The sequence below is a fragment of the Leucoraja erinacea genome, chromosome 17 (assembly GCF_028641065.1).
Source record: "Leucoraja erinacea ecotype New England chromosome 17, Leri_hhj_1, whole genome shotgun sequence".
NCBI classification, from domain to species: domain Eukaryota; kingdom Metazoa; phylum Chordata; class Chondrichthyes; order Rajiformes; family Rajidae; genus Leucoraja; species Leucoraja erinaceus.
The window spans coordinates 37394117-37682474 of NC_073393.1; the positions used below are offsets into that span (position 1 = coordinate 37394117).

At 41.6% G+C, this 288358-nt stretch overlaps 4 protein-coding genes and 1 long non-coding RNA gene across 8 annotated transcripts in view; 3 read left to right on the forward strand and 2 right to left on the reverse strand.

Moving 5' to 3' along the window:
* The first annotated feature begins 346 nt into the window (after nucleotides 1-346).
* On the forward strand, nucleotides 347-129743 carry LOC129705416 (nuclear factor of activated T-cells 5-like). The gene is made up of 14 exons (XM_055648971.1): nucleotides 347-708; nucleotides 61542-61667; nucleotides 74039-74582; nucleotides 80295-80484; nucleotides 82591-82781; nucleotides 87816-87988; nucleotides 92939-93073; nucleotides 97519-97574; nucleotides 100905-101037; nucleotides 102069-102140; nucleotides 106995-107146; nucleotides 110239-112684; nucleotides 115912-116177; nucleotides 125176-129743. Exons 1-13 carry the CDS (start codon nucleotides 636-638, stop codon nucleotides 116175-116177), a joined length of 4557 nt encoding a protein of 1518 aa, XP_055504946.1. The 5' UTR covers nucleotides 347-635; the 3' UTR covers nucleotides 125176-129743.
* A 29446-nt stretch (nucleotides 129744-159189) lies between these two features.
* On the reverse strand, nucleotides 159190-163839 carry LOC129705420 (uncharacterized). The gene is made up of 2 exons (XR_008724908.1): nucleotides 163701-163839; nucleotides 159190-159429 (listed from the first exon to the last, which is right to left on the reverse strand). It is a non-coding gene; the product is annotated as an uncharacterized LOC129705420 (long non-coding RNA).
* kars1 (lysyl-tRNA synthetase 1) lies at nucleotides 163601-205632 on the forward strand. Of its 2 annotated transcripts, XM_055648972.1 has the most exons (15): nucleotides 163637-163760; nucleotides 170832-171018; nucleotides 172272-172413; nucleotides 174494-174659; nucleotides 176256-176349; nucleotides 177934-178120; nucleotides 184142-184267; nucleotides 186285-186404; nucleotides 187715-187877; nucleotides 188361-188534; nucleotides 192454-192539; nucleotides 193266-193351; nucleotides 196086-196212; nucleotides 203321-203464; nucleotides 205206-205632. In XM_055648972.1, the coding sequence occupies exons 2-15, from the start codon at nucleotides 170876-170878 to the stop codon at nucleotides 205290-205292; spliced, it is 1845 nt and encodes a 614-aa protein (XP_055504947.1). In that variant the 5' UTR covers nucleotides 163637-163760; nucleotides 170832-170875; the 3' UTR covers nucleotides 205293-205632. The 2 variants fall into 2 exon arrangements, with proteins under 2 accessions (XP_055504949.1, XP_055504947.1); XM_055648974.1 differs by lacking the exon at nucleotides 170832-171018 and having other exon boundaries at nucleotides 163601-163760.
* An 8120-nt stretch (nucleotides 205633-213752) lies between these two features.
* On the forward strand, nucleotides 213753-261908 carry adat1 (adenosine deaminase tRNA specific 1). 3 transcript variants are annotated; one of them, XM_055648976.1, is made up of 11 exons: nucleotides 213753-213880; nucleotides 220750-220929; nucleotides 223370-223438; nucleotides 230928-230982; nucleotides 232315-232442; nucleotides 234424-235132; nucleotides 238169-238314; nucleotides 240363-240462; nucleotides 244177-244263; nucleotides 261223-261384; nucleotides 261529-261908. In XM_055648976.1, the coding sequence occupies exons 1-10, from the start codon at nucleotides 213790-213792 to the stop codon at nucleotides 261353-261355; spliced, it is 1698 nt and encodes a 565-aa protein (XP_055504951.1). In that variant the 5' UTR covers nucleotides 213753-213789; the 3' UTR covers nucleotides 261356-261384; nucleotides 261529-261908. The 3 variants fall into 3 exon arrangements, with proteins under 3 accessions (XP_055504951.1, XP_055504950.1, XP_055504952.1); XM_055648975.1 differs by having other exon boundaries at nucleotides 261223-261908; XM_055648977.1 differs by lacking the exons at nucleotides 261223-261384; nucleotides 261529-261908 and adding an exon at nucleotides 245725-245867.
* Nucleotides 261909-282230: 20322 nt separating this feature from the next.
* Nucleotides 282231-288358, reverse strand: part of gabarapl2 (GABA(A) receptor-associated protein like 2) — a 20696-nt gene continuing 14568 nt past the window's right edge. The window contains exons 3-4 of the mRNA XM_055648979.1: nucleotides 284944-285116; nucleotides 282231-282622 (exon numbers count right to left, since the gene is read on the reverse strand). Coding sequence (XP_055504954.1) covers nucleotides 282532-282622; nucleotides 284944-285116 — 264 coding nt within the window. The 3' untranslated portion in view covers nucleotides 282231-282531. The remainder of the gene's footprint in view (nucleotides 282623-284943; nucleotides 285117-288358) is intronic.

The following is a 288358-nucleotide window of genomic DNA, read 5'->3' on the forward strand; positions in this document are numbered from 1 at the left end:
GAATCAAAATCGGTGCAAGCTTTACTTTTTTTCCCCCTTACTTTTCAGCACCATAAGTTTTAACCAAGTCTGTAAACTGCTGACATTAAAACATTCAAATAAGAGGAATATGAGTTGAAACTACGCAGTCACTCTGTGAGTGTGCAGAGACACCCATTCGGTCCGGTTCAGTGCTGCGCGCGCAGCCGTTTGGGCCGGTGGTTGGGGGGGGGGGGGGGGTGACGGCAGTGCGCATGTGCGTGCTGGTTGACGATGGGTGCGCGCGTCGGTTGGCTAGGTCCGCGCATGCGCTGAGTGTGGGCCGAACGTTGGCGATGGAGACGGAGTGGGGGCGGGGCGTCGAGTGACTGAGTCAACGACCAACTCGCGATCGCCCAGCACTTGTGTGGAGATGCGCACAAGGACATCTGTGCAGCACCGCGCAACGCACAGTACGCCAAGGCATACTGTACTGTACTCTCGCTTCACCGAGGACCAAATGCACACACATTGAAACACGAACATTTATTTCCTTTGCAAGGAGAGTTTTAACGAGACGAGGCTTTGACTTGACCCCGAATTAAAAGTAATACGCAGATTTTTTTTTTTAACAATCCCGTCGGAGGAGTCTTAACTCTTCCTCCCCGTTCCAGGTGATGCCCTCTGATTTCATCTCGCTCCTCAGCGGGGATTTGGATCTCAATTCACCGAAGAGTGCGTATTCCAAAGGTAAGGGGATATTTAATTACCTATTTTGTTCACTTCTTGTCCTCAGGAGTGATGTAGAGATTGTATGTTTTGAGGTAATTTTTTAAGGTTTCCCACCAAGCTATAGGCCGTAACTGTGGAATAGCTGACAGTTATGGGAAGTACATTTAGATCTAGATTTAATTTAATACACGTCATTTCTAGTACACTTTATATTGGGAATACATGCGTGGGCTTTTTAACAAAAGCGTCATATAGGAAATTAAATATTTTCAGTTTGTATTGAATCGTTCCTTTCTACAAGCAGCCTAACTTGATGAGGAAATATGTGATTGACATTTCTAACCACCTGTCAGGGATCGCAGCTCAGGCCGAAGACAAATGGGTAGGCTGTTCCACCACAATCTGCTTCTTTTGGTAGGTGCGTTTGATATTTACAACTTAAATTACTTGTATCACTGATTTGTACCACTGAGGAACCACGTCACACTACAAAAACAAAACTGCAATTCTGTTTGGAAAATGGTTCAGTTTTGTTTCTTTATTGCAAACATTTAACGTCTATTATTTTTCATATGGGCTAATTGTAGATTGGGGAACTATTTAGTAGTGAGATTAACTGTGGGTAATGAAGCATAAACAGAAAATACGAGCACCAGTCAGCAACATTCATCATCTGTAGGGAGAATCGAAGCATTAAAAGTAAAAAAAAAAACAGAAATACGAGAAGCAGTCAACAGGTCAATCATCTGCGAAAAGAGAAGCAGAACTGACGGTTAAAACGAAGACCCCTTCATCCTTACTGGAAGAGCAAAAAGCAACATATTGTCAGTTGCCTAGAGGAGAAGGTTTGAAGAAAACAGGAACAAAAATCACATGGGGAAAACAAGTAAGCTTTCAAAGACTGAAGCTTTCAGAATTGTTGCTTTGGCTTGAAGTGTACCAAATGTTTTACCACATTTTAAGAAAGGAGGAAGAGAGGAAATTGAGAACTAACACTGGTTAAATACTGAAATCTTAAATGAAGGAGCAATTACTAAACAACTTGAAAGGTATATACCTGCTTCCTGGGTTATGAATAAACAGACATGGAAATCCAACTTTACTCATATATTTTAAAAAGTATTTTTCAAGCCATATATAATGATAAAATCTATTAATATTTTGATGAGGTATATATTCCAGTACTTTAATTATGAGTAGTGTGAGGGTGATTATTAAATGGAATAATTATAGCAAGTGTATGTAGAGCTCTTCTATTTGTGCTGCTTTAGAAAACAGGTGTTACTGATATGAGGAGAAATTGACATGTGAACAGTTCATAACGTGGCGACTGCCAGCAATGGGATTGAGCATGGATTTATTTAGTGTCAATTGGGTTTGACGCATCTACTGGATTCTCTTTAGGGTGTAGCTTCTTGAATAGATAAGATTTTAAATAAGCTCTCTGAGGAAGTTTAAGAAGGAACTGAAGATACTGGAAAAGGTAGACCCGAGGTAGACAAAAGGGTCTGAAGAAGGGCCTCGACCCGAAACGTCGCCTATTTCCTTCGCTCCATAGATGCTGCCTCACCCGCTGAGTTTCTCCAGATGTCTATCTCTGAGGAGGTTGGTCAGCTGAGTAAAGCACATGGAGTTAGGCGTAATGAACCAACATGGGTTGAGAATTGGTTACTGGAAGCAAAGAATATAAAGAAACAGATTCACATTGGGTTGGTAGGTTCTCACTAAGGGATAACTGCAGGAATTGGGGCATATAAAGTGAAATTATCAATTTTGGTGTACAAAACAGAAAAGTGAAGTTATTTTTAAATGGCAAGAGATTGAATATTGTTTTCATTTGAATGGACTTGGATGTTCTTGAGCATAACCCACTGAAACCTAACATGCAGGTACTTTAGGAAGGCAAATTATATGTCTGATTTTATTACAAGAGGATTTGAGCACAAGAATTAAAATGTCTTGGTGCAAATATAGGGCCTTGATGAGGTTGTACTTGGAGTGTAATTTTGATGGTCTTGCCTACAAAAGGATATACTTGCCATAGTGCATAGATAGCAAATGTTTGCAGGACTGGCGAATGTACCATATGCAAGGAGATTGAGTGGATTAGGCCTGTATTGAAGTTTAGATGAAGGGGAGGACATTTCATTGCAACATCTACAATTGTCACAGAGCTTCACAGATTGAAAACAAGAAGATATTTCCAATGGCTTTGAATCTAGGACTAGGGGCAGTGCCCCCTGATTAAAGCTATTTAAAACTGAGATGTTGCAAGATTTCTTGATGGTGAATCTTTGGAATTGTCAATGTGGAGGATTGTAGAGGCTCAGTCATTAAATTCAATCAAATAAGCAATTGATGGACCTATATATTAAGAGAACCAAGGGATATGTGGATAATGTAAGAAAATGGCGCATTTGTGGAACATCAGCTCTGTTTTTGATGATTGGTTAAAAAGGCCAAATGGTCTACTGCTGCTGCTATTATTTTTAGTGAATCATAATATTGTTCAGCACCATCACATCCATTCTGACCTTTGTTCTTATGTAAATTAATTGAAACTCAAATGTACAGCCACAGCTTTGATGAGGGAGGGATGGAAAAGAGGGTGTGGGGGGGTGGGGGGGGGGGGGGGGGGGGGGGGGGGGTGGGGGGGGGGGGGGGAATGGGCAGTCACCTAACATTATGTTCCAAGCACTGCGAAGTGTCAAATGAAAGATGGTGTGCTGTTCCTCAGGCTTATGTTAAATATTGTTAGAGCAATAAAATATACCAAAGATGGAAGTCATAGTTGGAGTGAAATAGATAGTTAAAGTGCACATGGAGCTCAAAGTTGCCTTTGCATGCAAACTGGAGAAAGACATCTACATTTGCATTTGGTTTCTCCATCATAGCTAAGATCACATGTGCACCAAATGCAGTACAGGTTGAAACTCTCTTTTCTAGCATCTTTGGGATCTGACTATGGATATTGTACCTGACTCTCTTCCTATGAGCAGGAGAAGTGTTCTTTTTAAATATAGTGTAATGGCCATTTGACTAGTTTTGTGTGTTATTGATGATGGCATGTGTCTTTAAGTTTTAGACTGCCCGTTGTGGGTGGGTTTTATGATGTATTTTTGGGCGTGTTTGGGGCTAAGTTTCTTGTGCAGAAGCTTAGTTGTTAGTTTAGTTTGGAACCAGCATGGGGAAGGTTTACCCTTTGACCATGCGAAGTGTAACGGAGACACGGGAAGTTTTCTAACGTTTAAAGCGATATGCTGGAGTTCGATGTAGATTATAGTAACTAGTCGAAAAGTTTGGATGTACCTTATTGTTTTTCATCAACAATAAAGAATTTATTAATCAAAAGACTGTGTTTTTGAAGACTTGTCTGTGAAGAAGCTCTGAAGGTCTCTGACGGTGAGCTCGCATGCGTATAAAGACATTCCCCTTAACCATGCTGTCCATTTAGCGGCTAGAGGGAGTAATCTCTTGAACGATATAAAAATCTGCCGCTACATATAAACTTGGTCGGGTGATATAAGAATTCCGAGAACTCTCTGTAATCCCAAAGTTTCCCTAAATCAGAATGGTGTCAGCTGAGATCGCTGTTGGCTGTGATTGCAGAGGTTGCACTGGTAGGTTAGTTAGCTAGCTACAGATTAGTGCAGATCTTTGCTAGTTATGTCTTGGTTAGAATGTTTTAATTAGTTCTGATTCAAAACATACCAGACTATGAGAGATTGCTGGACCTGAAAATTTCAACCATTGCACTAAATGGGAAGAAGTGTAAGTGATTCACATGGAGGGGATAAATGGACTGATATTGCACCTTCTGTGGTTGCATGGAAAGGTGTTGTGAGAAGGAGAATGGTTAGTGGAGATAGAAGGGGAAGGAATGGTATACATTTATAAACAAGTTCAGGAATACCCCAGTTGGCCCCTCAAGCCTGACCTGCTATGTAGTAAGAACATGGCTGATTATTCTTGTTCACAAAACCATTTATTTTTCCCCATATTTCAGGTACTCTTGTGGCTTACATTTCTCTCAGTCTCCATCTTGAATATATTCACTGATTCTGCCTCCATTGCTCTCTGATATAGAAAATTCCCAAGATTAAGTACTGTTTGGGAATAGAAATGTCTCCTTATCTGTGAGTGTATTACACCACTGCTTATTCTGAAAGTATGCCCTCTTTTTCTAGTTACACAAAGCAAGGGACCATTATTTCAACATTCACCATGTCAAACCACCTCTAACTCATTTTTATTTCTGCAAGATTTCCTCTCTGTTTTCTATACTCCAATGAATAGGTCAGGCCTGCTCAATCTTGCTTCATACGTCAACTCTGAATCAAACTAGCGAATATACTAAATAACAAATATACTAAATAAACTACTATACAACCATATTACAATCCTTATTGAGGATGACTTCCATCCCACTCGGAGCCCAACGGTCCAGGAAATCCCTTGGGGTGCCCTTGGACAGGGCGTAGTCCCTCTCAAGTACCACCTGGGTGTGGACGGATGCCCGGAAAAGAAACAGGCAGCTGGCTCGGGCAGAGCCCTCTTCCACCTGGTGCCGTGACTCGTGGATGGCCAGCTTGGCCAGGCCCAGGAGCAACCCAACCAGGACATCTTCGGCCCCACCCTCTCTCCTAGGCACATGGTGTCCAAAGATGAGGATGGTGGGTGTGAAGTTCAGCCAGAAGGAAAGCAGCAGCCCCTTCAGGTATTGGAAGAAAGGCTGCAACATCACACACTCCATATACACATGAACACAGACACTTCCAGCCCGCAAAAGTGGCAGGCGGCCGGCGAGTCTGAACCACGAGGGAAACGGTTTGCAAGGGACTCCTCGATGCAGTAACCTCCACCCCAGGTCCCTGATGTAGAGGAGCAGAATCCCTGCATTGAGGGACACCCACTGGGGGGCCCTCTCGCGACCAAACGGCAACTCTGACCACCACTTTGTGTCCGGACGGTGGACCAGGGTGAGGAATTGCAGGATGTGGAGGAGGAGCCCGCACTGGACACCACTCCCTGCATGGCAACCAGCTAGGAGGGGATCATGGTGTTGAACGCTGAGCTGTAGTCTATGACTACCCGCCCCCACCCATCCCGGGTCCCCCTTTGTTCTCGGCGGCTCCCCCACGCAACGCAGCCCATCCACTTCGGCACGTCTCCACCCCGAGGCCCCGTCCTCGGCCCGACTTTGTTCGAAGCTCCAACACAACTTCGTCTGTGGGGGGACTCTGACTTATCCTGAGTGAGATTGACATCATTGCTTTACCTTCAGGAGTTTCATTGTGTTTAATGAGTTTGGGAGTTAGTTTCTTATTTACGGACATCTACATTTGAAACTTGAAATCAGAATTATCCTGGCAAAGTGAAAAATGGGGCCAGGTGCTTCCCTACAGGAAAACAATAACAAGAGGAAAACCATTCTAAATCACTATTGCAGGTCTCTCATTATAGTGTGCTATTGGCAGACTTTAACTGGTGTGTCCTGAACAAGGGATTGAATTGGAGAGTAAGAAATAACAAAGTCCTTTTCAGATTGTTATTTTTATTTCCTTTTGAATATAATCAACTTTTGGGTCACAATTCTATGTGATCCTAACTATCGCAATTAGATAGTTAGATGTAATGTATTAATCTAGAAAGTAAATTGTAAGCTGTTTAGGTTTATAGTCATTGGCTGAATGTGATCTTTTCCTAATGTCTGTCTGAAGAAGGGTCTCGACCTGAAACGTCACCTATTCCTTCGCTCCATAGATGCCGCCTCACCCGCTGAGTTTCTCCAGCATTTCTGTCTACCCTGTTTTCCTAATGTAAGATCAGTGGTTGTCAATGAATGGCAGTTGTGAGAGGAAAGCCTGGCTGATACTTCCTTCCCTGAGTAAGCAATTGCAATCCCCATCATGAATTTGTGTACCTAACAGCTAACTTAGCACAAATCAGGATTTGGACTAGTGACCTTTTTGTTTATGGTTTTGTTATGCAAGAAAGTTTCAACCTCTAAATACCTATTCTCAGAAAAAGAAGAAAAAAATGGTTGAATAATATGGATGATTATTACCGTTTTCATGTATCTTTTGATTTTGAATAGTGGAATCGTGTCGGTAATACATTTGTAAGTTGGTAAATAATCATGGCTATTGTGTATTTTTCCTTGATCAATAAAAATCTTGGGAGGGATTGGGGGAGGAAGTGATTGTTTTGTTATCCCAGTTGTAGATCTCAGCATTATGGTAAACCAGACAATATCAATAATATACAAAATGATCTGAAATTCCACGTTGATATAAGCCTTTATTATATATTTTTTAAAAAGGAAAGAAAATCGGCAATCTGAAAAGCTGTTCAGGTAATCTCTGTACACGTGACAATAATAAGCCTAAACATAATTGAATTTCAAGCTGTCTACAAACTGGAATTGTAGCAATAGCATCAGTAATTGTTTTATCTGCATTTTGAGTCTTTGATACAAAAGTAAAAGTGAAATATTGTACACATGAGATGCTGATAATTTATTGGCATCGTGATCCCTTTATATTATTCCATTATAAATATTGCCATGCAGCTGACATTTGTGGACAGAGAACAATTTAGCCAACAGTTTACGACTTGTTTTCACATAGCCTAATCGCAATCCAATGGTCTGTGTTGCTTTTGCTCTTTATGAACTTGATGACTGACTTGTAGTCAATTGCAAACCTAATTGAGTGGGAGGTTTACAGCATTCTTAAAGATAGAATTGATCTATAGCTTTTGTTCAACGATGTTGCACTTAGGTGATTATTCCATTTTATAGAAAAGAGCTGAACACATCAAATCATTAGTTGTTGGTTACATCCAGTCCAACACCAGTTTGTTTCCAGGAATTTACGGGAATGTATTATTGCCATTTTTATTACAAATAAATAAACAAGATTTGTCATTTCAAATGTTATACTTGTACACTGCAATCACTCTTTTTTAATGCAGTGGAATTGAAAATGATGTTGGTGGCAGATATTTGAGACAGGAAAAGATACAAGACTCCTGTAACAAAGAGGGAAAGGTTAGTTGCTAGGGAACGGGATCAACCAAGTGCGTGGATGTTGCATGTTTAAAAATAGCTGCAGTGTGATATCTGAACAGCTATCAGTTTGTTCATAGTGATAATGCTATTGAATCTGGTTTCTATACTATTTTGTATGGTGTTATAAATAGTTATCTATCTTCAAAGTTAACTTTTCATTGTATCCTTTTCTATTTTTCACTTTTCTTTAAGATAGATATGCCATTTATTGTCACTATACATGTACAGTGAAACTGAAAGCTGCTCGTACTCAGTGCATACATACAATTTAGCACAACAAACAAGAAACAAAAAAAAAAACAGAAGGGAGGATGGGGGGGGGGGGGGGGGGACATGTATACATATATCATATATATATATATACAGATGGAAGTCCGTGTTGGGCGGTGTAGTCAGTGCATGTGTGAATTTGAATTTATGGTAGATATAATTCTCGGAAAGCAACTATTCCTGAGTCTGTTTGCCCTGGATTTGATGCACCTATAGCGCCTTCCAGAGGGCAGCAGGTCGAACAGTCCAAACGCAGGATGGGAGCTGTCTTTGATGATCTTCTTTGCCCTGCTAAGGCAGCGGGAGGTGTAGATGTCCATCAGGGAGGGGAGAGGGCAGCCAATGATCCTCTGCGCTGTCCTGGTTACCCTCTGAAGCCTCTCCCTGTCTGCCATGGTGCAGCTGCCATACCATGCTGTAATGCAGTATGTCAGCAGGCTCTCGATGGACGAGCGGTAGAAGGTCAGCAGCAGGTTAGAGTCCAGGTTGTGCTTCCTGAGGACCCTCAGGAAGTGCAGCCGCTGCTGAGCCTTCTTGATGACCGCTGTCGTGTTGTCCGTCCAGGAGATGTCGGCAGCGATATGGACACCGAGAAACCGGAAGGTGTTGACCCTCTCCACACACTCGCCGTTGATGTGTAGGGGGGCTAAGTCGGTGCTGTGCCTCCTGAAGTCGACAATGAGCTCTTTTGTTTTCCTGGTGTTCAGAGCCAGATTGTTTTCTGAGCACCAGGTTGTCAACTTCAGGACTTCCTCTCTGTAGGCTGCCTCGTCTCCCTTCGAAATAAGTCCGACCACAGTAGTGTCGTCAGCAAATTTGACGATGCGGTTGTTGTTGTGGGCCGGACTACAGTCGTAGGTGTAGAGACAGTATAAGAGGGGGCTTAGCACACAGCCCTGTGGGGAACCGGTACTTAACCTGCGAGTGGAGGAGAGGTGGGGGCCGAGTCTCACAGTCTGGGGCCGGTTGGTGAGGAAATCCTTTATCCAGGCACATGTGACAGTGGGGAGGCCGAGAGTGACCAGTTTACCAATGAGAATGTCCGGAATGATTGTATTAAAGGCTGAACTAAAATCCACAAAGAGCATCCGGACGTAGCTCTGCCCCTGCTCCAGATGGCTCAGCACAGAGTGGAGAGCTACGGTGATGGCGTCTTCTGTGGATCTGTTTTGGCGATAGGCGAATTGGTGGGGGTCGAGGTCTGGTGGTAGATAGTCCTTAATAAATATGGAATAGTTCTAATGAAAAATGATGCAAGGAATATACTTGTGCTCAGCACATTTTTGAAGAGCATATGTTTAGCAATCCTTGCTGCCAAGTATATTGAAGATCATCAATTATAATACATTTCTTCACAATACGTTGAGATGTGCTTTGTGATAGGACGGGACATGCAGGTCATGTTGTAGATGGCTGCGTCAGGACCTTATAGATTATTTGCACTGTGTTGCTTCTCCACGTGGTCTGGGGCTGAACCTCTGGATCGGTGGAAAACCATGGTAGTTATTAACATAGAAAATAGTAGGTACAGCACATGAACAGGCCTTTGGCCCACAGTCAATGCCAAACATAATGCAAAGACCACCACCTACATATTATCCATCAATTCCTTGCATATCCATATGTATATCCAAAAGTATTTTAAATACCACTAACCTATCTGCTTTAACCACCACCCCTGTGCATTCCAGCCACTCACCACTCTCTGTTTAATAAAATAACTTGCTTGCACATCTCCTTTAATCTTTGCTGCTCTCACCTTAAAGCTATGCCTTCTAGTATTAGATTTTTCCATCCTGGGAAAAATATTCTGACTGTCTACTCTATATATGCCTCTCATAATTTTATATACTTCTGTCGGGTCTCCCAGCAACCTCCGGCATTCCAGAGAAAACAATCAGTCTGTCCAACCTCTTCCTGTACCCAATACTCCCTAATCCTTTTGGTAAATCTCCTCTGCACCCTTTCCTAAGACTCCACATCCTTCCTGTAATAGGGTGACCAGCACTGCACACATTACTCCAAATGTGGCCTAACCAAAGGCCTATAAAGCTGCATCATGACATCAAGAGTATTTTATTGTCAATAGACAATAGGTGCAGGAGGGTAATTCGGCCCTTCGAGCCAGCACCGCAATTCAATGTGATCATGTGATCTGGACTCCCCCCCCCCCCCCCCAACAGGAACATGTTTCCTTCCTCTAGCGTGTCCAAACCCTTAATAATCTTATATGTTTCAATAAGATCCTCCTAATCTCCAGAATATACAAGCCTAGCCACACTCCATTCTCTCAGCATTTGATAGTCCTGCCATCCCGGGAATTAACCTGGTGAACCTACGCTGCACTCCATTAATAGCAAGAATGTCCTTCCTCAAATTAGGGGACCAAAACGGCACGCAATACTCCAGGTGTGGTCTTACTAGGGTCTTATACAACTGCAGAAGGATCTCATTGCTCCGATACTCAACTCCTCTTGTTATGAAGGCCAACATGCCATACGCTTTCTTCACTGCCTGCTGTACCTGCATGCTTACTTTCATTGACTGACGAACAAGGACCCCCAAATCCTGTTGTTTTTTCCCCTTTTCCCAACTTGATACCATTTAGATAATAATCTTCCTTCCTGGTTTTGCTACCAAAGTGGATAACCTCACATTTATCCACATTAAACTGCATCTGGCATGCATCTGCCCACTCGCCCAACCTGTCAGGATCAGTGACATCAGTCTGAAGAAAGGTCGCTATCCGCAACATCCATTCCTTCTCTCCAGTGATGCTGCCTGTCCCGTTGAGGTACTCCATCATTTTGTGTCTACCTTGTGTTTTATTGTCATTTGTCCCGAAATGGAACAATGAAATTCTTGCAGCAGTACAACAGAAATGTAAACATAGTACTCTGTAAACACCATATCATACAACAAAAAAGCTTAGTATATAAAAATACAAATAAAACAATAATATTAGTGCAAAGACAAAAACAATCCCCCAAGTCTATACAGTTCTGACTTTAGTTGAAGGTTGTAGTTTAATAGCCTAATGGTTGTTGGGAAGAAGCTGCTCCTGAACGTGGAAGTTACTGTTTTCAGGCTCCTATACCTTCGTCCCAATGACAGGTGTAATGAGAGTGTGACCAGAGTGGTGTGGGTCTCATGCTGGCTGCCTTTCTGCGGCAGCGAGTCCTGTAGATCCCTTTGATGATGTGGAGGTCAGTACCTATGATGAACTGGGCAGTGTTCACACCACTTTTTGCAATCTTAGTTCTTGGGTGTATGAGTTGCTGCACTACACCGCGATATAACCAGTCAATATGTTCTCTACTGTACATATGTAGATGTTCTGAATCTTCTCAATAGGTAGAGACGTTGATGGATTTCTATTGGATTCCATCAATGTGCTGGGTCTTCAGATCTACAGAGATGTACACGCCCAGGAATTTGAAGTATTTAACTCTCTCTACCACCTTCTTGTCAATAAAGATATATTTGTGGATCCTCGTCCTTCCTCGTCTAAAGTGAACAATCAGTTCCTTGGTTTTGCTGATGTTGCGAGCAATGTTGTTGTTCAAGTTCCATTCGGTAAGTCGATGTAATTAATTGTATATTTTCCCTTTACATTTGACCTCCCAAAGCGCAACACCTTACACCCATGACCCTAGCAATCTTGGTGTTACCTACAAACCTACCTGCCTGAATATTGTCCTTTCACTACAGACCTTTGTCTTGTATCAGTAATCCAGTTCCAAATCCATGCGACCAAGTCGCTATTAATCCCATGCATTTTTACATTCTGGGTCAGCCTGACATAGGTTACTTTATTAAATGCCTTGCTAAAACCATGTGGGCAACATCCACTGCCTTACCTTCATCACCTTCTCAAAAAAACTCGATCGAGTTAGTAAAACCCAGTACAAAGCCTGTCAAGATACAAGATAGATTTATTCATCACATGTGCCAGATGGCACAGTGAAATGAAATTCCCATACAGCCATACAATAAAAATAAGGGACACAACACACTATAGGGTTTGACATAAAACATTCCCACACAGCAGAATCAAAGTTTTCCACTGTGTGGGAAGGCACCAAAGTCAGTCTCTTCCTCCATTGTTCCCCGTGGTCAGGGCCTCCCCGTGCCCTCCGCAGTTGCCGCTACGGGCAGCCCGATGTTCAGGACCGCTCGCTGGGGTGTTGTAAGTCCAACGTCGGGGCTGCAGGACGTCCTCAGCGGCGTGGACACCAGAGTCGGCCCCCTCCTACTGGAGTCGGCGGCTTCCAAAGTCCGCAGGCTGCGCCGGGTGGATACTGCTGCTGGAGACCCTCTGCAAGGCGCCCCAGGACTGCGCGATGATGGTCAGCGCTTCCCACGTTGGAAGCTTTCCGCACCAGAGCTCCACGATGTTGGAGCAGCGGCTCAACGCTTCGGAGCTCCAAACGGCGACCCGGGTAGGTATCGCCCGTTCCGCGGTGACTCCAGCGCTGCACCGCCGCTGTAGCAGCCCCGGTCCGGTTCCCGGTCAGAGTTGATGGGAAGATGGATGGAGCCAAATACACGGCAATCAAGGAAGAAAACCTGTTAGAGTCTGCAAAATACTTGAGACTGGGGCGGAGGTTCACCTTCCAGGAGGACAACGACCCTAAACATACAGCCAGAGCTACAATGGAATGGTTTAGATCAAAGCATATTCATGTGTTAATGGCCCAGTCAAAGTCCAGACCTAAATCCAATTGAGAATCTCTGGCAAGACTTGAAAATTGTTGTTCACAGACGCTCTCCATCCAATCTGACTGAGCTTGAGCTATTTTGCAAAGAAGAATGGGTAAAAATTTAAGTCTTTAGATGTGCAAAGCTGGTAGAGACATACCCCAAAAGACTTGCAGCTGTAATTGCAGCGAAAGGTGGTTCTACAAAGTATTGACTCAGGGGGGCTGAATACTTTTGCACTCCACACTTTTCAGTTTTTTATTTGTAAAAAAATTTGAAAACCATGTGTCATTTTCCTTACACTTCACAATTATGCACCACTTTGTGTTGGTCTATCACATAAAACCCCAATAAAATACATTTACGTTTGTGGTTGTAACGTGATAAAATATGGAAATGTTCAAGGGGTATGAATACTTTTGCAAGCCACTGTAAAGAGACAGATGGAGCTTTAACCCTTGCTAGTTCCCACATTTACATCTTTGATTTGGGAAAAGAGAGTAGAGTTAAAGGAGAAGTTATTGTGTGCAAGAGTGTAATGGTGCATGTACCTGGATTAGGTGTAATTTCAAGAAGTGAAATGTCCTTGGGTCATCCTGGTGAGAGGTGAAGGTGTAGAGGCGAATCGGGTGTCCAAAATGAAGATAAGCCACTTGGGATCAAGAGATTGGAAAGTGTCAGAGGTAAGCAAGAAGCAACTGGACAAGGAAAGAAATAATCGAGAGAGACACACGAGGAACCGCAGGTGCTGGGGAAAAATGAAGATAAGCCACTTGGGATCAAGAGATTGGAAAGTGCACCCCCCTGCAGGAACTATACAACAGGAGGTGCAACTCCAGAGCAAACAAAATCATGAGAGACCTCTTCCACCCCTGCAACGGACTGTTCCAGCCGCTACGGTCAGGCAAACGCCTCCGTTGCCACGCAGTGAGAACGGAGAGGTTGAGAAGGAGTTTCTTCCCAGAGGCAATTCGGACTGTAAACGCCTTTCTCACCAGGGACTAACTGTACAGAACGTTTTTCCTTCTATTATTTATTATGTAAAATAATATGTGTGTTATGATTGTGTTTATAATTTGTTTTGTTGTTCCGCGAGCATTGCCACTTTCATTTCACTGCACATCTCGTATGTGTATGTGACAAATAAACTTGACTTGACTTGACTTGACTTGAAAATGATAAAACCAGAAAGTAAAAAATTGTTCTCTGTGAAAAGGAATAGGTTAGAGTAAAGTGCCTAACATGACTGCCCTGATTGAAGAGTAAGAAATTGGCTATGCAGGTTTGGAGGCTATGGAGGAAATGTTTCCTTATGAAATGAGGTCAGTATTAGTATTGGAGACTATAGTCAGATGTGGGATCAGTGAATTATATTGGTTGATATATTAGCTTCTACCCCGGATTCGCCGACATTATCCACCTTGGAAGTGACAGCAGGTGAGAGAGGAGAGAGCCCCATGCTGATCGAGCACGTTCTGTCTGTGTGGGTACATTGAAGAAAGTGCTGTCCTCGGGGGCCACAACGTGAGCCATAACTACAGCCATATGAACTAATGAAGAAGAGCTCGCTGATGCAAACTAGTGAATCCGGCTCCTCGTTTTAAAGTGAAATGACGCAGTGCTGGAGTAACAGCTGACTGAATCAGTCTGAGGAAGGGTTCCTACGACACCTAACCATGGGCTCCAGAGATCCTGACCCGCTGAATTACTCAGCACTTTGTGTCCTTGTGGTGGGTGAAGAAGGGCTCGCTGGCGCACCTTGCGAGTCGGGAGTGGGGTTGGAAGCTGGGGGTCTAAACAGCCAGAGAGACGGTGCGAGCTGGGGATGGGTCGGCAGGCCTGTCCGCTATATCCAACATCTGTTATGTGGGTAATTAAAATGAGGGTTTACGGTATTGTTATTGCAAAACAGGACAGAAGATGAGAGGAGAGAAAGAGCAATCATCACTCGTAATGCCATCTGTGGCTGCTAAGGGAATTTCAACTTGAGTCCTTGTAATTTTGCCTGGATTTATAGGGGTGGGCGGATCATCGGTTACCTGAAAATCTGTGTTTCTACTGTAAATATGGGGATTAAGTTTGAGAGAGTGATAGAAGTGGAAAAATTGAGATGGTCAATGGAATGTTGTCAGTTTGTGAAGAGTAGATCAAGCGAAGGTAAGAGGCAGTTGTCCAAGTGGATCAGCAATTCTAAATTTGGGATAGAACGGGTCCACAGTCCAGGATGAGGACCTCTAGCTCAGCCGACCTCAGTTCAGTGGGCACAGGAAGAAGAGCTCAACATCATGTCAGACATTTTCCATGGCTGACTGGTATCTCTTGGTTATCTGCATAAGCTAGTCCTGATGAAATTAGTTTCCACACTGTTCAAAAGTTCAACATTGCACAACATTAACAACAACTTGCATTTGCAGTCTTTAACATGGTAAAATATCACAAGACACACTGCAGAAGCATTATTAAATTGCGTACTGAGTTACTCATTCAGGAAGATGGTAATTAGTAGCAGGAGTAAGCCTATCACTTGCCAACCTTGCCCTGCAAGACTGCACTGCCATTTAATAAGTTTATGGCTGATCTCATCATAACTCTATCACTGCATACCTCTGCTTCCACCATCGTTTAAGAAAGGAAGTTCTGAAGACTTGTATTCAAACTATGGCCCAAGATTCTAGTTTCTCCAATAATAGAAACCGCTTTGTGTAAGACTTTCTGCCCCATCAAGACCTCTCAGGATCATGTTTTGGAATTTAGAATTACAGCATGAAAACAGGCCCTTCAGCCCACCGAGTTCGCGCTGACCAGCGATCACCACGTACATTAGCATTATTCTACACACTAGGGACAATTTACTGGGGAAATAATATCCTCATGTTCTTTAGTCATTTAAAAAAACTGTCAGAAGAGACTTTTGTGATTTATTTATATGATTTGGCATGAACTCTGGGAATTGATTAAAAAGATGGCTAAATGGATAAAAAATAATTCTATCCTGAGTGGTGTGCCTTGGAGCTTGATGATTATTTCAGACCAATGGGGTTTCTCATTATTTGATTTACTTTGAGCCTGAATCCAAATTGATAGGTCAAATGTGCAAATGAATTCACTTTTGAACAGAGACCAGTTTCTGATGAGAAATAATTATTTGAATAAGGTTGAAATTTGGGTTTAAAAAAAATGGCAAATTAATGGCGTACATCTTAAAAATAACACACAAAAAGGAAAATATAAATGGTGTTGAAAATTTTTGGGATGATGCTGAATGAGATCTAAGAGTCAGGGAATATTAACTGTTCAACCCATGACCAATTTTCAAGCCTTGTATTCCAGGGCAAAATAGGTTTTGAATACCAATCACTGATGCGTCTTGTTTGTATAGAGATCTCAATGCCCAGGTTTAGTGGATAGGAAACTTGTTGTGGTAACCATCCATTCTGTAATTGTACATGTGGAATAAGAAGAGGAAAGATATCGGATGTGATTTTTGGATTGGAATCAAATTCTTAGCTCTTTATTTTGAACAATTCTGGCAATTACTTTTGGTCTGATACCATTGTTTGACCTTGGGTACATAAATGTAGGACTGGACCAGGTGTTGAATTCCTGGCTAATGAAACAAAGTTTTGCACATAGTGATGAGAGGTTCCTCGTTTTACATGTTTTGGTATATCATCGGCAACAAGGTTGACCAGTATACATTTGTCTACATTAATGATAAATACATATGCTAATTGGCCATTGTAAATCTTTAATGTAAGTGGGTAGTAGAATTAACGGGAATATGGAGGAAGAGGTTAAAGGGAAAATTGATAGGGGAATGGGATTACTCGAGGCAGCAGAGACTAGATGACTGCCTCTTTGATGTAAGAAAATGTAGCAACATGGTATATGCACAGATAAGCTAACATCCAAAAGCTATCTGATGTGGGTGTCATCTGGTTTTATTATCTAAAAGTAGTTGTTGATCATGAGAATACTTCATGAAGCAACTGAATATCTCTTTCATATAAAGACAAAAGTCAGAGATGGGGCAGTAATTATTCAATTACAATATAATGACTAATTTTTAGGAAATCTTGTCGCTGATATGAATTTGTTGTGAAATGTAATGACAATGATTTTATCTATTTTTCCAACTCATCTGTTTAATTTGCTGTACAAATTTCTATCTTTGTATTCCATCCATTATTTATCATTTATTTATTCATTTATTGTTTTATTTATTATCCATACCTCATTGACCTTTAGCAGGGAGTGGTGTATCACAATCTTCAACCATTGCCCTCTTTCTGGTGAAGGTACTCAGGATGATGTAGTGGATGGAATTTCAGGCTTTCCACCCAGTGACAATGAAGGTGGCAGTTATATTTCCAAACCTGAAAGGTGTGCAATTTGGAGGGCTACCTGCAGTTTGTGGTATTCCCATGTACCTCAGCCTTTGTCCTCGTTGACTGTAGAAGTCTTGGATTTAGGAGAAACTGTTGAAGAAGAATCAAGTTTCTGCAGTGCTGTTTTTTAGATGTGCACACTGTTGCCATCGCATGTTGGCAGTGGAGGGATTGAATGTTAAGGGTAATGTTTCAGTTGAAGGATGGGATACAACTGAGGGACAAATACTGGTAAACGTATTGAGAATAATTCTGCTATTCAGAGTAGTCTGTGACATCACCTGTTCATCTGAGAGGGCAGAATGTGTGTGATATCCTTTCTTAAAGATGACACCTTCAATAGTCATCGTGAGTATCATCTTAATTTTAAATTTCAATTTGCGCAGGATAAGCATCCGAGGCCTCTCTGAAAAGCCAAATCCTCGAAGAGCACAAAAAGAGAGGGTCAAAGAGGTTTATTTTTCTCTTTGATTGTGCCTCGTAACTTCCCTCCTCTCATCTTAAACCTATGCCCATTTAGTATTTGATATTTCCATCTGGTAAAAAGACTTTGACCACTATCCTATCTATCCCTCTCATAATTTAAAACATTTCTATCATGTATGCCTTCAACATCCTATGCTCCAGTGAAAACAAAGCAAGTTTGTTGAACTTCTCCTTATAGCTAATACACTCCAATCCACACAACATCCTGGTGAGCATGCTCTTCTGCATGCTCTACAAAGCCTACACTTTCTTTCTGTAATGCAGCAACCGGAACGGAACACAGAACTCTAACTATGTCCAAGCTACAGTTTTATAAAGCTGCAAATGCGTTGCCAACCTTTATACTCAATACTCCAACTGATGGAAGCAGCAAGCAGTATTCTTTACCATTCTATCTACTTTCAAGGAGCTATGGACTTGCAACCCAACAAATATTAAAGCTCTCAAGGGTCCTTCCATTTGCTATAAACCTTCCTCTTGCATTTAAAAAAAAATAAAAAAAATTTACTATTAATTTATTGAACATGTTAAAAAATACAAACACAAATAAACTTGTAAGCAATAAAAAAAAGAAAAGAAAACACAAAGGAAAACAAACAAATAAGTAACTCAAATAATACAAATAATATCGTTCCTGTTCAAAAGGGGTAAGAAGAAGTTCAAAAACTTTTCTGGTCCTACCCTCTCTTATTTTCTATACATTTCCATGGAAAAAAACAAAATAATGGGAACAAATGGACCCAAAATCTGTTGAACAGTCCACAAACAAGAAATAACCAAACAGAAAAGAAAATCACTGGTCCAGCTCATAACCATTCAATCTTTTGTTTCTGAAGAGTGTTTTTAATTTGAATAGAGTCTTACATTTTTTCAGCTCATCATGGCAGTTATTCCAGAGACTAACACCCTTTGCTGTAACACAATTGAGTTTTGCATTAGTTCTTATTGCCGGTTTTTCGAATATATAGGTTCCTCTCGGGTTGTGTTTGCTTTCTCTCCGTTGGAACAACCCCTGGATATTACAAGGCAATTGCTGATTAGCTGCTTCGAACATAATTTGGATAGTTTTACAATCTGTCAGATCTTGAAATTTTAATGTTTTTAGTTTGATAAATAATGGTTTTGTTGATTGTCTGTAGGTGGTTTTATGTATAATTCATATTGCTCTTTTTTGGAGGATGAAGATTGGATGTGTATTTGTTTTGTATTTGTTCCCCCATACCTCCACACAGTAGATCATGTATGGGAGTATGAGGGAGCAGTACAACATATACAGACAGGGAGGCTTGATTTAGTAGGTCTCTGGCTTTATTCAGTATTGCAATTGATTTGGATATTTTGGCTTTAATATAATTTATGTGAGGATTCCAAGTTAATTTGTTGTCAATTGATACTCCAAGGAATGCATTTGACTTGCATACACCACCTCACACTTGTCCGGATTAAACTACATCTGTCAATTCTCCATCCAAATTAATAACTAATCAATATCCTTCTGTATCCTTCAACAACCTTTCTCATAATACACAATTCCACTTTTTTTATGTCATCTGCAAACTTGCTAAGACTACTTTCGTTTTTGTCCATGGAGGACTTCAGTTATGAAGAGAGACTGGATAGGCAGCGATTGGGAAAGAAGCTGAAGAGTGGATCTAGTAGAGGTGTACAAAATTATTCCAGACATGAATAGAGTAAGTAGTACAAACTTCTCCCCATAACAGAAGTATATAAGAATAGGGGGCATGGATTTTGCATAAGAAGTGAGAAGTTTAAAGCAGTTCGGAGGAAGAATTTTTGCAAGCAGAGTGGTTGGAATTTGGTATGCACTGCTTGAGTGATTTGTGACAGTAGGTTCTCGTGCAACATTAATTTGAGATGAGCATTTGAGATGCTTATGTGTAAAAGCCTTACCTGTCAATTGGATTAGTATGATGTTCAATCAGATGAGGCGAATGGCTCTGTGACTGTTACTGGTGCCAGATCAACACTTCCTCCATTTATATTGGCACGGGCACCACCGAATAGACTATATTTGTAAATAAAAGGCTTTGCTTTAAAACTATAAAACATCCAGAGAAAGCACTAACAGCAGACTCAGGATGCTAAGCATTCTGCAATGTTTTCCAACTAAGTGAATCCATTTACCATTCATCTGCTGTGTAGCGTTTTTGCTGGGGTTTTTTTTTAAATGCTGCATGAGTTTATGAATTGCTGCCTTGGGTGTAGTCGTGTGGATATTTTTTTGAAATGGACTGTTTTTGCTTGAGAAAAAGAACATAGTGTGGTTCAAATTAATCATGTTTGTAGTTGTTAGGTTAATTACATTATTACCATTTTCGACTGCCTCTAGTCTTAGGACAAATATTTGCTCTCGGGCATGATTTGATTTAGTAAAAATTTAAATACACAATAATTGCGAGGCTAGTTTTGTCCCTTTTGCAACATATTCCTAAAGTTTCTGTTGAAAGGCTTGCTTTGTGGGAAGTCTTCCATAAACACTGGTTCCTAAATGTAGATGTATCAAATGTTTACAGTACATCATTGAACTCTGAATGGAAATTGCTGAAGCTCTGCCAAAGAACAGTTTTAGCTTTGGTGTTATTCCAGAAATAGTATAACACCAGCACATGTTGTTGTCAATTAATTTAAATTTTCATTTCAGTTTAAGAAGTAGTAAATTTGGCAATTAAAATCATAAAAATCTTGAAACCTTTATCAATAAATTACTTCAGGGAGATACAATATAATTTATAAGTTATATGGTTAGCTATAACAAAGTATTTACGAAAATGCATAACTTTTGAACCACAGTTTGACCTACTCCATGAGCCTTTGCTCTGTCTAACTCCATCAGCATATTATTCTATTGTGTGGTCATTTAGCCCCCCCCCCCCTTTGAAATAAAATCTATGTTCATCAAAATACAAGTAAAGGTATAGGGCCAGCAAACTGCTTGCTCTCGAGTCCACCCCAGCTTTATCTTCTATTAAAGACTATGCACTGACATCCAGAATCCAGAGGTTCAACAACACCAGCCCTCGGAATCCAGGTCAGGCAAGTGCAGGAGTGTAGGGAGCTTTGAGCTCGGATCACTGTGATCGGGCTCACCAGGTTTTATTGTTTTTGATTAACTTGTTTTGTGCTGGGTGCAACAAATTTTTGCCTCAAAATGAATGTAGTTTTTTTTGGAAGATAGACACAAAATGCTGACGTAACTCAGCGGGATAAGCAGCATCTCTAGAGAGAAGGAATGGGTGACGTTTCGGGTCGAGACCCTTCTTCAGTTTTTATTAGTCCTGCAACAGACCTTTATAAAAAAAATATATTTCATTTCTAAACTTGAAAGACAAAGTTTGCTTTTGCCAAATTACCCATGTTTGTGAAGCATATTCGTAAATGCATAGGTCACTTTCAGAGATGAAACAGAACAGGAGATTTGGGGAAATGCAGATTTGTAATTATTGGCCTGCTTTATTTGTATCTTATAAAACGTGACATTGAGCCTTAATTGACTGAAGTTTTTCCTCTGAATTTATATTGCAAAAAGTTATTTTGCAGATAGACTTTCCACAAGTATGTCAACCTTGCTTATCAAAGTAAACATTGGGAACTAACATGTTCACCCTTGACCCGTGGAGTAAGAACAACACCTAGATTGAAATAGCTAACGATTAGTGAATGTTTTAGTTGATTAGATCGATGTCGAGATTTGTAAATGGATGTTCAGTTGCACACAAAGGCAAAGTTTGAATTGAAGGACAGCAAATGCACTTTGATCACATTTGTATCAAGACATGAGAAGAATTCTAAAATGCAATGGTATAGAGGAAAGCTGATGTTTTATTCATTGAATATTTAGAGATCAGCAGATAAGTAAAAACAATGACAAAAGTTCATGTGAACATGAAAAATCATAGAAACATAGAAAATAGGTGCAGGAGTAGCCATTCAGCCCTTCGAGCCCGCACTGCCATTCAATATGAACATGGCTCATCCAAAATCAGTACCCCATTCTGGCTTTCTCCCCATATCCCTTGATTCTCTTAGCCCTAAGAGCTAAATCTAACTCTCTCTTGAGAACATCCAGTGAATTGGCCTCCACTGTCTTCTGTGGCAGAGAATTCCACAGATTCACAACTCTCCGGGTGAAACAGTTTTTCCTCATCTGAGTCCTAAATGGCCTACCCATTATTCTTAAACTGTGACCCCCTACTCCCACAACATTGGGAACATTTTTCCTGCATCTACCCTGCCCAATCCTCTGAATTTTATGTTTCTACTAGACCAAGTGCAGACCCGCTGGGTCTGTTCCCCCAACGTGCGGTTGTGGGGGTGGAGGCGGCATGCAGCGTCACACACTAACTATCTCCCCCCCCCGCACTCACGCTAATTACCCCCCTTGATATAATATTAATATTATTAATTTGCTCCTTTTACCCCATAACCACCGTATCTACTGACGCATAGCCCCCAACTTGCAGTCACATCTAGAGGGGGGGCGGGGGGGGGGGATGAGAGTGAGGGCAGATGAGAGAGAGGGGCAAGAGGGAGAGGAGGGGGGGCAGGAGAGAAGGGAGGGTGGGGGGGTGGGGGGGAGGGTGAGAGTGAGGGGTAGAGAGGGGGGTGCTGAGGGGGGGTGAGGGAAAGGGGGGGGAGAGAGTGGGGGGGGGGAGAAGGGGGGGGGGAAGGAAGGGGGGGAAAGGAGGGGGGGAGGAGGTAGTGTGGAGAGGGGAGGTGAGGGGACGGGGAGGGAGGGGGGGGAAGGGAGGGGGGGGGGGAGGGAAGGGGGGTAGGGTGTGTGTGGGGGAAGGGGGTTTAGGGGAGGGACGGTGGAGGAGGGGATGGAGTGGGGAGGGGGAGTTGGGGGGGGGGGGGAGAGGTGGAGGGGGAGAGAGGGTGTGCTGAGAGGGGAGAGGTGGGGAGCAGGGAGGGGGAGAGGGGGTAGGGGTGTGTGTAGGGGAAGGGGGTTTAGGGGGGGGGATGGTGGAGGAGGGGATGGAGTGGAGGAGAGGAAAAATGGAGGGGAGGGGGAGGGGAGAGGGGGAGAGAGAGAGAAGAGGGGGAGAGAGGGGATGGAGAGGAGAGGGGGGAGTGAGGGGGGTGTGCTGAGAGGGGGGTGAGGTGAGGAGAGGGGGGGGGGGAGGAGGGGGAGAGGAGAGGAGGGGGGAGAGGAGAGGAGGGGAGAGAGAGAGTGCCTTTTTATTTCAACCCAAACAACCATTTGCAGGCATGGCTTTTTTACTTTAACCATATTTTCATTTTCAAACCACATTAAGGGTGCTTACTCATAGTTGTGTGGACATTTGTTCAGTTTTATTCACAGCTCAGAGAAACGTGATGCTCTGCCTTCCTCCATCTTGCAGACACTGATTGAGGCACACCACTTCCTGGTTTTATAGCCCCTCCCCCCTGCTGCCAGCGGGGGCAGCAGAGAGAATGGGGAATTTTGTAAAATCATTAATATCTCTGTCATATTTAATTGACGGGGAAAAATCCTCGGCACACATACGGCGGAGGGGGGCTTTGAGCGAGGTGGCCAAAAATGACGGCCGTAGGTGGCGGCGTTCTCTCGGAAATCGCAGCACAGATCGCCAAAACCGGTCAAGAACAGAGTTTTAGTAATATATAGATAAGATCCCCTCATCCTTCTAAATTTCAGCGATTAAAAGCCCAGTCGACCCATTCTTTCATCATACGTTAGTCCCGACATCCCGGGAATTAACCTAGTGAACCTACGTAACACTCCCTCAATAGCAATAATGTCCTTCCTCAAATTGGGAAACCAAAATTGCACACAATACTCCAGGTGTGGTCTCACCAGGGCCCCGTACTACTGCAGTAGGACCTCCTTGCTCCTAAACTCAAATCCTCTCGCAATCAAGGCCAACTGGCTTTCTTCACTGCCTGCTGTACCTGCATGCTTACTTTCAGTGACTGATGTACAAGCACACCAAGGTCTTGTTGCACCTCCCCTTCTCCTAATCTGACACCATTCAGACAATAATCTGCCTTCCTGTTCTTGCCACCAAAGTGGATAACCTCACATCCACATTATACTGCATCTGCCGTGCTTCTGCCCACTCGCCCAACCTATCCGAGTCACCCTGCAGCCGCATAGCATCTTCCTCACAGCTCACACTGCCATCCAGCTTTGTGTCATCAACAAACTTAGATGTTACATTTAATTCTCTCGTCTAAATCGTTAATATATATTGTAAACAACTGGGGTCCCACCACTGAGCCTTGCGGCACCCCACTAGTCACTGCCTGCCATTCTGAAAAGGACCCGTTAATTCCTACCAACATACCTCCATAATGTTTGGGACAAAGACCCATCCTTTATTTATTTGCCTTTGTGCTCCACAATTTGAGATTTGTAATAGAAAAAATCACATGTGGTGCCCATTGTCAAATTTTAATAAAGGCCATTTTTATACATTTTGTTTTCACCATGTAGAAATTACAGCAGTGTTTATAGATAGTCCCCCCATTTCAGGGCACCATAATGTTTGGGACACAGTAATATCATGTAAATGAAAGTAGCCATGTTTAGTATTTTGTTGCATATCCTTTGCATGCAATGGCTGCTTGAAGTCTGCAATTCATGGACATCATCAGTTGCTGGGTGTCTTCTCTGGTGATGCTCTGCCAGGCCTGTATTTCAGCCATCCTTTGCTTGTTTTGGGGGCTAGTCCCCTTCAGTTTTCTCTTCAGCATCTAAAGGTTATGCTCAATTCAGGTTCAGATCGGGTGATTGACTTGGCCACTTGACTTGACTTGGAATTTACCATTTTTTAGCTTTGAAAAACTCCTTTGTTCCTTTAGCAGTATGTTTGGGATCATTGTCTTGCTGTAGAATGAACCATCGGCCAATGAGTTTTGCGGCATTTGTTTGAACTTGAGCAGATAGGATGTGCCTCTTAGGCCCCCTTCAGTCATCCCTGACGATGGGTGTATCCAGGGTTTGAGGGCGCCTGGTGCACAGACAACCTCCACACGGTCCTTGACAGATCTGGGTCAGGATCCAGTGGCATGGAGTCCAAGACGACCGGAGACCCTTTTCTGCTGTAGCCTTCATCCGCCTTCCCAGCCATTGTGACGCTCCACTAAGGTCAGCCATCATCCTCCGCCTGTTCCACATTGGCCTTCATCAGTTGAGGTCTTGGGTGGAACACTCTTTGTCGGAGTCCTCCCCCTCGACCTTACCGCCATGTTTGGCCCTACCAGGAGCATAGCTCCAGACGCCATTGTTCTCAGGATCTCAGGACCACACAAGCTCCACCACGACAAGGTGACAATCCACAGAGAAGGATTTGTCTATACACCAGAATTAATTACGCTACTACCATCAGCAGTTGTATCATCAATGAAGATAAGTGAACAAGTACCTTCAGCAGCCATGCATGCCCAGGCCATAACACCCCCACCACTGTTTCACAGATGAGGTGGTATGCTTTGGATCTTGGGCAGTTCCTTCTCTCCACCATACTTTGCTCTTGCCATCACTCTGATACGTTAATCTTCGTCTCATCTGTCCTCTCATCGATCTCACATCGCCTCATCTGTGTTTCTCTTCATGAAGCCTTCTGCGGACAGTGGTCATTGACAAATCCATGCCTGACTCCTGAAGAGTGTTTCTGGTCTATCGGACCGGTGTTTAGGGATTTTTCTTTATTATAGAGAGAATTATTCTGTCATCAGCAATAGAGGTCTTCCTTGGCCTGCCAGTCGCTTTCTGATTAGTAAGATCATCAGCGCTCTCTTCTTAATGATGTTCCGAACAGTTGATTTTGGTAAGCCTTAGGTTTAGCTGATGTCTCTAACAGTTTTATTCTTATTTCTCAGTCTCATAATGGCTTCTTTGACTTTCATTGGCACAACTTTGGTCCTCATGTTGATAAACAGCAATACGTTTCCAAAGGTGATGAAAAGACTGGAGGAGAGACTAGGTGCTGAGAGCTCTCTTATACCTGCATTAAGGAGGCAACTAAACACACCTGAGCAATTATAAACACCTATGAAGCCATGCGTCCCAAACATCATGGTGCCTTGAAATGGGGGGGACTGTGTATAAGCATAGCTGTACTTTCTACATGGTGAAACCAAAATGTATAAAAACACCCTTTAATAAAATCTGACAATATGCACTTTAACCACATGCGATTTTGTTTTTTTATTACAAATCTCAAATTGTGGAGTACAGAGGCAAATAATTAAATGATGGGTCTTTGTCCCAAACATTATGGAGGGCACTGTAGTTCTGATGCAAAAATGCTGCTTGCATATAAAATGAAAACCAGACCTGACAAAGGAAAAATTAGTATGTTATAATACGCATCCATTACTACTGTGTAATACAATGTAGAGCAGAGGTATCCAGGAATTCAGGCACATGGTTCCCTGAAAGTGCCATCACAGGTAGATAGGATGGTAAAGAAGACCTTTAGTACATTGGCCTTCATCAGTCAGGGTGTTGAATATAGAAATTGGGGCATTAGTTACAATTGTATAAGATGCTGGTGAGGATGCATTTGAAGTACTGCGTTCTGTTTTGATCAGCATGTAAGAATGTCATTAAGCTTGAAAGAGTGCAGAGAAAATTTACAAGGATGTTGCCAGGACAAGAGGGTCTGAGCTATAGAGAAAAGTTGGGTAGGCTAGAACTTTATTCCTTGGAGTGCAGGAGGCTGAAGGGTAATCTTATCGGGTTGTACAAAACCATGTACAATAGATAGAGTGAATACACAAAGTATTTTACCCAGGTTGGGGAATCAAGAATCAGAAGACGTAGGTCTAATGTGAGAGAGGTAAGATCTAATAGGATCCTATACCCTATGACTAATAGAAGACGTTTGCAATAGCTCTGTCTTCCCAACCAATATAAAGACTTGAGCTGGTCAGGCACCACATAGTGCAACTGGACCTAAAACAGAACAGTCTATTTTTGGGGTCCCTGAATGAACACGAGGGAGGAGGTATTAGATGTTGCATCTCCTGTGGTTGCCTGGGGAGGTGGGAAGGAATGTGAACAAAGGAGTTGTAAAGGGAGCGGGAAGGTGTGATTGGATCAAGTTGAAGGTGGTGGAAATGTTGGAGAATAATGTGATGGATATGGAGATTGGTGGGGTGAAAGGTAAGAGTGAGGAGAACTTCGGAAAGAGCAATATGTGGAAATATCCTCCATTGCCTAATCCTTTTCATGACCAAATTGGTAGGAGTAGGTCATGTGGTTCTTTGTGAAGATGGTATCATCTTCATATTAAGGATATGCAAAATGGGACAGATCAGAATCAATGTAACAGCTCATAAGAGGATAATCAAGTGTTTGCAGCAGTGGCAGAATTATATTCCGCTGTGTTGTATAATGTCCTGGCCCAGCATATGCTTATTTTGCATTAGCATCAACCTAAAGTATCAACCCTGGTTCAATGCAGAGTACAGAAGAGCACGCCAAGAATAGCACTAGGCAAACCTGAAAATGAGGTGCCTACCCAGTGAAAATCCAGCAGAATACTAAATTTTTGAAGCTTGCTGTGGAATAAGCAAAGTGATCCCAGAATGATCAGATTATGAAAGCTGTGCAAATCACCTTGCAAAAAACAAGATGAAATTATGTCCATAATTTCCATTTCCATTAATTATTATTCCTTGTAACGTCCTCAAACTTCCCTGGGGCAGTGTATTTAGCCCAACCATCATTCGTAGCTTAATGAATGACCATCATCTCAGAAATGTAATGTATACCTGATGATTGATCAGTGTTCTGTTCTGACTGCATCATTTCAGATAATGAAACAGCCAATATCTGCATGCAGTAAGATATGGTCACCGTTCAGACATGGGGTGATGAAATTAGCATTACATAAGCCTCAGATAATGACTACTTCCTCCAACATATTCTTGAAATCTTGGTCCCTAATATTCAACAACAGACCATCACTGAATTGCTCACCACATACAAGGAATAATAATTAATGGAAATGTTGCAAAAATACCATGGCAACAAGAAGGGGATTAGATGTTGGTCATTATGTGATGAGTCTTGTACCAGCAGATGTTTCCCATAGCACTTCTACTATTTAGAAAGCACAAATCAGGAGGCCATAGGATTGTCTTCATTTGCCTGGCTAAGTACAATAAACTTGACACCACATTTACATCATCCATCTTTGGGACATTGTGACTGCAGCATGTATCACCTATCAAATACTGTGCAGCAGCTTACCAAAAGCTCATCCATTGTACTTACTGAATCCACTGTCTCCAAGCAACCGAGAAAGATGGTGCATGAAATACTATCACCTGCAAGGTTTTGTTGAAGTTACTCACCATCATTACTTACTTACTTACTTACTGCCTGTTATGCCTCCTGGCATGTAGGGTAGCAACGAAGGTCCTCCCCTCGTGTCTGTTCTGGGCTAGATTCTGGACAGTACCCCAGGTCAGGTCCATTGTTACTCACCATCATGACTTCAAAGTATTTTGCCAATCCACCTTCGTCAATGTTTCAAAATTCAGGAATTCCTAACTCATCGGGACTCTGGTATATTTTCATCACAAGGATGGCAGTAATTTCATAAGACAACTCACCTGCACCTTCTCAAGGGCAATGGGAAGTTGGCAAATATATAGCAATGGCACATCTTGGATACAAATTTAAAAAATCATCCTTAATGCTTGGAAGTCTCTGGTTAGGCCTGAAATAGAAGATTGCAGCCAATTGTAGGAACCATACTTTAAAAAGGATAGGATGTGCTAGAGCGATTAATCGGAATTGAGTAATCAGTAATTTAGTGAAGATGATTAATTGGAATTATCAAGTGGGTATTTAAGAGAAACATTCAAAATGTTTCACATACGTAGGTTTAGTAACCAATGAACCTCAATTTAATACAGTTGATAAAGAAACTAGAGGGAACAGAAAATATTTTTGCATAGGAAGTTGCTATAATCTGAAATTCACCATCTGAATAAGAATGAGGTAAATTCATTTGTAATTCTTAAAAGGGAATTGGATAAATACTTGATGGAAAATAAAATCCAGAATTAAGAGGGGAAAAAAAAAAGCAAGGTAAATGAACTACTTGACCAGTCCTTCCAAAGTGCGGGAGCAGTTTACTGGTGAGGTCACTTTAACACTGGTCAAACTGTAGCCTACAAATGTATAAGTCTGTATGTATAAGTCTGAATTCTATCTGATGTTCATATGCAGCTATGGCAAGTCTGAGGGGTTGGATTGCAGGGTGCAGTGGTGGGATAGAGTGACGTAATGGGGTAGCCTGGCCAACAGTGATCTGGATTTGGCTCAAGTCTTGAGAGCACTGATTATTTTCGCTAGTTACTGGGGATTCCTTGTAATATCTGTAAAGTTTCCAGATTTATGGATGATCTTTTAAGTGGAATAAGTATGATTCTCTGTGCAGACTGACAAGATTATATTGTAAGGGTAAAAAGACCCTAATGGGAGTTATCTACAGGTCTCTTAACTAGCCTGGAGATTGGGTGCAAGTTGCATAAGGAGTTAAAATGAGCATGTAACAAAGGTAATGCTATGGTGGTTATGGGAGATTTCAACATGCAGGTAGACTGGGTGATCAGGTTGGTACTGGACCCCAAGAAAGGTAGTTTGTAGATGGATTCTTAGAGCATCTTGTACTGGAGCCTACCAGGGAGAAGGCAATTCTGGATTTAGTGCTGTATAATGAACCGGATTTGATAAGGGAACTCGAGGTAAAGGAACCTGCGGCGTCACTCACTCACTCAGGCACTCACACTCACTCACTCACTCACTCACACTAACCACCACCCATACACACTAACCACCCCCTTTGATATTATATTAATATTATTCATTGGCTCTTTTTACCCCATCCCCATCCTATCGGGGGAGGAGGGGAGGGAGGGGGGTAGTGGAGGAGAGGGGGGGGAGGAGAGAGGTCATGGCGGTGGGGGGGGGGGCAGGGGTGGGGTCATTGGGGTGAGGGGGGGGAGGGGTCTTGGAGAGAGGGTGGGGTTGGAGGGGAGTGAGGAGAGAGGGGGGAGAGGGTGAATTTGAACTCGGCGAGCGGGCAGCGTGGACGGGGCCGACTGCGAGCGGGCGGTGTGCCTCGGCAGCTCTCGGGACCTCGCAGGACCTCTGAACATACATACCATGTGCTATACCTGACCCTCTTTAATAATTAAATTGTATTAAAACTCATGCTTTTCACCTAATTTTAATTCTCTAAAACAAATTTCTTTATCTTCGGTACACTGAAATAATAGATATCATTAGTGTTCAATGAGAGTTTGTGTTGCCTCATTTGGCCTTGGTTCTCCTGCCTGAAACTTTAAAATGAAGAGCCCTTCAAATGTTAGCTGTGGAACTAGGAACTGAGTATTGAACCACGTGGCACAGCATATTTTCATTTGTTCTTGGCAATAAATGTTATTCATCGAGCACTTTAAAAAAAATTTAAAAAAAAACGGGGAAAAAACGCATGTGTCTCGTGTAAATAATTACAAACAACTTCTTGCGAATCATTAAAAGTACTTCATGATTGAAGAAAATATGGATTTCTCATGGCTTTCTGCTACTTTGTGGATGTTTTCATTTGTATGTTTATTGGATAAATCATTAGATAGCATCTAAATTGCATGCATTTTTAGCATTAACCAGTTGAACCATTTTGACATATCCTGGTACTTGCTTAGCACACAGGAATGAAAGCGTAATGGGAATAGCACAAAGAGGGGTCAGTGAAGTAATATAAAGCACAGTTGTACTGTGAAGCCAGCACGAGCTCCTGTCCTGCTGCTGTGTTGGGAACCTGGTACAAATTCAGCAATTTATTACCATAAGGCTTAATGTAGAGACTATCTGTTGAGTTTGTTAGCGACATAAATTTTGGTTTGAGGAGAACTGTTTAAACGAAAAAGAGAGGGGAAATTGAAGCTTCCATCACATCAGTCAGGCAGTCATAGTCAGAGTTATGCAGCACAGAAAAAGCCCAAATGATCCATGCTGACCATAATGTCTGTCTAAGCTAATCCAAATTGTGTGCATTTGCTACCTATTCATCTAAACCTTTTCTATCTGTGTATCTGTCCAAAAGTCTTTTAAACATTATATTTGTACTCTCCTGTACATCTTTCACTGTCAGTTAATTTAATGTACCCACCATCTTCTGTGTCCCTAATATTTAAATCTTTCCCCTCTCATTTTAAACATGCTGTCTAGATTTAGACTCTAGTCCCCTAGGAAAAATTTCACCTCATCCATGTCCCTCATTTTATATACCTCCATGAGGTTGCCCCTTTGTTTCCTAAGCATGAAGGAAAAAATATCCTAATGCCACTGTCCCACTTAGGAAACCTGAACGGAAACCTCTGGAGACTTTGTGCCCCACCCAATGTTTCTGTGCGGTTCCCAGAGGTTGCAGGTGGTTGCCGGAGGTTGCAGGTAGTGGAAGCAGGTAAGGAGACTGACAAAAACCTCCGGGAACCGCACGGAAACCTTGGACGGGGCGCAAAGTCTCCAGAGGTTTCCGTTCAGGTTTCCTAAGTGGGACGGGCATAACTATTCAGCCTCTTACAACTCTAATCCTACAGAACTGGCAATATCTGTGTAAATCTGTTTTCTGCCCTTTAAGTTTAATGACATCCATCCTACAGCAGGTAGACCAGAACCAACGCAATACTCCAAATGTGGCAATACCAATGTGTTGTAAAACTCTAACATGACATTCCAACTTCTATACTGAAAATCCTGACTAATGAAGGCAAGTGTGCCAAAAACCCTCTTAACCAGCCTGTCCACCTGTGTTGTCACCTTGGACCTATGTTATCTGCACCCTTGATGCCTCTACTACAACTCCCAGCATCCTACCAATTATGGTAATTTCTACTATAACTTGTATTACCAAAATGCAACATATCACATTTATCCCAACCGCCTGCTCGGCAAAAGGTCACTTCCTGACAGGCCAGGCAGTATCCCAACCGCAGGCTTGGCTCATTCATAGAGGGAAGGCCGCCGAGACCAGCCCCTGCTCACCCCGTGGATCTCAAATCGGAGAGGAGGTGGTGGGAGACGACAGCGGATGTTGAACAAAGGGGACAGCGGGGGCGTCGTACCTTCCACGCCTACGAGGTCAGCTGTGGGAGCCCCCCCCCCGGGGAAACAAGGGACAAGGTTCGGGGGGCAAATGGATGGAGGCGACGGCTGCAACGGGCTTTATGGCCAACTGCAACTGGGACTGTAAAATGGCACCTTTTGGATATGGACTCAGTGGGCCGTTCTATGCATTCTTTTCTGACTGGGGTGATTATGTACTGGGATAGTCTTGCAGAGCAGTATGCAAAAAATGTACTTTACTGTACCTGCTAAGCGTGACAATAAAGAAATAATTGAACGATTATCTGGTAAATTTCAACTGCCATTCCTCGCTCCATAGATCCAGTTGATCAAGTTTCTGTTGCAGATAACTTTCTTCTACACCTCCTCCAACCACTTGCTGCAACACTTCCCAGGGCATTTAACCCCATTGAAGAGGCAGGCAGCAATACTGCAACCATCAATGTTATTCTGTCAGCACTTCTCTTCACGGTGACCTTCAATACAAGCGTGCTTATTAAGTGAGATCTTCAGGTGTAACCTTCCCTGAATTACGGTTAATATGTTACCGTACCTGTAATCTGGAAGCTTGGAAAAGGATCCCAAAATATGCATTTGAATCCCCAACTGCTACTAGTAAGTCATTAATAAAAATGGTATGGGTCTGCTCAGCCATATCCTCACTTCAATTCTTGATACCTGAATCCCTATTAATATATTTTACCCTGGCCTTTCTGTCTGGTTGTGCTTGCATCTTAAATCCTGTAGGTCAAAAGGACATAAAATGGAAAGGTGGTTGTGCCACAGGGAAAAATGAATCAATGAACCATACGGGTGACAATTGCTTTGGGTCACAGCCAGGTTTGATTGGACCATTCAAATTGGTAGCTTGCCCCACCCATCTACTAAATTTGCTCACCCATCCAGGATCATTATGAAACACAACGATAATTGAAGTGTGAGAAGCTCATGAACTTATTTATTTTTAAATTAACCTTAAGTCTATCAGATCTGTTATCTGTCACTTTTATTCCTTGCCCCAATCTATCAGGGCACTGCCAACACATAAGTAACTTTCCGGTCTGTTGAGGTGATAAAGACTTGGAAATACAAAACAAGCTGTATTAAGGCTGGATCTTGAATGAAGTAAAACATCTCGAGCATTATCAGACATTTCTGAGACATCTTGAAAAGATATTAGAATAGGTAAAAGTGACAGGTTTTAAAGAATGTCTTTGTGGAGGAAATGAAAACTTGGGAAGTTGTCAAGATGGGGGGGGGGGGGGGGGAGAAACTACCAACTTTCCAGAGCTTTTCGGGGGAAATCAACTTGCATCATGCCCGCCAAAGATCATTTAAAATGTAGGAAAGAGGTGTAATTAGAGAGTGCAAATATTTTACACTGTTATAGGAACTGAAGCTGTAGTCAGAGCTGAAGGAAGAAGCAGACTAGAGAAAGATGAGAGTTTGAAAACAAGGGTGTGGATTTTAATAATGGAAATATTGTATACACATAGATGGTTCAAATGGGAAGTATGTAAATGACAGACCATGAATGATTCTTTGGGTCATTTTAATGATGCTTATCTTAGATTTAAAGGAAATATTGCCTGAAATGATCTGACTGTAATTATTTAAATGGAGAAGAGCCAAACAACAATAACTTTGTTCAAAGCCAGTTCCAAAGGGTTGTGGAGCAAAACTAAGGTGATGAAGGAATATTGTATAATAAACTATCTTGAAAGATGAAGGAAGATCAGTAATGAGTTCTGTATCATCATTATTGTGGCCTCGTTTGGCAACTTGAACACCCAAGAACAAAGAAGTCGGTAGAAAATGGTGGACGTTGCATGATCAATCACAGGACATTGAAGGGATCCACAGGAAGTGATGCTTCATGAAGGCAGTTAATATCATCAAAAACCCACACTACCTTGGCCATGTTCTCATATCTACAATTGGGAAGAGGGGACAGGAGCCAATAACTGTTATAAACAGCTTTTTCCCTTCAATCATCAGGTTCTTGAAAACCGTAATGCACAACCCTAACCACAACTCTATCTAAGCAATGACCAACTATGGACTTTGTGTAGGTTGCACTACGTACTTCAGTTTGCATTGTATGGTCTGGTTACCGAGTAATAACTGATAGTTTAATGCAACATTTCAACAAATGAATGTACAATAATGTGCCTGCAAAACTCCAGCAAGAAAGAACTTAATCATTTTGTGCACGGTGCATATGACAATTAAACACTCTTGACTCTTGAAGAGGAAAACCCTAATTAGAGCGTTTCTGTAAAGCTGTTGGAGAGATTTAGTAACAATATATTGGTGTATTGAGCAATCATCTGGGAAGCAGTAGCATATTATTTGGGAGATGTTATAATTTGGATGATATATTAGCAAGGACAGACGTTGACTAAATCTGAAACCTCGGTGAAAGTCAGCAAGCACAAAAGGATAGCAGGACTTGTACACTGAATTGAGACATTCATGTGATAAATGCTTTAATTATCAAGTAACTTTACTTCTTGCCAAAATTACGCCATTTAGGCGAGTTTATAGATAACGCCTAAATGGCGTAAATCTGGCAAGAAGTATAGTTACTTGATAATTAAAGCATTTGTCATATTAATGTCTCAAACTTTGTTTCTCTCCATTGGCACTTCTGCCCTTAACAATAAGAAGAGGTCTGTTAAAGGCTGTTTAGCTGTTAAATGTTTGAGTCGTGAGATTTTTGTTTATTATTTGTTTGTGCCTGTGATTTAATTAATGAACATGACTGAAGAATTGTTATACCAGTAAAGCTATGTTCATTATTGCTTTTCTTTTTTAATAATGATGCTTTTTTTGCTTTACACCTGAAGGTGATGTAGCTGTAAGTCACATGGGTTACATATTTAGAACTATTTTCAATGCAACAGACTATATAGCAATATATACATCAGTCTGAAGAAGGTTTTTGGCCCGAAGCGTTGCCTATTTCCTTTGCTCCATCGATGCTGCCACACCCGTTGAGTTTCTCTAGGTATTTTGTCTACCTTCGATTTTCCAGCATCTGCAGTTCCTTCTTAAACATATAGCAATAATGTTTTTTTTTAAAAACAATTTCATTACTATTGATTGTTACAATAAATGTTAACATTTCAAAGTTCACTTTATTCTTTGGGATTGAAGTTGGCCCAACGGCTACTTGAGCTGGTGGCTTTTAACCTTGGATATCTGATTCTGATATGTGATTGACGTCATTACACAGGTAACAGAGTTCAGATGTTTCTGTTTGTTTACATTCTAATTAATAAATACAAATTAATAAATACAATTTAATATTGTGGGTTTTTTAAGGGGACAAAAAAATTGAAGATCACTTTCTATAATGGTTAGGGAATTATTGGCAGTCGTCAATATCATTATTTTGATTTAATGAATATATTGATGGATTTATGAAATAATTTTGGAAGTTCTGTGGATGTGTTCCTTCCATATTTCGAAGAAATGACATGTGTCAAGGTACCTAATTTCCCCCCCCCTCACTCTCTGCGCTCCTCCCCTCACTTTCTGTCTGACCATTTTCCCCCCCTCTTCCCCCCCCCCCCCCCCCCCTTCCCCTGACTCTCTGTCACCCTATGTAAAAAGGGAAATGGTAAAAGGGTCCTGGCTAATTTTTATCCCTGAATTAACACTATTTTGCTACTTATGACCTTGCTTTCCAAAGTGTCCCCATATTTCCTATATATAAAGTACAATGGTTACTGTACGCCTTCAATTTTACGCCTATCATTAATATACAACAAGCAAAGGATTCAGCTCTGATTGAATTGAATTTCCTTTATTGTCATTCAAAAAGTTTGAAAGTAATTTTGTACCATGCAGTCATGACAGTAAAAATCAACAAAACACACAATTAACACAATTTAACACAAACATCCATCACAGTGAATCTCCAAGCACCTCCTCACTGTGATGGAAGGCAAAAAGTCTTATCTCCTCCCTGCTTTTTCTCCCGCGGCCAGGCAGTCAAACTGCTGCATCGAGGCGATCGAGGCTCTCGATGTTGAAGCCCCCCCCTGGGCGATGGTAGATCCCGCGGTCGATTTTAAGCCGCGGCGAGCGATGAAAGGCCTTGCGAACGGGCTGATTCAATCCCCGCGATTCAGGGCAGACGAAGTTGTTGTAGTGAGAGCTCCCGAAAATCAGTCACCAACCAGGGACCTGCGAGCTCCTGATGTTACCGACCACTGAGCCCGCGGCCAAAGCCTCCGAAGTCGGGTAACAGCCACAGTGCCACCACAGCCTCCGAAGTCAGTCACAGTCCACAGGATCTGCGATCGGAGCTCTCAAGGTCAATTCCAGTTGGAGGCCGCCAGCTCTGTTGGGAAGAAGCTGTCCCTCAGCCTAGAGGTCTCTGTTTTCAGACCCCTATAGCACCTTCCTGATGGCAGGAGTGAAATGCGAGCGCGGCCAGGATCCTTGATGATGCTGGCTGTCTTTTTGAGGCAGTGTTTCCTGCAGACCCATATGATGATGGGGTGATCACCACTGTGATGGACTGGGTGGTATCCACCACTTTTTGTAATCCCCTTCGTTTCCAGGCGTTTATGTTGCCAAGCCAGTCTGTGATGCAGCCAGTCAATATGATCTCTGTCCCTCACTTATAGAGGTTTAAGAGAGTATTCATTGACATACTGAATTGCCTCAATCTTCTACGGAAGTAGAGGTGTTGATGGAATTTTTTTAACGATTGCATCAAAATGCTAGTTCCAGGACACATCTTCAGAAATAGGAATTTGAAGTTGTTGACTCTCTCCACTACCGACCCGTCGATGAAGACATGTTTATGGATCTTCAGCTGCCACCTTCTAAAGTCAACAATCAGCTCCTTGGACTTAATAACGTTGAGAGCAAGGTTGTTCTGGCATCATTCAATCAGCCGATCAATCTCCCTCCTATACTCTGATAGCCATTACCTGTAATTCATCCAACTACGGTGATATCGTCAGTGAATTTAGGGATGGAATTACAACTGTGTTTAGCTACACAGTCGTGGGGGTATAGTGAGTAGAGCAGGATTCTGTGCACACAGCCTTGAGGTGCCCCGTGGTGATAATTATTGAGAAGGATGTGTTGTTGCCAAGTTGTACCGACTGTATTCTGTTATTGAGGAAGTCGTGGATCCAGTTGCAAAGGGATGGATAGAGACCCAAATCTCCGAGCTTGGTAACAAGTTTGGAGGGAATGATGGTGTTCAATGCTGAGCTGCTGTTGTGCGACAGATTTTTATATCGTTCAAGAGATTACTCCCTCTAGCTGCTAAATGGAATACATGGTTAAGGGGAATGTCTTCATATGCATGCAAACTCTCTGTCGGGGACCTTCAGAGCTTCTTCATAGATAAATCTTCAAAACAGTCTTTTGATTAATAAATTCTTTATTGTTGATGACAAACAATAAGGTACATCCAGACTTCTTCCAACTCGTACACCATAATCTTCATCGAACTCCAACTTATCGCTTTAAACGTTAGATAACTCCTCGTATCCGTTACACTTCGTATGGTCAAAGTGCAAACCTTCCCCATGCAGGTCCTAAACTAAACTGAAAACTAAGCTACTACGCAAGAAACTTAGCTCCAAACACGCCCTAAAAGACGTCATAAATTTCACCCACAATATAACGGGCAGTCTAAAATTTAAAGACACATGCCAAAGTTAATGACACACAAAACAAGCCAAATGGCCACTGCAGCAGTTGATGAATAACTGCTTGATATGTGTGTTTTCCTATTGTCCAAGTGGTCCAGTGCAGAGTGGAGAACTAGCAAGATCGCACTCCTTTTGATCTATTGTGGCAATAAGCAAATCGTAGTGGGTCGGGGTTCTGCTTGACACTGGATTTGATTTGTGCCATAGCCTACCTATCAAAGCACTTCACCATGGACGTTAATGCCACCAGTCATTGAGGCATGTCACCTTGCCTTTTTTGGTCACTGGTATCATTGATGCTCTTTTAAAGCAGGTAGGACTCTCAGACCAGTAATGAAAGGTTGAAGATGTCTACAAACCTTCAGCCAGTTGGTACTTGCAGGTTTTCAGAACACGACTAGTTACATCATCAGGTTCAAATGCCTTTTGAGGGTATACCCTCCTGAAGGATTTTCTGACATTGGCCTCTGTGACTAAGATTACAGTACCATTGGGAGCTTGAGGGCTTGAGAAGACATTGGTGCTCTCCCTATCAGAGCATTTATAGGGACATATTGAGCTCGTTCAGGAGTGATGGCTCGCTTTCACTTTGTCACTTGGTTTTGTCTTGTAAGAAGTGTAATCCCTTGCACAGCAGTGGAACATCTTGCTCATCCTACAATTTAGAGCAAAAGTTCCTTTTAGCCTTTGATGGCGTAATTGAGGTGGTACCTGAACTTGTTGTATGTATCTGTTCATTTGAAGAATTTGCAGGACATATCAGTTCTAACTGTGCTCTTTTCTGATGGGACAAATCATTCGAAGGCTGATAATCATGAGTGGTTAGTGAAGTGCAGAAATAGTCAAAGAATAAAGATGAGAAGCAAAAAGGATTTATATTTCCATGAGTAAAAATGTGATGTTGTGTACTCGCTGTCTTGGTAGTTAGGTCTGCTGGAAAATTAAGCCGAATGATAGATTAGAAATACACAGAACAATGATTCTTTCTGAACCCCGAAAAGAAAAAGTCCAGGGACAGCAATTAAGATGAAGAGTAAGATCCTATGAACATATGATATAGGAGTGGAATTAAACTATCCAGCCCATCTAGTCAGCTACGCTATTCGATCATGGCTGATCTATTTCTCTCGCTCAACCCCATTCTCAAGCCTTCTCGTAGTAACCTTTGACGTCCTTACTAATCAAGAACCTTATCAATCTCTGCTTTAAAAATACTCAATGACTTGGCCTCCGTCTCTCATTTCATGGCTAAAGTAATTGCTCCTCATCTCCATTCCAAAGGTACGTCCTCTTATTCGGAGGTTGTGCCCTCTGGTCCTAGACTTTCCCACTGCTGGAAACATCCTCTCCGCATCCACTCTATCTAGGCTTCCCCACCCCCCCCATCCTTCCCAACTACAGCAATTACAGAACCAGACCTATCAAATGGTCCTTGTACATTAACCTAATTATCCCCGGAATCGTTCTCGAAAACTCCCCCTGAATCGTCTCCAATGCCAGCACATTCCTCCACAGATATGGGGCCCAAAAATGTTCACAATACTCTAAATGTGGCCTGACCAGCATCTTATAAAGCCTTAGCATTACACCCTTGCTTTTATATTCTAGTTCTCTTGAAATGAATGCTAACTTTGGAATTGCCTTCCTTACTTCTGGGTCAACCTGCAATTTAACCTTGTAGGAATCCAGCGCTCCCACGCCCCTTGCGCCTCCGATTTCTGAATCCTCTCCCCATTTCAAATTAGTCTACACCTACATTGTTCCTACCAATGTGCATGACCATACATTTTGCTAAAATATATTCAATTTACCATTTCTTTATTCACTCTTGCAACCTGTCCATGTCCTTCTGCAGTCTCCCTCCTTCCACAGCACTACCTGCCCCTGCACCTAACCGTATCATCTGCAAACCTGGCCACAAAGCCATCATCCAGATCATTAAAATATAATGTGAAAATTAGTGGACCCAACACTGACCCCCGTGCAACACCACTTGTCACTGGCAACCAACCAGAAAAGGTCCCCTTTATTCCCACTCTTTGCCTTCTGCAAATTGGCCAATCTTCCATCTATGCTAGTAACTTATCTCTAATACCATGTACTCCTATCTTGTTTAGCAGCTTCGCGTGCAGCACCTTGTCAAAGGCCTTCAGAAAATCCAAGTAAACAACATCCACTGACACTCCTGTGTATCCGGTTTACTTCCTCAAAGAATTCCAACAGATTTGGTCAAGCAAGATCTCCCTCTATCAAAATCGTGGCCTATTTTATCACGTGCTTTCAATTCACTCAAAACCTATCCTTAAATAATGGACTCTAAAATCATACCAACCATTGAAGTCAGCCTACCTGGCCTATAATTTATTTTCTTTTGCATTAAACAGTGTGGTTACATTTGCTGTTTTCCAGGTCTCTGGTACCATTCCTGACACCAGTGATTCCTGAAAAAATCGCTACAAATGCTTCCATAATCTCTACAACTACCTCTTTCAGAACCCTGGGGTGTACTCCATCTGGTCTAGGTGACTTATCCAGCTTTAGATCTTTCAGTTTCCTAAACATCATCTTCCTAGTAATAGTGATTGCACTGACTTCTGCCCTCACACTCTCTTGAATTTCTGGTATGTTGCTGGTGTCTTGTTACTCCCAATAAACAACTTATTCAGTTTGTTTGCTATTTCTTGGTTCTCCGTTACAATACCTTCATTACAACTCATTCAGCGTCATTTTCCAGAGGTCCAATGTCCATTATTGCCTATCTGTTACTCTTTATGTAACTGAAAAATCTTTTGGTATCCTCGTTTATATTGTTGGGTGGTTTACCTTCATCTTTTCTCCCATTATTTTATTTTTTTTACTTGCTTTCTGATAGTTTTTAAGAGCTTCTCAATCCTTTAGTTTCTGCTAATCTTTGCCATATTATATGCCTTCTCTTTTGCTTTTATGCTGCCTTTGAGTTCCTTTGTCAGACATGGTTTGCTCATTCTCCCCTTATACACAGTATGTTTCTTCGTCTTTGGGATGAAACGATCTGGCGTCTTCCAATTTACTCCTAGAAACTCCTGACTTTACTGCTCCACCGTCATCCATGCTCAGGTCCCCTTCCATTCAACTTTAGCCAGTCCTCCCTCATGCCTCTGTTGTTACCTTTACTCAACAGTAATACCCGAAGCATCCAATTTCATCTTCTCCCTCTCAAACTGCAGGCTGAGTTCTGTCACATTATGATCACTGCCTCCTCGGGGTTCCTTCACCTTAAGCTGTCTAATCAACTCGGGTTCATTACCCAACACCAAATCCATAAGTGCCTGTTCCCTAGTGGGTTTGACATGAGCTACTCTAAAAAGCCATCTTGTAGATGTTCTACAAATTCTTTCTCTTGGGAATCTACCATTAATTTAGGTAATGAGGCCTGGGATTGTGGAGAGTCCTGTACAGATATTTAAAAAAAAACAAGACTGCCAGGGCTCTTAAACAGAAATGCAAGAATAAAGATTTTTCACGGTGCGTGACAATTATAATCAGACAGACCATTCCATTCCCACAGTGGCATAGTTTGATAGTGCTGGCCGACTGATTATAAACTCCTCTCAACCAGATTGACTGTGTGCTAATACGGGAATACCTGTACTGGTGAATACCGATGAATACACTAAACCTTTGATTTATGTATAAAATGCCATAATCTGTACAACTGGAGAGAAATTATAGATGGCATTCTCCCACTTGTGAGTGTAAGATTGATTGAAATAAATGTTCTTCTGTTTGACCTGACGAATATAGAGTGTGATTGATTATTTAACGCTTCAACCTAACCTGCACCTCTAATTGCTTTACCGTTGGCTGAAGCAGTCATGTAGGAAGTGAGTTTGACCTGGGAAACATTGCAGAAAGGTGATTAGAGTGAGGGGAACTGAGATTTTCAATGATACATTGGAGCATCTGATAGAGGGCACACTGGATGAGTGTTGTGAAGATAGTGGAGTGAAAGATGTGTTGTTACTTGATTTTGCATTTGCAGTCACCAACTTGGATGTTCTGTGCAGAATTTGGAGGATAATATTGTAGGAGAGAGGAAGGAATGTGGAGATCAGACCCCTGGAAGGTGATGTCATGCATAATTTCTCCTGGGGATTCCTGATGTGAATTTTAGCAATGAGAATGGGTAATGAAATTGTAGGTGTGTTCGGAAGCCTACAGGAAGGATACATTGAATGAGTGGAGGAGTTCAGGAGTTGTGGAGAATTAGGCTTAGGTTTAAATTTGGATCAATACCATTAACAAAATTATGAACTTTTTATCTCCAAAGCTCAATCTGCTGCTCTTGATACTTTTGAGTATAACTGCAGCTTGCTGGGTGTTACTGCAGTCCAGAAAGCTGGTGTCCAACACTTGAAGGCAGAAAAACAAGCATGGGGAATTAGCAATGGGTCCAAGTAGCATGTACTTGCTCTCTGCTTTCAGGAAGATACTATTCATCCTCTCACTCCAGCCACTCTGCCTAAGTTATAGAAATATGGAAAAGTTCAGCACAGGAACAGAAACTTCAGCTCATTTGGTCATTACCAAATTAAACTAATCCCATTGGTTGGTAGTTGCCGAGTCCTCTTCTCTTCTCTCTCCTTACGGTGCTGTCGCTTTGTCTCTGCGACACGGCGTAGTTCCATTTTGTGACGTGCATCTTCTTCCTGCACGGATTTCCTCCAGGAGCACCTGTCCAGTGCAATGTGCTCCCAGTTGCTCGATAATTTTGATGTTGTCCTTGAAGTATTTCTTTGGCCTGCCGGGGGCTTACCGACCTTCCTTCAATTGAGAGTACAGGATTTGTTTCGGGAGACATGTGTTGGACATGCGAATGACATGGCCAGTCCATCGAAGTTGGTGTTGCATTATTGTGGTGGTGATGCTCGTCATCTTGGCTTCCTCCAAAACGCTGAAGTTGGTGCGTTTGTCCTCCCAGCTGATCCTCAGAATCTTTCGCAAGGATCTTTGATGGTATTGTTCCGGGGCTCTCAGGTGCCTGCTGTAGGTGGTCCATGACTCGGCTCCATACAACAGGGTGCAGAGGACAACGGCTCCATGATGCTGGTGACAGCTTTAGGTAGGCTGAAGTTTGTAAGAAACTTCTGAATGGAAACTGTTCAGCCGAGCATTGAGATTATAATTTTGAAAACGACAAGAAAGATTGAAGTTAAGATATGTCAGAGATGGAGAAGGCAGACGATGAAGAGCTTACAGTTGAACAAGTTACAAATAGAATAAGTCAGCTGTGTCCAGAATCCTTTCATTTTAGCAATGTCATTTATGGTTTGTATTTAATTAGATTTTGCAAGGGAATTACAGGCTCTCTCCGGTTTGCAAATGGTCTACTTATGTAGAGCCCTTACATACAGATGAGTGTTTCCGAACCCGACAGTATAGATTTTCTGGCTGCTGTGGGGCTGTAGGTGACTGTTCTTGTCACCAACTAGAATTTGGCCACATTAAACCCAAGAAGATCATGTTTTAGTTAGCAGATTGGTGACCATTTTGCAAATCCTATCGAGAGGAACAACATCTGAGCCAGTATTAGCAGTATCCTTTTTAGAACCATCAATGACATTTAAAGTCTCATCTGCAGTCAAATTATTTAAAAATAATACCGTTAGCCTGTGACAGGCTTAACGAGATTTAAACTGCTTCTCCATACATTTTATTCCTGAAGGGCAACCCACCTCTGTCGGCATTTTATGCTGTGTGGGAACTTAGTTCAAGGCCAAAATTCCGACTTGTGAATTCTTCGTGTTACAAACATTTCTCAGGAATTGAACCCTGTCATAACCTGAGGAGGGGACGCATATAGCTAATAACTGCAAAATTTATTGAAGCAATTATCGAAGACCAAACAGAAGTATATTTGACTTAAGGAAATTGTGTCCCTTAGGAAAATGTGTCCTTTAGGAAAACTATTTCAGTGAACTCAATTACAGCCAGCTTTATCAAACTGAAACATCCGTTAATTAAAACTAACTCGCCTTTGTTTGCGCAAGTTAATATTTTTATTCTTTTTGAATGGTTAAGAATCATATCCTTCTATTCCTAGCTCATAATTTAAATTATTTCAGGTACTTTATGAATGTTTTTTGATGTTATCAGCCTGTTACAATGTTTTCCACAAGCAATTTGTAGCAGGTTGCTTCCTCTGTTTGTCTTTGAATGACCTTTGGCTGGCTTGGGTTGAATGTACTTTGCGACAGCTCCATTTTGGGAAGGAGGAGGGGGTAAAAGAGGGACGAGGACAACTGCTGAGATTGTACTTTGCGAAGGAATGTTTTCAAACAAAAAGCACTGGTATGTGAATAAAGCACAATTAGTTTCTAAGATAATACTAACACTGGCATACATTTATGTTTGCATGGCCCCTGGCAGAAAGCCATGTTTCTTATTTCTGTGGCAGAGAGCCATGCGGGAACTGCATTCTCTAAATATTTCACTGGCTTGTGAGTTGGAATGACAATGTGAATGACACTGAGCTGTGAATATTGATATTTTTTTATAAGTAGATGCATTTATGTTTAGAAATTAAACTTATGGTTTTGCCAGAGTCCTGCCGTACCGGCAGAGGTCAGTAATCTATCTGATTCTAAAAGATGGGGCAATGAAGCTGGGGTTGGGAGATGGGTGTGGAGGTAAAGATTAATTTCTAAAATGATCCTTGCAGTAAGCACAGCAGAAAAGCTGTCAGTTTTCATCTTAAAAAAACCCAGCAGGCTTTGGGGAGGAATAAAAGAATAAACATCCATTTTGGTAGCAAAAACAGGGGCAGATTACTATCTAACTGGTGTCAAGTTGGGAAAAGGGGAAGTGCAACGGGATCTGGTGGTCCCTGTTCATCCGTCAATTAATGTAAGCATGCAGGTACAGCAGGCAGAGAAAAAACAAAAGGCATGTTGGCCTTTATAACAAGAGGAGTTGAGTATAGGAGCAAAGAGGTCCTTCTGCAGTTGTTTAGGGCCCTTGTGAGAATACTCCACACCTGGAGTATTGTGTGCAATTTTGGTCCCCTAATTTGAGGAAGGACATTCTTGCTATTGAGGGAGTGCAGCGTAGGTTTACAATGTTAATTCCCGGGATGGCGGGACTGTCATATGTTGAGAGAATGGAGTGGCTGAGCTTGTATTCTCTGGGGTTTAAAAGGATGAGAGGGGATCTTATTAAAACATATAAGATTATTAAGGGTTTGGACACGCTAGAGGCAGGAAACATGTTCCCGATGTTGGGAGAGTCCAGAACTCAGGGCCACAGTTTAAGAATAAAGGGGTAAGCCATTTAGAACGGAGATGAGGAAACACTTTTGTCTCACAGAGAGTGTGCGTCTGTGGAATTCTCTGCCTCGGAGGGCGGTGGAGGCCGGTTCTCTGGATACTTTCAAGAGAGAGTTAGATAGGGATCTTATAGATAGTGGAGTTGGGGGATATGGTGAGAAGGCAGGTACGGGGTACTGATTGGGGATGATCAGCCGTGGTCACATTGAATGGCGGTTCTGGCTCGGGGCCGAATGGCCTACGCCTGCACCTATTGTCTATGGAATGTGCAGTTAAAAGTAGAAATTAAGAAGTTGTTATCAGTGATTCTCTGCATTTCCACAAGAAGCACAGTTTTTCAGTCTTATCCAGCATAATTAGAAATAACTGATCAGAGAAGAATTTATGGGTGCAGTGAGCAACCCTGAAGAAGTTACATTAAGCCATGGTCGCATAATGGTGCAGCAGGTGGAACTGCTGCCACAGTGCCAGCGGCCTGAGTTCGATCCTGATCTCTGGTGCTGACTGGATGGAGGTTGCACATTCGTGTGACTGTCATGGTAGCCCCCATGCTCCATTTCCAGTTATTGGCTATTCACCAGTGTGGGTGAAGTTGATGGTTGTCTGAGAGGAAATAAGTGGGGAATAGTCTTAATTAGATCCCTCCGAGAACTCACATGCACCAAATGTCCACCCTTATGTCATAATGAAATATGAGATTTTTGTTTAGCAATTACCATGGCACTAGAAATTAATGTTGTACATATAAATTGTCAATCCCTCATAAATATTTCAATTTCATATCCATTTAAATTATTAATAAAACTGTATATCTTTGTTTCCACTTTAATCTTATGTACCTTATACATTTTTTGTTTCTGTCTAACTGATTAAAAGTTTTGTTTTAACGATTAAGATTCTTACTCTGGAAGAATTCTTCAGTTGCTCAGCCTGCTTTAAGGCATCAAGTTTGTTGGACACCTGTGATCAGTGAGAGCTAAAGCTTGATAGCAATCAATAATTCATACAATGTAAATTATAAATAATTTCTCCATTCCTGCGATTTTCTGCCTTTTGAATTAGTGCTGGGATCGGATCCTCCACTTCCCCTGCCCCCAACCCCAGTTACATTGCTCAAAAGCTATTATTCTCAATAAACTTGTTTCATACTTCACACTTCAGCTTTGACAATGAATACTTCAGCTTTCAGTGCATTAACACTCAAACTAATAGTGCTATTAGATAATATCTGTATGGACACTTTGAGAAGCTATTTGATAATATATTGGAATACTGTATTAAAATGTTATTTTAAATATTAAAACATCTAAAAGAGGCTTACTTTTTGATAGTTAAAGATTGTAGAAAGAATTAGAATCACGTGCAGCTTTTCAAGTGATCGTAAAATTAATAAATAAAAGAAATGGCAGGTTGCAGTCTGCCAGCTTATGGTCTGGCGTCTTTTTCACCTGACTAAAATTTTTAGCTCTTCAAATTCTCCAAATTTCAGTGACAATGAAGATGTTACAGAATCCATCCCAATAGCTAGACACAAAATGCTGGAGTAACTCAACGGGACAGGCAGCATCTCTGGATCGAAGAAATGGGTGAGGTTTCGGGTCGAGTCCCTTCTTCAGACTGAACGTCGGGAGAGGGAGACACAGAGTTACTCCAGCATTTTGTATCTATCTTTGGTGTTACCCAGCATTTGCAGTTCCTTCCTACACCAACCGAGTAGCTGGTGCCTTCAGTTAACAAAGAAAGAACTTGAATTTCTGTAGTTCCTGTCATGACCTTCGGTTGTAAATTGCTTCACATCCATTTAATTATATCAGTTAATATTACAATTTTGCCAGACACCACCGCCAGTTTGTACACAGCAAGATTTCAATCAAAATAAATGAATGATACTCATAACAGAGGGGGGAATGTTTAAGAAAGAACTGCAGATGCTGGAAAAATAGGTAGACAAAAATGCTGGAGAAACTCGGTGGGTGAGGCATGCTGGATGCGACGGCTGATGGGGTGGAAGGCGAGGACAAGGAGGACTCTGTCCTTGTTACGTATAGGGGGAAGTAAGAGCGGAGCTGTGGGATACAGAGGAGACCCTGGTGAGAGCCTCATCTATAATAGAAGAGGGGAACACGCGTTCCCAAAAGAATGAGGACATCTCTGATGCCCTAGTATGGAACACCTCATCCTGGACGCAGTTGCGGCGTAGACGGAAGAATTGGGAGTAGGGGATAGAGTCTTTACAGGAAGCAGGGTGGGAAGAAGTGTAGTCAAGATAGCTATGGGAATCAGTGGGTTTGTAGTAGATGTCGGTCAGTAGTCTGTTGCCTGCGATGGAGATGCTGAGATCTAGAAATGGTAGGGAGATGTCGGAAATGGTCCAGGTGAATTTGAGCACCTTTGAATGAATTTGAGTGCATTTGAATCCCTGTTCCAGGCGTACACTGGCCCTATCCCCACTCTACCTCTGCTACATTGATGACTGCATTGGTGCTACTTCCTTTCTTTTTCTGTTAGCTGTTTTCATTTTTATCTTAAAATTGACTCTTTAATATAATCAACATATGCATTGTTATCTTTCTCAGGTGCTTAAATATTTTTACTTGATAAACCTACAATCAACCTTGATAGTACCATGGTTACTTAGTTTGAATTGATAATGGTTTATTTGCATTATTATAGTATACTGGATGTAGATTTATGATATTTATTCCTGGTTAAATAAGTATTCTATTTTCTTCATCATCAAAAATAGTAAGGTATGAAGACACTCCCAGAGTTAAGAGCTGTTCAATTATTGAAAGGTTGGAGTCTGAAAACAAAATTTGGATTATGATATGGTTTTAAAGCTTAAAAGCAAATTTTGTTGGCAGTCTCCAGGCAGAAGTAACATTTAAGCAAAAGGAATCCAGGTGATTGGTTGTGGCCCATGTGTATCTTCAGTCACATCAGGCAAACTTTGTTCCTCTGCTTAGAGGTTTCTTGCCATTCTGGCTGCCATACACATAAAGCTATCCTTCTGCTGACATGCTGCAGGGTACCCATCCTGTGGTTCCCAGTTGATGTTAGTCATGCCAGTTTTCTTTCAGATAGATGTCAACATTTAATTTCTCTGTTTTTCACACTCTGGGCAAATCCTGTGTGCACAGACAATAATCACCCCCCCCCCCCCCCCCCCCCCACCAAAGATAGAATGAGGGCTTGCTACAGGTGCACAACCTTTTATCCGAAAGCCTTGGGACCAGACACTTGTCGGATTTCGGAATTTTTCGGATTTCCGAATGGAAGATTTTTAGCGGGCGGCTTGAAAAGTCTGAAGCGGCTGCCTCCTCCCCGGAGACCGGGGAATCATTATAAATCATTGCATAAATGTTAGTCAGTTAGTTTGGAGGGATTTTATGTGGTGGGGGGGGGGGGGGGTTGAAGGGGGAAAACTTTAATTCTTAGTCCCCTACCTGGTCGGAGAGGCGGGGAGCGGGCAATGCCTTACCGGGTCGCCGTGCAGTAAGCTCCGGAGCGCTATGGCCGCCGACTCCCAACATCGCGGAGCTGGGGGCTTCGTCCGGCCACGGGCAGCGCCGGTTGTAGCTCCGACCCCGGCAACTCTACCCCTGGCTGCGCGGCACTACAAATCCAGCGCCGCCCACGGCCGGACGCCCGCAGCCCCAGCTCCGCGAATGTTGGGAGACCACAGGGCTGCGGAGCTTACTGCCGGCGACCGGGTAAGGCATTGACCGCTCCCCGGCTCTCCGACCAGGTAGGGGGACTAAGAATTAAAGTTTCCCCCTTCACCCCCCCCTCCCCCTTCACATAAAAGCCCTCCAAACTAACTGACTAACATTTAAGCAATGATTTACAGATGTTTAAGTGTCTCCCCGGTCTCCGGGGAGGAGGCAGCCGCTGCAGTAGTGCAGACCTGGGTTGACCGTGGGTCGTTTCGGGTCAAGTTTGGCGCCAAACGCGAGCTTTGGTGCAGACGACATCCTGGAAAAAATGGCTGGTTTTCGGAGATTTTCGGTTTCCGGAACTCCGGATAAAAGGTTGTGCACCTGTACTTGTATTCTGGTTATCCTCGCGGATGGGAAATATAAATAACTAGAATGTTTATCTCTTGGCCTCCAATTATTGGGAAATCTAAAAGATGATGCAACTTGCAACTCAAATGCAGTAGAATTCAGTCGACTCTTCAGAAAAACAAATTTATGTTGAATATATGTTTGTCCATCTTTTAAAATAAGAGATTCAGCAATAGAAATCCACTTCTGAACATTGATTCTTAAGGCTTATCCATTTCTTACATTATTGTAAAGCCAGTTGGACTGTTTGAAATCAGTAATAACAAGACTCTAATATTATACAGAAAACAAAATAGCCTTTTAAAGAATAGAATAGTTAATTAAAATATGCCTGTTGCTAAATTCAAGTCATCTTTCTGTTCTTTTGATTTAATTTTGTAGATGCGACAAGTGGTAAAATTGCACGATGGAATAGGAAATGGACGTTCTTCAAATAAAATCAGTGGCTATTGTTCAACATTACAGATAGTCATTGAGTATAAAATAGGCATTGGGTTAAGGAAAGAATGAAATGGGGAAATATAACTGTTTTCTTTAATCCTTTGGAGTACAAATGATAATCAGTCAAAGGATGTTTACAGTATTGTATTAGTACTATACCCCATACCAATAACAAAGGAAGCAACCATCTAAACGGATACATTAAATGTTTTTTTTGGATTCACACCAGATTCGTTTTGAATGATAATGTGACCAGTCAGCATAAAAAAAAATAAACTTCAATAATCTGTTGAGATTCTAGCACAATTCTCATTCTGGAAATACAAGGGCAGTGGTTTTGATTTCACAATAAACATTTTCAGGAAAACAATACTTAACTGTTCAATTATTGTAGCACTGCTTTTTACACAATTTGTTGTTTTGGTTTGTACTGTTCAACTCGAACTGCAAATGAGCAATGTCTTTTACATATGCTCTAGATATCGCACATTTCTCTTATCTTCATGCATTCTCTACCACTAGTAGCATTTGCAGTTGATTTTCAGTCTTGTTGTCCTTTAACTTCTGAGCTTTCCATTCCATGGTCTGAAGTACTATGACTGCATGTAAATAGAGACAATCAATATTATGACCTGGGTTATCTACAATCCTTGGTACATGTTTCCATGGTAGTTATAATGGAACAGCTCCAAAGTTTATGAAATAATACATGGGGACATGAACTGAGCCAACAGAGCATGTTGCCAGTATATTGATCAAAATAATGCTCACTGATGCTTTTCCCTGGTGGCATCAAAGCCTTCCACCCAGGAACTGATGCTGTCCTGGCCTGGATGTCTACCCTTGATCTACAACTTTAGGCTGTAATACGCCATACGCAAGAAGAAGAAGAAGACCAACCATCAGAACATTTTCTGGACCCAGAAATAAGATTTTAACCATCTAATTATTTTATCCATTCTGGCACCAAAATGCTAAGATCTTCATGATCTGGCTTGGTAAATGTGTTATAATCGTTGCCTTGCTCTGCCACGTATCATTGTGAAACAAAGACGTTAAATGTAATGGACATTCTAAAACTACCAAACCTTAATAGAATCAAAGGTACACAAAAATGCTGGTGAAATTCAGCGGCAGCATCTATGGAGCGAAGGAAATAGGCAACGTTTCGGGCCGAAACCCTTCTTCAGATCAAGCAAGAGATGCTACACCTGTCGCTTTACCTCTCCCCTCGACTCCATTCAAGGACCCAAGCAGTCATTCCAGGTGCGACAGAGGTTCACGTGCACCTCCTCCAACCTCATCTATTGCATCCGCTGGTCTAGATGTCAGCTGATCTATATCGGTGAGACCAAGCGTAGGCTTGGCGATCGTTTCGCCGAACACCTCCGCTCGGGCCGCACTAACCAACCTGACCTCCCAGTGGCTCAGCACTTCAACTCCCCCTCCCATTCCCCATCCGACCTCTCTGTTATGGGCCTCCTCCACAGCCAGAGTGAGCAACACCGGAAATTGGATGAACAGCACATATTCCACTTGGGGAGTCCGCATCCTGGTGGCATGAACATTGATTTCTCACAATTCTGTTAACCCTTGCTGTCTCCTCCCCTTCCTTCCTCAGCCCTCGGGCTCCTCCTCCTCATTTTTCCTTTCTTCTTCCCGCCTCCCCCCACTCCCTATCAGTCTGAGGAAGGGTTTCGGCCCGAAACGTTGCCTATCTCCTTCGCTCCATAGATGCTGCTGCACCCGCTGAGTTTCTCCAGCATTTTTGTGTATCTTAATAGAATCCAATCAGTTTCCCTCTCCTAACATTCTCCTCTGCCTGGCAGAGCATGTTCTCATCCACAACAACTTCTCCTTTTACTCGCCTCACATTCTTTGTTAAAGGTGTAGCCTTGGGCACTTCCTCCCATTCTGCCTCTTGCAAAGGCATGCTCCCCTACTCTCAATTTCTCCTTCTCTGTCATACTTGCTCCCAAGATGAGGCTTTCTATTCCATGACATCCAAGGTATCCTTGTTCTTTAGAAAAGATGATTTCCCCCCCTGCTGTCATAGATGTATCCTTCAACCCTGTCTCCCCTGTGTAAGAAAGAACTGCAGATGCTGGTTTAAATCGAAGGTAGACACAAAATGCTGGGGGAACTCAACGGGAGAGACAATATCGTTAGAGAGAAGGAATGGGTGACGTTTCGGGTCGAGACCCTTGTTCAGACTGATTCTCCCCTGTGTCCCACATTTCGGCCCTCGCTCCCCCTCCCCCCAGAGAGAACTATGAATGTGGTGGCACAGGGGCGCATCAGTAGAGCTGCTGCCTTACAGCGCCGGCAACATGCGTTCAATACTGATTACAGGTGCTGTCTATATGAAGTTTGTACACTCCCCTGCGGAGTGTTACAGTTTTTTTTGCACATTCCAAAGATATGCAGGTTTATAGGTTAATTGGCTTCTATAAATTGTCCCTTGTGTGTTGGTTAGAACTAGTAAATGGGGGAATTGTTGATTGGCATGGGCCGAAGGGCCCATTCCAACGCTGAATATTTAAACTAAACTAAGTTCCCCTGGTCCTCACTTTTCATCCCATTAGCTTGAGTAAATAATGCATCATCTTCCGGCATTTCCATCATCTCCAATGTGTTCCCCACCAGCAGTCAGATCTTCCTATCCCCAACCTTTTCCATCTTCCGCAGATTCCACTCTCTCTGCAACCTGTTGGTTTATTAATCCTGTGAAATGAGTCGAGTCGGACACACATGAAGATACAACACATGTTACAACATCGTTCTGCAGGACATTACAGTAACTAGCAGCTTCTCAGACTGACTTATATAAGCAAGCTCTTGGTAATATGAATCGCATATTAGGCGGAGCAACTACTAAGAAGCACTACAATTGGTTAGTAGAAATAACCGATCTACATCTTTCCTTGTAGAAACAAAAGAAAGCATAGATATGTGGGAACATGATGGCTAAACAATATAGGAGCCGGAACGTTAATAACACATGGGAAAGTAGGTATGTTACAAAACCTACCTGAATCGTCATTAGGAATCTGCCCTCAGCCATGTCGGCGATTTTGGCGCTGTTTGGAGGGGGCGGGTTTAAAACGCGATTTTTACTAGGCTGTACTAATCGCACATGTTCAGCCTAGTAAATCATTAACGAAAAATCGCTGCAAGACCCGGTCGCAAAAGGTATTATTAGTTTTATAGGCCTCGATAATATAGTTATAATAGTTTTAAAATTACTTTCTCATTTCGCAACCTCTCGCAGCCCCAGGGTTTTATAGAGCAAACAATTAAAGGTATGTACCTTATTTTTACATTAAATGGGGCATATATATAACCCTGAATATCAAGTTATCTATAGCGAGTAGCTCATTTTGGGCTTTTTATATCCCGCAGTATTTTTCTCGGCATTTGAGGGCACTAATCCAGCGCTATGTCAACGTTCTAAACCAGCGCGTTCCACATGAACCCACTAGAAAGCCGATTTAAATGGGCATTTATTTACAGCAATTGAACACTAAATTCCTTCCATTTGGCCTATAAATTAATGTAAATTAGATATAAAAATCATGTTATATTGTGAATTATTTGTGAATAATCTTTGGACACTTAGGCTATTTAAAAATGTTAATCTTTCCTTAAGAAATGGGCGTTTGACTATCCAAGATCACAGCTTTTTTGTAATGTCCATTGAAAATCAATAGGGAACAAGATGCTAATTTCCGAGTATGAAAATGGTCATAACTTTTTTAATACTTGAGATATGAAAGTGAATTTGGTGTCAAATTAAACTTATTGTTATGCTTTATCTGATGGGATAAATTGCAGACTTGATTTTTTAAATCTCAAAATTTTGTAACATTGCTAGGGAAAGTATAGATAATTACACAAAATCGCCCTATCTAATGGGTGGTCTGCTAACACGTGTGGTACGAGTCCGCATCTCCTCCTTTTACCAGAGAAGTTACCGGAGAGGGAACTGGGGATGTGACCGGGGCCCTGCCGGGGAGGTGGTGAAGGAGTGAGCTAGGCAGGGAGGCCACGGGAGATACAGTCTCTGATAGTGGAGCAGCCGGCCCAGCAGTGGGTGGGTATACAAAACGCGAAACCTCTGGTTGTGGAGTCGCATGACGCGGTTCCTTCACTGGTAGGAGATATTGAAGGTTGCGTCTGTAAATGGCTCCGTCCACGTTAACCAGGTAGGAGCGCGGTTCTTTGGCAGGGCTGTGGATGTGACCCAGACGGCTGTAGCCCTTGTTGGTCTGGAGGCGAACAATCTGTCCACTGGTGAGAGGTTTAAGTGGCTTACTGGATTTGTCAAAAAAACGTTTTTGTGTATCGCGCTTGAATTGTAGTTGTTGCTGGGCCGCAGACAGAGAACGAACCTGTGGCTGCAGAAGCTGCTGGAAAAGGCAGGAAAGCACGGGTTTGGCGAGACATCAGTCGTTGGGCTGGGGAACCCAGTATGGGATCCCTCGCAATGTTCCTTAAATTGAGCAGGTCTAGGTAGACGTCCGATTTGGCAAGGTAGGAATGCTCCATTAGTTGTTTTGCGCTTCGGATGGTCCGTTCAGCGAGTCGGTTGGACTGCGGAAACTCAGGGCTGCTGGTGATATGTCGAAAGTCCCATCGTTGTGCAAAGTTTTTGAAAGCTGGCTGGTGAACTGACTGCCGTTGTCAGATAGAAGGCGTGCAGGGGAACCGTGCATGGAGAAATAGTGGATAACCGCTTCGGATGTGATGGTTTGGAGTAGATCAATGTCAAACCAGCCCAAATAATAGTCGACAAGAACCAGATACTTCTTCCCATGCCATTCAAATATGTCGGTGGCTACCGTGGGCCACGGTAGAGGAGGAACTGGGTGCGGCAGTAAGAGCTGCTTCTGCTGATGTGGCGTCAGGCTTTTGCAGATGGCGCAGACTTCAGTTTTGTCACATATGTACTTGGTCATACCAGGCCAGTAAAACATGCTCTGTGCCCATTGTAAAGTTGCTTCCACGCCGGGGTGGCCCCTGTGGATGTTGTCGAAGTACTTGTCCCGGAGGACAGCTGGGACAACTGCCTTGTGGCCCTTGACTATAATCCCGTCCTGTAACACCAGTTCGTCGCGAACCAGGAAGTATGGGCGGATTGCGAGCGGAGTGTTGTGTTGTTTATCCGGCCAGCCACAACGGTTGACTGCGGACAGCAATTGTAAATCTCGTCAGCAGCCGTGTGCTCTGCCAGGCTGCTTAGGCAATCAGTATGAACATACAATATCTTCATTACTGGGCATTGTTGTTCGCTGGTTTTGCATGGGGCCCCTGATAGCGTGTCAGCTATGTGCATGTCCATGCCTTTTTTTATAGACAATGTTGAAATCAAACCGCTGCAGCTGCATATGACTGTAGTCCAGCCCACAACAACAACCGCATCGTCAAATTTGCTGACGACACTACTGTAGTCGGACTTATTTCAAAGGGAGACGAGGCAGCCTACAGAGAGGAAGTCCTGAAGTTGACAACCTGGTGCTCAGAAAACAATCTGGCTCTGAACACCAGGAAAACAAAAGAGCTCATTGTTGACTTCAGGAGGCACAGCACCGACTTAGTCCCCCTACATATCAACGGCGAGTGTGTGGAGAGGGTCAACACCTTCCGGTTTCTTGGCGTCCTTATCTCTGCTGATATCTCCTGGACAGACAACACGACAGCGGTCATCAAGAAGGCTCAGCAGCGGCTGCACTTCCTGAGGGTTCTCAGGAAGCACAACCTGGACTCTAACCTGCTGCTGACCTTCTACCGCTCGTCCATCGAGAACCTGCTGACATACTGCATTACAGCATGGTACGGCAGCTGCACCATGGCAGACAGGGAGAGGCTTTAGAGGGTAACTAGGACAGCACAGAAGATCATTGGTTGCCCTCTCCCCTCCCTGATGGATATTTACACCTCCCGCTGCCTTAGCAGGGCAAAGAATATCATCAAGGACAGCTCCCATCCTGCGTTTGGACTGTTCGACCTGCTGCCCTCTGGAAGGCGCTATAGGTGCATCAAATCTAGGACAAATAGACTCAGGAATAGTTGTTTTCCGAAAGTCATAACTACTCTTAATTCACACATGCACTGACTTCACAGCCCAACACCCGGACTTCCATCTATTCTATCCACGTACTGAAATTTGGAACTGTAATGTGTATTGTAACTGTAATTTTTAATATTTTTTAATAATTTTTTTAAATATTTAATATAATCTTTAAACATCTGCCTAAGAATACTACCTATTCATCCTTCACCATTTTGCCTTTATAGATATGTATATAGCGCCGCAGAATTGTGCACCTATCCCCCCCCCTCCCCCTTTTGTTTTGTTTTCTGTTTCTTGTTTTTTGTACTAAATTATATGTATGCACTGAGTACGAGCTGCTTTTAATCTCATTGTACATGTATAGTGACAATAAATGGCATATCTATATATCTATCATCCGTTGCAGGCGGGCCAGAGCAGCGTGAATGGGTTTGTTCAAGATAGTGACCAGCGGTTGGTGGTCTGTTTCTATAGTCACAGACTTCCCAAAAATGAAGTCTTTGTATTTTGTCAGGTGAAAACCACTGCGAGCAATTTTTCAATCTGGGCGTAACATTGTTCAATATCAGTTAGTGTGCAAGAGGCAAAAGAACAGGCTTACAGTCGCCATCGGTAGTTGTCTGCAGGCAAGCAGCGGCAAGTCCGTACTGGGATGCATTGCAAGTGAGTGTTACTGGTAACGCCAAAGCAAAGTAGGCAAGTGTAGGTACAACTTGAGGGTATCAAAAGCTCATTGGTGCTGGGGGTACCAGGACCATGCAGCGTCTTCGTGTATCAGTTCCCGTAGGGGGGCAGATATGTCGTTGAGGTTGGGAATAAATTTCCCCAGGTAGTTGACCATTCCAAGGAACCTTTGTAGACTCAAAACGTCAGTAGGAACCGGCATCTCATTAATAGCTGCAGTTTTTTATGGGTCTGGTCTGAGACCATTACTTATGAAAACATGTCCGACGTAGGTAACTTCCGTGACTCGAAACTTGCACTTCAGGGGATTGAGTTTGAGCTGAATGTCTTTGGCACGGTCCAGTACTTGCTACAGATTAGTATCATGTTCTACCAAGTCGCGCCTGTAGACGAAAATGTCATCAACAATGATGGAGCATGGATACTCTGCAAACAATTGTTCCATCGTGCGTTGGAAAACTTCGCTGGCAGAGTTAATGCCAAAGGGCATTCTCAGGAATTTGTAGCGGCCGAAGGGGGTGCTGAAAGTGGGTCCCACTTCTGACACCATGTAATGAGTCGAGTCGGACACACATCAAGATACAGCACATGTTTAATAAAGTACACTTACAGCATCGGTCTACACGAAATTACAGTAATTAGCAGCTACTCAGACTGACTTACGTAAGCAAGCTCTTGGTAATATGAATCGCATATTAGGTGGAGCAACTACCAACAAGCACTACAATTGGTTAGTAGGAAATAACCAATCTACATCCTGTACCACCCAAACCAACCCCTCCCCAGGTACTGAGGAGGTACCTGGGGAGGGGTTGGTTTGGGTGGTACAGAATGTAGATGTAACACCTGTCCCTTTTATCACTCACTCACCAACCAGGGGCAGTCCTTCCAGATGAGACAGAAGCCCATGGGCACTACTAATCACATCTACTGCATCCGGCGTTCCTGATGAGGCCTCCTGTAGACTGGGACCAAGGGCGACTATTCTGCTGAACTATTGTGCACTGTCTACCAAGGCCTACCAGATCTTCCAGTTGCTAATCATTTTAAATTTGTTTTTCCATTCCCATACTGGCCTTTTTGTCCTGGGCCTCCTTTGACAGAGTGACACCACACACAAACTGGAGGAACAACACCTCCTATACCTTGGGTGGCTTACAACCCAGCGGTGTGAACATTGAAATTTTTACGTCATTACAAAACCCTCCCCACTACTTTTTTTCCCCACCTGTCCTTCCTTCTTTGCCCCATCCCCTGCACATCCTTCCTCAGATATGAAGCCCAAAATTGCTCGCAATATTCCAAATGTGGCCTTACCAATGCCTTATGGAGCCTCAACATTACATCCCTGTTTTTGTATACAAGCCCTCTTGAAATCTATATTACTAAAAGTCTGATCTTGACTGCTTTTGGTCCACTGTGCTGTGATTTCCGAGAAAACGGTGCCACCTACGGCCGTCATTTTTGGCCACCTCGCTCAGCGCCCCCCTCCGCCTTCCGGGACCAAAGGATTTTTCCCATCGATGAAAAATCAGAGAGATATTAATAATTTCTTTCCACAGCGTGTGGGGAGTCTGGCCCGGGTCAGCATGGCCTAAGCTGCATAGAGTAGTAAACTTGGCTGGGCCGCCAGGGTTAAAGTTGCGGGGAGGGGAGGAGCGTTGAGAAGGAGGGGGTCAGAGATCATGCCAGCAACGCACTCATTGCTTCCGGGCACGGAGCCACCGCATTGTGGCCAGGAGGGAAGTAGCTCGGATGGCTGCTAGCAGCCGCCGGGACGGGCAGCAGAACCGGCCGCCACCTCAGCGCCTTCTGCCGGCCCCTCCGCCAGTCCCGGGCTCTCTTTTTTTTGCCGGGAAACACGGTAAGTAAATCTTAAGGCCATGAGTGATAGAAACAGAATTAGGCCATTCAGCCCATCAAATCTGATCTGACATTTAACCTTGGCTGATCTATTTCTCCCTCCTAACTGCATTCTCCTGCCTTCTCTCCATAACTCTTGACACACGTACTAATCAAGAATCAATCTATCTCTCTGTCTTAAAAACATCCATTGACTTGGCCTCCACAGCCTTCTGTTGCAATGAGTTCCACAGATTCACCACCCTCTGACTAAATAAATTCCTTCTCATCTCATTCCTAACCAAAACGTCCTTTAACTCTGAAGCTATCATCTGTAGTCCAAGACTCTCCCACTAGTGGAAACATCCTATACACATCCACTCTATCCAAGCCTTTCACTATTCAGTAAGTTTCAATGAGTATCTCCTCATCCTTCTAAACTCCAGTAATTATAGGCCCTGTGCCGTCAAATGCTCATCATATGTTAACCTACTCATTCCTGGGATCATTCTTGTAAACCTCCTCTGCACATCCTTCCTCAGATATTGTGCGCAAAATTCCTTACAATACTCCAAATGCGGCCTGACCAGCACCTTATAGAGCCACAGCGTTACATCCCTGCATTTGTATTCTAGCCCTCTTGAAATAAATGCTAGTATTGCGTCTGCCTTCCTTACTATCGATTCGACTTGCAAATTAACTTGAAGGTAGACAAAAATGCTGGAGAAACTCAGCGGGTGCAGCAGCATCTATGGAGCGAAGGAAATAGGCAACGTTTCGGGCCCAATACCCTTCTTCAGACAAATTAAATTAACTTTTGCAAATTAACTTTTTGCGAATCCTGCACCAGCACTCCCAAGTCCCTTTGCACCTCCGATTTCTGGATTCTCTCCCCATTTAGAAAATAATCTACGCCATTAATCCGACTCTTGTTACTCATGTTAATCTTGTTACTAATTCCAGGTCAACTAAGTCTTTATTCTAAGATTGCACCAGACTGTGTTAAATCGGTACTCTGCCCAGGTTCAAGAGGGCATAGTTGCATGAATGAACTCTATGCTTAGAAATACATTGCATAGAATTTAAAGAGCATGGAAACAAGCATTTTTGCATGGTACAACTATGTCAGTATTTAGGTTCTCCAAGAGTCTCTTCTTACATAACCAATTGACCATTCTATTCTGGATTCCTGTTTCTGTCATATCCATGCAAATTAACTGCTATAAAGAGTGCCTGCCAGGACATAGCAACACCCCCAAAGACAGCTGAATCTTACTCGCTTACTGTAGCTTGGCAACTAGAACAGCTGAAGTACTCGTGTCAGTGCACAGCAGCAGTACTTTCCCGGTTTAAAGGTGGAGGCATTTAAAAAAAGAATGGATAACAAATGTTGGGTATGAATGTAGGGTTTTGCCTGAATTGGTGTGGTGCCCTAAAGGAGATGAAAGCCATAGGAATGTATTCAAAGAATGAATTGCACTGAGCATCTGAATTTGATGAGAATGCAAAGCAAAAGAAAACAGACCTTTCAGCCCAACTTGTTCCTGCTGAATTAAGTGCCTGCCTGAGCTAATCCCATTTGCCCGTGTTTGGCCAATGTCCCTCTTAACCTTTCCTATCCATTTCCTCTGGTAGTTCGATCCATATACCCACCATCACCTGTGAGAAAATCTTACCACTCGGGCCTCGTTAAATCTTTCTCTGCTCACCTTAAACCTGCACCCTCTAAGTTTAGATTCCCCTTCCCTGGAAAAAAGACTGCGACTATCTACTCCAATACTTTCCTTTCATGATTTTACAACCATATTAGGTCTGAAACATCAAAACCCTAGACCACAGCCATTCCTGTTCTTCTTGTAACCAAGTCTCGGTAAAAGCACAACCGTAGTTACAACCACTGGACAAGGAGCTCAAGCTTCATGCTATCCTCCTATTCCTACCCTCACTAGCATGTGGCACCGGGGGTAATGCAAAGAATACTATCCTTGAGGTCCTGCTTTTTTACCGTATTGCCAAACTGTCTGAAGAAGGATCTCGACCCGAAACGTCACCCATTCCTTATCTCCAGAGATGCTGCCTGTCCTGCTGAGTTACTCCAGCTTTTTGTGTCTATCTCCCCCATATTCATTGCAGGACCTCATCCCTTTTCCTACCTATGTCATTTGTGCCACCATGCACAACATCCTCTGGCTGCTCCTCCTCCCCCTGAAGCATGGCAATGAAAACTACACACAACACTCCTAGTGTGGTCTAACCAGCATTCTATACACTTGTGACATGACATCCCAACTATTGTACTCAGTGCCTCAACCGATGAAGGCAGGTAACCATGCGTCTTGTTCACCATCCTGCTTATCTGTGAAGCCACTTTTAGGGTCTTGACCCAAAATGGTGACCATCCCTTCACCTCCACTAATGCTACATGACCCGCGGGCTTCCTCCGGCAGATGTAAACTTGGGAAATATCTTTGCATTGCAAAAATAATTGTTTAATTCAATATTAATAGAACCTACAGGTGTAAACGGAAAATATCTTTGCATTTACTCCCCCTCCCATTCCGAATCCGATCTTTCTGCCCTGGGCCTCCTTCATAGTCAGAGTGAGGTCCACCGTAAATTGGAGGAGCAGCACCTCATATTTCGCTTGGGTAGTTGACACCCCGGCGGTATGAACATTGACTTCTCCAATTTTAGGTAGTCCCTGCTTTCTCCTTCTTTCCCCTTCCCAGCTCTCCCACAGCCCACTGTCTCCGCCTCTTCCTTTCTTCTTCCCGCTCCATCCCCCCCACACCCACATCAGTCTGTAGAAGGGTCTCGACCCGAAACATCGCCCATTTCCTTTGCTCCATAGATGCTGCCTCACCCGCTGAGTTTCTCCAGCATTTTTGTCTACCTTTTGCATTTACTCTCATCACTTTTTCTTCTTCAGCGTCCCTTGAAATGTATGCTATTTGCACTTTTCTATATTGCATCTTTTATTATTGCACCTTAATAACCTAGCTCAAAATGTTACTACACTCTGGCACACTGTGAATATTTTATATAATGTATATGTTCATTGTCTATCTTTATTGGTATATAGTCTGTCTGTGTTATAAATATTACTTGCACATTTGGAGTATGGGGAATCGCCATTTCAATCCTCTGTGTAACTACTTGTTGAATTATTTGAATTGACAATAAAGTTTACTTTGACTTTGACTTTGACTTTGAACGTATTTGACCAAATAATTAACAATTTTCAAAGATCTAAGTTATTTCCTTCAATTTTGAATGTTTGGTACTAAATTCTAATTCCATGATTGGAAGTTGTAAATACACCTACCCACTTGATCCAGTTTATATATTTGCTTACCGTTCTAGGCTATTTCTGTTTTATGAATTATGAATGTTATTGCAATCCTCATTTTATATTATGAAGCAAATAGTGTGTGCCCCTGCAGATTAACCAGTTATTGATGATGTATGTGCTATATTGATACTACAACTTTTATTTATCATATTTTAGCTAAAATTAGAAACGCCAAAACTAATGTCACATTTTTTGAATTAACTGTTTTGTCACAGGTGAAAGAGTTTGGTCATGGTTAAAATATCAAACCTGACAATATGGTTTTGATTTTTTTGCTATATGGTTACCAATGTTATATTCCATAGTGTAAATATTGAAAGTTGTAATGAACATTTTAAACTAAGCAGTATTTTTCCCCTTTTTATTTACAGAATCTGTCTATGACCTACTGCCAAAAGAGCTGCGGCTTCCATCAAGTGAAACAAAAATTGTATCAATGAGTCAGAAAAGTGGAGGTGATGAAGCAACTTCTCCCCACTCAGCCGCAGTTGCGCCTGGTATGCAATTCTATTCAATTTCTATCCTGTCTGAATACAGATACAAGTTATTGTTGTCATGTGTACTGCTAGCAGTGATTCAAGACATTATTTAAAGTGCTGTAATTCTGAGAGAGCCACATATAATTTGTGAGTGTTTTAATCAGCAACATGTTAAGAGAAATGTAAAATGTGCTGGAACCCAGGTTAGAAACTGTGTTAAGTTATGCAAGATCATGAAATTAATTGTAATAGTAATTAATTGTGCTATACATGCACACAATTTTAAATAAATAATAATTTGATTCAATAGTAATAGAACCTACATGTGTAAACATGGGAAATATCTTTGCATTGATTCTCATCACTTTTTTTTCTTTAGCGCCCCTTAAAAGTATCATTAAATAATTAATTATTTTCAAAGGTCTAAGTTACATCCTTTGTATTTGAATGTTTGGTACTAAATTCTAATTCCATGTTTGGAAGTTGTAAATAATCTATCCACTTGTCGATCTAAATGTTGATGCAATTGAATAATATTTATGCAATGCCTCCAATATTGCAACATATCTTGAGGAATTTCAAACAAAGCCTGCAGAAATCATCCAAGGAAATGTTGGGGCAAATGACTAAAAGCTTCGTCAAGTAGGTAGGTTTTAAAATGAACACCTGATATTCTAAGGAGGATTGGTCAGCTAAAGACATAATGTTGTAATTTGGCTATGTTCAGGATACATACTAGATATTTGGAATGGTTGTGGGACAAGAAAGGATCACATCAACGAAGGAGAAAAAGGCCTAAAGAGATCAAAAAGCAAGAATGAAAATGTTAAGATCAAAGTAATATTGGACAGTGACCATGTGGGTGATGGGTAAATAGAATGGTATGAATGAGGACACATTAGATTACCTTCATTTTATGAAGGGCAGAATGAGGTATGCTAGCTAGGAGTGCATTAGAACAGGTTTCAGCAGCTAATGAGCAGAGACAGGAACAGGAATAGGCGTGACTGGTATGACTGGAAATAACTGGTCTTCTTGATGATTTAGCTGCACAATTCAAAATTCATCTCAAGCCAAACATTTGTTTTTATCAGAGACTTAAGCTGTCTCAATTTAGAAATCATAAGAGGTTAGAAGTTATGATGAAAAAGTGTTGGCAGCATACATATTTGAAACAAAGACTACATGTTCAGGTGATAGTTTTAAGGGGCAGGCTGTTGATAGGAGATGGGAAGAGGCGGTCAAGAATGTGATTCCTTGGAGAAAGCCAGATGCAGAAGCGGGAAGCCATTGTAATTTATTTTGTGATTATGGCTATTTAGAAGAGAATGGGAGCAACCAAGTTTAATTGAACTTGGGGGGGGGGGGGGGTCTATGGAGCGAGCTGCCAAAGGAGGTATGTCACGTAAGCACTATAACAATGTTTAGAAGACATGTTTAAAGCAGGTGGAATTAGTGTAGATAAGGCATCTTGTTTGGCATGGACAAGTTGGGCGGAGAGGCCTGTTTCTGTGCTGTCTGCCTCTGTAACATAGCTTTATGATGATGGTTGGGCAATGGTAGAGAATGGAGTGAGAGTCCATTGGCTACTTTATGTTAACTTCCATTTTGTTAAGTTTGATACCAGCTCTTGTGATTCATGAATGTCTAATTCTTGTCAAATGTATTTGAGAAAGTTAGAACATTAAACATTTCATAATTCTATATTTTGGTCTGAGAGGAAGAAGAACTGAAAAATTCCTATAAAGTTAAAATATTAATAGGTTTCTGTAAGAAATGGACATTATTGGTAAGTAAAAATATAAAAAGTGAATATTGCTATAAAATGTAAATATGATAATTTAACATCTCAATCAACAGAAGCAATTTTTAAATGGGTTGGCAACTGACAAAAGTTGAAGAAACAAAAATACTTTGTCTTTAATAGAAAAAAATGTTTTCACTAAGGCAACTGGCCTTATCAATATTTTTATGAATACATTCAAATTGTGCTGCATGGCACTTAGTTTTCTATTACTAGATTATGAAAATGAGCCTAAGGATTTTTTCTGGGGGGCAGGGGTGAGAATCGATTGTGTGTCCAAAATCACAATATTGTAATTTTTCTTCTCTGAGGAGAGATCTTTAAAATAAGCAGTTGGGTGTTAACCCTTTCATATTTGTGACCATGCTGTTTGCAACATAGATATCAGCTGTCAGAAGAAGATTACATGGCATATTGTTAATGTTTTAAATGTTATGGGAGAGTCCCATCGTAATACAAACTAAATGGCAATGACAGTTCATGGGACTGTGTAAAAGATTTGGCAAAACTAAGGAAAAGAATAAAATCCATGATGAAAATAAATTGTTAACTTGACAGTCAGACTGTACCATTGTACTTTTTTGGTGTAAAACAAGATGACGTGCAAATTCTAATTGAAACATTCATGCATATAAACAGAATCGCTAGATGTTGTTTTCTGATTAAAATAAGTTGGTAATAACCATGATACTGGCTGCGAAATTTGATGCTGACAGCATAATTTGTCAATTATCAAACGCCATGTTAAGTCTGATGGCCATAATTGTAAAGTCCATAAGATTGAAAATGGACTGTGAAACTGGTATTAGAAATAAAAAGGCAATGCTTTTAGCTTAAAATCCAAGCACATAACAAATATGAAGTGGTTAACTGAGATTTTCTTTGTCAACGATAAATAACAAACATGCAGCCAGTAAAGTGGCCAAAGCAGATTCAAGTAGACTTTGACTGTTCACACCAAGAATGAACGATAACCTGTAAAGATCTGATGACAAGGGTTACAAATGTACATATTCATCGACACTAGATGGAATATTTGTGCCATTTTATGAATGGTTTGAACAATTGATTTTGCTATCTCTTTACTGCCCTGTCCCCAGATTAAAACTATAATTTCATTTAAAGTTAATGTCATGTAAAGACATCCCAAAGTAAAATTAAAACATAGAACATGGAACAGTACAGCATAAGAACAGGCACTTTGGCCCACAATGTCTATGCCGAACATGATGCCAAGACCATCTCTTAATGCGCATAATCCACATCCCTCCATTCCCTGCATATCCACATGCCTATCCAAAAGCCTCCTAAATGCCACCATCATATCTGCCTTAAACCACCAACACTGGCAAGATGATCCAGGCACTCACCACCCTCTGTGTAAAAAGAAATTACACCCCACATCTCCTTTAGACTTTGTTTCTCACGCCTTAAAGCCATGCACTCTAGTGTTTGATTTTCTTTTCTTGGGGGGAAAAAAGGTCTGACAATCTATTCTATCTATGATTTTATATACATCTATCAGGTTTCCTGCAACCAGCATTTCAGAGAAAACAATATATGTCTGTCCAATCTCCCCCTGTGGCTAATATCCCCTAATCCAGGCAGCATTCTAGTAAACCTCCTCTGCACCTTTTCCAAAGCCTCCACATCTGACCTGCAAAGGGCGACCAGAAATGCACACAATATTCCAAATGTGGTGTACCCAAAGCCCTCTCGAGCTGCAACATGGCATCCTGAATCTTACACTCAATGCCCCAATTTATGAAGGCAAGCATACCATATGTCTTCTTTACCATTCTATGTGTTGCCATTTGTTGGGAGCTATGGACTCGGACCCCAAGATTACCTCTGGACATCAATGCTGTTGAGGGTTCTGCCATTAATTGTATAATTCCCCTTACATTTGACCTCCCTAGTGCAGCACCTCGTACAAGTCTGGATTAACCCCAGCTGCTATTTCTCCACCCATTACTGTAGCTGATCTATATCCTGCTGTTTACCTTGACAGCCTTCCTTGCAAGCCCCAGCAATCTTTATGTCATCTGCAAACTTACTAACCAATTTGTTTTGCTTTCGTAGTCTCTGCAACTATACATCTCGGAAATGTATAATGTATGCATCTCTGAAATGGATCATTTTTTCCTTATTCTTATAATGTGTAACATAATCTAACCATGATTCTTTGTTGTAATCATTCACATTGCCATGTTTTAATGAGTGTGAAATAATTAATAATGTATTATTGAATGTATATTTCACTTTTTTAAATAATATGTATATCTTTTGTTTAGAAATCATAAATTGAGTAAAGGGAATAAACGATAACACTGTGAAGGTGCACAGTATTGCATGTGATACTTTGGTACCAATGACACTGATAGAAAAAGGGATGAGGTGCAGCAAGCACATTTGAAGAGGTTAGCAAAATGTTTTGGGACCATGAGCACAAACATACAGTAGTAATTTCTAGATTGCTCCTATATGCAAGCAACTATAGAGATGAGAGGCTATTGTGAATGGAAGCATGACTAAGAGGATGGTGCAGGAGGGAGATGCTTTGATTCGTGGGACCTGATTTGATTACAAACCAGATCCATTGCATCACAACAAAATTGGAAACAGTGTCCTTGTTCTATTTTCCAAGAATTGAATTGTAGAGTGGCAATGGAGGAAGGCTGAAAAAATGTGGTAGGGTTGCAAGCTGAACTGTAACCTTGAAACAAAAGAGAAAAAGGTGCACAAAGGATTGGGGGAGAGTGCCAGAGCAAGAAATAGTGCCGTTTTATCCTAACATAAAATAGTACAGTAATTATATGTGGGTAAGTGAGCTGAGAGATGGCTAATGGAGTTTAATTCGGATAAGAGTTAAATGCTGGGTTTTGGGAAATCAAGCCAATGCAGGACATCCACCGTGAACAGTAAGGCCCAGGGGAGTTGCAGAGCAGTGGGATCGAGAAATACATGTACTGTAAGCCCTTGTTTTAATGGACTCCATTATAACAAATTTTGGTTGTAGCGGATGGACCTGCTGACGCCTCCCCAGTCCCAGCTTCCGATGCCACCCCTGATATTCAAGGTGCACCAGCGAGCCCTTCTTCACCCACCACAAACTCCAGTTGATGTGGCTGTTGTTGTGGCTCGCATTGCAGCCCATGATTCCAATTGCCAGATTTAATTGGAACCTGAGGAGCAACTTTTCACACAGAGGGTGTACGGAATGATCCGCTAGAGGAAGTTGTTGAGGCAGGGACAATTACAACACTCAAACAAACATTTGGACAGGTACATGAATAGGAAATGTTTAGAGGGATTTGAGGCATCTTGATCAGCATAGACAAGCTTTACTGATGGAAGTATAAAGTGTGAAAAGGTATTAAGCGAGGACTTTATCAGCCAATTCTGAGGACGTTGATGTTGCTAGATTCACAGCAAAAGAAAAGTTGTTCAGATACTGGATGGACTAAAATTTGATAAAGAAGAGATACTAGAAGGGTTGGTTTGCATAAAATGAATAAAATATCCAATTCGGATGGGATGCATCGTATGTTGGAGGAAGTGAAATTGAGAGAATTGACTAATAATTCAATCACATGCAAATTAATGGGTAAGTGTCTAAGGAATGCAGATCAGCAAATCCTGTAGGCCTGTGCATAAAATAAATATAAGGCAAACCTAGTATCCATAAATCAGTCATCGAGAAAACTTTTAAAAACAATAATAAGCGACGGTTATCAGTTACGCGATTAAAACACGATGGATTGGCAAGGGAAAGCCAGTCCCTTAATTTTTTGAGGACAAATCACATTTATCTAATTTATGATTATTGATGAGGTTGTATCAAAAGGCAAATGAAGAAAATGTGTTACATTTGGACTTTTAAAAGGCACTGATAAACTGCTGCATAATAGTCTTATCATCAAGATTAATGTCTATGGAATATAAGTAGCAGTGGAAGAATTATAGAAAAATTGACTAAATGACTGGAAACAATGAATAGTAGTGATTTTTTGGATTGGAGGAATATACTGTCGTGTTCCTCAGGGATCAGTGCCAGGATCAGTACTTTTCTGAACATAAATTAATAATTTGGTCTTGGGAGTTCACGACACCACTTTTCAGAAAAGTCCTGTGTAACAGGAAGCGTAAGGAGAGGTATTTGTGCATAGTTCAAGGAAAATGGCAGTGATTAATAAAAGTGGTTTTAAAAAAACATTGGGGTCTTTGGGTTTACAAATAGAGATGTAATGAGAGCAAGGAAAAGGTGAAGCTTTATAAGGCATTATATGAGGAAAAACTTTTCCCCCCAGAGAGTTGTGAATCTGTGGAATTCTCTGCCACAGAATGCAGTGTAGGCCAATTCACTGGGTGTATTCAATAGAGTGAGATGTAGCTCTGAAGGGAAAACAGAATCAAGGGACATGGAGAAAAAAACAGGAACAGGGTACTGATTCTGGATGATTAGCTATAATCACATTGAATGGCGGTGCTGGCATGAAGGGCTGAATGACCTTCGCCTGCACTTACTTTCTATGTTTCTATATTCTATGAACCAGATTTTAGAAAAGATGTGAAAGCTGTAGCGAGGTGTTGATGGGCATCTTTGAGGACTTGGGTTGTTCTTGGAAAAGAGGTAATAGAAACTGCATCAGATGAAGGTATTTAAAAATGTGAAGATTCTAAAGAATAAGTAGATGGAGAGAAGATACTGCCATTAGTGGAAGGGTCATGAACCAGAGTACAAAGAAGGAAATTACAAAAGAACCAAAAGTGACATGAAGAAAATGTTGTTTACAGAACCAGTTAGGATCTAAACTGTGCTGCTGGAAGAAAAGGATTGATACCAATTGTGACATTTAAAAAGGAACTGGATAACTATGAGAAAGAAAGAAAATAGAATGCATTTTCTGTATCCTATGTTCTCAACATTCATGTATATTTAACAGACGAGTAGTATTTTATTTTAATGAATCATACTGAACAGTTAAAACAATCTTTTGCAGCAATGCTTCAAATCTCTTCTTCGTTTATTCAAATAATCTCTGCTAAATGAAACCAAAATTTTTCCATCTTGAATGGCAAAATTGTCAGAATGCACAAATAAATAGGTGTATCTTCGCAGAATTAGGTAATGGATATTTAAATAGAGTGGGCAAAATTTGGAAGGTGTGGCAGGAAGATTGGAGCAGGGAATAATACTTCCAAGAAGGCATTTATAAAGCTGTACAGGTAAATAGTAAATACATTTCAGCACATTTATCTTTTTTGCTAAGTAAGCTAGAGGTCACATTAGTTGAAAAATAAATAAATGTGTGAATGAAGAAAGTGAATAGAGGAATCTGACAATGCAAATACACATTGCCAAGAATTGTCATGGGAATAATACTCAAATAAAAGTAAACTAAAAAATCAGGATTTAATACAAGGCAGATCAAATTGAAAATTAGGGAGTTAACTTGTTTTCTTTCTGATCTTTGTGGGTTCAAATTTGGAGACCTGTATACCATTCTGGTAGCAAGATACATATGATACCAGAATTAAAGGATTTCCATATCAGAAAAAGATAAATAGTCTCAGTATTTTTTTGTTGTTGAAAATAAGCAGTTTGTGGCGAGACCTAATAGATATCTTTAAAATTATATTATAGAGATTTGGAGTATAATAAGATGTAAAAACAGAGATTACTGGAAGCACTTAGCAGGTTTGGCAGCATCTGTTTAAAGAAATAAAAGTCTCAGCATTTCAGGTTAAAGACCCTTCTTGAAACTGACTTGAAACGTTAACTCTATTCCATTTTCTATAGATGTTGCCTGACTTGCTGACTGTTTCATTGTGAATTTCAGAAGCAATTAAATCTGGAATTCTGAACAAAGTTCTTTTTTACACTGAAACTCAGTTGAAATAATAGAAACCTTAATGGGAAAGTTCGCTAAGTACATGAGGGGGTAAGGAAATTAAGCGCTATATTATAGTGATAACAAGGGAGGGTTGAGGAGAGGACAAATACGCTTATGGATTAATTGGGCTAAATGGATGGGTTTCAGTGCTGTATGTACCATGTATTTCTAGTTCAACATAATCACCATTAGGCACATACGCATTTAAAAAAAACATATGCTGAATATAGTTTCCATCCAATCTTTGGCTCAATTCAAACAAGCATGCTCTTTTGCACCAATGGGTATTTTTCCATACTCTTTTTCTTGTGGCATCATTTAGTGAATGACTAACATCAATTTAGAGACAGACATGGTGCAGTTTTATCTTCCATTCATACATTCATCATTCATGTATAGTTTGTGTATATTTAATTATTTGTCAAAAAATTGATATGAATTGTTTTTATAAATCTAACAATCAAGCATTATTTTCTAAAACTGCAATTTAATATTCCTCATCTTTTTCAAATTGCCTTTGATACAAAACGGCCTCATTTTTGCTATTTTTACTGCAAAAAAGACAGCAAAGATCAAAGCGTATCACTAAAAATAGAAAGTAAAGATCTGAATTGTTGATTTGCAGCCACTTTCTTAAGATAAATAAATAAATGTCAAAATAAATTATTCTATCATATTTGAGAGCCACAGATGTCAATTATTGTTATTCAGAAATATTTATATTAAAACTAATCACTTTTCCAATTACTGTTATTTTATTGTCCCAATTTCAGCTTGTGTTTCTTCAGGATTTGTCTTGTGATTCACAGTTGAATTTTGAACCCAGCCTGTGCATTCATGCTTAAATTATGTACTTGCAGCATAAATTCTAATTTAGAAAAAATAACATAATTGACAGTGAGCTCAGAGAGAGAAAGTAAACAGCAGTATCTGATGTTGCAGCAAGGATTGTTGCTATGGCGTGGCTAGTAGAAAACTCAAAGATGAGGGCAGTAGACCATTTTGAAAGAGTGCTATAAGTGGGTGGACAGGGAGACCCATCTGTCAAGTTTGGTTCAGCATTAGAGTTGTTACAAATTTTCATGAGAGCTACTGGGGTATGTTATACAGCATTTGGTAGTCAGAAGCATCCCTTGGGGAGTGGGATGTGCATAGTTGTTGAAGTAATTAAAGAATAATATAGATAAATTTAAGATTTTTTTCTGAGTCATTGAATATTTTCTATCTTAATTAATTATGGTTGCTTAGAGGTCCGTCATGATTTCATTAGATCCAAATGGACTTTCATAATGGCCTCATTAAAAATTTGAACAAGTGGCCTTGAGTTGGGTCAAAAATCAGTAATGATTTTCAATTCTGATAATTATCCAGTGAACTCTTTCACAATCCTTGTGAATGTTAAGGAAGGACCAGATCAAGCTATGGTGTGGTGCCTTTTCTTCTCTGAAACTGGGCCACAATAAAAGTGAACAGTCCTTGATAGAGGAGAACATTGAAAGAACAATGCACTGTAATGTAGACCAAGTGCAATTAAGCATTGAATGTACAGGAGGTTGCATTGCATTTAGTCTACATTACAGTGCATAGATCTTCCAATTATCCAATTATTTCAGTAATTGGATAATTCAGTATTTTAGCTCTGATCCCAATCTCTATGTTACTAATGTTGTTTAAGCTAAATTATTAAATAATATAAATATTCAGTAGCCAATTCTTTAACGGTAATTAATTGTATATATTTTACAGCATTATAATTGTGGTATGTTTATAATTCAGCATTAACATTTTATATTGCCTTAAAATTAATAATATTAAAATTGTGTCATGACAGTGTTTATTTTCCACGAGGAGTAGAATTATATTTCTGAAATGAATTGGAATTGTTACTAATTACAAATTGTGTGCGAAAGTTCTTTTCGATAGCAAATATTTCTGCGTTTTTTTAATGCCGTGTTGCCACTTTATTTTGTTGCCACTATATTCCCAAATCAATTAATTTAAAATACTTACTTTGAATCAAAAAACAAATCTCTGAATTTTTCTTGCTTTCAGAAAGTGTGTCACATTGCAGTTAATACTTCCAAGAAATTATGGAAAAATAATCCTGAGCCGATCCTATTTATTAAATAAATAGCATTCTTCCAATAATAGCTGATTTCAAAATACATTATAATGGAATCCAGGCAATTGTAAAATAGTCATCTGATAACTGAGCCAATAAAACATCAAAGATACAAATCATAAGGGAATGCTCCAGTGGTTTCTCAGTGCTTCTTAATAATATATAACACATAAAAGAAGGCATTTTTTCAGCTGTTAAGTCTGGGATTCCGATCTAGAAGTTAAAATGATGAAAAATAAAATGTCAAGACTTATTGAGGGTGGGAAAAAATATCAAAGTTGTAGCATGCATTATGTGAGGCAAATAAAGAGAGACCATTTGAGTGAGGTATCATAAGTTTGGCAGTCAGGGAGTCAAGCTATTACAGTATTGTACTGTAAAGTTGTAGTATAATAGTCCACTAACACTATAAAATAGTAGAAGTATTGAATTTTTGATTTGGATACTCTAATTTACTTCTAACAGTTGACCAGAAATGTTCACGTTCTGATTTTGTTCATATGATCAATAGGTTGTAAATGTCTCCTTAAAAGTATAGTACACACTGTTTTACACTACATTTTGTATTTTTATTTTAGAGTTATTGCATATTTCAATCACAGATTTCTTTTAATGGCCTGCTTGTACTGGGAACAATGTTAAAGTAATTTAAATTGGAAATATGGGGATTGTGTCTTTTACTAATCGTTCTGATTAGATTACTGGATTATTCAAGGGGGGACATTCCCTTTCCAAGGAAAAGAAGGACATAGATTGACATTGTATCATCAATATATATCTGGAGATATAGTGTGGAAACAGGCCCTTCCGCCCACCAAGTCCATGCCAACCATCGATCACACATACACACTTGTTCTATGTTATCCCATTTTTGCATCCACTCGCTGCATACTCGGCAAATTACAGAAGCCAATTAATTTACAAACCCACACGTCTTTGGGATGTGGGAGGAAATCACTATCAAGAATTTACAAAGAGCTTTTTGTTCTTCTGGAAGCACAGACTCCTGGATGGAGTCCAGAACCAGGGAACATAAAGATCCACTCATCAAATAAGAAGGCAATGTTTATTATTAATTCCACAAAACTGAAATACTGCACCACAACTGGATGTAGCCCCAATGTCCTTGAACCACTAATATGATATATGTATTCCAAACAAATAACATTCAGCAGCTACTTGAGGATCTGTAATAGCTAAGAAGTTTGTTGTCTGTTCTGGAAGGGCCTTTGAGGACTTGGCAAAGGAGGTTCAATGACTTTGCATTACAATAGTGACTGCATTTCAGATATTTTAACTGTTGAGAAGGTGGGGTTGGGTGGTTAGAAATAAATTAGGATTTTTAAAAAATGTGTTTAAGACCATGGTCCAATAAAGTGGCTTCAAATAATGCATTTTGTATTCAAAACTAAATGGAAAAAACGGAAAATGCTGTTTTTCAAGTGGCTATTACAAATTATGCCAATTTGATTATTTTATTGATTTATCAGATTTCCACATTTTTTTCTTGCAATAGAGGAGGATGGGCGTAGGCTAAGTTAAACGTTTGGCATCTGCCTAATATATCTGCTATGCTTTAGGTAAAATGCTGTTATAAATAAAGTTGTTCATTTACCATAATGTGCAACAGACTTAGAGCTGTTTTGCTTTCAGTACTGGCAGATCCTCCCCTTCCTCAGCCCTCCTGCTGCCTCCTCCCATCCCCCAGCCTTCGGGCTCCTCCTCCTTTTCCCTTTCTTCTCCCCGCCACCCCACCCCCCCATCAGTCTGAAGAAGGGTTTCGGCCCGAAACGTTGCCTATTTCCTTCGCTCCATAGATGCTGCTGCACCCGCTGAGTTTCTCCAGCTTTTTTGTGTACCTTCGATTTTCCAGCACCTGCAGTTCCTTCTTAAACTCTTAGATACTTTATCTGCTTTGCACTGCCTTTGAAGCCTGTTTTCAGATCAAATAATTTTACCACATTACCTTGTATAAACATATTTATGATAATTTGGTGACCTCTGCCGAATGGAAACCAATTTAAGATCACGTGAAGTATAGTTTGGGTCACAATAATTCTCCATATGGTTTTTGATAGTCCCTTGTCAGCTGTATCATAGAGAAGTGCATGCGTCTACTCCTGTTATGTTTATCATACACCTATTCAGTTGATTAGTATTTATATAATCTTTTTAATTGACTTTTAAGAATGCATAGAAATTATAATTTCAAGATTAGCTTAATTATCTTTTTCATTTTAGTTTCAGGAACCTGCCTGTCAAACTGAGGATTTGCAATTCAATTTGCAGTTCTTTGCTTTGTAGGTCAGAAGATTATTTAAATTTTCGCTGCTTGGTTATGAACAACCCCAAGTAAATAATAACATACCAACGTTTTTTTCCCCTTTATTCTGACTGGTATCCAAGTATTTGAAATAAACTAAGCATAATTTTATATAATTTTATTATTTCTTAGAACTTTATACATTGAATTGAAGCTTTGTGAACAATTAAACAAAACACAACAACAATGCTAGCTAACTCGCATTTAAAATATATATTTACATGTGGATTGTACATACCACAGATGTCTCCTCCAGCGGTGGTCAAAGCAACACCTTCACCCCATCTTCCAAACCTAGCATGCATTCTACCTCAGTAACTGACAACACATCTATGCAAGTAGATAGCTGCACTCCAGAACAGGGGGTAAGTGCTCATGGGGTAAGTGAATTACTGAGCTATGAAAACCAGTTAAGTAATGCCCCACAGCTACAGTCCACCCCCAAAAGGAGAACAGTCCTCAACATCTCTCCACCACCTGAAGATTTGCTGGATGACAGCAGGATGTCTTGTCAGGATGATGCAGGTGACTCGGAACAGAGCAATAATATTTGGATGGATGAATCGGGCTCTAACTACAGCATCATGAGTTCTAGTTCCTATAACGACAACACAACAGTACCACGGAAATCACGAAAACGTTCACCTAAACAACGGCCTGGATTTGTGCGTGTGGATGATGAAGAGTCAAATATGGATGTCTTTGATGCAGACAGTGCAAAAGGACCCCATTATGTACTTTCTCAACTCGTCTCAGAAGGCAAAAACAGCTCAAAGGGAATCAATGGGTTGGTATAGTTTTTTAAAAATTTTATGTGAACTTTTAAGGTAGTATTTGGATAAACCCACACAATATTTACTGAAATTTACAAATGCATTTTTTCCTTTGCAAAATCGATAGAATTTTCTTTCTATCTCATCTATTCAATTAGCAACATATTCTGAAAAAAGAAATTAAAATATCTGCCTTTGGAAGAATACATCTAAAAGGTCTTTATAGATAAAGGTAATATCCCTTTGTAGCCCCCCAAAAACTGTTTAATCTGACCTCCTTGGGTATATATGTCCCTCTTTTATCTTATTTCCCATTCTGCTAATTATTTTGTGCTTTCCTCTAAACTATCTATACTTCTTTCTTTATATATTGGAGACGGTAACTTCTGATTATACACATGATAATAATAATAGATATTCTTAGATAATTATGTCCTCAGTCTTTACACTTAAAATGGAAAACTATTTAGCATATATTTTTTAGGAAGCCAGTGCCCCTGTAATATCTCATTTAAACCAGCATTCTTAAATCAAGACCTATGATAGTCAAAATAAACAGGCAATTTTATGAAATGATGTTGGGTGTAGCCTGGGGAAGTCATACCCAATTCTCTCCTCTCTCTATATCCACAGAACAATTTACAAAATGGATCATTCACGTTTCCAGGAGATAGATCTCTGATCAGTTTTTTCACTACATATTTACCTACTTATTTCCTTTGTTTATCCCAGGGGCAGCGAAGCCAACTGTGGCATTCTACTGCTGCCAAGTGAGATCTCCTATCTCATTAAAAACGAGGGATCTTCCTGGGCTGTGTGGTTCAGTGCCAAACTAATGATCCACAGAGTAAGGTCCAAAGTTTTTTGAACTTTGGATAACTACATTGAAAACCATCTATTGTTGAGGTAAATTAAGTTTTATAGATAGATGAAGCAAGTGTCCTGACTATGAAGGAATTGCATGCTTTTATGTCATCCATAAGGTTAGTGGTGCTATTAATAGAAGATAAAGGCTGGTGCAGTTTGATAGTTTAGAATTCCCATTGACCTGCCATGTGTTTTAAAAAGAGGCACCTTCATTATATTGATACTGTTCTTAGATATAATGTTGCTTGTCTCGTTATTTATTTTAAACCTGTGTTGAAACTTTTTTTTAGTTGAACTTGAGAATTGAGATGCATCCTTTTGGTATATTTATACCAGCTTTAAATCGTCTGGTATCAAGTGTTGCAAACTTGGATTTGAATCTGAAAGTGATTGCTATATTCCTTGTATGTTGTATTCACAGACAAAATCTATCATTTGAAAAGACGAACAAACCAATTCTAATGTTCAACAATGCAATGTCATCCACATTAGTCATATTAGGTCCTGGAGACAAACTCATAAAAGTACACATTTCACTCCTTTAAAGTTGTCTGAAACTTGCCAAGCGAATCATATGAGCTGCTGTAGACCTTGTTTATCCATTTTGTGGTGCTAGAAGTAATTAGTCAACCTTCCTTGGCTCGGCTCCCAAAAACGTTCAAAAGTCCTGAGAAACATAACATTTTACAGGACTAAAAATGATCTTTTTCATCCATCAACTCATTTATAAAAGTCAGAGGCTTTACTTTTTTTCATACCAGCAGCAGTTCTTTCAGGTAAAAATTGTAATCATTGTCACTGCATCTCCACGTTTCCAACAAAATTACATGTCTGCTATGTAAGCTGACATTTTTTGTGCTGGATTTGTATTGGAATTAAGCATGTTTGTGAAGCCCATTTTTCATTATTAAGATCTTAAATATTTAAATGCTTTCACCTCAACGTTTTTCTTTGCCAATTCAACTATTTCTAATTTCCATAAATTTGCAGAGTGATGGTACTTAAGCCCATGTATTAATTTCAATGCTATTAGCCCTTTGGACTCCCTCCAACCCCAGTTTCCACAGAATGCTCCGAAATGTATATAATATTCAAAATTGGGAGCCTATTTCTAAAAGCAAATGATTATTTCCTCAACTCGTGTTGAATTCATGAAATCCCAGTTATCTTTTCAGCAACACTAACAATATCATATGCAGCATCCCCAGATCGTAATGCTGTGATATTCCTCTTTGAGACATTTAATTCTCATTCATATCACATTTCTATTTTTTTCTTGCTAAAGCCTTACAACTCAGGATTTCTTAACATTAACTAACAGTCCTCATCCTGTTGACCCTCAATCGAACCCTATCCACGTTGGCCTTTCTAACTATTAGTGACTAATCCTGATTAAGAGGTCAGAGAGGTTTTTTAATGATCTCTTCTGCCATATGTTTAATATACACCTATAACAGCAATGGTTGCAGGAATTATTATTCCAGGATCACAATCGCATCTTCATAGTTAATTCATTAAAATTATCTTTGCATTCTTGGTGCCATCAAGTTAGTTATTCATTTCCTTGCCAGTCTATGAATGTTCACCTGTGATAGAGTCTTAGAGTGATACAGCATGGAAACAAACTTTTGGCGTACTATGTCCATATTGGCATCGGGCTCCTCTCTGCATTAATACTATTTTCTAACGCTCAACCTGTAGACTTTCATGCCAGCATTTAATCTCTATAATTCTTAAATCTATGAGAACACCTTCCACCAACCCTTCAGGCAGTGTGCATCACATTTTAGCCACTCCCCGGGTAAAAAAAACAACTGTTCTACGAGTCCCTTCTGAAATTACTACCCCATAATCTTCTGTGCAGTGGCACTAAGACTAAGTAGTTACTTATTAATTTGTAGCATTTACGGTAATAAGTTACCAAAATATTAATTTATATTTGTGTCACTTTATCTTAAATGTTTGTGTTTAAGTAATATTTTCCTTTCTTATATATTTGCTATTGTGCAATTTAACCGTTATTAATGGGTTAATTTGATGAATTTAAATTTGAGAAGTTTACATATTTCCAGACCCTCATCAAGTATAGCATCAATTAAGAATTTGTGCTGGATTTATAATTTAGAATAAAATAATAGATATCACAATAAAATGTAAGTATCTAAGCAGACACATGATTGAAGTTTTCATAAATCAACTAAGCTGAAATCAAGAGTACTCTCAAAGGCTGGAGCTAACTATTCTGCTTAGTACCATGAGCATAATCCGGACATTTTAGCTACATTTATGATAATGGGAACCTCATTGTTGTAATGGGGTTCCCATTACCATAAATGTAGCTAAACTTATATTTTATAATTAAAAATTATCACAAAAATTTATCGTTAAGCATTTGGATTGGTTATGGTTGGAATATGAAGCAAAATAAAAAACTTTTAAATACTTATACCTTTGGTTAATCTGAAAGAACACTTACATTGTAGAGTATTGCTGTAAGCTTCACTTAGCATTTATCACGTCCAATCAATTTTTTTTTACACATTTAATGAACTGCAAATTAGCTTGATATTAGTATGCAGTTTTAAGTCCCAATTCGAAAATAATGGCAGTAGAAATATTAGGATATGGTTGGATCAATACAAAATTGTGCACTTTACAATACAGGTCGGTGTTTGGAATTTGATAGGTGAATAAAAATGAGATTAGAATTGTTTACTGCTGCATTTATGTTAGAAGTAGTAGGGATGTTTGTTGCATGCACTGTCATTGTGTTTTCACGATAAACAGTGGTAGCCACTACTTTGGGTATAGTTAAAACCAGTGATGAGTTTCCAAGTTATTTCTTTGGTCTTTAAAAGCAATTTTGGTGTAGAATTAAAATCGTCTCAGGAACTTAACAATGAACTCAAAATTAATTAGCAGAAAAAAGTTGTGGAAAAAAAAATGTTTCGTATCAAAGTGAACAAATGAGATAAAAAATATTTTATTATTTATCATAAAACTTATTTTGAAGCATCTCAATGATAAAATTTAAAATTGTAGCTTTTTGTACTGCAGGGAGGAAAACAGTTCCGTGACTTCACTGATGATTTTATGATTTTCTCATAAGTTTTTACATAAGTAAAATAAATCCCATTGGTCACAATGGCGCAATTGTAAAGTGCAATATCACTTCTGGCCCATTCTTGAAAACGCAATGAATGTCAGCCATCCATTTGGGAGGACACTTGCACTGAGAAAAAGATTGCACTGAACAAAGCTCACTATCATTTCGGAGGTCTGCTATGTTACAGTCTTCCAATATATTCAAGGCTCCCATATTCAATTTCCCGACGAATTCAGTTTAAGTTGAATGGCAAAAGGCTCTTAAGTGCCTCCCCATGTCCCATCTGAATTTTGTCATGATTGAAGTTGAAAGTTCCGTTGGATATCACTTTCGTCTCAACGTAAATCATTTAATTAATTCCAAAAGGACAGTTTCAGGGATTTTGAGAGATGACAGTCTTGGGAGAACAGGGGAAGGGTGGATTAACAAGCATGACCTTGAAAGCAATAGAAACTGACATTCATATCATACAGAAATACACCTGTAGAAAATGTTTTCAAGAACGTAATGTCTTGGCAATCAGGCGGTATAATTAAATTGTCTAAAATTTGCAGTTACAGCGTTTAATGTCATTTACACTACATGATCTGCCACTACTGAGGTTTCTGTATTTGATACTGTACAACTCTGAGTTTTATTATATGAAGAAAAACATTGGGCCAAATAACTTAACTGTTTACAATAAACAGTAATCTTACATTTAGCGATTACCCCATTCGTACTGCCAGTGTAATTCCATTTTGAGAGCTTTTATCAGTTTAGTATGATAAATATAAATGATCCTCAATTCAAAATAATGATCTTATAAAGCTCAACTGATACTTCAGTTTTATATATGTAGTTTTCAAAATTTTACTTTTATTTCTATTGTGCTAAATTGGTCAGACTACATTATACAGATTACCTTAAACTTTTAATGGCATCCGTTGATTTATATGATTACAGATTAGCCATTTTACCAATATACATAAACAGACCATTATATGGTTGAACATTTCATTGTGTAAATGGGATATGGAATGAAGTAAGTGTTCATTACAGAATGGCCAATGGCATGTTCTTGTCCAGGATGCTCTAGGTGGTAATTATCAATAATACTAATAATGTGATGTGAAGTCTCCTGATTTATTACAATGAACATCCTAGTGGGATTGATCAGCCAGTTTGATTGAGGTCAAGGAGTAGACAAGTCATACCGTGCAAAGGAAGATAAAGCATGCACAAAATATTGTCAAAAATTGTTAACAATTGTTATTTGGATCTTCCTCACATAGAAAGTTAGGTTGATATACAATTAACTGGTAAGTTTATGATCCAAAATGTAGGTGGACAAATTAAATAAACCACAGGGCGCTGCTCTGCATTTTAAGAGGTACCCCTTGAGTTTTTGTAGAACATCTTGCATTGCCTTTGATTCAGCAGCATAGATGGACCTATAAGCTCTCTGCGTAGATCTATGTTACCAAATCTCCACCTGTTTTCTGTCATGTTATGCGTTTGGCAGATAAATCACTCCCGGTATTTAACAAATTAGCAGATCTAGGGTGAAGGAATATTTTATGCTTTGCTTCCTATTCTTGGTCAGAGAAATGTCCTAGCAAAATATAAGATAAATTGAAAATTGAGAAGTTTAACAGAAAGTACATAAAGCATTATTACAAAGTACATTATTAAAAAGTACATAAACCTGGTTATAAGATGCATTTTATTTCAATCAAATAATTTTGCGATGGGTATTTTTGATGTTTCACAGAACAACAGAACCACCAAAAACTTCTTTAAAGAAGTGCCCAACACTATGTGCTCACTATCCTGGTAAAGTTGAGGGCAAAGAACTGAAAGTACTGGTACAACCTGAGACACAACACAGGGCACGGTACTTGACGGAAGGTAGCCGTGGCTCTGTGAAAGATCGGACACAGCAAGGTTTTCCAACAGTGAAGGTAATAGTCTTCCCTGACTTTGAAAGGAATTGCTGTCAGTAAACAAAAACAAATTGTTTATACATGATGCAAAAGCTGAATAGTATTCAGGATAATTAGTCTGTTTAATTGGTACTTATCGATAGCTTAAACATTCACTTCCTCATTACCACCACATATTTTGATAGCTGTATGTATAATCTATTGAATCAATCCACCAGGCCTCTACCATCTGCAAAGACAACGGCATGGCAATATCCACAATAAAAACAGAAAAGTAAGAAATACTCATTTGGTCTTGCAGCATTTGTAGAGAGAGAAACCAAGTTAAACTTTTCAAAGCTATGACCTTTATTTCATATCATAAGCATTTGTTTTTCATTTCTGTTTAATCCAGTATCCAGCAACTTCAATTTGTTTTTTCCCTTTTCAATAACTTCCAAATTGCATACTCACCCGTCTTGAACTTGTAGCGTTTAATCCTGTATCACCAACCATTCATTATTGTTGAATCACAATTGGAAACTTGCTATTTAATTGCATTGTGGGAGTATCTTCGCCAGGTAGATTGCAGTGATTTAAGAAACAGACTCCATCTTAAAGAACATGTTTGGGGTGGGGGTGCTCTGGTGGGTGTTGACCAGTAGTGAAAATAAATAACATTGGTTGTTAAGGTTATCTATTTTCTAAGGGCACAAAGGTTGTTTTCAAAATCTTAAAATCCTATGAAATCATATGGATACAGATTTAATTTGAAAAAGTTAAATTTAATTATTTATGCTCGAGCATACTGCTTTCTCACTGCTTTTCTTGAATTTTTTGCCCAATCCTCAACTGAAAGTATTAATTGGTTCAAAAATCCTCTCAACGATAACTTTCCAGATCTAGCTTCACTGTACCTGAAGTTCTTCTGCATATTAATAAACATGTCCTCTGGTCGCTAACCTTAGTGGTACAAGATTAATTTTTCTCCTTTTTCTCCACTAAAACTCATTGTGAATTAGAATATTACCATTAAATATTCTCTCGATTCATTATCTATCTGAGCTCTAAAGCGAACAACCCTCTGTTTTCTAGTGTTGCCACAATAGGTTTGACTTTCCTCTCTGGCTATTTGAATTAACTATTCAAATAAAGCTTCCTAAAGTGGCATGTCCACAAACCCTCTACTAGGATCCTACTAATGATTGTAAAAGGTTGAGTGTAACTTTAGTGTAACTTCATAGTTTTTTGTACTCTTTCAAAACCAACCACGTTCTTTTAACAGCCTTCTCACTAGTCCTGTAAATATATCTTTGGGTTATGTGTCCTTTTTAAAATGTGCCGTTCAATTTGCATTTAGGTAACGCGATCTTCCAAAAACTTGTGCAAAGATGTATCACTATATCTTCATTAAATTTCATTTTATGTATCTATTTCAAAAGGTTTGACTTTTTGAATTTCAGTTCTTCTCCTTAGGCACTTCTTTATGACCGAGGATGACTTGCTTCCATTCTGATTTTGTGGGTTCTCAGGGGGTTAATAAAGCCAGTGTAGTAACTGAAGATCCTTTCAGGGATGGGGCAGGAGATAGCCAATAGCTTGGCCTAAACGGGTAGATGTGAGATTCCAGTTCTTCCACTCACGCAGGTTTCTTCCTGTTAATACATAGATAACATTGATTATCATATTTCTGAATTTCAATATTTGAAATTAGTTTAGTTTAGAAATACAGCATGGAAATAGACCCTTTAGCCCACCGAGTCCGTGCTGACCAACAATCCCTGCGCACTTTGGACAATTTACAGTTATACCAAGCCAAATGACCTACAAACCTATATACCTTTGGTGTGTGGGGAAATACCATTGCAGGTCCTGGGGATGAACATGCAAACCCCGTACAGACAAGCACCCATAGTCAGGATCAAACCCTGGTCTCTGGCACTTTTAGGCAACAACTCTACCGCTATGCCACCATGCGCATCATGTCCTATACAATTAATATTCACATTGCATAAATATATCAAAAGATACATATTTGTTTATTTTGTACTTAAGGGTTATTAATGGTTAAAATTCTACATATAAGTAAGAACTTCCACGTATTAGAGAGAAAATTACATATTCTAAGCTCTTATCTTCTTTTAGTTGGAAGGTTACAGTGAACCGGCAGTCCTACAGATTTTTGTTGGTAATGATTCTGGCCGAGTCAAACCTCATGGTTTTTACCAAGCATGCAAAGTCACTGGGCGAAATACTACTCCTTGCAAGGAGGTGGATATTGAAGGAACAACTGTGATTGAGGTCAACTTGGAGCCTGGAAGTAACATGACATTAGCGTGAGTATTAAAATCTGCTGAAGTGACTAATCTCTTTTCTGAAAAATGAATAGAACATATGGAAACTTATCATATTAAGCATAAGACTATCTGAATATTGAGTTTAGATATTGTGTTGCTTATTATCTGAGGTGGCAAAAACAAAGATATCGAGCAATAGAATCAGAGGAGATTCGGAGTTTGATCTCTACATTGTGCTGATTGGGTTTACCTCATGCATTAAGTAGAAAATGATTTTTAAGCCAGAATTGCAGTTGGTAATGATGTTGGAGGAGAAATTGATTATGACACTCTACTATTGGGTGATGTCTGATTTTCACCGTAAGTTATTTTACAACGAATGATAATTTGTAAATTTCTTCATGAAATAGATTTACTGATGATTGACTTAAAAGCAAACTATCTACAAAATCTAGGCTAGTTGGAACCTGATACATTGTTGACTTTGTAGATTAGTTTAAAAACTGGCTTGGCCATAGATATTGACATTAGAATTCAAAACAGATACTGGGATATTGGTGTTTCTGTGACTGGTGGTCTGTGATCAATGGTGTTCCACAGGGAACAATGCTGGAACTTCTATTATTTGTGCTAAATATAAATGACTTGGACGAACATGTAGAGAATCAGATTTGTAAATTTGCAAGAAATCGTTGTCAAATAATACAGTAGGATATAGATTAGTTTTAAAGATAGCAGATGGAGTTTAATCCAGACAAGTGTGAGATGTTGTACTTTGGGATAACAAGCATAAGAACAAATTGTGCAGTAAATGACAGGAACCTTAGGAGCGTTTATGTACAGATCGATCATGGGATGAAAATTCATATCTCCCTGAAAGTGAGGTGAAACACATGGTAAAAAAAAGGTGTACACATGCTTGCATTTCTCAGCTGGGGCATTGACTATAAAAGTCAGGAAGTCACGTTGCTGCTGTATAAAACTGTGGTGTTCAGAAATCTGGTCATTTGAGTGCTCTTCTGATCACCGCATTACAAGAAGGAGGTAGAGACTTTGAAGAAGGTCATCCAGAGGTTTCTCAATTGGAGAGTGTTAGTTATAAGGAGAAGTCGGACAAACTTGGAATGTTTACTCTGGAGAGGCAGAGGTTGAGGGGAGACCAGATAGATGTTTATACAATTATGAGAGGCATAGATAGGGTAAATAATCAGTCTCTTTTTCCGGGGTAGGAATTACAAATACTAGAGAACAGCTTTATGTGCCTGTTCCACTTACGCAACTTTTTCAGCGACTACCGGCACCCGTCATAGGTTGCCGAAAATTTTCAACGTTGAAAATTCAGCAGCAACCAGAAAGACGCTGCGACTCTTTGGGCGACTGAGGAGACTACTCACGACCATACAGGCGACACCCTGGCATCCTAGGGTGAAGCATGTATGGTCGTGAGTAGTGGCCCAAAGAATCGCGTCTTGTTCGTGTCGCAGCTGAATTTTCAACGTTGAAAATTTTCAGAAACCTGCTGCGACTATGACGGGTGCCGGCAAGTCGCCGAAAAAGATTGCGTAAGTGGGACAGGCCCATTAAGGCCCAACAACCCCAACATTTGTCCTAGATTCTGCTGCTCATCCAGCTGCAATTTACAGTTGCCAATTAACTTACTGGTCAACTGCTGTTTGCATATCCAGATGAATCAACTGTAAAAATCCCAGTCACAAGGAATAAAACATCAGAAAAACGGACAGAGCCAATGGCGGACACATAGTCGAGTCCTGATGCAGGCGAGGGTTTTAAAGCAAGTGACTACAGAGATTATTCCACAATTTCAAAGCTCACTGCATTCTGTAAGGATACCAGAAGATCGTAAAACAGTCAGCATGACTTCCTTGTTCAAACAGAAGGAGGACAGAAGCTGGGGAGCTTTTGGCCCATTAAGTTAACATCAATTGTTGGCAAGAGGCTAGAATCAATAATTAAAGAAGAAAACACTAATCATTTAGAATAGCTGTGTATAATCAAATCTAATCTTGACAAAAGATATGTAGGAAGGAATTGCAGATGTTGGTTTACACTGAAGATAGACACAAAATGCTGGAGTAACACAGCGGGTCAGTCAAGTCAAGTCAAGTTTATTTGTCACATGCACATACGAGATGTGCAGTGAAATTAAAGTGACAATGCTCGCAGACTTTTGTGCAAAAGACAAACGACCAAACAACCAAACAAACTATAAACACAATCATAACTCACATATTCTTTTACATAATAAATAATGGAAGGAAAAACGTTCAGTAGAGTTAGTCCCTGGTGAGATAGGAGTTTACAGTCCGAATGGCCTCTTGGAAGAAACTCCTTCTCAACCTCTCCGTTCTCACCGCATGGCAACGGAGGCGTTTGCCTGACCGTAGCAGCTGGAACAGTCCGTTGCAGGGGTGGAAGGGGTCTCTCATGATATTGTTGGCTCTGGAGTTGCACCTGATGTATAGTTCCTGCAGGGGGGCAAGTGAAGTTCCCATAGTGCGTTCGGCCGAACGCACTACTCTCTGCAGAGCCTTCTTGTCCTTGGCAGAGCAATTCCCAAACCAGATGGTAATGTTCCCGGACAAGATGCTTTCCACCGCCGCTGCGTAGAAGCACTGGAGGATCCTTGGAGGCACTCTGAATTTCCTCAATTGCCTGAGGTGGTAAAGGCGCTGCCTTGCCTTACTCACGAGTGCTGAGGCGTGTGATGCCCATGTCATATCCTCGGAGATGTGGACTCCCAGATATTTAAAACTGTTCACCCTATCCGCAGCATCTCTGGAGAAAAGGGTTGGGACCCTTCTTCTGACAAATCATGTTTTCAGATAAATCATGTTTGACAAATTTGCTCTTTGAGGATGTGACAGAGATGGTTGATAGAGAGAGACATGTAGATATGTATTTAGAATTCTGAAAGGGGTTTAACAAAATGGCATGTAAGAGGCTGTTGCATTAATTAAGGGCCCAAGGTATTGGAGGAAGTTGGAGTATAGGAGGATCCTAAGAGGTTTTGATAGGGTAGATATTAAGATGTCTTCACAACTCTGAGAGTCGCGAATAAGGAGCCGATCATTAAAACGGATAAGCGTAGAAATGTTTTATTTCAGAAGACAGTGAATCTGTGGGATTATCTGTACCTAGGGATGGTGAAGGCCAGATCATTAGATATGTCAAAGGTGAATGCAGATAACTATTTGAAAGATTGAGGAATTGAGCTCAATAGGGACCCGACACGGAAGAGGAGTTGAGGCCAGTATTAATCAGCTGTGATCATATTGAGGTTTGGGGGCTGATGGTCTACTCCTGTCACTATTTTCTTGTATTCCTGTGAGTAGTTCGCTAATTGGTTCACGAGAATGGAAGGAAAAAGGTTTTACATCTCCTGTGGTCGTGTGAGAAAGTGCCATGGGAAGCATGTTGGTGGAGAGGGAAGAGTGAAGGGGGTTCCTTTTGGAACAATGAAAGGGGGAGAAGGCGGTGGGAGAGCGGCGGAACAGACAAAGTGAAGGGAGAAGAAGAAGCAGCAGCTGTTGAGGGGAGGGAGCCCCACCGCGACCAAGTGCGTCCAGCCGGTAGCTGAGGCCTGAAGGAAGCACTGTCCCCAGAGGCTAAACGCAAGCCGCAACAACAGCTGCGCTAACCAAATCACGCAATGGGCGAAGAAGAGGTCACTGTTGCACCTTGTGAACCGGGGATAACGTCGGAAGTCGAGGCTGGGGAGGCCATGCGAGTCGGGATGGCGCCGGCAGGTCCGTCTGCTATAACCAAAATCCGTTAAAAACGGGTCCTTTAAAACGAGGGTTTACTGTAATTAAAAATAAATCTAAACATATACTAGACATATGGATATTTGCAATAAAACTAAAAATACTTGAAACACTTGGTAGATCAGGCAACTTCAATGGAAAGAGAAACAAGATTAAGTTCTGAAATTGAAGAATCATCGCAGGAAACGTGAGAAAACAAGATACTTTTAAGTGGCAGAGAGAGTGAATAGGACAAGCAATGAATCTTTTTCTTGTCTATGGCGTGCACAGCCTAAAGTTGTAGATCAACTTGTTCTATTTGATCTTTTGTTTGTGCACGTCAGGTTGATTGCATTAGTCAAAACAGGGTGGACCACGTGAAGGTTGCAATTCCCACCCAAACAATGAAGAGGAGCAATGAATAGGAGAAACGTAGTATATTTGACAGGGGAAAGTCATGCATGCCACATTGAAACATTATTTATTAAGACTTGTAGTTGACAGATTAATGAGAATAGTTAGAAAGAGGGAAAACCAACAAAGGAAGATGTGAAAACTGTGAAATGCACAGATCAGCTGGTAGAGAGAACAAAATGAAGAATGCTGGAAATGTATACAGATAGGTCAAAGTGGGACTGAAAGGAGAATTGAAGTAACAAGTAACTGGAAGATTAAGATGGTCACTGCAGACTGCAATATTAGGTACGCATATTACTTTGCGACAATATTAGGCAATTTCCTTTTTCTGTTTGTATAGGAACAAGCTATTTCTGCTGTTCATCTGTAATATTAACTTTATTTTTCTCTCTGCACGGATACTACCTAATCTTCAGAGCATTTCTAAAAGTGAGAAGAGGCTTCAGGTCTCAGCAACAATTCTATCGTAGTTTTAACAGCTTTTACGTGTCCCTCTATTTGTGTTCTTTCTAACTGGCCTCATTAATCTATTAACCAGGCTGCTTTGTGAACCATGGAATCACTTTGGCAAAGCTGGTATTTCCTTTGATCTATCCTTACCACCCCAACTCTTTCTGCAACTTAAAACTGCCCTGTTTTCCCAGGGAAAGTTGACTTTCACATTCCACAGATGCAGTCGGACATCCTGAATGTTTTTGTAATTTCCTGTTTTAATTTGTTTTTCCAATACCATTTATTAAATGATTTAGAACATGGTGTAAGGGACTTTCATACATACAAAATGGCTGTTGATTAAAGAAAAAACGAATGGCTTTGAATCGGAAGACTTATGTAAATTATTATGAGTTTGAACAGAATCGCTATAAATGATGTAACTGTTTTTTGCTTGCAGAGTTGACTGTGTGGGAATATTAAAGCTCAGGAATGCTGATGTTGAAGCACGTATTGGCATTGCAGGATCCAAAAAGAAAAGCACTCGTGCACGATTGGCGTTCCGAGTAAATATTGTTCGTGCAGATGGGTCTATTTTAACTCTGCAGACGTCTTCTTCATCCATCCTCTGCAGTGAGTAATTTTTTTTCCTTTTAACTGCTTTCTTCTTTTTTGGACATCTAATTGCCTGCCACAAGAATGGATGCTAACATCTTTGAATGACCAAAATATTTTTCAGATCATTATTCTGAAAACAATGATTCAGAATCATCCAATATTTGGCAGCTTTTATTATATGCACCTTATTGCAAGATGCTGCAATTGCTGTCTCACTGGTCATCATATACCTCAAGGCTTTTGGAGATCGATGTACACACAAATGATGGCCATAATGCCCTTCCACTGAAACGTCCTTGGAGTTGGCCTGTGGCTGCCATGTAGAGAGATCCTGAGAGGTCTAACCATCTGACCTGTGATCAGCGATGCATTGACTAAGCTTTTCATACATTTCCCAGGGAAACATGTAATTGTAGACTCGCCACGCCATTCATAGCAACAAATAAAACATTGTACCTCAAAGAACTTCATATTCACTTAAACGTTTATTTGTGGAGGCCAGATTTGGCTCCATTGTTGCATGCAACATTATTTTGATGCACCTAAATGGGTCCTATATAATTTCTGGGCACATATTATCCTGGATTGAGAGAACTTGGTATTGTTCATTAATTCCAAAGAATGTGCAAATCCTTTATCTATAGAATAATGTCATTGTGTTTAATCAATTACAATTAGACTACTTACTAATAGACTACTATTTAAAATTAGTTAAAAGTATGAAGGTGCCAAAATATAATTTTAGAATGGTGGTGACACTGCATAGTTGAAATAATGATGGTAATAAAAAATAATGATTGTTAAGTTGGAATCATTTGATATGTTGCTTATTCAATTGTGATTGAAGAATGGAAAGATAATGTTCAGAACTCATGTATGAAGGAAATTGATACTAGTCTTATGTTGTGTATTTCCTATGGCCCTGCCTGCTTTCCAACATGATCTCTATCATGCAATATCTGACCCCTTCCTGTGTCTCCATCCCAGTATGGTCTGCTATTTTGCATGTTAAATTACTGTGATGTACTGAAGACTATATGGAAGACATATTTTGTTTAGTTAAGAAACAGCGTGGAAACAGGCCCTTCAGCCCACAGAGTTCATGCCAATCGATGATATGTTGATACCAGATCTATGTTATCCCACTTTCTCATTCACTTCATGCATACCAGGGGCAATTTACAGAAGCCAATTAACCTACCGACCTCAACGTCTTTGGGATGTGGGAGGCAACCGCAGAACCCAGAGGAAACCCATGTGTGCTCGCACATAGATAGCACCCAACATCGGGATCGAACCTGGGTCTCTGGCACTGTGAGGAAGCAACTCTACCAGCTGCGCCATGTGTTGTATGTTACTGAATGGCGTACTTAATGGAAGATATACCTAACATGTGAGAGAGGCAAATGCATGTGATGGCAGTGGACAATTGGATACAAACAACAAATCTGGATTATTGTTATCGAGTATAGGCTTATTCTAGGCTTTGCAGGAAAAGAGTCAGTGATTAATGTTGTGCTCGAGCAGTCAGTGATTAAAGTTGTAGCTACAAGAAAGTGCTGGAGGTAGGTGAATAATAAAGGTACCTGAGTTGAGTGTAAATACGAGTTCAAAGAAATGTGAAATTAATGGACCAGAAAAACAAAAACTTTGAATGCAGGAATTATGAGATGCAAAGACTATCTGAAATTATTGAAGTCACTTTGTGGCTGTGATGTGTCACGATAAAGGATAATGTTCTGTTCCTCAATCCTACACTGAGTGTCATTGTAGAGGGCTGAAGACAGGTTAGAGCAGAATTATGAAGGAAAATTAAAGCATCAGGCAATTACCTTGGCAGAATGAATGGAGCCACTCTGTAAAAAAACAAAACAAAGAGAACATTGTAAGTATTGAACACATTAAATTAAATTGGAAGAAATGCAACATTGTTAGATCTGGAAAGTGTTTGTGCCCCTGGAGAGCAGAAAGAGAGGAGATAAAAGAGCAAATATTGCATTTCTTGAAATTGTGCAGAGTTTGAAAAATTGGTAGAATAGAATGCAGTCCTTACAGGAAGCAGGGTAGAGGAAATGTAGATTAACTGGGAGTCTGTCGATCTCAATTGCTAACCTATCCCCAAAAATGCAACATTGCCTTTCAGTTGGTGTATCCAAGCACTTGGTACAAACAGTGATTTACAAACTACCATATAATCCATTTATCTATGGGGGAAATAATCCATAGGAATCGCAGTTTTTTATTTTAAGGGAAAATTAGATATTTTATATCATTTATAGTGTGGTAAATATTTCTGCTAGGAAGTTCCTTGTTTTTGAATTAGTTGCTGACCAATTATCTAAATAGTCAAAAAATTCAGCAGCATATTTGTTCAAAGCTCTGATGCACGGAGAAAATAGACAATAGTAATGTTAAATTCCTTGGAAGGTCAAACATTATTATAATAAATTGGATTGAAACTAATGAAAAGGAAATTGTTTAATTATTCATTGTTAACTTACTATAACTATTTCTTTAAAGTTCTTGCTTTTCATATAATGACACAAAACACGGACCTGGATTTAACATTTGAAGTGAAATCTGTAGTATTTATTGTCTGCTAAATGTTAACTAAGTAATAATATTTCCTGTGCATCGTACCTAGATAAAACACATGGTGCATGCCTTTGGAATTTAAATAGTTTAATTAATGCCTGTAGGTATTACCATTCATATATAGTGGAAAGAAAAATAGTTTCATGTCGACGATTAGCATTTAGTATTTGCAGCTCAATGCTCAAGAATAGTATTGAAGTTTAATCACCCATCCCCTTGACCAGTTTTATTCTCCCAATAACCTAGATACAAATTAAAATAGTGTTGTTTCTGCTGGACAATGAGCCATCATGACTCTCTTTCAATTTTAAGAACTGAATTGCAATGAACAGCCACCCAGTTTGTTCTGTTTTTTACTATGGTGTTACTGTGAATCAAGGAATTGCCTTCCTTAGTTTCATAAGTACTTTTAAGATGCATGTGATATATTCTTGAATTGTAATATGAGAAAAGTAGCTTAATATATTGTATATTTAATTGACTTTGCAAATATTCAAACAATTTACAGATGTGGAGCTCTAGCATGATGCGCTTGCATCATTTACATTATTTACTTAGTTACACTCTTATGTGCACAGCCGTGCTCACAACTGAGTTTATATTGACTCAAATCATTATTTACACATGCTTACACAGATCTGTACCATTTAACTATCGAGAAAATATTGTCGGTCAGTTTTTTCACTCCCATACTCAAAATATTCCATGCAACATACTTTTTTCTCTTTCAAAAGATTTTGACATAGCATAAAACTTCCCTACAATTATATAAATTTGGTCTTTTTTTTAATTGAGTATGCTTTTCTGTGTGGTACCTATGCTCAGTAAATTGATGAATCTGGGTGCTTTCGTTATCATTGTCCATTCTATTGACTTAGATGGTTGCAATGCATGACCTTGAGCCACAGTTTGTTTGTCTCATTATTCTCAAGCTCCTAATTCTGCTGCTATTCAATTTTGAGTTCCACTGATGCACTCTAGATTCTCAAACGGAGGTTTTTAGAAAAATGCTATCAAAGGAATTCAATTCCAAACATGTCAGAAAATAGGCAGAACATTTTTAGCAGGATCTTCTGCTGGTTTGAAGTAAGTGACTAAATAATCTGCCTTTGCATTGTTATTTAAACGATACATTTGACCAGTGTCAGAAGAATTTCCTTCCTTTATTTGTTTGTTGCAATGTTATTCTTTTAAAAAAAAATCTGATAGAGTAGAATTTTCTCAGTTGAATCTCAGATTTGAAAATTGACTCATCCAATGTTAAGCACTCCCTCAATACTGCACTGAAATGTAAATTTAGGTTATGGTTTTGGAATGAGGCTTAAAATCGTACTTTTATTCAGAGGCAAGAGTGCTGCTACAATTCTCAAGTAGACTGAATATGTCCTTGTGTGAACTACTGTTAAGCTAACATAAGCATGTTTAAAAAAAATCTTAACTACTGTTCCTGAGAGGAAATATTATGTCTACACCTTTTAGAATTTAGATTTGGTAGAATAAGGAATTAAATTTGTTCGCATTATAATACTTGTCTCATTTCTCCCCTTGGTTCGTGGTCAGTAAAATCATTTTTAAAACCCTAAAGTCATTTAATGTTTCCTGAAGATTAGACACAAAGTGCTGGAGTAACTCAGCGGGATAGGCAGCATTTCTGGAATGAAGGAATGGGTGATGTTTTGGGTCGAACAATGTTTGCCTACATTGATTAACACACCTTATAAAACAGACACTAATAATTTAAAAGGTACACAAAAATGCTGGAGAAACTCAGCGGGTGCAGCAGCATCTATGGAGCGAAGGAAATAGGCGACGTTTCGGGCCGAAACCCTTCTTCAGAAGAAGGGTTTCGGCCTGAAACGTCGCCTATTTCCTTCGCTCCATAGATGCTGTTGCACCCGCTGAGTTTCTCCAGCATTTTTGTGTACCTTCGATCTTCCAGCATCTGCAGTTCCTTCTTGAACACTAATAATTTAAAATTGAAGCCATTTTAATGTATTGATATTGATCCTTGACAATCAGAAATTAGCCTTAGAAAAAATAACTATTGCCATTTTAAGTTTAATCACAGTGCTTACTTTCAAGATGATGCACCGTGCTAAGAAATTAAGTATGAAAATCCTAAGAAACAATATGTGAGGTGCCTATATGAAAAGTACATGTAAAGTTAAAATGTAATAATTTGCTTTGTTTTTTTGTAATAGATTTCTCATTTAGAAATAATTGAACATTTTAAGCACAAAATAATATTATTCCCATTTTGTACTGCAATTTGCAAAATCCTTCAGAATTTTCATTTTGTCTCAAAGTCGTGTGCACATGTGCACATTTCATAGATTAGAAACTAATTTTGTGTTTCTTTTTTCATTAAAGCTCAACCAGCAGGAGCACCTGAGATATTGAAAAAAAGCCTACATACTTGCTCAGTGAAAGGAGGTGAAGATTTATTTCTGATTGGAAAAAACTTTTTGAAAGGCACAAAAGTTATTTTTCAGGAAAACAATTCAGGTGAATTAATTATTTGAGTAGTCTGGCATTACAAGAAACCATCAAAACTGTATATGCATAATATGAATGGGATTAGTGGTTAGTTCCATTTCATGTTAAGTGGTTCAACCATTTTTTCAAACAAACAGCTACCTCCAGGCATATTAGTTTTTTTTATAATGGTGTCGGCAACTGCAGATTGCATGTTGCACCATGCTCCAATATGATTTCAAACTGTCCAGTGTAACAACGTATATACGCATAATACAGCATAATACTAATTATATCAGTTGTATAATGGGACACCACAGAAAACAAGCCACCAGTTGACTGAGCCTGTGTATTTGGCTTCAGAATAGTGAGTATCATGTCTTTATTTATTTTGCAGTAAAACTTGAATTCAGGTGTGTAATCGCTACAATTTTTTAAACTCAGAAATTAGCCGTTTCTAGTTCTATTCTACTATGTGTTGAAAACGAAGTCTGCAAAACAAAGAATAAATCATTTCAAATCCCTTCAAATTCAAATTATGGAGATTTTTTTCTCAAATAATATTGTATACATTTATTAAAACTACATATGGCAGTTAAAATGATCAACTACCATACAATGCCTTACAACATCAAGATGTTTTTAATAAAGATTTAACTTGAATTGTGTGGTCTTTGTTAATCTGTGCAAATACTTAAAATTCAGTTTAGTTGATTTAAATCAAGTCATTTTTAAAAGGAGTAGGCAATTAATGAATCCAATCTAAAACTACTTTTGCAGAATATATCTGGTCAAATATTCAAAGATTTTTCATAAATTATCCTGGATTATAATGCTTTCAAAGGCAAAAGTTTCATATGTTCTTGTGAATTAAAATTGTGAGCTTTTAGCTCCAGGTGATACTAAACCAGGTTTATAAGCAGTTTGCATTTGAATGAACAATAAATTAGGAATAAAACAATGCAAGGTCATTTGTAACTTGCTTTTAAGGGTTTGAAATAGTTAATGTTATATTTAACTAAGAGTTTCCAGAAAAATCCCCTATATTTTCTTCAGTGTTATTTACATAGCATTTTATCAGACTGCCACATCTCAGTGCACACATATTTTTCTGAGGTACAAGGCCTGTTGCTCCCATAGACAAACATAGTAAGGACTCCATGCCTGCAAGATCCAGTAAACAGCCATACACAATCTGTTGTGTGATTTTGATGAAGAAGGGCAAACTGATTCCCTTTAAACAATGATCACAGGATCTTATTTCACTTGATAAACTGGAGCAAATGATTTTTCTCAATTTAATATTTAATTTAAAGGATGGCATTTCAATAATTTATCACTCACTGAAGTTGATGTGATACAATTCTGCAATATTCTTAACTGGAAGATACTGAACTGAGACATCCTAATATACTGGATGGTCTTAGTCATGGTAATGTGAGCAAATATCAAAGGGAAATGGTTGAGGTGGGGAAGGATGGTGAAAACGAATGAACTATTTGCTGTCCTGTGGTTCCAGAAATAGTTCATGACTGGAAAATTTAGCAAAGAGTTAATCTTTCTAAAGGTAAAATTATCTGGAAACAAAATGAATTAATAGCAAAATAAACTTTAGATTAAAAAAACTCAGCTGGTCAAGCAACATCAATAGAGAAAGAATCAAAGTTAATGTTTCAAGTTAAGGACCTTTGACCAGGCAAGGGACATCTAGAAAACACGCACTGTTTTAAGAGAAGACACAAGGAACTGCAGATGTTGGAACTTTGAGCAAAACACAAAGTGCTGGTATAACTCAGCGGGTCAGGCAGCAGCTGTGGAGGCGATGTTTCGGGTTGGGACCCTTCTTCAGACTATGTTTTAAGTTGCAGAGAGTGTGAGGGATTGGGAGAACAAATAGAATGTCAGTGATAGAGTGGGCGCTGAGAGAGATAGAAATGATGGAGCTGAAGATGGTGCTGCTGGAGAGGGTTTGCTAATTGCAGGGGAAGAGATAAAAAGGTGATTGAGAACAGAAAAGAAGGTAAACAAAATATGTTGTTTGTATAAGATGCAAACAAGTCCTCCTGAAACACAACTCCCACCAAATCAAGGTAGCAATCCACATGTTCAGAATTATGCCTGCATCTTTGTGGAAGGCATGGAAATGCCCATGTTTTAGCCCTACACTGGCTCCCTCTTCACCTCTTTTATCAGTATATTGATCACTCTATTGGAATTGCTAGCTGCTCATATAAAATCCAAAAGATATCTGCCAATTTCCATCCTATTTTCACTTCTGAAACTACTTTCAGCTGCATCAGATTTACTTCCAACACTGCTGCTTTTTCCCCTGCAGACTACCCTCAGCCCCACCAGTGTCCATGGCAGACAGAACATTTTCTGATTTACACCACTTTCAGTGTTACCCCACTACCACACGCGGCCATACATCTCCCCCTTGCATCCCTTTCATTTTAATTCTTTATCCAACTCTCCCTCTCACCTTTTCATTGGTCCCCTTAAACTATTCCACAGAAGCTCAAAAAACACATTAACTAAGTAAGAAAAGGTTCTATGGGAACTCAGTAGGTCAGTATTCATACTATTCGGCTGTAAGCTACCCAACATTAATTTCTCCAATTTTGAATAGTACCACCATCTCCCACCAACCGTGGCCCTTCTTCTTTCCCCTCCTCTGCATGCACATCTCCCATCCTGTCCCATATTTCCCTTTTATCTCTCTCCCCCCCCTTCCCTGTCACCTTTATGCCTCCCTCTGGCTTAACATTTCACTCCTCTTCTTTCCTTATCTGACATGCTTTTGTCTCCTTTTCATCTTTAGCTGTTGTCACATACTCCACCCATCTGCCAATCACCCTCCCCTCGCCTGCATCGACTATCACAGCCGGGCTTTGTTCTAACGCTACCTCTCTTTTCCAACTTTCTCCTCACTACTCCACTCAATCTGAGGCAGTCCTGACCCAAAATGTCATGTCCATTCCCTCCACAATTGCTGGGAACTATAGACCAGTAAGCCTAACATCTGTGGTTCAAAAATTAGTGGAGAGGATTCTGAAGGGTAAAATATATTTGGAAAGATGGGCTGAATAGGGATAGTTAGCTTGGTTTAGTGCGTGGCAAATTATGTCGCTCTCAAATTTGATTCAGTTTTTTAATTAACCATGACATTTGACAAGGGCAGGACTGTAGGTGTAATTTATGTGGACTTCAGAAAGGCCTTTGATAAAGTTCTACATGGTAGGCTGCACAGGAAGGTTAGATTGCATAGGATCCAGAGAGCATGCTAACTGGATACATAATTGGTTTCATAGTAGAACGCATGTGGTGTGATGGAAGATAGTTTTCCAGAAGAGGCAAGTAGCTTGTGGTATGCCTCAGGATCAGAGCTGAGCCTATTTCTGTTTGTCATCATTGTCAATGATTTGGATGAGAATGTAAAGGGATGTTTAGTAAATTGTCAGTTAACATTAAAATTGGTGGAATTGTAAACAGTGAAATTGGTTATTGTAAATTAGAGCGGTGTCTTTTCAACTGGGCAAATGGCTGAGGAATGGCAAATGGAATTTAATTGGATTAAGTGCAAGGTGTTGCATTTTGGTAAGTCAAATCAGGGCACTACTTTCACAATAAAAGGCAGGGCCCTGGGGAGTATTGTAGAGCAGATGTATCTCAAAGTATAAGTACATAGTTCCCTGAAAGTGGCATCAATGGTGGATAGGGTAGTGGCATAGGGTAGATGCTTTTGGCATGCTGACCTTTACCAGTCAGGGAATTGAGTACAGAGGTTGGGATGTTATGTTACTGTTGTACAATATGTTGGTGAGGCCACACTTGGAGTATTATGTTCAGTTTTGGTCACCCTACTCTCGTAAAGATTCAATTCAGATCAAAGGTATTGAGAGATGTTTTACGAGGTTGTTGCCAGGACTCCATGGCCTGAGTTTTCGGGAAAGGTTGGCAGGCTAGGACTTTATTCCTTGGAACACTGGAGACGGAGGGATGGTCTTAAAGAAATGTGTATAAAATCATGAGAATAGATAGGGTGAATTAACAGAATTTTTATTTATTCAGGAGTAGGGGATTCAGGAAGCAGAGGCCATAGTTTTAAGGTTTATTAGGAATCGGTGAGGCAGATTTTTCACTCAGTGGGTGGTGGGATTGTAGAATGAGCCACCAGAGGAGGTAGTTGAGGCAGGTACCATAACAGCATTTAAAAGATATTTGGACCAGTGCATGGATGTTAAAGGTTTGGAGGGATATGGACCAAACATGGGCAAACATGGGATTAGCTTAATTGGGACATCTTGATTGTCATGGACGAATTTGGCAGAAGGGCCTCTTCCATGATGTAAGATTCTGAGAGTCAGCATGGATTTATGAATGGAAAATAATAAATGCTATCAAATCAACATACTAGGAAAACAAACAACTGTTAGATCTTATATTAACATTTTAATATTTCTGATTTTATGTAGATGACACCAATTCTTGGAATTCAGAAGCTGAAATAGACATGGAACTTTTTCATCAGGTGAGCTTAAAGAGTTAAAAGCATTTTTTTCATGAAAAAGGTGTTAACATTCAAATTTACTCTGCCTTTATGTTCTATGAAATACTGAATACCTAACACTTTGTGGGTTTGCACATTTCCATCGTGTCATTTCTATAAAGTTGTTGTGCAAAATGCTTATGGAACCATATAATATATTTACTTTGGATTTCTTGCTTCCAAACTTTATCTTCAGTTTAGGTGGCATGGTGCCCTTGATTTTGTCAGTAGAGATTTACAAAGTAGAAGACATCTAGGCTGACAATGGTTAACATCAATGAGTTAACATCAAACCCGACTTCCAGTCTTCACTGCACTGAGAGATTATTAGTTAAATGGGAAAACAATGCATTTTTATCTCGGCTGCAAATTAGTACTTAGAAATTGGACGTTATATGCATTAGTTACATTACAGCAATGATCGTGACTGGGCACCCCTCAGAAAATTGAACTGGATATTTACAGCTGCAGATAGACACAAAATGCTGTAGTGAAGGACAGGCAGCATCTCTGGAGAAAAGGAATGGGTGATGTATCGGGTTGAGACCCTTCTTCAGATTGAGAGTCATGGCAGAGGGAGATACAGAGATATGGAAGGGTAAGGTGTGAAAAGGAAACAAGGGAAATGTAGAATAGATCATTGTTAGCTAGGAGAAGGTGACTACAAAGCAAAGAGATAAAGTGGAATTGGGGACATTGAGGTTGATGGGAGGGTTATTTGAAGTTAGAGAAGTCGATGGTCATACTGCTGCGGTGTCAGCTGCCCAAGCAAAATATGAGGTGTTGTTCCTCCAATTTGAGCTGGGCCTCACTCTGACAATGGAGGGGGCCCAGGTCAGTTTGGGAATGGGAGGGGGAGTTAAAGTGTTTAGCAACCGGCAAATCAGGTAGGTTTAGGCAGACTGAGCGGAGGTGTTCAGCGAAACGATCGCCGAGCCTGCCCTTGGTCTCGCTGATAATAAGAGTCCACACCTGGAACAGCGGATCCGGTAGATGACGTTGGAGGATGTGCAAGTGAACCTCTGCCTCACCAGAAAAGACTATCGCGGTCCTTGGATAGAATCAAGCGGGGACGGGGTGGTTGCAAGGCAAAGTACCTGGAGAGGGGGTGGTTTGGGTGGGAGGGATTAGTTAACCAGGGAATTGCGGAGGGAATGGTCCCTGCTAAAAGGGGTGCAGATGGGAAGATGTGGTTGATGGTGGGATCTCGTTGGAGGTGGCGGAAATGTCGGAGGATTATGTGACGGCTAATGGGGTGAAAGGTGTGGACCAGGGGGGCTCTGTCCCTGTTACGACTGGGGAGATTGAGAGCAAGTGTGGAGCTGCGGGATATCAAGGATACCCTTGTGTGGGCATCTATGATGGAAGAGGGAAACCCCCGTTCCCTAAAGAATGAGGACATCTTAGATGTCCTTGTATGGAACACCTCATCTTGGGCGCAGATGCAAAATAGACGGAGGAATTGGGATTGGTGATAGAGTAGGAGGCAGGGTGTGAAGAAGTGTAGTCTAGATAGCTGTGGGAGTCAGAAGGTTTATAGTAGGTGACAGTCGATAGTCTATCTCCTGGGATGGTGACAGTGAGATCAAAAACGGCCGGGAGATGTTGGAGATGGCCTAAGTGAATTTGAGTGCAGGAAGAAAATTAGTAGTGAAGTTCATTAAGTCCGTTAGTTCTGCATGGTGCAGGACGTAGCCCCGATGTAGTCATCAATGCTATTCACTTAAACTATTATGATGTTTCCTAACTACAATTATGACGATCTGTTTTTCATAAATTTTATATTCCACTGATTATGTTCTCACACTAACTCCCCTGATTTCACAGCTTTTAAGTGCTTTTCTCTAGATTCCTTCTGTCTAACAGCTCCCATGAACCGAATGACCACATTGACAGGTTATTTCCACAGAACTCTTGGCCTCATTCTATCAGGGATATTCCCTTTGTCAATAGCCATTCAGTAGCTTCACATTGATACTTTTGGTATTGATTATATCTTGAGTTGAGAACTAGCAGTGCTTTCATCACTTGTCACCACTCCCTCCAAAGTTGAACAATTTGAAGAGGGCAGAACGGTGGTGCAGCGGTAGAGTTGCTGCCTCACAGCTCCAGAAACCCGGGTTCGATCCAGTACTGTCTGTATGGAATTTGTACATTCTCCCCGTGATCTGTTTCCATTTAATTGGGAGGTCAACAGATATGGGGCATATCCAGAAATTAATTACTAGATGGATTAGAAGTGAGTTGAGGAAAACGTTTATCAATAAAGAGTGCTGGGCTCTGGAACACTGCCGGAAAGAATAATGAAGACCCTGCATAGAAATGTAGAAAATAGGTGCAGGTGCAGGTGTAGGCCATTTGGCTCTTCGAGCCAGCACTGCCATTCAATATGATCATGGCTGATCATCCAAAATCAGTACCCCATTCCTGCTTTCTCCCCATATCCCTTGATTCCGTTAGCCCTAAGAGCTATATCTAACTCAGAAGATTGGTTGGCTAACAGGAAAAAGAAGAGACATAAAATGGATCGTATGCTATGAGATCCAATGAGTGCTATGTCAAAGAGATCAGTGCTGGGGCCTCTAAACGTTTACAGGTTATTTGATGTCGATGGAGGTACTGAAGATAAATTTGCTGTTGGTACAAAGCAAAGGTATGTTTCAATTTGGCACACACAGGTGGGATTCCTGGCTAACATCTGTATGTCTTGCAACTAAAATAATATTTTCATTTGTGCTAGCCATATTTACAGAGCCTTGCTTTTAGAGCATGTTGGTTTCATATCCATTTTGAGATTCACTGCTGTTTCCAGTTATCTGAAAGAAAGTCATCTGGGCAATTGAGTCTATGCTAGCTCCTTTTCAGAATAATTTTGGTAATCCCCATTTGCCTATTTTTGCTCCAAAGATCTGCATATTATTCTCTCTTAAATTATATTGTATACTTTTGATGACTGATTGATCTACATCCATCATCACTGCAGAGCAAATTCCAAATCAGAACTAATCTTGAGTTAAAAACTAAATTCCTCACATCCTCTCCTCAATTTACCTTGTTCCAAGGAGAATAATCCAACGTTTTTCAATTAGTTGTATTAGTTAAAATCATTTGTGCATAGACCCATTTTTATCAATCTTCTCTGCATTCATTGTAGGATCATTCATCCTTCATTAGATTGCTTGAGTAGAATTGTGCATGATACTTAAACCTTTAAATAAGTGTTTTAATTATTAAAGCTTAAAAGCTCTTGAACTTTTTGTTTAACTGTAATCATCAGTCATGTGATTTTGTTTTCTTATCTTCTTTTCAAAGAATCACCTTATTGTGAAAGTTCCTCCGTACCATAATCAACTTATAACAACACCAGTTTCAATTGGCATATATGTCATAACCAATGCTGGAAGATCACATGAAGTACAGCCTTTTACCTTCACTCCAGATCTGGGTGGGTTATTCAATAAAGGTTTGCTTCTTTTTCTAACTAATCTTTTATCTAAAAGGACAAAAAAAAACAATCAGTTATCATCATCAGAAGCATATGCTTTATTAAACCTCATAACTTTGCTGAAAGTCACTGTACAGATCAGATGTTAATGTCATTAATAGAATTGATTCCCAGCTGAAAAATGAGCAGGAGTGGAAAGGTTATTAGCTTCACACAATGTTATGCCATAACTAAATTAATTTACAATTTTTGGATCTGATTCCAATATTCAGATTTTTTAAATTCTGATTCCAAACAGATCAATCTTAAAACATATGTTACTGTTTTGGGATTAACCAAAATCTACATATGTATCCAGCCTCCCACAACATTGACATTTGCATTCTATTTGTTTAGGATTATTTTGTATGTTAATTTTTCTAGGTTGATTTAATTTTGGTGGCCCTCTTTTAAATGTAGTTGCTTTTGTCTGCAAGTTAATACATAAAGCAGTACAGTACAGGAACAAGCCCTTTGGCCCACAATGTCTGTGCCAAACACAGAAACATAGAAAATAGGTGCAGGAGTAGGCCATTCGGCCCTTCGAGCCTGCACCGCCATTCAATATGATCATGGCTGATCATCCAACTCGGTATCCTGTACCTGCCTTCTCTCCATACCTCCTGATCCCTTTAGCCACAAGGGCCACATCTAACTCAATCTTAAATATAGCCAATGAACTGGCCTTAACTATCTTCTGTGGCAGAGAATTCCACAGATTCACCACTCTCTGCGTGAAAAATGTTTTTCTCATCTCAGTCAAACATGATGCCAAGTTAAACTAATTTCCTGTGCCTGCACGTGATCCATGTCCCTCCATTTCCTGCATATCTATATGCCTTTCCAAAAGAAGTTAAGAGTATTGATTTTTTTAATGTGTTCCTTGGGGCCCGATGAGGAATCTTTACAGTTAAAATTTGAAATGTTTGACGAAAGAAAACTAAACAAAAGGTGACAATTTTTAAAATCGGTGTATTTTGTTTACACTTTAGCAAACTCATCAGATATCATTGTGAAGAAAGAAATTGGTGTACAACCATGTTCCATTGACGAAGCAATGAAAGGTATAATGAGTTTTTTATACATAAAAATGCAGTAAAATTGCCTGTGCAGTCAGGCTCTGGTTTCCCATTACTGACTGTCAAATTTAAAAGTGTAGGTCAAAAACTTAAAAATGCAAAGAAGTAACTTTTGGCAATAGCAATGTGCAAAAGCAACAGAACATTGATGATTAACTAAGGGGTTCCTATGCCCCCTTCACTCTCTTTACAGGTTTCTTCTTTGTATCACGCTTTACCAGTTAACCACAAATTTGAACATGGATCATTTCAGTATAAGAACGCTGACTTTATTTCACAGAGAGATTATCACAGTTTCTGCAGTTGTCCATATATACTATCTAGAAGCACTTGCTAAAGGGAGAAAATATACTAAAAGAAGTTTTAAGTAGGATGCATTTATTTATTTTATCTGGGTAAAGAGAATTCAGTTGTGGAAGGTTTGCCCTAAAGCATTAGTTTGTCAGTAGTTTATATTCAAATAACATCATTATGGCTACTGCAGTTTGAATAAATGATTTGTCATTGGCACTAGTTCAAGGTCAAATTTTATAAACTGCTTTTGAATATCTGACGTGGAGACAATAATACGTTTAATCAATTCTTTATTTTCTTTATTTTTCTTCTTTATTTTTAATCAATTCTTCACGTTCCATTTTTTACTGCCCATTCTGCAATCATAGTATAAATATATTTAAGATTACTGAAGGCGATTATTTAATACTGTTTTTCAAACAAAAATAATTTTGAAAGTACTGATTTGTTTACCTTTGTTTCCAAAGCCATATCATCTGCACATGATTCAAGAAAAGCGAGTTGGAAATAAACTAATCTTGTCCTTTTTTCACACACATTTTGTATCTGTATCCCTGATTTCTTTGGTATCAATTTGTGGATTTCGTAAAGGCAAATTTCCATTACCCAAATGATTGTAACATGAGGCTCACCTGTACATAGTAAATGGCAGGTCCCTCAGGAATATTACTGTACAGTTATCATAGGTTGCAAGACTATAACTCTCTGAAGGTGGCAATAAAAGTAGAGAGGATAGTTAAAAAGGTGCAGTGGTTCAATGGTCGGGGTATGGAGTATACAAAATTGGGAAGTTATGTTTCCAACTGTTTAAAACTTTGGTTAGGCCACGTTTAAAGTATTGTGTGCTGTTTTGTTCACCACATTTATTGGAGGGATATTAAGTCTTTGGAGAGGGTGCAGAAGAGATTCACCAGGATGTTGCTTGGATTGGCATGTATTAACTATAAGGAGGCCTTTGATTATTTTCTCTGGAAAATCAGAGACTAAGGGGCAACCTACCGTAAAATTATGAGAGGTACAGATAGAATAGGTACTCCGAGGTACCTCGGGGTGGTATTGGCAAATACTAGAGTGCATAGGTTTAAGGTGAAATGTGGAAACTATAACAGCGATTTGCAAGGTAAGATTGTTTTTGCACAGAATGTGCTACACAGGCACAGGTCTAGAGGTGCCTGGAACACACTGCTAGGGGGGGGGGGGAGTAGAAACAGGCATGAGGACAATGTTTGAGAGGCATTAGACAGAAACATGAACAGGCAAGGAATAGCGGGGTATCAACCCTATGCAGGTACATAGGATTCCTTTAGATTGTCACCATGATTGTCACAGACATGCAAGATCATTCTATGATGAAGGGCAGGTGAATTCTTTAAGTAAGCACCAGACTAAATACAATGACTTGAAGGCAATTTAACAGAAAAGTCCAGCAAAAGAAGTATGAGAACAGAGTGACACTGAATAAAGAATTTGGTATTTCTATAGGCCAGACACAGTAAGCTTGGTAAATTTCCTCTCCTGAAGAGTACTAGTAAAATGGATGGGTTTTAACAACAATCTGCTAATTCTGTATTCATAATTTTTAATGACTCTTTATTTTTCTTAATTTCCAATTATTAAATAAAGTTCAATTTCACATGTATCACGATAAGATTTGAAAGGTATCTGGATTATGGATATCTGGACAAGTAATTTAAACACTGTATGCACAATATACCCATTCATGATGGCTCTCTCAATATGTCCTTTCACCTTCAAAGATCATAGCACATAATCCTCCAGGTTTTTCTCTTGAGTAAAACACAAAGTGCTTGAGGAACTCGGCTAATCAGGCAGTTTCTGGGGATAGAATGGACAGGCTTCTTCAGACTGATTGGAGCCGCTGAGTTCCTGTTATGTATACACCCGGAGGGATGTGGGTTAAATGCAGGCAAATGGGACTAGGTTAGGTGGGGTATCTTGATCGGCAAAGTTCATCGAGGATCTTCAGCTTCAAGCAAAAGTTTTTTTTCATGTGGAGATCCATTTGAGATTGATTACTGTGATGAGTCAACCAGCATCAGCACTATCTCTGGTAGCATTCATGCACATGAATTTGAAGGTTATGTCTTCGACGATTCAAAATCAAAAATTAAGAAAGGCACTCCGGTGCAGAAATGAAGAATTATTAAATTGTTAAAGGTGCCATCTTTCAGATGAAGGTATATAACACAAAATTCTGGAGTAACTCAGCGGACCAGGCAGCATCTCTGAAGGACAGATAGGCGGTATTTCACTCTTGGGACTCTTTAGAGGATTCAACTTGAGGTCCAGCCAACTGTCCCATGTGGGCATGTAAGATCTTGAATCTCTCCTTTGCAGTAAGCAGGGGAGTTCTCCCTAGTGTCCCTCTTTCAACATTCCTAAAATCTTATCTGATCATTAACACATTGGAGACACAAAGAACTGCAGTGCTGGTTTACAAAAAAAGACACAAAGTGCAGGAGTAACTCAGCTGGTCAGGCAGCATCTCTGGATGAGTGAGGTTTTGTGTCGGGACCCTTCTTAAGACATTAACATGTTAGTTTTGGTGAGGTCTTCTAGAAGGTATTTCAAATAGATATTTTATTCATTTGCCAGTGTATTTTTTCATAAGAATTAGGAGTAGAGCAGGTGGCCCTTTGGCTGCTCTGCCATTGATCAAGATCATGGATGATCATCTACAGTATAATTCTTCTGCAATCCTTCCAAATCCCTTGACCGCTGTTTTGAATTAACTCAATAACTGGGCCTCCCCAATTCTCCAAAGATTCACCATCATCTTAGGGAAGAAATCTCCCTCAATTTCAGGTCCAAATGGCCTCCCTGACTTTGCGACTGTGATCCAAGCAGCTCTCTCCTTCAGATAAGGACAGCAAAACTATACAAGTGTAGGCTCATTAAAGCTGAGTATACTCAAGTCCCCTTACAGTAAAGGCCAACAAAACATTTGTTTTCTAAGCATACCCATGATCCTTTGAAGATGCCAATCTTTCCCACTGTTTGTGTTGATTGTACCGTTTGAACATATAAATGCTTACACTAGCAGATTTTATGTTAATTAAAGGAACATGGATTTTTTTTACTGTAAATTTAGCCCGCAGTGCCCTGTGAAGACAAATAATCAGGCTGTCTCTTAATTGCCATTCTGATAAATGTTGATGCTTCTGTTAGTGGGCTCTGGCATCTTTCAGTAACTGAAAAGTATACTGGTCAAAAGTTTTTTTTTCATGGTTAGTTATACGTGGTTGACAAATATAAGAAGCTTTTAAATTTAAAAAAAAAAACCATATAACGTATTATTATGTCCTTGAGCTAGAATACCATCTGTGATTACCTGGAAAGCCATGATGCATATAGAAATTAATTGTTTGCCTGTGTAGGTCAGTTGATTATTATTTCTAAATATAATCAACAGGAAATGGAAGAGGTTATTAGCCAATAACATTATTACAGCAGTAACTAATCTCTGCGTCAGAGGTTCTTATACTTTTCTATGTTGTAGGCCTGAGTCAATAGATTATTGCTTTCTTACAGTTTTTCAATTGTATTCTTGGGGACTTACTTTGTCCACTGATATAAATATAGTAAATACTGGAGATTATATGTAAAGACAGCAATACAGTCATGTTTCAAATTGATAAACTTTCATCAGAACCTCTCTCCACTCTTTTTCCTTCCCACTCTCTTTTTCTTTCCTCCCTCCCAGGTTTCCCACTCTCTCGATTATCAATCCCATGCTTCACTTAAATGTGTTGGGTGATCCCTGTATTGGTGCAAGTGTATTAAGCATGGAGAGCCCAAGATGGAGAAACAGGATCTGGAAAAGTTTTTTTAAAACAATCATATTTTAGATTGCAGAGAAGGGGGTGTAAGGATGCAAAGAGATACATGTATAAATGCAGATGCTGGTTTAAACCGAAGATAGACACAAAAAGCTGTAGTAACTCAGCGGGTCTGGTGAAAAGGAATAGGTGACGTTTTGGGTCGAGACCCTTCTTCGGACACAGACAGATTAAGTGAATGGGCAATGGCATGGCAAATGGAGTATAATGTGTAAAGTCTGCTAGGTAGAAAAAATAAGAGGGTGGAACACTTATTAAGTGGGGATTGTTTGAAAGGTGGTTGGTATTCAAAAGGACATTGGTTTCCGTGTACACATCATTGAAGGAAGCATGAGGTCAAGCAGAAAAAAATCATCAGACTTGGACCACTGATGTTAATAACAATGAGTAGTACTAGATACAATCTGGTTAATGTCAATAGTGTTAATGATTAAGATGATGGTCACAATTTCAGCATCGTCCCCAAAAGTAAAATATTTTCTGTAATCAAATAAAATGTTTCATTGTGAGTGTACACAGGAAATGTAAGGTCGATTTACAGTCAATACAATTAATGTGTACAAAACTTTGGAACTATGTTAGAGCACAAATAACAGATTTATTCACTTTTCCTTACGCTTACGTGTTAATTTTGATCAGTACAGGGCTTTTGCGGCAAAAGTTTGATAACGTTGTTTTTTTTTAGCTGCAGTAGCGAAAGTCACAGGCTGTAATCCAGACGAGCCAAATCTTCCCAGTGCCTTGTTGTCACCACTTCTGCCACCTGTTGTGGTGAAGATTGAAGAAACCATTTCAATGGACCTGATATCGAATCAGACACCATCTGCAGTCTTTAAAGTACAATCTTTTGTTTCAACATTTAGAAATGCATTTTGGGGGTATTTTTCATAAACTTACAGGCTGTGCAGCTTTATATCCTTACAGTATATACTACCTGTTATTGCAATTTTCCGTGGTATCACCTCTAATGATACTAGTTTCTGTTATTTTTGACTTGATAATCATACATATAATGATTTGTATAATCTTCCATAATTTTTTTTGTTATTTTATATTTTTGTCTCTTAACAATATGTTCACATTTTAGATTTTTTTTTCATTTTTGTGGCAAGTTTGCCATTGTGTGGTTAAAATCATCAACTAGTCTTTAAGTGATAACTCCAGTTAATTTTGATATCTGGCTTCATATGAAGATGTTTTGTCTTCTGACAGTACTGAATCAGAAACAAAGCAATGAAAGTTGGCCATTTAACGCCTTGTTTGTTATGCCATTAAGTGAAGTTATGGCTTATCTGTTGTCTTCAGCCCCTGTCCCACGATGCGAGTTTACCCAAGAGCTCTCCTGAGTTTAAAAAAAAAATCAAACTTGTGGTACTTCATCACAAGTATTTTTTTACTCTTGGACATTTTTCACAATGTTGAAAAAACTTCACGAGTTACCGTGTTTCCCGAGTACCTGCCGTTAGCATTACGAGCCGCTACGTGACATCCACGAGCTCCGACGTACCCGCTACGTACATTCTACGTACTTACCACTTTCCACAAATTATATCTTGCCTGTTGAGCATTTCCATCACTTTTGTTTTTTATAATTTTTAGTTTTGTTCTTTCCCAGGCCTCTTCATTTGTTTATCATTAATTCACACTAAACTTCTCAACCTTCGGTCCACTAATTTGCGTATTTGTCCAGTTTATTGTGGACAATCTCTGTTAACTTGTCTTGAAAGCCTATCTAAATCTGGAATATTAATAATTGTTTGGCACTTTTTCCTTCCCAAACAACAATGACTTGATCACTAAATCTGTTCCAGGCCACTAGAATCATAGTTATAGAAAATGGAAACAGCTCCTCGGGCCTAATCCATCCATGCCAACCAAGATGCCTTCCTGAGCTGGTCCCATTTGCCTGCATTTGGCTTGTATCGCTCGAAACCTCTCCTATCCATGAATCTCTCCAAATGGCATAAACCTTGTCATTATACCTGCCTCTACTACTTTGGTAGCTTGTTCCATATACCCACTGTGGAAAAACTTGCCTCTCAGGTCCACTTTAAGTCCTTCCCTCTCACCTTAAACCAATGCCCTCCACCCAGGGACATAGACTGTGATATCCACCTTATCTATGCCACTCATGCTTTTATAATTCTTTACAAGGTCACCCCTCAGCCACTTTCACTCCAGGAAAACAATCCCAACCTATGCAGTCTTTCCTTATAACACAAGCCCTCCAGTCTCAGCAACATAGTTGTGAAATTTTACTGCACCTTCTCTAGCATAATCATAGTATATCATGACAACTAGAAATGCAGACAACATTCCAGTGGTCTCGCCTATATCTTGTGCAGCTGTAAACATGACGCTCCCAACTCTTATACTCAATACCTTATTCAGTGATGTCAAGCTTGCCATTCATCTTCCTCACTACTTTTTCTATCCCTATCATCACTTTCAGGCAACTATGTACTTGGACCCCTAGGTCTCTGTTCTATCACAGTCATCAAGGCCCTTGGCTTCCTTGGCTTGCCTTTGCAACCCTTCTTAAATAAATGCACCACATTAGCTACACTACAATCTTCTAGTACTGCACCATAGATGAGGAAGATACAAACATTTCTGCCAAGGCCACATTACTTTGATTCTTCGTGAGCATCTTCTTTCAGCAAACTTCTGGAATCAATGAAGAAATTTCCTGCTTTACTGACGGGGCCGTTAAATCTTAAATTCATTTATATTTCTTAATTCTACCATTAATCTACACTCTCTGCTAATATGTGCTTTATAAATGTTATTCACCAAGCATACTTCTTGTATTTCCTGGCATTCATTCACCACCGCTTCCCCTTGCTTTAGAACTTAGCTGCAAGACAATTAGGACTGCGAGATAAATTTCAGTAATAGCTTTTGTTTAATCCCCAAATGAAATTTGCATCTGCAATTCTTTGGATTTTTTCCCCCTGAATGTTTAAATGGCTCATAAACCTCTGCTTTAATGTTTTTTTCAAACGTTTATCATTTCTCATGGTTTAATTACTCTTGCATATTTTAGCTTTCATTTAATCCGCAATAAAGGGAAATGGTTTTATATTTACCTGCAATAAGGGAATGCCTGATTTCATCTTGTTCCTAGGATTTTTTATTTGTTTGACGAGGCATTCTATCCATGTCACTCCTTATTTTATAACAGAGTCTGAAGTCCTCCACAGCTCCACAAGTCCTTGTCCCTCCCTATGTCCCATCCCTTCTGAGCAGTCTCTAGAAAAAGCTATTTGTTTTACAGTTTAATATGTTTTATCTTCCACCTATATAAAAGTCACCACAGTCATCATGTTATGATTCCTCTCTTCGTGCCCCTTTGGGCAATTTCGTATTCCAGGGCGCTATGGTCAGGATTTTAGTGATCTTTCTGACTGCATTTATTCCAATTGCTATATCAGTTGTACTCAATGCTTAGCTTCAGTTTTGTGGATCCATCTTCTGATCCCTTAGTCTACACTATCTGCCAAATCACCCTGCTTATTATTCTGGGGGAAATTGTCGAGATATTTGTTTAACTCCAGCAGCATACTCTGCATACTGCATACTCACCTTCCAACCCCACCCAATTTTACATGCTCACAATCTAACTCAATAATTGAGCCAAAGAGGGATAATGTACTGCATATGTATTTGATCGTACATTCATACAGTTCACAGGCTTCCATTTACTGTATTTAATTCACACAATGTGTTTTACCATTTCCAAATCTGTTATTGCAAGCTTATTTTTTCATGATTTCAATTTATTTTTGCATGTTAGCATGCATTAAATGTCAAGAATATGAAGGTCTTCCAATTCTTTATAAAACAGTACACAAGCAGTATAAGTAAGGTATGGTTATAATCTTAATATTGCTTTGTTTTAGTTTCTTGTTTTCATTTATTTTATTTAGAATCAAGAGATGGGAGCTGGACAGCAGTCTCTAGAAATCTCTTCAAACATCACAACTGGGAGTTCATTCTCTGGATCTGCCTCAAGGCAAGGAGGAGACAGTGATCAGCACCAACAAATTGAATCAAATGTGTTTTCAAGCACAGATGACTTATCTGCCGTACGGAAGCAAGACATTTCTCAGCCATGTACATTTCAAACATCAAAATGTACCACCCAGGTTCAGAATAACGAAGGCTTGCTTCAGCAACCATCCCCGTTTCACAATACTGGCTTACTGTTAGATTCAAGAGAAGTACAACCAAGAGACATTTTGCAGTCTGATGTATCCTTATCCCAAATGCCCGAGTCATCACTGCAGCAGCAACAGAAGCAACAGCAGTCGCAGACCCAGGCACTCCAAGAACATTCACCCAATATTTTCCAACAGAGCAGCAATGCATCACAGTTGCAAAATGCTTTGCAGTCTATGCAATCGGGAAACTTTCAGACAAATTCTGAAAATGCCTTAAGTGGCAATGTAAGTCTTCAACGGACTTTGGAGGCGACTCAGCAACAGTTGGCCTCCGTTTTATTTACTGGATCCAGCCCGTCTGAGACGATGCAGCAACCTGTGGAACAGGTGCAAGAGCAAATGAACGCAGGGATGTTCCACCAAGTAAGTGCAATGCAGAACAATCTCCCCCGAGATCTGTTCTCAAATTCAGATAACTCATCTCTCCCTAGATCTGACAATGTTCTTTCTGGACCTGAGAATTCATTGTCAAATCAACAAGTGTTGGAATCCTCAACAAACATGATGTTGGGATTGCAACAGAACATTTGTCAAGGATCAGGACAACTGCAGTCAGATTTGTACCAATCCTCTTTAAATGGAAGCCTCCAACAATCTGATATCTTTCAGCAAACTTCTCATGTTCTGTCTATTCAAACCAGTGATGGAAACCAACATCAGATACCGCACAGCGGATTATTTTCACCCACTACAACAGTAGCTGGGAATGAAAATGCAGGAAATCCACAGCAGCAAACATCTTCATCAGGTATCTATCAGTGCTCTAATTCTATGGTTGCTGTGGAGGACACATCAGTGCAGCCCAACCAGAGGCAAACGGATATGTTTGAATCTATTGTGCAGTTGCAGCAAAGTGGAGAGAATCAGCCTCAAGTAACTTTATTTTCAAATGCAGATGGCATTATCCATGTTGAAACTGGTGGCTCATCACAACCAACTGGGATATTTCAACAGAGTGGAGAAATGATGTCCAGTCAACCTGGAAACTTCCTTCAGCAATCCCATCCATCGTCAGAACTATTCCATCCACAAAATTCCCTAAATCAAGTACAAAGTGCAGGTCATTCACAGTCTGGGCTTTTCCACTGCCCTAACACTGTTCTGCAACATCAGAATACTGCTGCTTCCCAAGACCAAGTGCAGTCAGCATTATTTCATTCTCAAGGCTCTTTGGCAGTTCTCCAAGGCTCGTCAATCGCCCAAGATCAGCAACAGGGCACTCTTTTTCTTTCCCCAAACTCTTTGCCTTCGCTTCAAAATAACAACATTTCACAAGAAAAACAAGTCAGCTTTTATTCACCACAGAGCACAATTCCAACACTCCAGAGTTCAGGAAACCCAGAGCAACAATCTGTGAATGTCTTTCAGACCCAGGCACAAATATCTCAGATTCAGAATAACATGATTGCTCAAGAACAGCAACAACAGCAGCAGAACCTTTTTCAACATCAAGTGGCCTTATCCTCTTCCCAAACTAACACTTCCCCCCAAAATCAGCAAGCATCTATCTACCAGACCCAACATTCAATAGCTGCACTTCACAACAGCCCTTCACCTCAAGACCAACCTCAGAATGTTCTATTTAATTCTCAGAATTCATTAAATAACAGCTTAGCTTCCCAGGAACAACAGCAGAACATCCTTTTCAACTCTCAGAATTCCATGCCTGCAATGAATACAAATTTAACTTCCCAAAAGCAACAGAACCAAACACTTTTTCATACTCAGCCTAATATGGTGTCAGTTAATCAAGAACAGCAATCATCCATACAATTCCAAAACCAGACTACGGTTTCTTCACTTCAGAATAATGGGACGTCTCAGGGAGATCAGAAACAGTCGTCCGTTTTTCATGGTCAGCCTCAAATGCAGCTGGTTCAAAGTTCAGGAGGCACCCAAAATCAGCAGGTGACACTGTTCATATCTCAAAGTTCAATGTCTGCATTACAGAATAACATGAATCAACAAGATATACAGCAGTCTAATGTGTTTAATCCTCAAAATAATGGCCCCGTACTTCAAAACAACACATCTGTATCAGGCCAGCAACAAAATACACTTTTTCACCCCCATGGGACCATGAATCAGCTTCAGAACTCACCTACGTCAGCACAACAACCAACGGGCTTATATTTGTTTGGAATTCAAAATGGTAAGTGTAACTTAAATACATGAAAGAATTTAAACTATTTGGCTGCCAAAGTTTTATTTTACCCAACCCAATTTCAGAAAGATAATGTACTTTAGGAAGGAACTGCAGATGCTGGTTTAAACCAAAGTTAGACACAAAAAGCTGTAGTAACCCAGTGGGACAGACAGCATCTCTGGAGAGACGGAATGGGTGATGTTTCGGTTTGAGACCCTTCGAGACTTTTCCCATGATTTTCAGTCTGAAGAAGGGTCTGGACCTGAAACGTCACCCATTCCTTCTCTCCAGAGATGCTGTCTGTCCCGCTGAGTTACTTCAGAAAGATCACTCTTGAAAATATAATGTGTTTTCTTTATCTTTCCTTTTTCCCTCAAGTTTTGCAGGTGTTGTCGACCCTCTGTTAGGTTTTCCCAGTGGTTCTTCATCTAGCAGTAAAAATACTCTTTGGAACAACATCACTCTCAAGCTCCATCAGTTGAAAAGGAACAGTTTTATTTTGTTTGACTTTGTTCTCTTCCTTCTCCACTTCCCAAATCCTATAGAAAGATTTACAACCACCTGTAACATCTGACGAGGCAGGCAAACTGGTCTGAAGAAAGCTGCTGAAAAATGTACAAATAGTGGACTTATTTCTTAAATTCATTCATCCACTGGCAATATCACTTCCATAGTCAATACTTATTGCTCATCCCACCGTGAACTGAGTGTCATTTTCAGCCATATCGGAGGGAAGTCAGAAATTGATCACTTGATGCGGGCCAAAAGTTGCACATAGGACAAACCAAATAAGGAAGGGAGATGTCCTCCCTGAGGACTTAAATTGTGTTGTTCAATAATCCACTTGTCTCAGGCCGTTCATTACTGACACCTGCTTTTTGATTTAGGATTGATTGATTAAACAATTGCAGTAGTGTACCTTGGACTCATGTCTCCAGATTGTTAACCCAATCCACCAGATCACTAATCCAGTAAAATAATCACTGAATACCAAAATTAGGCATCTACATTTAAGAACTAAGAAAAAATCCTCTCCACTCTGTTTCAAAATGTTCTTATCTACACTGATGAGTGTATAGGATGATTTACTGAGATTAGAATCATTCCAGCATTCGCAAGGACATCAACATCTCCCACCAGCATAAAGCATATTGAAACATTAGTGATCAAGTTGATGCAAGATCTTCTATAATAGCAGTGCATCTCCAAAGCTCAGCCTTGGTATTATCCTTCACATATTCAACTCATCCAATCATTGAAAGATATGATCAGGTGATAAGGGTATAATATTGCTCTTTTTTTGTGCTGTAATCATGAAGAGTAGAGTGGGATCTTCAGGCAGCGGGAGAAACCAGCACGGTGTCTCACCTGATGTTACTCGCTCTTTACAGTCCAAAATAAAGTCCTTCATCCTGAGAAATACAAATACTAAACTTGAAGAAAGAATCCTGGATTGAACAAAATATCTAATAACCCTGTTCCACGGTACGAGTTCATTCCAAGAGCTCTCTCGAGTTTAAAAAAAATCAAACTCGTGGTAAGCACGGAGAATGAATGTAGCGGGCACGTCGGAGCTCGGGGACGTCTCTTAGCGGCACATAACGCTAACGGCAGGTACTCGGGAAGACTCGCTGACGGCAGGTAAGCACGGGAAGACGTGAAGATTTTTCAACATGTTGAAAAATGTCCACGAGAGCCCCGAGTACCGATGAGTGGCCATTACCGTAAATCTCTGAGTTCGAATCGGGGCAAACTCTGGAGAGCTCTTGGAATGAACTCGTACCGTGGGACAGGGCTTTAAGTGTTTATAGGTTGACAAAAATGCTGGAGAAATTCAGCGGGTGAGGCAGCATCTATGGAGCAAAGGAAATAGGCAACGTTTTGGGTCGAGACCCTTCTTCAGTGGTTTATGTTCTTGCTCAGTTGCAGAATTATAGTTTTTGCATTTGCAACTGATAGATAATTACTTGAACTTCCAGCGTCTCTGATAAGGAAAGGCTTTGCATGTAGTAATTTGTATTTCTGCAAAAAAAAAGTATTCTGTTTTAGAACCCCCAGTAGCAGCCCTAAATCCAGTCAGACCATTGCTTACAAATATTCTCACTCTTGCAACAATCTGCTATAGAATTTCTTGCTACTTTCAAAGTGCATGTGAATGAGAAAGAGAGAGTCATCATAGCAGATTTCCAATATCCTCATAAAATTCAAAAAAATCCTGCAGTTATTGGAAATCTGAACTCCAGAAATTACTAGAAACACTCAGCAAATCAGGCAGCACTGATGGAAAGAAAACCAATGGGAGTTACTGTTACAGATTGATACCTTTCATCAGATCTAGGTAACAAACTGGAAAAACTGATGATTACCCTCTCAGCCAACACCATCGCCACTTGTCACTTTCTCTCTCCCTGTCAAGGACATTATCTTTTTTCCCTCTATGATTAACCCATCTTTGGAACTTTGATTTCTGACTTTTCCTTGTTCCAAAGAGAGGTCATCAACTTGAATTGTTAACTCCCTTACTGTCTCCACAGGTGCTGCTTGACCTACCGGGTACTCCTAGTATTTTCTGTTTGTGTTTGTAGACATAGAAACATAGAAAATAAGTGCAGGAGTAGACCATTCGGCCCTTCGAGCCAGCCCCCGCCATTCAATATGATCATGGCTGATCATCCAAAATCAGTACCCTGTTCCTGCTTTCTCCCCATATCCCTTGAATCCATTAGCCCTAAGAGCTATATCTAACTCTCTCTTGAAAACATCCAGTGAATTGGCCTCCACTGCCTTCAATGGCAGAGAATTCCACAGATTCACAACTCTCTATGTGAAGAAGTTTTTCCTCATCTGAGTCTGAAATGGCTTGCCCCTTATTCTTAAACTGTGACCCTTGGTTCTGGACTCCCCCAACATCAGAAACATTTTTCCTGCATCTAGCCTGTCCAATCCCTTAAGAATTTTATGTGTTTCTATAAGATCAATACAGTTTTGGATTCCGGGGAAGCGAGGAAATTAGTTGGGAATATTTAGTTGAAGAAGATCAGCTGTGATCTTTTCAAATTGTAGAACAGTCTCAAATGCCCTGTTGGTGTATCCTTACTCCTATTTCGTATGCAATTTAATACTAATAAGGTTCTTCTTTTGGAAATGTTTTCAGATCCTAAAGTGCAGAAATGTAACAATAGCATTTATTGCACAAAGAAGTATACTCAGGTTTGTGTGTTTTTTAAATACAGATTGCGGACAATTGATGAGCATAACAAATGTGTCTCAGCAATGCTCAACTGGACCATCTTTGTCTGATCAGCTGCTTGTGATAAACCAGTCGGGGCAATCGCAGGCCGAAGGACAAGCCGTTTCTCCACTTCTCTCACAGCAGATGGCTGACACGAGGCAACTATCATCTACCATTCCTGTTGAACAGAACATGGAAAAAATTGATGACATCCTTGTCTCATTACAGAACCAGGGAAGAAACATCAGCAGCTCTTTTAATCCATAGGTAGGACAAATTTGGATACTGTATAAAGGCACTTTGCATGAGCTGGTCATGAATAAATAAAAGCTTTATTTTAGCCTCAGCCTTGAATTATAAATCAGGTATGTACTTGCAGGTATAACATTTCACCTTTCCTGATTGCCTATTTTCATGACTTAAATGAACAGAGAGTTCCAGATCATGGCCAGTTTTGTATCTGCATCTGCAGAATGTTTGCCTCTCCATTTAAATCTGTGCCCCCATATTCTTCAATAATCTGCAAAGGAGAACCCAATACTTCTGTTCATCCCATCTAAACGTTCTCCCTGTGGATTTTCTCCAGGTGCTCTGGTTTTCTCCCACATTTAATAGGAATCCGAGGGCTAACTCTTTCACACAAAGGGTGGTGGGTGATTGGAACAAGCTGCCAGAGGAGGTGGTTGAGGCTGGGAATATCCCATCGTTTAAGAAATAGTTAGACAGGCACATGGATAGGTCAGGTTTGGAGGGATATGGACCAAGCGCAGGCAAGTGGGACTAGCGTAGCTGGGAAATTGTTGGGTGAGTTGGGCCGAAGGGCTTGTTGCCACACAGTTTCACTCTATGACTCTATTCTAAAGACTTGTAGGTTACTTGGCTTCCAGTGTGAAAATTGTCCCTAGTGTATAGAAGAGAATTAGAGTATGTGTGACTGCTGGCTGATGTGGACTTGCAGGGCCGAAGGACGTGTTTCAAAGCTATATCTCTAAACTTGAAATCTTTCATGATCTTGAACTCGTGTATCCAATCTCCCTTCAGCGTCTTTGCTGCAAGGAGAAAGCCATTTTAGTAATCTTGTCTGTACCATCTTTATGACTTTTAGATCATTACTGAAATGTGGTGATCAAGATTGGAAACGCTCTCTATTCGTAGCCCAATACTTGTTCAGCTCTGTTCTCCTGTACCCTACTCAAGTACCCTGGATGACCTGCATTCTACTAACCAGTTTCTCAATATGGCTTGTCATTGTCAAAGATTTAGAAACATGTACATCCAAATGCTCTGTTTGTGCACCCATGGAATAGTTGCATTTTGTCTATATTGCATCATTCTTTCTGACAAAATATATGACTTTACACTTCTCCATAATATATTTATTCTCTCACGTATCTACTCGTTCCACTGGTCTTACTGCTTACCACTCCTGCAAGTATACGTGACAATACTAAATAAATACCAATATTATCTTGCAGTCAGGATAAGCATCTATCTAATATGACTCCATCCTTTCTCATATGGAGCCTATTTCTTATCCATCAAGCCTGCCACTAACCCTATAGACCTTATTTTGCAAATCAGGCTTTCCGAAATTCCATTTAAACATCCACTGCATTTCCTTTAGTTAATACGAGGAATAATCTAATCAGATTAGTCAATGAAAAGTTGCTTTTAAAAAATATCTTCACACTCTCCCTCATTAATTTGATCTTCTCCCAATGCCCATTAATATTTTCCTGTTAATATTTTTGCTGCGTTTTAAAAAAATGTTTGACCCTAAAGTTAAACTGAACCAGTCCGACAGTAAGCAATGTGGACCTGTGGAAAAGAACAAGCCAGGAGCCCATTGACTTACAAATTCGAAGGAGAAAATGGAGTTGGATTGGACACATTCTCACTCTCAGGCCACAAACATCACCCGGCAAGCCCTAAAATGGCTTTTAAGGAAAAAGGAAAATAGGTCGCACCAGGAACAGCTGGGAAGAGGTGTCCAGACAGAAATGTCTTGGATTGGGCTCAACTCGGAAGATCTCGAAAGAACTGCCAATAACCGAGTGAAGTGGAGGACATTTGTCAATGGCCTATGCTCCCGAGAGGAGCAAAGGGCTTAAGAAGAAGTCTGACATTTCCACATTTTGAGCACATTTGTCATTTTGCCGTTCTCTAGCACCTTCCAGTAGCTTGGGAAGACGGAAAAATGATTACCCTTGTCGGTAATCGCCATACACAACATTATTGGGAACATCCATGTCTCCACATTATTTGGAGGGCAACAAATACCACCGAATAGTGTGAAAGCCCATTTAACAGTAGGCAGAATGATTCTGTCCTTGACTCCTTCAAGGATATCTTTCTCCTGAGCATTAATTCCTTCCTCAATCAGTACTGTGATACAATCTCCCATGATTCCTTTCCTTGCTGAACACCTTATATCAGGGGTTCCCAACTTTTTTCATCCCGTTTACCCCTGACAACTTTAATAACACATAACAATGTTATGTCACTTATTTATGAACAACTAATGATGAACAGATACCGGTATACCAGAACCAAACACAGTCAGTCAATGAGAAAAAATATGTACAAATCCAGAATCAACATATTTACCCCCTGGGGAGGCAAAAAATATCCCCATGGGAGTAAATTTACCGCAGGTTGGGAACCCTTGCCTTATATCCAGGTGCTTAGTGCTGTTTTTGTTCTGAGCCGCATTTCAATGTTTGCTACTACATTATGTTCCTGTACTACCATTTCAGCTTGCATTTATGTATGTTCATTCAGAATGTGACTGTCTTTCTTATATTCTCTTAGGCTGCAACCATCCAATACTATACACATTTCTGCTCCAATGCTATCTAGTTTCAAAATGCATATTTCTCTTTCCTGTATGATAGTGCCTGTTTACCTGAAAGTTTGGATCTAAAGCTCCCTTACAACACGAGTAAACTTCCTCCCAAAAAACTGGTCCCAGTTCAATTGAGATGCATTGAAAAGTCCACTTTGAACAGGCCCCTCCTGCCCCAGGTCAATGCCCCCAAGAATTTGATGCAGTGTCATGGCCTGGCCTGGCCATACACTGATCTGTCTGGTTTTCTGTTGACTTTCGATTCAAGATTCAAGAGGGTTTATTGTCATGTGTCCCTGATAGGACAATGAAATTCTTGCTTTGCTTCAGCACAACAGAACATAGTAGGCATTGACTACAAAACCGATCAGTGTGTCCATATACCATTATATACGTATATACACATATGAATAAATAAACTGATGAAGTGCAAATAACAGATAATGGGTTATTAATGTTCAGAGTTTGTCCGAGCCAAGTTAATAGCCTGATGGCTGTGGGGAAGTAGCTATTCCTGAAGGTACACAAAAATGCTGGAGAAGCTCAGCGGGTGCAGCAGCATCTATGGAGCGAAGGAAATAAGCAACGTTTCGGGCTGAAACCCTTCTTCAGACCTGGTTGTTGTAGTCTTCGGGCTCCTGTACCTTCTACCGGAAGGTAGCAGGGAGATGAGTGTGTGGCCAGGATGGTGTGGGTCCTTGATGATACTGCCAGCCTTTTTGAGGCAGCGACTGCGATAGATCCCCTCAATGGAAGGGAGGTCAGAGCTGATGATGGACTGGGCAGTGTTTACTACTTTTTGTAGTCTTTTGTAGCGGGTATGCAATACCAGAAATTATCTAGAGATGATTACTTTTAAGGTCCAACTTTTTAATTACTTCTCTGGTTCCTGAAAGTGTAACTGCAGGGCACGAGCCCCTACCCTCCCAATCTTGTTGGTGTCAAGATTTGGTTCATCCAGCTCCCTCTGTAGAATGGTTTGTAACATCTCAATTATGTATTTTACCCTGGCAGCAGGGGGGGGACATGCAATGTGTAACCCACATATACTCTTTCTGAAATACCAATCAGTCTTTCTGACTGTGCAATTCTGTACAGGTCTTGTATTTCTATCCTTCACTCTTTTCCTCTCTTACGGTTTCATCCTCACATGCTATCTGTTTGTCCCACATTACCAAGTTGTATCTCAAGTTTAAGTGAGTTTATTGTCATGTGTCCCTGATAGGACAATGAAATTCTTGCTTTGCTTCAACACACAGAACATAGTCAGCATTTACTACAAAACTGATCAATGTGTCCATATACTATAATATAAATATATATACACATGGATAAATAAAATGATAAAGTGCAAATAACAGATAATTGGTTATTAATAATCAAAGTTTTGTCCGAGCCAGGTTTAATAGCCTGATGGCTGTGGGGAAGTAGCTAATTCTGAACCTGGTTGTTGCAGTCTTCAGGCTCCTGTACCTTCTACCTGAAGGTAACAGGGAGATGAGTGTGTGGCCAGGATGCCATCTCCTCCTTGATGCCATCACTCACACAACCTATAAAACTTAATATCGCTGTGAGAGAGTCCCACAGTCTGAAGCTCGATGCAGTTCTTACTTCTTCCTACACTTTTGGCTGACCACCCACTTGAAACCACAAGGTGACCACCTCTTAAAATGTATGATCTGAGAAATTCTCCAGAAATGCTCTAATGTAATAAAAAAAGGAACTGCAGATACTGGTTTATACCAAAGATAAACACAAAATGCTGGAGTAACTCAGCTGGTCAGGCAGTATCTCTGGAGAAAATGGATAAATGACATTTCGGGTCCAGACTCTTAAGACTGATTTTAGGTGGGAGAGTGGGGAGAGGGGATTAACTGCAAGGGAAAGAAAGGACAAATCAGGGCTGCAACAGGGTAACCTCAGGCAAGGAGGTTCCCCAATAGACTGATTTTTGGATAGAAACAGGTGTGCTCCCAAGAGGGATAGATACATCGTTGAGAACTGCAAAACTGGTTAACAATGTATAGGAGCGCGCATCGGGAACATCGGATGTAGTAGTTGAGGTTTATGGTCTTTATGGTTTTCCTTGTATGCTCAAAATCTCCATTTATGTCCAAGTCATTGATCTACAGTGCATTCAGAAAGTATTCAGACCATTTCACTTTCTCCACATTTTGTTACATTACACCCCTATTCTAAAATGGATTAAAACATTTTTTTTATCATCAATCTACACAGAATATCCCGTAATAAAAAAACGAAAACAGGTGTTTAGAAAATTTTGCAAAGTAATTAAAAATAAATAGCTGAAATATCACATTTACATAAGTAGTCAGACCGTTACTCAGTACTTTGTTGAGGCACCTTTAGCAGCAATTACAGCCTCGAGTCTTCTTGGGTATGACGCTACAAGCTTGACAAACCTGTATTTGGGTAATTTCTCACATTCTTCTCTGCAAATCCTCTCAAGCTCTGTCAGGTTGGATGGGGAGCGTCGATGCACAGCGATTTTCTGATCCCTCCAGAGATGTGCGATCGGGTTTAAGTCCGGGCTCTGGCTGGGCCACTCAAGGACATTCACAGACCTGTCACGAAGCCACTCCTGCATTGTCTTGGCTGTGTGCTTAGGGTTGTTGTCCTGTTGGAAGGTGAACCTTATTTTAAAATAAGGCTGTAACGTAACAAAATGTGGAAAAAGTGAAGGGGTCTGAATACTTTCTGAATGCACTGCCTATCACAAAGTCCAGAGATCTCCGCACGGATTCCTGAATAGTGCCTTTCCACCACAATCCTCCATCTTCTAGTATTAAGCCAGATCTGAATCCATATGAGCAAGTCACTGTTAATCCCATGTGTCTTAGTCTTCTGGATCAGCCTACCATGGGGGACTTAGTAATATTTTCTTAATAATTTATTTGATATGCTGTCCTTGGGATCTGGGGAATTATCACCTTTCAGTCTCATTAATTTCTCCGATATTTTTTTCTCACAATGGTATTTCTTTTTATCTCCCTATTTACTTTGGATCTTTAGTCCTCCACATGGTGGTGTGGCAGTAGAGTTGCCGCCTCACAGCGCCAGAGACCAAGGTTCAATCCTGACTATGGGTGCTGTTTGTAGGTTAATTGGCTTGTTTAAATTGTCCTAGTGTGTGTAGGATGATGTCTGTGTGTAAGGGTCGCTGGGCGGCGCAGACTTGATGGCCCAAAGGGCCTGTTTCTGCACTGTATCTCTAAACTAAACTAAACAAAATTTTCTAGGAAGTTTTTGTGTCTTCTGCGGAAACACATGCCAATATTTCCAATACAATTTCTACTTTTCTTTTCCTTACCAATGTTCTGGTTGTACTTTGCTGAATGTTGAAATATAGTGCCCTGTGGGATGCATCGTTGATTTTCTTGTTTATACCCTGTCCTTCATTACAATTGATTTTTGCTGCTCTTTATTGATCATTGGTTTCATCCAAACTAATTCTACTTGATTTACTCAGCTGAATTCCTTACTTTATCTATTGCCAGTATCTCATTTTCTTTCAATATGCAGGGCATTCAGAAAATATTCAGACCCCTTCACTTTTCCCATATTTTGTTACGTTACAGCCTAATTTTAAAATGGATTAAAACATTTTTTTTATCATCAATCTACACACAATACCTCAGAATGAAGACGCGGAAACAGGTGTTAAGAAATTTTTGCAAAGTAATTAAAAATAAATAACTGAAATATATCACATTTACATAAGTATTCAGACCCTTTGCTATGACACTCAAAATTGAGCTTAGGTTCATCCTGTTCCCATTGATTATCCTTGAGATGTTTCTACAACTTAATAGGAGTCCACCAGTGATAAATTACATTGATTGGACATGATTTGGAAAGACACACACTTGGCTGTATAAGGTCCCACAGTTGACAGTGCATGTCAAAGCAAAAACCAAGCCATGGAGACGAAGGAATTGTCCATAGACCTCCGAGACAGGATTGTGTCGAGACACAGATCTGGGGAAAGGGATAAAACAATTCTGCAGCATTGCAGGTCCCGAAGAGCACAGTGGCTTCTGTCATTCTTAAATGGAAGAACTTTGGAACCACCAGGACTCTTCATAGAGCTGGCCGCCCGGCCAAACTGAGCATTCGGGGGAGAAGGGCCTTGGTCAGGGAGGTGGCCAAGAACCTGATGGTCACTCTGACAGAGCTCCAGAGTTCCTCTGTGGAGAGGGGAGAACCTTCCAGAAGGACAACTATATCTACAGCACTCCACCAACCAGGGCTTTATGGTAGAGTGGCCAGAAGGAAGCCACTCCTCGGTAAAAAGGCACATGACACTAGGAGTTTGTAAGGCACCTAAAGGACTCTCAGATCATGAGAAACAAGATTCTCTGGTCTGATGAAACCAAGATTGACCTCTTAGGCATGAATGCCAAGCGTCGCTTCTGGAGGAAACCAGGCACCGCTCATCACCAGGCCAATACCATACCTACGGTGAAGCATGGTGGTGGCAGCATCATGCTGTGAGGATGTTTTTCAGCACCACGAACTGGGAGAAAGGATTGAGGGAAAGATGAATGGAGCAAAGTACAGAGGGATCCTTGATGAAAACCTGCTCCAGAGCGTTCTGAACCTCAGACTGGGGTGGAGGTTCATCTTCCAACAGACAACGACCCAAGCACACAGCCAAGACAATGCAGGAGTGGCTTTGTGACAAGTCTGTGAATGTCCTTGAGTGGCCCAGCCAGAGCCCGAACTTGAACCCGATCGAACATCTCTGGAGGGACCTGAAAATAGCTGCATCGACACTCCCCATCCAACCTGACAGAGCTTGAGAGGACCTGCAGAGAAGAATGGGAGAAATTATCCAAATACAGGTGTGCCAAGCTTGTAGCGTCATATCCAAGAAGACTTGAGGCTGTAATCACTGCCAAAGGTGCCTCAACAAAGTACTGAGTAAAGAGTCTGAATACTTATGTAAATGTGATATTTCAGTTATTTCTTTTTAATTAATATAAATGTAAATATTTTGGTGTACATATAGCTGCTGGTGTACATATGGTGTACATATAGCTGCTACATTTGTATAAGATAATTATAAGCAGTTGAATAAGGGGTGGGAATTAATAAGCTTTGGCTTCTTCCTGCTCCTTTTCGGACACATACGATTTCATTTATTTATAGATATTGTTTATGACACTTTATAAATATTCTTGTTTTGTTTTTTGTATGCTGTTTCACACTTGCTTTTTATTCTGTTCGAAATAAAGAATCAAATAAATAAATAGATAAATAAATAAATTGCAAAAATGTCTAAACACCTGTTTTTGCATTTTTATTATGGGGTATTGTGCGTAGATTGATGATGAAAAAAATGAATTAGCCAATTTTAGAATAAGGGTGTAACGTAACAAAATGTGGAGAAAGTGAAGGGATCTGAATGCACTGTATGGAAATTTTGCCTATCTCTTTAAAAAATCCTGGGATATTTCATTCCTATCCTCGGTCGCTTGTGGTCATGTTTCTGTAATGGATATCAGATCATGGAAGTCAATTTCCATTTGTGTTTAATTAATCCACCTACATTATTGCAAATGCCATACACATTCAAGTAAAACCTCTTCAATTGTATGATTTTCCCCCCCCTCCCTTTGTTACAACATATTCCAATTAATACAATTTAATTTTAACCTTTAAAACGAATGATTAAAACATTTTAAAATATTATTCTTGTGTGTTTGCCCTTGATAATTGCTGCATTGGGTTGGAAAGAAGTTGGAAAACTAACTTTATAATTTTTATTCGCAGCAATGGCCCAATCAAATTAATTCTAATGCACTCTATTTTGCATCCATTCTTCCCTTGACTGTCCAAGAATCCATTTTTCTTTATAACATGTTAAATGGTCATTTAGAAATGATCGTACAATCAGTGAAAAAATGCATCACACTGTAATAAAGCATTTTCTCATAAAGGGTGAAGATGGTAAACTACAGCCTACTCTTAATTTAACCTTGCCTATTAATTTGAGTCAAGATCATAGAACAAGAAGCTCCTCCTGGGTCTTTTTATTAGATTAGAATCTATTTGGTAGAATAAGTACATTAGTATAACTTCTATAATGTTTTGATTTTATGATCGTGAGAAGCACAGATTGTAGGTGGATATTAATAATTTTACTCTAGTATGTAAATTATACCGCCAAACAATGCCACTGATGTATTTCCGTAGATGTGAAACACTCCTGGTGGGGGGGGGGGGAATAGTGTAACAGTAACATGTTGAAACAGCAAAGAATTTCATATACGTGCACTATATATTGTGCGATAAAATCATTTATTTCACCATATTTTCTGTTCAACCATAATGTACTGTTTTTAAAGATTGGCCAAAATGATACATGAAAAACAATGACTTCTTATTTGCTTTTAGGTATTCGTATGGTACAAATTTAAGAAGACATGAAGAAACGTCAAACCTTTATGAAACTACAAGCCTGTCATATGAAGGGAAAATAGAACTGTGACTGTACTGTGAAGGGAAAGTTAAAGTATTGATATTGTTTATATCCATTTCCGCTTTTAAAGCCAATCCTTTGACCTACATTTTAAATCATTATGAAGCTAATTATTTTTCAATTCAGTGCACTTTGAGTGCATAAATACAGATCTTCAGTGATGACGTTTTGTTACCATTCCACTTTGGAAGGTACAACAACTAACAGAGTGCATCTTTACAGTTAGCCAACTCCCTGTAAAAAAACCCTGTAATTTAACATATTTTGGCGCAAATGTTATCAAAGCCAATAAGCACGTGGTAAATAACACTCAGCAAAAAAACTAAGAATACGGACAACAAATTAAGAAACTAAAAGATCAGCTACTTGTGCTAAATGTCCATATATAGCGGCAGTGTGAGCTATACGCTTTTTGAAATTCAAATTAATTACATTTCAGAAGTGTTGTACAATGTGCCATCATTTCAATGTGTCGAGAAGCCAAGTAATAGTTGATATCATGTGATCTCTTTACCAGCTGCATCCACCAAAGTATGCAGATCCATAATATATATCCTCATAACATATCACCAAGATTCAGCATAGATCAGGAGCCACAAAGGTGTACTTGCATTGGTGAAATTTGGTATAGCTGCAATGAAGACATTTGGAAAACAGATAAAGGAATTTTAAATCTGTGTCTGTCCTGGAAAATTTTGCAATTAAATTGACAGCAAACTGTAGACATAAAAAGGATTTGGGAAAGGTTGATAATTTCTATATTCTTCCTCAAATGGCATGCAGAATTAATTTGTACGTGTGTGGCTGGACTGATAGATGCTAGACTCAGTGATGGATTCTGACTTTCTGCCTGTGTACTTTTTTCCATAATAAAAGTAGACTACTTATTCAAAGTCCTCAATCCTATTTGGAACTGCAATGACAAATTAAGTGAACTGACTCCATGAAAAGTGACTATGGCAAAAAAAGAACTGTAAACTTGCCTTACTGAGAGGAAGGAAATACATCACTTCATTGACATAGATGACATGGCATCTTCGGTATTATAAAAGCATCATTGATACATTATTTTTGGCCCAACTGAATTTAGTATGACCCTTTACTATTATTACCAATCCTGTTCTCCCATAGTGACCTCTTTGTTTAGTGAGTGTGTGATGTATTTGCTCGACTGCAAATGGAAAAGAGTCTAATCTTTTTTAAATTATTTTTTTGTTTTATACTCATTGTCTGCAGCCTGTTTCACAAATAGGGAAATGTTATCTTCCCAACAGTTGTGCAAAGAGATGACCTTTCTACCCATTAACAGAAGACGGTCTATCAGACAGCAATTAAGTGATCAATTTTCTCAGTTGAGTAGGTCTTTATCTTGATTAGAAAACTAGTAAATTCCCTTTTCTGTTTGCCAACTAATTTGAATGTTCTGTCCATTCTGACCATCTGTCCACAAGGGCTGTTACTGAAATAGGAGGTACAGTTTAAAACTGTTACACCCTCTGTGTTTGACTGCTCCACTGCAAATCTCCTCAAGGTATGCCTACTTTGAAGATGTTATCCTCCTCTTTCCAATGGGAGTTCTGTAACCTCTTCACTTACTGCTCCCCTTCTGTGTGAGTCTGAAGAAGGGTCCAGACCTAAAACATCATACTTCCATATTCTCCAGGGTTGCTGCCTGACCCACTGAGTTACTCTAGCATTTTGTGTCTGTCAATAAAACGTTACATCAGAACACTGTAATTGCTGATTATGTTCATGTTATATTCTATGTTAATGTCAATCTCCAGGATTGACATTAAGGAATAGGATGAATACTGATATTTGTTCATTTGTGGCAGGCAGAGGTAAACCCCTCACGTATGTAATTTGAATAATCAGACAATCCAGCAGTGAGGATAGACACAAAAAACTGGAGTAACTCAGTGGGCAGACAGCATCTTTGGAGAGGAAGAATGGGTGAAGTTTCAGGTCGAGACCCTTCTTCAGACAAGACCCGAAACGTCACCCATTCTTTCTCTCCAGAGACACTGCCTGTTCCTCTGAGTTACTCCAGCTTTTTGTGTCTATCTTCAATTTAAACTAGCATCTGCAGTTCCTTCCTACACAATCCAACAGAGGCATGTGTAATCGCCAATTATAGAACAGCTCAATCTCTGATAGATTGTACTGCTCTATATTAATTGAGTGATCACTCCAAACCATCCTCAATAAGTTCAAGGGCACAATTTGGGAACTTCCATGATTGGGAGCACATTTTTCAACTTCTTAAATGGTGTTTTCTTCATCTGCAAATTGGAAAATGATGACCAAAATCCTGAGGGCTATTCAAATCAGAGGACAACATAAGAAAAGTTTAAAGGGATATGTGGGCAAATGGGACTACCTTGGATGGGAATCTTGGTAGGCCAAAAGGCCAAATGGTCTATTTCCTTCCTGTATGAATGTGTGCCTGTTTCGCACTTGGCTCAGATATAATAATCTAATATCTTAGGTACACATGCATAATGTATGACCCTGTGACATTCCCAGTATTTTCCTGTTCTTGTTAAATAGTACTACTGATAGAGTTGTAATTTTATCCAGTCTTTTAGTTCAATACTGATTTTTTTTTAATGAACGTTTTTTTTTGCATATGATACACAAGATGTGGTTCCTTAATTTTAGTAGTAGTCTGAACAGCAGTTTATACCAGAAAAAAATTGTACATATGTGTGCTGAAAGATTTATAATATGAAACTAAAACAGCAACTGCTGTAATGAAAGTTAAAATCACATTGTACATGTGCATCCCCGTGACTATCTAGATAGATGGTTGATCTAGAAGAACATGCAATGGGCAGGTGAATGGAAACATTTTTCTACCATAAATCTAATATTGAAACTAATTTGGTGTTGTAGAATAGCGACAATTTGCATTTGCTGTTAGAAATGCAAATTAAAATTGAATTTAGATATAGTATTACCTTTTTAATGTGATGAAAACCAAAGTTTGAATGTGTTCTATAACTTTATACATTTTTAGTTTTAAGTCAATCTTTAATAGCTATATAAGTATTGTGCAAACCTAATGTAAATATTGCAATTTTGGTAAATAAATATTAATGTAACATCATGTTGCCAGTCAGTATTAAGTTTCAGGCTCCCTTGTTACAAGGTATCCGTATTAGATATCAAGGAAGAAGTGGAAAGTTGCCCCGGTGTAGATACCCGACCATTAAATCGAATCCATCTCCAATGTAAAAGAACTTACCATCAAATGTAATCATGGTTTCTCCGATTTTAACACTAAGAAATGAATAGTTATCCAACTACAGCTTATGATTAAAGTAGAGAAAATAGATATGATGCACATTGTACATAAAACAAAAAGGACAAACATATCAAATGTGAAGCAGAAGTGGATGCATAACAATATTTCAGAGATCTATATATTAACCAACATACAACCTGGCTTTTCAATTTTTACTGCACTCTGTTAGCATGTCCACTGGGATGAGCTGGATAATGTAGGCAAAGCAGCTAATTTTCCTTTGGAAAGATGAGCTTTGGTTAAAATCTAAGTAAATGTGCTCTAATAATGGAATCTCCAGCACTTTATTCAACTAATATTGTGACCATTGATTCCCTTGAATGTGTCAGTGATGTTTTATTCCTGTCAACTGTCCAGAGTACTACTTTTAAGTATTTATGTTTATGAAAAGTCATTTAATTGTATATTTCCTTTCTGTTTAATGTAAATATTTAAACTATTTTCTTACTGTGCACATTTTGAGCCATGCAAAAACTTTAAGCAGCTACTTCTCTTCCTTAAGAAGCACTGAAGATGTTTCGGTGGTACGGTCTTTACTTGTTATGAAGGGAGCTTCAGCTGCCTGACCAGCTTTTAGATCAGTCATTTTAAATACAGAATTTCTATTCAAATTTGGATGGTTTATATCTAATGTATGTTTCATTTTTGGAAAGCAGCATTTTTTATATGTGTGTGCGTATAGAAGATATACATACATATATACATTCACACAGATATATATGAAATGGCATCATATTTTGTTATTTGTACTAAGTAAGTACAATCAAATTATAAACTTTACCACATATTTCAGTGGTGGCTGACTTTGTCAAAATGAGTTTGGATTGGCACTTTTGCTACTGTTTTTGACTGATTTTAAATGTTTTAAATGCAAATCAAATATTTATGGGGCATAGTGTAAACTAGTAGGGCTAAATATCTTTTGTAAGTGTCTTTGCATGAAAATGAATATAACCAGAATATAGTGAATGAAAGCAGATGATTATTGTTTGGATTTCTGCACATCAGTGTTTCATTCTATCATGAGGCAGAGCCAAAACATGCATTAAAAAAATATATAGCTGACGTCTTTTGAATTCATTACTTACTTTGATTCTATTAGTTGTCTTGTACCATTTTTATTTTATTACTGCTAGTACAGGTGGTAGCAGTCTAAATAAAAGAAAGTGAATTTAAGTTGCTGAACAAAATCCTGACTCCACTGTGTATCACAACACACAATCCATTTCGAGTTCTCATTTGATGCCATAATCTGACTTTTATTTTGCAGTCTCCTGTCCAGTTGATATTGATTATTGCAAGTTCCCAGAAGCAACTATTTAGCTCCAGCATTGTTGACTCTGAACATTAAATCATTTTTTTTCTCTATTGAACATGTTTAACCCTATTTAATGAGCTAAATATTTTGTCATTATTTCATGGGGTTTTTTTTTGTGGCATCAGCTTTATGAAAATCATTTCCAGAGTGGAGTATCATTGTTCCCCATTCCCACCCCGCCTATAAAACAGCCCAACCATTCCCTAAGGCCATTCCCTTTCTCTCCTTCATCTCACAACCCTGGTTCCAGACGTGCTGGACTTTGGATGTTACTGAAACATGTAATGGCACCCCAAGCTGAAATGGTTATTGGCAGGCAATACATCTCTTAACTTTTAGATCTTTCAAAAACCTTTTTAGTTCAGTTGTGCCAACTTTCTATGTATCAGATTTTGGCCCTGTCACTTACATAAGATTTTATCACTTAAAATGATGATGAAGGACTTGAGCATGTATCTCTACTGTGGTCTGCTTTTCTTCCTAATCAAAGGCACACAGTTATTAGACAATAATTCAACCACGGGGTGGTACAGCGGTAGAATTGCTGCCCACAGCACCAGAGAGACCTGTGTTTGATCCTGACTGCGGGTATTGTCTATGTGGAGTTTGTAACCGGGTGAGTTTTCTCCGGGTGCTCCAGTTTTCTCCCAAGAAATGGGGACACTGGTTTTAGATGAATAATTTTGAAAGAGCAAGACTCACTTATATTTAATAACTAATAGGAACTTTGTAAAGATTTAAGCTTTCATTCAGAATAAAATTATTAATTTTAATAAAGATTTTTAGTACCAGGAGTGATGAACCTGTCACGTGGCAAAACAAATAAATAAATAGCTTTCTTGCTTGTAATATTTTAATATTTGAATTTGAAAATATGAAACTTTATTACTAAAACTTCATTTTTTGGGGGATCATCACTGCTTTCTGTATAAAGCATATCATATTCTAGTACGTCATGACCAATTTCCCTCCGGGGATGAATAAAGTTCTATCCTATCGTATGAAATAGACTGTAATTGATTAAAAACATTTACAAGTCATCCAACTGTCTTTCTTCAAGAAAATGAGAATTAAAATCCACTAATCTTTTGCTGTGATTCCCCTAGTCTAAATTATAATAACTTGATTATGTTTGATGAATCTTGTTTCTATTTGCATTTGTTATTTTTTTTGGAAAAGAAAGCACTGTTGAGATTTTATACTAATTGTAAGGTTTGTTCAATTGAGAATTGCTTAAGTTGCACTTTCTCAGCAGAGGAACCTGCTTGCAGATCAGAAAGCTGACATCAAATCCAACTTTCACATATGTCACACTCCCACATGTTGCACAAATTAATTTATCTTTATATGCTTCTAATGAAGGTTGTTTTTTTTAAGTCCTTTTGTTCCGTGTATCAAAATCATAGTGCAAAAATAATTTAAATTAGAACACTGATTCAGTGACATCTCATATGACATCTAGCAAGGAGTAATAAAGAAATATTCAGAATTTTTTTAAATATTGTCCTAAAATTATTATGAAGGTCACACAAATATTTAACATTAAATAAAACTTTTGGTGGTAATGAAAATAGAAATGGCTGGAAACACTCGATATGTTGGGAAATATTTGGAGAGGGAGAAACATTTAATGTTTCAGGTCAAAGACTTTTCATTTGGAAAAAGATATGCTACCTTTAAATTATAGAGAGAGCAAAAGAGATTAGATAGGACAAAGGGAATATCTCCTATAGGATGAGGCTTGGGCTCCGTTTCAGATTTCCAGCATCTGCAGATTGTTGATTGTCCTTTTGCAATAATAAATGGTTTGTATATTTTGTGAGGTCCCTGGGTTTTTAATGCAAGACAACGTTGGTTTGTGCAATGTATAAGGAGCATTCTAACAGAAGGTTTTGGCTGGTAGTTTACGAACAGTGCACTTTGGTGTTTTCATCGACAATAGGAGCAGCACTCGGTAGCAAACAGTAATTCCATATATAATGAACAAATGTGAAAAAATATGCTATGTTTTACTTACATGTCCAAAATCAATGTAGCAAAATAAAATGTTGCTCCACATGACCCTACTCTTCAGAATTACATCCCTACATCTTCCAGTGATTTTTTTTAATGACAATTTTTGACTTCTATGAAATATTCTCCAATTTCATTAGTGTTTTTATAACTTTATCATTGTCTAGTCAGAATTTTGTCCGTCATATTCTTTGCTAGCCCTATTAACACACTTAAAATGAAGATACATAGTATATATTTACTTTTATAATTGTACAAGATATATGAAATGCCTCAATAATGTTTGATTTCATTTTAATTTTTTAAAGAGATGGTTCAGTGGTTTATTTTGCAATGCATATTAGAAATGGATGAAATTTCTGAGAATTATCATCTTTATTTCTCAATGTAAATATGTCCAAACCCTTGATATATATCTCAGAATAATGAGGAAATTGTATACTTAGATTATTTTCTTTCCTCTTTTTAAGAATTATATTTTGGTTTTCTGTGCATTAAAACGCACAAAAACTACAGATATTGTTCTGTGTGTACTTGCAGTTAGGGCACATTTGTAATAGCAGCAATGCCTTTATTTTATTTTCTTCAACCAGTTTAATTTGTACAATAACAAAGTGGACTGACAGGTTACTCTGCAATACTTGAAAGAAACGCCTATTTGGAAATAGGTTTGTGCCACAAAAGTTATCTCAACTTTTCTAAAGGTCAGGAATGTTTTTAAGGGAAACATATTTGCATTTTAAAACCGTGTGAATTTAATTCAAAAGACAGAGCAAAATCACTTTAATAACAAAATTATTGTCATTACAAAGGTCCTGGTTGGATTGCAAGTTATACCATCTCTATTTACCCTCTATAGTAGAAGGTTAAGCAATTTTACACTATTAGAAAATAATAGGGATGAAGTGTAGAAATATCCACCAGATGTTTTGAAATTGGTTTTATTCGAGTCTTGTGAAGCAATGGTTGGAAATCAAGGCTTGGCTGGAATTTATACCTGGTACTGTTTCAAGTCTCTTACACATTATGTTGTGTTTTCAGATCTCTGTTAAACTGTTGAATGGAGAACTTACCGTAACAGATCAGAATTCCCACCTGTAACACAAGAAATGAAAAATAAATAAATCCAAAGACATTAAATTTTCCATCAGAGATCATATTTCACCATTCCTAATAACTGCAATAGTGTATCACTGGCTGGGGAAGCAGAGAAGCCATTGACTGGGGAAGCAGAGAAGCCATAAGCTGGTTCTTTTCAGTGCACTAAGGGCAAAGATACATATATGTCCAACTGATATCACTGATCAATTCCAATATTCTCTTCACTCAATCAGTGCAAAAATGCAGAATTGTTTTTGGTAAAGCATAATCTGGAAAGGGGTTTATGTGTTTAATTTACTTTAGAATTGAAACCATTAGCTATGTTGCACCTTGAACCACTGAAACTCCTTTTTAAATGTCCTGCTATGATGTGAAATCAGCACCAAAATGTGTTACTTATATTATGCTTAAGTAGTCATTACTAACAGCACTGATGTGGGTGGTTTGGGAGCTACTTCTTGCATAGATGTTTAACTGTCGAATTTTAAAAAAATATTATGCTTTTGTTGGGACATTTGTATACTCTAAGCAATTATATTTCTGTATATTGCTGCTATATATATATATATATATATATATATATATATATATATATATATATATATATATATATATATATACATATAAAAAAAAAAATAAACTTCTAAGTCTCTGAGTTTCTATATAAATGTTGAAAAGTCCTGCATTGATTTAGAATGGAACTTTATTAAAACACAAGTTATTTCAATAAATGATATGCGATAGTATTTTTCACTGAGTCAGCCTTATCTAAGAACTCTACAGCAGTATACTTTTTATCTTTAATATTTCCACGTTGCTAGTTGTTAATCAAATGTTCCCACATTAATTGCTCTTAGCAGGAAGAAAAATCTGAATGGGTTGATTACATTTCATCTTGAGGTCATGTCCATAGCAAAGGAAAAAAAACTGTACAGAAATCACTTTTTAAGTGGGCAATTAATTCCAATCTGCAGTGGCTGCCAGGTGTTAGACGCTGGCTGGAGCACTGTTTAATTGTTTGTTAGTCCATCCATATCCCTGACTGGGTTGTTTGAATCAGGTTTGGGTTTTGTGTTCCATTGAAAAATTAAAACTATTTTTGAACTTGAACCTGGTTTTTGAATTATGTTACGCGGCTCTGAAGTACCTGCATTCGGGAGTCGTAACAAAATGGGGGCTCGTCCTAAGTTTTGAGGACCCTAGACGTTTTGGGGGGTTTTTTTTGGTAGGCTTCTGGTGACTGAGGAAGTCTGTGTGTGTGAGGGGATTTTTTTCTTCCCTGCTTTGAGGCACTCTGTGTTGTGAGGGAATGTTTTCTTCCCTACTTGTGGTAGCATTAGTGCCCAGGGTTTAGCTGGTGGTTTGGTGCTACATTAGAGATGGAATTTAAGGTGAAAGAGTTTGTTGAGGCTCCTAGTCGGGAGTTGTTTGATAGATGTACGAAGGAGCATTTGATTTTGCTGGCTAAGAACTATGCCGTGCCTATTGACGAGGATGCTCCTGTATAAAGAAAACAGAAATTGCTTATGTTCTACTTGAAATTATGATTATGATTATCCATGGTATTTAAAAGTAAACATATTAGCGCAGAGATCAGATAATTTAGCAAACTGCCATGTGCACTATGTGATCTAATTTCTATGAAAAAGTTAATGAAAATTGGAGACTTAACAATTAACTTGTTTAATTCTATTATCCTCCATCTGCTTGACTCTAAACAAACATCTCACCTTTTCAACCGCATATGGGTGATCTGTTCAGTCCACATAAGCAGATTTTCTGCGGAGCTTAAAGGAGATTTTATATTTCCTACTGTGGAGGAAATACTAAATTCCAATACAAATCCTCCCACCTGGCATCATCCTCCCCCCTCCCCCCAAATCCACAAACCTCGTCCAATTTATAATCCTCTTCTGGGCCCAGACTAACACACCTTCATTCATGAAGGAAAAGACTTGGCACGTCCGGGTTACAATCACAACAATGCCGCTGTTTTGTTGGTCCTGTTAAAATTCTAGACCACTGCTTTTCTCTCCGACACACTTCCAGCAGCCAGGTCAAGTTGCCTCTTTAAAACTTCACCCTGCGTCTTAAGCTTTCTAACTTCTAAAACGTTTGATGTGAAATATTAACATAGCAAATAGGTGCAGGAGTAGGCCACTCGGCCCTGTGAGCCAGCACTGCCATTCAATATGATTAAGACTCGTAATTAGATGGATGGAATTTGGATATCATGTTTTGAGTGGTCACTGGAGGTTGGTTTCTTTGCATTGCAGCTGTTTGAGTAAAGTGGTGTATGTAACTGACAGGCTGAAAATGGTGGTAAAATTAGAATCTGCAGAGATGCCCAATGTCAATATTCCTTAGAAATGATTAAAAGCAGAATGTGTTAAATCTGACAATATTAAGGGCTGAAGAGGGTGTCCTTTTTTATCTCTGCCAATATTTTCTCAAATCACAAAAAAAACATATTAACATGAAATGAATGTAATTACTGTTGAGGGAATCTTTCTGTAAATGTATCCCCACATTTGATCTGAACAGTAATTAATTCTATGTGGACCATAGGATGTTCCTGAGGGAAAATCTGTTCTGTTAATGCAATTCCTCAAAATTTAAGAACAAAACTCTTAAGGAACTGAAGGAAATTTGCATTAGGCAGGAACTGGTGTTGGGTAGACTGATGGGACTGAAGGCTGATAAATCCACAGGGCCTGATGGTCTGCATCCCAGAGTACTTAAGGAAGTTGCTCTAGAAATCGTGGATGCATTGGTGATAATTTTCCAATGATCTATAGATCCAGGATCAGTTCCTGTGGATTGGAGGGTAGCTAATGTTATCCCACTTTTTAAGAAAGGCGGGAGAGAGAAAACGGAATTATAGACCAGTTAGCCTGACATCGGTGGTGGGGAAGATGCTGGAGTCAATTATAAAAGATGAAATAGCCGCACATTTGGATAGCAGTAACAGGATCAGTCTGAGTCAGCATGGATTTACAAAGGGGAAATCATGCTTGACTAATCTGGAATCTTTTGAGGATGTAACTAGGAAAATGGACAAGGGAGAGCCAGTGGATGTAGTGTACCTGGACTTTCAGAAAGCATTTGATAAGGTCCCACATAGGAGATTAGTGAGCAAAATTAGGACACATGGTATTGGAGGTAGAGTGCTGACATGGAAAGAAAATTGGTTGACAGACAGGAAACAAAGAGTAGGGATTCAGAATGGCAGGCAGTGACTAGTGGGGTACCGCAAGGCTCGGTGCCAGGACCGCAGCTATTTACAATACACATCAATGATTTGGATGAAAGGATTCAAAGTAACATTAGCAAATTTGCAGATGACACAAAGCTGGGTGGCAGTGTGAACTGTGAGGAGGATGCTATGAGAATGCAGGGTGACTTGGACAGGTTGGTGGAATGGGCAGTTGCATGGCAGATTAAGTTTAATGTGGAAAATATGAGGTTATCCACTTTGGTATCAAAAACAGGAAGGCTATCTAAATGGCATCAAGTTGGGAAATGGTGAAGTACAACGGGATCTGGGGGTCCTTGTTCATCAGTCTATGAAAGTATGCATGCAGGTACAGCAGGCAGTGAAGAAAGCGAATGGCATGATGGCCTTTATAACAAGAGGAGTCAAGTATAGGAGCAAAGAGGTCCTTCTGCAGTTGTATAGGACCCTAGTGAGACCACACCTGGAGAATTGTGTGCAGTTTTGGTCCCCTAATTTGAGGAAGGACATTCTTGCTATTGAGGGAGTGCAGCGTAGGTTTACAAGGTTAATTCCCGGGATGGCGGGACCTTCATTTGCTGAGAGAATGGGGTGGCTGGGCTTGTACACTCTGGAGTTTAGAAGGATGAAAGGGTATCTTATTGAAACATATAAGATTGTTAAGGGTTTGGACACGCTAGAGGCAGGAAACATGTTCCATATGTTGGGGGAGTCCAGAACCAGGGGCCACAGTTTAAGAAAAAGGGGTAAGCCCATTAGAATGGAGACGAGGAAACACTTTTTCTCACAGAGAGTTGTGAGTCTGTGGAATTCTCTGCCTCAGAGGGTGGTGGAGTTCGGTTCTCTGGATACTTTCAAGAGAGAGCTGGATAGGGCTCTTAAAGATAGCAGTCAGGGGATATGGGGAGAAGGCAGGAACGGGGAATTGAGGATGATCAGCCATGATCACATTGAATGGCGGTGCTGGCTTGAGGTGCCGATGGCCTGCTCCTGCACCTATTGTCTATTGTCTATAAAAACAATAATAAGTTTTTTTTTTAAAAATCTTTGATTTCTGTGGTGCAACAGTAGAGTTGCTGCCTTACGGCGCTTGCTGTGCCGAAGACCCGGTTTCGATCCTGACAACGCGTGTTGGTGGTGCCTGTACGGAGTCTTTATGTTCTCCCTGGGACTGCGTGGGTTTTCGCCGAGATCTTCGGTTTCCTCCCACACTCCAAAGACGTACAGTATGTAGGTTAGTTGGCCTGGTGTATGGGTAAATTGTCCCTTGTGTGTGTGTGTAGGGTAGTGGAGATCGCTTGTCGGCACAGACCCGGAGGGCCGAAGGGCCTGTTTCCATGCTGTATCTCTAAACTAAACTAATACTACAGAAAAAATATGGTTAATTATCTCTAGTGTGAACACAGGCTTATTTAGTTCCATAGACATAATATTGCATCTTTACTTGCCACATGGTGTGACAGCTTATAAACAGCACAGACTCATTCCTTTTTGGGATTATTTTTCATCTTATTGGATATTTAGACTTTCTATGGCAACAAACATTAGATTGGAAGTCATTGGTTGTCCTCATGGAAATTCTGATTTGTCATTGTGAATGCCTGCTCGTCTTCTTCTTTTAGTGTCTTTGAAGCTGGTTGGTTATATGACAGTTTCCCATTCCTTTACACAGTCCTTTGTGTTTTTATTGAACACTGCAAGATCCTTTGGGCTGCACTGGTTGGGTAGTAGGGGGCAGACAAGGCAGTGCTGCATTGTGTGGTCCTCTTCTCCACATTCACAGGTGGTTTGGCCAGTTTCATAGCCCCATCTGGCCATGGCAGCTTTTGATTGCCCTGTTCCTGTTCTCAGGTGGTTGAGCATCTTCCACTGGACCCATGGTGCTTCTGAGCCCGGAGGGAGGGCTTCAGAAGGAGGGATACCCATGTCAGTAGGAGGGGGGGTCGTCCTCAAGCCTTTTTGTCCATAGTTGGAGTCTGGTTTCTTCCCGTGATGCTATTAGGGGCTGGACATGGCTGAGAAAGCTTCTCCTTGACTTCAGCCGTTGGGCCGGGGGTACACGTCCGTAGAGGAGGTGGCGTTCATCACTAGTGGCCTTGGTCATCTCTACTCGGCTGGCGACTTCCCGTCTCACATCAGCAGGGGCAATGCCAGCGAGGAGGTGCAGGTTGTTTATGTTGGTGGGCTTCAAGCAGCCAGTGACAAACATACATGAATTGTAGAATTATCTCCCTGTGTGCTGCACCATTTTATTATTAGCTATTTGTAATAACAACCTGCTGAAGTAATTGCTGGATTCCTGTTGCCATCTTTGCTGTTTTAGGTTTTCTTCAAATGTTAGGAAATTGATTTTGCCCTTTCTGATTCACTTTACCTTTACTTTGAAGTGTTTAGTGTCACCATGTTCTCACTAAATAGATGTTTCTAATTTTTAGTAATCATGCTAAAATGTATCAAAATATAAAACAAAGAATGGTGGAGAGCAGTACTCATGCTGACCTCAAAATAAATGAGTCCACCAAACTATGGATTCCCTCTTTCTATAATGTCCAGGATTAGTGATATCATGGAAACTAAACAGATGAAAGGATTTTGATGAACAATACATCAGGAAAGAACAAGCTATTACATCTCTTACTTTTTAGATATGTTTCTATAAATAAAATAAAGGTTGTGATCTGCATAGATTGAGATAGAAATATTAAAACAAAAAATGTATTGAACTGTGAAATAATAATTCTGGGATAATTAGAACCACCATCTAAAATAAGTTTTCAAGTTTATTGCTGTTTTATGACATAGTACGTTATTAAAAATATATTTAAGCATAATATTTTCCATGACGTTTTGGTTAAGGATTAATTTAAAAAATGAATTCAAAATCACTGATTATGTTAATTTATTTTGCAAAGATTGTAGTAGTAAATGGTGTGAAGGAAGAGGATATCTCTGGCAATCATCTGGATTCAGATGTTATATGTGCATGACTCAGAAGTTGCAATTAAAACTGCTAAAATATATATTTTCCTGAATTTGGGGATTATCACTTGACTGGATATCTACTCAAGTTTACAATTATTTTTAGGTAGACAGAACTTCACAAAAACGTGGTATAAATTCTACTTGAATTAAAATAACTTTTTCTTCATAAACTGCATATAAACCAGGTAAACCGAACAAAACTGGGAGGCACGGCATTATTTTCACAAGGGTAAGAATAGATAGAAATGTAGAATTTACACCCATTTCAAGGTATTAGACAAATACATTGTTAATCTAATGATGATAGTAAAATAGCTGTTGCCTGATTGAACATAATCTTTTCATTTATGATTAACAGTCAGTTTGGTATCTCCACATACTTTCCAAAGTATGCTAATATGCATGAGAGATCAAATTCAGCTGATCTGTAGAACTGGCAGTTGCAGTTGGAGAATTGGAGACGGGCAGACTGGAAGTATTCTGAGTTCAAAATGGGCACAATTTCAGTTAATGTATATGTAGTGAACTATAAGCTCTATAAATTAAATATCTTACTACAAACACAATTCGTATGTTAATTCATATCACGGTTCAGTGTTTGTGATCGGTGAGTCAAAATATGTCATTGTTTAACAAGGCAGCGTGACTCGGGTCTGAAATAACTGATCTGTGGAGTGTGAAATCTGAGTCGAACATTTGCTAACAAGGGAATTATCTTAATTGAAAATATATTGGTTGGTGTTGTCATATAGTATGTGGTCATTGACGGTAATGCATCTTAAATGGCTATAGAATATGTTTTATACATAAAATTTCCTGAAACATTTTCAGTTAAAGATGGATCTGTGAGAACTGGTGTTAACTAATTCTAATCCTAATCTTGTTCAAACTAGATCTGCAAGCAGTTAAAAGATTTACTATTGCCCTTGGTTTCTAATTCTAACGTATTCTTCTGTGCAGTTGGAAGGATGTCTGCATCATGTGCATATTGTAGTCCTGTGCATCATTGTAATGCAACTGGCATTTAGAAAACAAAATCTGTCCTAATCATAAAACCATCCCTATGATTTGTCTGAATGTTGTAGGCTGTTCTTAGAAAGCCCCTTGCTACTGCATGTTTGTTGCTTTTGTTTACAGCAATCTAATATTAATTAGTTTAGATTGATACTGGAAAATCTCATTCAGAAACATGAGATCTTTTTGTAGTATTTGAGGTGTGAGACGACCTCTACTGGATGTTTGCTGTAATATCCAATACAAGCAATCCGGAGGCTGTAGCAAATTGTCCGTTCAGTTAAGAAGGTTGTTGGCTGCAACCATTACACTCCCATTGACGAACTGTACACTACAAGGGCCGGGAAGCGAGGGGGTAAGGTCATCTCTGACCCCCCTAACCCTGGCCACAAACTCTTTGAAGCACTTCCCTCTGGAAGGCGACTTCGACTGTCAAAGCCGCCACAGCCAGATATAAAAACAGCTTTTTTCCACGAGTAGTGGCTTTACTCAACAGCAAAAAGTCTGTAGCCTCATTTTCCTCTGGTATTTTATTTCATTCACATGTTTAAACTAATGTTTTATTATTAATATTTAATGTTTTATGTGTTATTCTTAATTGTTACTGTATGTCGTGTTGTCACTTGCGAGCGGAGCACCAAGGCAAACTCCTTGTATGTGTACATACTTGGCCAATAAACTTATTCATTCATTCATTCTTAAACTCAACTGCAAATTTTTTTTAATGCCAACAGTATAGTACAATAATTAATCCTCTACCTAAATTTACTACTCTGAAAATCCATACTTTTCACATGCCCATGAAGTATCGATGCAAAACATTTGTTGAATTCTGCCTTATCAATGATCTCTCTTATATTATGCATCCAAAGTGTTGATTTTCAACTTCTTGCTTAATGAAGCATTTGCCACTGGTCATGCAACACATTGAAACACAAGCTGGAGAAAGTCATGATGATGATGATGATGATGATGACTACCTGCAATAGGAAGGAGTACAAACACCTCCTCTTGATCCAAAAACATTGTCATCACTGCAGTGCTTTCAGAAAATATTCAGACCCCTTCACTTTTTCCACATTTTGTTACGTTACAGCCTTATTTTAAAATGGATTAAAACAATTTTTGTATCATCAATCCACACACAATACCCCAGAATGAAGAAGCAGAAACAGGTGTTTAGAAATTTTTGCAAAGTAATTAAAAATAAATAACTGAAATACCGCATTTGCATAAGTATTCAGACCCTTGACTATGACACTCAAAATTGAGCTTCGGTTCATCTGTTTCCATTGACTATCCTTGAGATGTTTCTACAACTTGACTGGAGTCCACCAGTGGTAAATTCAATTGGTTGAACATGTTTTGGAAAGGCACACCCCTGCCTATATAAGCTCTCACAATTGACAGTGCATGTCAGAGCAAAAACCAAGCTATGAAGATGAAGAAATTGTCCGTAGACCTCCAAGACAGGATTGTGGCTGATCAGCCATGATCACAGTGAATGGCGGTGCTGGTTCGATGGGCCGAATGGCCTTCTCCTGCAGCTATTGTCTATTGTGTCGAGACACAAATCTGGGGAAGGGTATAAAACAATTTCCGCAGCATTACAGTTCCCGAAGAACACAGTGGCCTCCGTCATTCTTATATGGAAGAACTTTGGAACCATCAGGCCAATCTGAGCAATCGGGTGAGAAGGGCCTTGGTCGGGGGTGACCAAGAACCCGATGGTCACTCTGACAGAGCTCCAGAGTTCTTCTGTGGAGATGGGAGAATCTTACGGAAGGACAACTATATCTACAGCACTCCACCAATCAGGCCTTTATGGTAGAGTGCCCGGACGGAAGCCACTCCTCAGTAAAAGGCACATGACAGCCCGCTTGGAGTTTGCCAAAAGGGTTGTTTTCTCTGGTGCTCTGGTCTGATGAAACCAAGATTGAACTCTTTGGCCTGAATGCCAAGTGTCATGTCTGGAGGAAACCAGGCACTGCTCATCACCTGGCCAATACCATACCTATGGTGAAGCATGGTAGTGGCAGCATCATGCTGTAGGGATGTTTTTCAGCGGCAGGAACTGGGAGACCAGTCAGGATCGAGGGAAAGATGAACGGAGCAAAGTACAGAGAGATCCTTGATGAAAACCTGCTCCAGAGCGTTCTGAACCTCAGACTGGGGTGGAGGTTCACCTTCTAACAGGACAACGATCCTAAGCACACAGCCAAGACAACACAGGAGTGGCTTTCTGACAAGTCTGTGAATGTCCTTGAGTGGCCCAGCCAGAGACCAGACTTGAACCCGATCGAACATCTCTGGAGGGATCTGAAAATAGCTGTGCATTGACGCTCCCCATCCAACCTGACAGAGCTTGAGAGGATCTGCAGAGAAGAATGGGAGAAATTATCCGAATACAGGTGTGTCAAGCTTGTAGCATCATACTCAAGAAGACTTGAGGCTGTAATCGCTGCCAAAGGTGCCTCAACAATGTACTGAGTAAAGGGTCTGAATACTTATGTAAATGTGATATTTCAGTTATTTCTTTTTAATTACTTTGCAAAAATTTCTAAACACCTGTTTTCATTTTTTTAAATTATGGGATATTGTATGTAAATTGATGATTAAACAAATGAATTTAGTGTATTTTGGAATAAGGCTGTAACGTAATAACAAAATGTAGAAAATTGAAGGGGTCTGAATATAGGTATGTTACAAAACCTACCTGAATCGCCATTGGGAATCTGCCCACAGCCAGGTCCGCGATTTTGGCGCTGTTTGGAGGGGGCGGGTTTAAAACGCGATTTTTACTAGGCTGTACTAATCGCACATGTTCAGCCTAGTAAATCATTAACGAAAAATCGCTGCAAGACCCGGTCGCAAAAGGTATTATTAGTTTTATAGGCCTCGATAATATAGTTATAATAGTTTAAAATTACTGTCTCATTCCGCAACCTCTCGCAGCCCCAGGGTTTTATAAAGCAAACAATTAAAGGTATGTACCTTATTTTTACATTAAATGGGGCATATATATAACCCTATATATCAAGTTATCTATAGCGAGTAGTTCATTTTGGGCTTTTTATATCCCGCAGTATTTTTCTCGGCATTTGAGGGCACTAATCCAGCGCGATATCAACGTTCTAAACCAGCGCGTTCCACATGAACCCACTAGAAAGCCGATTTAAATGGGCATTTATTTACAGCAATTGAACACTAAATTCCTTCCATTTGGCCTATAAATTAATGTAAATTAGATATAAAAATCATGTTATATTGTGAATTATTTGTGAATAATCTTTGGACACTTGGGCTATTTAAAAATGTTAATCTTTCCTTAAGAAATGGGCTATTGCCTATCCAAGATCACAGCTTTTTTGTAATGTCCATTGAAAATCAATAGGGAACAAGATACTAATTTCCGAGTATGAAAATGGCCATAACTTTTTTAATACTTGAGATATGAAAGTGAATTTGGTGTCAAATTAAACTTATTGTTATGCTTTATCTGATGGGATAAATTGCAGACTTGATTTTTAAAATCTCAAAATTTTGTAACATTGCTACTGAATACTTCTGAATGCACTGAATATCCCCAAGTACCAGACGCAACGGCTAGCGCGGTACCGTGCAAGAGTGGCCGCAGTGAACGTGTACAGATCCAGTGTCCGAGAACGCTGTATACGAGGACTGACTCGGCCACTGACCAGACCGGCAAGATCGAGGACGGGGCCTGGTAGCCAACGAGAACAAAGACCCGGCAACTGTCGAAAACGAAGACCAAATGGCCTCATTGTGCGGCGGCGGCGGCAGACCTTGTTCGCCGCTGAGACGAAGGGTCCGGTGGGTTATTGCCTGCAGGGAAAGCTTGGAAATCCCAAAGATCAGAGAGTTGAGGAGGGAGCCGCTTGCGATGATGGATGCAAGGAGTGGGCTGGTAGGAGAGGGACCAGGGTATTGCCTGCTGCACCTTCAAGGTTGTCTGCAGGAGGTGTGTGGGGCCGCCCAGGACACGGAGACTGTTGGACGAGGAGAGGGGATGCGGGCCGTCGGCCTGTAGCAGCCTGGGGTTTACCTGGATCGGGGGCGCTCAGTGCCTCCAACATGTGGACCAGACTTTGGACTTTTTTTCTTGGTCAATGGCTCCAAAATATGGCAACTGTGCATCTGTGGTTGTGCAAAATAATTTTACTATGCTTTACCATCAGGACTTTGCCATCAATTACAAGGCTGGATATCACTCTAGCAAGCAACTCATCTGACTTCTGAAAACCTTTTCATCATCTACCAGGTAGTTTGGGAGTACAATGGGGAAACTCTTCTTGGACGAGTGCATCTCAGTTAACGCTCAGGAAACTCACCATCTATCCAGGAATTTGTAAGCTCAATGCTCATTCGCTTCACCGCTGATCCATATATTAAAAAATCCATTAGAACAATTCTATCCCTTAATAGAGCAAGAGTATTGGAACACCACCACCTGCAATGTTCTTTGTGTTTCACCTGAATTATAAATATATTGCTGAAGTTGGGTGTAAATCCAAGTTCAAGTTCAAGTGAGTTTATTGTCATGTGTCCCTGTATAGGACAATGAAATTCTTGCTTTGGTTCAGCACACAGAACACAGTAGGCATTTACTACAAAACAGATAAGTGTGTCCTTATACCATGATATAAATACTTCCAATGCCAGGTTCAGGGAACTATATACAGGTGCACAACCTTTTATCCGAAAGCCTTGGGACCAGACACTTTTCGTAATTCAGAATTTGTCGGTCTTCGGAATGGAAATGTTTTAGCGTAGATTTTAATGGCTGGCTCAGTGGTAGAGTGTTCGGCTCATATCCGCAAGGTCGCGAGTTTGCGCCTTGATCCAGGCAGTTACTCGGTCGCGAGTTTGAGTCTTCAATGTCGTTTTTTCTTGCAGAATAAATGTTTGTATGAAATGCAGTGTAGGAGAGGTGTACTGACTGTGTGGGCAGAACTTTGGAAGTGATTGCCCACCAGTCTAAAAAGCCGCTGTGTCTCCCTGTCCCTGGGATAGCAGGGGGCGATCAAACAGCACAATACCCCCCTCCCCCTCCAACTCCAGAGGAATCCGCTCCCCGATGGGCCGCTATGGCGACAAGTGGCAGTTTGCCCACAGCCCGAGCTGCGCCACCCCAAGAACACCTTGCACACCATCAGCTTCTGCCCCTACGTGTTCCTCTGGAGTTGGAGCGGGGCTGGGTTGGAGTTGCTGCTGGCTGTGGGTCTTTGGGATCTCCGTGCTTGCAGTGGGCCTGGGGGTCGCTGTCCCGTTGGTCCTGACGTCTCCGGCCACCCCCCCTGGACTGGAGCTGAGACTGGGAACTGTACCGCCCTTGCCCCCTCCTTCTGCAACTGCAAACAACCCCACTCTCCTGCAAGGGCGGTACAGTTCCCGGAGGATAGCAGGTGGCCGGAGACGTCAGGACCAACAGGAACCCGCTCCCCGATGGGCCCCTACGACGCCCCGAGCTGCGCCCCGTCATCCGCAACCCAGGTTCCTCTGTAGTTGGAGCGGGGCTGGGCTGGGCTGCTGCTGGCTGTGGGTCTCTGGGTTCTCCGTGCTTGCGGTGGGTCTGGTGGTCGACGTCCAATTGGTCCTGACATCTCCGGTGACTGGCACTGACCTGCAGCCATCGCCAACTTGAAGACAGTACAAAGCCCCCGCGCCGGTGCTATGTTAAAAAGTTCCCACGCTAGACTCACGATAAACTGTGTATCGTGTCTACCGTGGGAACTTTTTAACTCAGCGGGCAGGTAGCAGCATATTGTCAATTATTAACCCTCCCGCGCAATATACCCTCACCTTCTCTTTTATGGATGGGGATTTAGTTCCCCTTTCTTCGAGGACCGACCGGAGGTTCCACTGTCACCTCTGCGGGCCGCCCTTGGTGAACGTCCTGTCTCCCTGTCCCTGGAATAGTAGGGGGCGATCAAACAGCTGGGCTACAGGTGCACAACCCGATTGGGCCTGGGGGTCGGTGTTCCGTTGGTCCTGACGTCTCCGGTGACTGGCACTGTGCTGCTAGCATCGCGACGTGAAGACAGTACAAAGCCCCCGCGCCGGTGCAATGAGCGGGGAGCTGGGGAGGGAAGGGGTCACACACATGGCCGGGAAGCAGAGGGGTGTAGGTGGGGTGAAACTGAAGAGAGCGACAATCTACTGCTGCCTGCACGCTGAGTTAAAAAGTTCCAACGCAAGACTCACGATACACTGTGTATCGTGAGTCTACCGTGGGAACTTTTTAACTCAGCTGGCAGGTAGCAGCATATTGTCAATTATTAACCCTCCCGCGCAATATACCCTCACCTTCTCTTTTATGAATGGGGATTTAGTTCCCCTTTCTTCGAGGACCGACCGGAGGTTCCGCTGTCACCTCTGCGGGCCGCCCTCGGTGAACGTTTTCAAGGACCTTTCTTCAAGGACCGAAAAAATGTCGCTATTCGGAGGTTTTCGTTATTTGGATCTTTGGATAAAAGGTTGTGCACCTGTACATGCATTCTAGATCCAAGACCAAGTCAGTCAAAGCCATGACCTTAGATAGACACAAAATGCTGGAGCAACTCAGCAGGTCAGGAAGCATCTCTGGAGAAAAGGAATAGGTGCCGTTTCGGGTCGAGACCCTACTGCAGTCTGGAATTACTCCAGCAATCTGTATCTATCTTCAGTGTAAACCAGCATCTGCAGTTCCTTCCTACACATTATTCCTAGATCCATCTGCTCAGCAACATCCTTCAAGGCCCTAACATACCATTCACTCTGAAGGTCCTGCCCTGGTTTGACTTTCCAAAATGCAACATGAAAATGCATCTAAATTAAACCCCATTAGACATTTCTCTGCCCACTTGCCCAGCTGATCAAGATCCCACTGTAATTCTTGAAATCCATCTTCACTGTCTATGATACCGCCTATTATAGTGTCATCCACAAACTTACTAATCATATAAAGTCATGAAGGGGAGGGTGAATATACAGTCTTTTTCCCAGGGTAGGGGAATCAAGAACTAGAGGAAATAGCTTTAAGGTGAAAGGGAAGAGATTTAATAGGAACCTGAGGGGCAACTTTTCCACACAGAAGGTGATGGGTTTCTTCAACAAGCTGTCAGAAGAAATAGTTGAGGCACACATAATAATTATATTTAAGAAACATTTGGACAGATGCATGGAAATAACAGATTTAGAGAGATATGGTGTGTGTGTGGGACCAATTTGGTCACCAGGGCATTTTGGTCTACATAGACAAGTTGGGCGGAATAGCCTGTTTCCATGCTGAATGACTATAATTCTGCATGGTCAAAAAGATTCTCTTGACATCATATTGAAATCATAATTTCCCTAATTTCCCCTTATTCTAAAATCATCCTGTTTGATGTTCAGGTATTTAAAGTCCACTAATTTTGCCCATTTCATTTCAGAATATGTTTTCTAAAGAACATTATAATGTACTAGACTAAGTGCAGACCCATTGGGTCTGTTCCCCCAACACAATTCCACCACTGACCCATAGCTCGCAACTGCGCAGGCGCGGTTCATTTCCCCTCATCCCCTAGCACTCCCTCCCCCTCCTCTTCACCCTCCCTCTTCTTTCCCCTCTCCTCCTCCCCTCCCCCAATCCCTCCCTCACCTCTCCCTCCCTCTCCTTTCACCTACCCTCAGCCACACCCCCTCCATAACTCCCCTCCCCTCCTATTCCTCTATGCCCCACCTCCCCCTTTCCTCATCTCCCCCTACCCCCCCCCACTATCCCTCCTTACCTCCCCCACTGCTGTCCTCTCCCTCTATTCCCCACCTCCCCGACTCCCGCCCTCCTCTCCCTCTATTCCCCTCCTTCCCCATTCTCCCTCCTCACCTCCCCCACTTTCCTCCCTCTCCCTCCCTACCCCCTCCTCTCCCACAATCCCCTCCACACTCCCTCCTCACCTCCCCAGGATCTTGAGGTTGCAGCTGTCGGCCTCAGAGTCAGCCTCAGCACCCAGGCCCCGGATGACTGACAGTGGACGGAGTCAATCAGTGTGGCGATGATGCAGGATGGAGCGTTGCTGTCCAGGCCGTGGCGGTGACTGACAGGAGAGGAGACCAATCTGCGCATGCGTGGTTTTAAAGATTTTTAAACCTTAATAACTTTTAATATATATCATTGATCAGAACGAAACATGTTGCACTTGCAGCACAGGTGAATGATGAATACGGTGGCAAAAAATCAAAGTGCTATCGTGTACCGTTTTTGCGCAAATAGAATAACCACGCAAACCAGAATATATACATATATATGCTGGGCTGGCAATCACTCAGGCCTGGTGGGCTGGCAGATCAGTCACTCAGGCCTGGTGGGCTGGTAGCTTAGTCACTCAGGGTTGGTGGGCTGGCAGCTCAGAAACTGCGAGAAATTCTGCCCAATTCAGGTGAGAGACTCTGTGTGAGAGAATGGGGAGAGGGTGGAGAATCAATTTTAGACATTTTTCATCTTTTTCTGCAGATCACAGCCATGAAGGAGGAAAGTCTATCCTGGCCTTGATCTCACAGGGAGCCAATGATAGGAGGGAGAAAAATACTGGGGTGAGGTTTAATACTTGCAGGGGGATTACTTACTGATGGGCTGAAAGGACTCCTCCTGGGCTAGTACAGGACTTATGGGCCAAAAGGGCTTAAAAAATATAAATCTGCAAAATCTCGGTGAAAGGCACTTTTTCTGGACTTTTCCTGGCCTGGCAGGGGCATTTTGGGCCAAAATGCTCCTCCTGGGCTAATACGGGCATTTTGGGCAAAAGGTTTCTCGGCTAATAGGGGCCTTGTGGGCCAAAATTAGTGGTTTCAGCCAGGCCAAACACCTCCATTTCCATTTCAATTTTCAAGCACAGGGCAGGCAAACCATTTCAATTTCATTTCAAGCACAGGGCAGGCCAAACAATTAATTTCCATTTCCATTTCAATTTCAAGCACAAGGCAGGCCAAACGACTCATTTCATTTTCATTTCCATTTCCATTTCAATTTCAAGCACAGGGCAGGCCAAACAATTCATTTCATTTTAATTTCATTTCATTTCCATTTCCATTGCAGTTTCATCCAGGGCAGGCCAAACAACTCATTGCATTTTCATTTCCATTTCCATTTCCATTGCAGTTTCAAGCACAGGGCAGGCCAAACAGCTCATTGCATTTTCATTTCATTTCCATTTCCATTTCCATTGCAGTTTCAAGCACAGGGCAGCCCAAACAGCTCATTGCATTTTCATTCATTCCATTTCAATTCCATTGCAGTTTCAAGCACAGGGCAGCCCAAACAGCTCATTGCATTTTCATTTCATTTCCATTTCCATTTCAGTTTCAAGCACAGGGCAGCCCAAACAGCTCATTGCATTTTCATTTCATTTGCATTTCCATTGCAGTTTCAAGCACAGGGCAGGCCAACCAGCTCATTGCATTTTCATTTCATTTCCATTTCCATTGCAGTTTCAAGCACAGGGCAGGCCAAACAAATCATTTCATTTTCATTAAGGGCTAACAAATTATTTATTGCAAGTACATTGCAGATTCACAATTCAGTTGATCCACAGCTTAGAATCACAGTCGTGGCATCCCCCTCGCCATCTTCCAGAGAGACTGACTCACGTCCAGGCATCCGGGGTTTTATAGTCCTGCCCCCCAGGAAGGGGCGTTACCTTCACCATGGTGATTGACAGGCGAAAGGACCAATCAGCTGATCTCAAGATTTTTTAAGCACTCATAACTTTTTTTTTCATCGATCGGAAAAATCCTTGGGGGTGCCTCAGCGGAGGCAGACTGTGAGTAGGATGGCCAGAAAATCATAGCAATATACGGTAGCGTTTTTTCTAAAATCAATACACAGCGCAGACAGGAAGTGGTCAACATGAGACTTTTAGTTATATAGATATATATATATACACATACTAGACTAAGTGGGACCCATTGGGTCCCTGTCATACAGGAGACCTGGTCCCCCATTGCAACCCGTGCCCCAACGCAATATTCCACCACTCACCCGTTCCCCAACACAGGAGGCCTGGTCCCCCAATGCAACCCGTTCCCCCAACGCAATATTCGACCACTCACCTGTAGCCTCCACGAAAGGCCTGGTTCCCCAATGCAACCCGTTCCCCAACGCAACATTCCACCATTCACCTGTCTCCCCGACACAACCTGTTCCCCCAACGCAATATTCAACCACTCAACCATAGCCCCCAACTGCGCAGGGGCTGCTCATTTCCCCTTATTCACCCTCCCTCATTTTAAACTTTAAAAAAAATGCAATTGCACTTGCTTGTGCTGCCAGGATTCGGTGTCCTGGGATTGCAACATTGTAGAGAACAGGGCTACAGTCCCATTATGACGAATTAGCTGTAAGTGCCAGTGCAGAGGGAAGAATTTTTTCTCAAATAGGGTTTTTTTTAATTTAAAAATGTGAATATCTTTTAAAATATAACATGAAACTGAACGAAACTTGATAAAAACACACCACAAGAGTAAGGTGGTCCAAAAAAGTAATGAGTAAGGGAGAAAACCTAGCAAATGGAGTTTAATGTGGCGGAGTGGTGGTTGTCCATATGGTTAAGAGGAATTACAATGGAGAGAGACAGCAAATTAGTGATATTTGGGGATGGGGGGAGTGGTTCTTCGTTTGCTGGTGTATGAATCACAAAGTTGTAGCAGGGATTCTAAACTGTAGTTAATGTCAAACGGAATGTTGGCCTTTATTGCAAAGGAGTTGGAGATTAAGTATAGTGAAGTTTTGTTGCAATTGCGCAGAATGTTGGTGAGGTTGCATCTGAAATAGTATGTACAGTTTTGTTCCCCTATCTAAAATAAGGATATAGTAGAATTGCAGGCAGTACACAAGAAATTCACCAGGCTAATTCCAGAGAGTGAGGTGTGATTTTATTTAAACAAACATGATCCTAAAGGGCTGTCCCACCAGCATGCGATTGCATGCGTCTAGCGCGACCAAATGGAAGCTGAGTTCGCGCTAAGTAAGCGCAAAGTTCGCGCATGACGTAATTTACGTCACTCACCAATCAGCTGGGCAGGTGGCGGGCCGACTGAATTTGGACGTCGCACGGCGCAGGGCGGTGATGTCATCACGCAAAGGCATGCCGGGCGGTGACGTCATTGCACAACGCCATGCGCTAGGTGTATGCCGTCAAGATGCTGCATATGGCGTCAAGGCGCTGCGTACGATGTCGAGACGCTGCATACGGCCTCAATGCAGCTGCCGGGGCCGACAGGCCGTTGTCGCGTGGCATCTTCGGACAGTGCAAGATTTTTGGAGCCCCGCGCGATGTCGGGACCAGCCCCACCACACAACTCCGCCGATCGAAGTGGGACCGGCCCCGCGAGGCCGTACACCTCAAGCAACCACGTTTGGTCATGCTAGATGCATGCTATCGCATGCTGGTGGGACAGGCCCTTTAGGGGCTTGACAGCTTGGACGTTGGGATGTGAGAGTCATGAACAAAGGGACGTTGCTGAGTCATTCAAAACTCTGGTGCATTGAAATTACTGTTCTGATAGCACTGAAACTGTTGAATTATCTGCCGTAAGGGTAAAGGCCAGGTCTTGAAATATATTTTAGGCGGAGAAAGATAACTATTTGAGAGATGGATGAATTGAGGGTTATGGGGAACTGGCACAGATGAGGAGGTTAGACCAGCATAAATCAGCCATGACCATGATGAGGGGTGTCATGTTTGAAGGTCCTGGTGGCCTATCCATGCTTCACTTTCTTGGAATTATATCCAATATAATGCCTATGCACCTTATTTTTCACTTCTGCTTAGAAATTGTCCATTCTCTTTCCAATGTGGTTTAATTTTCCCCAACTGCACAAGTAAACTGTTGTGCGAGGATGTTATTTCCACAACGGTTAAGGTGCAACCCATCCCTTCAGGTGACTCCAGCCATTGAAATGGTCCCAATAGCCCACAAATATAAAGCACTCTTTCCTGAAATGCACTGCACCTCAAGCCATATATTGGTCCTTATTTACTTCCTGTAGCTTTCAGTTGGGGATAGCCTCACCTTAAATTTTACCTAAGTAATTTAACTGAAAAGAGAAACTTAGTACTCACCAAATCACAAATCCAACTCTGTGTTCCTCAATCAATCGATCAATCGATCAATCAATCAATCAATCAATCAGTTTTATAATACTCAACAAATTTGATAATCTTCATTCTCTGTATCTAATAAAAATGTATCACTTGGAGATAATTTACATCAACGCATTATCCAATCTTCTCATGACCTTCTGTGAGATGAACGTTTCTTTCTGTTCTATTTTTTAAACTCTCTAAGCTCCTCTGTCCACCCATTATTTTAAAAATGTTGCCTGTCTCCAGGCCCGTACGAAGCTTTTCAAAAAGGGGGGTGGCATGACAGGATTACAAAAAACTTAATATGAAATAATGTGCGTGCTGCACACATCACGAGTGCGAAGCGTGAAGTCCCTCGATGCCAGGGTCCAGGGCCCGCTTAAGGGCCCTCGAAGTTCAGGGGTTTTAGATGCTCTCTGATGCATTCTGAGCCTTATTTTGGAGCATTTTTGTACCAAATTTATGACCAATATTTCAGAAATTAACAGGAATCTGAAAGGTAGCTTTTTCACACAAAGTGTGCTGGGTGTATGTAACGAGCTGCCAGAGGAGGTAGTTAAGGCTGGGACTATCCTAATGTTTAAGGGGAAATCTTTTAGGACTGAGATGAGAAAAACATTTTTTACACAGAGAGTGGCAAATCTCTGGAATTCTCTGCCACATAATGTAGTTGAGGCCAGTTCATTGGCTATATTTAAGAGGGAGTTAGATGTGGCCCTTGTGTGGCTAAGGGGGTATGGAGAGAAAGCAGGTACAGGATACTGAGTTGGATGATCAGCCATGATCATATTGAATGGTGGTGCAGGCTCGAAGGGCCGAATGGCCTACTCCTGCACCTATTTTCTATGTTTCTATGATTAAGAGACATTTGGGCACGTACATGGATAAGATATATTTAGATGGATATGGGCCAAACGCGTGTGAGTGGGACTAGTTTAGATGGGGCATGTTGGTCGGTGTGGGCGAGTTGAGCTGAAGGGCCTGTTTCCACACTGCACCATTCTATGACTAAAAAGTGAAGAAGAAAAATGCATGTAGATAAGTAGAGCAGATTTGAAAGAGAAGTGAAATGTAAAGGCAGAGAGAGGTTTATGGGTGGAAAGGAACATAGGAAAGCAGAGGGGAAAGAGGGCTTGGGCAGATGGGTGAAGGGAAAATAGTCACAAAGTGCTGGCTGGAGTAACTCAGTGGGTCAGGCAGCATCTGCGGAGAACATGGATAGGTGACATGTCACAGAGTGCTGGAGTAACTCAGTGGGTCAGGCAGCATCTCTGGAGAAAAGGTATAGACTAGAGCAGTGGATGCAGTAGATGAGGTTGGAGGAGATACAGGTGAACCTCTGTCGCACCTGGAACGACTGCTTGGGTCCTTGAATGGAGTCGAGGGGGAGGTAAAGGGACAGGTGTTGCATTTCTTGCGGTTGCAACGGAAAGTGCTCGGGGAGGGGGTGGTACGGGAGGGAAGGGAAGAATTGACAAGGGAGTTGCAGAGGGAGCGGTCTTTGCGGAAGGCAGACATGGGGGGAGATGGGAAGATGTGGCGAGTGGTGGGGTCACGTTGGAGGTGACGAAACTGACGGAGGATGTATGTGATGTTGTATGTGACGGCTGATGGGATGAAAGGTGAGGACTAGGGGGACTCTGCCCTTGTTGCGAGTGCGGGGATGGGGAGAGAGAGCAGTGTTGCGGGGTATGGAAGAGACCCTGGTGCGAGCCTCATTTATGGTGGAGGAGGGGAACCCCCGTTCCCTTGAGAATGAGGACATTTCGGATGCCCTGGTGTGGAACACCTCATCCTGGGAGCAGATGCGGCGTAGACGGAGGAATTAGGAGTAGGGGATGGAGTCCTTACAGGAAGCAGGGTGGGAAGAAGTGTAGTCCAGATAGCCATGGGAGTAAGTGGGTTTATAGTGGATGTCGGTCAGAAGTCTATCACCTGCGATGGAGATAGTGAGATCAAGGAATGGTAGGGAAGTGTCGGAAATAGTCCAGGTTGAATACAATACTCTGAATGCGTCCTCACCAACCTCTTATGCAACTGCAACATAACCTCCCAACTTCTATACTCAGCCTGACCCGCTGAGTTACTCCAGCACTCTGTGAAACGTCACAGAACTGGGCAAGATTAGCAAGTTTGCTCATGATACAGAAGTGAGTGGTTTTGCAGATAGTGAAGATGGTTGTGAAAGATTGCAGCAGGATCTGGATCAATTAGCCAGGTGGGCAGAGGAATGGTTGATGGTTGCATGGTTCCTTGAAGGTCGTGTCGCAGGTAGATCAGGTGGTAAAAAAGTATTTTGGCACTTTGGCCTTCATCAGTCAGAGTATTGAGTATAGAAGTTGGGAGGTCATGTTGCAGTTGTATAAGACGTTGGTGAGACCGCATTTAGAATATTGTGTTCAGTTCTGGGCACCATGTTATAGGAAAGATGTCATCAAACTGGAAAGGATACAGTGAAGATTTACGAGGATGTTGCCAGGACTAGAGGGCCAGAGCTATAGGGAGAGGTTCAGTGGCAAGCCTCTTGGGGAGAGTACACATCTTGCGGTGCTCCTATGCTGAACGTTTGCGGGTCCGAGATATGCTTTCCTGCCTCACATGCTGCTTCCTGTCTGTCAGAAAGCTGGTGATCCTTACCTTTTTGGGTACAGGGACAATAGTGGAGACTTTGAAGCAGGCAGGGACAGTACATCTTTGCAGGGACTGGTTAAAATGAGTAATTGGGTGTGAAGTGGTGATTGGGGTGGGAAAGGGTCCACTCTTCATACTGGAGTCTTGTCTTAAGTAGATGTGAAGTGGTGAATGGGAAGGAGAGGGTGCAGGGTCCATTCTTTGCAGTCTGTGGTCTGGCTGTGTTTGTTGGGGAAGGGGTACCAGGGTTACGTTTCTGATTTTCAAACCTGCAGTAAAACTCATTCAGGTCGTTCGTCAGCTGACGATTGTTCAAAGAGCGGGGGGCTTTCCTCTCATAGCTGTTGATTTCTTGCATGCCCTTCCAAACTGAAGAAGAATCACTAGCTGAGAACTTGCTCCTCAACTTCTCAGAGTACCTTCCCTTGGCAGCTCTGATTCCTTTTCTCAGCTCTTTATCGATTAGGCTATCGGCTTGATGCATATTTTCCCCCATCCCCCCCTCCCCCCCTCCACCCGATCTCGAAATGGAAATGTTACATCTGTATATAATGATCCCAATAAAATGTGTATTTATTCACAAACTATGGAATTCATATTTTTCAGTATTGTTATCAAGGAAAAGAAACCAGTTCCAATTGCTTGATATTATTTGATATTGTTTAATATTATTCATATGGAGGAGGAAATATAATAGCTGAAACATAACTTAATTTTGCAATCTCACTAAAGATAATCCCCCTTTCCCTCTCCCCTCCCCCATCTCTCTCTCTCCCCTCCCTTCCCCTCTCTCTCTCCCCCTCCTCCCTCTCGCATCCCCCCTCTTTCTGGCGGGGGGGGGGGCGTGGACCCAGGGGGGGGGCGTGGGCCCCCAGCGAGGGTGGCATGGATCCAGCGGGGGTTGGCGTGGGCCCAGCGGGAGTGGCGTGGGCCCAGCGGGGGTCAGCGAGGGTGGCATGGATCCAGCGAGGGTGGCGTGGGCCCAGCGGGGGTCAGCGAGGGTGGCGTGGGCCCAGCGGGGTGGAGCCTGCGGGGATGGCATGGGGTCAGCGAGGGTGGCGTGGACCCAGCGGGGGTGGCGTGGGCCCAGCGGGGGTGGCGTGGGCCCAGCGGGGGTGGCATGGGCCCAGCGGGGGTGGCGTGGGCCCAGCCAGCGGGGGTGGCGTGGGCCCAGCGGGGGTGGCATGGGCCCAGCGGGGGTGGCATGGGCCCAGCGGGGGTGGCATGGGCCATGGGCCCAGCGGGGGTGGCGTGGGCCCAGCGGGGGTGGCGTGGGCCCAGCGGGGGTGGTGTTGGGGGATGATGGCTTGGACCCCGGCGGTGGGGGGAAGCGAGGGGAGCGGGCTCCGCCGCAGTGGTGTCTGGTGTCGGGGTTACAGCCGTTAGGTTCAGATTCAGCCACTCCCACCCGACGGTGGGAGAACGGAGAACTGGCCGTTTCAAAAGTGGAAATGCTGATTTTTTTTTTCCGAAAAAAAATCTGATTTGGTTTTTTTTGGGGTGATTTTTTCTTAGGTGGGGGGGGAGGGGGGGAATAGGGGTGCGGTCGCACCCAACGCACCCCCCCTTCGGACGGCCATGCTCTCTCATTGGTTCATTGGTGCACGTGACATGTTTTAAGTTTTGGAAATGCTCTCTACCATGTTATTTTTTTATATTTTGACCCACTCCTGTGCTATTAGTCTCCCTCTTTCCCAGGCTTTTTGCTCACTTTCATAACACCAATAATTAAGTTTGCAAGAAATGTTAGTTGTCTAACCTCGTAGAAATAGTAATTGATCCCTACTATAACTAAAGAATATTTACGAAGTGTCAGTACATATGGAAGTGTGGTATCTGTTCATCCAGCCTCTAGCAGCTCACTGCAATTGTAATTTAGTCAATCCCATTACCAAGCTCTTCATCCAATGCTCTGCAATTTCCATTCTTTAAAGATTCAGTCAATTTGCTTTCAAAAGTAAGAATTAAATCTTGTTCAACACATTTTACAATAATTCAAAATTAGTAATTAACCTACCATTAATTGTCATTTCCAGAAGAGTTCCATACTGCTATCATTCTTTGCAAGACATCTATTTTCCAACCACTTCTGATAGACCCGGCTCCTATTTTAGATTATGTCCCCAGTCCTAAACACTCCAATTGACATAAATAGTTTCTATCCACTCCATCAGTTGCTCTTAACAACTTGAGAACTTTGAACACATTACCACTTAACCCTCTGCAAAACCCTCTGGATAAACAAACCTAGTTTTGTAATCTTCCCTTGTGTTTAATCTTTGAAATCCAAGTATAAAATTCTGGTAAATCTCTATTGCACTTCCTATGAATCCTATATGTCCTAAGATGCAGTGCCCAGAATTTCACCCAGTACCTAAAGTGTGTTTGATTGGCAATTTAAATCATTGTAATAAAACGTTTAATCTCATATTTTATCTAATCTCATGGATCAACATTCTATTCATCCTTTTGATTATTGTCTTCACTCACCCAACATACTGTAATGATCTATGTTTGTAGAGTCTTTTAGTATTTCAGTTTGATCATCACCTCGAAAGGATTCTGTTCTATCCATTTTAGGTTTCAAGTGGATGAATTCAGATTAGGCTTTGTTCAATTTTGATTTGCTACAGTTTCGTCTGTTTGCTTAATCTATTAAAATCTTAGTAATTTAGTTATATTTATGTTGTTCAAAATATTCTTTATGTTAAATTTATATAATTGGCAAACTCATATATGGCTTGCTACTACATCATCCAAATTGTTTAAACGTACAGGATGTACAGTAGTTGTATACCACTTATACTGCCAATTGACTACATTCCAACCATTCTTTCTACATCTTGCTCCTCCCACTAGCTTTACTGGAAATACATTTACAAGAAATGGTCCCATTGTTTCAGAATTGTAAATATTTTCTTCATATGATATCTTTGCAGCCACCTGTACTTCCCTGTCCTGTGCTGGCTAAACTGGACAATGCAGCACCGGTTGTTACTATCCGATTAAAACTTGACATTGGCATTTAAGATGTGGGGCTGGAATTTAGAAGTGTCCAGAGTTTGTATTCACTCTAGTAACGTCACGAAGGTGGGCCAAAGATGTGAACCAGTTGCGAGACTCATTTGGCATCTCACTTGTCAGTTTTGGTAGACCCTGCTGATTCAGAATGATTTGATCATGTAAAGAGTTAAACACAAAAGCTTTTCATTGTACCTCGGTATATGTGACAATAAACAAGACTAATAATTATTAAATCTGTGCATAACCAAATAAGAGGTACATTGCTGAAGGTGCACACAATATATTACATCAAAGCAATTTGAATGCTTTGCTGGGCCCTGTCAGATCCTTCCTATAAAATGTCCTCAAGATGGATGTGATGAGAATGGGTCGATGCCTCTTTGTGGACTATGGATTTGCAAAGCAGGCCTGGAAAATGATATAGGGATCCTTGTTGAGGTTCATCCCAAGCAACTGTGTAATGCTGATCAATGGGCTGTTCCCAGGGATGCATATCAAGACACACACTAAGTGCAGCTGTAAGATTATCCACTCAGTGAAAAACACTTTAGTCTGCCCGAAAGGTGGGTCTTCCATTACATAGAGATCTGCAAAGGAATGCTGCCGACTGGTACATTCCAGACTGGAGGAGCACGTGCTGAATAAAGGATGCACTGAAGCATGGTGCACCAAATGCAACATCTTTGTGGGGATAGACTGCAGTCTGCTTGCTGTCTCTAAATATTGAGGGGTTAAGTCATGGTTAAAAGCCTCTCAAACATGTGAAGTTTGTACCTTTCAAGGAGCCCATGATATTTTTTTATGATATGAATACATTTTATTTTTAACATTAAAAAAAAACGAAGGAATTTGCTTCTTGACACAATAAAGCTTCCTCTGGTAAATGAACAGCAATTGGAAGCCTGGTCGGCAATAGCAAGTTTCTAGGCTAGGAGAAGGAGGAGGAAACCAGGTAGGGGATGCAAAGTCCTAGAAGAGGGAATTGTAGGAAAAACTAAGGCTGTAGCTGGAACGCCTCTGTAGACTTGTATTTGACATTCCTGAGATATGCCAGTAATCGCAACTTTACATCTCAATTAAGCTCACTGTCCATATTTTTTTACCCTTCCTCTGCTGCTATCAGTCAACCTCTTGCCAAAAACACAAAAAATTAACTTATAAGAAATAGAAATTCAAATCCAATTGTATAAATTAATTTATTAAATAAAAGTGGTGTGCATATTGCTATTTATTCCTAAAATAAAATGGAATTTTCTTCAGTGATTGCCCCAGTTGGACTTTTCAGTAGCCGGAGATAGATAGCTGGAGTAACTCAGCGGGACAGGCAGCATCTCTGGAGAGAAGGAATGGGTGACGTTTCGAGTCAAGACCTTTCTTCAGACTGGTTAGAGATAAGGGAAACTACAGAAATAGATGATGCTGTGGAGAGATAAAGAACAATGAATAAAAGATATGCAAAAAGTAACGATGATAAAGGAAACTGTAGTGTGAAAATGAGAAGTTAGTGTGACTTGGGTGGGGGAGGGATAGTGAGCGAGGGAATGCAGGGGCTACCTGAAGTGAGAGAAATCAATATTCATACCATGGGCTGTAAGCTTCCCAAGCAAAATATGAGATGCTGTTCCTCCAATTTGCTTTTAGCCTCACTCTCACAATGGAGGAGACCTAGGACAGAAAGGTATGTGTGGGAATGGGAAGGAGAATTAAAGCGTTTGGCAACCGGGAGATCAGATAGGCTCAGGCGGGCTGAGTGAAAGTGTTCAGCGAAATGATCGCCCGGTCTGCATTTGGTCTTGCAGATATACAAGTCCACATCTTGAACAGCGGATACAGTAGATGAAGTTGCAGGTGGTGCAAGTGACCCCCTGCCTAACCTGAAGGGGTCCCTGGACAGAGTTGAGGGATGGGGGGAGGAGGACAGGTGTTGCATCTTCTGCAGTTGCAGAGGAAGGTACCTGAGGAGATGATGGTTTGGGGTGAGTTAGCCAGGGAGTTGCAGAGGGAACGGTCTCTGCGGAAGATGGGAAAGGGTGGAGATAGGAAAATGTGTTTAGTGGTGGCACCTCGTTGGAAGTGGCTGAAATTTCAGAGGATTATGTTCCTCTGCCATGGCTGATGGAGTGGAAGGTAAGGACTAGGAGGAGGGGGAGCAAGGGCGGAGCTGCGGGGTACTAAGGAGACACGGGCGAGGGCCACATCAGAAGAGAGGGGAACCCCAGTTTCCTAAAGAATGAGGACATCTTGGATGTCCTGGTATGGAACTCCTCATCTTGGGCACAGATGTGTCGTAGATGGAGGAATTGGGAGTAGGGGATAGAGTCTTTGCAGGAAGCAGGGTGGGAAGAAGTGTAGTCGAGATAGTTGTGGGAGTCAGTGGGTTTGTAATAGATGTCAGCCAATAATCTATTTCCTGAGAAGGAGACGGTGAGATCAAAAAGGGGAGGGAGGTGTCGGAGATGGTCCAAGTAAATTTGAGTGCAGGATGAAAATTGGTGATTAAGTTGATGAAGTCCATGAGTTCTGCATGGATGCAGGAGGTAGCACCACTGCAGTCATCAATGTAACGGAGATAGAGTTCGGGAGACATAGCCATTTCAGTTTGTTTCCAGAGTGTCCCAGCGAGGAGGCACGGACTGACGATGGAGGACCCGCTCGCTAAGGATCGCACGCCACGGACAGATGATGGATGACCCACCGGTAGGCCCAGCCCGCCAACCACGGACACCAACTCGACGCTGAGCCGCTGGCATTGACGGGGATCCACGCCGCAGAGAGCGAGGAGAATCCATGAAGGAGGCAGATGTCGAGAATGAGGTAGACTGCCGGGAACGAATTGAATGAAGAGGGGCCCAGCGGAGGGTGCCGCCGAGAAGGAATGGAACTAAGGGGGACACAGCGAGGGGGAGGGGAGCCTGCTGACACGTTTGTATGCAAAACAAAGCAGTTCAATGTACCTATTGCACGTGTGACAATAAAGTATCATTCATTCATTCTTTACTCTTTTAACTTTCAGACCAAGTTTTAATGACCGGGATACAATTTAAAAGCAAAATAGAAGAACTATATTTGCTGGAAATTTGAAATAAAAATAGAAAATGTTGGAGATAATCAGACAACATCTTTGGAGGGAGAAACAGAGTTAACGTTTCATCAGCACAATTTAGCACAGAAGTTATCAAATAAGTTATCTCTCCTTGGATTGCATGGGATACAAGGAGAGATAGCTGAATGGACAGGTACATGGATAGGACAGATTTGGAGGGATATGGACCAAGCGCAGGCAGGTGGGACTCATGTAGCTGAGATATGTTGGGTAAGTTGGGCCGAAGGGCTACTTTCCACACAGTCTCACTCTATGACTGGCTGAAATTTATTCTATTTACAGGGCACTGATCAGGAGTGTTCGAAAATACCCCACTTGCCAGCACCAGTGTAGGTATGTTACAATACTTACCTTCAGCGGCGCTGCAATTCTGCCCTGGCCGTGTGCGCGATTTTGGCGTGTTTGAGGGGGGGGGGGGGGGTTAAAATGCAGTTTTTTCCCCGACCTGGTCCTGAATTATATTTTGTTGGAGTGCAAGATGTTGCTGCAGAATCGTTCCGACGGCCGTTTTGTGTGTTTTAAAAAAAAATTTGCCCGACAAGTTAATCGCTGGAGTGATTTTAAAATCAGCTTCTGAAGCCGTCAATGCCGACAACGGGGCCGGATTTTATGTAAGGGACAGGTAAAAGAAAGTAGTTTATTTTTATGTATAAAAGTGTTTCTTAAGGTGTATTTAATTCACATTTTAAGTTGCGAAACGGTGATTTAGTCCCCGAACGAACCGGCAGTGTATTTGGGGACTAAATCACCGCAACCTCAACGTTCCAAATGGTCCAGTTCCAGAAAATCCCACTCGCAAGCTGATTTAAATGGCCATTAATTTACAGGTATTAAACATTAAATTCCTTCCATTTGGCCTATAAACCCATGACAATGAGATTTAAAATTATGTTATATTCTGAATTCTTGTGTGAATGTTATTTGGACCCTTAGGCTATTTAAAAATGTTAATCTATTCTTAAGAAATGGATAGATGTTTATATCTAGTAATTGAATTTTGTAATTAGCTACAATTAGGTAACTAGCTAACTATATGCTTTAATTTCAAGTCATCTAAGTAAGATGGTTTCATATTTGTTTCAGAATGCTTCAATCTACAATAACTGAAAATTTCTTTCAGTTCTCTTAAATTTTAAGAAAGTTATGGGCTTTTAAATGTTCTCGATCGCAGCTTTTGTGTTAAGTCAATGAAAAAGCAATAGGGAGGTTTCACGGCAGTCGGGTCACGACCTATGACCCGTACTGTTGCTACGTTACTCCAAATGGATTACACGAGATGTGCTGCAGGTAGGCACTTACCATTGTTTCCAGCGTAGCGGGCCGTTTAAAACTCACCAAAATTGTCAATTTTTGCGCTGTAAATAATTATGGAAATTGGGATAAGCGTGTGAGACATTTATCCTACTTCACAATTCCAAAAGTGAGGAGAAATGACGGTAGATAGAAGCGAGAGCTCAAGGGATAACAGCCAGAGTGCTGGGCGAACATTGGCCGTTTGCTCACTGCATTTCATCAACTAAGGCATTATTTGTGTTTTGTCTTGATTACTTTGGCATCTAACAAGTTTCAGAAGTGATAAATCTGGCTGTAATTTTTTTAAATCGCCCATGGTTCTCGTGGGTTTTTACATACAAAATGAAAACGCATCTGAAGAAAAATTTACAGCCAGATTTATCACTTCTGAGAATTTTTAGATACCAAAGGAATCAAGAAAAACACAAATAATGCCTTACTTGATGAAATGCAGTGAGCAAACGCGATAATTCCCAATATTTTCATGTTTACCAAGCACTTTAGCTGCTGCTCTCCCTTCAGCTCTCGCTTCTCTCTACCTTCATTTCGCTTCACTTTTGGAATTCTAAAGTTGGGTACATGTCTCTCACACTTACCCCGACTCCCACAATTTTTTTCAGCGCAAAAATTCAACATTTTGGCGGGTTTTTAACAGGTAGGAAAGTACGCGTTTCTAGCATTAATAACATATACCGGAAGTGACGGATGTCTTCCAGTTGGATTTAGCGGCTCCGTGCGTCGAGCCCTATGACCCAGTGACCTTACGTGCAACCCCCCTATAGGGAACAAGATGCCAATTTCGAGTATGAAAATGGCCATAACGTTTTTAATACTGAAGATATGAAAGTGAATTAGGTGTCAAATTAAACTTCTTTTTATGCTTTATCTGATGGGATAAATCAAAGACTTGATTTTTAAAATCTCAAAATGTTGTAACATTGCTAATCAGTGCAGTTCCAAAATCACCAGCTCAACATAAAGCAATGACAAGGAAAGCCAGATAGGTTTTACAGTGAACATCAACAAAATCTGCAGAAGGTTCTCGACCCGAAAGGTCACCCATTCCTCCTCTCCAGAGATGCTGCATTTTGACTCTTGCATTTTGTTTGGGTCTTCGGTGTAAACGAACATCTGCAGTTCCTTCCTACATTAAACACAGTAGTCTCCGCCCTCTCACGGCGGTGTCCGGGCAGGGAAAGAGAAAGAGAAAGAGAAAGAGAAAGAGGAGGAGGAGGAGGAGCGAGAGGTGACTCGCACCAAAGATCCTTTGACTCGCACTGTCGGCGGTTCTTACCAACATGGCGGATGCAACAGCGGCGGCGGCGGCGGACGGGGACTCAAAACTCAGCAAAAAGTAAGTTCCTTCGCTTTTTGTTATGGCTGGTCGGTTGAAATGAATAACGCAGCAATCATCGAGCGGCACGGTATTCTCCAGCGGTTTAAATTCGACCCCTCAATGCCTCCTCATGTGGTGGGCACGTTTTACATCGAGCCGTTGCGTCAGGCGGCAGAGGAGAGGAGAGAGTGTCGGGGACTGTAGTTCCTCGGCCCGACCCGGCCCGGGGAAGAAGGCGAGATGTGTGGGGAGGGAATTACACCGAAGATAGACACGAAATGATGGGGGAAATTCAGCGGGACAGGCAGCATGTGTGGAGAGAAGGAATGGGTGGCCTTAGTTTCAGGTCGAGACCCTTCTTCAGACTGAGTTAGGGAGACTAGAGGGAGACACACGGGTCTGGAAGGGTAAAGTATGAAATCTGGACATCACACACAGGGGACAAATATAAAGTACCGTGTAGAGTGCTTCGTTGTTAGCCGAGGGGAAGCTGACCACGAAGCATACAATCAGGAATATTAATCAGAAGGATAGTGAAACTAGGGTGAGGGAGAGATAGAAAGAGAAAGAGAGAGAAGGAGAAAGTAACTGTTACTTGAAGTTAGATAAATCTATATTCATACCGCTGTTGTAAGATGTCCAGGCGAAATATCTGAAGAAGGGTCTCGACCAGAGATACTGCCTGTCCCGCTGAGTTACTCCAGCATTTTGTGTCTATAACAAGTGAAATATGAGGTCGACACCTCTGGAACTACACATCCCACATTACCCTGCGAGCCTGCCGGCTTCACTTGACAGCTGAAAGCCTTGCGTTCTTTTTAATAACCCCCTTTACTAGCGCCAGTTGCCCTTGATGCCTTCTTGGACCGTTGTGATGAAAGTGTTGTTAACTAGGGAGTTCCAGTATTTAGTTCTAGCCACGAAGAAGAACAGAAACATGATGGATAAACCCAGTAGGTCAGGAAATAGTCATAGAAGGAGAAACAGACTTCAACGATCAGGTTAGAATAGTTACCACCTGGCCCTGCTGAGCAAAGATGCTGCTCCTCTAGTATCTTTGCTGCTGAGTGTATCGCTATTTTCTATTTCGTTTTTGATTCCCGGAATCGGGAGTTTTGTTTCGAATTCGGAGTTTTGTTTCGATTTCGCATTTGTTATAGTTTCTATACGCCTGCTGCCCCGGTGGTGGTATCAGGATTGTGTTTTATTTTCATTTCAGATTTACTACCATTGCAGCGCTTTAAAAAATCATTAATTGCCATTGTTTTTATCTTGGATGCTGTTTAGCTTGTGCTTTTTGGGACTGCAGTGATGTAGGCAAGAGGGCTGTTTTCCAACACACTATAGCTCTCTCCTACAGATGGTAGAAAGGGAGTCGGATTGTGAGTTCCTCACTGGATGATATACTGTCCTTAATTACAACCAGTGTTTAAAGAAATAGGCCACATTTTGGTGATGTGTCCAACATTCTAGCCTCAACTGACACTGGAAATAAAAGTGAATATTCATGTAATTCCCCTCTAGGTCTTGCTTTGTTTCAGGACTTCAGTTATGTCATATTAAGAGTTTAATATTTTAAGATATTCATGGTAAGAAAATGATGCCACACATATTAAAATCCATTCATGGTACCAGTCCCTGTTTTCCATGTGGTAACATGGATAGGGAGGTGAAGAATGCATTTGACATGTTTTCCTCATTGGGTCAGGGCACAGATTATAAAAGTTTGGAGGTTTTGTCACAACTTTGCAAAACGTAGTTAGACTGTACTTGGAGTATTGTGCACAGTTCTGGTTACGCTCTGTAGGAAGGAGATGGGTTCATTATACTACTACCATATGCAGTTGTATCATCAATGAAGATAAGTGAACCAGTATCTTCAGCAACCATACATGCTCAGGCCAAAACACCCCCACCACGATGTTTCTTGGGCAGTTCCTTCTCTCCTCCCTACTTTGCACTTGCCATCACTCTGATATATAACCACTGTACGAGGTAATTCAAGAGTTCTCCCGAGTTTCCCCTGATTCGAACTCGGAGAATTACGATAATAGCCGTTAGTAGGTACTCGGGGCTCTCGTGGACATTTTACACACTGTTGAAAAAGCTTCATGAGCTTACCGCGTTTCCCTAGTACCTGCCATTAGCGTTACGAGTTGCAAAGAAATGTCCCGAGCGCCGACGTACCCGCTACATACATTCTAAGTACTTACCACGAGTTTGATTTTTTAACTCGGGAGAGCTCTTGGGTAAACTCGTATAGTGTCATCTGTCACAAGACCTTTTTCCAGGACTGTGGTTGCTTTTTTAAGTACTTCTTGGCAAACTGTAACCTGGCCATCCTTTTTTTTTGGGCTAACCAGTGGTTTGTATCTTGCAGTGTAGCCTCTGTATTGTGGTTCATGAAGTTTTCTGTGGACAGTGGTCACTGACAAATCCACACCCGACCTGAATGTTTCTGATCTGTCGGACAGGTGTTTGGGGATTAATAGAGAAAATTCTGACAATCAGCTGTGGAGGTCTTCCTTGGCCTGCCAGTCCCTTTGTGATTAGTAAACTCACCAGTGCTCTTTCTTCTTAATGATGTCCCAAACGGTTGATTTTGGTAAGCCTAAGGTTTAGCTGATGTCTCTTTATTCTTGTTTCTCAGTCTCATAATTGATTCTTTGACTTTCATTGGCACAACTTTGATCCTCATGTTGTTTAATAGCAATACAAGTTTCCAAAGGCGATGGAAAGACTGGAGGAAAGACTAGGTGCTGAGAGTTCTCTTATACTTGTATTAAGGAGGCAATTAAACACATCTGAGCCATTCGAAACAACTGTGAAGTCATGTGTCCCAAACATTATGGTGCCCTGAAATGGGGGGACTATGTATAAACATAGCTGTAATTTCTACATGGTGAAACCAAAATGTATAAAAATACCCTTTAATAGCATCTGACAATCTGCATTTTAACTACATGTGATTTCTTTTCTATTACAAATGTCAAATTGTGGAGTACAGAGGCAAATAAATAAATGATGTGTCTTTGTCCCAAACATTATGGAAGACTCTGTAGTTCCTTGATAGTGGTGTCACAGATAGATAGGGTTGTCAAGAAGGCTTTTTGCTATATTGAAATTCATTAGTCAGGATGTTGAGTCTGAAGAAGGTTCTCAAACCAAAATGTCACCTATTCCTTTTTTCCAGAGAGGCTCTCTGACCTGCTGAGTTACTCCAGCTTTTTGTGTCTATGTTGAGTATAGCAGTAGGGATGTTATGTTACTGTTTGTAGAAGATGTTGGTGAGGCAAAATTTGCAGTATTATAGTAAGTTTTGTTTATCCTGCTACAGGAAGGAAGTCGTTAAGTGGGTGTCATGGTACACCAGTCATTGAAGGTAGGCATGCAGGTGCAGCAGGTAGTAAAGAAAGCGAATGGTATGTTAGCTTTCATTGCAAAAGGATTTGAGTATAGGAGCAGAGAGGTTCTACTGCAGTTGTACAGGGTCTTGGTGAGACCACACCTGGAGTATTGCGTACAGTTTTGGTCTCCAAATCTGAGGAAAGGACATTATTGCCATAGAGGGAGTGCAGAGACGGTTCACCAGACTGATTCCTGGGATGTCAGGACTGTCTTATGAAGAAAGACTGGATAGACTTGGTTTATACTCTCTAGAATTTAGAAGATTGAGAGGGGATCTTATAGAAACTTACAAAATTCTTAAGGGGTTGGACAGGCTAGATGCAGGAAGATTGTTCCCGATGTTGGGAAAGTCCAGGACAAGGGGTCACAGCTTAAGGATAAAGGGGAAATCCTTTAAAACCGAGATGAGAAGAACTTTTTTCACACAGAGAGTGGTGAATCTCTGGAACTCTCTGCCACAGAGGGTAGTTGAGGCCAGTTCATTGGCTATATTTAAGAGGGAGTTAGATGTGGTCCTTGTGGCTAAGGGGATCAGGGGGTATGGAGAGAAGGCAGGTACGGGATACTGAGTTGGATGATCAGCCATGATCATATTGAATGGCGGTGCAGGCTCGAAGGGCCGAATGGCCTACTCCTGCACCTAATTTCTATGTTTCTATGAAAGAATGCAGAGAAGATTTACGAGGGTGTTGCCAGGACTTGCGGGCCTGAGCTGTAGGGAGTGATTGGGTAGGCTTGGACTTTATTCCTTGGAGTGCAGGAAGATGAGGGGTGATGTTATAGGAGTGTGTAAGATCAAGAGCGGGATAGATAGGTAAATGCACAGTCTTTTACCTAGAGTAGGGGAATCAGAACCAGGGGACATAGATTTATGGCGAGAGGGGTAAAATGTAATAGGAACCTGAGGGACAACTTTCACACAGAGGGTGGTACATGGCATGAGCTGCCAAAGGAGGTAGTTGAGTCAGGTACTATAACGGCATTTAATAGACACTTGAATAGGTACATGGATAGAAAAGGTTTGGAGGGATACAGGCAAAATGCCGGCAGGCGGGTCTAGTGTAGATGGGGCATCTTGGTTGGCATGGGCAGGTTGGGCCGAAGGGCCTGTTTCCGTGCTGTATGACTCTGACTCTGAGGTGATGTTCCTCCAGTTTGTGTTTGGCCATACAATGGTGAAGGTCCAGGACAAAATCGTCAGTATGGAAAGGGGAGATAAAATGATTAGCATCTGAGAATTCAGTATGCCTTGATGGACCGAGCACAATGCGATGGAGGCAGAGAAATTAACAGTAGGGGGATAACATCTTTGCAAGAAACAAAGAGGAAGGAGGTGTATCCAGACAACTGGGAGTTGGTTGATTTGTACTCTCTGTCAGTCGATATTCTGACCTCTGATGGAAACAGATCAAGAAAAGGGCCATCTCCAAACCTCTGATGACCCACTTTAATCTATGACAAGTCTCAGATACCTCCATCATGGGGAAAAAGACGAGGTTTGAAGAGGTGCACGTGAGCCCTCTCCTCTGTCCTGTAGCTTTGCTCTCGCATTCCTCCCCCAGACAGAATAATTATAGAGTTCCCCTGGTCCTATCCTTTTTATCCCACCAGCCTCTGCATCTGACATTTTATCTCTAACATTTCAACTACCTTTAATGCGCTATCACCACTAAACACAACTTACCGTCCCTACACCTTTCCCCTCTCCATTGAGATTCCCTCTGCAACTCATTGGTTCACTCAACCTTTTTCACCCAATCTGTCTGCTCCTACCGTACATTATTCCCCGGCTTCTGCAGGAGATGTATCTCCACACGTCTCTTGCTTCCATCCAGAGATCCCAGTGGCTTTTCCAGGTGAGACAGAGGTTCACGTGCACTTTGCATATTGCACTCGGTGCTGCCAATGTGACTTCCTTTGCATCGGCGAGACCAAGTGTAGACCAGGCAACCGTTTTGCTGAACACTAGCACTGTCTAGCAAGATCTGCTGGATTTCTTGGTTGCTAAACATTTTACCTCCCCACGCCATTCCCATATCAAATCTCCTCTATTTCCCATGTGAGGCCACTTGCAAACTGGAGGAATAGCATCTCGTATTCCACTGGGGAAGCTTACAACCCAACAGTATGAACATTGTATTCTCTAATTTTAAGTAATACTGCCCATCTTTTTCCAGTTCATCTCTCTCTCTCTCCCCCCCCTTGCAGAACACCCACTTTTATCCCACCATCTTCTTTCCCTTCTTTGTACACTAATCTCCCATCCTCGAGTTCCACATTTCCTTGTTATATCTCCTCTTGCCTCCTTCCATCAATATTCATCTTTCCATTTTTACTTTTCACTCTTTCTCTTCTAATCTGACATCCTTTGCCTCCTTTTCATTTATTCCACGCGTATGCCAATGCACCTCTTCCCCCCCCCTCATCTTTATCCACCTATCACATGGCAGGCTTAGTCCTTTCTTTTCCAGCTTTCTCTAATGTAATCCAATCAGTCTGAAGAAGGGCCTCAGCCTGAAAAGGTGTCTTTCCATTCCCTGTCCAGATGCTGGCTTAATTACTGAGTTCCTTCAGCACTTTGTGTTTTGCTACAGAATTCAGCACCTGCAATTACTTGTGACTCTCGTCTATACACATTGATGTCTTCATAATTTTGTATACCTCCATCAGATTCCCCTGAAGCCTCCTCGGCTCCAAAGAAAATAAACCAAGCCCATCCAATCACTCATAACCAAGCAATTCATACCCTGTTAGATGCATCATACTGTGAATTTCCTTTACGTCCTTTCTAATGTAATCACATTCTTCCTACAGTGTGGCAACCAGAACTGCACACCATATTTCAGCTGCGTCATTACAATGTTTTATAATCGTAGGCTCTGACATTTTAATTTTTTTAGTTTCAGTTTGAATATATTTTGATGTGACTGAATTTTTAAGTTTTTTTTGATATTGAAAGAATATGTTGAAAGAAGCTGCCTCAAAAATAAAGTTTGTGATGGATCTTCTGCAAATTCAAAATGACGAGAAAGCCAGCCTGTTCACAGCAAGCTGCTAAAAAGGGGTTGACTCAACAACTCAACAGCCCTTTTCTCTCTGGATTTTATGTTCAGGAATGATACCAATAAAATAAACAGTACTTTATTCAGCTGTCAACGCAAATCTTCTTGCCCTTCTATTACCAACCATTACATCATTCTTTTTTCATATTCACTTCATATTTGCCTTCCATGTATCTTAATGTTTTCTGGTGATTTGATAAATTACGACATTAGTGGTGAACAGTTGCTGCAGGTGGGCCTGACAGGGATTGCAAGCAGCTTTGGGCCTGGTGGTTCAGGCTTCACATTGCACCATCTAGGCATGCAGAATGGACTGGCTACCCAACACACTCCACGGTGCTATTTGATATTAGTGTAAGGAGCATAAAATATGTTAGCTTGAGGGAGAAGCTATCCTGTAGAGCCAATTTTGTTAAATCTGAAACATTAACTCTTTTTTCTTTGCGCAAATGCTGCCCGACCTGTTCATTACTTCCACTTTTCCTTCACATTTTTCGAACAGTAACATAAAACAATGCTGGAATCAGAGTTCAAAAGCTCACTTTACAGGTAATTATATTTTGAGCAATCACTGGTTTGAGCGTTAATAGTCTGATACTATCTATCTTTCTTTTATTAGGTATTAAGTGCTTTGTAAATGAGACAAGACTGTGACAGTTCATTATGATGGCCAGCACCATGCTTAGGCTTCTTGGGTTGCAGATGGCCGAAATCTGCAAGGTCAGGGGTCAATGGGGGAAGGTGCCAATACACCAATTTGCTTCCTTTACTGCTCTTTTCCAGAAGAGACTACATGATGAAAAAAGGTTGGTAGTACTTTGTTTCATGATTTGACGATCTCAATTTGTTCAAGTAGCCAACCTTTCTTCATCATAAATGAGCATTTAAATTGCCCTGAATGGGAATAGAAACCTTATGGGCATGAAGTGGAATTAGACATTGTTTTGACACAATGGAATTGTGGCGCAGTTGGCAGAGCTGCTGCCTCACAGTGCCAGCGAGTCGGGTTTGATCCTGACCATGAGTGATGTCTGCGGTGTTTGCATGTTCCCTCTGACCACATACGTGGTTTTTCTTTGGATACTCTGGTTTCCTCCCACACCCGAAAGATGTACGGGTTTGTAGGTTAAATGACCTCTGTAAATTTCAATTAATGTATGGGAGTGGTGCGAGAGTGGGATAATGTAAAACTTGTGTGAACGTGGAGAGTGATTAGGTGAGATAGCAATAGTTGGATAAACAACACAACTTACAAATACCTATTTAAACTGCTGTTTATCGTTGTTCTATGTTTGAGTAAATCACCTGCAATATTATCCAATTTATTTTCAATAATAAACTTATTGATGTTACCTTTTTTTGCAGTATTTCATTTATTGACACACAAATGTAACAGTGGTTAATAGACTGAATGCTTACCTCTTCAATTTTTGCCCATAGTGCATATTATGGAGCACATGGAGCAAAATGGTTTGGGATAAAAGTAATATAATGTATTTTCCTTTGCATTGACATGAAATTACATAGCCACGATTTGAAGATTTGATCGTCTAACTTTGATTTTTCATTTCTAATTATTCCAGGCATGATTTACATTCTAAAATTGGAGTAATCTACCATTACGAGTTAGTCGTTATCTAGTTTAAGTTTCCATCTGCTTCACTGTAGATTGCAACTTTTTAATATTTTTTCAGAGGTGATATTTAATATTTATTATATATTCAATTTACAAGTTTTGCTTTTTTCCACTGAGTTCCAGCAGTTTAGTTATTTTGTTTGAAAATTACAAATGCCTTTAATTTAATGTTTTTTAATTTAAATGACAACTAAAAATAACATTTAATTGAATCATTTTATATTTGCAAAACACTGCAATAACTTCTGTCTGGATAAATATTTTCAAACATTTCTATTATGTTTATTAACTGTAATGTATAGGGAGCATTGCAGCTACTTGTATAGATTGTATAAATCCAATTTATTCTGAGTTTTAAAATGCAATGTTGACGTAGGAACACTTGTGACCATATCTTGTGTTTTCCTGGTCTAATCTCTCTAGTGAGCAGAAAAGGCGAATGAAAGCAGAGAAGAAAGCTGCTGAGAAGGAAATCAAAATGAAAGAATTGGCTGAAAAGGAAGCTCCCAAAGAAGAAAATGACGAAATCTGCTTTGGTGGAGATGAAGAGACACTTGATCCTAATGTCAGTATAAGAATTCTAAAACAAATCTTAACTCAATAACCTTCAGAGAAGGGGCAGTGTCTAAATATTGGTTAAATGTATTTGTGATATTGGAAGGATATAATGGAGGAAACTAGAATATGATGGGGACTAGTTTAAACTTGAGTGATTGAATCAACATTGACAATAATTCTTCTGTACAGTACTTTGCCAATTTTGAGTTCCTGTGCTCCCATCAATATTGCTTTATTGTATCAGTGGGTTTAGTTTAGTTTATTATTGTCATGTGTACTGACAGCTTTTGTTTGCATACTATCCGATCAAGGAAAATACTGAACGTAAATACAATCATGCCATCCACTCTGCATGGATAAAGGGTACAACATTTAGCCCAAAGATATACCATTGAAGTGTAGATGGAGTCAATGGGAGGCTGGTTTGTGTGATGGTGTGGACTACATCCACAACTGCAATTTTTTGGAGTCTTGGATGGAGTGGTTTCCAAATCAAGCTGTGATGCATCCCAATAAAATGCTTTCTACAGCGCACGTATAGAACTTGGTGAGAGTTGTTGGAGACATGCGGAACTCGGTGAACCTTCTCAGGAAGTAGAGGCATTGGTGTGCTTTCTTGGCCTTAGATTCAACGTAGCTGGCCCAGGACAAATTACTGGTGATATTCATCTCTAGTAACTATCAACACAGACGGTGTGTACCGCTTCGCTTCCAGAAGTAAATCACTATTCCTTTGCTTTGCTGACATCGAGGGAGAGGTTGTTGTCTGGGCCCCAAGTTTCAATGTTCTCAATCTCCTTTCTGTACTCAGTCTCGTAATTATTTGATATCTGGCCCACTACGGTGGTCCCATCTGCAAACTTGTAGATTGAGTTGGATTAGTATTCGGCTGCACAGTCATGAGTGTAGAAGGAGTATAATAGAGGGTTGAGAACATATCCTTCTTGATCTGTGATGTAGGGACAGTGGATTGCAATATAGAATTGCCATGGGTTGTAATTATGACTAGCAGGGGAACAAAGACATACAGTACTCTCCATAATGTTTGGGGCAAAGACTCATCATTTATTTGTTTGTCTCTGAACTCCACAATTTGAGATTTGTTATAGAAAAAATCACATGTGGTTAAAGTGCACATTGTCAGATTTCAATAAAGGCAATTTTTATACATTTTGGTTTCACCATGTAGAATTTACAGCAGTATTTATACATAGTCCCCCCCATTTCAGGGCACCATAATGTTTGAGACATATGGCTTCACAGGTATTTGGAATTGCTCAGGTGTGTTTAAATGCCTCCTTAATGCAGGTATAAGAGAGCTCTCAGCACCTAATCTTTCCTCCAGTCTTTCCATCACCTTTGGACATGTTTATTGTTGTTTATCAACATGAGGTCCAAAGCTGTGCAAATGAAAGTCAAAGAAGCCATTATGAGACTGAGAAACAAGAAACAAGAATAAAACAGTTAGAGACATCAGCCAAACATTAGTCTTAACTAAATCAACTGTTTGGAACAGCATTAAGTGGGACCGGCCCTGCGAGGCCGTACGGCTCAAGCGACCACGTTAGGTCGTGCTAGCCGCATGCAGTCGCATGCTGGTGGGACCGGCCCTTTACACCCAAGATGCATATGTGAAAGACTGAGGGATTAAGGCTCACGGTGAACTGACATAGAAGCGGAATTAGGGTTGAGGAACTCCTATTTTCTGGTGTTCAAATACTTGAGTCCATTAACCTCCTCACCACTAAATCTCCTTCTCCTAGAGTCTTGTCTCTCCTCCTATTATTTGTGTTTCTCAATTGATTTTTAAAAATTGCGCACCATAGATATTGACATTGATCCTACATTATAAAAATCCATAACTAAATATCTCTCTACAAGTTGCTATTCTCCCTTAACATCACCCTTTAAATCTGGCTATTTGACTGAACCTTTGGCCATCTTTCTAGAATCTGTTCATTTGGCTCGCAGCCCACAATTCTGATTATTCTTCAGAACATTTTTGTTGTAGTGCAAGTTTACAAAGTTCCAAGTTCATATTATATGTCAGACATTGCAATGTTTTCTCTATCTTTTTATCTTTTCAGCAATATTTCAAAATACGGACACTGGCCATCCAGCAACTGAAGGGCACTGAAGAGGATCCATATCCTCATAAATTCCATGTCGATCTCTCCTTAACAGAGTTCATTGAAAAGTATAATCATCTGCAGCCTGGTGACCATCTCGCTAATATTAATTTGACCTTGGCAGGTAAGATTTTCAAAAAAGCATCTTTCATTTGTTTTACTCAAAGATTTTAGTTGGGACCACATTTCTGACATGTCAACTGTTTGGGTTACAATCAGTTCTTGTGATGGAGCCCTGTCATTACCTGAAAAGGACCCTTGGTTAAGTTACTGGAGTAGTAATACAGCGGCATTGGGGTTTCCTTTTAATGGTATATATGCTTTTTTGACATAAGGTGACCAGTATTCCAGGTGTGACCACACCAACGCCTGCACAACTAACAAAATCTTCCCATTCTTAAACTCCAACCCCTTTGCAATAAACAATGGCATGCCAGTTTAAGTCCCTCCATGGTAATTAGAGAAATTAAGTTTAGTAACTTAGTTAACATGGAATTAAAAACCTGTATTTTGTAGTGGGGATGAACAAACAGGATGTTATGAGGATATTTTGCCAGGACTGTAGGGTCTGAGCGAAGTTATGTAGGCTGGAACCTTATTCCCTGGAGCGCAGGAGGATGAGGGGGTGATCTTATAGCACTGTATAAAATTATGAGAGGAATAGATCGGGTAGATGAACAGAGTTTCTTGCCCAGGGTAGGTTACATAGATTTAAGGTGAAGGGGAAAAAGATTTAATAGGAATCTGAGGGGTAACGTTTTCACACGAAGGGTGGTGGATATATGGAACAAGCTGCCATAGGAGGTAGTTGAAGCTGGGACTATCCCAACGTTTAAGGAACAGTTAGACAGGTACATAGATTGAACAGTTTTGGAGGAATATGGACCAAACACAAGCAGGTGGGACTAGTGTAGCTGGGACATGTTGGCTGTTGTGAGCCTGTCTCCACCCTGTATCGCTCTATACAGACACTAAGACCAAGGAGTTGATGATGGACTTTAGGAGGAGGGGAACACCCCTGTACCGTCTCCATCAATGGTGTGGATGTGCAGTTTACTAGGGAGTATAAATACCTGGACAGTAAACTGGACTGGTCCAGGAATGCTGAGGCCCTGTACAAGAAGGGACAGAGCCGTCTGCACTTTTTGAAAAGGCTCTGCTTTTTCAACGTTTGCAGTGAAATGCTGCAGATGTTCTACCAATCGGTGGTAGCCAGTGCCATCATCTTCGCTGCCGTGTGCTGGGGCAGCAGGGCGAAGGCTGCGAATGCCAATAGGATCCACAAACTCAGGAAGGCTGGCTCTGTCCTGGGGGCGGAGTTGGATTCTTGGGAGGTGCTCTTGAAAGGGAGGATACTTCCTGGACAATACAGCTCACCCCCTCCATGACACACTGGTCAACCTGAGGAGCACCTTCAGCAACAGACTTGTTCCACCAAGAAGCAGGACAGAATGCCACATGAGATCCTTCTTCTGTGGCTATCAAACGTTTCCGTCTCCATAGAAGCTGAATGGCTGCTGAGTGCTTCCAACATTTTATGTATTATTCTGTATTTTTATCGGATGCAGGGTTTAAAAAAAAAAAAATTTTAAGTTGGTAAATATTCATTATTTTCTGGACTGGAAAGTCCAGATACCAGACTTAAATACTTTTTCTCTTTCTCATGTGTGCTTCGCGAGGTGAGCTTACAATGGAAAACATTGTACCTTAACTTTTCTAGGTCGCATCCATGCCAAACGAGCCTCTGGCGCCAAATTAATTTTCTACGACCTCCGTGGTGAAGGAGTCAAGCTACAGGTCATGGCAAATTCCAAGTATGTTGGATAACACTGGGAGAATTGAACTATCTGGTTTATTCAGATTTGTTTTAATTACTGACTCCTTCAGCACAACAGTAGGATAGCCACATTTACTTATGAAGCTTATGTCGATGCAAATTGATTTCAATAAATGTTAAGATTGGAGTAAACTGATTTGTTGGAAGGTTTTAATATACATGTAGATGCAGTATGTTTTATTTTACCTCAGGAACTAGAGATATTAAAGGAGTTAAGTTTAGAGATACACCCTGAATCAGGCCCTTCGGCCCACCGAGTCCGCACCGACCAGCAATCCCCACACATTAACACTATCCTACACACACGAGGGACACGGCTGTAATTTCTACATGGTGAAACCAAATGTATAAAAATGTCCTTTATACAATGTGCACTTTAACCACATGTAATTTTTTTCTATTACAAATCTCAAATTGTGGAGCACAGAGGCAAATAAATAAATGATGGGTCTTTGTCACAAACATTATGGAGGGCACTGTGTTAATGATTTGGATGAGGGGGATTGAAGGCTTTGTGGCCAAGATTACGGATATTACGAAAATAGTTGAAGGGGCAGGTAGCGCAGAGAAGGCAGGGCCTCTGCAGAAAGACTTGGACAGGTTGGGAGAGTGGGCAGAGATGTGGCAGATGGAATATAGTGTAGCGAAGTATGGAGTCGTGCATTTTGGTAGTATGAATAAAGGCCTTGACATTTTCTAAATGGGGAGAGAATCCAGAAATTGGAAGTGCAAAGGGACGTGGGAGTGCTGGTGCAGGATTCCCAAAAAGTTAATCTGCTAGTCGAATTGGTAGTAAAGAACGCAAATGCTAGCACTTATTTCAAGAGGGCTAGAATACAAAAACAAACCAGGGATGTAATGCTGAGGCTCAATAAGGCGCTGGTCAGGCTGCATTTGGAGTATTGTAAGCAATTTTGGGCACCATATCTGAGGATATGTTTTGGAGAGGGTCCAGAGGAGGTTTACAAGAATGATCTCAGGAATTAGTGGGTTAACATATGATAAGCGTTTGACGGCACTGGGCCTGTACTCGCTGGAATTTAGAAGAATGAGTGGAAGGACCTTATTGAAGTGTACAGAATAGTGAAAGGCTTGGATAGAGTGGTGGAGGGAATGTTTCCACTAGTGGGAGAGTCTTGGACTAGAGGTCGAATGGCCTAATTCTGCTCCTATCACTTATGACCTTAATATACCGTTATCTTTATCTAAGAAAATAATGCTTACACCTGAAACATGGTCAGTATTTCTGTTCATAAATATTCAAAACTAGCTAAATAGTGCATCTATAACTATTTTCGGATGATTGGTTTGTTTCTTGCAAAACCTATATTTGATTTTTCATACAAAACTATATTTTAATTTGTTGTGTAATAATATACCAGCATCTAAAATAGTTAAAAGAATGTACTTGAAATTGTTGAATGCATTTGTATGGAATAATCTGGAACCTGCTACTGGGAAGTTGGTAAACTGGGAAGTTGAGAATAGAATGAAAGGTGTGAATTATTTTTAGTATCTTATTGTGATTTTTGATTTAAACTGAGTTAATTAATTGTTTTAGAAATTACACATCTGAAGAGCAATTCATTAAGGTCAACAATAAGCTCCGGCGTGGTGATATTATTGGAGTGGAAGGAAACCCAGGAAAGACAAAAAAGGGGGAGCTCAGTATAATCCCCAAAGAGATAAAACTACTATCTCCCTGCCTACACATGTTGCCTCACTTGCACTTTGGACTTCGAGATAAGGTAAATGTCCTGAAATAAAATGGTTTTATATTGAAATGCTGAAACAATCGAAAATTCAAATTATTCTAAGCCAAAATGTGTATATATTTGCATATTTTGTTAGAATTTACAACACCCACGACGTTCCAGTTTATGCCCAAGGTCCTCGGCCCCAAAGGCACGTGCTTTGTTGCGTCTGCTCTAGTGAGACAGGAGGTTTCGTGATGGAGAAGTTTGACACATTGTAGGCCAGGAATGATTCTATGAGAACAACTCTTGGACTGCCTCAGCAGCTCTCCCATTTTATTCACTAGTCACTGAATGGTTGTTAGGAGGTCTTTGCAAGATTGCCTTGCAAGATTTGGAAGTCAATGGGTATTTTTAAGGCAGAGATATATAGATTCTTGATAAGTACGAGTGTCAGAAGCTATGGGGAGAAGGCAGGACAATGGAGATGGGAGGGAAAGAGATTAGCAATGAAGCAATATCCATCACATTGATATTAAGTTGATGGTGTCTGATCCATTTGGTTTTATTCTTTTTTTCTATAAACATATTTATGCTGCAACTGAGTTGCTCGCTGGTTCATTTCAGAGGGCATTTGAGAATCAACAAAATTTGTTGCATAACGATTAAGATAAATTGAGTGACTGGGTAAATACTTGGCTGACACTGTTTAGATTGATAAAATGTATCATAATTGTCAAGTTGTCCACTTTGGTAGGAAAAACAGAGAGACAGTATTAGTTAAATTGTGAGACAGTGGGAATTAATAATCAGAGGGTCCTTCGGCACCAGTCACTGAAGGCAAACATACAGATGCAGCAAGCATTTAAAAAGATAAATAGCCTTCAACACAAGAGATTTTGAGTGCAGGAGCAATGATGCCTTACAACAGTTTTATAGGGCCAAGGTGTAATCATAACTGGAGTTGTCATTGCCAGACTGATTCCTGGACGATTTATATGAGGAGAGATTGGGTCTACTCGGCCTGAGTTTTGAATAGAAAGAGTGAAATGAATTAAAATGTACAAAATTTAGACACAAGGTAAAATCACACAAACATTGGAGTTGGAGTAGGCCACCTGGCCTCTAAAGCCTGCCCTGTCATTTACTTTGATCATGGCCTCAATTGCTCTTCTGGGCGTGTTGCCTGTAGTTCCCAATTGCCCAATCTTTCAAATTTATCATCCTTCTGTTTAAGTGCATTCAATGCTTGAACCTCACAAAGCGTTGGTGGAAAAAAAATGTTTTCCCTCTGCACACAAAAACTCCCGTGAATCATTATAAATAACCATGTTGTTATGTTGTAACAAGGTCTCCTTTGGCAAACTAGTTGAAGGGAAAATGTTTCTCTAGCTGTAGTCTCGAAGAAGGATGGGCACTGTCTCAGGCTAAGGGGAAAGGCGTTAAGGACTAAGATGAGAAATCTCTTCACCCTGTGGCTAATAAAACTGGAATTCTACCAAATTGCTGTAGAGGTTAAACAGCATAATATATTTAAGAAGAAAGTAGATAGACAAAAAGTGGTTTGACGAGGGATCTGGAATATGGTGCTGAGGTAGAGGGTCCTTGGAACAGGCTCAAAGGGCCAAATGGTCTACTCTTACTTTCTATGTTTCTGCGTTACTTATATTATGATCTAAATAATAATTGGGGACATTCCAGCTCACGCCCTTTGAGAATAAATCTTGATCCCTCCTCCTTTTAAGAACAAAATACAATAAAGAGTTAAATATAACCCAGCCTGTCACGATCGACTATGTCATGCGGAAGACAATGAACAAACCTGACTTTGGAATACCGTGGAGAACAGGAAGACGCCTCACAGACCTAGATTTTGCCATACTAGCAGAGTCGAGACACACCCTTCAAAGATGACAATACCGCTCTGGAGGAGAATGCATCAAGGGTTGGATTAAAGATCAGCTGCCAGAAGACTTATGACCATGCAGACTGGAGACCAGTGGCCAATAGACCAACTGATAATCAATGGGGAACCTGTGGAAAACGCCACAAGATTTACCTATCTTGCTTGGCACACAGCAGATGAAGATGTAGAGGTCGACATCAACTACCAAATTGGTAAAGCTGCATCAGTATTCAAAAGAATGCAACCGATATAGTCTAGTGGCGGGATCAAGATGCTAAAAGTCAAGCTCTTCCAGTCCGTAGTCCTCCCTATCCTCTATGCCAGTGAGACATGGAAAATCAATGTGAAGATGAAAAAGAAATTGGATGCATTCCAACAACACTGATTGAGGAAGATCCTGAAGACTAGCTACAGAGGTGAAACTGCAACAAAGCTTTCAGCCAGGACATAGAGGTACGCTGGATGAAATTTGCAGGACGTACTCAGACTGACAAGAACGTGCACCTAAAATAGCAATGATAAGGCAACCTGACGGAAGAAGGAAAAGATGCCGACCAAAACTAGCATGGAGGCGAACATTCCAGAAGGATTTGGAAGCCCGGGACGCTAACCCACCGAGGGTGGAAGACGTCGTACATGACCGAACAGAATGGCGAAAGCTTGCTGCCCAATGCACTCAACAGTGTGGGAGGAACTAAGTCCAAGTAATTCAGTGCTTGCTCCAATCAATACAGAGTAAAAGGCCAATCCTGGGATGCTGAAAATTTAATTCCAAATTAAGATAAATGACCTTTGAAACCTTTATGATTACTGTTTCTTTTGATGGACATGACCCTGACCAGTATATTGAGTTTTAATAGTAACGAGCTCTTCAGATTTGGGTGTTTCCGTAAATAAGGGTGACATGTGACCTGTGACATGGATGTCCAGATTTGAAAGTTATTAAATCATAATGAAATAGCACAGCATTACAAATGGGCATACCCATGATCCTTTTCAACTAATTTGTGATCAAAATCAGCCAATATTTGACCAAAATTTAATACTCTTACAATGTGGAAATATTTTCTTTTTAAATTTGTAACACATATGGGACACTGTCTCTTATACTGATTTCTAAGCTCCCATACAAAATGTCGACACGTAACCCACCACGAGGCCCGTAGTTCACGTCATGGTCATTACAATCACGTTGTTTGAATTTTGTTTTTTTAATTGCGACAAGTGCAAAAAAAAAAAACCGTTATAACATTGACTAGGTCAGACAACGGGAGGGATTACAGGATGAGACATTGATAAAATAAGTGAGATTTTTATTTCATGATTTTAAGTTCTATTCATTATTAAGTATTTCACTGGACAGCTTAAACAAAAAATATAAACAATAAAAAAAGAAACAATAAATATAAAAACGGTTACTCTGCTTTTAACTGGCATGTTTCACACGTGACCAAAGGGCTACTGCTACTCACGTTCTGCTGCATAAACCTTGGGGCATCAGTAAGCCATCTAATCGAGTGATAAATCATAAAAATCGTGAGCATAATCAGAATTTGGCTTGTATAGAGTTATTTAATTGCAAAATTAATGTAATCTTTCTGGTATAAATTAGCCGAAGCATTTGATGAAATCCTGCTTGAAAAATGTTACAAAAAAAGTCAAAACACAGGGACACATCTGATATTTTTCTTTGTAAAACAGATTTATTTATTTTTGCTTCATCTTATTATTTTGGCTATACACCATGATCTATACTACTTAAAATACAGGATATGAAACAATGGAAATATTACATAAACAGGAAGATAGCCTGGAAGTTTGGAGACCTTCAGTTTCACTACTGAGTGCTGTATTTACGGAAACACCCATTTCCTGCCGACTTAGAAACATAGAAATTAGGTGCAGGAGTAGGCCATTCGGCCCTTCGAGCCTGCACCGCCATTCAATATGATCATGGCTGATCATCCAACTCAGTATCCCGTACCTGCCTTCTCTCCATACCCCCTGATCCCCTTAGCCACAAGGACCACATCTAACTCCCTCTTAAATATAGCCAATGAATTGGCCTCAACTACCCTCTGTGGCAGAGAGTTCCAGAGATTCACCACTCTCTGCGTGAAAAAGTTCTTCTCATCTCGGTTTTAAAGGATTTCCCCTTTATCCTTAAGCTGTGACCCCCTTGTCCTGGACTTCCCTAACATCGGGAACAATCTTCCTGCATCTAGCCTGTCCAACCCCTTAAGAATTTTGTAAGTTTCTATAAGATCCCCTCTCAATCTTCTAAATTCTAGAGAGTATAAACCAAGTCTATCCAGTCTTTCTTCATAAGACAGTCCTGACATCCCAGGAATCAGTCTGGTGAACCGTCTCTGCACTCCCTCTATGGCAATAATGTCCTTCCTCAGATTTGGAGACCAAAACTGTACGCAATACTCCAGGTGTGGTCTCACCAAGACCCTGTACAACTGCAGTAGAACCTCTCTGCTCCTATACTCAAATCCTTTTGCAATGAAAGCTAACATACCATTCGCTTTCTTTACTGCCTGCTGCACCTGCATGCCTACCTTCAATGACTGGTGTACCATGACACCCAGGTCTCGCTGCATCTCCCCCTTTCCCAATCGGCCACCATTTAGATAATAGTCTGCTTTCCTATTTTTGCCACCAAAATGGATAACCTCACATTTATCCACATTATACTGCATCTGCCAAACATTTGCCCACTCACCCAGCCTATCCAAGTCACCCTGCAGTCTCCTAGCATCCTCCTCACAGCTAACACTGCCCCCCAGCTTAGTGTCATCCGCAAACTTGGAGATATTGCCTTCAATTCCCTCATCCAGATCATTAATATATATTGTAAATAGCTGGGGTCCCAGTACTGAGCCTTGGGGTACCCCACTAGTCACTGCCTGCCATTGTGAAAAGGACCCGTTTACTCCTACTCTTTGCTTCCTGTTTGCCAGCCAGTTCTCTATCCACATCAATACTGAACCCCCAATGCCTTGTGCTTTAAGTTTGTATACTAATTTCCTATGTGGGACCTTGTCGAAAGCCTTCTGGAAGTCCAGATACACCACATCCACTGGTTCTCCCCTATCCACGCTACTAGTTACATCCTCGAAAAATTCTATAAGATTCGTCAGACATGATTTACCTTTCGTAAATCCATGCTGACTTTGTCCAATGATTTCACCACTTTCCAAATGTGCTGCTATCCCATCTTTAATAACTGACTCTAGCAGTTTCCCCACTACCGATGTTAGACTAACTGGTCTGTAATTCCCCATTTTCTCTCTCCCTCCCTTCTTTAAAAAGTGGGGTTACGTTTGCTACCCGCCAATCTTCAGGAACTACTCCAGAATCTAAAGAGTTTTGAAAGATTATTACTAATGCATCCACTATTTCTGGAGCTACTTCCTTCAGTACTCTGGGATGCAGCCTATCTGGCCCTGGGGATTTATCGGCCTTTAATCCATTCAATTTACCCAACACAACTTCCCGGCTAACCTGGATTTCACTCAATTCCTCCAACTCCTTTGACCCGCGGTCCCCTGCTATTTCCGGCAACTTATTTATGTCTTCCTTAGTGAAGACGGAACCAAAGTAGTTATTCAATTGGTCCGCCATATCCTTGTTCCCCATGATCAACTCCCCTGTTTCTGACTGCAAGGGACCTACATTTGTTTTAACTAATCTCTTTCTTTTCACATATCTATAAAAACTTTTGCAGTCAGTTTTTATGTTCCCTGCCAGTTTTCTTTCATATTCTATTTTTCCTTTCCTAATTAAGCCCTTTGTCCTCCTCTGCTGGTCTGTGAATTTCTCCCAGTCCTCCGGTATGCTGCTTTTGTCTGGCTAATTTGTACGCATCATCCTTCGATTTGATACTATCCCTGATTTCCCTTGTTATCCATGGATGTACTACCTTCCCTGATTTATTCTTTTGCCAAACTGGGATGAACAATTTTTGTAGTTCATCCATGCAGTCTTTAAATGTCTTCCATTGCATATCCATTACTTCCATGAACAAAAGCTGGTTATCTTGTTTCTTGGATAATAGTAAATCAAAACTTTACGTGTGATTATGTGCATATATTTCCTGTAAATTTTTGAGGAAGATTTTCTTGGAATGCGCATTTCTGACATTTCTGATTTTTTTCTGACAGGAAACTAGATATCGTCAGAGGTACCTGGACATGATCTTAAATGATTATGTGAGGCTGAAATTCATCACCAGGGCCAAAATTATCACCTATCTACGGACATTTTTAGATAATCTTGGATTTCTTGAGGCAAGTCTCTGCACTTTTTCCACAAATCTATCATAAATTATTCTGTGTAATAAAGAATTACAGATCCTGGTATACACAAAATGCTGGAGTAGCTCAGCGGGTGAGGCAGCATCTCTGGAGAGAAGGAATGGGCGACGTTTCGGGTCGAGATCCTTCTTCAGACTGATGTCGGGAGGGGGCGGGACAAAGATAGAATGTAGTCAGAGACAGTAAGACTGGTAGGAGAACTGGGCTGGGGAAGGGGATGGAGAGAGAGGGAGAGCAAGGGCTATCTGAAGTTAGAAAAGTCGATGTTCATACCACTGGGGTGTAAACTACCCAAGTGAAATATGAGGTGCCGTTCCTCCAATTTGTGCTGGGCCTCACTCTGACAATGGAGGAGGCCCAGGTCAGATTGGGAATGGGAGGGGAATTATTCTTTAATTTATTTTGATTTTTGTTTAGCTTTCTTAATTAATGAATTTCTGCAGTGGCATCAAAACTCTTAAATCAGTGAGTTTGCAATTGAGAGTTTGAGATGCTGGATAGATTTTTTTTTTTTAAATGATCAGGACTTGTTACTGAAAAGGCCAATTGTCCTTAAAGTGGATACATCACTGGTCCAAATCAGGATGGATCCATGGTCATTGAGGAAGGTATGGGAGAAAGATGTGGATGACCTAGATATAATCTTCCAAACATCCAGGTGTAGTGCTTGTGTACTGGAAAACTAAGTGTTACACCTTTCTTTAATAAAACTACGCAGAAGTCACGCCAGTAACTTAAAGACCTCGGTCTTTGGGAAATTTCTGTTAACAATAATTGGACAAATGTGCACTGATCAGAAATGTCAGTGTAGATTTGTTGAAGGCAGATCTTATCTAATTAACTTGATAAAGATTTATGATGAAGTGGCATGGAGGGTCAGTTAATGTGGGGTGTGATGTTTATCTGGATCTAGACCTCCAAAAGATGTTTGATAAGGTGCCACATACTAAATATGTCATCAAGATTGAAGGCGATGAAATGAAAGGTTGTGCAGCAACATGGATAGACAACTAGCTGATTAACAGAAAATAAAACAATAATGAAAGGTTTGTTTTTGGACTTAAAGGAAATGTGCAGTGGTGCTTCTGAGGGATCAATAGTAGGAGCACTGCTTTTAATACACACCAGTGACTTGTACCTCTGTAAAACTAGATACATTTTGCAGATTTGGAGATGACACAAAACTTGGAAGAATAGTGAACCAAGAAGAACATAAGGAATAAAAGCAGGAGTTTACCATTCAACCCCTTATGCCTGCTTTGTGTTCAATATATTAGTGGCTGATTTTATTTTTTAACCAATATTTGTTTACTGATGCTAATCCATATTTCTTTGTTCTTATGGTAATAAACTTCACAGAGACAATCCAGTGGAATTTGCAGATAGAGGCAGATACAATTATAAAGCTGAGAAATGTGAAATGTTAGATTTGTGTGAGAAGAATGAGAAGAGGAAATAAAAACCAAAGCCCAATTTAAAAAATGAGAGAGATTTGAAGTGTTCAATAAAACTGGTCTTTACTAACTGCGACATGCAATCATGATAAATTTCGTTAAAACCCTCTTTCTGGCACAGTTGGAGTATTGTTAGTTAAAGGCAGCACACCTTAGAAACGATGCAAAACTTTAGAGGGGGTGCAATAGAGATTTATAACAATGTTTTCAAGAATGAAGGACTTCAATTGTATGGATAACCAGAGAAAGTGAGATTTTTCTGCTTGGAACAGAGAAGTTTGCAAGGGCTACATTTCATTCTGGTGGAGAAAAGGAAATGTGGAAAGTGATTGGTCTTGTAGAATTGATTGAGTGCATTTGGAACTTGATATTGATCAAAATATATCAAGGTAATGTCAATCTGGATATTTTAGATTAGTAAATTGTATCGTATAATTATTAAAAATGTAAGCGCAATTAACCTTTTTTAGTAGACACAATATATTTTGTGTGTTTTAACAACTTTGGTCCAATTTATGTAAATATCCTCCATCTAGGTTGAGACGCCTATGATGAATATAATTCCAGGTGGAGCTGTTGCCAAGCCTTTTATTACTCATCATAATGAATTGGACATGGATTTGTACATGCGAATCGCACCAGAGCTTTATCATAAGGTACTAATATGGAATAATACTTTTTGTTTATAAAGTGAAAAGAGCAGGAATGTGATTTTTTGGCGATACTCTTCTTGTTATAATTTGATTTAATATGGTAGTCATTATTCATATAAGGTCATTCAACAAGTAATCTGTTAATCAACTCGGGTAAGTGATAATGTTTGTCAGTGAAATGTTGTACTGGAGATTGGGTAACTCCGTGGCTCTTCTCTGATTCTTGCTATGGGATCATTTAAGCCCATCTAAGAATGGATTTGCTGGATCACACACAAATAACTGTGTCACTCTCTTGACATTACATTGAAGTATGAGTTTAGATATAATCCGCAGGTCAATCCTAGGGTATGCGATGCTTCCTTCTGGCTGTCTTGTGTAGCTCTGTAAGGCACTAGTAATTGTCTAATTGTTAACTATTGATGTGAAGAAGGGGTTGTTATCTGAATGATCCAATCGGGTAGGATTGTGTGCAGTAAAATATTGCTTCACAAGACATGCACCTGGGTGGCTTGTGGAGGTCCTTGTGTCAATCTTATTTACAAATTACACAATTTAAATAAAAACCTGTGTTCCTAAATGAATCTCGAGCGCTTTGTAAAGAGTGGAAACAAAAATGTTGTTGAAGATGGAATGAAGAACTGGTGAAGATGCACCAAAGACAGCAAGGAATGTGAGAAGGAATGAAGATATTATGTATGTTACAGGAGCACTAGAGACATCAAGCAATAAAGACTGAGGAGGACCAGGTGTGAGAGGATTTGCACGCTGGTGAAGCTGATCAGAATGGGAAAACTGATTGACATTTTAGCAAATGGCACACTGACATCGATAGTAAATGCCTCATGAGCAGTAATTGGGATGTCAAGAGGAACAGATTATCACATGTTTATATTATATGAACAGCAAGCATCTGTGCACAAATGATTAACTTTGTTGTTTCCGGGGTTAATTTTATGGCATCAAATGTATTAAGCCACATATTTAGAAGGCAATCGATGGCTATGCATAAGCAAATGTCTTCACTTAAAAGGGTTCATACTTGTTTTCCCCATGGCAAAGTAAAAGTCAGTGCCACACCTGGAGTATAGCCTCTGAATTGTTATCTTGTATATGCGCGTATCTGGTTATGTTTGATTACATTAAAAATATGCCACGAGGAGTGGAGGGGCTTGGGATATTTTTGTATTATCAATTAGGGCACCGATAACCAAAAAAAAAGTAGTTTCATCACCCTAGATTGCACACTCAAGTCTCAAATGTGAGGACAAATGCTCTGACGAAGAACTGAGCCAAACTATTTCACTTTTCAGATGCTGGTTGTGGGAGGTATTGACAGAGTGTATGAAATTGGCCGCCAATTTAGGAATGAAGGCATTGATCTCACTCACAATCCAGAATTCACCACTTGTGAGTTTTACATGGCCTATGCAGATTATAATGACCTGATGAAAATCACTGAGAAGCTTCTTTCAGGTGGGTAATATGATTCATAGCATTGAACAAATGAATTCCAGTATATGTCATGGATTGTTTATGGAGATTAGAAACTTTATGAATGGTTGTTCATTTCTGCGTGATATAATCGTAGTTTGTTTCACCTCTCTTTGTGTCCTAGTTGATGCTCTGAAATGTTATCATTGACTCCAGCTTGTGCTGCCATTTTGTCAGTAACATCATTCATAAATTAAATTTTAACACAGTGTGTTAGTGGGATTTTTAACTCTGGAGAGGAGGAGCATTTGTGAAGTTTTGGAATATACAGTTGTCATCTGATAGCCATAACTGCATACCAGCAGAAAATTGTGCACAATGTTTGGCAAGCCTGATGTATTTTTCTTTTAATCCTACCTTCCTTACTAAGCAAATTGTAGCCCTACCAAGTTGGCTAACTTGTTGCCAAAGTGGATCTGACCTAGCATCTTTTCAGAATTTAAGCATGAAGTTTTACTTTTACAGGTATGGTTAAACACATAACAGGTGGTCATAAGATTACATACCACCCTGAAGGGCCTGAAGGCCCGAGTTATGAGGTTGACTTCACACCACCATTCAAGCGTCTCAGTTTGACAGCAGATTTGGAGAAAACTCTGGGAGAGAAATTTCCAAGTCCTGATCAATATGGTACTGAAGGTAAGAATGGATTTTTCTTATAACATTTTTAATCAAAGATGTAAACCTGGAAGCTGTGAAAATTGCTATTCTTTTGTGCTCCTTAAAATGTAATCTAAGTTACTGAATCATTGATCTGATTGATCACAGTCTTTCTCTAGCCGTTCTCAACTCTTTAGCGGCTTCAGAAATATCTTATTGTGTACCCAGCTGTATCGAGAATACCTCTGCCTGCCCATGTACAATTGCTTCTAGAATCTACCAGAAACTTACATTTTTATACCTCTATATGCTGAACCTAAATTCATCTACCCTTCGTGATATAGTATAAAATTACACTAACTTGGATTGCATGATCAGTGGCAAGGAGCCATGCTCACTGCTGATATTTGTGTTAGTTTATAGCTTCATTTTTATTGCTTAGTCACTGGAAACTTGGTGAACTGAAAAGAAAACTTCATTCAAGACCGATTATCAGCGACCTATCACTGACCAACTTAGCTCCCCAAGTATCTATACAAATATAATGTATTCTACCCAAATTCTTGCTTATGCATACCCCCTTGCACTTCCTATAGCTCCCCACCCCCAGCTTCTTGGTGCAAATGAGTTGTCAAGTACCCAGGGCATAAACTCCCTTCAAGTTTTAGCTGTTCTAGTATGCCCTTGCTCTTGGTAGATCTCTTTGTGTGAATACACTATTTTGATACACCTTGTGATATTTTCCAACATTAAGTCAAGTCAAGAATGTTTCATTGCCATATGGACCAGGAACAGAAGAATTAAATTCTTACTTGCTGCAGTTTTTACAGGCACATTAGCGCAAAAACATAACAAACAAATATACAGTAAACAATAATAAAATAAATTAAGTTATACTGGATAGCCAGACTATGACAGCAAGCTGAAGTACAATGTAACCCTTCTACAAAACGCAGAGTAGTTTGTCGCTGAGGTAAGGCTGTGGTTAGGATTGTACTGTGCAGTTCATGAGTCTGATGTTTGATGGGAAGAAACTGTTCTTGAACCCAGAGGTAACCGTTCTCAAGCTTCTTTACCACCTCCCCGATGGTAGCAGCGAGATGAGAATGTGGCCAGTGTGGTCTGAGTCTCTGAAGCGCATCCTGTAGATCCCTTCGAAGACAGGGAGGTCATTATCAATGATGGACTGAGCAATGTCCACCACTTTCTGCAGCCTCCTACATTCCTGGGCATTGGAGTTCCTGAAGCTCCCCATTACTCACCTGTAGAGAGGTTCAAGAGAATGCCAAATCTCCTTGAACTTCTGAATTTGTGGCATTGATGAGCTTTCTTTGTGATTGCTTCAATATACTGGGCCCAGGACAGATCATCAAAGATATATATGCCAAGGATCTTGAAGCTGTTGATGATCTCCACTGCCATTCTAGTGATGAAGCCAAGTTCATGGACCTTGCTTTCCCTTCCTAAAGTAAAAAAATATTGTAAATTCATATTCTTCTTAAATCTGACAAATTACATACTGTGCAGATACAGAAACAGGTTGCCCAACCTAAATTGCCAATCCTGGTGTTAGTGCTCTGTCTGAGCTTTCTTCTACTTTAAATTTATTAATTTTGCCTATGCTATTTGCTTTAACTAACCGTTCTAAGAGCTTTTTGGTTAATAACATGGTGACTTTTGTTATATTTTGTACAATATGACATTATTTAATCTTATTCCTAAATATTGGTGTGCAGGAGTTTGTGGATTCTGTGATTTGAGCATTCAAGGAAAGTTAAATTGCATGTAAGCAGGTAATTAGGAAGCAGGTGATAAGAAAACCTTCACTGTCATTAGGTTGGAGTGTAAGGGGAAAGAGGTATTGCTGAACTTGCATGAGCTTCTTGTCAGTGCCTTGCTGAATAAAGGATGGATTTGGCTTGGAAGGTTTGCATTGAGAGTTCACCAGATATATTTCTGAGATGACAACTTGTTGAGAAATTAAGTGGATTGATATTCTTTAGAGTTCAAATCAAAATGAGAGATGACCTTGTATATGTTTCTCCGAGAGGGCTAAAGGCTAGATGCTGAGATTTTTCTTGCTCTGTCTGACAGTGTAGAGTTAAGGGTTCTCGTTTCAGGATGGTGGTCAGCCTTTATGAAATGAAATACAAAATGCACTAATTGAGAGGGTTTGGAATTGTCGTTGAGAGTGTTGGAGATCACTGGATGCTCAGACTGAGTAAATTCAAGACTGAAATCAATATATTTTTGCATGCAAATGAAATGAAGGGGATGGAACAGAGAAGTGAAGCCTAAAAGTTCAGCCTTTGTCTTACTGAATTGTGGTGGAGACTTGAGGGAAGTGTGACCTCTTATTTCCGTACTCTTGTATAAACAATATTGTTTTAGTGACATCTCATTATTTCCGCTAACACAATTAAATAGTATCCATATCTTCAATTTCAAGTAATCATTTGTAGTGCAAATGTTCACAAGAAAAAATAGAATCTCATATCACTTACTTGAGAAGCCTCAGTTGAGAATTTAACCCTCGTTCTGTGGTGATTGGGTGAAAGTTTTGTAATGACTTGTTGTACACAAAGTCAAACGAAAGTGCCAATGTGTTTTGGAATATAAGAGCCAGGATCAGAGATTAATAACCCTCTGTCCTGCTTCCATATTCAACAAGATCATGGCTTTGGCTGACTTGGCCTTAGACTCACTTTCCTTTCTGTTGCATGTAACAATTGACTCCTGAATAGTTCAAGAATGTATCTTGAACACATCAACGACTCATCCTCCAGAGCTCTATGATTTAGGGAATTCCAAAGAATCACAAACTCCTGAGATAAAAATATTTCCTCTGGTCCATCATAAATTGACATTCTGAATTTTTGATTTCCTTTAATAGAATAGACAATGGGTGCAGGAGTACCATTCGGCCGTTCAAGCCAGCACCGCCATTCAATGTGATCATGGCTGATCATCCCCAATCAGTACCCTGTTCCTGCCTTCTCCCCATATCCCCTGATTCCGCTGTTTTTAAGAGCCCTATCTAGCTCTCTCTTGCTCTTGAAAGCACCCAGAGAACCAGCCTCCCTCTGAGGCAGAGATTTCCACAGACTCACCACTCTCTGTGAGAAAAGGTGTTTCCTCGTCTCCATTCTAAATGGCTTACTACTTATTCTTAAACTGTGGCCCCTGGTTCTGGTCTTCCCCCAACATCGGGAACATGTTTCCTGCCTCTAGCGTGTCTAAGCCCTTAACAATCTTTTATGTTTCAATGAGATACCCTCTCATCCTTCTAAACTCAAGAGTGTACAAGCCCAGCTGCTCCATTCTCTCAGCATATGACAGTCCCGCCATCCCGGGAATTAACCTTGTAAACCTACACTGCACTCCCTCAATAGCAAGTATGTCCTCCCTCAAGTTAGGGGACCAAAACTGCACACAATACTCCAGGTGTGGGCACACTAGGCCTCTGTACAGCTGCAGAAGGACCTCTTAGCTCCTATATTCGATTCCTCTCGTTATAAAGACCAACATGCCATTCACTTTCTTCACTGCCTGCTGTACCTGCATGCTTACTTTCATAGACTGACGTCCAAGGACCCCCAGATCCCGTTGTACTTCCCCTTTTCCCAACTTGACACCATTTAGATAGTAATCTGCCTTCCTGTTTTGCTACCAAAGTGGATGACCTCACATTTATCCGCATTAAACTTAATCTGCCATGCATCTGCCCACTCCCCCAACTTGTCCAAGTCACCCTGCATTCTCATAGCATCCTCCTCACAGTTCACACTGCCACCCAGCTTTGTGTCATCTGCAAATTTAGCTAATGTTACTTTGAATCCCTTCATCCAAATCATTGATGTATATTGTAAATAGCTGCGGTCCTTGCAATGAGCCTTGTTTAGAACTGATTGAAATTCATGTTGCTATTAAATGAACCAATTGCATTTTATGTGAACAGAAACTCGTAAATTCTTTGATGACCTATGCGCCCGGAAAGGTGTTGAATGTTCATCTCCGAGATCTACATCCAGGCTTTTAGATAAGGTATAGTTAAAATTTATTATTTAAAACAGGTTATTGATTGCGCACCGGGATAATGGGGCTGTAACAAGTTGGTTAAAATGACAAAATAATTTACAAGATCGCTCTTAAGAATGATGCATCTTGCAATTAACATTGTTATTTCTTTAAAGTGAGATTTGTATACCTAATTCATTTTATATTTTTCTTTTACTTTGTAGTATTTTTTTTCCTCTTCCGCTCTTTAAATATGAGCCCGGAATTACTGTGACAAATAAGAAAAGTTTGTTTACACTTATTTAAATCAGAATTGGCTTTCTTGTCTATAAGAAATAACTCCTATTGTCATGTGTTTGAGAGATTTTGACTCCTAGTGAGATGATAAATGAAGCAGCAACTTTGTTGTTTCTTTCAATAGTCATAGGGCATTGAAACGGGCCCTTTGGCCCAAATTGCCCATGCTGACCATGCCACAATAATATGTGATGACTGTACTCCAGGATATTTTTTAATATCACTTTACCCCTTCCACATTTTCAGTCGACATAATTAAATTCAAAGAGGATAGATTTTACAAAGCATCTATCTCATAACTTTAAAAAAATTTGAAAATTGGAGACATATGCAAGCTAGTTTGTTTACTAATTGGTGGCCTCCAGATTTGCTATCTATATCAGATGTGGGATGTATAGTCATATTTTAAGTAAAATAGATTTCCATCCCTCTTTAAATATCACTGTTTTCTTCCAGTTGGTTGGTGAATTCCTGGAGGTTACTTGCATTAACCCAACATTCATCTGCGACCATCCGCAGATCATGAGTCCATTGGCCAAGTGGTAAGGGTCAAACATCTAATACAACCAGGAATAATATCTAACTTTCTGTTTCAGCCGTGCTTTGTTCATATTTTTAGAAAATGGGGTGAGAAAATGTGCATAGACTGGATTAATTTTGAGGAGCATGAATGTGAAGAGGAAGCAGAGGGTTGGGCACTTCCTTTTTCATGAAATAGCCACACCATGGTACTTTTGTTTTGGCACAGAGAGAGTGTAATTGAAGGAGACAGACTGCCTATGACTTAAACCTGTGATACAACTGGGTGATTACTTTATTCCTCTCAAGGTTTTCCCACTGAGAGTAGGGAAGATTCAAACAAGGGGACATGACTTGAGAATTAAGGGACAGAAGTTTAGGGGTAACATGAGGGGGAACTTCTTTACTCAGAGAGTGGTGGCTGTGTGGAATGAGCTTCCAGTGAAGGTGGTGGAGGCAGGTTTTTTTTTTTTTTATCATTTAAAAATAAATTGGATAGTTATATGGACGGGAAAGGCATGGAGGGTTATGGTCTGAATGCAGGTGTATGGGACTAGGGGAGAATACGTGTTTGGCACGGACTAGAAGGGTCGAGATGGCCTGTTTCCGTGCTGTAATTGTTATATGGTTATAAGGTTTGCATGTTCAGCTTCAAATTAGTGTCTGTTATCTATTGAAAATAAGGTCCTTAAGGTCATTGAGAAGAGAGGGTAAAATAAATAAAACAAGATTAAATCGGGCTTTTTTTTCACAATTTTGTCACGATTTGGCAATAATTAGATTTTAAAAAGCGCCGTGACAGTCAAACAAAGTAAAATGTTGAATCTGTCAAATTATCGGTTGCAGAATTGATATTTACAGTATTGTTCCTCATTTGTAAAAAATAATAATAGCAGAAATCATGCAGCATTCAATTAACAGCAGATGTCACAGAGGAAAGTAAAATCTTATTGTGAACATGAGTACACGTTACAGAGAATTTCAAAAGCTCTTCCAAATGGAACATAGAACAGTACATCCCAAGAACGGGCCCTTTGGCCCCACAATGTTAGTGCCGAACATGATGCCAAGGTGAACTATTTTCAGTTTGCACATAATCCACATACATTCCCTGCATATTCAAAAGTCATTTCAATGCCACTATTGTATCTGCCTCAACCACCACCCCCGGAAGCGGGTTTTAGGCGCTGCCCACACAGCTCCTTTAAACATTGTCCCTCTCACCTTGCAGCTATGCAAGGACAGGCAGCATCTCTGGAGAGAAGGAATGGGTGACGTTTCAGGACGAGACCCTTCTTCAGACTGAAGAAAAGTCTGAAGAAGAGTCTCGACACGAAATGTCACCAATCAACCAGCATCTGCAGTTCTTTCCCACACATTTGATATTTCCATCCTGGGGAAAAGGTTCAGATTGCTTACCATATCTATGTCTCTCCTAATTTTATATATACCTCTATCGTATCTCCCCGCTATCCCGTGTTCCAGTGAAAACAATCCAAGTCTGCCCAATGACTCTCAGTAGCTAATGGCCCTAATCCAGGCTGGAAAACCTCCTCTGCATCCTTTCTAAAGCCTCCACATCCTTCCTGTAATGGGGCTACCAGAATGGAATGCAGTACTCCAAATGCGGCTTAACTAAAGTCCTTTAAAATGCATCATGACTTCCTGACTCTTATAATCAATGCCCTGACCTGTGAAGGCAAACATAGCAGTTCTTTAGCATAACATTCTTTATCATTCAATATACATGTGTTGCCACTTTGAGGGAGTGGACCCCAAAATGTGTGAACTGCCAGAGAGCAATTTGTTGAGCACAATATCAAATGTTACTGTTTCTGTCAGCTAAATGCGCTGTTCACTTATGTTCCTTATAATATGAGATATACGGGGGAATTCTTCTGCTATAGAACGTCAGTGCTGTGCATCACATTGTTCAAGAGTCAAGAGAGTTTATTGTCATGTGTCCCTGATAGGACAATGAAATTCTTGCTTCAGCACAACAGAACAGAAATTGTTGGAGCAAAGATGAACTGTATTACACGGCCAAGTTAAAAGATACAGTTAAAAGTTAACATTTTCATTTCTCAACCAATATTGCTCCGGTTTTCATTAAATTTAATAGGTATTTTAATTTTTTGCCAAGTCCAATGGTCGAAGATCTGATGCGAGAGATGGCATTTGTTAAAAAATATAGTAAAACTGACATCAATGACAGAATGGGGGAAATAATGGAAATAAAATTCAAGATAATTAAATTTAGATGGTCTATTGACATAAATGCAGCATGAGCAATCAATAGGAAAGAATACATTTCCACCAAATCTAGGAAAAAACTGTGTTTGAAAAGATCATTTGGCTCCTTCTGTTTTTGTAGGTACGCAGTGGTGCCAGCCTTCCAGTAACCTGTACATCAGGTGGTCTTAATGTTAGTTTACTGTGTAGATAGATTCTTGTACTTTGAAGCTGATGTATCTCTGATATCTCGGAGGTAAAAGCAGAAAATATTGGAAATTCACAGCCGTTCAATCAGAATTTGTAAAGACAGCAGAATATTTTTGAAATAAATATTTGATCCGAGTACTTTTGAAGGAAGATGCAAACCTATAAATCGAAGGTATATATATCAAGAGTGTTTTATTTTCATATGTCCAAGATAGAACAATGAAATTCTTACTTTCTGTAAAATGGGTTGAATTACTTGCTATATTATCAATAACATTGTAAGTATAAGTACAACTGATGTTTGTTCTATTATAGGCATCGAACCTTCAAGGGTTTGACAGAGCGATTTGAACTTTTTGTTATGAAAAAGGAGATTTGCAATGCGTACACAGAATTGAATGACCCTGTTAAACAGAGAGAACTATTTGAAGAACAGGCTATGGTAACTATTATTGATTTAAACACCATAATTCTACAAGTAGATTTGGTATTGAGATGTTTGTTATGTTGCCTAGATCTGTTTCCCTATGATAAATGATTGTGAAACTCAAATAAGTATTTTGCAGCATTACCAGTTTAATATAATTTAAAGTGCACACCAAAGATTGTGAGCAGCAGGATTAGTCAATAACTGGTGTACCTCCTTGCTGGTTCAGTTTTTTATTTGAACCTACTAAAAGGCATACTGAATGTTTTGCAATTCAATAAAGACTAGCAACATATCACTTATTATTTATCTCATTAAAAATATCCCATTTGTCTTCAGCAATCTGGTTTGACATACTGAGGGATATATGCAATAATTGTTATGTTTCAACACTTGTCTCTTGTCTTCTTTACTGTGTTTAATTTTTATTTGTACCACTTAAAAATAGCTGACTTTCAGCATTGTTTAATTTTTTTTTTTTAATTAGATATACAGTCAAAGTCATAGAGTGATACAGTGTGGAAACAGACCTTTCAGTCTAACTTGCCCTCACTGGCCAACATGTCCCAGCTACACTAGTCCCACCTGCCCGCACTTGGTCCATATCCCTCCAAACCTATCCCATCCATGTACCTGTCTAACTGTTTCTTAAATATTGGGATAGACCCTGCCTCAACTACCTCCTCTGGTAACTTGTTCCACACATCTGCCCTGTGTATGGAAAAGGTTACCCCTCAGATTCCTATTAAATCTTTTTCCCCTCACCTTAAACCTATGTCCTCTGGTTCTTGATTCTGGGCAAGAGATTCTGTGCATCTACCCAATCTATTCCTCTCATGATCTTGTACACCTCTGCAAGATCATCTCCTCATCCTCCTGCACTCCAAGGAAAAGCGTCACAGCCTACTCAACTGCCTATAGCTCCGACCTGCTAGTCCTGCCAACATCCTCGTAAAATCCTTACACAATATATTAATAACAATTTTCTATTTTGGTGGGGTTGAGACATTCTAAAAGTGTCGATAAACTCCATTACTAAACTATGCTGAGGTATCACGGTGGGAACATTGGGTCTTGAATGGGACCCTTTCTGGCGACACGGGTTTAGTTAATTTTACTATAGCTGAATTCATGTTTTAGTTATTGTAAAAAATGAGTCATTGTAAAGCCTTCTATTTTACTGAATTCCTTTGTCTTAGCTTGGAGGGTTGTTGACATAAACAAAAGTAGATGGACACAAGGTGGCTTTTCAAAAACACATCCCCATTAGAACATTTCCAATTCTTTTGGCTACGATATCCCTTTGCCTAATGTGTCTGTCCAATTTGACTCTTTTGCTGCACCTTCCAACCCCAATTATTATTTTCTGCATCTGCAAGGTTGACACAATACCTCCATCTTATTTGGCTACCTGTTTTGCAGGATCAGCCATGCTTATAGTTTGACTCTGCTGAGCTGCTCTGCTGATTGGCCAGTAACTTGTGCAACTCCCCATTTGGCTCTGGTCAGACAAATTGCTTGCCTGAGAATTTTGGTATGTCCAAGAGTTGTCTTAAATACTATATCCTACCCCCACCTGGTGGTTGATTGCAAAATTGACATCCACCATCATGTTGGGAAAGTTTGTATGTGGAGGATACGGAGTAAAAGAGATTACTCGATGTTGAGAATGGAGAGGATGTATTTTACATAATCTTGCCATCCTGTAAGTTGAATTATACGCTGCCCACCATAATGTTTACGCCAAAGACCCATCATTTGTTTGCCTCTGTACTACAAAATTTGAGATTTGTAATAGAAAATAATCACATGTGGTTAAAGTGCACATTGTCAGATTTTAATAAAGGCCATTTTTATACATTTTAGTTTCACCATGTAGAAATTACAGCAGTGTTTATACATCATCCCACCCCCATTTCAGGGCACCATTATGTTTGGGACACAGCAATGTCATGTAAATGAAAGTACCGTATTTCCCGTTGATGAAGACGCACCACCCCCATTTTGACTTACTGAACTTTGGGGGGGTAAGAACAAACATTCTCTGTGGTGGCAGCCATTTGCATTGCGTATTGTTTATACCGCTGTAGGCCACATCCGATCCATGCACTCAGCCTCAGAGCAGTGCCCGATCCAATGGCGCCCCAGGCCGCAAGAACTCCAGCGGCCCACTCCACCAACACATCGACTTTCGACGCGCTGTTTCCTTGCCTCCCACGGCCTCTGCTCTGCTTCCATGACCCATTGGGGCGACACAATGAGGCCTAACATCTAGGACAGGGGTCGGCAACCTATGGCCCATGGGCCGGATCCGGCCCGCAACCCGAAATCATCCGGCACGCAGCCGTTTTATTTTCAATTTGTTTTTGCAACCTGGGAACTGCAGCCAGTCTGATGTGATGCGAGATGCAGGGATGCGAGCTGACCTGGGAACTTCAGCCAGTCTCGGGGCACGCAGGCGACCTGGGAACTGCAGTTAGTCCCAGGCTGCTAGATTCTAGGAGCTGGTGTCCTCCAACTAGAATCGACCATGAAGTCGCAGAGCCTATCGACTTACCATCACGGAGCGGGCTGACTTCGGAGGCTGTGGTGGCGTTGCGGCTGTGACTCTACTTCGGAGGCTTCGATTTTTCTCAACATGTTTCACATGTTTCAAAAGATTTAATTTTGAAAGAAAGATTTCATTTCCAACTACCTCTCCGTCTATCCCACCTTCTCCCCACCATCAATTTCCTTTATCGCAAGAGTGAAGAGTTTTTAAATTGTCATACTATACTGGCAATGGAACAATGAAATTCTTACTTACTGCAGCTAAAGGTCTATGAACAACCTAAACTTCGGCCTCCAAGACGCAGGTAATTTTTCGGGCTTTAATTTAGGATTAAAAATAGCGTATTTGACGCCGGGAAATACGGTAGTCATGTTTAGTATTTTGTTACATATCCTTTGCATGCAATGACTGCTTGAAGTTTGCGATTCATGGACATCACCAGTTGCTGGGTGTCTCCTCTGGTGATGCTCTGCCAGGCCTGTATTGCAGCCATCTTCAGCGTATGCTTGTTTTGGGGGCTAGTCCCCTTCAGTTTTCTCTTCAGCATATAAAAGACATGCTCAATTGAGTTCAAATCGGGTGATTGACTTGGCCACTTACGAATTACAATTTTTTAGCTTTGAAAAACACCTCTGTTGCTTTAACAGTATGTTTGTGATCATTGTCTTGCTGTAGAATGAACCACCGCCAATGAGTTTTGAGGCAATTGTTTGAACTTGAGCAGATAGGATCTGTCGATACACTTCAGACTTCATTATGCTACTACCATCAGCAGTTGTGTCATCAATGAAGATGTGAGCCAGTACCGAATAGGAAAAGGGGAGATGCAGCGAGACCTGGGTGTCATGGTACACCAGTCATTGAAAGTAGGCATGTAAGTGCAGCAGGCAGTGAAGAAAGCGAATGGTATGTTAGCTTTCATAGCAAAAGGATTTGAGTATAGGAACAGGGAGGTTCTACTGCAGTTGTACAGGGTCTTGGTGAGACCACATCTGGAGTATTGCGTACAGTTTTGGTCTCCAAATCTGAGGAAGGACATTATTGCCATAGAGGGAATGCAGATAAGGTTCACCAGACTGATTCCTGGGATGTCAGGACTGTCTTATGAAGAAAGACTGGTAGACTTGGTTTATACTCTCTAGAATTTAGGAAATTGAGAGGGGATCTTATAGAAACTTACAAAATTCTTAAGGGGTTGGACAGGCTAGATGCAGGAAGATTGTTCCCGATGTTGGGGAAGTCCAGGACAAGGGGTCACAGCTTAAGGATAAGGGGGAAATCTTTTAAAACCGAGATGAGAAAAACCTTTTTCACATTGAGAGTGGTGAATCTCTGGAATTCTCTGCCACAGAGGGTAGTTGAGGCCAGTTCATTGGCTATATTTAAGAGGGAGTTGGATGTGGCCCTTGTGGCTAAAGGGATCAGAGGGTATGGAGAGAAGGCAGGTACGGGATACTGAGTTGGATGATCAGCCATGATCATATTGAATGGCGGTGAAGGGCCGAATGGCCTACTCCTGCACCTAATTTCTATGTTTTTATGTACCTTCAGCAGCCATGCATCCCCAGGCCATAACACCCCCACCACCGTGTTTCACAGATGAGGTGGTATGCTTTGGATCTTGGGCAGTTCCTTCTCTCCTACATACTTTGCTCTTGCCATCACTCTGATATAAGTTGATCTTCGTCTCATCTGCCCACAAGACCCTTTTCCAGAACTGTGGTTGCTCTTTTAAGTACTTCTTGGCAAACTGTAACCTGGCCATCCTATTTTTGCGGCTAAACAGTGGTTGGCATCTTGCAATGTAGCCTCTGTATTTCTGTTCATGAAGTCTTCTGTGGACAGTGGCAAATCCACACCTGTCTCCTGAAGAGTGTTTCTGATCTGTCGGACAGGTGTTTGGGGATTTTTCTTTATTATAGAGAGAATTCTTCTGTCTTCATCTGTGGAGGTCTTCCTTGGCCTGCCAGTCCCTTTGTGATTAGTAAGCTCACCAGTGCCACTTTCTTCTTAATGATGTTCCAAATACAGGTGCACAACCTTTTATCCGAAAGCCTTGGGACCAGACACTTTTCGTAATTCAGAATATTTCGGCTTTCGGAATGGAAGATTTTTAGCGTAGATTTTAACGGCTGGCTCAGTGGTAGAGTGCTCGGCTCGTATCCGCAAGGTCGCGAGTTTGCGCCTCGATCCCGGCAGTTACTCGATCGCGAGTTTGAGTCTTCAATGTAGTTTTTTCTTGCGGAATAGGAGAGATAGGGAGGGTTAGGCTGGGATCATTCTCTGCGAGATGATCTTAGTGCGGGAGACAAGTGTAGGAGAGGTGTACTGACTGTGTGGGCAGAACTTTGGAAGTGATTGCCCACCATTCTCAAAAGCCGCTGTGTCTCCCTGTCCCTCCAACTCCAGAGGAATCCGCTCCCCGATGGGCCGCTACGGCGACAAGTGGCAGTTCGCCCACAGCCCGAGCTGCGCCCCCTCATCTGCAACCCGGGTTCCTCTGGAGTTGGAGCGGGGCTGGGCTAGAGTTGTTGCTGGCTGTGATTCTCTGGGATCTCCGTGCTTGCAGTGGGCCTGGGGGTCGGTGGCCCGATGAGGGGGCGCAGCTCGGGCTGTGGGCGAACTGCCACTTGTCGCTGTAGCGGCGCATCGGGGAGCGGCTTCTGGTGGTCCTGACGTCTCGCAGCTCCTGTCCAGGGGGACGGCCGGAGACGTCAGGACCAACAGGAACCCGCTCCCCGATGCGCCGCTACAGCGACAAGTGGCAGTTCGCCCACAGCCCGAGCTGCGCCCCCTCATCCGCAACCCGGGTTCCTCTGGAGTTGGAGCGGGGCTGGGCTAGAGTTGCTGCTGGCTGTGAGTCTATGGGATCTCCGTGCTTGCAGTCGGTGTCCCGTTGGTCCTGACGTCTCCGGTCACCCCCCTGGAATGGAGCTGAGACTGGGAACTGTACCGCCCTTGCCCCCTCCCTCTGCAACTGCAAACAACCCCACAGTTCCCAGTCTCAGCTCCTGTACAGGGGGGTGGCCGGAGACGCCACAGCCTGAGCCATCAGCTTCTGTCCCTACGGGGACAGCGGAGAGCGTGTTCCTCTGGAATTGGAACTGGGCTGGGCTGCTGCTGGCTGTGGGTCTCTGGGTTCTCCGTGCTTGCAGTGGGCCTGGGGGTCAGTGTCCCGTTGGGCCTGACGTCTCTGGTGACTGGCACTGGCTCCAACGTGAAGACAGTGCAAAGCTCCCGCGCCAGTGCAATGCGCGGGGAGCTGGAGAGGGGAGGGAAGGGGTCACACACATGGCCGGGAAGCAGAGGGGTGTAGGTGGGGTGAAACTGAAGGAAGCGACAATTTGCTGCTGCCTGCCCGCTGAGTTAAAAAGTTCCCACGCAAGACTCACGATACACTGTGTATCGTGAGTCTACCGTGGGAACTTTTTAACTCAGCAGGCAGGCAGCAGCAGATTGTCAATTATTAACCCTCCCGCGCAATATACCCTCACCTTCTCTTTTATGAATGGGGATTTAGTTCCCCTTTCTTCGAGGACCGACCGGAGGTTCCGCTGTCACCTCTGCGGGCCGCCCTCGGTGAACGTTTTCAAGGACCTTTCTTCAAGGACTGAAAAAATGTCCGCTATTCGGAGGTTTTCGTTATTTGGATCTTCGGATAAAAGGTTGTGCACCTGTAGTTGATTTTGGTAAGCCTAAAGTTTGGCTATGTCTCTTAAGAGTTTTATTCTTGTTTCTCAGTCTCATAATGGCTTCTTTGACTTTCACTGGCAAAGTTTTGGTCCTCATGTTGATAAACAGCAATAAAAGTTTCCAAATGTGATAGAAAGACTGGAGGAAAGACTCAATGTTGAGCACTCTCTTATACCTGCATTAAGGAGGCAATTAAACACACCTGAGCAATTACAAACACCTGTGAAGCCATATGTCCCAAACATTATGGTGCCCTGAAATGGGGGAAACTATGTATAAACACAGTTGAAATTTCTACATGGTGAAACCAAAATGTACAAAAATGGCCTTTATTAAAATCTGACAATGTGCACTTTAACCACATATGTTTTTCTATTACAAATCTCAAATTGTGGAGTACAGAGGCAAATAAATAAATGATGGGTCTTTGTCCCAAACATTATGGAGGGTCTGTATCACTCATTTTCCCTTGTATTTACCATCACAAAAAACTTGCAATCATAATATTGGGCCATCTAAACAACACCTGTCCTACCTAACACCAGCCCCCAACTTCTAACTGGCATTCCTCTGTGTAATTTGGGCCTATTATCCTTTACCATCTACAACACTTAAACCTGACAGTTCTACTACCACTGTAGTTGATGAATAATAAGTCTAAATCTGAATTTAAATTGCTAATGTAGATTGTATTGATCTATTTATCATGGAAGGAAAATAAATATCTATTTGCTTTATTGATAGTTTGGCTTTCAATAAAAAATATTCAAGGAACCAATTTATGAGTTGCTAGCTAACCCTGTTTAATCCAATGGGAATGTTGAAAAAAATGTTTCTTTCCCAGAGAAAAGAATACACTGTTTTTTAATTTTGCTACAGGCTAAAGCTGCTGGTGATGACGAAGCCATGTTTATTGATGACAACTTCTGTACTGCTTTGGAGTATGGACTTCCTCCCACAGCTGGATGGGGTATGGGCATAGATAGACTCACTATGTTCCTGACGGATTCTAACAATATCAAGGTAAATTGACTTTGTAAGATCAATGTTTTGTTATTTAATTTTTAAGTTAAATCTAGACCAAGTGCAGACCCGTTGGGTCTGCTCCCCCAACGCACCCGTTCCCTACCCGTAGCCCCCACGGGAGGCGTGGTCCTCCAACTCAAGCCATTCCCAAACGTAAGGTTCCAGCACTCCCCTTGCCTCCCTCAGCAGTGCTCTTTAAAGAAAATTCAAATTGCATTTGCTCTGCGTGTTGCAATAGCAATTCGCCCTCCCCCTGCTAGTCGAGCCATTGTGACGTCATCAGTTGAAGCTGGTCAGTTTGATTTTTTTAAACTTTAATCAGTAATGTCGAGAAATAAAGCACAAAATGTTCAGTGAAAGTGATCTCTGCCTAGAGGGGGGAAATGTGAATCAGAATATGTAAAAATCTTGTGAAAGTTGGCATTTTTAAAGCAGTAATCGCAAATAACGTGTCAAATATAGGATAAAATCTTCAGCGAAGAGGATCACTGCTCGAGCCATTGTGACGTCATCAGTTGAAGCTGGTCGTTTTAATTTCAATGTTTTTTTACTTTCTTAGACTCTTAATCAGTAATGAGTCGGGAATGAGTCGAGAAAAAAAACATAAAATGTTCAGATAAGTGATCCCGGCCTCGAGGGGAAATATGTCAATCAGAATATGTAAAAATATTCAAGGAACCAATTTGAGGTGTCAGGCACAGGAGAAAGGGCTGCTTTGCTGCCTTCAAATGAGGCAGTGAAGGATGGGGTGGTGGTGGGGACATATACTACCACCCTGGTCTCCCCCTCCAGGGGTCTCTCATGCAGGGCTACCTCCTCCTGCACTCTCATGCAGGGTCACCACCTCCTGGCATCACCTCCTGCCACTCCTCTTGGGTGGGCAATACCTGCATGGCCAGCTTTTTTGAGGGTTGTGCCCTCCCCCTGCGCTGCTGCCTTTTTGGTGCCATCTCTAAAACACAAGTTTCCTCTCCAAAAAACTCTCCAGCTATGAATGAACATGCCTTGGAGTGACAGAGGTGACGTTCTGCAGTTTAAATAACCTTTTTTTTCTACTGACCTTTTTTTTCACCCCTGAGCTAATACCCTCAAGTGCCTCCAACCACCTACGACTAGCATCATGATCTACTACGACCTACGTACGAGTAAAAAGTGTCAATTTTTTCTCATGCCGACCTTTTTTTACTCGTGGACATTATTTATCAGGCTAGGAAAAACGGCGCAACCTACTTGATGACACGAGTATGCGGACACCACTCACGATCATGAGGAAGACTTCCTACCACCTCCTATGACCTTGTTGCGACCGTGTTCCGAGTATGAGTTAAGGGCAAACTCGGCAGAGGTCGCGAATTAGGTCGTGAAAGTGGGACAGGGGTTTTACCTTGTATGACTTGTTTTGATGTTAAGTTATGGCAGCTGCTTGTGTTACCAGATTTGCTGAATTCCCTTTAAAGTATCCTGTGGTAGAACTTGAAATCACTAGCCTTGGACTTTTATAACGATTGCTTTGCAATGGTATTTGTTAACTTAAAATTGTTGTTAAGCATCAACATGAAAAATTATGTGATTAATTTCAGGTTATGACATACAGAGCATTGGTTTCTTTTTCTAAATTGTATTCAGAGTATTATGTGTTATAGGTTGTCCAAAAATGGCTAAAATTGACTTTTGTGTGCATTTCTAAAGTTTCGTACCAGCTTAGTATTAAAAAGTTGACTGTTTTCTTTTACTTTAGGAGGTCTTGTTCTTCCCAGCAATGAAACCAGAGGACAACAAAAAGGAACGTCCTGATGCAACTGAAAATGCACCACCTACAAACTAGGAACCTTGCAATTCAACAGATCATAAAAAGTGATTGCATTACCGCATTTAATTTTAGGAAACATGTTATTTCTTCTGGCTGTAGAGAAGACTTAAATCTTCATTCTTTTGATTTTCAACTGTGCTGAAATTTCACTGTTTTTGGTTTGCTAATAATCACCCATTCCTCCAAATCACTTTGTATCAAGATAAAGTAACAAATTATTTGTCAGGTTTAACATCTTTTATACGAGTTTCTACAAATATCCAACTCTGTACCTTACAGACAGCATTTTCTGGTATTACAATGAATAAGATGATATGATGAATCATTAATAAACAGAAAGAAGCAATTAATTATTCCTAGTAGTAGACTGCAACCTTTTAAATTTATTATACATTTGGTTTCCTTCCAAGGAAGTGGGATAATAACATGGTGTAATATAAGACCTGTAGACCGGAATTACATCATATTCAATTCCCTTAGTGGCCTGATCTTCAGAGGCTAGTATAGTTTCTTACACTGGCTAAACCTCACTCGGAATATTATTCATTTCCGTCTCTACACTGTAAAAAAAGAATGTGATAGCAATGTAAAGAGTGCAGAGGAGAGCCATTAGGATGCTCCCTTTATTGGAAGACTTTATATATGGGGAGGGATTGGATAGGCTGAGCTTGTTCTCCCTGGTGTGAGACATTGACAGAGCTGAGACATTATGATAAGCATCGATAGAGTTGATGTTATCTTTCCCATCGTAGATATATCAAAAACATGAGGTTTGGCTGGGAGGAAGGAGTTTTGAGGAGATCCGAGGGTTAGGTTTTATTTTTATATGGTTAATATCCGGAAGATACTGGAAGTGATGGGTACAATTACTATCTACAAGAGCCATTTAGAAGGAACAGCCAAGGCATAGAAGGTAACGGCGAATACGGGCAAATGGAAGTAGTATAGATGGGCAAAAGGATTTAGCATGGTGAGCTATAGAGCCTACTTTGCTGCTGTAGAAATCCATGTTCAAGGCTAAGGTCAATTCATTAGTCTGCCCACTTCTCTCAACAGTCTGCCAGACTCTTTACTGTTTTAATCAAAGAAATTGACTATTATTCCACCTTACTTACCTCAGTCCTCTGTGCAACATGTCCCAGTGTGAAGTTGAACAAGAAGTAGTGAACTTTTTTATCAGGCGAATTTTCAGTTTCAATTTGCGGCCATCAGTCAGTGAACAAAAACGTTCACAAATTAAAATACTATAGAAAACAAAAATATTTAATAAAATATCCTGGAAATACTCAGCTGGCCATGCACGATGGCCTATTTTAACTATGACTCCTTAATTAGGGCTAAATAATTTGTGACTAGTTTTGATTCTGCATCATGGGTCTGCTATTCTAAAGTCGCTGCACAATTAAACCTTAATATGGGCGATAACAATCCCCCACACCCCAAACAAAAGCAGACACAGTAGAGCAGCCAAGTTGACTGCATTCAGGATGTAGTTGGGTACCATTACGAAGGCAGTGATTTATAACTAAACTAAATGACAACAAACCAAACCAAAATGATAGAGGATGTGTGGCATAAATTTGGTCAAAAAGAAATATGAAGCACAAGGCTCAGAATGATGAAATAAGACATGGCCTTAAATTAAACAAGAAGGTACTCTTGTGGACAATTAGAAATGTCATTGGTGAGTAAGACTAAGAAAACACCAAGGCCTATTGTATACAAAATAAGCACAAGGGTAACCAAGGCAAAGATATGACCACTCAACGATAAAGGATGTAGTTTATAGGAGTCAGAGGATGTGGGCGAGGTACTAAATGAGTATAGTAAATTCTCATTTTAATGGACCTCTTTATAACAGATTTTAGTTATGGCGGATGGACCTGCCGACCCAACCTCGGATCGCAAGGTGCACCAGCGAGCCCTTCTTCACCCACCACGCAGTCCATATGTCGCGGCTGTTGTTGCGGCTCATGGTGTAGCCCCTGAGAACAGTGCTGGATTTAGATGATGAGAGGCCCCAGCCCCACGACTAGCAGAAGATGGAAGAGTGTTTTTAATTAATTTGAGTAAAGGCAAGGATGATGATGGGTGTTTAAAATTCCGCAATTCGCAATTCCTTCTCTAAAGGACATAAAATTTTATTGTTAAATACCCCTGAGTTTTGACTTTTGAAGCTGGTACGTATCCAAAGATCTTCCCTGCACCTGCCATCGCTGCTTACTGGAGCACGTGTGAAAGTTTGCCGGACTCCGGTGCCACTAGAATGACACCAATGTGCAGCCGAGCGTGGCCGATGAGATAAGGGGCTGGAAAGCTGCGTTTTTTTTAATTGATTTATTGCCAGTGCAAGCTAATGTCGAATTATCGGCTTAAAACAATATTATTCTGAAATGGAGGGCAAGAAAAATTACTGAAGGGTTGTTTAGAGACTACAGTGAGATTTTGAGGCCCTCGGCTTCAGCCTATCAAGCCTAGAGGTAAACCCGGCACTGCCTGAGAACAGAACTTTCTACAAGCTGTTACCACTGACAGTACACGCTCACCATGGGGTTCCCTCCCTCCCCTCTCACCAGCTAAGGCTGCTTTCTGTTGGCCATCGCTTTGTCCACTCAGCCTATCCGCCACCGCCTCTCCCTCCCGTTGCTGTCTTCTCCAGCCTCTTCCTTCCCTCCCCTCCTTCCACTGCTGCCGCCGCATCCTCCCCCGGTCACCAACATGTTCCACCTTTCATCATACGTTAACCCAATCATTCCTGGGATCATTCTCGTAAACTTCTATGGACCCTGCCCCCCAGCACATCCTTCAGATATGGGGCTCAAAGTTGCTCACAATATTCCAAATGTGGTGTGACCAGTACCTTATCATTATCTGGCCCTCTCAAACTAATTCTAGCATTGCATTCGGCTTCCTCACTACCTACTGGACTTGCAAATTAACTTTTTGAGAATTCTGCACCAGCACTCCCAAGACCCTTTGCACCTCCAATTTCTCTCTGAATTATCTCCCCATTTAGAAAATAGCCTTTATTCTTACTACCAAAATGCATGATTCCACACTTTGCTATATTGTATTACATCTGCCACTCTCCCAACCAGTCCACTGCTTTCTCTACACTACCTGCCCCTCCGCCTATCTTCGTATCATCTGCAAACTTGGCCACAAAGCCTTCAATTCCCTCATTCAAATCAGTGATATGCAACGCGAAGAGTAGCGGCCCCAAGACCGACCCATGCAGAACACTGCAGGTCACTGGCAGCCAACCAGAAAAAGGCCCTATTATTGCTAATCTTTACCTTCTGCCATTCAGCCAACCTATTCATACTAGTATCTTCCCACTAATACCATGGGCTCTCATCTTCTTTAGCAGCCTCGTGTGCCTTATGAAAAGCACCTTATGAAAGGCTTTCTGAAACCCAGGTAAACAACATCCACTGCCCTTGCATTGAGTATTCCCCACTTTGGTTTCACTGTCCTTCTCCCTGGTGAATATAGATGTAAAGAACAGTAACCCTTGTAATACAGGACTATTTGGATGGGGGGGGGGGGGGGGGGGGGGGGGGGGGGGGGGAGGGAGACAACATCTGGTGTAGAACAACATCCGTCTGAAGAAGGGTTTCGGCCCGAAACGTTGCCTATTTCGTTCGCTCCATAGATGCTGCTGCACCCGCTGAGTTTCTCCAGCTTTTTTGTGTAACCAACATCCACTGACTCATCTTTGTCTATCCTGCTATTTACTCCCTCGCCTCAATCTACCCCACGACAGAAGGGGGAGGAGTTTGATAGACAGGGAAGAAGGATCGCCTATGACGTTCTGTCCTGCAACTTGGAACCAGTCTGTTGCTGAAGGTACTCTAGGTTGACCAGTGTGTCATGGAGGGGGTGAGCTGTTTGTCCAGGATGCTCCACTGTTTGAGGAGCATCCTAACCTCCATGACCAGCTCCCAAGAATCCAACTCTGTCCTCAGGAAAATGGCACTAGCTACCACCGATTGGTTGAACATCTATAGCATCTTACTGCAGATGTTGAAGGAGCAGAGACTTCTCAAAAAGTACAACCGGCTTTGTCCCTTGTACGTGGCCTCAGTGTTCCTGGACCAGTCCAGTTTACTGTCCAGGTACACTCCAAGGTATTTGTACTCCCTGGTAAACTGTACATCCACACCATTGATGGAGACGGGACAGGGGTGTTCCTCTCCTCCTAAAGTCCACCACTAGCTCTTTAGTCTCGTCGGTGTTGAGCTACAGGTGATTCAGCCCACATCATTCAACAAAGTTGTTGACTGCACCTCTTCTCAGCACTCAAATACTTCATCCTTCATAATGAACTCTAAAATCTTACCAACCACTGAAGTCAGGCTAACTGGCCTATAGTTTCTACTCGTCTGCTTCGCTCCCTTCTTGCACAGCAAAGTAATAATTTGCAATTTACCGATCATCTGGAACCACTCCTGACCAGCGATTCTTGAAAGATCACAACTAATGCCTCCACAATCTTTAAAGCCACTTCTTTCAGAACACTAGTGTGTAGTCCAGCTGGTCCGGGTGACTTATCCACCTTGTCCTTAGAAATGGCCACTCCCCCACCCCCCTTCCCACCCCGACTCTTGAATTTCAGGCAGGTTTATTTCTTCATTCCCCATTATCACTTTTCCAGCAGTCCAATGTCCATTCTTATCTGAATAAACTTTTGCTATCCTCTTTTATATTATTAGCTAGCTTCTTTCATGTTTCATCTTTTCTCCCTGTATTGAACTTTTAGTTACCATTAGTTACTGGTTATAGTGGATAATCGGCAATAACAGTCACCCCCCCCCCCCCCCCCCCCCCCCCCCCCCCCCCCCCCCCCCCCCCCAAATAGTCCTGTATTACAAGGGTTACTGTTCTTTACATCTATATTCACCAGGGAGAAGGACAGTGAAACCAAAGTGGGGAATACTCAATGCAAGGGCAGTTTGCGATCAAGAAGGTTATAGTGTTGGGGCTCTTGAAGTTCATTGAGGTGGATAAATCCCCAGGACCTGTCGGGATCTATCTCAGGTTATAGAGAGGGTAAGAAAGGAGATTGTAGAGACCTTGCCGAAAATCTTTCTATCTTCTTTAGCCACAGGTCAGGCCCCAGAGGACTGGAGGGTGGCGAATGTTGTTCCTTTGTTTCAGAAGAGAAGTAGAGATAATTCAGGAAATTAAAGGCCAGTGAGCCTCATGTCAGTGGTAGGGAAGGTGTTGGAGAGGATTATTTGGGGCAGGATATACTGTATTTAGAATGGGCTAAATAGGGACAGTCTGTATGGCTTTGTTTGCAACAGGTCATGTTTTATTAACTTGATAGCATTTCTTGAGATGATGACAAAGGCAGTTGATGAGGGTAGCGCGGAGGATGTTGTCGACATCGATTTTATTAAGGTTTTGATAAAAGTTCCTCATGATAGGCTTATCGAGAAGATTAAGATTCATGAATCGATGTTGACCTTGGCATTTGGATTCTGAACTCGTTTACCCACAGAAGACAGTGGGTTGTGGTAGAAGGATGTTATTCTGTTTGTATGGATTGGTTAGTAAGTTTGCCGAAGACACCCAAATTGATGAATTGCAAACAGCGCAGACAATTACACCTCCTCCAACCTCATCTACTGTAATTGTTGTTCCAGGTGTGGACTCCTGTATATCGGTGAGACCACGCGCAGGCTCGTCGATCGTTTCGTTGAACACCTCCGCTCAGTCCGCCTAAACCTAAAAACTGACCTTTCTGTCCTGGGCCTCTTTCATTGTCAGAGTGAGCACAAATTGGAGGAACAGCAACTCATATTTCACTTGGGCAGCTTGCACCCCAGCGGTATAAACATTGACCTCTAACTTCAAGTAACCCTTGCTTTCCCTTTTTCTCCATCCCACCCCCTTCCCAGTTCTCTGACCAGTCTTACTGTCTCCGAATACATCGGGAAGGTAGACACAAAATGCTGGAGTAACTCAGCAGGACAGATACATTTTATCAGCTCGCTTTGTTACCTTCTCCCAGCTAATGATCTATTCTACATTTTCTTTGATTGATGCTTGACTAATTCTTCTGGAATGTTTTGAAGATGTAACTAGGAAAATGGACAAGGGAGAGCCGCTGGATGTAGTATTACTGGACTTTCAGAAAGCATTTGATAAGGTCCCACATAGGAGATTAGTGGGCAAAATTAGGGAACATGGTATTGGGGGTAGAGTGCTGACATGGATAGGGAAGTGGTTCGAGTTGGCAGACAGGAAACAAAGAGTAGGGATTAACAGGTCCCTTTCAGAATGGCAGGCAGTGACTGGTGGGATACCGCAAGGCTCGGTGCTGGGACCGCAGCTATTTACAATGTACATCAATGATTTAGATGAAGGGATTCAAAGTAACATTAGCAAATTTGCAGGTGACACAAAGCTGGGTGGCAGTGTGAACTGTGAAGATGCTATGAGAATGCAGGGTGACTTGGACAAGTTAGGGGAGTGGGCAGATGCATGGCAGATGAAGTTTAATACGGATAAATGTGAGATTATCCACTTTGGTAGCAAAAACAGGAAGGCAGATTACTATCTAAATGGCGTCAAGTTGGGAAAAGGGGAAGTACAACGGGATCTGGGGGTCCTTGTACATCAGTCTATGAAAGTAAGCATGCAGGTACAACAGGCAGTGAAGAAAGCGAATGACATGTTGGCCTTTATAAAACGAGGAATCGAATATTGGAGCAAAGAGGTCTTTCTGCAGTTGTACAAAGCCCTAGTGAGACCACACCTGGAGTATTGTGTGCATTTTGGTCCCCTAATTTGAGGAAGGACATTCTTGCTATTGAGGGAGTGCAGCATAGGTTTACAAGGTTAATTCCCGGGATGGCGGGACTGTCATATGCTGAGAGAATGGAGAAGCTGGGCTTGTGCACTCTGGAGTTTAGAAGGATGCGAGGATATTTCATTGAAACATATAAGATTGTTAAGGGCTTGGACACGTTAGAGGCAGGAAACATGTTCCCGATATTGGGGGAAGTCCAGAACCAGGGGCCACAATTTAAGAATAAGGAGTAAGCCATTTATAACGGAGACAAGGAAACACTTTTTCTCACAGAGAGTGGGTGAGTCTGTGGAATTCTCTGCCTCAGAGGGCGGTGGAGGCAGGTTCTCTGGATGCTTTCAAGAGAGAGCTAGATAGGGCTCTTAAAAATAGCGGAGTCAGGGGATATGGGGAGAAGGCAGGAACGGGGTACTGATTGGGGATGATCAGCCATGATCACATTGAATGGCTGTGGTGGCTTGAAGGGCCAAATGGCCTATTCCTGCACCTATTGTCTATTGATCTCCATTCCCTTTGTCCTGTTTTCACACCTTACACTTCCTTATCTATGTATCTCTCTCCCCTGACATCAGTCTAAAGAATGGTCTAAACCTGAAATGTCACCAGAGATGCTGCCTGTCCTGCTGAGTTACTCCAGCATTTTGTGTCTATATTCTATTCTAAGTTCTGTTGTGAGAAGAGATTACTTGGTGTGGAGTGAGGTAAAAATTCAAGGATGTGTTCAAAGCCTCCTTTAGAAATGCAACTTTATCACCCTCTCATGCGATCCCCTGTGGTCAAAACCAATCACAGACGAGTATTTGGGATTACATTGAGCATTTAGGGACACACATGCCCTATGTAAGCGACCATCTGACTAACTACCTACCAGCCATCTTCTGCCCTGTGTGTGAAAGGGTATGCAGTTCCCATGTTGGGTGTTGGCCCCATTAATCACCGCAGAACACACGAAACTCAAGTGGAATAACAAAACATTCTCGATTCGAAGTATCTGATTATAAGAAGTATCCTATTGACAAACAGTCTTCCAAAGCCATCCAGTGGGTTCCTTGTAGTTTAACGGGCTACAACTGAATCAGGAGCCAAAGAGAGATGTGCCCAAAATCTATAATGGCAGAAACACTCAGCAGGTCGCAGGCAATGTCTGTGGTGAACAGAAAGAGTCCATGTGCCAAGTGGATCACCTATCTATCATTGCAACCCTGATCAAAACTTCCAACGAGCAATCGCCTCCTGGAAAACTTCGCTCTCCACCTGTGATGTTATTTCCAACCCAGAGTCTGCAGATGCTGGTATTTGGAGCAACGCACGGACTGCTGGGGGTACTCGGGGGGGGGTCGAGCAGCATCTGTGGAGGGAAATGAACAGGTCGAAACCCTGCACCGCCCTACACAACGTTTATTAATCCAAGTGACTTTTTTTGCAACCGCGTCAATCGCACTTGATCGATTCGGCAGCCCCGCTGTGTTTGGATCCAGTTTTCTTTCTGGAATCATTGAGCAGTTTGTGAATCATTCAGGTCATCGGCGGCTCTCCGGTGTCACCGACGACCAGCGCAGCGTCTGGAAACGTCCAGAACATGCCCACGTGACGAGGACGGCAGCGGGATGTCGCTCACTCAGCGGGCAGGGCGAGTGCCCATGCGCAGTGCCCATGCGCAGTGCCCCAATTCTGGTCCTCCAGAGAGTGCCCATGCGCAGTGCCCCAATTCTGGTCCTCCGGCGAGTGCACATGCGCAGTGCCGCGAATCTGGTCCTCGGGCGAGGAGGCAGCAATAGTGAAGGTAAAGTGTGCGTTCCTGTGCAGGCTTTATTCTGACACGGTTATGAATGAATCCATGTGTTTCTGTCAACATAAACAGTAAACTGAGATGATCTAAGTCCGAACCCATGCTTTCCAAAGATTAAATAATCACAAAAGCAAAAGCGCACATTTGGAGTAGAGTGTATGTACTGGTCAAAGATCTTTGGCACTGGTCGCTCTGTTATAGGCCAGCTGAATCTCCCAGTTGCTAATCATTTTAACTCCCTTTCCAATCCAACCTTCCCTCCGCAATTCCCCGGTTAATTCATCCCTTTCCTACCCAAACCACCCCCTCCCCAGGTACCTTCCCCTGCAACCGCAGAAGATGCAACACCTGTCCCTATACTCTCCTCCCTCGACTCTTGTCCAGGGACCACGACAGTACTTTCAGGTTAGGCAGAGGTTCACTAGCACCTCCTCCAACTTCATCTACTGTTTTTCAAGATGTGGACTCTTGTACATCGGCGAGACATAATGTAGACTGGGCGATTGTTTCGCGGAACACCTTCGCTCAGCCCACCTGAACCAAGTAGAGCTAATAGGATGATGTTTCAATCCCTGTAGTAAGTCGGCACTCTTGATATTGGCCATGGGATTGGAGTGATGAAAGGTAGGGTAGGTTCGTCATCGGGGGGTCATGTTGGCACCCTCCTTCTTTGATGTTTCATTGATAGGCCCACAACGTCTCCAGAGGGCTCAACGGTGATACCTGGCATCCCAATTGGCTTTTAATCCAAAGCCAATTGCTTATTTTTTCTGCTGAAATTGACAATGACTTGATTGCTTGTTGGAGGGAGTGACCCCTCGTCCCCATTTTCCTCAATAGACGTAGATGTAGCAACGAATCCCCTGCATCCCACTTCTACAGGGAAAACCTTGGTCTTCCAGCCATTCTGGGCAGCTTCAGTTGCCAGTTCAGAGTACTTGATCTTTTTCCTCTCATAAGCTTCTTCAACATCATCTTCCCATGGAACTGTCAATTCCACAACGTATGCCAACTTGCCAGTTGTGGACCACAGGACCATGACTGGCTGTAGTGTTGTAGCCACAATGTCTGGGGGAAACACAAGCCTTTTTCCAAGTCCACGTTCATTTTCCAATCCTAATCAGGCTGCAGCACTGCATTTCGTTGTCTCTGTACTGTACACTGCACAATGACAATAAAGTTGAATCTGAATGTGGAATTTTAACAGTGATGTGACATTGATTTCTTCACATTGATATGTGTTACCTATAAAAAGATAATGCAGGCAATTGCCTGGTTTTATACCATACCGTTTGCACTGACCATATGTGCATGAAATGGGGGATTGTGCCTGGCTGGTAATGTCAGTGTTATTTTGTTAGGTTTGCCAAATGTCTTCTTGAATAAACCACTTGTGTAGAAAATAATATGCCTTCTGTTTTGATTGACCTGACGTAAACCTGCACAATAGTTCAGGCTAACTACTGTATAAATATCTGCATTAAAATATTCCGATTTGGAGAACTGCAATAAGAAGAAATTATGTCTGCTAGCCATTCCTTCTTCCATATCTGTGGCAATCAGTTCATACAATTATAAAAGGCAAAATTATGCTTGAAATTGCAAATAACAACACAAAATGCAGGAAACACAAGTTGGCTGAGCAGCATCTGTGTGAAGAGAAACTAAACGTTTATTGTCAGTGGCTTTTATGAAATGAGAACAAATAGAGATCTGTAACACATTTTGTTGTGCAGAGAAAGAAGAAAGGAGAAAAGTGGAAAATCTAGTGGGGTGGAAGGCAGGGGAACTGAAACAACAAATATGTGAGATAAAAGGAGTTGTACAAGGGAATAACTAGTCAGTCTGGTGAAGGTATGAATGGGAGAAGCAGAACAGTCCTCTGAAAATACTGGGCAGTAATCAGCTTACCAGAATCAGCTGTGAGGTCATCAATAAATGTTTTTATTTCAGATTTCCAGCAATGTGATCACAGACTGATCTTTTTTGCTGCTTTACCTGCCCAAGTCTACCACGTTTCACTTGCACATTCATCATTTTGGTTATGTAATTACTTTTACCTTTCACTTTTCACAGGCCACCTTTTATTGCTCTGTCCCCTTCCCCTATGGCATTTCAAATCCTGTTTTAATCCCTAACTTTTCCTATTTGCTGATGAAAGGTCATCGTCAAAATGCATTATATCTATTTCTTGCTCCCCCGATGTTGCTCGTTCATGAGCATTTTCAAAGTTTTATTTCTTTTTTCATTTAACCTGGCCTTACATTTGATGAGCTTTATGAAACAACTACACCATCATGGACATGTTACTCTGGGAATAGATTATGCAAGTCGAGTGGAGTTTGTTGTAATATGTACAACTACGGTGAGATACGGACACAATGGAAAAATCACTGGCATGTGGGCACAGACAAATACACAAAAACAATTTATACATAAATTAAATGTAAAGTGGATGAATAGGAACAATAGTGTAAAAGAAAACGACATTAGTCCAAATTTTTAAATAAATAAAAAACAGGTCCATGATACTGCCAGACGTGGACGATGGCTTTCCATTGTGGAGGTAGGATTAGGGTTTTGCAGGTTGGTCGCAGTGAGGAGAGGGCATGGCCTAGATGGGGATTCTTGATAATAGATGTTGCCTTCTTGAGGCAGCACCTCTTTCAATGAAGGGGAGGCCGGTACCCATGATGGACTGGGCTGAGTCCACCATTCTTTAGCCTCTTGCATTCCTATGCATTGGAATTGCCATACCAAGCCATGATGCAATCAGTCAGGACATCTACAATACATCTGTAGAACATTTCAAATCGTAATGCTTGATGTAGCCCTCATTTGCATTTCTTCCATTTCCTGCGCTATGTTGGCAATGGCCATCTTTTATGTCATTTAAGCTCCCCTTTGAAGAGTCAAGTGTTTTAACATCATATGTCCCAGATACAGCAATTAAATTCTTACTTGCTGCAGCACAACAGAATGTCAACATAGTATGACCTCACAGCTGATAATATGACAAACGAGAGAGAAAAAAAAGTTCAGTGTGTGTATATATATACACATACATATTTTTATATATATATACACATGCACATTCTTACACAGATTTGTCTGAATGCAGCCTTCTCTGCTGTCAGGGTGATGCCAAAAGCAAACTAGAGGAACAGCACCTCATATTCTGCCTGGTGAATTTTCCAATTTCAAGTAACCCTCATTGCTTGTGCTCCTTTCTCTCTCTCCTTCTGATACAACCCAACCGAGCCTCACATTACACAGTTTCCCCTTCCCCATGTGGTTGCATCTGCCTGTCACCTACACACTGTACCTATTGTGTCTCCTATCCCAATCCCCACTGGTTCCATCTGCACATTGGCCAATGTAAAGATATGGAGGTATGGTAAGCTGGTTGTCAGTGTGTATGTGTGAATTGATAGCTTTCAGGTGACTTTGCTAGGGCCATGAATTATGCCAACCATGACACTCTTTCTGACTCTGCTCTGAGCCCAGAGGGAGTTTGGAGCCAGACCACAACTTGTAAATATGCTGAGTAATCTGGGCACAGGTTAATTCTTGCAAGTTGAAAGGCTCCAAGGAAAATAGGTGAGTTTCAGGTAACAAAAAGTTTGTTATTTGTTAATTGAATGAAGCATATTTAATTGTTTGAGGATTTTCCTGCTTTTTTTTAACAGTTTGCATGTTTCAAGATACACCAAAGTATGTAGTTTTTAAATGTTTTTTGAGTATTTGTGAACATGTATTCACAAGCATGGAAAGTCTTCTGATAGCTTTGACAGCTGTTGAGCACATGGCTGTGGGCTGCCACAGCGTTGTTAGGGATGTGGCGTGGTTTCATGGTGGGAATGCTGTTCAAAGCTCAAAGGAGGAGCTGACTTTAGAGAACAAGCTGCCATTGTTAAATGTGATATTGTCAGAATGGCACAGCTCTCACCAACTAAAATAATCATCTTGCTAGGTCCAGACTGTAACTTATGAAACACATCTGTAGATGAACATTATGAGAGACTGAGAATAGACTTTTGGGGAAACCAATGGAAATAATGCAAGAGTAAGATGAGAAATTATTGTTATGTGGCTGATGTGTCTATGGTTGGATGGATTAGAATGAAATCATTGTGGCGATTAGCTGGAGAACTGTTGGAGGAGGATAGAGTTGTTAACTCTTGCAAAGATCGTTGACAGATTAAAAAGAATGAGGAGGGATAAATTATCTATTGTATGAACAGCATCGAAAAGAGATTTCATTTTCATGGCAGGACAATCCTGTCTGTGGCGATTCAACCATTCAGCAAGGATTTATGAAGTGCAGCGCATTCATTACGCTTGAAGTGAAAAAGGATATCGGAGGTAACGGTGGTAAAAACCATCAGGAGGCGTGCCAATCAGAAACCTTGGCTAACTGGGGAAGTGTGTTCCCTACTGAGAATCCGGAATGCGGCATTCAAATCTGGGGACAACGAAGCATACAAACTGGCAAGGGGCAACCTATCCCGGGGGATCAGGGAAGCGAAGAGGCTGTACGGACAAAAACTGAATAGCCACTTCGCAAATGACAAAGACACACGCCGCTTGTGGCAGGGATTTCAGACCATCACTGACTACAAGCCCCCCCCGATGCGGATATGCCAAAGCAACCCCTCCCTACCAGATGAACTGAACGAGTTCTACGCACGGTTTGAGGTTAAAAACAGCACCCAGACACGTGCACCACTGCCATCTCCCAGTGACCAGTCGCTCAGGCTGTCCGCAGCCAGAGTTAAAAAGGCCTTCGCCAGCGTCAATCCACGCAAAGCTGCAGGGCCGGACAACATTCCTGGATGCGTTCTAAGAGACTGTGCCGAGCAACTGAAGGATGTCTTCACAGACATTTTTAACATCTCACTCAGCCAGGCAGTAGTGCCGAATTGTCTTAAGAGTGCCATCATCGTCCCTGTACCGAAGAAACCAAACCCAGCCTGCCATAACGACTTTCGACCAGTGGCCCTTACACCCATTGTAATGAAGTGCTTTGAGCGACTAGTTATGCAGCACATCAAAAACAGTCTACCTGCCGACCTAGACCCACTGCAGTTCGCCTACAGAGCCAACCGATCCACAGAGGACGCAGTCTCAACAACACTGAACCTCGTGTTGTCACATCTCGATCGGAAAAACACCTATGCCAGGATCCTCTTCATAGACTTCAGCTCCGCTTTCAACACAATCATCCCGCAGCAGCTGGTGGAGAAGTTGGAGCTGTTGGGGGTTGATGCTGGCACATGTAGCTGGGTCCTGAACTTCCTGTCGCAGCGGCAGCAGACAGTCAGGGTGGGCAGTAGGACATCAAAAACCATAGCCGTGAGCACTGGCTCACCCCAAGGCTGTGTCCTAAGCCCCCTTCTGTTTAGTCTGCTGACACACGACTGTACTGCCAGACTCAATAACAACTTCATCAGCAAGTTCGCTGATGACACAACAGTAGTGGGTCTCATCAGTGACAACGATGAATCGGCGTACAGGATGGAGGTGGAGCTGCTCACAGGTTGGTGCAAATCCCACAACCTCATTCTTAACGTGGGAAAAACTAAGGAGATGGTGGTTGACTTCAGGAGGGCGGGGGAAACATCACCATGCATCTCTGCACATCGACGGAGCTGATGTGGAAAGGGTCAGCAGCATGAAGTTCTTGGGACTACACCTGTCTGATGACCTGACGTCCACGGCCAACACCACAGCTCTGGTCAAGAGAGCCCAGCAGCGACTTCACCCCCTCCGAAGACTACGGAAAGCAGGCCTCCCCACCACACATCTACGGACTTTTTACAGGGGGACTGTCGAGAGCACACTGACATACGGCATCACTTCCTGGTTCGGGAGCTGCAAGGCGTACGAACGGCACCAACTGGACAGGATAGTGAGGACCGCAAGCAGGATTATTGGTGCTCCACTACCCTTCCTGCTGGACATATACAAGAAGAGATGCATCAACAGAGCCATCTCCATCATCAAAGACCCTTACCACCCATCACATGACTTTTTCACCATCCTCCCATCTGGGAAGAGGTACAGGAGCATCAGCTGCAAAACCAGCAGGATGCTCCTCAGCTTCTTCCCACAGGCTATAAGACTGTTAAATGAACTTTCCCCCCTGCCAAGTATCGCGCACAAACCCCCCACACTGCAGCAGAGCCACTGTTGTGCCGCTGCCGGTCGGAACGGCTGTTGAATGTTATTGAATGTGATTAGAGGGTTAAATTGTTCATGACTGTATTTTAATTTTAATTGCTATTTATTTTGTAACGAAAACTGAACGGACACTGGTTGAGAAACGTTTTTTTTTTTTTTGTTTCCTCTGAGTATGCGAATACTCAGGAAATGACAATAAAGATTTACAATTACAATTACAATTACGAGTTGGGGCAGTAGTTCATAAGGATGGAGGGATGAGGAGATTTGCTTGAAGTGAAGTGGGATGAGATGGATTTAAAAGAAGGGAGCTCTGTTCCTGAGGAAAAGGAAACAGTGATAACGGAGAAGAGGACAGCTGGGAAATTAGTTTGCTCATGGATGCATTGAGGGAGGAGTAAGAGTACCTTTTGACATGATGAACAGTACAAAGCTGGGGCAATATGGGGAATGATGACAGGATTGAAAGGGACATGGATGGAGAAAGATACGTAGAGATACGACTGAGGTGACATAATGAAGAAATGTGAGGTGAGGGCACCAAGGGAAGTGAGACATGCAAAATGCAGAGCTTGAAGATGGAAAACAGCCTGGTGATAACATTTACTTCACCCTAACTCTTTAGAGTGCGTTATTTTTGTATCCGTTTGTCACAGTGATTTTCATCTTGTTCCTCGTAGGATTTTCAGCAATGTGGACAGCAGATGAAATTGCCAGTATGTGCTACGCACATTATTCTACCAAGCTGCCAAAGAAAGGTCTGCCAAATCCTGGACAAGAATGGACTCTGCTTGCAGCTGTCGTAAAAGTTGAGGAGCAACCAAACAGGCAATCAGTTTTAAACAGTGAGAGCAATGATGGTGAGAAAGCAGAAGATTTCTGGAACCTGACATAATTAATCTTTCACTGATGTGCATTTTAAACAGTGAGAACTTTGACATCCAAAAGATGTAAATAGGCCGATTTGTTTTGCAATTACAACGAGAAATTGCTGCTTTTACTTATTTCCGACTGTTCATATCTATCATTTTCAGAGGTATACAACAGATAGTCTACGGGCCACAGCTGACCTTGGAGGCTTTGCTTTCTGGCCTATCCCACAGCTTGTGATACTGGGTTGGGTAAATAACAAGTCCTTCTGATTGTAGCCAAAAATGCTGGAGAACCTCAGCGGGTGAGGCAGCATCTATGGAGCGAAGGAAATAGGCGATGTTTCGGGTTGAGACCCTTCTTCTGACTGATGTGGGGGTGGGAAGAAGAAAGGAAGAGGCGGAGACAGTGGGCTGTGGGAGAGCTCGGAAGGGAGGGGAAAGGGAGAAAGCAGGGACTCCCTGAAATTTGAGAAGTCAATGTTCGTACCGCTGGGGTGTAAACTACCAAGCTGCTCCTCCAATTTACGGTGGGACTCACTCTGGCCATGGAGGAGGCCCAAGACAGAAAGGTCAGATTCGGAATGGGAGGGGGAGTTGAAGTGCTGAGCCACCAGGAGATCAGTTTGGTTACTGCGAATTGAGCGGAGGTGTTGGGCAAAGCGATCGCCAAGCTTATGCTTGGTCTCACTGATGTAGAGCAGTTGACACCTAGAGCAGCGGATGCAATAGATGAGGTTGGACTTTATCCTTGGGTGGAGTCAAGGGGGGAGGTAAAGCAACATGTGGAGCATTTCTTGCAGTTCCAAGGGAAAGTACTAGGTGATGAGGTGGTTTGTGTCGGAAGGGACAAATTGACCAGGGAGTTACGGAGGGCGCGGTCTCTGCGGAAAGCCGAAAGGGGAGGAGATGGGAAGATGTGGCCAGTGGTGGGATCCCGTTGGAGGTGGCGGAGATGTCAGAGGATTATCTGTTGTATGTGATGGCTGGTAGGGTGGAAGGTGAGGACAAGGGGGACCCTGCCCTTGTTACGAGTGGGGGGCTGGGAAGTGAGAGCAGAGTTACGGGGTATAGAAGAGACCTTGGTGAGAGTCTCATATAGTAGAAGAGGGGGACCCCCGTTCCCCAAAGAATGAGGACATCTCCGATGCCTTCTGATTGGTGCTTTTTCTTTCCATGTGGATGTTAGATAGTCTTGAACGTTTCAAGCTATCTGTAATTTTTTAATTACATTTGTAAAACGCACCTTGTAAGTAGCTAAACTTGCCAGCATCAAGTCATTTGCCACATTGTCAAAGCTGTATGGAAACAGGAAGATTATTCCAGAATGTTAAGTTTGCATCTTTAGTGGCATCTTTTGTTAATAGTATATTCAAATACTCACCTGAAATTGGCAACCCATGAATGCCACTTCCTCCGCGACTCCCTGGTTAACACATCACTTCCCACCCAAACCATCCCCTCCCCAGGTACTTTCCCCTGCAACCGCAGGAGATACAACACCTGTCCCTATACCTCTTCCCTCAACTCCGTCCAAGTACCCCAACAGTCTTTTCAGGTGTGGCAGAGGTTCACTTGTAACTCCTCCAACCTCATCTTCAATATCCGCTGTTCCAGGTGTGGACACCTATACATCGGTGAGACCAAGTGTAGGCTCGGCGAACTTTTTCGCTGAACACCTCTGCTCAGTCCGCCTAGGCTTACGCGATCTTCCGGTTGCAAAACAATTTAACACCCCCTCTGAGGCTGGTTTCTTTCTTCCCATTTGTTATTCTTTCTTATAAGTGAACTGCTGTTGACATCAAGTGAGAGTGTTCAGTACCCCATCTATAGCACAGTGGATCTTAGACTTGTAGGTGAGAATAAATTTTGAGTGAGAACAAATATTTGTCATGGTTGGTGGGGAAAGGAAGTGAGATACTGTGTATTGAACAACTTATCATATTTGAAGTGGGTACACAAAATTACATCGATGGGCATGTTTTTGGCATATTTGGCTTACAAAATTAACCTTTCCATATTTCACCACTTTGGATTGGCATTGGTGATTTTAGTTTATTCATTTACAGCATGTGAACATTGTTGGCAATGCCAAAATATATTGTACCTAATTGCCCCTCATCTGAGCAAGTAGTTAAGAATCAATGACATTGACGGGTCGCACATAATGCAGACTGGGGAAGCAGAGTGCTTTCCTTCCTTGAAGGATATTGAAGGTTTTAATAACAGTCTACTTTCATCGCATGGTTTTGAGTTTTTAAAAAAAGTCCAGATTAATTTAATTGAATTTATCTGTATGGTGTAATTTCATGCCTGCTATATGTGGTACTGAAGTCTGGTTGCTGAACCAATAATGTTCTTTATAATCGCAAGTTAATGTTTCAAGCAAAATAATCTGGGATTTTTTATCAAACTAATCTCTCTCTTGCAGTATACCTGGAAGTTGTTGCTATGGGAACTGGATCAAAATGCGTTGGACAGACAAAAATGAGTAAAAGTGGTATGTATTTAAAAAAAATGAATGATATAATGGTACTTCCTAGTTTAACATTTGTATTGTATTCTATTTGTTGTAAAGTTTTAAATAGTGTGTTTCATTTACCAAACTCTTTATGTAGTACTGAAAATGTTCATACTGTATAGGATTTTGCAAAATGAAATCAGTGATAAACTTTTCATAGCCGAAACCTGCATGGGTACAATAATGGAGAGAATGTGTTTTATTAATTTTAGGTATATTAGGTTTGTTAATCCATTTCTATTTTCACTGAGTTGATTAGTAACCTAGGTTTATAGGATGAAACTAGACTAAGTGGGACCTGTTGGGTCCTATGTTCACACAAGAGGGCGGGTCCCCCAACGCAATATTCCACCTCCACCAATTCCAATATTGGTGGCCAGTGGGGGGTGGGGGCTTTCTGGAGTGCTAGTATGGGTGTTGTGGGCCGAAGGGACTGGTTTCCAGAAGGCTAGTATGGACATTAGGGCCAAATGGATTCTTGGGGTGGCAACTCAGTCACTCGGGTCTGGTGGGCTGGCAGCTCAGTCACTCAGGCTTGGTGGGCTGGCAGAGGGTGTGTGGGGAACGGGGTGTGGGTGGGTGCGTGTGGGCGGGGGGGGGTGTGGGGGGATGGTTGTGTGGGCGGGGGGTGTTGTGGGGGGAGGGATGTGGGCAGGGGGAGGTGTGTGTGGGTGGGGTGTGGGCAGGGGGGGTGTGGGGGTGTGGACAGGGGGCTTGTGGGGGAAGGGGTGTGGGGGAGGGGGGGGGGTGTGGGCGGAGGGGTTTGGGGGGGGAGGGGTATGTGGGCAGGGGGGGAGGGGGGTGAGAGCCCGGAGAAAAGATGGTGCAGAGCCATGGGGGAGAAGGGGGTATCACGGGGAGGGGGGCAGGAGTCAGCGAGGGGGACCAGAGGGGAAGGGGCTGGAGCTAGCGGTGCAATGGGGACTCACAGCGGGCGCTGATCGCTCTCCGCCGGGGTCAGAGTTTCCGCTTTCTGTTTGGCGACATCTCCGACTCTGCGCCGCTTCCGGTCCCTCTGAAAATTGTGTCTGGTTGGAGACCTCCGCCGGCCATCCAGAGCATTCCTCTGCTCCAGTAAAGACGTGAAGGTGCAGGAAGGGGAGTGACAGGAGAAGAGACCAATACGCGCGGCGCTGACTGGCAGGAGAGGAGATCGATCTGCGCAGTGCGGTTTTTAAGATTTTTAAACCTCGCTAACTTTTATAATATACCACTGGTCGGAACAAAACTTGTTGCACTCGCAGCACAGGAGAACGGCAAATGAGCTGGCAAAAAGTCATAGCGTTATCACGTACTGTTTTTGCGCAAATAGAAAAACCGCGCAAACCGGAAGAGCACAAGATCAGAGTTAGTTATGATAGATTGATAGATAGATGGTGATCGCCATTACTATTTTAAAAAACTAATATAGATGAGCATTTCCACACCCCATGAGTAAATTCCGGTGGCGCTGGTGCCAGCAGCCTCCACCTACAGCCCGGTATCTTTTTGTTTTTTTGTTTATTTAGTTATGTAAAAGTGTGTTTTTTTGTGTTTTTTACTGTTTTTATGTGGGGGAAGAGGGCACGGTGCGGGGGATACCGTCCTTCAGCCGCTTCCTGGTGAGGACGCGACTATTATTCGAGTCGCGTCCTCCCCCCCCCCCCCACAGCGGCCTACCTACCTGAATTGGCGCGGCCTTTCCTGCCGGGATCGACAGGAGCTCCAGCAGCGGCGGGACAGCGTTGGAACATCGCGGGGCTGGTGATGCCTTACCGGGGGTCGCCGTTTGGAGCCCGGAGTGCTGGACCTGCTGCACCAACATCATGGAGCTGCGGTTTGCGGAGCTCCCAACGCGGGCGGCGCTGACTAATCAACGCGGGGTCCTGCGACTCTGCCCGGCTCGGCCTGCGGACTCAGGAGCTGCAGACTCCGGGAGCGGGAGGCGGCTGATCAGGAGGTCCGGGCCGCTGAGGAGGAGGATGCTCACCGTCGGGGTTCGGCGTCGGCGTTCCACCAGCCCGGCGTGAGGGCCTGAACATCGGGCCACCCGGGGCGGCGACTGCGGGTGCTTGGAAGGCCCCGTCCACGGATGAACACGGAGGGGAGGCTGGCTGGACTATGGTGCCGTCCTCACCTGGGTGCCATTTATGTTATGTTGTGTCGTGGACTTCTGTATTTGTGCTTTTTTTAAAATTTTAATTCAATTTCAATTTTATTTTTAATATGTTTTATTATTTATTTATTATTTATTTTTATAATTTCTTTGTGATTTTTTTAATGATACTGCCTGTAAGGAAAATTCATTTTGTTGTCTCAAATTGAGACAATGACAATAAATTTGAATACAATACAATACAATACAATACGAAAACAAATTGGTTTGCTCATTTTCGTCGTGTAGTACACGATTAGAAATTGGTTTCTTTCTCTCAGAATATGGGCTGGATAAGTGACTGGAGAAAAGGGTGACATTTTTCCCTTGAAAAGGAAGAAAAAGCAGAAATGTTCTTACATGAGCCATAACTTAGCTTTGTATGTGTTTTATTTTTTCCTGCCTGGATGAAACAAACTTGTCTTTTCTTGAAACCTTCGACATTGGAAATAAGTTCCAATGGTTCCCGCTTCCTTTCAGTTACAATGTAGTCAGAAGAGAATATGATGCTTGCTAATTCTTTGGTAAATTCAATGTGTGAAACTGTAATGTCTTTAATATTCCATCCTGAAATCGTTTTGTCAGCGTATAGATTCCTATCCTTAAGAATAAGCAAACACCATATTCACTTCTGACTTAAGTGTTCTTTTGCAATTGAAGAGAAGTGGGAACAGAATTTTGCCTCTGAGTTTTATAGGTTCCTTTCAAAACTCCCCTTGCACTGATGTCTGTGCCATTAATAATATTTTGATGAAAAATATTTAAAAGTTTGTCTGAGATTTAAAGAATATGTCAATTTATACAAAATTACTGATAATTAACGGTAAGCATATAGTCGCAAGCTTAACATACTGTCCGGATGTGCTGTTGTGACAATTGCATTGCCAATGAGTTCAAGGATTTTATCTATCAAATGTATTACAATTCTACATAGGTGGTTCAGAGTTAGCAGCAGCAGTTTGTACTCTGCAATTGTTATGTAAGGGAAGCAGCTACACAATTGTCGGGTTTGAGATTATTGATGTCGTGCACAGAACATCTGTTTTCATTTAGAAACAAACAAACACTGGTTTACAAAAGAAGTGGATTAACTCAGCGGGTCAGGCAGCATCTCTGGAGAACATGGATAGATAATGTTTTGGGTCGTGATCCTTCTTCAGCATGATTGGAAGGGGATAGGGAAAAGAAAGGTGAAAGAGAAGAGGACAAAGCCTGGCAGTTTGATGCAAGTGAGGAGGGCTTTTGGTTGGACAAAGGCCAGAAATGATAAGGCAAGGATATAAGAGCTGTGCATTGTAAAGCGAGAGGAAAAAAAATGAAGGGGGAAGGAGATGGGAGAAATAGGTACGAGTCAAGGTGGAGCATTACGGAGGGGGCTGGAGATTATATGGGGAAAGAGGGGAGGGTTACATAGTTGCCTAAAATTGGAGAATTCAATGTTCATACCATTGGGTAGTAAGCTATCCAAGCGGAATATGAGGTGTTGTTCCTCTAGTTTGCTTGGGACCACACTCTGGCAATGGTGGAGGCCCAGGACAGAAATGTCAGTGTGGGAATGGGAAGAGGAGTTAAAGTGGTTAGCAAACGCAGATCCAACAGGCCTCGGCGTTAGTGTTTGCTAAAATGGTCGCCAGATCTATATTTCGTCTCAGCGATGAAGAGGAAGCCATACCAGGAATGCCGGATGCAGTAAATGAAGTTAGACAAGGCACATGTGAACCTCTCTCTCACCTAGAAGGATTGCTGAGGTCCCTGACTGGAGATGAGAGGAGGTTTAGGGACAGGTGTTACATCTCCTGTGGTTGCAAGGGAAAGTACCTGGGGACAGGGTGGTGTGGGTGGGAAGGGATGAATGAACCAAGAGGTTGTGGAGGGCGTGGTCCCTCCAGAAGGCAGAAAGGGATGAATATTTTAGCCGTGACCTGTGGTGGGATTACATTGAGATGACAGCAATGTCGGAGGATGATATCATTAGAAACGGGAATAGTGCCGGAGGATTGGCGTACTGCGCATGTTGTTCCATTGTTTAAAAAAGGGGCTAAGAGTAAACCTAGCAATTATAGACCTGTTCGTTTGACGTCAGTGGTGGGCAAATTAATGGAAAGGATACTTAGAGATAATATATATAAGCATCTGGATAAACAGGGTCTGATTAGGAACAGTCAACATGGATTTGTGCCTGGAAGGTCATGTTTGACTAATCTTCTTGAATTTTTTGAAGAGGTTACTCGGGAAATTGATGAGAGTAAAGCAGTGGATGTTGTATATATGGACTTCAGTAAGGCCTTTGACAAGGTTCCTCACGGAAGGTTGATTAAGAAGGTTCAATGGTTGGGGATTAATGGAGGAGTAGCAAGATGGATTCAACAGTGGCTGAATGGGAGGTGCCAGAGAGTAATGGTGGATGGTTGTTTGTCAGGTTGGAGGCCAGTGACTAGTGGGGTGCCACAGGGATCTGTGTTGGGTCCACTGTTGTTTGTCATGTACATCAATGATCTGGATGATGGTGTGGTAAATTGGATTAGTAAGTATGCAGATGATACTAAGATAGGTGGGATTGTGGATAATGAAGTAGATTTTCAAAGTCTACAGAGAGATTTATGCCAGTTGGAAGAGTGGGCTGAAAGATGGCAGATGGAGTTTAATGCTGATAAGAGTGAGGTACTACATCTTGGCAGGACAAATCAAAATTGGACGTACATGGTAAATGGTAGGGAATTGAAGAATGTAGGTGAACAGAGGGATCTGGGAATAACTGTGCACAGTTCCCTGAAAGTGGAATCTCATGTAGATAGGGTGGTAAAGAAAGCTTTTGGTGTGCTGGCCTTTATAAATCAGAGCATTGAGTATAGAAGTTGGGATGTAATGTTAAAATTGCACAAGGCATTGGTGAAGCCAATTTTGGAGTATGGTGTACAATTTTGGTCGCCTAATTATAGGAAGGATGTCAACAAAATAGAGAGAGTACAGAGGAGATTTACTAGAATGTTGCCTGGGTTTCAGCAACTAATTCACAGAGAAAGGTTGAACAAGTTAGGGCTTTATTCTTTGGAGCGCAGAAGGTTAAGGGGGACTTGATAGAGGTCTTTAAAATGATGAGATGGATAGACAGAGTTGACGTGGATAAGCTTTTCCCACTGAGAGTAGGGAAGATTCAAACAAGGGGACATGACTTGAGAATTAAGGGACAGAAGTTTAGGGGTAACATGAGGGGGAACTTCTTTACTCAGAGAGTGGTGGCTGTGTGGAATGAGCTTCCAGTGAAGGTGGTGGAGGCAGGTTCGTTTTTATAATTTAAAAATAAATTGGATAGTTATATGGACGGGAAAGGTATGGAGGGTTATGGTCTGAACGCAGGTGTATGGGACTAGGGGAGAATACATGTTCGGCACGGACTAGAAGGGTCGAGATGGCCTGTTTCCGTGCTGTAATTGTTATATGTTATATGCGGAGTGAGAGCAGGACTATGGAACACAGAGGAGGCGCATCTATAACAGCATGGTTGAAATCTCGTTTGCCACAGCATCTCGGATGTGCTAGAATGGAAAGCCTCAACTTGGAAGTAGATGCGGCAGAGGCAGAGATATTGAATGTAGGGGATAGCGTCTTTGGAGAGGCAGGGTGGGAGGAAGTGTAGTCCAGATAATCGTGAGTCGGTAGATTTGCAGTAGACGTCAGTCGATAGTCTCTCCCCTGTGATGCACAGAGAGGTCAAGAAAGGAGAGGGATGTCAGATATTGTCCAAGTGAATGTGAGGGCAGGGTAAGTTAATGGTAAGTTAGTGATTAAGTTCTGCATGGGTGCACGAGGCAGTCCTGTTGCAGCCGTCGATAGACTTTAGAGATACAGCATGGAAGCAAGCCCTTTGGCCCATTGCGTCCACGTCGACCAGAGATCACCTGTACATTAGCACTATCCTACACTAGCGACAATTTCCAATTTCACTAAAGCCAATTAACCTACAAACCTGTGCATTCTTGGAGTGCAGGAGGAAACCGGAGCAACCAGAACAACCGGAGAAAATCCATGCAGTCAAGGAGCACATACAAACTCGGTACAGACACAGGCGTAGTCAGGATCAAACCCAGGTCTCTGGTGCTGTAAGGCAGTAACTCTACTGCTGTGCTGCAGTGCCACCCAAGGATAGTGGATGGTGCCTCTGTACATTAGCATCAAGGCCTGTTCGACGTAAACAACAAAAGGCAGGCATAGCTGGGACCCATGCGAGTGCCCATGGCTACACCTATAACTTGGAGAAAGTGACAGGAGTCAAAGGAGAAGTTGTTGAGGGTGAGAACAAGTTCTGCCAGGCAGAAGAGTGTGTTGGAGGGAAGTTGATTGGGTCTGTTAAAGGAAGAACAGGAGGGCTTTGACCCCTTGCTGATGGGGGATGGAGGTGTAAAGGGGCCGATTGAGGCAATGTGGGGCAGGAAACTGAAGATTATTGAAGAGTTCAAGGGCGTGTAAGATGCTTTGGATGTTACGTCATGTAACCTCATCTGGTGTTCCCGATGTAGTCTGTACATTGGTGAGACCAAGGTTAGACTCAGCGATCTTTTCGTCGTGCACTTATGTTTGGTCATGGTCTGCTGGATCTGCCAGTTGCTAACGATTTTAACTTCTCTTTCTATTTCCAAACCGATCTTTCCTTCCTTGGCCTTCTCCATTGCCAGAGTGTGTCCACACTCAAACCGACAAAACAACACCTCGTATTCCGCTTGGGTAGCTTACAACCCAATGGTATGAGCACTGAATTATCCAATTTTAGGTACCTACATAAACCTTCCCCTCTCCCTTCTTTCCCCATGTAAACCCCAATTGCTCCAACTGGACTCATACCTACCTCTCCCCTCCCCTTTCCCTTCCACTTACATTCCTTCGTCTAGCTTCACAGTTTGCAGCTCTTCAATTCTTTTGCCTTTTAATCTCTGGCCTTTTGTGTTCAACCATCTGCCTATCAAAAAACTCTCCTCACGTATCAAATTAATACCTGCCAGACTTTCTTCTGCCCTTCCAGCTTTCTTCCCCTCCCTTACAATCAGTCTAAAGTAGGTTCCTGACTCCAAACATCATCCATCCATCCATGTTCTCCAAAGAGACTGGCTGACCCATTGAATTACTCCAACACTTTATGTCTTCATCTGATTTAACCTGCTAAACACGTGAACATCACCAACTAATCATTTGTCTTGTAAAAATTTGACCTTCAAAGCTTAATTATAGCATTTGCAAATGTGGGCACCTTCGCAATTCTCATTATAAAAATATTTGTGATTGTACCTTGATTTTGATCTCTTCATGTCATTTACCATGTTTTCTCCAAATATTTTCTAGGCAATATTGTTAATGACAGCCATGCAGAGGTGACTGCACGACGTGGGTTCCTGAGGTGAGCAGTTTAGTTTAGTGATACATCATGGAAACAGGCCCTTCAGCCCGCTGAGCATGCCGACCCCAATCCCCTGTACACTAGCACTACCCTATACACCAGGGACAATTTACAATTTTTTTTTTTTTTACCAAAGCTAATTAACCTACAAATCTGTATGTCTGTCAATTTTGGGAGGAAACCGGATCACCCAGAGAAAGGTCACTGGGAGAACGTACAAACTCCATACAGACAGTGCCGGTGCCGCCCACTTCGTTGAGTAGTTTGTTTTTTTGTAAACAATGCCACTTTTTTAAATAAATTATCCTATTTATACTTTCATTGAAGTGGGAAAATTTAAATCACTGTTAGATTTGTAAAGATAAAAAACTGGAAGAATTATTTTTATTCCGGTGCTAAAAAGAAAGTTTTCTTAACTTGTTTTTAAAGATGCTAAATATTTTCATTAGTACATGCTGACAGACTATGTGGCATTTTTAATGATCATCGATCCTGACAAAAAAATACAGGGAGTCTCTGGGAATACCAAGTAAGTATTCCATTCTGGGAGCTGCCTGTGAGGTGATTTCTCCATGACAGAAATCTCTGTTTTCTATGGTCGCTCATATCGTATTGCTGTATATTCGCTTGCTGTAATTTAATTTCATGCAATAACATTCTACTGCTACCCATAATTAAGCTAATGGAATATTAATCCAATCATTCATAAATACTCTTAACATTTATGAAAATGAAATCAGACAGAGCCTTGGAGGAGAATGAAACAACTAGGAAAGAACTCACGTGTGAATAAAGGGACCAAAAGGGCCTATGATGTCTGGCGAGTTGGCTGTAGGAAAATAAAGAGTAGCCAATGTTGTTCCTTTGTGTAAGAAAGGAAATAAAGAAAATCCGAGGAATTATAGGCCAGTGAATTTGGGTCAGTTTGTAAGGAAGATATTAGAGAGGGTTAAATGATTAATTTATCTCACTGTTATGTGAAACATTTTGTTATGTACATGTGTAGTTTGACAGAATAACAATTCTTCATGCCCAATTTATTAACATCATAATTTCAATTTTGATATAGTGAAGCAGAAAAGTATTCATACGTTTCTCCACTCAGTTATTTCATGTTGCTACAATACACTATGCCGCAATATCATCTATGCTTACTTTTACTGAAAGATGTGCTGTAAAGTTGAAAAATATATTCAAAGGTAATAAGCATATCGCATTCAACCACAAATTGAAAACATTACTATTAGTCACATGTTGATACCAGATGTTAGTAACCCTGCAAATAAATATATTTACCATTATATGTTTTCACTTTTTCACTTTGCATCGAAGGTATTTATATTGTCAACTTAAAGAAGCATTCACCAACAAAAATAGCATCTTTATCAAAAGCGGACAAAAAGCAAAATGGAAACTGAAGCCTGGCATTACATTTGTGTTCTTTACAAGCCATACTCCATGTAAGTTAACTAATAGCGCTGAGCATTTCAACTGTTTAAAATTTTGATAAGGGAAATCTTTTAAGCAGTCCTAGGAAAGGGAGGGTAATGGGAATTTGAAGTACCGTATTTCCTGGCAATGAAGATGCTATTTTTTACCCAAAAATAAGGCACGAAAATGTACCTGCGTCTTTGAGGCCGAAGGTTAGGTTGTTAGCCAAGAAAGATAGACTTAGCTATCCCTCAGTACAGCAACATCAAGAACGGCATGTGGGGAGTCTGGCCCGGGTCAGCATGGCCTGGGCTGCACAAATTGGCTGGGCCGCCAGTGGTAAAGTTGCGGGGAGGGCAGGAGCGTTGAGAAGGAGGGGGTTGGGGATCATGCCAGCAACTCAATCACTCACCGCTGTCGCAACGCTCCGGGCGCAGAGCCACCACATTGTGGCCGGGGAGGGAAGTAGCTTGGGGTGGCTGCGAGTGGCCGCCGGGACCGGACAGTGGAACCAGCCGCCACCTGAGCGCCTTCTGCGGGCCAGCTCACCTCTGGCAGTGCTCTCCGTCTGAACACCTCTCTCCTGCCGCTCGCCGGCCTCGCTCATGTTAGCCGCTTCCCGCAAATCCTTAAATTCCTTCGACGCAGGTGCGTCTTAATTGCTGGGAAATACGGTAGATTTTGCTAGAAATTAAACGATTGGATGCAGATGGCAATAAAAGAATGAGGGAAAGATACGGAATAGTCCATTCCCGTGAGTCTGAATTAGGTGGCCTCAACTTTGAGTTCCACTACTTGCAAGTGGCCAATGTATGATTCTTTTATTAAAAAAAAAAGAAAAATATTAATCTATTATTTATATTTTAAAAATCAACACTTTTTGGAAATATTTTATGTAAACATGTCAATTGGTGTTTCATGTTGTTCACTTTACCTTTGATAATCTGATAAGAAAAGTCAATGATTTTATATGCTTCTGAACAGGACCATGGACAGATGAAAGATACCTAGTGCAGCAATTATTTCATTGAAATTACTGTGTTGGTCAAAATTAGTTTTCTGGCAATTACTCTAGATTGGTTTCTGAAGCATGGTCGTAATTAATTAAGATTAAGGTGACCCTCGTTTCGCTCCAAAACATAATTCACAAAAGTGATAGAATTATTAATCATTTATGATATCTGCATTTCTTCAGCTAGTTACGTTTTTCACCTATTGTTTTCATTCATGATGCATGTAAAGTGGTAAATGAATTTTATCTATTTCATGATTATGATTGGCACATTATGAACAATCATTTGTTTTGAACGAATCGCACCAATCATCCAGTAATCTCTTAGTGCTGCAGACATTAATGAAATTCTGTACTATTGAGTTATTGAATTTCTGTAGACAGTAATTTCGGAACAATGGAATTCTGGAAATCTGGAACAGACAATCTTTCCAAATCAATTTGTATCAAATTGGCAGTAGAGTAGAAATGTCCAAACTGTTGTTTGTTTTCTTCCCGACTGCATTCTTTCAATGTGTCTAAAATGCAGTGTTTAAAGTTTGTAGCAGACAAATAGTTTTAGTACATTTAATTACTGAGATTTTTACGTCCAGAAAAAACATCATGTCTTTCATGTGCCATTATCACAGCATCCCACTGCTTCTGAAATGGTTCCAGAAATATTTCCTTTCCTGTTTCATATTGAAGTTTTATTTAATTTGTTTCATTCATTGGCAATTAAAGCTGGATGAAAACTATTTTTTATGCTTCCTCAGTAACAGCTCAATATTTTAATACCATCACTGAACATGGGAAGGTATTAAAAAACAGATATCAGCAATGGAATTGTGTAAAGTAATTAGACATTTCGAAATACAATTATAATTGTATCATTTTTTTCCTGAGATGCCTCAGCAATTTTATTTCTGTCTACATTTCTTCCAGTGACATGTGATGTCTAATGGCAATTGAAAACTTTGAGTGATTTAAGTAGAAACCTTTACCTTTTATTCATGTAGGTGGTGATGCTTCCATTATTCCAATGATAGAAAATCACAACGAACCTTTAGTGAAAATGAGAGTTGTGGGGAGTGTTGAGCAAAAAGTTATTGCTGTTCAAGATAATAAAAATATTGAAGACGCACAAATATTAAATTATGAAGAGCACTTACTGGACAAAAGACAGAAATGTGATTCAAGTTCAGCAGTGATTCCTGAAAAAAGGATTAAAAGAGCTAATGAAACTGGAGACATATCTGGAAGCAGCAGCATTTGTAAAAACAAACCCGATCATCAGTCTGCAAAAGGAGGCATGGACATCCAGATCAATGATAATCAACCCTGTGGAGCAGAAACAATGTCTGAGAGCAATCACGATACCTCACTATTTCAAAGTGCATTTGCATTGAACACACAAAATAACAAACAGAAACAGATTGAAGTTTCCGATATATACCGAACTGGAGCTAAATGTGTACCAGGTGGCCTTCAAGATTCGCTTGGGCCTGGAATTAATTATCACTGCGTTGAATCCTTGAGAGTGAAACCAGGAAGAGGCAACAGAACATTATCAATGTCATGCAGTGATAAACTTGCACGTTGGAATATTCTCGGTTGTCAAGGAGCACTTCTCATGCATTTCTTTGAAGAGCCAGTGTATTTCTCTTTCATTGTAGTAGGGCACTGCCCATATAGCGAAGAGGTAATGAAGAGAGCTATAATAGAAAGGTAATAATAATTTCTTTTAAACAACATGAAGCCATTCTGACGAAATATTCCGTCATTTAAAAAAAGTATCTAGTAATTAAATATGCAACATTGCTCAATTAAAATTTTCAAGTGCAAAAGTTATCTGAATTATCTTGATTAAATAAAATCAAGCAATTAAAAATGGTATTAAACTGCACCGGGAACTGCATTCAGTCAAATGTAATGAATTTCATTTATTTATCACGGTTACAGTTTATTTGCTCACTCATTGATTGGTTGGCACAGGCAGTATGCAAACATAGAATGGAAGAAAAAAAATGGAACCTGGTGGGGCTGCCTCAGGAAGAAGTGGTATGGAGGAGCAGTGTGGAATTGTGATATGGAGCCTGACCTCCCTGCTAGCACTAAGTTAATGTCATTCAAAAAGGTTGCTCAAGAAATGTGTATTTGTTTATGAAGATGACTTCAAGTAACCCTTGCTTTCCCTCTCTCTCCATCCCTCCCCCTCCCCAGTTCTCGACCAGTCTTACTGTCTCCAACTACATTTTATCTCTGTTTGCGTTGTTACCTTCTCTCAGCTAACACTGATCTATTCTACATTTTCCTTGATCTCTATTCCCTTTGCCCTGTTTTCACACCATCACACTTCCTTATCTATCTATCTCCCTTTCCCCACTGACGTCAGTCTGAAGAAGTGTCTCAACCCGAAATGTCACCCATTCCTTCTCTCCAGAGATGCTGCCTGTCCTGCTGAGTTACTCCAGCATTTTGTGTCTATCTTGGGGTATTTGTTTTTGTAATGATGCCTTTTGAAATCTGAGCATGTGCGAATATTAATCAGATTACAGTAATTGAGTATTTCTTGCATTGGCCGAATAAAACACGGTGATATCCATTTTCATGATGCGGGGCAGGGGGGGGGGGGGATATAAATGTTGCCTTATTTCAATGTTATTTTGACTTTGCATGTTCCTCCCTGGAATTATTGCTCACAGAACATTAAAGAGGAAATGTAATTAACTAAAAAAGAAAACAAGGAAGAAATAATTAAGTAAATGTATATCTGTAATTAACCTGCAATTGCTTTCCACCTGAATTAGCTGCCAAACATCCTGAATTAGCTGCCAAACATGAAAGCAGTGAGGCTGCAGTGTGACCCTTCACATTAAATCTTTTAATTATTTAATTGGGAATGTTAATGGTGAAAGCATTTTGTTTTAAAGCATCCATCTTCTACATTATGTATTACTGAAATTGTGCAGAAGTAAGGAACTGCAGATGCTGATTTACACAAAATGACACAAATTGCTGGAGTAACCCAGCGGGTCAGGCAGCATCTCTGGATAACTCTAGGTGATGTTTTGTGTTGGGACCCTTCTTCAGGTGTAGGAAGCTGGAAGAGAGGAGTGGCAGGGCTAAACGTGACAGGTAATAGGTAGACACAGGCTGGTGGTGGGGAGGGGGGGGGGGGGGGGGGGGGTTGAAAGGCAAATAATTAGAACAAAGGGCAGAGATTATAACAGAAGGTGTGAGACAGAAGAATTGAAGAGTTGCAAATTGTGAAGCCAGAGGAAGGAATGTGGCAGGAGGTGGAGGAAATAAATAGGTACGAGTCCATGTGGGACTATGCAGTTCTCTCTTGTTTGAGTTTCTTCATATATGGTTGGTAGTAGTTGGACTATATAAATTATTGTAGAAATATTATTTGGGGCAGTAAAGGATGAGACAGTAAATGCAGTTTTGTAACATTTAAATAAATTGAGCTGTAATTAGTAAGATGCTTGAAATCATCAAACTTTGCAGAATTAGTTCATGGCTTACTTAAGTATAGGATTTGATTATCATGAGTGATATTTTTGGTTAAAATAATTCATTGATAGGTTCCAAAAATTCATATAAGATCTTTTTTAGTCTTGAAGTTAATACACCTACATTTTTGATATTTTGAATTATGCAATGTTCATCAGGTACTGAAGATATTTTTAAAATTAGATTAAACTCAGAACAGGAATTTGTCATGTTAAAAGAGAGTCTAAGATCTGTATCAAATCTTTACAATATTTTGGATATTATTTCCACAATTAGGGAATTGATTACAATTTAAACTGGAAATTATAATTTCAGCAACATTTTTAATTATTTCAGTTCTGAGAGAACTGCGACCTTTAAAGAATAGTTTTAATATTTTCATACAATTGGAATATGGGATGGAGTCCTTCCTTACCTCTTGAATGACTTTTTATGGTTTTCCATTCACCTTGAGTCCAAACCCCACTCCAAAAATGTAAGCATCTGACCCAAGGCCGACATTTCATGCAAAATGGAAAAAGCCCTGTACAGTTGGAAGTCTTCCTGAAATTCAGATATTAAACCAAATCGTCTCGTGAATGGAAAGGACCTTCATGGTGTTGCATGGTTCTTGTGGGGAATTGGCCAACTTTTGTCCTTCAGCCAACATTACCACGTCAGATATCTGATAATTTATCTATACTCTTAGTGGGATTTTGCCATGTTGAAAATAATTGACATGCTTACCATTATTACTAAAATCAACACATTAAAAAAAGACAGTTAATTGATTGTAAAGCAATTTGCAATATTCCGAATCTTACAAAGAATGCATAAATGCAAGTTTTCTTTCTTCAAGTACTGATATGGGTGCCATGTTCTCTCCCTACTCTGAGAATAATTTCAGTTGCAGGGTAATGATATTTTGCTGCTGCAGTCTTGGATAGTAGTATTGAAGTATTCTTCTGGTTAACAACAGTTTTGAAGATGAAATCTGCAAACGTTTAATTATTTGTCTCTCAAACTGTGGGTCTGAAATACTTCTTTCACTATTTACTGCAAAATGACTACTTCAATTCATCCAACCAACTATTTATGGTATACTTGTTGCTTGTGTACACTTGTTAATCTTAGTTGGAAACTGGTAATTGCAGTTTAGACTTGCAGATTAGACTTGCTCTCAACATAATGTTTTGAGTTGCTATTTCTGGTGGTCCTTTGACGTGTAAAATTAACATAGTTCTCTAAACTGTTCCTTTTCCAAAGGTGTCGTCATGTAGCCTCGCTTCCAAATGAATTCAGAGTCCAAGATGTAAAGATACAACAGTCTCAGTTGCCGTTTGTACATAGTCGCCATTCAGCATTGAGCAACCATGATCCCAGTAAAGGGAGACTTGTACCTTGTGCAGCAGGTATTCAGTTTGATATTTTTTTTTAATATTTATGCAAATGCTCCTCAGAATTTCAGAAAAAACATACCAGAAATGGGATTGGATGCTTAGTTTCTCGTGCCTGCTTTGCTATTCATTAAGATCATGGCTGCCTTTCTCCTCATGCCTCTTTCCCGGATGACGTCCTAACTATTGTCTATTGTCTAACAGGTTTCAAGACCAGCCCCCCAGCTCCAACTGCAAATAGATCTAAAGAGGTTCATAGGTGGGGTTTTCAACTGATACAGGACCACAGTTCTTTAACCTTGAATGGGCAGCTAGAAGTGCCTTTGGTCACTTTAGCCTCAGCAGGTCGGGCAGCATCTCTGGAGGATATGGATGGGTGACGATTCGAGACGATACAGAATAGAGTCTGAAGAAGGGTCACCTGTTCTTTTTCTCCAATATGCTGCCTGATCCGCTGAGTCACTCCACCATTTTGTGTTTATCTTCGGTATAATCCAGTATCTGCAGTTCCTTGCTACACATTTATTGCCTGGGCATCAGGCTCTTGTTTGTCTCCCTTCATTCTTCTTCTTCTTTCATGTCTTCTTCTTAAGTGCAAGGTCTGCAGTAGTACATGGATTATCCAGCAATGGGCATTGCAGTAGGTGTTGCATTGTCTGGGTCTGTGTGCCACAGTCACAGGTTGTTGTACTCTCGATGTAGCCCCATTTGTGCATTGTCACCCTTGACCGCCCGACCCCGTTTCGCAGTCGGTTGGGACATCTCCAGTTCTACCAGTGTCATCAGCACCTGGTGGTAAACGCTTTGCTGCTGGGATGGCCATCTTGGTGGAAATAGGGACAGTGGCTAATCTGTTCTTCCACACCTGGAGGCGAGCTTCAGTTGGTGTTGTTTCCAATGGGGTGACGCTGGTCAGGGAGCCCTTATGGGATTTTAACCACCTAGGAGGGGGCACATGGTTGTGTAATGGGTGTCTATCGTCTGTCTGTTGTTTTGGACGCTCTGTCCTACTTGCAACAGCTCTCCTGATGTCTGGGGGAGCGATGCCAGCCAGTAGGTAGACGTTGTTTATGTCCATAGATCGGAGGCAACCAGTAATGCTACGGCAGCTGGCATTCAAGGATGAGTCGATCTTCTTTGCATGTGTAGAACTCTCTAAAGCAGGGCAGGCGTATTCTGCAGCAGAGTGGTAAGGCTGTAGTACGTACTGTTGTTGGGTTGGCACCCCATTTGGTGGTGGTGAGTTTGTTCAATATGTTGTTGCGGGTTCCCACCTTTGCTTTACTTTCTTCCACATGTCCCTTCATTAATATATTGCTTCCTCTGGACATGCATGATAAAATATTGCATGTGTATGATTCAGAAACAAAGTGGATAGATTCTCATTTTATAAAAGAGCAAAATCTAAAACACTGATTGGTCACATAATTAGATAGAAAAATGTCCTCCAGGGGGAGTTTTAACATTCAGTGATGGATAAAGTGAGGATTTTCACTTTTTGACTTTCTTTTCTTTTGGCTTAGATTATGTTATGATTTCACATGTTACATCATCAACAACATGATAGGCCAGCACAGTGGTGCAGTGGACAGAGCAGCTGCCACACAGCACCAGACACCTGGGATCAATCCTTACCTCGGATGCTGTCTGTGTGGAGTTTGCACGTTTTTGCTGTGACCACGTGGATTTCCTCCAGGTGCTCTGGTTTCCTCCCACATTCTGAAGATGTGTGGGTTTGTAGGCTAATTGGCCTCCATAAATTGTCCCTAGTGTGTAGGAAGTGGAATAACATAGAACTAGTGTAAATGGGTGATCGATGGTCTCGGTGGGCCAAAGGGCCAGTTTCCATGCTGTATCTCTAAACTACAGTAAAAAACTAGTCATTAAACTGCAACTTTCTTTTGGAAAATGCAAGAATTTTGTTTTATGTTTAAGTCAAGCCAACTTGCTCTGCATGGTTCAACATCTGAAAACAATTTTCCTACATCCTTTCATTCAATTCACTCTCCATAATGGTCATCACATAAATCAGACATAATTTTAAAAATATATATATTTTACAGCGTTAAGTTGGAGTGCTGTACCAGACCAACCACTAGACGTCACTGTAAATGGCTATAAACAAGGAGCCACAAAAAAGATACTGGAAACGCCCCAAGCGAGGTACAAATTACTATTTTTTAATTAGCTAAAATAATGTCATTAATATGCAATGGCATTTCTTACTTTTCCTCACACATATGTTCTGTACATTTAAATATATATTACCAAATAATAAGCTAATGGTATTGAATGGTCGATAAGATGAGCAGACTGATAGGCAGACCAGATGAATGTAAGATGAAATTTAATACAGAAAAATGTGGTGTTGAATTTTGAGAAGGGTAACAATATTGCTTATAACCCATCGAAAAAGATCCCACGAAACTGTTTGATAAGGAATTTGAACAGAAGTACATGCCAAGCCAAGGAAAATACTGGGCATAGACACAAAATGCTCTAATAACTCAGCGTGTCAGGTAGCATCTCTGGAGAGAAAGAATGGGTGACGTTTCGCGTCGAGACCCTTCTTCAGACTAGAGTCAGAAAAGGGAAAAACATTATTTCTCTCCAGAGATGCTGCCTGAGTAACTCCAGCATTTTGTGTCTATCGTCGGTTTAAACCAGCATCTGCAGTTCCTTCCTGCACAAAATACTGGGATGTTGACTGAAAGCTTGAATGAAGACAGGATTTTAAGTACACCCTTTTTTAAGAGACATAAAAGATTGCAGATGCTGGAACCTGGAGCAAACTCTGATGGGGGGAGGGGGGAGGGGGGGTTAAACAGCCACCATGGAGATAGAGGGATAGTTAAAGTTTCAGGTTGACACCCTGCATTGGGATGAGTGTAGAGGAGAGCTAGCCATGAGCCTGCAGGTGATAGGTGGAAACAGTTGAGGAGGAGGATAATGGGCAGATGGAGTCAGTTAGGGGAAGGGGATATGAAGTTTTGTGGTATAAATGTGTGGTGATGGGCAGATTGAACCAGGTTGGGGAAAGAAAGAAAAACTAAAGCAGCAGGAATGGGGTTTGGAAAGGTGGTTTGAGTGAATCTAGGTAGATCAGAAGGTAAGAGAGAGGAATGCAAGGTTCTTGAGATGAGAAAATTGAATGTTCATTCCATTTAGTTCCATTTAATCCTCTGAAACATGAGATACTGTTCTAGTTTGCATTTGGCTTTGCTCTGGCAGTGGAGAATGCCAAGGGGCATGAAATGGCATGCAACTGAGAGCACAGATACACGCCAAGTGTTTAGCTAGTCTACAGTTGGTACTGCATTCAGCACCGGTGATGTGGCTTCAAGCATGATACAGTATCGGGCTGTACAACTCTATAACATTATAACTCTATTGTATGATGGGCCATTTCAAGTACAGAAGCACCATATTCCAATTGCCGTTCAAGATTTGTATATGAACGATGCAGTCATATTTTGCTGCAGAGGCAACTGGCCATACCAGGGCCCCATCCCCGACCTCTACCTCCGCTACATCGACGACTGCTTTGGTGCCACCTCCTGCACCCGCACACAACTGACTGACTTCATCCACTTCACCACTAACTTCCATCCGGCACTCAAATACACCTGGACCATTTCCGACACTTCCCTACCATTCCTTGACCTCACTATCTCCATTGCAGGTGATAGACTTCTAACCGACATACACTATAAACCCACTGACTCCCATGGCTATCTGGACTACACTTCTTCCCACCCTGCTTCCTGTAAGGACTCCATCCCCTACTCCCAATTCCTCCGTCTACGCCGCATCTGCTCCACGGATGAGGCGTTCCACACCAGGACATCTGAAATGTCCTCACTATTCAGGGAACGGGGGTTCCCCTCCTCCACCATAAATGAGGCTCGCACCAGGGTCTCTTCCATACCCCGCAACACTGCTCTCTCTCCCCATCCCCGCACTCGCAACAAGGGCCGAGTCCCCCTAGTCCTCACCTTTCACCCCACCAGCCGTCACATACAACATCACATACATCCTCCGTCAGTTTCGTCACCTCCAACTCGCCACATCTTCCCATCTCCCCCCTGCATCTCTTCCAACCTCATCTATTGCGTCCGCTGCTCTAGATGTCAGCAGATCTATATTGGTGAGACCAAGCGGAGGTTGGGCGATCGTTTCGGCGAACACCTCCGCTCGGTCCGCAATAACCAAGCTGATTGCTCATTGTCGACTTCAGGAGGCACAGCACCGACTTAGCCCCCCTACACATCAACGGCGAGTGTGTGGAGAGGGTCAACACCTTCCGGTTTCTCGGCGTCCATATCGCTGCTGACATCTCCTGGACGGACAACACGACAGCGGTCATCAAGAAGGCTCAGCAGCGGCTGCACTTCCTGAGGGTCCTCAGGAAGCACAACCTGGACTCTAACCTGCTGCTGACCTTCTACCGCTAGTCCATCGAGAGCCTGCTGACATACTGCATTACAGCATGGTTAGGCAGCTGCACCATGGCAGACAGGGAGAGGCTTCAGAGGGTAACCAGGACAGCGCAGAGGATCATTGGCTGCCCTCTCCCCTCCCTGATGGACATCTACACCTCCCGCTGCCTTAGCAGGGCAAAGAAGATAATCCAAGACAGCTCCCATCCTGCGTTTGGACTGTTCGACCTGCTGCCCTCTGGAAGGCGCTATAGGTGCATCAAATCCAGGACAAACAGACTCAGGAATAGTTGCTTTCCAAGAATTATATCTACTATAAATTCAAATTCACACATGCACTGACTACACCGCCCAACACGGACTTCCATCTGTATATATGTATGTAGCGCCGCAGAATTTGTGCACTTATTCCCCCCCCATTCTCCCTTCTGTTTTTTGATTTTTCTGTTTCTTGTTTTTTGTGCTAAAATTGTATGTATGCACTGAGTACGAGCAGCTTTCAGTTTCACTGTACATGTATAGTGACAATAAATGGCATATCTATATCTGACCTCCCGGTGGCTCAGCACTTCAACTCCCCCTCCCACTCCGCCTCCGACCTCTCTGTCCTGGGTCTCCTCCATGGCCACAGCGAGCAGCACCGGAAATTGGAGGAACAGCACCTCATATTCCGTTTGGGGAGTCTGCACCCCGGGGGCATGAACATCGAATTCTCCCAATTTTGTTAGTCCTTGCTGTCTCCTCCCCTTCCTCAGCTCCCCTGCTGTCTCCTCCCACCCCCCAGCCTTCTGGCTACTCCTCCTTTTCCCTTTCTTGTCCCCACCCACCCCGCCCCCGATCAGTCTGAAGAAGGGTTTCGGCCCGAAACGTTGCCTATTTCCTTCGCTCCATAGATGCTGCTGCACCCGCTGAGTTTCTCCAGCTTTTTTGTGTAACCTGGCCTTGACTAATGCTCTGTCATCTGCTTCTGCTGCTTTCAATCCTACCTCTAGAGGGAGCTCTGAGAGAATGGATAACATGCAATAAATGGTCCGTTTCACCACACAGCCTGAATGTGTTCCAGAGCCTCACAGCAGTTCCTCATTCAGAGGCAGGTGGTGACTGCTGGTGTATCACGGGGATCAGTGCTTGGGCCCTTGCTTTTGATGATGTATATCAATAATTTTGATAAGGGAACCAAATGCAAAATGTATAAGTTTGCTGATAAGAAATTGGATGGGGATGTGGAATATGTGGGAGATGCAAACAGGTTTCAAGGTGATTTGGACCAGTTCAATGTGTGGTAAAATATAATACAAATGCATTGTAATACGAAATTATCCACATCAGAAGGCAGTTGATTAATCTGTAATTAGTGAATCCATTGGAAACCATTCAGTAGCATCTTTAAAGAAGTAAACGGTGTTACAATATAATAAACTTGATTCTTTATTTATAGGTGTAGAATTTGCAAGGCTGAGCTTTTCATGGTATTCCGAGAACTTCTCACTTTTCTTTCTGAACAGAACTACCCAGTTTCCCTTCGGTAGGTAATCATTTCAGTGGCAAAATATAGAACTATTCATAAAACTATTTCAAATGTAATTGAAATACAAGTAATTTTATATTTAAGTGTATTCAGTAGTGGACTGTTTAACAAAGGAATCCATGACATTAATTCAAGTTTACATTACAAAACAAAGATTTAAATACTGTAAAAGATTATGATGCAAGAATGTTACACCTGTTATGATATTACGTTCAATTCAAATTTTGAGAGCGCAGAGAGACCAGTTTGACTTGTGTTAGCCAAAAGTACATGTACAAGTACATGAAAAATATAGCCCTGTAAAAATGAAATTCATGATTTCTCTCTGAAAGTAAGTTTAAATGTCTCAGTGCGTGTATGATTTTTCAACGTGTTGAGGTAAGTACAGAGAATTTACTGATGAAAATGTGTGTGTGAAGGGTACAAATTTGCATAACTTCTTTCCACCTTACCTCTTGCAAAGATGCATCTGTTACATCTCTGCTCCATCTCTGCTACATCTGTTCCAAAGATGAGGTTTTCCATACATCCAAGATGTCCTCATTCTTTAGTAAATGTGGTTTCCCCCTTCTGTCATAGATGGATCCCCCACATACGTCTCCTCTCGCTCCCTCACTTGCAGATGCATCAGGGACAGAGTTCCCCTCACCTTTCCCCGCCACCAGCCTCCGTATGCGACACATCATCCTCTATTTTTGCTACCTCCAATGTTCATCACATCTTCTCATCTCCACCTCATTCCATTGCCTGCAGAGACCACTCCCTCTGTAACTCCTTGGTTCACTTATCTCTTCCCACCCAAACCACCCCCTTCCCAGGTACCTGCCCCCTGCAACCGCAGGATATGTGACACCTGCCCCTATACTTCCTCACTGAGCTCCATCCAGGAATACCAGCAGTCCTTCCAGGTAAGACAGAGGTTCACATGCACCTCCCCTAACCTCATCTACTGCATCCAGTGTTCCTGATGTGAGTTCCTCCTGTACATCGGCAAGACCAAGCATAGACCCGTTTCGCTGAGCTCTTGTGCTCAGTGAAACAGTTGCCAAGGCCAACTGGATCTCCCAGTTGCTAACCACTTTAACTCCCCTTCCCATTCCCATCCTGATCTTTCTATCCTGGGACTCTTCCAGACCGAGGCCGCACACACAGATTAGAGGAACAACACCTCATATTTTGCTTGGGTAGCTTTCAAACCCAATGGTGTGAACATTGAATGCTCTAATTTTACTTAACTTCTGCAAACACCACCGTCCCAACTCTACCCCCCCTCCCCTCCCCTTTCCTGTCCCTCCCCTTCCTCCACTAAAAGTAAGAAGCTCGTTCCACCATTCGCAACCGTGTACCCCACTTGGTCTCACATCTGTCTCTAGCCAACAGGTAGCCTATCAGGGAACCACCTTGCCTGAGTTCACCAGTTGCCAACCCCGATTTGTCCTGTTTGCTCTTCACTTCCAGTTTTCTTGCCCGCTCTCCCAACTGCAATCAGTCTGAAGAAGGACACGACCCAAAAGGTCGCCTATCCTTTTTCTCCAGTGATGCGCCTGCATTTTGTGCCTGTCCACAGTAGGATCATACAGAATGCCTCTCAGTGGACGATGAATACTTGCCAATTAGGGCAGAATAATATGGTGAAAAGGTGGAATGATTCCAATAATGCACTGTCATAATTCATAAATAAAAAAGATGAATGTTCCGTTTCTGTTCCTAATCATTACATTTCCAGTCAATTCTGGAGATTCTTGTGGTAGGCTAAAGTTTCATATAATTGTTTCAGTCACAGTGAATATTTGGACTCATTTAGCTTGATTTCCATTGTCACAGTGCCTCACTGCTTAACGTGCAACAGTTGTCTAATTTTGCCTTTGGAACAATGGGAAAAAAATGTGATCCCAACATTTTCCGAATGCAAACATAAATGATGCCAAATGGAAACACAGGAAACTGCAGATGTTGAGCAGAACATGAAGTGCTGGAGGAATTCAACGGGTCAGGCAGCATCTTGGGAGGGAATGGACAAATGCCAAATCAGTTTGCAATCCATTTTATTTTAACTGGATCTGAACTGTTTAAAAAGTGCGTTTGTACTGCCAACAACTGCTTATTTCTTGGAATAGTTATATAATGTAAAAACTTTGTTTCGACAGTTTCTTGCAATATGACCGGGAGTAATTAAGTGATCAACCTTGTGTAAAGGCTTACGTTGAGTGAAAGTTAATTTTCAAAGAAAGGATAGATGTTAACTATTTTTTAGTCACATGTGTGTCATTTGATATTGTAATCCAGAATGAAAGAAGGTCAGGAAAGTGTGATGTTTTTAAAAGTGTGCTAACGAGTTCAGAACATGCACGTCCTGATAGCGGAGTCAGGGGATATGGTGAGAAGGCAGGAACGGGGTACTGAATGTGGATGATCAGCCATGATCACAGTGAATGGCGATGCTGGCTTGAAGGGCCGAATGGCCTACTCCTGCACCTATTGTCTATTGTCTCTGATAGAGTGAACGTCAAGGCAGATTGGATGACGAGGAAAATTAAGGCTTTGGTCAGGAGTAAGAAGGAGGCATGGGACTGGTATAGGCAGCTTGGGTCAAGTGTATCCCTGAAAGAGCTAGGGGAACTAATGAGCAAGCTAAAAAAAAGGAAATCAGAAGGGCAAAAAGGGAACAGGAGATGCCACTGCCAGATAGCATTAAGGATCATCCCGTACATAAAGGGAAAAATGGTAACGAGAGAAAGAGTGGGACCCCTCAGGAATCAAAGCATTCAACTCTGCGTGGAGCCACAGGAGATGGGCAAGGTCGTCAACAAATATTTCTCCTCTGTTTTTACCGTGGAGAAATACCGGAAGACTGAGGAACTTGGGGCAGTCACTGGAAGTGTCTTGAGAGCAGTTAGCATTAAGGTCGAGGACATTAGGAAGCTAGAGATGAAATTGCAGGAGCGCTGGCTGAGGTTTTGAGTCATCACTAAATACAGGCACGGAAGACTGGAGGCTGTTGCCGTGCCTCTATTCAAGATGGGCTGCAGGGAAAAGGCTGGGAACTACAGTCCAGTGAGCTGAACATCTGTGGCCAGAAAGTTACTAGAGAGTACTTTTCGACATGGACGAGACCAAGCGCAGGCTCGGCGATCGTTTTGCTGAACACCTCCACTCAGTCCAAACTTAACATACCTGATCACCCGGCTGCTCAGCACTTCAACTCCCCCTCCCATTCCCAATCTGACCTTTCTGTCCTGGGCCTCCTCCATTGTCAGAGTGAGGCCCAGTGCAAATTGGAGGAACAGCACCTCATATTTGGCTTGGGTAGTTTACACCCCAGCGGTATGAACATTGCTTCTCTAACTTCAGATAGCCCTTGCTTTCTCTCTCCATCCCCTCCCCCTTCCCTGTTCTCCCACTTGTCTTACTGTCTCCGACTATTCTATCATTGTCCCGCCCCCTCCCCTGACATCAGTCTGAAGAAGGGTCGTGACCCGAAACATCACCCATTCCTTCTCTCCAGGGATGCTGCCTGACCCACCGAGTTACTCCAGCATTTTGTGTATACCTTCGATTTAAACCAGCATCTGCAGTTCTTTCCTATATGGATTTAGGTGGACAAAAGCTGATTTAGGACAGTGTGATGTATGAAATAGAATTAACATATTTGATGTCTTGCGCAAGGGTGTGCATGCGCAGGGGAGAGTCAAGGTGGCGTTCAGAATAAAGAAGCTTGTTAGTTTACTCCCGTGTCTGAGTATTATTTAAAGTCAGTTCCAAGCAACAAATACACAACAATTGGCGACTAGGATCAAAGAACAGAGAAGGAAAGAAGGAGTACTGCCAAGAGAAAAGAAAAAAGTTTAAAAAAAGAGTTTGTATTTGGCGACACAAATTGGAATAGCACCAAGCAAAAAGATTTGGCGCCAAATGGTATTTGAATTGGCGCCAAAGAAAAGAAAGGTCGGAACGGGGCGCAAGGAAGCAAGAGCACAAGGAAAACAAGTGGGGCAGTGAGTGTCACCGAAGAGCGCAGCTGGAAGCTAGAAGCATAACCAGCAGGACAGCGACGGTGTCAACTTACCTGGAACGCTTTCCAGGGCTGTGCAGCCCACGACCAGGCCCAGCAGCCGTCACCGACGTCGGGTGAGTCTCCAGCCCGGCCACACGAGACGGCCGTGAGCAGAGTCAGCCTGGCTGTGGGCGGAGCCTTCCCGGCCGTGAGAGAAAGCCCGGCCGCGCGAGAGAAGCGGACCCGGCCGAGAGAGAAGTGGACTCAGCCACGGAAAGGGGCCAGCCCGACCGCGAGAAAAGCGAGATACAGCCAGCCCCCGCCAGCGAGACACAGTCAGCCCAGCAGCAACAGGCAAAGCAGCAAAAGCCAACAAAAGCCCGGTGAAGACAGACTGAGAGGTCGCTGAGGCGCCGGAGTCCAGAGACAGTCGGACCGGTGAATTTCTCACAGCCAAAGTTGGACTGTATGAATTTAATGTATGGGTCACTGTATCAATGATTTAATTACATCTGTGTTCATAGTAGGTATATGGTTTACAATGTTCTAGTTTGCTATTAACATGAAATGTTGGGTTATTAGTATAAATCTATTATAAGAATTAGTAATAGTCAAGTCAAGACCCCCAAGAGAGTTTATTGTCATGTGTCCCTGACAGGACAATGAAATTCTGTCAGGGACACATGACAATAAACTCTCTTGGGGGTCTTGACTTGACTATTACTAATTCTTATAATAGATTTATACTAATAACCCAACATTTCATGATAATAGCAAACTAGAACATTTTAAACCATATATCTGCTATGCGCACAGATTTAATTAAATCATTGATACAGTGACCCATACATTAAATTCATAAAGTCTCTGGACAGTGGGCTGGATAACTTCTTAGTTTGTAGAAGGATTAAGTCCAGGGCAGAGAACACAGTGAGAGAACAGAACATAGTGCACCTGAATAGCAACAGGGGAGCATGGCTACTTTAATTGTAAGAAACGTGCCCCAGTTAGATTCGGGGTATAATTTTGAGAAATGGACCGGTCTTGGAGGCTTGGTTAATTTTCAATGATATCACTGCGGAGGAGAAGAAGAGAGATTGGTTCATTGTAGGCTTAGGAAGCAAGGGTTATTCCACCTTACATGCGTTGCTGCACGAACGAGGAATGTAAGGAGGCATTAATTGCTCATTACCAAAACCTCCAAGGGCATCCAGAGACAAGGAGCTTGAACTAAAGAAGGCAGGGAGCCCCTGAAAGGCATCCAGAGACAAGATTCACAAATCCAAAAAGTGCTGGAGATGTGGAGGCAGCCATGAGCCGGCGATGTGTAAAGGCAGAGATAGTAGGTGTTTCAGGTGCTCTGGAACGGGTCACACCAAAAGCCAGTGTGATGCTGTTAGAGCTTACCAACAGCAGTACAGGGCACACGTACTAGACAGAAGTCAAATGCAAAGGGACAGAAGTCAAAGATAGATATAGATATGCCATTTATTGTCACTATACATGTACAGTGAAACTGAAAGCTGCTCGTACTCAGTGCATACATACAATTTAGCACAAAAAACCAAAAGGGCAAAGGGACATTGCCATCCAGAGGGCAACCCTAACTATTCAAGCTGCCTTCAGGGGTATGAAGGTACGGAGAGTGATCCGGGACAAACAGAAGGCAGCAACGGTAATACAAGCAGCATTTAGAATGCACAGAGTATACTGTCCGTACAGGGCAATGAAATTGCAGCTATAATAGTACAAACCCATTAAAGAGCACACCTTCAAATGAAAACTGATCGCAAAAATTACGTGAAGGTACGCAGCAGCGTTGTGCTGCTTCAGGCTGCCCACCGAGGAATGCTTGTTCGAAAGCAATTGCAGTACATGCACAAATCTGCCAAGGTCTACCGCCCTGTCGCCCTGACCCCAATAATAATGAAGTGTTTTGAACGCCTGGTGAAACCCCACATTACTGCCAGCCTCCCCTCATCATTAGACCCCCTCCAGTTTGCCTATCGCCCCAACCGTTCTACAGAGGATGCCATCTCTACCACGCTGCACACAGTACTCACGCATCTGGAAAACAAAAACACATACGGCAGAATCCTGTACATTGACTTCAGCTCGGCGTTTAACACCATCATCCCACAGAGACTTGTGGAGAAACTAACCCTGCTGGGTCACTGGATCTTGGACTTTCTGACAGAGAGACCGCAGTCAGTCCGTGTTGGCAAGAACACTTCAGGCTCGATCACGCTGAGCACCAGCTCCCCTCAAGGCTGTGTGCTCAGCCCGCTGTTGTTCACAATTCTCACACATGACTGTGCTGCCAGATTCAGGGACAATAAGATCATAAAATTTGTGGATGACACAACAGTGGTGGGACTCATCAGCGGAGATGACGAATCAATGTACAGGGAGGAAGTAAAACAACTAGTGGACTGGTGCGGCAAAAATAATCTAGAATTAAATGTCGACGAAACGAAGGAGATGGTTGTCGACTTCAGGAGGGCGCAGCCAAAGCATACACCCTTAAACATCAGTGGCACTACAGTGGAGAGAGTGGAGAGCATAAAGTTCCTCGGTGTGCAAATTGCAGACAGCCTCACCTGGTCCAGGAACACCACTGGGACCGTCAAACGGGCCCATCAGCGACTGCACTTCCTGAGGAAACTAAAACAGGCCTCACTCCCCACCAACATCCTCAGGACTTTCTACAGGGGTACGGTGGAGCTTGTACTCACGTACTGCATAAATACGTGGTACTGCACCTGCAACTGCTCGGACAGGAAGGCTCTGCAGAGGGTAGTGAGGGGAGCAGAGAGGATCATTGGCGTCTCCCTACCCTCGGTACAAGAACTGTTCCAGAGCCGCTGTCTGAAAAAAGCTCAGAGAATTGCTAAGGACAAACTGCACCCCCTCCACATACACCTGGATCTCCTGCCATCAGGCAAGAGATATCGAAGCATCAAAGCCCGGACTACAAGACTGCTAAACAGCTTCCTACCACAGGCTGTGAGGCTGCTAAACAGTCACTCTGTACTCACAGTCACTTGATTCTGCGGCTGGCACGGACACTTTAATAACTGGCACTGGCCACTCAAATCAGCTGCCCCGGACACATTTTTATGATTGGTTTATTGTATTTTAACGTTGTGTTTTACCTGCTTTTAACTATTTATACTGTTCCATCAGGGACTGGATTGTTTTTAGTGTTATTATGTGTGAAATGTTTTAAATTTCATGTGCGATGCTCCGCTAATCCCTGGGAAACGTCTTTTCATTTTGCACTGTACAACTGTTGCTTGCAAGATGACAATAAAGATTGATGGATTGATGGATTGATGGATTGATGGATTGATTGATTGATTGATTGATTGATTGATTGATTGGTCATACAGACTTATTATCAAATGCATAAACAGCGGCAGTATTTTAAGAAACTACGCTGGTCCGCCACTGCTGTACAACAACGATACCGGGCTTGCCAGATAAGAGATGCCCATGTGAGACATTATAATAGTTTGAGAATAGCAGTGGTTTGTATTCAGGCCTTCTACCGCAGAGTCAAAGCCAGAGAATTGGTTGAGAAAATCAATGCAGCATGCCATATTAAGTCATTCTTAATGATGTGCATTACAAGAAAACATTTCTTGATTCAAAAGACGGCTATAGTCACTCTGCAAACTTCATTCCTTGGGTACCGATCAAGGGTACGCTACAGAGGTATGCGACAAGCAGTCATTTCGATCCAGAGATGGTACAAAGCATGCAAAATAGGGCATTCCCAGTTTGTGCAATATCAGTAAATGGGGTATGCAACCATTACCATTCAGGCTGCCAACAAGTGTATGGTGGTTAGGCAGTGGGTTAAGCAAAAGAGGGCTGCTGTAAAAGTTCAGTCAGTACTCCGTATGAGTTCATATAAGAAAGACTTCCCCAAACTGAAATATACAGCAATTATAGTGCAGTATTACTACCTTGCTTATGAAGCAAGAAAACTATACAGAGCACAAATCAAAGCCACTGTTGTATTGCAAAGACAACATAGATCCTACTACTTGCTGAAGAACCAGAAATGTGACTTAAGAAGACAAGTAGATGAACAACAGAAAAGGCTTAAACAATACAAAGAACAGTTAAATAAATGTGTGACAATGAGTAAAAAGCTGCTAATAGAAAAGTCTAAACAAGAGAGGCTTGTCGATCGAGACAAAAGTATGCAGGAACGATTGCGACTTGGACACTTCACTACAGTCCGGCATGGAGCCTCCTTCACTGAGCACTGAACAACACGAGCAGATAAATACGCAGCGCGAGGAAATTGAGCGACAGAGAAAGCTGCTAGCAAAACGAAAACCTGCAGTCATGTATCAGATGCCACCTACAAAATAATGAACAGAAACAGAGGAAAACAAAGCGAATATACGAAGCAGAAAATAAAACGTTAACTTTAGCAGAATGTCATGAACAGGAAGAAATCTTCAAACTAAGATTAGAATATTTTTTTTAAAAAAGGAAGAGGCAGAGATATAGGCAGAGCTAGAACGATTAGAAAGAGTTCGCAATTTACACATTGTAGTGCCATAAGGGAACGGAAAATGGTAACACATAAAGCAAGGTGTAATGTATTTGGTTTAAGGAAAATGGGTGGAATGGAAAAATTATGTTCTAATTTAGATATGATTATTACAGTAATGAGGATGTATATTAGATGACTTTAATAATACAATTTTGCAACAGTGTATAAATCAATTATACTTTAGATAAAGAGCATATACCGTGAAGGTGAAATTAAGTTACCTGCCACCAAGTTGAAAGGAGAGGAGTGTGGTGTATGAAATAGAAATGGTGTTACCTGCCTCCGAGTTAAAGGGGGAGGAGTGTGATGTATGAAATAGAATTAACATATTTGATGTCTTGCGCAAGGGTACGCAGGTGCAGGAGAGACTCAAGGTGGCGTTCAGAATAAAGAAGCTTGTTAGTTTACTCCCGTGTCCGAGTATTATTTAAAGTCAGTTCCAAGCAACAAATACACAACAGATAGTCAGCATGGTTTTCGTGGGAGAATGTGTCTCACAAATCTGATGGCATTTTTTGATGATGCGACCAAAAAGATCAATGAAGGCAGAGCTGTAGACGTATATAAGAATTTCAGCAAGACATTCAACAAAGTTCCGCTTGGTAGGCTGCTCCGGAACCATTGAGTCCCACCGTCACAAGTGGAAAAGGGATTTGTTAAAGCTTAAAATGTGAATAACTCTTAAAATATAACACCAATTTAAACATTTCAGATGAGATTTATTTAGTCTAATTCTTTCTTGTTGCATCTCTTGTTGCGTTCTGCAGCCGGGGGTGGGGCACGGTTTCAGGCAGAGGCTGTCGAGGGCCGGTGGGGGGAAGCATCCTGCAGCTGGGGACAGGGACGGCTTCAGGCGGGGGCCGGTGAGAACATTCTGTCGCTGGGGGGTGGGGACGATTTCAGGCGGGTGCCGGCGGGAGCGTTCTTTAGCCGGGGGAGGGGGACGGCTTCATGCGGGTGCCCGGTGGGGGGAAGCGTTCTGCAGCTGGGGACGAGGAAAGCTTCAGCCGGGGGCCGGCTGGGGACGGGGGAAAGCTTCAGCCGGGGGCCGGCGGGAGCATTCTGTAGCCGGGGGATGGGGACGTCTTCAGGCGCCCCACAGCTGCGGGAGGGGGAGGGGGACCGCTTCAGGCTGGTGGTGGGGAGCGCTGCCGTGGCCTACCCCTGCCGCTGCCGCTCCCCACCGGCCTCCGGTAGGGGCCAGCGGGAGCGTCCTGTAGCCGGGGACTAGGACAGCTTCAGGTGGGGGGAAGCACCCTGTAGCCGGGGGAGAGGCTAGTACGGACATTGTGGGACGACTTGACTTTTCTTGGGCTAGTATGTGTGTTGTGGGCCGAATGGACTGCAGCTGGGGATAGGGACGGCTTCAGGCGGGAGGGGCGGGGACGGCAGCTGGGGTTGGGGATGGCTCCGGACGGGAGCTGGGACGACTTCAGGCGGGGGGGGGGCTTCAGACGGGACCTGTCGGGGGCCGGTGTGGGGAGGAGCTCTGCCGTGGCCTACCGCTGCCGTGACCTACCGCTGCCATTGGCTACTGCTGCCTACCAGTGGGGAGCATCCCTCAGTTTGGGACGGGGATGGCTCCCGGCTCCGCCTCATGCAGCGGCTCCCAGCCCCTGCACTGGCCGCACTCAGTGGCTACGGGCCTTGGCTCTGGCCGCACTCTGCAGCCTCCGGCCCCGGCCACATTCAGCGGCTCGTGGTTCCTGACCCCCGGCCTCACTCAGCTGCCCCCAGCGGCTCCCGGCTCCGGCTCCGGCTCATCGTCGTGGACGCAGATGCTACGCCCACTCGCTCTCCACACTCTGTTCACTCTGCTTCAGCTTTATTCTCCTCGCCGCCGGTGATTGACAGCGGGTGCCGGAAGGGATGTTGCCGTCCTGGCGAATGACAGGAGGGAAGACCAAACTGCTGACAGAAGAGGAGACCAATCTGCGCAGGCACGGTTTTTACGGTTTTTATACCTTAATAACTTTTGTAATATTCCACCGATCTGAACAAAACTTGGTGCACTTGCAGCACAGGAGAATGGCGAGTAAGGTGGCGAAAAATCATAGCACTATCGGAAACCGTTTTTGCGCAAATGTAAGAACAACGCAAACCAGAAGAGGACAAGATGAGAGTTTTTAGTTATGGATGGATGGATGGATGGATGGATGGATGGATAGGGACGTACATGGCAAGATTAGCAAGTTTGCAGATGACATAAAGTTGATGGTAGTGTAGGTAGTATAGATAGTTGTCAAAAATTACAGCAGGATCTTGATTGGTTGGGCAGGTGAGCTGAGGAATGGTTGATAGAGTTTAATACTGAGAAATATTAGGTGTTGCATTTTGGGAAGATTAACATGAGCAGGGACTACACAGTGAATGGTTAGACTTTGGGGAGTGTTGTCGAGCAGAGGGATTGAGGAGTGCGGGTACATAGTTTGGAAGTGGCATCAATGTAGATGGGGTGGTCAAAATGGTTTTTGGCACATTGACCATCAGTCCAAGTATTGAGAATCGAAGTTGAGAGGTCATGTTGCAGTTCTATAAGACGTTTGAAGTATTGTGTTCAGTTCTGGACACCATGTTATCGGAAGGATGTGGTCAAGCTGGAAAGGGTGCAGAGAAGATTTACAAGGATGTTGCCAGAACTAGTGGGAGAGGTTGAGCAGGCTAGGACTTTATTCTTTGGAGCACAGTAGGAGGAGGGGTGATCATATAGAGGTGTACAAAATCATGAGAGGATTAGATTGGGTAGACACACAAAGTCTCTTGCCAAGAATAGAGAGCCAGAGGACATAGGTTTAAGGTGAAGGGGGAAAGATTTAATAGGAATCTAAGGGGTATGTTTTTCACATAAAGGGTGGTGGGTGTATCGAATGAGTTGCTGGAGGAGGTAGTTGAGGTGGATACCATCGCAACGTTTAAGAAACATATGGACAGGTATATGGATAGGAAAGGTTTAGAGGGATATGGGCCAAACGCAGGCAGGTGCGACTAGTGTAGATAGGACATATTGGTCAAACGTGGGCAAATTGGGCAAAAGGGCCTGTTTTCACGCTGTAACTCTACGACTTGGATAGGTTAATATCTAATATTGTCAGTACATTAGTGGACTATTTAACGATGATCACCTAACAAGCAAGCCTATCAGGTACCAAACATGTGCAGAACATATTTTATCCACAAACATTTATGGTATTATGTTAATTGTCAATGTTACATTGTCATTTTATTTTGAGAAATTAGTTCATGATGGGACAACAGACAATTATCCTTTTTCCACCACTCTGAAATTGCTTTATTACAGGATTTAAACTTTTTCACAAAGGAGTTTAACAATAACTAACTAAAACTAAACACCACTTTAGACTTGCAGGTTTGTGGTGGCCATCAAATTCTCATCAAAATACTTCCTCTTGGCCTATTTACTTTGATGTATTTGTTACAGTGTACAATCTAGATGAAGACATCTTTCCAGATCTTATTTGCTGTTCCATCCAAAGCCAGGATTCTTTTATCACATGTGTGTGGATGCTCTAAGAGGAAAGTGAACATATTCTCATTGCAAATTGAAGCCCTATGATCTGACTCTTCCTGACCATTCCATACTTATTGCGCAGACACTCTTCCCTTGGTGTCTAATTCATCCTGAGCATCCCGTTGGAACTATTAACATAAATCTCAATGTGACATCTGGTAAAACTGAACTCAATTGGTATCAATCATAATAAAGTCCACGATTTAAGATTCAGCTCCAGAGTATTGCTGCAAGGATTACTCAGGGTAATGATCTGTCTTCAGCCTTTTCATCAATGGTTTTCTTTCCATCATAAGGCCAGAAGTGGGAATGTTTGCTGATGCCTGCAACATGGTCAATTCTTTTCACAGTCCCACAAGAAATTAAACTGTTCAGACCAGATGCATCAAAACCTAGACAACGTCCAGTCATGGAATCATAAGTAACAAATGACATTTGTGCCACACTTACCAAACCAGAGCCATCTTCAACTAAAGGGACTAAATCACCTCCCCATGTTATTCGGTGACATTGGAGTGCTCCACTAATTTTGTGGGACCACTATTGACCAGAAATTCAGCTGAACCAGATGGATAAATACCATGGCTTAAACAACATGTCTGACTATCTCACTATTATTATCTGATTTCCTAAAGTCTTTTCATGCTCAGCAAGACACACATCAGGTGTATGATAGAATATTGCTTGGAGGACTGCAACTCTTGACACTACTTGAACAAGCCAGGACCATGAAGAATGACAAGTCTGCTTGACTGCACCCCTTCTACCACCCAAAACATTCATCTGCTCACCGCCGGTACATCGATGTCTTCTCTGTGTGTCATCTACAAAATGACTAGTTATTGCCTAGGCTCCTCTGATCGAACCTTCCAAACCTGAGATCATTGCTGCCAAAATAAATGTTTAGGAAGAAACTGCAGAAGCTGGTTTAAACCGGAAATTGGCACCCAAAAAAGCTGGAGTAACTCAGTGGGACAGGAAGCATCTCTGGAGAGATGGAATGGGTGACGTTTCGGGTTGAGATCCTTCTTCAGACTCTCCAGCTTTTTGTGTCTATCTACTGCCAAAATAAATGTGGGCAGAAAGCACTTGGGAACAATATCACACACGTGTTTCTCTCTAAATTGCATGCAATTCTGAAATGAAAATACATTACTGGATTGAAACTGGAAACTCGACCGAGGGTGGCACAGTGGTGCAGCGGTTAGCGTTGCTGCCTTACAGCGCTTGCAGCGCCGGAGACCCGTGTTTGATTCCGACTACGGGTGTTGTCTGTATGGAGTTTGTACGTTCTCCCCGTGACTGCGTGGGTTTCCTCACACACTCCAAAGACCTGCGGGTTTGTCGGTAGATTGGCTTGATAAATGTAAAAATTGTCCCCAGTGTGTGTAGGATAGTGTTAATGTGCGGGGATCGCTGGTCGGCGCGGACTCGGTGGGCCAAAGCGCTGTTTCTGTGCTGTATCCCTAGACTGAAACTAAACTAAAACTCCCTAATCAATGACATTGTGTGGGCACCATCATCAGAAAGACTGCAGTGTGTCAAGAAAGTGACTTACTGCTATCTTCTTGAGGGCAGATTTGGCTGAGCAGGGATACTGGTATTGCCCACAGTGCCCACTTTCTGTAAATAATTATAAAATAAATATCTTCAAGGTTTCTAAATATGCAAGGTTTACAAGAGTTGGGGGCTGGAACACTGCTGCTTTTACGACTGCATGCTTTTAAATAAGAAAGCTTTATTGTATGTTAACGACTTTATTAAACAGCATTTTGAAGCTTTGAGGTAATGTGAGTCATATGATATTGCCTCACGGAATGTTATTGGTCATTGCGTGGTGGTATGTTTAAGCAGGGAAACAAATCTGTCTTTAATGGCTGTCTCATTGTATCTTTCACAGCTTTGCAGCTGTTTCAGTTTGAAAAAGACAAGACAAGCTGTTTCATCCCAGACTGCTGGTGTTCTGATAGTAATTGCTGCGTTGACTCCAATAATTCAGATTGACCATCTTGTACATGTTTGCTTTATTGTTACACGGTGCTGAATTTAATTAAGAGTGCAATAAAAATGTGCAGGTCACGGCTTGGAGTACATCTACACACCAAAAATGTATATAGATTTAGAGCCTTGAAATAGATCTTACCCACAGCTGAGGATTTCAGCTCACTTTGTGACTATTAGATAGCAGATTTTGATTTTTAGAATAGGATGGAAAATGAGTTTCATTTTGACATTGATGTATTGTAACCTCATCCATAAAGGAAATGGATGGTAAGATGTTTCATAATTAAGCTCTACGAGATCCACTCTCCTTTAAATCTGTGAGGCGATTTACCAAACATATCGCAATTATATGGTGAACAATGTACTGGGATGTTTCAAGAATAACTTGAAGGTTGAAGTAGTTTCTCTCCAGTTATCCCATGGTATCAGTCTGAAGAAGGGTCCCGATCCGAAACATCACCCATTCCTTCCCTCCAGCGATGCTGCCTCTCCCGCTGAGTTACCCCAGCATTTTGTGTCTACCTTCGATTTAAACCAGCATCTTCAGTTCTTTCCTACACATCCCATGGTATTTTCATGGGATGTAGCGGAAATGAAACTGAAACTGATATTGTGAATGAAACTAGGTGGCCATTATCTCAGTGATTCATGTCAACAAGTGGGGGGTTTTCCGTGCCCCTGAGGATCACACCTACAGGAAGTGTGAGCAGCTGCAGCTGCATGACCTCAGGAATTTCCTGGGGCATGAGAGTGTCATAGATGGGAGCTACTGGAAAGCTACCGAAAGTTCTTAATGTACAGGCAGAAAATAAATGGGTGACCACCAGGAAAGTGGATGGGCAGATAGTGCAGGAATCCCCTGGGGCCATTTCCCTTGATAGCAGGTATGCTCCTATGAATAATGTTTTGGGGGATGACGAGTCAGGGGAGAGTGACGCAAAAGCTGGAGTAACTCAGTGGGTCATGCAGCATCTCTGGAGAAAAGGAATAGGTAATGTTTCGGGTTGAGACGCGTGGCTTGCAAAACTATTCATACCCCTTGAACTTTTCCACATTTTGTCACGTTACAACCACAAACGTAAATGTATTTTATTGGGATTTTATGTGATAGACCAACACAAAGTGGTGCATAATTGTGAAGTGGAAGGAAAATGATACATGGTTTTCAAATTTTTTTACAAATAAAAAACTGAAAAGTGTGGCGTGCAAAAGTATTCAGTCCCCCTGAGTCAATATTTTGTAGAACCACCTTTCGCTGCAATTACAGCTGCAAGTCTTTTGGGGTATGTCTCTACCAGCTTTGCACATCTAGAGACTGAACATTTTGCCCATTCTTCTTTGCAAAATAGCTCAAGCTCAGTCAGATTGGATGGAGAGCGTCTGTGAACAGCAATTTTCAAGTCTTGCCAGAGATTCTCAATTGGATTTAGGTCTGGACTTTGACTGGGCCATTCTAACACATGAATATGCTTTGATCTAAACCATTCCATTGTAGCTCTGGCTGTATGTTTAGGGTCGTTGTCCTGCTGGAAGGTGAACCTCTGCCCCAGTCTCAAGTCTTTTGCAGACTCTAACAGGTTTTCTTCCAAGATTGCCCTGTATTTGGCTCCATCCATCTTCCCATCAACTCTGACCAGCTTCCCTGTCCCTGCTGAAGAAAAGCATCCCCACAGCATGATGCTGCACCACCATGTTTCATAGTGGGGATGGTGTGTTCAGGGTGATGTGCAGTGTTAGTTTTCCGCCACACATAGCGTTTTGCATTTAGGCCAAAAACTTCAATTTTGGTCTCATCTGACCAGAGCACCTTCCTCCACATGTTTGCTGTGTCCCCCACATGGCTTGTGGCAAACTGCAAACGGGACTTCTTATGCCTTTTTTTCAACAATGGCTTTCTTCTTGCCACTCTTCCATAAAGGCCCGATTTGTGAAGTGCACGATTAATAGTTGGCCTGTGGACAGATTCTCCCACCTGAACTGTGGATCTCTGCAGCTCTTCCAGAGTTACCATGGGCCTCTTGGCTGCTTCTCTGATCAATGCTCTCCTTGCCCGGCCTGCCAGTTTAGGTGGACGGCCATGTCTTGGTAGGTTTGCAGTTGTGCCATACTCTTTCCATTTTCGGATGATGGATTGAACAGTGCTCCGTGAGATGTTCAAAGCTTGGGATATTTTTTTATAACCTAACCCTGCTTTAAACTTCTCCACAACTTTATCCCTGACCTGTCTGGTGTGTTCCTTGGGCTTCATGATGCTGTTTGTTCACTAATGTTCTCTAACAAACCTCTGAGGCCTTCACAGAACAGCTGTATTTATACTGAGATTAGATTACACACAAGTGGACTCTATTTACTAATTAGGTGACTTCTGAAGGCAATTGGTTGCAATGGATTTTATTTAGGGGTATCAGAGTAAAGGGGGCTGAATACTTTTGCACGCCACACTTTTCAGTTATTTATTTGTAAAAAAATTTGAAAACCATGTATCATTTTCCTTCCACTTCACAATTATGCGCCACTTTGTGTTGGTCTATCACATAAAATCCCAATAAAATCCATTTACGTTTGTGGTTGTAACGTGACAAAATGTGGAAAAGTTCAAGGGGTATGAATACTTTTGCAAGCCACTATAGATGGTGATATAGAGATATAGAACAAATAAATGAAAGATACGCAAACAAGTAACAAAGATCAAGGAAAGGTGGAGCCCACAATGGTCCACTGTGGGCTAGGTGATAATGAGTTTTACAGGCAATGAAACTCAACATGGAAAGTTTTTAATGCATCAGGTTCCTTGTTTTAGTACGTCATCATTCATAACTGCAATTGTTCTCTTATGCATTTTTTTTCTTTTTGCAGAAACCTTAAGCTAAAAACCTACTGGGAATTCAAGGAGGCTGCAACAAATTATCAGAAAGCATGGAGTGAAGTGCAGAAGCAAGCATTTGGAACCTGGATTAGAACCTCAAGGGACTTTCTGCAATTCCATTAGATAGGAAACATCAAAATAATGTGACAAAGGTAATTGAGATCTGTGTTATGTGGATGCTCATAGCAGATATTTTCTTTAAGTTTAACTCTGAAAATTTGCAATGAATACAACATGGAAAAGCAATGTTTTCTAACCATTGGCGTTTAATTAAACTGATAATCGACTGTTTCTAGATTGAAATCAAAAGAGGAATTTGTGGTGTTTAAGAAGGAACTGCAGATGCTGGAGAATCGAAGGTTACACAAAAAAGCTGGAGAAATTCAGCGGGTGCAGCAGCATCTATGGAGCGAAGTTGTGGTGTCAAACTCTGATAGTAATTTGCCAGATTTTGTTTTAAATTGTATTGTGAATATTTAATCATAGTATTCAGTAGTTTATAATATAGCAGTGATATGTTAGATATCTTTATAGATGTATATTTGATTTGTAGCATTAAAAAAATAATTCTTTAGTGTATATAATTTTCAGTTTCTTTTTGTGCTAATGATCCGTACTTATCAGCTACCTCTTTCTTTAACTGCATCTTTTCAATAAACAAAGTATTCCTAAGTAAGTATGGCCAGTTACTTTGTTCATTTTGCAAATTATTAACATAACTTTTTGAGAGGCATTTTAATAGAAGTAAATTACTTGTAGCAATTATACTTCAAGAACACTTCACATTCTTCCTAAGTAAATATTTTTGGGCTTCTGTATTTTATTTTGTTTTGTTTTCAACCCCATGAGTTTAGTTTAGCTTATTGTCATGAGCTTTTGTTGCGTCAGTCAGCAGAAATTCAATACATTATACTGTTACAAGGGAACAGGTTCAAGGATCTGACTAGTAGAACAGAAAAAAGGCTCACTCGTCCGTTTAGTTTCAAATCAGTTTTATTGGCAAGAGAGAACAAAAACAATACTTGGCTTGCGCACGGTCTGGTTTACAGCAGCACACTGTGTAACCAAGATTTGATAAGGGAACTTGAGGTTAAGGAGCTATTAGGAGGGAGTGACCATAATATGGTAAGTTTTAATCTACAATTTGAGAAGGAGAAGGGTAAATCAGAGGTGTCAGTGTTACAGTTAAACAAAGGGGACCATGGAGCCATGAGGGAGAAGCTGGCCAAAGTTGACTGGAAAGATACCCTAGCAGGAATGACAGTGGAACAACAATGGCAGGTATTTCTGGGAATAATACAGAAAGTGCAGGATCAGCTCATTCCAATGAGGAAGAAAGATTCCAAGGTGAGTAAGGGGCGACCGTGGCTGACAAGGGACGTCAGGGATAGTATAAAAATAAAAGAGAAGAAGTACAACGTAGCAAAGAAGAACGGGAAGCAAGAGGATTGGGTAATGTTTAAAGAGCAACTGAAGATAACTAAAAAGGCAATACGGGGAGAAAAGATGAGGTACGAAGGTAAGCTAGCCAAGAATATAAAGGAGGATAGTAAAAGATTCTTTAGGTATGTGGAGAGGAAAAAATTAGTTAACACCAAAGTTGGATCCTTGAAGACTGGAAAAAGGTGAATTTATTAGAGGGAACAAGGAAATGGCAGATGAATGGAACAGGTACCTTGGATCTGTCTTCGCTAAGGAAGACACAAACAATCTTCCTGATGTACTAGTGGCCAGAAGATCTGGAGTGACAGGAACTGAAGGAAATCCACATTAGGCAGGAAATGTTGTTGGGTAGACTGATAGGACTGAAGGCTGATAAATTCCCAGGGACTGATGGTCTGCATCCCAGGGTACTTAAGGAAGTGGCCCCAGAAATCGTGGACGCATTGATTTGATTCAATTTATTGTCATTGCACTTTTCAGAGCAATGAAATGGTTTAGCCTGCAGCCATAACATAGAATAAATAACAAACACTCAACACAGTTTAAAGTCCCAAAGTCATTGTCTCTTCCCTCCTTGCTCTCCCTCTGCGCTGAGGCAATCCAAGCCTCCGATGTTGTGAGCCCGCCGGGTGATGGTAGATAAGTCCCGCGGCTGAATCCGTGCTCCGCAAACGGGCCGGTTCAAACTCCGCGGCCGGGGGGCGGTCGAAGCTGCCGCCCTCTTGTCCAGCGGACGCAGCTGTAGTTGCGGGAGCTCCGGAAAACAGGACTCGAGCTCCCGATGACGTCATCCACTGGCCCGCGCCCGAACCTCCGAGGCTCCAAAGTCGGGTCGGAAGTTGGGTCGCACCGCAACCACAGCCCCGAAGTCGGCCAGCCACGCGTTGGTAAGTCCTGGCTCTGCCTCCGCAGCCTCGAGGTCGGTCGCAGTTGGAGGCCGCCAGCTCCGAGATAGGCCTCAGCGCAGACAGACACGGAGACGGGGGATACAGCAGGAAAGGTAGCACACCCCCCCCCCCCGAAGGAAGTCAAAAAACATGTTACACCCACCCCCCCACACATACACAACTAAATAAACCGAACTTAATAAACTGTAAAAAACGGGACAAAAGAAAACAAAAAACAGAAAAGACAAACGGACTGCAGGCGAGCCGCAGCTGCAAGATAGCGCCGCCACTTCTGGTGATCATTTTCCAATGTTCTATAGATTCAGGATCCGTTCCTGTGGATTGGAGGGTGGCTAATGTTATCCCACTTTTTAAGAAAGGTGGGAGAAAGAAAACGGAATTATAGACCAGTTAGCCTGACATCGGTGGTGGGGAACATGCTGGAGCCAATCATAAAAGGTGAAATAGTGGCACATTTGGATAACTGTAACAGGATCGGTCCGAGTCAGCATGGATTTACGAGTCAGAATGTTCCCGATGTTGGGGGAGTCCAGAACCAGTGGCCACAGTTTAAGAATAAGGGGTAAGCCATTTAGAATGTAGATGAGGAAACACAGAGAGTTGTGAGTCTGTGGGATTCTCTGCCTCAGAGGGCGGTGGAGGCCGGTTCTCTGGATACTTTCAAGAGGAGGCTAGATAGGGCTCTTAAAGATATCGGAGTCAGGGGATATGGGGAGAAGGCAGGAACGGGGTACTGATTGGGGATGATCAGCCATGATCATATTGAATGGCGGTGCTGGCTCGATGGGCCGAATAGCCTACTCCTGCGCCTATTGTCTATTGTCACACCTACCTCTCTCTGCCTCTGTCCGTGGCGCTGATCGCACCTCAGCCCATCGGTGAACCCCTTTTGTACATCAACTAACTTCTGGCTTCCTGGCACCTGCCGTTATACAGGTATGAAATCAGCTGTTGAAATAACCGCCGGTAAATCATGGCCAATAGCGCTGCTCTCAAATTCAAACTATAACCAATGGCAGGGGACTGCTTCCGAGCGAGCCCCCCCCACTTTGGGAACAAAGCGCAATCAGCCGCACACTGGTTCTTAAAGCAATACACACGCTGCAGACTTGGCACGTAAAGGTAATACACACTGTGTTGCTGGTTTGGTGCACAAAGGTTTAAACAGCGCTGTCGGCTTAACGCGTGGGAATTTAAACAAAGAGCTACCGGCCACAGCGCTATGGGTCACAGACTGTTCAGGCAAAATTCTCGTATAACAGATACATGAATACATGATAGAATGTATTGCAAAGATGTAGGGAGAATAGTATTGGGATCATCAACTGCGTCTCCCCCATGAAAATATAGACTTGTCAGTCATTAAAAGGAAGCAGAAATCGCTTTGTAAAGAGCCTGTTCTTTTCTCAGATTATTCCAGTGCACTTTGCAATTGAGGGTTTAGTGCTCAGGATGTATTCTCAAGAATGAGAATGGCATGGAATCAGTACTACTATATAGGGAGGTGGCACTGACTGTGCTGCTATACCTGGAACCTGGTGCAAAAGCTGCTCCCCCTATTGCAGTGTGGGAAATCTGGCGCATGTCACTAAAGGAAATTTCTTTGAGGAATTCTACTTTGCTGGCGGTCTTGCAGTATTGAATCATCCACAGCACATTGTGGAAATCTGCCTTTCACCATTGTATTGTGCTGGCTTGGATCAGTGATGTAGCTGTTCAGTGCTACAATGTGGGACACGGGTGCACTTGGCCAGCGCTGTGAATGGGATCTGTTATTGAAGATTAGCATCAGCCACTCCATTTGTTGACACCACCCAGACCTTGCCACTGTTCAGTAGATTATTCAACACATGCATAGAGAAGTTTCTAGGCAAGGGAAAGCTGTGCTTTCAAACAAAGCAGCTTGTTGTATCACATCTAACATGAGAGTACTGGCAGAATCTCGACACGTGGCGCAAGTGTTGCCAGCAACCTTGAAAGCCACATCTCAATATCGAGCAGCCTTAGCAGGTGCAACATCAACAGGCAGCCTCCTTACCAAATCATCCATCCTTTACTGCAAGAGGACCAGGATCCCAGCATGGTTCTCCACAGACAGGGGAAGAGGGTACATACCTAATGAGTGTCCAGATAGGAGGACTAAGTACCATAATGAATCAGCACTCGGTGAGGTAGCTCACCATCAGTGTAACATCCTCTCGAAATGTATTTCTGCTTTGTGGGAAAATATGTGAAGCAGATAGTGTAGATAAAAATAGGAGCTTTAGATTCCCGGGCCATTGGGACCAGCTCTAGGCAAGGTGGGACTGTTGTGATCAATGATCTACGTCACTTGGATGCTGAGGCTGGTTGATGTAAAAGTCTTCATTCACCAAGAGAAATAGACATTCTCTTAGAGACCCTCTTGGTAGAATCTCCAAACACAAAACATATCACATTTTCATATTCTCTAAACACCAAGATAACATTAAATGATTAACTACCATTTTAATGGCTGTAATTTCTACTTAGCTTTAACATTTTGAGTGGAGACAGGTAGCTTTGCATAATTACATATTTAAAGGGAGTATACTTTAGCTGCCAAGATACCTCTGAATATTAAAATCCATTTGCTGTGATAAAGTAATACACATGGATTACTCCAAAGTATGCATCATTTGTTACAGTGTTGAGGGATGATACCAAACAACAGAATATTAAATAACCAGATAAATGGCATTGGAGAAGAGGGCTATATCTTTAATGATTTGTTAATTAACAGGCCAGTATATCTTTCCAGATCTTATCATGGAGGTTTCAGTGAGGGCCAATTTGCATCTGTTGCCCTGTTTGGAATGCCCCACATCCAGTGACTGGTTTCAATAGCCCAAAAATGCCCTTGCAAGTTAACGTATGAACAGTTCGTTTTGCCATTCTCAAGATTGATTTTTATTTTAATAAACATCCCCTTCTTCTTCGGCCCCCTTCAGTCTTGTCTGACCATGGGTGTCTCCAGGGTGCTATTTCCTATATGGAGGATGCCAACATCCCCAATCTACATAATTCTATAACTTCTGAATATTTCCCAATATTCCCCCCTCCTCCTGATTAGCTAATAGTCAATTCTAAAATGGAGTCGTTCTTCTACAAAAGCATGGTCGAGTAAAACAAAAGAATGGCTTGGTGCCAAGTCTGAATGACTTTGTAAATTATATGGGACACAATATGGAGGACATGTTGTCTTTTCAATAAAGACATTGAGATGGCAGCCTGCAGTAATAACATGTGCTTCTTTTCAACGCCATAAAGAAGCCAAGATTGAAAAAAATAGCTGACGCTCTAGAGATAAGTAATAACTTGTTATTGGATGAGCTTGATTCGGACCCAACTTTTCTTATACTCTGAAAGGCTACAGAATCTTTCAGTCATGCCATATTCAGACTTGGTAGGAGTGTTTTACTGATAAGGAAAATGTATCATTGTGCTAACTCTTCTTTGCTCTGTGAGTGGGAGCCCGAGAAGCACTGAGCAAAGATCTACAATGAGTCTGTGCTCTTTGTAGATCTTTGCCACTCCCGTCTGACGAATCAATTAAAGATTGCTACGGTTTACCTTTAACAGTTTTTGGTGCTATCTGCTTTTTAAGAAACAAACTTTGTCACCCCCCCAATGGCTCCTGGTCAGAGATCTGTCCAAGGAGGCCAAGCTTTAAGAAAGTTCTATGCAGGGCAGTAAAATACCCTTCACCAAGGACCCTCTCCCCATTTCTAGGCTACCATGTCCAATTAAATTCTTGCTTTGCTTCAGCACAACAGAACATAATAGGTATTGACTACAAAACAGATCAGTGTGTCCATATACAATGTTTACAGTGAAATATTCTTCCAGGCATTTGATCACATCCCCTTCTTAGATACATTTATCTTCTCAATGATTTCAACCAATGTTTATTGGTGGTGACTTTGTCGTTGATGCACTCAGCACGCTGCCTCATCCAATGCTGGCCCATTGCTGTATATATTGCCTCCCATCTTCATTAATCCCAGGAGCCACCAGTATTTACTGTGTTGGCAAGGAGCACTAGTTGAGTAAATTCATTTTGTTTCAGGTTCACAGGCAAAATGTCATGTTCTTCGCCATGACAGAAGATTGTCCTGTTCATAATAATCATGTCTCTCAGTCTCTCATCTATCTATAGGAGGGTGGTCTATATTTAAGGGTCCGTAAGGACCTCACGTCAAAGGCATCCTCTCTTTACAGGTCCTTTGACTAGCTGGCCCTATCTCTGAAAGGGCCCAGTTAATTTGGTGTTCACTCCCACCCAAGCTGGAATGACTGCCTTCCAACATTCTGCACACATTACTTCTCTCCTCTCCTCTTGGTCTGCCTGGTCTTCAAGTTCGTTCAAGTATCTTTGCTATAACTTTGATCCTTTTTGATCTATTTCCCCAACACTTTTGTAATCTGATCTATCCCATTAAACATTGAACTCCCAGAACCAATCTTTATTACAAATACCAATATCGTTACACTTTTCGTGGTTTCATCATGGTTTTATGACACACACTCTCCATGTCTTCAGCATTTGCCTTCCCGTTCTCTTTCATTCGTAGACTTGCTTCTATCAGGAGTGGTCAGATGTGAAGCAGGAGGCTGATGCTCATCATCTACAGTGCCCTCCATAATGTTTGGGACAAAGACCCATCATTTATTTATTTGCCTCTGTACTCCACAGGTTGAGATTTGTAAAAGAAAAAAAAAATCACATGTGGTTAGTGCACATTGTCAGGTTTTATTAAAGGCAAATTTTATACATTTTGGTTTCACCATGTAGAAACTACAGCTGTGTTTATATATAGACCCCCATTTCAGGGCACCATAATATGTAGCAATGTTACAAAATTTTGAGATTTAAAAAATCAAGTCTGCAATTTATCCCATCAGATAAAGCATAACAATAAGTTTAATTTGACACCTAATTCACTTTCATATCTCAAGTAATAAAAAAAGTTATGGCCATTTTCATACTCGGAAATTAGCATCTTGTTCCCCATTGATTTTCTATGGACATAACAAAAAAGCTGTGATCGTGGACAGTCAAAAGCCCATAACCTTCTTAAAAATTAAGAGAACTGAATGAAATTTTCAGTTATCATAGATTGAAGCATTCTGAAACAAATATAAAATAATCTTACTTGGATGACCTGAAATTAAAGCATATAATTAGTTAGTTACCCAATTGTAGCTAATTTCAAACTTCAATTACTAGTCTAAACATCTATCCATTTCTTAATAAATGATTAACATTTTTAAATAGCCTAAGTGTCCAAATAATATTCACAAATAATTCACAATAAAACATGATTTTTAAATCTCATTTACATCAATTTATAGGCCAAATGGAAGGAATTTAGTGTTCATTTGCTGTAAATTAAAGTCAATTTAAATCGGCTTTCTAGTGGGTTCCTGTGAACGCGCTGGTTTAGAACGTTCACATTGCGCTGGATTTGTGCCCTCAAGTGCCCAGAAAAATACTGCGGGATATAAAGAGCCCAAAATGAGCTACTCGCTATAGAAAACTTTATAAACAGGGTTCTTAAGAAGCCCCATTTAATGTAAAAATAAGGTACATACCTTTAATTGTTTGCTTTATAAAACCCTGGGGCTGCGAGAGGTTGCGGAGTGAGAGAGTGATTTTTAAACCACTATAAATATAATACAAGGCCATAAAAACTAATAATACCTTTTGCGACGGGGTCTTTCAGCGATTTTCCGTTAATGATTTACTAGGCTGAACATTTTCGATTGGAACAGCCTAGTAAAAATCGCGTTTTAAACCCGTCCCCTCTAAACAGCGCCAAAATCACACACAAGGGGTGGGGCAGATGCTCAGCCACGATTCAGGTACGTTTTGTAACATACCTATAATATGGGCACTATAATGTATGGGACACATGGCTTCACAGGTGTTTGTAATTGCTCAGGTGTGTTTAATTGCCTCCTTAATGCAGGTATAAGAGAGCTCTCAGCACCTTGTCTTTCCACCAGTTTTTCCATCATCTTTGGAAACTTTTTATCAACATGAGGACCAAAGTTGTGCCAATGAAGCCATTGTGAGACTGAGAAACAAGAATAGAGGCATCAGACAACCCTTAGGCTTACCAAAATCAACTGTTTGGTACAACATTGAGAAGAAGGAGAGCACTGGTGAGCTTACTAATCGCAATGGGACTGGCAGGCCAAGTAAGGCCTCCACAGCTGAGGACAGAAGAACTCTCTCTATAAGAAAGAAAAATCCCCAAACACCTGTCTGACACGATCAGAAACACTCTTCATTGGTTAGCCACTAGGGGCGCTGCATTGATGGCAGCCTCTGCCTACAGTCTGTCTGTTTTTCAATCTTTTTTTAATTTTTAGTCTGTTTTAAAAGTGTGATTTGGAGGATTCTTTAGTTTTTCTATGTAGGGGAGGGAGGGAGGGTAAAGGGGAAACCGTTTCCCAGTCACTTTCTGGCGAGGATGTGACTATTTTCCGAGTTCTACATGATAAAACCAAAATGTATAAAAATGGCCTTTATTAAAATCTGACACTTTAACCACATGTGATTTTTTTCTATTACAAATCTCAAATTGTGGGCTACAGAGATAAATAAATAAATGATGGGTCTTTGTCCCAAACACTATGGAGGGCACTGAACTTCTCTGAAATTAGTTTGTTAATAGGTGGACTTGGTCCCTTGGTCTGCTTGTGTTGGCAGAAAAAAAGCGAGTCATAACGTTTAACTTGAGTCAGTGTTTCCACTGACTGACTCACCAGGTCTGCTCATAGACACAGATGTCATTTGTCAGTAGCACTACCCAGAGCCCTATCCACCTGAGAGAGGACCCGGCCAATTCAGGCAGCTCCCTTACCATAACCTGGTGCCCAGGGTACGGCACTTCTGGCTCGTTCTGATCAGCAAAGTGCTGCTGCTGTTTTCGCTCAGTCCTTCAACATTTTAAGCTGGTTAACAGGGTCTTTTACATACTGGGTAGCTACAACTGCTCCTGCCTCCTCATGAGTCCAGCTCCCATCTCGTTCCTCCTTCTCTTCTCTGTTTTTCCTTGTCTTGTGCCTCAACATCTCCCTGTAATTTTTACTATGGTACTATAGTAATGGTAGCTTCTTTCGCTACACAACGCTTCTCCAGCAATTTCTGTAATCTCCTGTCTTCTGCTCCTCTTTTTGCACTCAAATCCTTCAATCTGCCTTTTTGGTATGCCTTTGGTTTAATCACTGGCAACTCTGCGAGCAACTTCACTGGCTCCAATAATTCTTGTTTGTGCCCAGCCCACACCCCTCGGAATTGGAGATAAAGTAACCCATACACACCGTCCTGGCTCTAGTCCCTGATGACTGGGTCGGCTCCGGCTATGTTGGCAGTGTTGTGTACTTAATTGGTTGTGAGTGTTTGCTGTTCCTGACCTGGACATGTTTTTTCCTTTAGCCCAGTCTATAAAAGTCTCTTGACTCCCGTAGTACGTACATCTACTCCCAAGATAGTACCCTCATTATTTGGATAGAACCAGTAATACACAGTGAGGTGTATTTCCCTTATTTCAATTATCTTTGCCTTCATTGTTTTTCCCCTGCGCTGGTGATGTAAATAGCCTCTCCAGTCGTGGGTAAGGGTAGGTTAGTTATTGATAATGATGCCCCAATAATAATAATAATAATAATAATAATAATAATATATTTTATTGTCATTGCACGTCAGTGCAACGAGGTTTAGGTATGCAGCTCCAACTGATGAAAAAGAAAAGTAAAATAAATAAATAAGCTGTGTGTCGTGACCATCCGAGGGAGACAGTCCAGGGCGGATGGGGGGCACTCAGCAGGGCCGGTTCAGAGCCGCTATAGCTCTTGGAATAAAGCTGTTTCTGAGTCTGGAGGTTCGGGCGTAGAAGGCCTTGTAACGTCTGCCGGAGGGAAGTAGTTCGAACAGACCGTTACAGCGGTGTGATGAGTCTAGCATAATCACTAACATATCACATTTCCAGCCCCCTAATGAAGCTTTTGGGTACATATGTAGGTGACCAGTACTGGCAATGGGGGCTGCCAGCAACTGTTTGTCTACCTGGACGCTGTCCTCACTAGATTTCTATTATCTAGTCATCAGTCAGAATGGACGGAGAGAGTGCTGCTGTTGTTTCTATCTGTTTTGACAGGCGACCCACATTTAATCCTTAGTTAGGACCCCACCTCCAACTATGACCCGGGAAGCCACACATCATCTCCTTTGCCCTTTTATGTCTATTATGGCAGTCCCGTGCTAAGTGTCCTGGTTGCTGCCGCGCAAAACTGTTTTAGAGTTCAGAGATACAGCACAGAAACAGGTCCTTTGGTCCACCGAGTCCATTGATCACCCGTTAACATTAGTTCTATGTTATCAAACTTTTGCATTCACTCCCTCTACACACTAGGGACAATTTTACAGAGGCCAATCTATCATATCTATATACTTTTAAAACTGTGTGTGTGTGTATATGTCATTTTTTTGCCCTTTGATTCATTACTCCGCCAAAACCACATGCAAAAACACCGAGATTTTTACCATTTCGCTAGCGATTTCACTTTTACATTCATTCATCCACTCCTCATCAAATTTTGTCATTTTTTTCTGTACACATTTTTAATAAAATCCTTCCTCCCCCCCCCACTCACTCATTTTATCGCCTCCTGCTGGCCAGCGACCATAAAGGCTGCTGCCGCCCGGCTCTCCTCCAGAAACGCCGACATTTTTCCCATTTCGCTAGCGATTTCACTTCCTCCACTTAGCCCCCACCCGACCCGCTCTGTCACGCTGGCCTAAGCCATATATCGCCTGCTCCCCCCGCTGCTTTACGCCGTCCTTGCTGGTTTGCATTCTCCGAAAATCCCACACGTCAACAGCCTGCCAGCGCATTGAGGGCGTATGCAGCGTCTTGACGGGCATACACAGCGTCTTGATGTCGTACGCAGCATCTTGATGGCGTACGCAGCGTCTTGATGGCGTACGCCTAGCGCGTGGCATTGCGCCATGACGTCAGGCCGCCCCCCCCCCTTGCAACCGCGCATTGCGGGAACAGACCCAACGGGTCTGCACTTGGTCTAGTATCTATTAAAACTCTGTGTGTGTGTGTATGGATGGAGTGTGTGTCATTTTGCATGTGAAACGTATCTCCTCGAAAACCAGACGCAAAAACGCAGAGATTTTTACAATTTCGGTAGGGATTTAACCTGAGTTCAGACATCCACTCCTCTCTAGATTTGGTCAATTATTTCCCCAGATTTTGAATAAAACTGTTCACATAACATCAAAATGTTTTAAAATCAAACTGCTGCATGAGTCACAGTGCCACCTCACAGATCCAATCACAATGGATCTCATTTACCTATATGACATCACAATGGGACGGGGTGGGAGATTGGAACCTTCACGTGGTCCCACTAAACCAAACTGCTGCATGAGTCACAGTGCCATCTCACAGATGTACAATCACATCACAATGGGACAGGGGTGGGAGATCTCTCTCCCTGACATTTAAAAAAAATATTAAGGTTGCCCAGCTGCTGACCTCACAATGCTTTTACACCGGGCCCAACTGCCTCAGGCCCCGCCCCCCTAACCCTCCAGCCTCCCCTCCTGGTCCCGCCCCCGCCTGCTCACCTCCAATGCCTTTACACCTGGCTCAAACCCCCCATTACCCCTGCCCCCCCCCTTTCCACCCTCCCTCCCTCCACCCTTCCCCCCCCTACCCCCTCCCCTCCCCCCACCCCCTCTCCCCTCCCCACCCTCCCCTCCTCCCCCACCTTTCCCCCCCTCGCCCCCCCACCCCCCCCCTCCTCCCCCCCTTCCCCCCTCTCTCCCTCTCTCTGCCCCCCTGTCCTGCCCCTTTTCTCTCTGTCTCCCCATTCTCTCTCTGCCCTCCCTCTTTAACCCCCCCCCCCCCCTCTCTAGACGTGCATACGAGTTGCGGGCTATGTGTCAGTGAATAGGGCGGTTATGGGTGAAAGGAGCAAATTAATAATATTAATATAATATCAAGGGGGTAATTAGTGTTTGTGCTGGGGGGGTAGTTAGTGTGTGTGATGATGCCCCCCCGCCGCCCCCCCCCCCCCCCCCCCCCCTCCTCCGCAACCACACGTTGGGGGAACAAACCCAACGGGTCTGCACTCGATCTAGTATTTTTATAAAACTCTGATCTTGGATGTTTACGTGTGGGGATGCTTAATTGAACTTTTTCTTTGATTCACATCTCGTTTAAAACCCGATGCGGTAACGGTGACATTTTTACCTATTCCGGTAGAGATTTACCTCGTGATTTCAAAAATCCCCTCATCTGTAAAATTGATTCATTACTTTCCGGGTTTTTTACCAAAATTATTCACCAAACTGACATATTTTCAAAATCTAACGCGCTGAAGCGAGCTGGATGACATCACAATGCCTTTGCTCCTTGCGGTCAGCTGCTCCCCCTCCCCCTCCCCCACCCCCCCCCCCTCCCCTCTATCCCCTCCCCGGGGCAGAGAAAGAGAGAGAGGGGGGGGGGGAGAGGGGGGGGGGAGGGGAGGGGGTGGAGAGGGGGGGGGGAGAGGGGGTGGAGAGGGAGGGGGGTGGAGGGGGGGGCGAGGAGAGAGGGGGTTGGAGATGGAGAGAGGGGGGGTTGGAGGGTGGGAGATAGGGGGGGGAGGGGGGGGGTGAGGAGGGGGGAAGAAAGGGTTTGGGAGGGGGCCTCCCTCTCTGCCCCTCCCCCCCCTCTCTGCCGTGCTCCCTCTCTGCCCCCCCTAGCGCCCTCTCTGCCCCCCCCCTCCCTCCCTACCTCCCTCTCTAGGGAGTGGTGAAAATTGGGACCTATGGGTGAGTGGTGGAGTATTGCGTTCGGGAACCATCCCTCCCCTGTGACGCCCCCCCCCACCCCGACCCCTGAATCTCTACCCCCCCTCCCTCTCCTTCTCACTCTCTCTACCACCTCCTCCTCCCTCTCCACCCCCCCCCCCCCCCCAGCCACGCCTGCACAGTTGGGGGTTATGCGTGAGTGGATAGGGCGGGGGATGGGGTAAAAAGAGCGAATGAATAATATTAATATAACATCAAGGAGGGGGTTAGTGTGTGTGTAGGGGTGGTTAGTGTGTGTGTGATGCCAAAAGGCCGCCCCCCCTCCCCCCACACCCGCGCGTTGAGGGGTCGGGACCAAACGGGTCCCCCTTAGTCTAGTCACCTATAAAACCCGCATGTCTTTGGGATGTTGAAGAAAACCGGAATGCCAAAAGGATCTCCACACGGTGACAGAGAGAATGTGTAAACTCTACACAGACAACACCCGAGGTCAGGATCGAACTGTGTTTCTGGCATTGTGAGGCAGCCGTTCTACCAGCTGCGCTGCTGTTCCACCCTCTATAGGTTTTCGGTATCCTTGCAGCAGCTACATTTATGGGAGCCACCTTGCAACCCTTCCTCTGGGCTATTTCCCCAGCCCATGATATTATTGCATTGTGGGTGGACCCCACAGCTATTCACAAGTCTAAACGCTCCTGGTGGGCTGAGCTCAGCCCTTAAGCATTTTCAGGAAGACTGGATCTTCCTGACCAGGATTGTCTGCACCTGAATGTTCTTCGTATGCACAGTATTCATGCTCCACATTATCCATGGCCGGCTGATCAGCTTCCTGAACCACTGACATTATCATTCTCCAATGACTCTCTTCTCATCTCATTCACTGCCTCACTTCCCCTTTGTAGTTGTGATACCTCTCCTCATTGCTGGCACTCCCACGAGGTGTCAGTGTACTATCCTGCACCCCCTGGGCCATTCTGTCCCACATATTTGTTGGGCATTCCACTTTAACCAGCACCTGTATGCCTTTGGAGTACATTTGGAGAATTTCAATAATTTCTTCTGGTATCCGCAAAAATTCTGCATTGCCGCAAGCAACTCTAAGTGAGGGCAGCTTGGACAGGGAGCTCTGCTTCTCCCTGAGGGTGAGGGGTGTAAGTGTGGTAGAAATCAGCGTTAAGAACTGACTGGGGATCATCAGGAATTTGGATAGCCCTTGTCTGATTTCAATAGATACCATCCTGACGTGGCAGAGAATAAATACTCACATCCTAATTCCCATATTAAACAAAAAGGAAAGAGGTCAAAAATAAAAGAGCACATACTTAAAACTACAGAGTATGCACTCTGCAAACTCCCCCTTCTGTGTCACTGAGCTTTCCATTCATATGAAATGGTAAACATTTCTATTCCATTAGCACTCTTGCATCTTATTTCCAAGATATACTTCACGCACGCAAACACACTCACAAGCAAAGAGATGTGTGAGTCAAGTTTTTTTACAGAGAATGGTGGGTGCCTCGGACACGTTGCCAAGGATGGTGGTTGAAACAGATACAATATTGGCATTTAACAGACTTTTGGATTGACATATCAATATGCAGGGAATGGAGGGAAAGGGATTAGTTTTAAGTAGTCATCATGTCTGGCAAGTCATCATGGGCTGAAAGGGCTGTTCCTGTGCTGTAGTAATCTATGTTCAATGTCCCATGAAAGGAGAATTTAAAAACGGGAAGAATCCATGCCAGGTGCAGAGAGGACAAAGTTTACATGAGGGGAAATTATAAGAACATGGAGGGATGTGGGATCCAAACTAATTGGCAAAGGAACCAAAGGTGACGAAGAAATGCATATTTAAGCATAAGATAGACACAAGCATTAAGCGTTGAGGACAAATTGAAATTTGATCTGAAGGGAAATTAATGTACTATGGTTTTTAAATGAGAATTCAAGGAATACCTGAAGGGATTAAAAAATCTTGCAAGGTAGGAAGAGAACAGGTGACTAGAAAAATTGCTCATGCATTCATCCATTACGGCCTTCAAATGGTCACATGGCCAGCACCTGCGTTGTATTCCTCCTATAATTCTTTGAAGCTTAACAATTGCTAACAGGAACTTTAAAGTAGAATGTTTATCTCTGGATTAATTTCAATTAATTAACATTGAATGGAATTGGAGTAATTATTTACCAAGCTAACAAATCTAAGTTAAAGAAACTAATAGTGTTATTCGCAGCTATCAAAATATTTGATAGGTTTTTGTGTAACCGTCATATCTATAGTGTTTTGCAAGTATCTCATGTTGATAGATAAACTGTGAAATTCAGTTACGGCTGAATTAATCATCAGTTCTGGTGGGAAAGAAGGCTTCAGAACAATGAATGTACTGTTCAGTGTGAGCATTGACAGTAATACAAACAAGCAAAACAAATACCATACAATCATAATAGTGTGACGACTCTTTGCTTGCTACTCCCAGATGAGGATCTACTATCATCCACTACAATTGACACCTGTACTCTTAACAAAAGCCTTGAGACAAAACTCCCCGGAGCCCTGGTCGTTGTAGCCGGAGACTTCAATCAAGCCAACCTCAGGGGCGTACTAACAAAGTACTACCAGCATGTCTCGTCCCACCAGGGGCCAGAACACCCTTGATCACTGCTATGCATCAACAAAAAATTGATTACCGCTCTATCCCTAGACCATATTTTGGGAAATCTATCACCAAGCTGAGCTTCTACTTCCTGCCTACAAGCAAAGATTGAAGCAGGAGGATCCGGGACAGAGAGTTGTGAAATGCTGGTCAACAGACACGGGTGACAACTTATGCTTTGAGTCGATGGACTGGTCCATATTCAGGGATTCCGCAGCTAAGCTGAATGAGTACGGCTCTGCCGTGACTGACTTCATCAGCAAGTGCGTGGAAGATTGTGTACTGACGAAGACAGTCCCATTGATCCCCAACCGGAAACCATGGATGAACCGCGAGGTACATTCACAGGCTAAGGCCAGGTCTGCTGCATAGTCTAATGACCCTGATTGCAGTCATTAGATGCCTAAGAAGAAGGCAGCTATGATTTCCACAAAGTCATCAAGGATGCCAAGAGCCAATACCAGAACAAACTTTGGGCATAATCAGGGAGAATGTGGCAAGGTCTAAATGAGATAATTGGCTGCAAAGCAAGGTCAGGCAACATCACTGGTGATGAATTGAATGCTTTCTATGATCACTTCGAGCAGATGGCCACCAGGGTGGTGACACCTGACCCTTCAGACTACAGTGTGCCTGTCCCCAGTGTTACTGTAGCAGAGGTTAGATTGGATAGATAGCAGAGGTTAGATTGGCTTTCTTGAGGGTAAACCCACGAATAGCAACTGGCCCAGATGGAGTTCCTAGCCGTGTCCTTAGTAGCTGCAGGGACCAGATTCAACTTTAATTGTCATTGTCAGTGTACAGTACAGAGACAACGGAATGCATTTAGCATCTCCCTGGAAGAGAGAATAGTTAACGGGAGCATGCGCAGACATCTTTAATCTCTCTCTGCTCTGTTCTGAGGTACCCTCCTACTTCAAGAAGACCACCACCATCCCAATGCTGAGGAAAAGCAAGACCTTGTGCCTCAACGACTACTGTCCAGTGGCATTGACATCCACCATCATGAAATGTTTTGAGAGCCTAGTTATGGAACAAATTAAATCCTGTCTACCCAGCGGCCTTGACCCACTGCAGTTTGCCTACCACCACAACAGGTCCATGGACAATGCCATTGCCCTAGCCCTACACTCATCCCTAGGACACCTGGACACAAGAGGCACCTATATCAGAATCCTATTCATAGACTACAGCTCAGCCGTTAATACCATTATATTATCCAAGCTTATCACCAAACTCACAGCACATGGTGTCGATACATCTCTGCATCTGGATCCTCGACCTCCTGACCAACAGACCCCAATCAATGAGGATAGTGGACAAATCATCCTCCAAGATAATTCTCAACATAATTCTCAGCACCCTTCTTTACCCCATGTGCACCCACGACTGTGCAGCCATCTACAAATCTAATTCAATCTTCAACTTCGCAGACGACACGCCCATTGTGGGCCGGATATGAAATAATGATGAGATGGAGTACAGGGAGGAGATCGAGAAGCTTATGTCCTGGTGTCGAGACAACAAATGTCTCTCAATGTCAGCAAGACGAGCGAGATAGTGGTTGACCAGGTAGTGAAGGGGTACACATACCCCAGTTTGTATTGATGGTGCCAAAGTAGATTGTTGAAACCTTCCAATTCCTGGGAGTCAATATCACCACCAACTTCTCCTGGACCACCCATATTGAAGCAACGACCAAGAAAGCACACCAACGCCTCTACTTCCTTATAAGGCTTAGGAAGTTCGGTATGTCCCCTACAACTCTCACCAACTTCTACAGATACATCCCGATAAAATGCTTTCCATGGTGTATCACAGCTTGGTTTGCGAACAGCTCCATCCAAGACGACAAGAAATTGCAGCAAATGGTGGATGCAGGCCAGACCATTACACAAACCAACCTCCCTTCTATTGACTCCATTTATACTTTACGCAGCCTTGGCAAGGCCAGCAGCATAATCAAGGACAAGTCATACTCTAGCCATTACCTCTTCTCCCGTCTCTCATCAGGCAAATGGTATAGAAGTGTGAAAATGCACACCTCCAGATTCAGGGACATTTTCTTCCCAGTTGTTGTCTGGCAAGTGAATCATCCTACCACAACCAGAGAGCAGTGCTGAACTACTTTGGTGACCCTGGGACTATCTTGATCAGACTATTTGTTGGCTTTTCCTTGCACTAAACATTATTCCCTTATCGTGTATCTATACAATGGCTCGATTGTAATCATGTAGTCTTTCTGCTGACTGGTCAGCACGCAACAAAAGCTTTACACTGTACCTCGGTACAAGTGACAATAAACTAATTGTTCCATTCTTGCCGCTATCTTGTACACTAAATGTAGTATGTGTGTATGGCTTGAATATACTCATGGATGGTATGATTGGACTGGATAGCACACAAATAAAACTTTTCACTGCATCTCAGCACGTGACAATAATACAATAATGCTGATGCAAATGCAAATTATTATTTATCGAGGCAAAATGCTGGTGTTTCCAGATACCCCCCATTCCTCCCCATCTTGAACATATGTTCTCACTTTTACAGACATTTTTTACTTTTACATCTTCCCAGCCAATGAGGAAATCCAGGGGCCTTTAACACAGAAGATTTTTCTAGGTTGGCCTTGGCCATGTTAATATCTATATAACTACAAGTCTCATCTTGACCACTTCCTGTCTGCACTGTATATTGATTTTAGAAAAAACGCTATGATTTTTGGCCATCTTGCTCACAGTCCTCCTCCGCTGCGGTAGCCCCGAGGATTTATCCGATCGATGAAACATAAAATAGTTATGAATGTTTAAAAAATCTTGAGATCAGCTGATTGGTCCTCTCGCCTGTCAATCATGATGATGAAGGTAACGCCCCTTCCGGAGGGGGCTGGAGTATAAAGCCACGGATGCCTGGACGTTAGTCAGTCACTCAGGAAGGGCGTTAGGGAGCGTCCACAACTGTGACTGTAAGTCAACTGAACGGTGAGTCTGCAATGTACTTGCAATAAATGATTTGTTAGCCCTTAATGAAAATGAAAGGAGTTGTTTGGCCTGCCCTGTGCTTGAAACTGAAATGGCAATGGAAATAAAATGAAAATGAGATGAGTTATTTGGCCTGCCTTGTGCTTGAATCTGAAATGGCAATGGAAATTAAATGCAATTAAATGAAAATGAAATGAGTTGTTTGGTCTGCCCTGTGCTTGAAATTGAAATGGAATGAAATGAGTTGTTTGGTCTGCCTGAAACCACTGATTTCAGCCCACAAGGCCCCTATTAGCTGAGAAACTAGTCCCTTTTACCCCAAATGCCCGTATAAGCCCTGGAGGAGCATATTGGCTCAAAAGGCCCGTTCCAAGCCAGGAAAAGTCCAGAAAAAGTGCCTTTCACTGAGATTTCATTCAGATTTTTAATTTTTTTTATTTAGTCCCTTCGGCCTATCAGGCCTGTACCAGCCCAGGAGAAGTCCCTTCGGCCCATCGATAAGTATTCTCCCTGCAAGTATTAAACCTCACCCCAGTATTTTTCTCCCTCCCTTCATTGGCTCCTTGTGAGATCCAAGCCAGGATAGACTTTCCTCATTCATTGCTGTTATCTGCAGAAATAGATGAAAAATGTCTAAATTTGATTCTCCACCCTCTCCCCCTTCTCTCTCTCTCTCTCACACAGAGTCTCTCATCTGTTTTGGGCAGAATTTCTCTTTGTTTCTGAGCTGCCAGCCCACCAGCACTAAGTGACTGAGCTGCCAGCCCACCAGCCCTGAGTGACTGAGCTGCCAGCCCACTAGGCCTGAGTGACTGAGCTGCCACTTAGTCTAGTTTTTAAACAAAAGATGCAATTTTGTAGGGTTGCTATTTTGTAAGGTCATTGATATTTCTCACTATTAGACCGATGAGGAATTGATCCATTCCGTGGCTACAAAGCTGAATGCAGACAGCACTGCTTTCTGCTCAACCCGATTGTTTGTTTCAAAAATAGACACAAAATGCAGGAGTAACTCAGCAAGACAGGCAACATATCGAGAGGAATGGGTGACATTTCGGGTTGAGACCCTTCTTCAGACTGAGAATCAGGGGAGAGGGAAATGAGATATGAAAGGATACAAAAAGCATGTAAGGTGTGAAAAGACCAAATCAAAGCAGACGATGATCAAGGAAATTTACAATGGTTCATTGTTGGCTAAGGGGTAGGTGACAACGAGGTTTAAAAACAGTAAAATTAATCAGGACACAACCAGTAAAATTAACTGTATACTGTCACGGCAAGCTATAGATTTCAGCTCCCTATATTCTTTAAAACCTCACAATAAGATAAAATGCATTTTCGCTGCCACTATGACTACGTATTTGGTCCCTCATTAAATATATGAAATTGGCCAAAAATAATTTTCCAATAATATTGGGGTAGTTTGCATTCAGAAATTAACTAAATTGTGATCTACACCTTTCCTGACAGAGCCTCACTCAGTGTAGCACTGCTGCTGATGTTTTCTCTGCACCAATGGTCTTCATGGCACACTCCTCTCGGCAGTCAGACAGCAGCAATGCCATTCCTATTGATCAGCCTGGGCTTTTCCAAGTGTGCTTGGCTCAGCCATTGTTCAGGATGGGGATGTTCAAAGAGCCTGCTTCCATTCATTACCTGTTGAATTGCCCACCACATTCATGGCTGGTTCAGACAGGACAACAGCAGTTTGGTCAGATGCAATAGCTGTGGTTCTTAACCAAGGCATGGTGCTTCTACTGTTTAATGTGCATGAATCCAGGCTTGCAGCTACTCCACTTTCTAGGTATTCTTGGTGCTCTTCCTGGACAGCGCTTCTCAATATTCCTCAGGGACATTGAAAGAAATACAGGAGTAACAGCAGGATGTATGTTGCAGAGAACAATTTATAAACATAACACAAGGTGCTGATGAAATACAATTCAATTCTTTTAATGGACCACATATCACAAATAAATCTTTTATTCAGCTGCTCGGTTGTCCTATTAAGATCCAGAGACCTTACTTAATAATCTTAATTCTATGGAAATTTAATGAAGGGTCTTGGGACCCGTTTGTCTTTCTATTAATGCACCCGGAGCTGCGGAGTTTTGGTATAATTTTTTGTATAATTTACAATACTTAAGGCTATAAATAAATAAAAAAACATAGACATTTGTAAATTCTGATGTGTTTATTATTGGTTAGGTTGTTCCAGCCACCTTATTCCATATTTACACAACTTAAATACAGATCTCAACTCATTAAAAATCTCAAACAGCAGACACATCACAATATTTAACTGCAAAGAAAACTAATTTCATATAATTTAAACATAAACTGAATATGTAAGTATTAAATGTATTCATAATAGTTAATGTTCCACACACACATTGTCCAAAAAGATAATGTATCTACAGTAAAAGTACGCTTTCCATTGGGTGAGCATGATTGGTGGGTGAGCTGAAGCAGATGTTCAGAAGCCAAATGTGTTCTCTCCACTATAAGCCACATACAAAAACCCATCTTCATCTTTTTCCTTCTCGTACAGTTGGCCCATGGTCAAACTATTGGGAGAAACAGACATTACTCTATTATTACACTCACTGTCCAAGGTTGAACAATGAGCTAATGATTAACATATACTTGTCTAATGCATTTGTATTTAAAGTAACATCAAGATGTTTTAGAGCCAAAAATGAAAACATGCTTCAGAGACAGAAAGAAATTAGCTGTTCCATCCTGGGCATAATTTTCATTGCAGAATGTGAGCTTTTTATTTTTACAAGCGAGAGGGGTGTAGAGAGATGCCTCCTAAGTTTTGCCTCTAAACATTGGCAAGGGAAAATTTTAATGCAGGATAAAAAATATGTGGCTGCAATTTGTGGAAGGTGGAGGCTGGGAGTCAATAAAGAGAAAACTGCAGTTGTAGTTGGCCGTAATGAGAGAGCAGGATTTCAGCAACAAAGGGATAGAGGTAGGTAGAGATGAAGATTAACAATTTTACAGAATTGGAAATAAACAGATTTAGATTGGAGTTGGTCTTCGTTAGGAATCAAATTGACTTGGTTTATTTTTAGTTTCGAGAAACAACATGGAAACAGTACTTTCAGCCCACTGAGTCCACATCCACCATTGATCACCTGTTCACACTAGTTCTAAGTTATCCCACTTTCTCATCCACTCCCTAAACATTAGGGATGATTTTTTTGCAGAGGCCAATTAACCTACAAACCATACGTCTTTGGGATGTGGGAGGAAATAATATTTATTATAAAGGCATATTCATTCTCTGGTTCCTTTTGCTTTTAACAGAGCCAGCGAAATACAGAACTTTATTTTCAATGAAGAGACCACAGTAATTCATATTGGTTCTGGATTAATTCTCGTACATTATACCAAAATTAATCAACTGATCTAAAATTAATCTATGCTGCTATCTGTTGAAAAAATGTGTTAATTTCCAAATCCAAATTATGCAAAAATGGTGGACTCAATTGCATGATTATATCAAATGGCAACAATAAGTAGCAAGAGACTGAAGAGATCTAAAAGAGGAAAGCAGACCAACCAGGGATGATGAATTTTCTCAAGGACATTGGTGAGCCAACTCAATTGAGCAGTTATTTATTTCCTCATATGCTAGCTCAGAAATGAAGGGAAGAGTTGATTTCAATTTCAGAACATGTTGTGCAAGATTTTAGACCCATGACTACTGTGTTGTGATCTAGTACTGCAGGTTCTTTAACCCAATATAGAAAATACAGTGTGCTTGAAGAGATTATATACAAACAGCCATAGAGTCACACAGCATGGAAACAGACCCTTCGGCACAACTCGCCCACACTGGCCAACATGTCCCAGCTGCAATAGTCTGTGTGCAATATCAGTAGGCCGGCCAAACCTTGTCCAAGCCTCTGCAGCCACTGCGTTTTTTTTTTATTATTTGTTGTGTTTATGTTTCTATGTAATTTTTTTGTTGGGGTGTGTGTGTGTGGGGGGGGGGGGGGGGGGGGGGGGGGTGGGGGTGGGGTGGGGGGGGGGGGGGGGGGGGGGGGGGTGGGGGTGGGGGGGGGGGGGGGGGGTGGGGTGGGGTGGGGGGGGAGGGTGTAACTTTTTAAATCTCTCCCTGCACGGGATGACGGGCAGGAGCGGCCTCGTGGGGGGAGAAGACCAGGGATACGACTCCACCTCACCGTCGTGGAGCTGGCTGAGCTGGGGGGGGGGGGGGGGTGGGGGGGGTGGGGCTTTTGTCTGCATTGAAGAATATCACCAAATGAGAATGCAACTGCGGGGGTCTGGCGGACGGCGGCCACCGGGAGCCCGCGGGTCCCTGGAGGGGGGGACCGCTTTTCATCGCAACGCGCGACTTACGATGTAGGAATTCAAAAACTCTGCGAGCGCACAATAAACACCAAGATCTCGAACACATGGTAATGGCCGCGGGATTATCGCCCTCCTTCGGGCTTTACTTTTTACTATTGCTCATTGTGGGAAGAGTGCAGTGGAGAGATAAGTTTTTTTTGGCCTTCTCACAAGCGAATGATGTTTATGTAATTAAGCCCACATTTTCAGTGCTGCAGAAACGGCATTTCGTTTGGACCTTCAATTCCAAATAAACCTGAATTTGAACATCTCGATCCCTCCAATTCCATAATACCTGTCTAAAACTGAAAGACTTCATGAAAACTTTCGAGTAAACATGATTTATCATTTAACAAATATTTACTATTGCTCATTGTGGGGCTTGCTCATTCTGCAACAATGCAAAAAGCCCACATTCCCTCTTTGATAAATTTTGATTTTTTTGACTTTGCAGATTTAATTTAACATATTCACATATCGGCTGTGAGTCAAGCAATTTGAAAGTAATTAATTAATAACTTACCTGGACTGAGGGACTGTCTTATCTACAAAAAGGAAGATGGCTTTCTCAGATGGCAGCTGGATTCGCTTCCTAATGATCCACATGAACTGTGCCACCGTAATATCAGACGGCACCAGGTACTTTCTCTTGTCTATATCCACTATTTGTGAGCCAGATACTTTCTCCACTATCACCTAATGGAACCACAAAACAATTCCAGTTTATACCAACTCTCACACATTGGCATATTCTTTCAGTCACTTAAAACAACAGTCGCAGAATAGACAGTGCGTTTAGTTGTAACTGACACGTGGAGGTGACCACACACCAAGGTGGTTAATGGTCCGTGGCGCCTGAGAACGTTTAGATAATATAAACAAAGAGATAAAGAGTTAATTGAAGAAGGACTGAATCTACATAATTGATGATTATGAAATAAACATAGAGGCTGGAATCAAATATTATTTTGTCAGCGCACTAAGTAACAACTATAAAGGGGAAAGTTAACTGACTTTACTAAGATCCATGGTGTCAACAGTAATACATTGGGAGATAACCTGCTACAGGTGTGGAAGGAAAATAAATAATGGGTCCAGTGGCATCCAGGGTCCTAGCAGCAGACACAAGAGCTAACTGTTACTATGGTAGTAGAAGATAACCAGAGACCCAGGTTGGCAAAGTTGGGGCTTGGTCTTGAGACCCAAGTGGAGAATTGAGATCCTGTCAGGAACAATCAGTTTCATGCTTTTTTGTACGCAACTGGCTCAGTACTAATAACTAAGATGCCTTATTTTGGTTGGATGGTAAGTAGTAAGTGATGCATTGATATACAATATGCAGTTGCAATGGGATGAAGGTGACTGAAATGTGTTGGACCTGACCCATCATTGTGGAGGATATTGTCACTGGAGGACAACAGAAGGGATGGAGGATAGGTCGTGGAAAGTTCTTACTGAACCTGGGACCAATAATTCCAAGGAGTGATGCCAAGTATAGGATTCAGGGAATGGAGGGTACCAGAAATCTGAGCTGATTGCCTCATGCCTTGACAGGTAATATACTGTGCAAGCTCTGAACACATGTATTTCAAAGTAAGCATGGGAATAAAGCCAAGTATACTTTCACCAATTGTGCATTAAAGTGAAAATTCAGTGCAACATCACTAAAGATTTATCTTGCCTGGTATTTCAGGTTTCCCGATCTTACTGGAAAGCTCTGTGGCTACTGCTGAATGAAATACTCAAATACACAGTTTGAAACGTTAACCTTGTCTTTCTCTCCAATGTGGATACTGTTGATGTGTTAAATGTTTACATCATTTGCTTTGATTGTTATTGGTACTCTGTCATACAACTTACATCACTGTGGTTTTCAAAACAATAATTCAATTTTGAGAAAATGTTCAACATCCTCTTTCCAATTTCAAAATAAACTTATAGACACAGAAAGCTGGAGTAACTCAGGCAGGACAGGCAGCATCTCTGGAGAGAAGGAATGGGTGACGTTTTGGGTCGAGACCTTTCTTCAGACTTATTTACATGCAAACTATTCAAAATTATAGAGTTTATGCAAAGTATCAAATAGTTGACTTTGGGTTTACTTAAAATTCTTCTAGCTATAAATAAACTGCTTATTTTAATAAAATTAAAATAAACTATACCCATGTGTATACATATTCATACTTCCTGCAACAAGTGCTAACTATAATGATTCTTTTGTATGTGCTTCCAGGAAATTCCCCTACTTATTAGCTGAGAGCAATTTAAACAATATTACCAAATATACAGGTAGACAGAAAAGACATTTGCTTCAATCAACTGTCCAGAGACCCAGAGCTGGGAATAACACTAGTATCAGTTCTCACAGGTGCAACAATTTACCTTGCCCTCGAGTGGCTAAATTTATCCACATCTGAGAGAACCTCAGCCTGGATCCAGGTTTACATGCTATAATATTCTGCTTTTTGAAGACCCAACTCCCTGTTCTTTATTTATCATTTTTAATTTAAACTGAAGAGATCATACCGCACAGAAACAACTGTGACATTAAATATTCACCAGCAGTGGGACCATGATGACTGAAATCGGTTAGAGCTGGACTATCAATGTGAAGGTAGACACAAAAAGCTGGAGTAACTCAGCGGTCGAACCAGTCTGAAGAACGGTCTCGACCTGAAACGTCATCCATTCCTCTCTCCAGAGGTGCTGCTTGTCCCGCTGAATTACTCCAGCTTTTTGTGTCTATCTTCGGTTTAAACCAACATCTGCAGTTCCTTCCTACACTATCAATGTGTGGTATCTTCTCAGTGGCCCTTTGGCCTGCCAGTTCCATGTTGACCATCAAGTACTCATATTGTGCATCATCCATTTCCAGCACTCGGTACATAGCCTCTATGCTCATGGGCAATTTGTGTGCTCATCTAAATACTTCTTAAACGTAGTGAGAATCCCAGTTTCCAACAACCTTCCGGATGAACAAATTATTCCTTACACAGTGCCCTCCATAATGTTTGGGACAAAGACCCATTATTTATATTTTGCCTCTGTACTCCACAATTTCCAGATTTGGTACATAGCCTCTACGTGGTTAAAGTGTACATTGGCAGATTTTAGTAAAGGCTCATTTTAATTTGGTCTTACCATGTAGAAATTACAGCTGTGTTTATACATAGTCCCCCCCCCCCCCCCCCCCAATTTCAGGGCACCATGTTTGGGACACATGGCTTCACAGATGCTTGTAATTGCTCAGGTGTGGCGGCTCCTAAGGGTCGTCCCATTATACTGCCGAACCCCTCGTGGTCATTGTGGACAAAGGTCTTTGTGGACAGATGAGACGAAGGTTAACTTATATCAGACTGATGCTAAGAGCAAAGTATGGAGGAGAGAAGGAACTGCCCAAGATCCAAAGCATACCACCTCATCTGTGAAACATGGTGGTGGGGGTGTTATGGCCTGGGCATGTATGGCTGTTGAAGGTACTGGCTCACTTATCTTCATTGATGATATGACTGCTGATGATAGTAGCATAATGAATTCTGAAGTGTATAGACACATCCTGCTCAAGTTCAAACAAATGCCTCAAAACTCATTGGCCGACGGTTCATTCTACAGCAAGACAATGATCCCAAACAAACTGCTAAAGTAACAAAGGAGTTTTTCAAAGCTACAAAATGGTAAATTCTTTGGTGGCCACAAGTCAATCACCCGATCTGAACCCAATTGAGCAGGACTTTTATATGTTGAAGAGAAAACTGTAGGGGACTAGCCCCCAAAACAAGAATAAGCTAAAGATGGCTGCAATACAGGCCTGGCAGAGCATCACCAGACATGACACCCAGCAACTGGTGATGTCCATGAATCGCAGACTTCAAGCAGTCATTGCATGCAAAGGATATGCAACAAAATACTAAACATGACTACTTTCATTTACATGACAT

Bases quoted from the DNA above. Each gene is read 5' to 3' on its own strand.
- LOC129705416 (XM_055648971.1), top strand. From the start codon at position 636: ATGCCCTCTGATTTCATCTCGCTCCTCAGCGGGGATTTGGATCTCAAT. The intron at 61,668-74,038 runs GTATGCAATTCT...TACATACCACAG, and splicing joins CTCAGCCGCAGTTGCGCCTG to ATGTCTCCTCCAGCGGTGGT. The intron at 87,989-92,938 runs GTGAGTAATTTT...TTTTCATTAAAG, and splicing joins TTCTTCATCCATCCTCTGCA to CTCAACCAGCAGGAGCACCT.
- kars1 (XM_055648972.1), top strand. From the start codon at position 170,876: ATGATGGCCAGCACCATGCTTAGGCTTCTTGGGTTGCAGATGGCCGAA. The intron at 176,350-177,933 runs GTATGTTGGATA...TAATTGTTTTAG, and splicing joins CAGGTCATGGCAAATTCCAA to AAATTACACATCTGAAGAGC. The intron at 196,213-203,320 runs GTAACTATTATT...ATTTTGCTACAG, and splicing joins TATTTGAAGAACAGGCTATG to GCTAAAGCTGCTGGTGATGA.
- adat1 (XM_055648975.1), top strand. From the start codon at position 213,790: ATGCGCAGTGCCCCAATTCTGGTCCTCCGGCGAGTGCACATGCGCAGT. The intron at 235,133-238,168 runs GTAATAATAATT...CCTTTTCCAAAG, and splicing joins AAGAGAGCTATAATAGAAAG to GTGTCGTCATGTAGCCTCGC. The intron at 238,315-240,362 runs GTATTCAGTTTG...TATATTTTACAG, and splicing joins ACTTGTACCTTGTGCAGCAG to CGTTAAGTTGGAGTGCTGTA.